Source organism: Chrysemys picta, chromosome 3 (assembly GCF_011386835.1).
Source record: "Chrysemys picta bellii isolate R12L10 chromosome 3, ASM1138683v2, whole genome shotgun sequence".
NCBI lineage: Eukaryota > Metazoa > Chordata > Testudines > Emydidae > Chrysemys > Chrysemys picta.
In genome coordinates, this window is record NC_088793.1 from 5,186,364 (window position 1) to 5,446,051 (window position 259,688).

Sequence of the window (259,688 nt, forward strand, 5' to 3'; positions counted from 1 at the left end):
ACTTTTCAAATAGAAAAACACCCTAACGAATATTTTATTTTTTTAAGTTTACAAGACAGTTTCATGTGTTTTATTATAATGTTGTTTGCTTCATAGTACGGTCAAAACACGAGAGGGTAAACAAGCTCAAAAGAAAAAGGAAAGAGACAGCTGAAAAGGAAAATTCACCAGCATCAATGACTGATGGATGGATGAAGCCCAGTAAATATATTTTGCTTATTTGTTTGGTTGTTTCATGAGGTTTTGTATTTTAAGTAAATCCATAGGTGTGGGTGAGAAAGATGGTAAAGTTCAGTTTCGTAAAATGTCTTTTCTCCCCCCTCATAGGCACGGGCAGCTTTCCTGACAATGCTGTAGTCGAAGCTGCAGGGACACCTCCACCAGAACCGCCAAAGAACCAGGAATCTGCTTTGAGACCTTTAACAACGCTAACACAAAACAGCACAAGCAGGAGCGCCGCCAGCTTTTCTGCCGCCCTAGACGGCGGAAGGTCCCGCCCCGAAATGCCGCCCCTCCACAGAGGCGGCGGAAGGTCCCGCCGCTGAAATACCGCCGCGGTCGCCGCCCCCCAAATTGTAGTGTCCTAGGCGACCACCTAGGTCGCCTAATGGATTGCGCCGGCCCTGAGCACAAGGGTGCAGATGAAGCATCAGGGCAGTCCAAACCTCATATACGTCAAACCCAAGGACAAAACAAAAGATTCTGGTAAAGACCAACCACGCAAACACAACTCCAGTTCCTCAGCGGCCACCACCACACCAAGCCCTGAGAAAACTGAGCAAAAACACACACATTCACAAACCCGGAGCACGCGCTCTAGGGGTTGTGAATAAAAAACCAAGGACTGACAGACCATTCTCCCAACACCATAAGCTCGTCACAGCTCCCCCATATTCTAGTATTTGGGAAAAGTATGATGCTTCATTCAGAAAACTGATGAAGATTTGGGGAAAATATGAGGCTTTGTTCAGAATACTGGTGGCTGCTATATCCTCAGGGGTCTAAAAGAAAGGAGAGCTGGAAACCACGTCAAAAATGCAAAAGCTCTGGCGGGTGACTTTTTGAAAAATACTTCCATTTTTCCAAAAGGGGGCTCTGAGCAGGCGTGACTAGCCGTGGAAAGGGGCCTGGGTAAAAAGGGCACCCTCAAGGGTACACATCAGCTCAGGTGTAAACAAAATGGGGGACAGCTCTTGGTGGACAAACAAATGGCGGCCAAAAAGTTCCAGGCCAGGGTCTCAGTAAAAATTTTTAAAAAGGCTAAAGAGGTAATGAGGAAAAAAGCAAAAAGAGATGCCCCCTACTGGAGGCTCTCAAACTGGCTTGTCTGAAAATGGGGAGGTGGAACCCGACTCTCACGCAGAGTCTGGTTTAGAAAATTCCCCAGAGGGCTCTCTAGAAGGTCCCCGTCTCCTCCTGATGAGTCTGACTCTCAAATAGCATCTGCTGTAGAAGATGCCGCTGACGGTCCCATAGAGGAACCCCCAAGTAACCCTGAAAATGCAGAGGTGTATATGGAGAGAGTGAGAAGTTGGCAACGTGAATTACCTAGATTTGGGGGGTCGGTGTATTGTGAGGAATTTTGTTTTGTCAATCCTGAGGGAATAAATTCAGCTCAGCAGGTTGTTGAAGCCATACACAGGGGAATACAGTTAGTTCTAGATGACGTTAATGGTGATTATGATGATTATGTTGAGTTACGTTTAGAGAGCCGAAATTTAACTAACCCTTTGTTTTTAGTCAGAAGAACTAGGGATGAGCTGTCTGCTGAGGATTTCTTAACTCAGGCCTCAAAGCTGCTACAGAGCAATAGAGAGTTGCATCTCGATGGGACGTTTCGCCTTGTTGTGACAGTTGTAAAAAACAGGGGTGGGGGCGCTCGTAGTTTTAAATTCTATCCGCGGTAGTCAAATCCTCCATAAAAAGAGACAATGCTTAGTAGACCTGATTTACACCGGTACCAATCTGTGTTTTGTGGGTGGGCTCTTGGCCGTTATGTCGTTGCTGCCTCTGTTTGAGCGTAACATGCTTGGACAGCATGGGCGTGCAGCTGAGGTGTCCTAGCTGTAGACTGTATTGTCGAGCCAAAGAGTGTTTAGACGGACACGCTGACTGTGCATCGAAAAAACAAGTCGAATGCCTGTCTAAAACTTTGTGTGATAAGTGTCAGTCTTATGTGGACAAGCGGCACAGGTGTAAAGGGAGGCGGTGTAAGCTTGTGAAATCGAGAAAGCTTTTACCAAGTATGTGCATCACAGAAACCTGAGCATTATGTTTATAGTTCAAAACTTATTTTGTCAGGGGGAAAAGAGTCACACGATTAACCTAAACGCAAAAAACCCAGGGATAAATTACAAATCGCTACGCTTGCTCGGCAAATTTACCCCGGCAAAGCTGAATTCTTTCTAGAAGCTTTTGAGGATGCTACCAAAAGATCTTATGGCTACCTGGTGGTGGATTTAAATGCTTCCACACCAGAAGCTTATAGACTAAGAACTGGTGTTTTCCCTCCAGACTGGCTGGTGGTTTATACTTTGAAAAGAACAACAGCGGGTATAAAAAGAGATTAACTATTGGCAGGCCCCTTTGTAACAGCTGGGGTTGCTGACCGAAAACATGTCTAGCTGTGTAAAGAGAAACCTGGTCCTTTTAAAATTGCTTAGCAAATCGTCCCGGCAGCAAAGGAGGGCTAGACTATGTTCGGCCTCTGACGATTTAGTAGCGGCCATCTCAGAAATAGCGCTCAAGCTCCCAGCTTCCCTGGAGGTGTAATAGATTTTCTTTAACAGAGCTGCCTAGACATGACTTTTACTGGTACCGTCTTTTACTAACACAAATATGAAAGGGGACACATTCATATTGACACATTTAAATAAATACGTTTTATTAATCGCCTGGTTTAACACGACCTTTTACAGCCGCCTGTAAAAATGGACTCCATAAGGAAGTCTGAGCTGGTTCATTCTTCCATTTTGTCCTTTTCCAGATTTTCGTCTTGATATCTGTGTCTCATATCGTGCATCAGCTGTTTTTGCTTATGTCTATTTACTCCCACGGGGCTACCGATGTGTAAGTTCTCAAAGGCCTCTAGAAAGGCATCGTCGAGCTGTTGAGAGATTTTCAGAAAAGAAAGTAAGCATCCCACTGCTTGTTTTTAGAATTACACAACCTGCTGGTTCCTAACCCCATTACACCCCATCATCAACTGTCACTTCTTAATCATTCATTTACCTGAGCGACGTCTTGTCCATTCACCTTGTTCTCCGATGACTCCCCTGAGCTGTGTTCACCTTCCTCCTCCAGGGGGATGGACGACAAGAGGCCACCACGCTCATCGGGGTGTCTCACAAGCAGTTGGGTTTCAGGTTCCGGCGTATCCATCAACGGCTGGGCCAAAGGGCTCCCCTCGGTCGCTCCCTCCTCCTCCTCGGAACTGTCGCTGATGTAGAGCTTTCTCCACGGATGGTCAAAGGCCCTCGGGGCTAAAACAAAGTCCGAAGTTTTCACGGGGGTGGTGAAGGAGTCCATGTTTCCACGATTTCTAAAGCATGCGTTCTTGGTAAAAGATGGCCTCTTCTGCCCCGGTGCTGGGACTTATGGGGTGATGGTGCTGCACTCTGATTGGCGGAGGGCGCCGGGAGGAGTTTTTAAAGGGGTCACACGACCCTCTTCTGGGCGGGTCACCCCACCCTGGAACACCCCCGATTGGTCAAATCTGCTCTCGGGGCGGTCCTATGCGACCGAAACCCATCAAGATTGGTAGAGGGCGGTGGGAGGAGTTCTTAGAGAGGTCACATTATCCACTTCTGGATGGGTCACCCCGCCCCGGGACACCCCCGATTGGTCAAATCTGCTCTCGGGGCATTCCTATGTTGCTGAAACCCCTCCTGATTGGTAGAGGGAAGTGGGAGGAATTCTTAGAGGGGTCACATGACACACTTTGCTTCCAGTCATGTGTCCGCCATGAACCCAGAAGTAATACCCCCCCATCGGTGGGACTTCAGGTGACAGGTGGTCGTGGCTTAAGGGGTCAAGGGGTGGGGTTTAAGGGACCAAGGGGAGGTGTTACAGTTTGATTGACGGTAGGGTCCTTATACTATTTCCGTTTTCCATACTACTGAATCCCACCCTGCCAGCATGCCCACTAACAGAAGGGGCCCACAAATTCCACCATCTCCCTAGCATCCAGCGGGCACCATCAACACAGCTCTGTGTCAAGGCATCAGCCATCCTCCGTGGCCTGCCATGCCCCTGCTAGTCCAGTCCAAACAATGCACCTGGAGGGTGATGGGCTTGAACACACAATTCTCAATTCTGACGTGCAACTGCCCTCTGCTCTGCCCCTCTCCGCTGAGCTCTGCTGCTGCATCCCGCTCTGCTCGGCTCTGCAGCACCCTTGGCGACTCTAGACCTGCGCAGGGGACAGATCATCTTGCCGAACTGCCTGGTATTTTTTATGATGAGAACGAACCTCAGGACCGTTGCCCTCAAACCCAAGTCACACATACGCCTGATCAGGCTATAATCAATCCAGTCTCAGTTCCACCCGCGTAATTCGCCTTTCTCTCTTGAGTGGAAGAGTTTGTTCCTGTAATTGAAGATTTGTGGTCCATGGATTAACTATGGAGTTAAATTAACTGCAGATAATTTAAATCACCCACTTACATTTTCTGGTCCTCTGAATATCCCGACAGAAACCCGGAGCGGATAGGAATGGCTTTTGCTCCATTTCATCCCAGGGTTTATCAGTTTTATTGGTTTTAGACTGTTTGGCATTTTCCTGCCATTAATCAAGTTCCTCTCCAACCCACTGCTCTGCAGATCCATTCATAATGCTCCATGGATGGATACACAGGCGGCATCACACTCGTTAGCCACCCACTTACCTGTGGCAGTTGGAAATAGGGCCCATGACCCTGAGCTCCAGAAATGCAGCCCTTGAGGAGGGAAAGGAGCAGCTCCTCCACTATTCAGAGGAAAACAATAAAATCTAATAGATACTTAATCTGGTCTGATGTGCTTTGTTCAACAGAGGACAGCAGTGCATGTCCATACACAGTCCCCTGGAGATGTAGGGCTGGGGATCATTGCTTGACATGGCTGACTATGAATGGATTGCAATTAGGACTGGGTGGATTGGGTCTTGTTACCAGATGTGCCCATTACTTTGGGGTATGCTCATTTATTCGGGTTACTCTTCTGGGGAAGGGGATTCTGTAATTCTATCAGTGTACTGTTTGTGTCATTTGTGTTTTTATATGGAGCTCTACTTCTCCCTTCTGCAAGTCCCCTCCCAAAGGAGCTATCCTGCAGGACCTAGGTTCCCCAGGGCTGGGTTTCTCCAGCCCCAGAACCGGATGAACACACCCACACCCCACATACATTAACAAAGCAAGTCTGAGCGGACCAGGTCAATCAGCACTGTCAAGCTGACCCCTTATATGTCTCTGGACTCACTGGGCTGGATGAAGCAGCACTTTCAAGCTGTCCCCCCTTATATGCCCCTGGGCTCCATGGACTGGGTCAAGCAGCACTTTCAAGCTGTTACCCTTATGTGTCCCAGATTCAGCACGTCCCTATCCCCAATCTCACAACACAATTGCACTGGCAGTAACCTACTTGATGAGCAAACCCCACAGTATTTTGGGCGTTGCAGGGTGTGACGGATTGGATCACAGAAACCCCCTTGGGAGCTGCCACCTAATATACCAAGACTACCCCTGCTCCTCTTTTCCCTGCCAGCTCAGGACTCCAGCTCCCTGTCTTGCTGAGCCAGACACTCCCGTCTGCTCCAACACAGACCCAGGGTCTGAATCACTTGTCCCAGAGCTGCAAGTTTACCTGAAAACAGCTCACAGAAGTGTTCTTGTCTTTAGCACTCAGATGCCCAACTCCCAATGGGGTCTAAACCCAGATAAATCCGTTTTACCCTGCATAAGGCTTATGCAGGGCAAACTCATAAATTGTTCGCCCTCTATAACACTGATAGAGAGATATGCACAGTTGTTTGCTCCCCCAGGTATTAATACATACTCTGAGTAAATTACTAAATAAAAAGTAATTTTATTAAATATAGAAAATAGGATTTAAGTGGTTCCAAGTAATAATAGACAGAACGAAGTAAGTCACCAAGCAAAATAAAATAAAATGCGCAAATCTATGTCTAATCAAACTGAATACAGATAATCTCACCCTCAGAGATGCTTCAGTAAGCTTTTTCTCAGACTGGACTTCTTCCAGGCCTGGGCACAATTCTTTCTCCTGGTACAGCTCTTGTTGCAGCTCAGGTGATAGCTAGGGGATTCTTCATGATGGCTCCTCTCCCCTCTGTTCTCTTCCACCCCTTTATATATCTTTTGCATAAGGCGGGAACCCTTTGTCCCTCTGGGTTTCCACCCCCGCTCACTGGAAAAGCATCAGGTTACAGATGGATTCCACTTCAGGTGACTTGATCACATGTCACTGCAAGACTTCATTGCCCACTTGCCAGCACACACATATACAGGAAGACTAAAAGGTAAACACAGCCATCTGCAGACAATGGTCCTTGTTAATGGGAGTCATCAAGATTCCAAACCATCATTAATGGCCCATACTTTATATAATTACAATAGGCCCTCAGAGTTATGTTTTATATTTCTAGTTTTAGATACAAGAGTGGTACATTTCTACAAATAGGATGATCACACTCAGTAGATTATGAGCTTTGTAATAATACCTTACAAGAGACCTTTTGCAGGAAGTATATCCCAGTTGCATTATATTCACTTATTATCAAATCATTATAAAACTATCCCAGTTACATTCTATTCACTTATTAATATATTTTTATAAAACCATATAGACTGCACAACGTCACACAGGGATCTTTAGCTTAGGTAAAAGAAGCGTTGCTGTAGAGTGAATGGGGGAAGCTAAAAACACAAAAGAGTAAAGTTCAGCAAGAGAGAGAGAAGCAACCAACTTAACCATAAAAGTTATTTATTGAATAATAGTGATAACTACACAAGGAGAGCTAAACCAACATAACATACATGATTAAAGGTTAATACCTAAGGTAGAAAGGAAAACCGAGAGAGAGAAAGAGGGGGGATCTCACCCACTCTATGAGGCTTGAACTGGTCGGGGTTCCCAGATGATGGTGGTAGCTGAGGGTCCCGAATGCTGCAGACAGGCAGAGCCCCCAGCACGATCAGTCAGGAGAAGATGGAGTTCCAGTGGAACTGATGCATAGTTTGGATCTAAGCATCAGAACCCTGACTAGAGGGTGAGTAGGGATTTTTGTAGAGAAATTACAATGGTTGAAGGGAGAACACTAGATTTGTTTATAGGTAAGCTGATGACTCAAGGGTTTTGTTTAGGCTAGACAATAGGAGCTGATCACTCTTGGCTATGGGTGGTGTTTTCTTCCAGGGAGCTCACAATGCAACTGGGCTGCTTCAGTATTTGGATATCAATTAAGGATTCATTACTAGAATTGGTCTGATAATTGCTGAGCTGGGTGTGTGCAGACATAGGTTCATTAGCATCTGGAGCAGAGATTCCCAGGATGCAGTGCTTCCCTGCTTTTTCTGGTCCCAGAATTCAGTGTGGTTCTCTGTTCTCCATTCTGTATGTGAACTGAGATGTCTTCCTGTCCCATCGTCCATGCAGATGAGGCGAGGGGAATTGTCTCTGCTCTCCATTCTGTATGCAATGGGGATGTCTTCATCTTGTCACCCTTGTCAGGAGGGGTCTAGGTGTGTCTCCCAGCGCCCTTCACTACTTTCTGCAAGTTTTGTCCTCTGATGGGTTTTGGTTTATGCAGAGAATGGGGATGGGGGGCGGGGGAGGCGGGGGGTGTCTTTCATGAGTCAGGCTGGATACTGCACCCTGGTTCCCCAAGAACACAGAGGTGTCTGGTATCAGTCTAGGACAGTGGTGGGCAACCTGCAGCCCGCGGGCCGCACACAGCTCGTCAGGGTAATCCAGTGGTGGGTCGCGAGACAATTTTACATTGACCGTCCACAGGCACGGCCGCCCGCAGCACCCAGTGGCCGTGGTTCACCATTCCTGGCCAATGGGAGCTGCGGGAAGTGGCGGCCAGCACATCCCTGCGGCCTGCGCTGCTTCCCGCGGCTCCCATTGGCCGGGAATGCAGAACTGCAGCCACTGGAAGCTGCGGGTGGCTTTGCCTGCGGATGGTCAATGCCAACACTGTCTCGCGGCCTGCCAGCGGGTTACCCTGATGGGCCACAGGTTGCCCACCATTGGTCTAGGAGAAGGACATGCCTGTGGTTAGTGCCCTGGGTAGGGACTCAGGAGATCTAGGGTCAGTTCCCAAATCTGCTCCAAACCCGCTGCGTGACCTTGAGCAGCTCATATTGTCTTTCTGTGCTTCCATTCCCCAGCTGTAAAATGGGGATAATGATCCTTCCTTTATGTCCCATTTAGACTGTAAACTCTTCAGACCTGGGATTATCTCTTGCTATGTGTTTGTACAGCTCCTTGCATGGTGGGGCCCAATCTCTGTCACGGCCTCTAGGTGCTACTGTAAGATTAATAATAGGCAGCCACCCCAAACTTTACCTAGAACTGTAAGAAAACCAGCAGCATCTGACTCTGGAGTGCTTAACAGCATGACTGGAAGGGTCCCTTCATGTGGTTATTAGTGACATTTCTGAAGCTTATTTAAAATAAATGCCAGGATTTGGAGCTATTTGGCTGGGCCATGGGGAATAGGTGTTAGCTCAGCAAGGCCAGGGCAGTTTGGGAGCTCTGGCCTCATTTAGTCTGCACTGGCTTGGCCTAGTAAAAACTTTATGCGCTGTCTAGCCTTGCTCGTTTCAGTGCTGGGATTGGTCAAAAAGGATCATGAAGTTTCCTGTCCAGCTTTGTGAATTGGGAGGAGGAATGTCTCACAGACGCAGAGACTGAGAGCGAACCAGGCAGGCCTTAGCTAAGCCAATGACCCAGGGCCAGGGTTTCACAGGCCGTCGGCATGTTGGGTGCTGAGCACCTTTGAATATCTGGCCCTGGTGGTGGAGGCTGAACCCTTTAAAATCTGCACCGTGTCTCTCTGCGTTGGCGGGACGGTGAAGGAACCTAAGGGGTTCTAAATACGTGAGGCCCCTCCCTCTTGGGAGGAGCTCCCCATAAACGCCTGCAAAACGAACTCATTATCCACCCTCAGAACTCTCCCGTGCCACGATGCCTGCAGAAAACAAGTGAGAACCGCCAAGCTGCTGGTGCACTGAAACCACGGCCTGCCACGCCGACCAGTATTGTCTGATCATTTCCCTGTACCCCCCAGCTGCCCGTCTCCATCTGTCTGTGGTCTCTGGCCTTATACTGAGATGATAAACGCTGTGGGGAATAACCTTCTTTTTGTTCTGTTTGTACAGCACCTAGCGCAGTGGGGCAGGCTCCTAGTGCTGCAGGAATACAAACAACAATAATGATTTAGGATGGAGCACGGAGGGTATAACTAGGAGGACTGGGGTGAAATTCAGAAAAGGACGATTTACCCTGAGCAGCAGGAAAAATGCCTGGGGAGATGCGGTGGGGGCTATAGGATAGCGGGGAAGTCTCATTATTTCAGACTTTTAAAACTAGCCTGGACATAAGAACGGCCAGTCTGGATCAGATCAAAGGTCCAACTAGCCCAGTATCCTGTCTTGCGACAGTGGCCAATGCCAAGTGTCCCAGAGGAAATGAACAGAACAAGTAATCATCAAGTGATCCTCTCCCTGTCGCTCATTCCCTGCTTCTGGCAAACAGAGGCTAGGGACACCCTCCCTGTCCATCCTGGTTAATAGCCATTGATGGACCTATCCTCCATGAATATATCTAGTTCTTGTTTGAACCCTGTTCTAGTCTTGGACTTCACAACATCCTCTGGCAAAGAGTTTCACAGGTTGACTGTGCATTGTGTGCAAAAATACTTCCTTTTGTTTGTTTTCAACCCGCTGCCTATTCATTTCATTTCATAACCACTAGTTCTTGTGTTATGAGAAGGAGTAAATAACACTTCCTTATTTACTTTTTCCACATCAATCGTGATTTTATAGATCTCTATCATATCCCCTGTAGTTGTCTCTTTTCCAAGCTGAAAAGTCCCAGTCCTATTAATGTCTCCTCATATGGAAGCTGTTCCATACCCTGAATCATTTTTTTCCCCTTTTCTGAACCTTTTCCAATTCCAATAGATCTTTTTTGAGGTGGGGCGACCACATCTGCAAGCAGTATTCAAGGTGTGGTTGTATCATGGATTTATATAGAGGAATATGATATTTTCTGTCGTTATCTATCCTTTTCCTAATGATTCCCAACATTGTTAGCTTTTTTGACTGCCGCTGCACATTGAGTGGATGTTTTCAGAGAACTATCCACTATGACTCCAAGATCTCTTTTTTGAGTGGTAACAGCTAATTCAAACCCCATCATTTATATGGATAGTTTGGATTAGTCTTTTCCATCTTGTATGGGTCGGGTTCCCTGGAGGCCTCACTCCCCTGAAGGCAAGGGAATTAAACCACTGGGAATCTGACCCCGCTGTTGGGTGTGTCACGGATTGAGTGAGACGTGGCTGATTTTTCACCCTCTGTCTCTTTGTTTAATGGTGGCTCAGGTCCCCTTTGCAGAGGGAGCAGGAGCTGGACATTGGAGTCTCTCCAGGGCAGGGACCGTGTCCCCCTGTAGATGCGAGTTCAGCACGTGGCACAATGTTCGTTCCAGACTGGCAAAATTATAAGGCTTCCCAACATTTCAACACTTCCCATTCTAAATTTTCGGTTGCTTAACTATAGGCTAGCTCTGCCTACAACAAAGCCTATTCAGAACCTCTGATTAAAGGGATTATAAGTGTAGCAACCTCCATCATAGCTAGTCACCAAAGATTGAACCCGAGCCATCCAGACTTAAAAGCATGAGCTTCTACTACTTGAGTTCAAGATATAACTCCCTTAGCTGGTAGCTATACAGTTATCCTCTAAAAATCCACCAGAGGAGGGCACAAAACACAGGTTGGACAGTGAATTACAAAAGTGCCAAATATTATTATTAGACCTGCAATACTTTTCACAATGAACATCAGCCGGGGGTAAACTGGGAGTTTAAGAAAATTTGGAACAAAATTTTAGAATAACATTCAGTGCTGTGGTTTAAAAGAAAAAAAAACTGTTAAAACTCATAACTTAGCAGTATTCAGTGTTTGGAAAAAAAACAAAAAACCCCCAACTTTTAGGAGCTCTGGGATACAAGTTAAGAACGTTGAAACAGGAAGATGTTCTGCTTAGTTACCATGTGGGCGAGTCGGCGTGCTATGGAATACACGTGGGCAAGGCGGCGTGCTATGGAATACACGTGGGCAAGGCGGCGTGCTATGGAATACACGTGGGCAAGGCGGCGTGCTATGGAATGCACGTGGGCAAGGCGGCGTGCTATGGAATGCACGTGGGCAAGGCGGCGTGCTATGGAATGCACGTGGGCAAGGCGGCGTGCTATGGAATGCACGTGGGCGAGGCGGCGTGCTATGGAATGCACGTGGGCGAGGCGGCGTGCTATGGAATACACGTGGGCGAGGCGGCGTGCTATGGAATGCACGTGGGCGAGGCGGCGTGCTATGGAATACACGTGGGCCAGGCGGCGTGCTATGGAATACACGTGGGCAAGGCGGCGTGCTATGGAATACACGTGGGCAAGGCGGCGTGCTATGGAATACACGTGGGCAAGGCGACGTGCTATGGAATACACGTGGGCAAGGCGGCGTGCTATGGAATACACGTGGGCAAGGCGGCGTGCTATGGAATACACGTGGGCAAGGCGGCGTGCTATGGAATACACGTGGGCAAGGCGGCGTGCTATGGAATACACGTGGGCAAGGCGGCGTGCTATGGAATACACGTGGGCAAGGCGACGTGCTATGGAATACACGTGGGCAAGGCGACGTGCTATGGAATACACGTGGGCAAGGCGACGTGCTATGGAATACACGTGGGCAAGGCGGCGTGCTATGGAATACACGTGGGCAAGGCGGCGTGCTATGGAATACACGTGGGCAAGGCGGCGTGCTATGGAATACACGTGGGCAAGGCGGCGTGCTATGGAATACTTGCAAGATTTCACTGTAATGTGTTACAATATAGAGCAGCGCAATGCTGATTCCATTGATATTGTTGAGCAATTCAGGCTGATTTTATTTCAGCCACATCTTAATAGTTTTGAATACTATAGATCACAATTTTCAGCTCAGTTGGTCTGAACAGGCAGAGCTTTAAAATGGCTATGCTCTAAAGTGTATATTAACTCCAATGTTATAAACCTGCATGTCAGAGAACTGTGTGCCACTACTACTAGACAGTGGCACAAGGCAATTCAGTGTGAATCACAGAAATGTAGGACTGGAAGGGACATCAACAGGTCATCTAGTCAAACCCCTGCACTGAGGCAGGACTGAGTAATAACAACACTAGACCATCCTTGACAGGTGTTTGTCTAACCTCTCAAAAAACTCCAATGACTGCTATTCCATAACCTCTCTAGGTAATTTGTCCAGTGCTTAACCACCTCTACAGTTAGGAAGTTTTCCTAATATCGAACCTAAATCTCCCTTGCTACAATTTAAGCCCATTGCTTCTTTTTCCTGCATGTCCTGAGTGGCACGGGGGTGAATCCAGGCAGTGGGATTGGGGGGAGGGAGGTCGAGGAAGACGGTGGGTGTGTGGGGATGGACCAAGGGAAGCAGGGTGGAGGAACTGAGGGGGACAGGACTGGGAGAGTCAGGGGGGGCTGAGGGGGATGGGACAGGACTGGGATGGGGGGAGCAGGGTAGGGGCTGAGGGGAGCATGAATGGGACGGGGTAGAGAGCTGTGTAGAGTGGGACGGGGTGGGGAGAGGGACAGGGTCTGGAGGGGATGAGACGGAGGGGAGCAGGACTGGAATGGGGGGGAAGTTGAGGGGGTGGGACAGCAGGGGGAGCGATGGGGGTGGGATGACGGGAGAGGCTGAAGAAGAGATTTGGGGTAGGGCAGGGACTGAGGGCAGTGGGTTTGGAGTGGGAGATACAGGGGGGACTGCAGGGGAGGCTGAGGGAACAGGGTCAGTGCGGGGGCTGAGGGCAGTGGGTTGGGTCTACACTGGCACCTCTCAGCATTGCTGTGCCGGGCGGCAGACCTGCGCCAACGCTCCCCTGGCGATGGAAGAGTCCTCAGTGGAAATGCAGACTTCATGACACAGACCCTCCTCGACACGTCAAACCTGATGCTGCTCTGGTCAGTCGCTAGGCTCTTGTCACTTTCAAACCCATGCAGGGGATCTGGCTCTTTTTCAGTTCTCAGGTTAAAAAAAGCCTCTGCATTTTGTGAGGGCTTCAGCATTCACATTCCTACTTCACAGATTGTCTGCTTGACACATTGCTCCCAGGGCATTCATTTCCATTCATTATCGGCAGGTCCATCAGATTAACGAGGAACACAGGGGGAAGGAACACAATGGTGTCAGGGATTTTTAATTTTTCAAACCACTTTGGCCTCAACAGGGATAACAGCAAATCTGGAAAGAGCAGATGGGTGCCAGGATGGGTTTGGGTATTTATTTATTTATTTAAGTAAAAATGTTTGGGTCTGAGCAAAGGCTGCAAACTTCCGCTACACTTACCTACATTCCTCCAGTTTCCATCCAGGACACACCACACGATCCATTGTCTACAGCCAAGCTCTAAGATATAACCGCATTTGCTCCAATCCCTCGGATAGAGACAAGCACCTACAAGATCTTTATCAAGCATTCTTAAAACTACAATACCCACCTGCTGAAGTGAAAAAACAGATTGACAGAGCCAGACGAGTACCCAGAAGTCACCTCCTACAAGACAGGCCCAACAAAGAAAATAACAGAACACCACTAGCTGTCACCTTCAGCCCCCAACTAAAACCTCTCCAGCGCATCATCAGAGATCTACAACCTATCTTGAAAGATGATCCTTTACTCTCACAGATCTTGGGAGACAGACCTGTCCTCGCTTACAGACAACCCCCCAACCTAAAGCAAATACTCACCAGCAACCACACATCACTGAACAAAACCACTAACCCAGGAACCTATCCTTGTAACAAACCCCAATGCCAACTCTGTCCACATATCTATTCAAGTGACATCATCATAGGACCTAATCACATCAGCCATACCATCAGGGGCACTACCAATGTGATATATGCCATTATGTGCCAGCAATGCCCCTCTGCCATGTACATTGGCCAAACAGGACAGTCTCTACGCAAAAGAATTAATGGACACAAATTTGACATCAGGAATCAAAATACTCAAAAACCAGTGGGAGAACACTTTAACCTGTCTGGCCATTCAATGACAGACATGCGGGTGGCTATATTACAACAGAAAAACTTCAAAAACAGACTCCAAGGAGAGACTGCTGAGCTAGAATTGATATGCAAACTAGACACAATCAACTCCGGTTTGAATAAGGACTGGGAATGGCTGAGCCATTACAAACATTGAATCTATCTCCCCTTGTAAGTATTCTCACACTTCTTATCAACCTGTCTGTACTGGGCTAGCTTGATTATCACTTCAAAAGATTTTTTTCTCTTACTTAATTGGCCTCTCAGAGTTGGTAAGACAACTCCCACCTGTTCATGCTCTCTGTATGTGTGTTTATATATCTCCTCAATATATGTTCCATTCTATATGCATCCGAAGAAGTGGGCTGTAGTCCACGAAAGCCTATGCTCTAATAAATTTGTTAGTCTCTAAGGTGCCACAAGTACTCCTGTTCTTCTTTTTGCGGATACAGACTAACACGGCTGCTACTCTGAAACCTGTCAGATAGGAGAGAGTGGAGCAAGAGGAGGGGCTGGGTGATGTGGGGAGGAGGGACCAGGGACTGGGTGGGGAGAGGGCGAGAGTTAACTGGGACTCGGTTGGGCCACTGGCTGACGTGCGGTTCTGGGGAGGCCAGACGGAGGGGGCTGGAGCCTGCTGGAGAGAACAGACGTGAACCTCGCCTGGGGACTCTGAATACAGCCTGAACCTCATGACAAACCAGGTAGGGGCCAGTGTAAGGACACCCCACAGGGCTTCTGGGTAGACGTAAAATAGCAGGTGGTCCCGGTAGACACCAGAAAAACGATGAGGCTGGAAGCAGGATGGAGAGGGGTTGATTGTGAGCCGTGATGCTGGGCGGGCACTGGGCAGGGCAGCGACGTGGAACCTGGATCCTTAGGGCAGGTGCAGGGAGGCTGGTGCCCAGAGCAGGGGTAGAGGGAAGGGCAGGGAGCTGCAGCGGGGGAGGGTAGGGCAGGGAGCCTATGGGCAGGGGTGGGGGGCAGGGCAGGACCCTGGACCCCTAGGGCAGGTGCAGGGCGGCTGGTGCCCAGAGCAGGGGTAGAGGGAAGGGCAGGGAGCTGCAGCGGGGGAGGGTAGGGCAGGGAGCCTATGGGCAGGGGTGGGGGGCAGGGCAGGACCCTGGACCCCTAGGGCAGGTGCAGGGAGGCTGGTGCCCAGAGCAGGGGTAGAGGGAAGGGCAGGGAGCTGCAGCGGGGGAGGGTAGGGCAGGGAGCCTATGGGCGGGTGGGGGGCAGGGCAGGGCAGGACCCTGGACCCCTAGGGCAGGTGCAGGGCGGCTGGTGCCCAGAGCAGGGGTAGAGGGAAGGGCAGGGAGCTGCAGCAGGGGAAGGTAGGGCAGGGAGCCTATGGGCAGGGGTGGGGGGCAGGGCAGGGAGCTGCAGCGGGGGAGGGTGGGACAGGGACCCCGGGGCTGTGCAGGGAGCCTATGGGCAGGGGTGGGGGGCAGGGCAGGACCCTGGACCCCTAGGGCAGGTGCAGGGCGGCTGGTGCCCAGAGCAGGGGTAGAGGGAAGGGCAGGGAGCTGCAGCGGGGGAGGGTAGGACAGGGAGCCTGGGGCTGTGCAGGGAGCCTATGGGCGGGTGGGGGGCAGGGCAGGGCCCTGGACCCCCAGGGCAGGTGCAGGGAGACGCAGGAGGCTGGTGCCCGGGGAGGGGGAGGGGCGGGGGTGCAAGGAGCGCGGGGGGGGGCAGGGCCCCGGAGCTGCAGCGAGGCCGGGAGCGGTTTGCAGGGCGGACGGGGCCGGGACACGGAGCCGAGACCCAGGCGGCTGGGGGCGGGTTTGCAGGGGGCGGGGCCCAAACACAGGTTTGCAGGGGGCGGGGCCGTAACGCGAGGGTTAGAAGGGGGCGGGGCCGGAGGGCGAGGGTTTGCGGCAGGGCGGGGCCGGAACGCGAGGGTTTGAAGGGGCGGGGCCGGAGCGCGGGGGTTTGCAGGGGCCGGGGCCGGGGCCGAGCGGGTTCGCAGGGGGCGGGGCCGGAGCGCGCCGGTTCGCAGGGGGCGGGGCCGGAGCGCGAGGGTTTGCGGGGGGCGGAGCCTGAGGGACGGTTTGCAGGAGCCGGGGCCGGAACGCGAGGGTTTGTGGGGGCGGGGCCCAAACGCGGGTTTGCAGGGGGCGGGGCCGTAACGCGAGGGTTAGAAGGGGGCGGGGCCGGAGGGCGAGGGTTTGCGGCAGGGCGGGGCCGGAACGCGAGGGTTTGAAGGGGCGGGGCCGGAGCGCGGGGGTTTGCAGCAGGGCGGGGCCGAGCGGGTTCGCAGGGGGCGGGGCCGGAGCGCGGGGGTTTGCAGGAGGCGGGGCCGGAGCGTGAGGGTTTGCGGAGGGCGGAGCCTGAGGGACGGTTTGCAGGGGCCGGGGCCGGAACGCGAGGGTTTGTGGGGGCGGGGCCCAAACGCGGGTTTGCAGGGGGCGGGGCCGGGGCGCGAGGGTTTGCGGGGGGCGGGGTTCAAGCGCGGGTTTGCAGGGGGCGGAGCCCAAACGCAGGGGGCGGGGCCGAGGCAGAGCAGATTCGCAGGGGGCGGGGCCGGAGCCGAAGCCGAAGGGTTTGCGGGGGGCGGGGCCCGAGCGCAAGCCCCGCCGGAGCTCGCGCTCCGCCCCCGACGCCGCGCGCCGCGTTGCTTAGCGACGCTGGGGCCGGGGCCGGGGCCGGCCGGGCTGGGGGCGGCATGAGCCGGGCGGCGCTGGGCGAGGGGGAGCCCGAGGGGCCGGGGCAGCTGTGGCGCCCGTCGCTGAACTCGGAGGAGCAGGAGGAGCGGATCGCGGCTCGGCGCCTCCGCATCGCGGCCCGGCTGGAGGCCAAGCGCCGGTGAGAGCGGGGGGCCGGGACCCCCTCCCCGATCGTCCCCCTCCCGACCCGGCCCCCCCCCGACCCTGAACCGGGCCGAACCGGCCCCTCTCGACCGCCCCCCGGACCCTGAACTGGGCTGATCCGGGCCCCTCCGACCGCCCCCCGACAATGTGAAAGTCAGTGGGTTGGACGGGGGCAGCCTGGGGGCCCAACTGTGGGTCTTGGATGCCCGACCGGCCTGTCCCAGGGACTGATGCTTCCCCCTCCCTGGGCTGGTGTCTCCTGTAGCCAAGTCACTGCTCGGTCCGTGGGACACGGGCTGTGGGAGCAGCAGCCTTAGAATTAGGGGTCGGGGCCAATAGAAGACCAGCCGCCTTCTCTGCATTGGGCCCAACGGGCCGGTGCGCCTCTGCAATCCCTGCCAACTGCCTTGCCAACGAGACGTGGAACCAAACACAGAGCAATCCGCTGGAACTGACTAGGCAGGAGCCTCCCCACCGGACACTGACGTGCTCCACCATGGCAGTAACCCTGTAGTCAGTGCTAAGCTCTCACGCCATGATGGGGGGACCCCGTGATCTCCCGTCAGCGTCTGAGAGCATCTGGGTCCCTCTTCCATCGAGCGCTGCGCTGATTCGCCCTTGTGGGATCTGACAGGATCACAGAACCAGGTGCTATGGCTCCAGGGAGCTCTTTAAGCTATGGAAGATGACGTGTTACTAAAGTGTTTCTCTTCCCCGTGTCCCCACACAGGGAGGCCCTCGGAGAAGATCCAGATGCGAAGAAGGCTGAGGCAGAAGAGCTGAGCCGGAGCCACCAGCAGATAGAAGAAAGCAGACAGGTCAGAACTCAGCTATGGCAATAGAGATCAACACGGGCAAGTTGCTTAGGGCCCCTGAATCCCACGTCTGGCTCCGGACTCCTAGTCAGGCAGCCAGTGATGTCACAGCCCAGAGTAAACCAATGGACCTGTGTGTTTTGACATAGCGAGAACTAATGTTTGAAAAACATGTCCATGTGCCAGGCAGATCTACAACCATAAGCTCCTGAAAAATGTTGCTTCTGAAGCACCAGCTTCTTCTACCTATTCACCTTTAGGAGTTCCTGAAAACAGCCTCCTACTTCCAACTCTGCAGCTAAAGCCAGGCAAGCACCCGCTATACTGAGCTTCAAAGTACAAACCATGGTGCGTGGTACTCGCTCATCGCACTAAGGGTGTAGCGAAGCTAGAACCCACTGGGAAGAACTGGGCCTCATGGTGGTAACAATGATTCTTCGAGATGATTGCCTGCGTAGAGCTGCCCTGCAGGTGACACACATGCCTCGGGCGCATTCGGTTCCTTCCTGTAGATCGAGAATCTGTTGTGAGGCTCTGACCTAGTGAGGAAGGAGGGTGGGGCATGTGGGTCCATGCTGGGAGTCATCTCGAAGACCCACAGTCACCAGGGGAAATGAAACTTTTTTTCTTCTTCAGTGGAAGCAGCAGGTGCACAGACTACTTGTATTTAGGTACTAAATATGGATGTAGGAGCCAGACTTTAGACACCTTGGCTTGAAAAATGCTAGCCAAGTAGTCCTCCACTGCAAGGGGATTGGGCCCCTTTGCCTACGTGGGTTGCTCTGTCGTTTTGCTGTGTTCACAGAGGCTAGCTAAGCTGCTCAATGACGGCACGCAGCTAGTGACCAATATCCAGGTGGCTGCAGACGCAAGGGAGACCCAGAGGAGGGCTGAGGAGGACGAACTCCAGCGACAGAGGTAAGAGATCCCGCAGCTCTGCTGTGTCACTGGCAGGAAGATCTTTGCTCCCCTGCTAGGCCCTGCGCATCCCCTGACAGCGTCAGCTCGGAGCAGGGCCACCCACATGCCAATCAACTGGGGCCGCTTTGGCAACTCACTGGCAGGCGAGAACTGGGTTTAATTTACATCAAGGGGCAAATGGCAGCCACCCTCATCTGTCATATGCAGAGGTGGCAGGGAGAAGCTGCAGGTCCCAGCATGCAATGCGGCCTGCCTGATTGGATCTGGATGGAGCATTGCATGCTGGTGTTAATAGCTTCCCCAGCCCGCACTCGGGCACGGAAGGTGATGGTGATTACTTGTGAGAACGGTGTGGCCTGCAGGGTCTCATTTAGCCACCAGCCCTGGTTTAGAGGAGCCAGCACTGGCCTCTCCTCTTTGGGATTGCAGTAGAGAAGCCTGGTTGTTCAGCCCCATCTCCCTGCTGTGGGATTTACCCGTTATCATGGGCAAACAAGTCCAACGTTGCTGAATGGACCTGTGCCTCCTAAGAGCCCCCAGTCATTTTCATGGCACTCCCCAGGAACCTGCTGGGACCGGAGAGCCAGGGGACTGATAGGAAATCGTGAGCCTTTCACTTGTGGGTCACTTTGGGAGGGGACGGTGTGCAATGGTTTTGTTCTGGGCTAGTTCTTAGGTGATCTGTGTCCATCTCTCGGCTGGCAGCCTTGCTGGAAGTTTCCCTAGGAAAGACAAAACCCCTCAGTCCCTGGCGATGGCCCACTGGCAGGGCGTGTGTGTGAGGGAAGCGTGTGCTGCTGCTACGGGCACTGGACCTGCTCCATGGATGAATGGAGGCCTTGGGTCCCTTGTGCTGCAGATCCAGCACCTTCTGCTAATGCGAACCTCACTGGGTCGGTGCCTGCTGCTGGAGCTGGGCTTCCTTGGCCAAGCCCACTGGCAGCAGTGGGAATGGTGCAGGGGGGCTGCGACGCTGGCCTCCCGACAGACCCAGCTAGCCAGACGAGCATTTCCACAGCCGGTTTGTTCTGACCAATTTCTGCTTGTGTAATGTGCTCCCTTTGAATCCAGTGCATTCCCAGGGCTCTGGGCCAGAGACCAGTCCTGCAGCCATGTTTGTCGTGTCCTCTACATACTGGCTGCAGAGTCGTCTCTCTCAGTGCATGAAGCCTTTTCAGATCGGGAGATGGAGCCTATCGTTAGGGCTACAGAAAAGCTTGTTGCCCCACTAAGATCTCGTCTACCCTTTGGTTTGAAACTGATTTAGTCCCTAAAGCTGGTTGTCCAGGAAGACACTAACACGGCTGGAAATCTCAATGTGGACGGGGCCAAGGGCAGCCGCCGAACCCTCCACCAGCCCCAGTTGCGTTATCTGCCTTGTGCTGGCTGCTCTCTGCAGGCTCGAGAAACTGGAGAATGAATCCAAGACTAATCAGGACAAGTTTGAAGAGATCACCTCGAAATGGGGCTCGGCCAAAGAGAAAACCATCCCGCAGGACCTGTGGGACGTGCTCAACCTGCAGCAGCAGCAGTGTGCTCTGCTCATCGAAGAGAAGAACAAGCTCATCAGCGAACTGCAGCAGGTAGATTGCCGGAGCCAGGAGTGCGGGTGTGTGTGTGGAGACGGCTGTGGGGCACGGAGGGTCTTGCTGGAGCATGTTAATGTTAGAGGGACACTGTCCAAGAGTAAGTGACCCAGAACTGCCTGTCTCTTCTCTTAGGCCAGGGGACTGTGCTCCCCTACAATAACAAATCCATATACACAGACTCAGCATACACTCATGTCCTGGCAGTAACAGACCAGGACCCAAGAAACCTGTTCCATACTTTTCCCACCCATACCCAACAACCCTCCAAGTTCACACCCAGGGTTCTTCCCAGCAAGTTACTTGCCTCTCCCTCAGCTCTTCCGTTACCCCTGATTTCTCCAAGCTTTTGTGCTGCTGCTGAGGGGTGTGGGAAATACGGTTCTGTATTGTAGTTTAAATGAATTACTACTCAGAGCTCTGTATTGATATGCCTAGTAAGGAATCCATTTCTCAAAAAACATTTCCTGAATCTTTGTTGTTGTCTGTATTGTTACAGACATAATTGCTGACAGGTATTTTGAAATAACTGACCAAAAATAATTGAAACTGGTGTGATTTTTGACAAATAAAATGTGCAGAACTTTAAAATGTGTGCAGAATTTTAATTTTTTTTGTTGCAGAATTGTGATTTTTTTTTTTTTTTTTACAGAATTCCCCCAGGAGTAATCTCCCTGCCAATGCTTGATTGTTCCTGTAATTTACTCTTGGGGCTTTCTAGTCCTGCCCCCCTTAGTCCAGACAAGGGTTAAATAGCCCAGGAATTGGGGCTTCCTCCTCCTTGCTAGCAAGTGTAGTAGATCTTCCCATCATCTCTTCTCTCTCCTAACCACTGTTCTGTTCCTCAGTTCTCTTCCCTCGTCACTTTCCATAATGGCTGAAGGGGCAGATGCAGGATATTGATTGTTAGGTTCTCTGGCTTGTGCTGAAGCTCTGCAGAGCAGCGTTTCTCAGTTCCCTGTCTGCTCTTCTCCTGCAGGAGCTGAAAAGCAAAGATGACTGGTATGTGAAGGATCTCAAGAAGCAGTCAGACGACATTAACCTGCTGGTGGAGAGAATGGAGGAGCAGATCAGAAACCTAATGAAAACTTACCGTCGGGAACTCACGCAGATTGAGGTAGCAACTGGCCCCATAGCAGGATGGGAGCAAGCAGTGAATTATTCTCACGATAAATCCACCAGGGAGTTCTCCTTAATGGAATTATCTCCGGCAAAGGGGTCTCTTGCTCATTACACTGGCATTTCAGCAACACTGGGTTCTGGCTTCAGATGTTTCTGTGGACCAGAGCTCTCACTTTGCCAGGTAGAAGTAAAACTGGAGATGAACGGAGTGCTGCGGTTCTGGTTATGTGATTCTGGGGTGTTTCCCTCTCTAAGTTACTAGGGATCCAGTGGAGCCCAGGCCAGTAGAGACTGAAAGTTGCTTCTATGTGATGACTGTTCATTCCCAGATGTGTAAGGCCAGAAGGGACCATTCTGATTATCTAGTCCGACCTCCTGTAGAATGCAGGCCAGAGAATTTCACCCAATGGCCCATACGTTTTGGTTGAGCTAGACCGTATCTTTCCGTTTAATGTAAAAAGCAACAGAGGGTCCTGTGGCACCTTTAAGACTAACAGAAGTATTGGGAGCATAAGCTTTCGTGGGTAAGAACCTCACTTCTTCAGATGACTTGCATTGTTTTTTACAGATTCAGACTAACACGGCTACCCCTCTGATACTTGACAGTTTAATGTAGTGGCTTGTTGTGTGAACTGGATTTCATCCTCGCACCCACGCTACGCTGTTCACAGACATCTTCCTACAAACCGAGAGAGCCAACAGCCCGCTTAACCCCAGACCCAGTCACACCAGCTTTTGTACCTGGCAGCTGCTGGTCTGGGGTGCTGTCGGGGCAATAGGGAGAGCGTGTTGTCTCACGGTTAGAGCAGCGCACTTGGAATCCCGAGGACTGGTTCTCTTTCCAGCCCTGCCGCTGAACCCTGCTGTGACCTCGGGCACAGGGAGAGGATGCTGTGCTTGTGCCTGGGTGGCACCTGGCAGCGATCTGGAGCTGGCTTCTGTCACGGAAGCCTCTTGCCACTGCTCCTGGAGCTTGGCCCGGTACACAAGGCTTGTCCAGCGCTGGCAGCAAGCCGGGAGCGGGCCTTGCGGTGTGCCCGGCGACCCGCTCACAGCACTGTCTCCTCCTCAGAAAGCTTTCGAGCTGGAACGGCGAGAGCTGCTGAGCAGCAACAAGAAGAAATGGGAGCAAGTCATGCAGGCCCACAACGCGCAGGAGGTAAGGGCCCTAAGGGGAATTGTGATCAGCGAAGGAAGGCTCCTAGGCACTGAGCAGCACCATGTCTCAGTCCCTGGGCCCGCTCTTGACATTGAAGAGCCTGGGGTCAGAAGGGGCCAGGTGTGGGCAGAGAGCAGGTGGGCTAAAGCCCAGCCCTTGGCAGGGTAATGAATGCTTCACTCTGCCCTCCTCTTGTAGGGCTGATGCCTGCTACAAGGCAGGCGTAACTCGGCAGCCTAGCAATGCAGGATCAGGCTGCCCTGCGCTCCCTGTCCTTAGCGCTCCGTACCTTGAAGAAGACACGGGAGGCTGGGGAGACGTCAGCTGGAGCACTGTGTCCACTGGGCGCCACACGTTTGGAAAGCTGTGGGCAAACTGGAGAGAGTCCAGGGGAGAGAGACAGAACTGATAAAAGGGTTAGAAACCCTGACCTATAGGGAAAGGTTAATAAAACCAGGCCTGTTTAGTCTTAAGAAAAGAAGACTGAGGGGGGGACCTGATAACAGTCCTCAAATCTGTGAAGGGCTGTTCTAAAGCAGATGGGGATCGATTGTTCTCCATGTCTGCTGAAGGAAGGACAGAAGTGATGGGCTTTATCTGCAGGAGATTTATGTTAGTTATTGGGAAAAACTCTCCAACTCTCAGGGGAGTGAAGCTCTGGAATAGGCTTCCCAGGGAGGTTGTGCAGTCCCCATTACCTGAGGTTTGTAGGAACAGGCTGGACAAACCCCTGTCAGGGGTTGTCTCAGTGGCGGATTAATGATTTTGCCGCCCCCAGGCCCTGAAATAATTGCTGTTCCTGGTCCCATATGAACTTGTTTTAGTTTTTTTACAAATTCGTTTGAACTAAAATGAATCTAAATTTCATTAAAATAATTGAACATTTACAAGTTTTATTATAAATAAAATTACAAGTACAGCGGACCCTCGCTTGAACACACGTCTGTATAGCGCGATTTTGCTTATAGCGCGGGACCACGCATGGATCCAAAACTGAGAACCGCTTAATTTCTTCCTTCCAGTCATATTATTAACATTTAGGAGTCTTGCGAGTATGTTTACTAAACGGCGTCGCGCCGTCATTGGTGGGTTCAATACGCGCTATGATTGGTAGAATCGCAGCGTCACTGATGTCCCGATTACAAAAATGCTGCTATTATAAATTTGCCGCCCTAGGCCTAGGCCTTGTCGGCCTAGGCGATAATACGCCGCTGGGTGCTCTAGGTTCACTTGGTCCTGCCTCAGCGCAGGGGGCTGGACTAGACGACCTCTCGAGGTCCTTTCCAGGCCTACGTTGCTATGACTTTGTGATTCTATAACCTCAGAAAGGTAGGGCTGGAAGGGAGATCAAGAGGGCTTCTAGTCCAGCCCCCCACGCTGAGGTAGGATGAAATATACCTCAGTGTGGGGGGAGTACTGGACTCCGTTGTGCTAGGACACACAGGATTCCCACTTCCTTCTGCCCTGCCCCCGTCACTACTGCCCCTTCAGCCAGGGCTGGTTGCTTTGCTCTTATGACGGAGGCCAGCCACCTTGGAGCGTGGAGTCCGTGCAGAGGGCCCCGAGATACCTCAGTGACGGGCAGACTGGAATTGAATGAATAGACAGGGGATCCCGTAGGTGGTTGGTCTTTTTTTTTTTTTTACTCATTTTTTGTTTGATTGACTGTTGGGCCACATCCTCAGCTGGCGTAGATCTGCCGAGCTCCCCCGGACTTCAGCGGAGCAATGCAAATTATACCAGCTGAGCTCTGGCCCCGGCTTTGTACCCGGACTCCTTGCTGCACTGTGGCTCCTTGGTGGCTGTGATGTGCCTGGAGCAGGAACAGCCGGCATCACTTCAGGGGTCTGAAAGGAAAGGGACGGAATGGGCACCCGATTAGCCTGGCTAGCAGCACATACCGGGTGGGCAGGCGTTCAGGGACTAGAGCAGATGGCTGGCTCTGTACCGCCTGTTCCAGTCACACTCACACTACACCCCGTGTGCACTGTGTGTAAGGGAAAGACATAGTGTTAGTATCTGAAGTAAAGACTGTCCGGTGTTGGGCACAGGGAGTGACACTCCTGCCTGGTTCGGTGATAGCCCAGGGTCCCTTGTCCCCACTGGGCTGCTGCCTGGGAATGATCCATATCCCTCCTTGCTTTGGACTTGCCGGGGCAGCTGGGATTGGGAAGGCTGAGCAGCCGATCAGAACCGTGGCGATTCTCTGCAGTCATTTGACTCTCCTCTGGTCTCCTGCCCTCAGCTGGCGAACCTGATCACCCGCATGCAGAAAGTGGAGGAGTACGAGAAGCAGCTGAACCAGCTGCGGGTGCAGGATGCCGAGGAGTACACTACCATCAAAATCCAGCTGGAGAACGACGTACAGGTGCGGGGAGCAGAGACACAGGACCCCACTGAGTGCATGGGGCCCACAAGGAGAACACAGCAACCGCTCGGTGGCTGTCATGGGGAAGGGACTCTTTCTTTTTAGCAGGGCTAAGCTAAATGGCTACATTTCCGCAAACTGCACCACTTGTACTGAGACGGGAGAGAAGGGCAGCAGAATCAAACTCTCAGCCTTTCTGGGCTTGGCTTCCGTGTACAAAAAGTTAACAGTAGCAACCCGCCCCCCCCCCCCCCAGCTGGGGTACCCCTAGGGTTCCTCCCTTGTGATTGCTCAACATGCCCCCTAGATCCTCTCAGACAGTCACTTCCAGCTCTCTTCTATCCAGAGGGAGTAGTGAGCCTCATGTATTCGTGAGTTGGCCGTGCTTACTTGCGATCAGCACCTGCTCTTGGGGGGCGGGGGGGAGGTGTTTCAGGCAAACACTGCCCCCCTGTTACAAGGATAGAAACCTTCATGCATGTTAGTTTTATCGGACTAGGCTCAGAAGGCACTTCCCTCTGGATAGACTATTCCAGAATTATCCGTGATTGTGGCTTCCTGTGAAGCCACTTGTACTGACCACTCAGCCGAGAGACTGAACTACCCGGATCCCTGGTCTGCCCGGCACGGCAATTTCTGTCTTCCTAAGTAACCACCATTCATATTGCAGACCTTGTGACTGAGAAGTAAAATAACCCTCTTCCTACCGATGCGTCTTCAAGTGCTTGAATGACAACCTGTCCAACAGGAGGGAGGCAGAGAGATTCTCACACCTGCACCTGGATTGTGCGGCTTTAGCTCGGACAGTAGATGCTGCCTCTCGCCCGTGTGCTGCCATGACAGCTGAGGGCCCCTTAACACTCGCGCTGACGTCGCTTGGCTGGGGGCTGCTGGCAGGGAGTTCTGAGCCGGTGACTCCCCTTGCCAGCCGATGGAACAGGACCTGGTGCACGGCTGCCCATGCTGCTGCCTGAGGGGTTGGCATGGGGGCGAGGAAGCTGATGCACTCTCTGTCCATGGCACTGAGTTGGTGGGTGACAGGCTAAATGAGGGGTTCGATAGCATGGCAGTACAGGGAATGTCTGTAGCACCTTGGTATCAAGGAGGGCTTCATACAGGGCTCGTCCTTTAGAGAAGGAGCTTCATTGTAAGACTTCTGCACTGTCCGGTAGAACCTGGGGAGTCCGTTCTAGGCACCCTCTTTCTAGAGCCCCAGGGCCAGCCATGTGATGGCAGGGAGGGGCTCTGGAGTTGCAAACCTTCCCCTGTCAACAACAGAGGATGGCTTTTTATTTTGTTTGGAATCTCAGATCCTGGAGCAGCAGCTGCAGCAAATGAAAGCCATTTACCAGCTGAACCAGGAGAAGCTGGAATACAACTTCCAGGTGCTAAAGAAACGGGATGAGGAAAACACCATCATAAAATCCCAGCAGAAAAGGAAACTCAACCGGTAAAAGATCAGCCCAGTTTGTGTGGGGCTGGGGCAACGCCTGCAGCCATATTCAGCACTCTCTGGGTCACGGTCCATGTTCTCACTGCAGCCCACAGCCCTCTCCCTCCCCCCACAAAGATTGAATATAATCGGGCTTTGCACAGGGGCTCTGTGAGCAGAGTCCTTCCCCCTCTGGGGGTGCTGCAGCCACTGGGCTGGGACAGGGGTGAGGAGTGACCCATGTTCAGGCGCTAGGACATGCTTGCGTCCTTGTATGTCCGGCTCTGGCTGTATGTATGGATTTATTTACTCCTGGGGAAATTCTGCACGGGTACAGAATGTACGTCCCCCACGGATATCTTTGCTTCCCCACAGAAAAATGACTTTCTGATGGGGAAGCAAAAGGAAGCCACAAGAGCGGTCATGCGCCCCTCCCCAGCAGTATGTTTCAGGTGCCCAGGGCAGCCGGCAGAGAGGTAAATCACTGTGGGGCGGGGGCAGGAATGGGGAACACCCGGCTGGTGGCTCCTACCCTGCGCTGGGTTTAGCTGCTAGTCCCGGCTGGGCTGGGGAGGACGGGGTTTCCTCTTCCCCTGCATGGCATCCAGGGCTGGGTCAGACCCACCCCCAGATTTCTCCCCCGGCTGCAGGTAGCTCTGCAAACTCCCCTCCCACCCCACTTCCTGCACCCATCACTCCTCAGCTGCAGGGGGAGGGACCCCTGTACAGGGAGCTGCTCCCCCATCTGCCCAACTCTCGTGCATCCAGACCCCCTCATCCCCAGACCCTCCTGCCAAGCCTCACCTCCCCCCTGCACTCAGAACCCCTCCGATGAGCCCCACACCCCCTGCACCTGGACCACCCCAAGTCATTTGCACCCGGATCCCCACCCCACCAAGCCCCAACCAGCTGCTCCTGGATCCCCACTCCACTGAGTCCCACTCCCCCAGTATCTGGACCCCCCACAGAGCCCCCCACATCCAGGACCCCCCCCCCGCTGAGCCCCACCCACCTTTACCTGGACCACCCTGCAGAGTCCCATTACCGTTGCACCCAGAACCCCCTGCAAGCCCCTGTACATCCAGATCCCCCCCGACCTCCCACTGAGCTGCTCACACCCGGATTGCCCCACACAGAACCCTCTCAACCCACATCTGGGTCCCCCCACACTAAGCCCCTCCAGACTGGGATCTTGCCTTGCGGAGCCTGCCTGCCCACACCTGGTGCACCTGGCACAGCGGGGCAGGGCTCTGGGCTGTTTCTGGGGCAGGCCCAGTCCTTGTGCTGTGTCAGGGTTGCGTGCAGCCTCACCGCTGAATCTGTGCCCCGGGATGCGGGGTGGAGCTGCAGGGTGATCTCCCACCTCTGTGCAGCCAGTGGCCTGTGCTCCCCACTGCCAGGCTGGAGCCCCCACATTTATTTGACAAAGGGAGGGATCAGTAAGGAAACTTACCTTAGTGAAGTCAGAGAATGTAGAGATAGAGTGAGAAAGGCCAAAGGCCGTGTAGAGTTGGACCTAGCGAGGGGAATTAAAAGCAATAGTAAGAGGTTTTACAGCCATATCAATAGGAAAAAAGCAAAGAAAGAAGAAGTGGGGCCGCTGAAGACTATAGCCGGAGAGGAGATTAAAGATACTCTAGGAATGGCGCAATATCTCAATGAATATTTTGCATCGGTGTTTAATGAGGCCAGTGGAGGTATTCGGGATACTAGCACCGTGACAGAGGGTGAAACAAACCTTGAACACCTTAATGGGGCTAAGTCGGGAGGACCGGACGATCTTCATCCGAGGATATTGAAGGAATTGGCACGGGAAATAGCAGGCCCATTAGCGATAATATTTAATGAATCTGTAAACTCGGGGGTGGTCCCGTTAGACTGGAGAATAGCTAATGTGGTTCCTATTTTCAAGAAAGGGAAAAAAAGTGATCCGGGTAACTACAGGCCTGTTAGTTTAACATCTGTAGTGTGCAAGGTGCTGGAGAAAATTCTGAAAGAGAAACTAGTTGAGGACCTGGAGATTAGTGGCAATTGCGATAAATTACAACATGGTTTTACGAAGGGCAGATCGTGCCAAACAAATCTGATCTCCTTCTTTGAGAAAGTAACGGACTTATTAGATAAGGGAAATGCGGTGGACCTAATATGCCTGGATTTCAGTAAAGCGTTTGATACTGTACCCCATGAGGAATTATTGGTTAAATTGCAAAACATGGGGATCGATATGAAAATCCAGAGGTGGATAAGGAATTGGTTAATGGGGAGAATGCAGCGGGTCGTATTAAAGGGTGAACTGTCAGGTTGGAGGGAGGTTACTAGTGGAGTGCCTCAAGGTTCGGTTTTGGGACCCATTTTATTTAATCTATTTATAACTGACCTCGGAACCGAGTGCAGGAGTGGGCTGATAAAGTTTGCGGATGATACGAAGGTGGGAGGCGTTGCAAATTCGGAGGAGGATAGGTATATTCTGCAGGGAGACTTGAATGAGCTTGTGAATTGGAGTGTCAGAAATAGGATGAAGTTTAATAGTGAAAAGTGTAAGGTGATGCACTTGGGGATGACTAATAACAATTTTAGTTACAAGTTAGGGACGCATTGGTTAGAAGTAACGGAAGAGGAGAAGGACCTAGGGGTCCTAGTAGACCGCAGGATGACTATGAGTCGACAATGTGACGTGGCGGTGAAAAAAGCCAATGCGGTCTTGGGATGCATTAGGCGAGGTATATCTAGTAGGGATAAGGAGGTCCTGCTTCCGTTGTATAAGGCGCTGGTGAGACCTCATTTGGAGTACTGTGCGCAGTTCTGGTCTCCCATGTTTAAAAAAGATGAACTCAAACTGGAACGGGTGCAGAGAAGGGCGACTAGGATGATTAGAGGAATGGAAAACCTGTCGTATGGAAGGAGACTAGAGGAGCTTGGGTTGTTTAGTCTGACAAAACGAAGGCTGAGGGGGGATATGATTGCTATCTTTAAATATATCAGAGGGGTAAATACAAGGGAGGGAGAGGAATTATTCCAGCTTAGTACTAATGTGGACACGAGAACGAATGGATATAAACTGGCCGTGAGGAAGTTCAGGCTTGAAATTAGACAAAGGTTTCTGACCGTCAGAGGGGTGAAATATTGGAACGGCCTTCCTAGGGAAACAGTGGGGGCGACGGACCTGTCTGGTTTTAAGATTAAGTTAGATAAGTTTATGGAGGGAATGGTTTAATGGTAAAACATAGTAGCCAAGGAATACCGAACAATGGTAGGTAAATAATATAATGGCTAACAGGGGTCAGGCTAGAGACTCTTGCCTAAATGCTCGGGGTCTTACTGATCGCCATATTTGGGGTCGGGAAGGAATTTTCCTCCAGGGTAGATTGGCTGAGCCTCTGGAGGTTTTTCGTCTTCCTCCGCAGCATGGGGCAGGGATCACTAGCAGGAGGGTTCTCTGCCAATTGAAGTCACTAAAACACAGGATTGGGGACTTCAACAGCAGAGTCCAGGGAAGGGGTAGGGACGGTTTTGTGGCCTGCAGCATGCAGGGGGTCAGACCAGATGATCATAATGGTCCCTTCTGACCTTAAAGTCTATGAGTCTATGAGAATTTGAAAATATTGGGTGCAGAATTTTAATCTTTTTGGCGCAGAATTTGTAATGTTTTGGCACCGAATGCGCTGGGGAGTAATTTGTTGTTGTTAACAGCCTGCCCTCCTCCTCAGGCTGCATGACGTGCTCAATGCCTTGAGAATGAAACTGGCCAAACAGATAAAGCAATTCCAGGAGGAGAACCAGACCCTGACGGCCGACTACAAGCGCATCGTGGAGCAGTACAAGGATCTGCAGAGAACGATGAGGTACGGTGTGCCCCAGAGACGCGTCCTCTCTTTGCGCGGGGAGAATTCGCATGAGCATTTGAGGGCAACTTGCCAGGACCCCCAGGGCCTCAGCAGAGAGCAGCCACCCTCCCCTGCCTGCTTGGCTCAAAGTCGAGCATTGCTGGGTGGCCTGTAGTCTCTGTGATCTGCTCCACTGTCTTCAAGTTAAAGGCAGCTGCAGCCCTGTTGTGGCACTCGACGGGCAGCTGTGGGGAGAGGTTAATCTCCGAAGCCTGGGACTGAGCATGTCAGGGGCGTCTGACCCACGGGGGGACCCCAGTGTCCAGGGCATGGAACGCTGCACGGGACAAGCCAGTCACCGGCAGGGCCTTTCCCTCCCTGCAGACACTTTGCCGTCATCGATGCCCAGAAGTTCCTGGAGCTCTGGCTGATGAACGAGGAGGAAGCCAAAGGGCTGGCGTGGAAAGCTCTCGAGGCCGATCGCGTCATTCACACCCAGCAGCTGGGGCTCCCCTGGGTGGAGCCTGACTCCTGGTTCCTGGACAACGTGGGCCCCATCGTGCACCGCAAGGCAATCAGATCTGCCAGCAAGCTGGCCCAGGAAGTGATGGCATTAACAGGTGGGACACGTGGCGTCTGTAATTCCCCCAGGATCTGAAAGCCCTTCCCATGTGCTGATTGCTGACACCTCCCTGCACCCCATCCCGGAGGAGGAGGCTGAGGCCCAGAGGGGTTCAGCGACTTTCCAGGAGGGCTCAGTGAGTCCTTACGAGGCGGGGATAAACCCCCTGACCCCAAATCTCAGTGCCCTGCTCTGCTTTGCCTCTCCGGGGTGTGGAAGGAAAGCGAAGGGACCTGTCGTCATTGTAAATCCCCTGGGACAGCCAGACCAGATCTCTTTCTAATGACATGCACCTCTGCCCGCTGGCCGAGGCTGGGGTGGCATCACAGCCAGCCCTGCACCTTTTCTGCAAATCCCGTTTTAAAATGGAAACTCCTCCGCTCCCAACCACCCCGCACCCCCCTGCTCCTCATTGTCTCCAGCTCCTAGAGGCCAGTGCAATGACAGCCGCCCCTGCAGCTGTGAACTGCTTGCTGAGGTTTGCATCAGCTGCTGAAGTGGTAACCACACGAGATGGCTGGCACTGCTTCCAGACAGGCCTCCCAGCATCTCCCCTTTCATGGCTCTCCATCCGACAGCCCTCTGAATAGACTCCTGTGCTGATTCCCCAGGGGTGGTTACCTGTGCCAGGTGAGTGCAGCAGGTGACAGGTCTTCTGAGCTTCCCTCTCCCCTTGTGCTTCAGAAAGCAGCCAGGAGGAAGAGGAGGAGGAGGGTGTGGAGGGAGGAAGAAAAGAGGCAACAGCAGAGGCTGGAGAGGAAGTTAAACCTCCTCGGCACATCTCGGTGAAGTCTGTCAAACACATCCTGGAGCTCCTGTGCGACGAGTCGGTGAGTCCGTCCTTGCCAGCTCCGACCGCAGAAGGCTCTGTGTCGGCCCTTCGTCGGGCCGGTCCTTCTCAGAACAGCTTCTTGGATCTGAGGATTGTCTTCTTTTCCTGATCCCCCACTCTGCTTCCAATGGGTTCAAATGTCATCGGTCCAGGGTCAGGTCCCCGTGCTTTCTACAGCAGCACCCGGCACAGTGCGGCCGTGAGCTTCCACCTGCCCGGGCAGCATCTCTTGCTGCAGAATGTGTGTGTGAGGGGAGATGCTGACGTGTTTGGTGCCACCTGCCTGCCACACCTTGGGGGAGGGGGTAGAACGGGGCTGGTGCAATAGAGGATACATCAAAATGGCAATTAGCTAAGCTGCGTTTGCAACAGCTTGTAGGGATCTAAAAACGTCCTTCCGGGGAGTGTCCTATGGATCGGCAGGGTCAGACAGCTGTCGCGCCATGGCACAGGCCCCGGGAGATCCCCCTGCCAGGGTAAACACAGCCCTGCAGGAACTCGCAGCCCAGCGCCCTCAGCTCTGCCAGTTGTCCAACAGCGACTCAGTGAGCGCGAGCCCTGCTGGAGACGGCTCGGGCCTCTGACTCAGTGACACCTTCCACATCAAACAGCTGCTGGACGGGGTGTCACAGCTGTCACGTACCAGATGTGGCCTGCGTAGAGGGTCCACCCCAGAGGGATACACGGGTTTTTAATACACTGCCCGCTGTGGCTGTCACCAGCTCCGGAGAAGAGGGTTCTACCTGGTGCCACCTACTGGCTGAACAGTATAATTCAGTTTGGCATTCCCATACATCCTGTCCCAGCTGATGCCCATCAGACGCACTAGAAAGTGATCTCCAAGTGCACAGGGGGGTGTGATTTCCGAGGTAACCAGGCCCTGCCCCACCCTTATCCTGCTGTTGTGTGAATGCTAACCCCCCAGGAGATTGGGCTTTTCCACACCCCAGTCTGCGGCAGGTTAGGGTATGTGCAGTGGGATTCAAATCCCCATTGCAAATGTTATTTAAAAACCTCTCTTAGTACGCCCAGGGCAGGAGGTTCAGAGCTGTGAGCTGTGCTACATTATAGACCTGGAGGAGAAATGTTCCCATCCCTCTGGATCACTTGAGTCCTCGTTATTTGAGCATGGAGGTTAGCACAGAGTAACTGGGCTGTGGCTGGCTCTGGGTGAGTTAGCGGCTTTGGGATCCTAGTGTGAATTGAAACACTCGCTCCTGTGAACTCGACGTCTTCCTGTGATTTCCTTCCAAGGGCTTCCTGATAGAGACCAAACTGCTGGGACTCCTGCAGCCTCTGGAGAGGCACGAGCGCTCCCTGATGAGGCTGGATGCAATCTTTGCGGTTGGTTGGGCGTCTCGCACAAAGCACATGGGTAGGGGCACTGCAGGAACACACCCCAGAACCAGCAGGGTGTGCTGGGGAAGGAGTACGGCGCCTGCGGGCTGAGAGCTGCTGGTGGATGATGCAGCTCCACAGGGGCGGCCCTGCTGAGATGCTGCCGTTAGAAGCTCGTCACCTGCAAGGAGGGGAAGGGAGGAGGGGCAAGTCCCGTGCACATGTAACTTCCCGTAGGACTCAGCGGGGCGATCTCGTGTGCTCTGGTCCGGGAGTTTAGCTGGGGAAGGGGCGGGGGGGAGGCTCCCTTCCCAAGGGGGATTGAAAGGCAGAAGGAATAAGAGAAAGGGGATGTACCTGAAGCCAGTTCCTCTCTTTGCCAACCCTAGTGCCATCAGCTCCCACTCCCCTGGCACTCCTGCCTCGCTCCCACTGATACCCCATCCCCAATACACTCCTGGGCCTTCCGGCTCCCACCCTGTCCTGCGTCGTTCCTAGTACAGCCCTCCATTCCCCCCATGCAGATATCCCTGCCACTCCCCCTAAGACTCCACTTTTCACGTCCCCTTCCCGCCGGGCCTACCCTCTTGAGGTCCTTTGTGGCCACCACCCTTTTGCCCGAAGAGAGCTGGGCTCCTCTTCCCTAATTTGGGAAGAGGGATGGGTTTGGAGCTGTGTGACGTACTCTCTTTCCCTGGGGAAGCATGTGCTGCTGCAGGGCTCCCGGTGTCTGACATCTCACTGAGAGAGACCAAGAGCTTGACCTGAACCTGGTCTTTGACTTGCCCCTGCTGAGCACTCCTGCTGGTCCCGCGCCAGCCCCCTTTGCATTGGGAAGGGAAGGGCTGTGAATTTAGCTTAGGCCCCTGGGAAGGGACCAGAGCAACATCTCGGAGTCCCAGCTGCCACCTGACCTGCCGTTTCTCTGCCTTTCTCCAGGCCCTCGAAATTGACAATGAAGACGACGTGTATACGCTGGTGGATTTCTTCTTGACGTTCAAAGCCCAGCAGGTCGTCTCCAGCCAGGTACGATGAACGTGGGCATCGTGGGATGAGACCCAGCAGCCCCGGGAGGAGATGGGGCTTGTAAAGTCCCGCACTGGGGGAGGGAGTTGGTGTCGCTCTTATCAAGAGAACCGGCGTGGTCCAGCGGCTGCAGCCATGACGCCATTGAAATGGGCGAAGTCTAAGCTGTTTCCACCAGTGCTGAATTTGGCTCCCAGGCCCCTGTGTTTTGTGCCCAGTAAATACAGATGTCACTAAAGCAGGGCTCCGGATGGCTGGAAGCCTCCCGGGTTTGCAGTTTAGGGTAGAGGTGCTGTGGGCTGGGGGGAGCATTAACGGGTTAGCTGTAGTTGGAGCCTTGTGTGGCTGGAATTCACTCCCGGTGCGTGTGGCTGCCGGGCAGAGTAAGGAGTGGGCAGAGGAGCAGGGCCCTGAAGAACTCGCTGTGGATTCAGCAGACAACGAGGGATCGGCCGCCCTGAAGGAGGAAGGCACGGCCCATCAGAGCTCGGCGGCGTCACCGTCCTCTTTGCTCTTCCATCCCGATGACGTCCTCAAGGCCCTCAAAGCATTTGTCCGGGACTTCCAGAAGCCGAGGTCAGGTTGGGCCGTGCGCGGAGCTCGTTAGCTGGGAATGGGGCGGGGAGCTGGTTGGGAATATGAGGAGTAGGAGAGAACGGGCTGCAGGAGTAGCCCCTTGATCTGAGCGTGTGAGCTGGAGGAGGGGAAGGGCCCGGGAACCGCGGGAGTGAGGCTGGGGAGAGTGGAAGAGGGGCATCTAGGCTGGGGATTGGCTGCCAATGCAGTGGGCGGGTGTGCTGGGGTATAGAGGTTGGGCTGGTCTGCTCAGCAGTGGAAAGGTCCCCGCCGTCTCCCCCAGGCACAACTGGTTTCTGTAGGCGACATTGACAAGAGGTGGGGCAGGGTGGGTTCCCCACAGCGAGTGGGGTTCACTCGGCACGGGAGAGCTGTGCAGTGGGGAGCAGGTTGGATCGGGTGGGGTGAACGTGGTGGGGCAGGCAGACGTGAATGAACAGTTGTGGAGGAGAGGAGCCAGTCACTGCCCGCAGGGAGCTGTGAGGCTTATGCCGGCGCTGCCCCAAGCAATGGCCCCTCCTTTCAGACCTGGCGGGGTGACTGAAAGGATGGGCAGAGCTGTGCCCTGAGCCCAGGGCTCCTCTCTCTGCCCCCGTAGGGACAAGCGGCCGCAGGTGAAGAAGGTGATGGAGGAACGGGACAACTCCAAGGACTCTGAGTATTGGGAGGCCCTGGCTCACGTCATCCCAGAGCCAAAGCTGAAGGTTTGGGATGCGCTGGAGGCAGCGTTGGAGAAATACTAGTAAGTGCCCCAGCCGGGGGCCCCCAACCACCCCACCCTCGGGTGTGAGGGCACCAGGCCTGGCAGTGCTGACGGGGCTTGTCCTTAGAGACGTGCTGCAGACACCAGCCCTCTGGGCTGCTTGCCCCCCAAGCTGCCAGTGCACACCTGGGGGGCTTGTCTTCACGTGGGCTCAGCTTGGGGAAACCTGCAGACACTGTCTGTACAAAGGGTTAACTGGCCATTCATTAACTCCGGTGGAGTCCAGCTCCCAGTGGGGAAGCGCTGGTTCCTGGCCCAAGACCCCTTGCTGGGCGGTGGCTGGAGGTAGGGTGACCCCTGGTGGTGGGATAGTAGAAGATCAGTTTCTTGTATGTGGATGATTCATGTTTGGCTCTTTCCCATCTTGGAGTGCTCTGTAAATGACCGGAGCGTGACTCTGCAGCGCCGTCTCCTCTGATGGAGGTTTTCCACCAGTGACATTCACAGCATCAGTCGCTCGAGCAGACAGAACCCTCCCCCCAGCTGAGCTTCCCAGTCCCTGGGCCCCCTGCAGTCAGCGGGGACCGGGCTATGTCAGTGGCGTTCTCTGGGCTACACTCAGCCATGGAGGGCGAGCTGGGAAGAACACAGGATCCATCTGAAACGCCAGGGGCAATTTGTGGGCGACACAATCAGTTTAGCCAGGCGGGGGCACCGCTCACCCCCTGCTCTTGAGAAAAGCGGGGCCACAGCTGTACGTGTGAAATGCAAAGGGGGCATTAAAAGCCAGGCCCCTGAGGAAGAGGCTTTGCCGTCGGGAGGTTTCACCCATGTCCCTTCTTTGTGAAGCTCCGTGCTGAGCCAGCGGGCGAAGCTGCTCACCGATCTTGACGGGCTCCAGCAGCAGAACACGGAGCTGCACATGCTGCTGCATCAGTACGTCACCTCCAAGGTGAGTGGGAGAGCTGGTACCTCGCTGGGACAAGGGCCCGGGCTCTGGGAGCTCCCCTCACTGGCCGTTGGAGCGCTACGGGAGGGCTCATTGCTAAGGGTGCCAGAGGCCCTGCATGGCAGCTGCCCCCATGGCCCTGTGGCAGTGAGCAAGGGTGAGGGGAGGTGATGCAGCGTATAGCCGGCCCGGCTGACACCTCGCGGGCTGCAGGCAAGCAGAAGAGGTGGTTTCTGAGCGGTGGGAGGTGGAACAGGCTGGTCCTTGGGGCTGCAGCCAGGGCCTACCCGTGCATCCTCTGCCAGCCAAGGTGGGCAAGTGGAGTGGTGGAGAGATGCCAGGGGGATGGGCAGAGGGCCAGGAGGGGCTCTGAAGGCCAGCAGAGGGTTGCGTAGTGGGGTGGGCCCAGCAGACACCTCTCCAGGGGGTGAAGTGATCGTGTGTGTGCAGAGAGAGGATGCCGTTGGGACAGATGAGCAGAGCAGGAGAGAGAAACCAACCCCGCAGTGTTTGGACTGAGATGGGCAAAGGGTCCTAGGTCCCCGGCGTGCAGGGTTAGCGAAGGTGCCAGGTTGGGGGACGGGGGGCACATGCAGTACGTGCCTTATTGTTCTACGACGTGAGTATTCAGGGCTGGGAATCCGGCGCCTTCCCAGACGCAGCACTCGCTGTACACGGAGAGGACAGGTGGGGATGAGCAGGGGGCGCTCACTGTCCCTGAGCCCTGCTGAGCGGCAGTCACCTCCCATGGGAACGGGGAGCCCCAGTACTAGAGTCCGCCTGGACCCGGCAGGGGAATAGAGCAGCTCTTCTCCCCCCCGCGGCTGGGATCCGGAGTATAACGCCAGCAGGCAGAGAGTAGTGGCACCTCGTCCCCGCCCAGAGTGAGGGCCCCGGGGACTCTTCCAAGCCAGTGGGTGTGGTGTGCCCCCCGAGAGCCCCCTCACCCTCACTGTGGCCTCGGCTTGTCCTGCGCAGGTGAACGAGGAGCTGCTGATTCCACCCACCCACGTGATCGAGTTGACGCCGCCGTGACCGGCAGGGGGCCGGGAGCCCCGGCAGGCAGCGGGAGGCCGTTGCTGTATGTCCCTACCCACGAGCCCTCGGTGCTGGATCCAGGGCATTCCCTGGAGGGCAGCGACTGCAATAAACCCCCCTTTAAAACAGCCCGGCTGCGGGGGTGTGACTGCTGAGGAGACACACTGCTCCGCCTCTTGATCAGCCCTGCCCCCCACGCACCCTGAGCCTCCCCCCTCCCGCCCAGCCCTGGGGTCAGCCCTGGTCTCCCTCAGTGGGGCTGGGAGGTGGCCATGTTCTGGGGGGCGGGTTAATTAGAGACCGTTAGCCTGAGTAATGGCAGTGCAGTGGAGTCCAAAGGGCACGTAGGAACAGTGTGCAGACAGCACCCCTCACCCCCCCGCATGAAGTAACAGCCGCAACCTGGAGACACACATGGTGCCCGGCATGGCCTAGGCATGTGCTGTGCAAAGCGAGGCCCAGCTCTGCAGGCAGGACACGACGCACGTGCATTGCACGGTGGGGGGAGCACGTCCCTGCTTCACTAACTGACACGGCTCAGTCCCGCGGGGGCCCCTTCCCCCACACGAGCTGAAAGGGCTACCTACAGCAATGGCCGGGGGGCAGGGCAGTGTGTGTGGGTGGGCCTATGCTGGGGAAACTGAGGCACTGAGTGTTTGTGACCGGTCCAAGCTCACGCGCCAGGGCAGCAGCAGAGCCCTGGCTGGGTGTAAGTGCTGAACTTGCCCCGCCCTTTAACCAAAGACCTGCTGGCGGTTCCTCTTCCCAAAGCCTGGGCCTGCCTGCTTTGCTAAGCCACCCGGCGCTGCGCTGGTTAACGGGGGCTGCGCCAGTGAGACTGGTACACCCCTCCACCCCCGCTGCCTACCCGGGGGGTGCAGGTCGTTCGAACCGACTGGTATCGCTGGGCCTAACCTCTACCGCTGCGAGGCACCTTCATGTATAAAGCTGTGTCCCCGCCGGGGGCGTCCCCCCCGTATATGGTACAGTTACACTGGTACAAAATGGGGTGGGGGGACGTGCAGGCCTCAGACCCACCAGCATAGGGTTACCATACGTCCTCTTTTTCCCGGACATGTCCGGCTTTTTGGCACTCAAACCCCCGTCCGGGGGGAATTGCCAAAAAGCCGAACATGTCCGGGAAAATGGCGGCTCTGTTTAAGAGCCGGGCTGCCTGAACGCTACCGGCTTCGGGCAGCCCCCTGCCTCCAGACCCTGCGCCGCCGGAGCCCGGGACGGGAAGTGCCCGGCTGGGGGCGCAGGGTCTGGAGGCTGCCCGGCAAACCGTGAAGCCGGTAGCGCTTGGGCTTCGGGCAGCCCCCTTGCCTCCGGACCCTGCGCCCCCAGCCGGGCACTTCCCCTCCCGGGCTCCGGCGGCGTAGGGTCCAGAGGTATGGGGGCTGCCCAAAGCCCATAGCGCTCGGCTCTTAAACAGAGCCGAAGAGTCGGGGAGGAGCAGAGCCCCGGGGGCTGGAGCCTCCAGCCGCAGGGGCTCTGTGTAACTGACACAGTGTCAGTTACACAGAGCCCCAGCAGTTGGAGGCTCTGTTTAAGAGCGGGGCTGCCCGAGAGCTACTGGCTTCGGGCAGCCCCCTTGCCTCCGGACCCTGCGCCCCCAGCCGGGCACTTCCCCTCCCGGGCTCCGGCGGCGCAGGGTCCGGAGGCACGGGGGCTGCCCGAAGCCGGTAGCGCTGGGGCAGCCCGGCTCTTAAACAGAGCCTAAGAGGAGCAGAGCCTCCAGCTGCGGGGGCTCTGCTCCTCTTCGGCTCTGTGTAACTTATACAGTGTAAGTTACGCAGAGCCGCCGGAGCCCCGGAGGGGAAGTGCCCGGCTGGGGGCGCAGGGTCCGGAGGCATAGGGGCTGCCCGAAGCCCAAGCGCTACCGGCTTCACGGTTTACCGGGCAGCCTCCAGACCCTGCGCCCCCGGCTGCGCGCTTCCCCTCCCGGGCTCCAGCTGCGCTGGGGAAGCGCCGGCCGGGGGCGCAGGGTCTGGGGGCTGCCCAGGAAACCGTGATGCTGGTAGCACTGGGGCAGCCCTTTCCCCCTGGCTGGGAGTGGGAGGGAAGAGGGGGCGGAGTTAGGGTGGGGAAGGGGCGGAGTTGGGGCAGGGCTAGGGGTGGGGAAATGGGCGGGGCCATGGCCCGTGGAGGGTCCTCTTTTTTTATTTATGAGATATGGTAACCCTACACCAGCACCATTGTGCAGGGCTCCTCTTCCCCCTCCCCCACCCCCCCGCGTAACCAACCTAGGCCCGGGAGGGAGAGTGACGTAGGCTCCGGCCTCCCAGGCCTTGCCTGACCCGGCCATACTGCTCCTCTCCCCCCCGCGGCACCTCACTCTCTCGTGCACGGTGCAGTTGTGCTGCTGAAATTTGGGGGCCCCCTTCTGCCCCCAGCCTATGCACAGGGCCGGCTCCAGGCACCAGCTTAACAAGCAGGTGCTTGGGGCGGCCAAGGGAGAGGGGCGGCACCTGCGGCAATTCGGGGGCGGCAGGTCCCTCACTGCCTCTAGGAGTGAAGGACCTGCCGCCGCCGATCGCGGCTTTTTTTTTTTTTCCCCTAATTGCTGCCGCCGCCGATCACGTTTTTTTTTTCCCCCCTAATTGCTGCCGCTGATCATGATCGCGGCTTTTTTTTTTTTTTCGCTTGGGGCAGCAGAAATGCTGGAGCCGGCCCTGCCTATGCAGTGAGTGGCTAAGCCACGCTCCAAAGGGCAGCCGGCCCCTTAGCCAGGGGCCCTGGGATGTTCCCAGCTCCACAGCAGGCCCATAACCGGGGCGCTTCCATTTTCTTTCCTCTTTTTTTATTGACAGATAAAACACAAACATCATAAAAACAAACGAAAGAGGCTCCCCTCCCCCCGCCCCCCACCGAAGTGGCCCCTGGGCCGGCGGCTCTCGTCCCCGGCAGCGAGTGGCTCAGACCCAGGGCCAGAAATGAGTGAACACCAGACATGCGCTCTCGGCCCAGGGGGAAGGGAATGGCTGGAACGCATCAGGCCAAGCGTTAGCAGGGCTTGGGGCCAGCAGGGACCCTCCCAGCATCCCCTGCGGCGACAGGCCCCGCTGCGTTTACTGGGCAGCGGGCTAGAAAAGGGACCTGCTGGGTGGCCCTCCAGCCAGCACAGAAGGGATTCCCGCGCAAGCCATGCACCGGCCTAAATAGAGCAGCTGAGGTGCCGGGGGGGCTGGAAAACGGGCCCAGGCTGGGTCTCGGCCCACCCCACACAATGATGGCAGGCAGCCTGGAGAACTGCCTCTCCTCACAGCCTGGGCATGTTTCCCCGGCTCTGCTGCTGGGCTGCTGCTTTCTCCACAGACTGTCGCCCCCCGCCTGGGGGCAGGAGAGCCAGTGCCTTGGTCATGGGCAGCCTCCGAGCCAGCGTGGGCCCGTGGGGCGGGGGACTCAAGCAGAGGGGGCTGCTTTTCTGGAGAGCCCCATGGCTCCTCTCCTCAGACTCCTCTGAGGTGACCTCTCGGTGTGCAACGCCCCCGTTCTCCCTGGCACCTGCTCCCCAGGGCGGCGCTGGCCGTGGAGGAAGGAGGGCGTGGAACAAACCAGAGCCGCACGTTCCCCTCCCTGCCAGGCCAGCCGTGAGTGTGGGCGACTGGCCTCCTGGGGCTCTGGAAGCCAGAACCGGGGCACGGCTAAGAGGCTCTTAGCTGTGGGGGGTGTAATCTTAGAGCCAGCTCAGACGCCCTGTATTCACCGACCTGCTCAGCTGCATTCACCCACGGAAAGCGCTACGGGAGCCCGGCGCCCCAGGCCCAACTCTTCCTTCCCTCCGGCCTCAGGAGAGAAACACACCACAGGGAGCCGCGAAGAAGAAAACGCAAACAAGGAGAAGCCGCAGGCCGTTCCCCCAAACCCAGTCCCGGCGCCGCTCCAGCCTGGCGAGCGGGTGCGTGGCCCCGGGCCCGGGCGGCCTCACGCTCCCAGCAGCTTCTTGACCATGTAGCCGGGCATGCTGTAGAGGAAAAGTCCCACCATGATGAGGAGCAGCAGCGCCAGCACGATCTTAATGATGAGCCACTTGTAGCGGGTGCAGATCAGGTACTTGATGGACTTGAGCGGGTTGAGGAACCAGATGAAGGAGGTGTCGGGGCGACTATCCAACGGGCAGCGGCAGCAGGAGGCGGGGGGGGGGAAGAGACGCACGGCCCGGGTGAGCAGCGTTAGACACAGCCAGGCCCCTGTGTAGGGGCAGAGCCTTCTCCCCACCCCACCACCAGGTCTTCGTGCCTCCACCCGCCGCCCCCCGGCCTTGGGCCGAGCCAGTTCCCCTGCCAGTTCCCTTCTCCCTCAGCTACGCCCCAAATTCCCGACTGCTCCCTCCGTGCCTTAGCCCAGCCGCTCATCAGCCCCGGGAGACCCAGCCGGCCTCCCGCTGGCCAGTCTCCAATGAGTCACGGCTGTTCCCTGCCACCCATGGGACTGGCCAGGGCCCCTGGCAGCCTGACTATACCCCACCTTAGTCCCCTTCCACGCACCCAACGCCTTCACGGGCCCCTCCAGTAATCTCAGCCAGCAAATGTGCCCCGGGTGTTCGGGGCGGGAAGTACCATGAACAAAGGGGGTGGTGCCCTCAGGCCCCCAGCAGCTTCTTGACCAGGTAGCCCGGCATGGAGTAGAGGAAGAGGCCGACCAGGAGGAGCACAAGGAGGAGGAGGAGGAGTTTCAGGAGGAACCAGCGGTACGTGTGCCAGATGAAGTAACGGATGGACTTCAGGGGGTTCAGGAACCAGATGAAGCTAGTGTCGGGGCGGCTGGGGGGGTGCAGGGGGGCGGCCGGAGTGACGGGGAGGAGGTGAAGAAAGGCAGGAAAGAAAGGTTGACACAGACACCGAGAACTGGACGTGTATGGGGGGAAAACAGCCCGTATCATGGGGTGCCCCACCAGCTGCCCAGCCCCCTCCTTGCCCTGTAGCAACAGGTCCACGCACCTAACCCCCCACTCTACCCAGCCTTCATCCCCACTGCCTACCCCACATCCTCAGCCTCCCCCCAGGACCCCACAGGCTCAGACGTGACGTTTGTCGGTCCCCTCGCCGCCCCGTCACTCACTTAGGTTTCTCCAGCGGGTCGGGCTCGTTGCGGGCCAGCCCCGCGGGGGATTTCTCCGCCTCCTCCGCTGTCAGCAGGTGCAGCTCTGCCTCCACCTTGCCCTGTGGGGAGCAGAGAGAGTCGCTCTGGGGCCCGGGATTGCCCTGGCTGAGAACTCCCCAGGGCGGGGGATCATCCCCCAGCCTGGGATGGCGTCCTGGGGCCTACGGCTGGAAAGCTGCCGAATCCTTCCAGCGCACATCACCTGAGCTGGCGGGGGTGACCGTAACCCCCACACCCTGAGGAACGGTCTCACCGCTCCCAGGAGCTACCAGCGTCAGAGAACGGAGCCAGGGGTGTGCCCAGGGCCAGGCAGTGCGGGTCGGGCTCCCTCTGGTTCTCTCCGATCTCACTCAGCTCCACCTGGCTCTGCGCTTCCTGGCTACAGCTGGGACCGGCCGCGTCTGAGCGGCTGCTCCGCCTGCACCTGCCACCCGGCTGGGCAGAGCACCCAGCCCCGAGAGCCGCATGGTCAGAGAAGGAGCCCAAAGTCTCCAGCCCTGTGGAGCCCAACCTCTGATGGGAATGAGTCACCCATCACTTCTGTCCTGCAGCCCCCCTGCTGGCCTGGTCCTGGGCCCTCCATGCCCAGCTCTGCCAGTGCCCTTCCTGGTGGTGACTGAGACCGGGCCCACACTGCGGTGCTGCATTCAGCAGTGCCCCTCTCCCCGGCATCCTCACCGTGAGCTCCAGCTCGTCATTCTCATTCCGGGCCACGAAGGGCCACCAGCCCTTCACCCTCTTCTGCTTGAAGATGGAGACCAGGGGCAGGTCGCCCTCGTTGGTCACCATGTCCATGCTGCACTGCTTCGCCGTCTTGGCACCGCGCGGGAAGCGGTTCAGGTCCAGCTCGATCGCCCCTGCCAGGGAGAAACAACAGCAGCCGTCCCAGCGCGCTGGCACGGCCGCCGGGTGCACGGAGCTGCCGCTCCAGGGCCAACACCCTGAGCCTCATGGAAAGTGCCAGAGGACCTTGAGCCAGCCGGTCCCTTGGACCTCTCCTCCCCTGCTCTCCCTCCCCTCTGAGCTCCTGGGGGTCTCCCCTGCCTTGATAGATCAGCATCTCCTCTGGTGGCTTCTTCTCCCTCCCTGACCACCAGGTTCTCACCTGGGGCCGCCCCCCTTCTCTCTATTCTCTCGCCCTCTCCCGCCAGCCTTGCCTCCCCGGCCGTGGACAGCACCCAGAGTGGATCTGGTGCTGCACGGCTGGGTGGCTCTCCCTGCCCCACCGCAGCCTCGTGCCCAGGCCTGGCAGTGCGTCACCCCCTTGCCCCCTTCACCTACGCACCAAGGAAGTCGTCAGCAGAGAAGTGGTCGGCGTCCCAGACTTGCAGGGTGAGGCGAGCCGGGATCTTGTACTCGGTCTCGTCCCAGGAGAACATGGACTCCTTCTTGGAGATGACGATCTTCTCCTCCGCCATCAGGTAGTCGAAGGGGAAGACGTAGCGCCAGTTGAAGTTGCCCTCGCCTGTGAGCGAGTGGTAGTGTACGTCCGTGTCCTGCTTGTCCTCTTGCTGGCCCTTCAGCCACCTGCAGGGACCAGACAGTCGGGCAGGGGGACGGGGCTGGTCACAGGGAGCAACGGGACAACCAGACGCCCCCCCTCCCCCGTGCCAAGGAGCTGCCGAGACAGACCCTCAGCTGCAGCATGCGGCCCAGAGAGACACACACAAAACAGGGGAGCAACGACCGCAGCAGTGGGCTGGGGGACTCGACTAATGGGCAGATTGCGCGGAGCTCACCAGGCGACCAATAAGGGCAGGGCCCCAATGCCTCTCTGGAAGGGCCAGCAGGGTCCACACACCCAGGAGGGATGGGAGAACCTGGGTGATCCAATGGGACATGACGAGGAGGAGGGGGATGGGATTGAGGAAGGGAATGTGTGTATGTGTGTGTGTGGACTGCCTGCTTGGTCCAGAGGGGCACCAGGGGGCTGTGGGCAGGGCAGGTTTGCAGAGTCATAGGGCCCAGGGTGATTATCTCATTTGACCTCCTGGCAAACACAGGCCAGGGCACTGCCCGAGAAGCCTCTCTCCAGCAGCTCCTTTAGAAACATCCAACTGTGACTTAAAACTCGCCAGCGCTGGAGAATCCACCACGCGCCTCGGGCAATTGTTCCCATGGTTAATTACCCTCATTACTAAAAACCGACGCCTTAGTTCCTGTCTGACTTTGCCTAGCTGTAGCTTGCAGCCATTGGCTCCTGTTAGCCCTTTCTCGGCTGGACTGAAGCGCCCATGATTAAATCTGGGCTCCCGGGTAGCGGCTGGGCGCACGTCACCCCGTAACCTTCGCTTGGTTAAGCTAAAGAGATGGAGCTCCTTGAGTCTGTTACGATCAGGCAGGTTCTCGAATCCTTTAATCATTCCCGTGGCTCTTCTCTGCCCCTCTCCAATGTATCAACATCCCCCTTGACCAGCGAATCCACCAGCACTGGACCCAGGATTCCAGCAGTGGTTCCACCGGTGCCAAACACAGACACAAAATAACCTCTCGGCTCCTACTCCAGATTCCCCAGTTATGCAGCCTGGGAGTGCGTTAGGGCTTTGGCCTCAGCAACTCAGCTGATTAGCCACCACGACCCCCCAAAACTTTCTCAGCGACCCAAGCGGCCCCTTCTGCCCTGCACCCATCAGCAGCCCTTGCAAAATCTGTACCTAGCCCCCATGCCCCTGCCCAATGCCACGTGTCCCCATTATCCCGGGGACCCCTCCCTGCAGACTAGTGGCATGAAAGCCCAGCCCTGTGCAGAGGGCTCAGCGGGGAGGGGTCCATGCAGAGCGGTGGCCGGGGTGGGGGGCATTCCCCGTTCAGAGATGGGAAAAGAAATCTACACACTAACTATTTGCCTGGCTTGAAGCTAACAGCAGCAACCCCTCGCCCCCGGGCCTGTGTGAGTGCGATGGAGAATGATGGAGAACGCCCTGGGAAGCCCCATCCCAAGGCAATTCTAAGCTTGCATTGCCCTGATCTGTGGTGACACATGCTGCCCACTCGTGGGGTCCCAGAGCCTGGTGGATCAGCTACACCCCAATTAAACAGCCCCATAGCCTGAGCTCCACGTGCACGCCACGGGCCAGGCTGATCCCCCCACATCCCCACGCTCTGGGTTTGGGTGGGGTGCTCCTAGGGGCAGCGAGGAACGCCAGCGACACTCGGGACAGGTTGAGCGGGCGCGTGTCCCGCTGCACGGCCTGCAGGGGCGGGGGGGCCTCGTCCGTTACCCCCTGACATAGATGTCAGATATCTTCTCTCCTGTCATGAACGCATCATCCTCCAGCAGCACCTCGTCGGTGTCCCAGATCACCACCCGCAGCTCATAGCTCGGCGGCCGGTAGGGCGGGAACATAGGGGCAGCCACACCAGGCGCGGAGCAGACATGGCAAAGGGGGTCGGGGGGAGACGCACACAGAGGCAAAACAAAGAAGCAGAATGTCTGGTATTCAGCACCACGGCCCCCACACCAAGCGCCAGCGGGATCCCGGAGCGAGGCGCCGGCGCCGCGCTGTACCTACCCCCTGACAAAAATGTCACTGGATTTCTCCCCAGTGAAGAAATCATCGTCCTCCAGGATTACCTCATCCGTGTTCCACACTATCACTCGAAGCTCATATCTAGAAGGGAGACAAGGAGGTGAGGCGAGGCCGGCGGGGAAAGCCGGGGCAGAACGGCACAGAGCCGGTGGGGCGCTGGGATCGGCTCCCCGGGACAGAACCCCTCTCCAGGGGGGAGCCACGGTGCTGGCCCAAGAGGCGGGCTCAGCCGTGAGCTTCGTGGCAGCCCAGTTCTGGGCCCCTCAGCTGTTTCAGACCAGAAGGAGCCGTTAGGATCAGCTAATCTGACGTCCCGCCGGCCGGGGGACCTGGGCAGGCAGCCCGCTCCTGGCCTTGGTCAGCTTGCTCCCAGCTCGGGGGCTGGAGCAGGGCAGCCGGTTGCTGCAATAGCTGCTGGCACCTGGGCCCACAAAATTCACCGGCGCAGAATTCAGGTGAAGTCCCTGGGGCTGCCCCGGGGCCAATGGGAGCAGAATTTCCCCTCCCTGCTCAAACCAGCGTCCCGGCAGCCCAGATGTTCCAGCACAGCCCTGCCCCGGGCCCAGCTGGGGTCCGGGGAGCTGGGAGCAGCCAGCGCCCATGTCCCCTAGGTCGGGCTGTGGGTTTCCTACCTAGGGAGCCCCCTCTCCTGTAAGCGCATTCGGGCAGGGCCCAGCCGAGGCCCCAGCACGCTGCTGAGTAACAGATTCATAACGAATAGTTTAGGGCTCCAGCAGGTGTGACCTGGGGTGGCTCCTTGCCATGGTTCCCTGCCAGGGATGCTGACCCACCCCAGCTGATGATAATACGCATCACGCCCTGGGCTGCGACGCCCCCGGGGCTGCAGCCTCGTCGCTGATGGACGGGGGCTCGCGGGGTTGTTAAAACGCTGGCCTGGCTCGAGCCGCAATCTCTGGCTCACGTGCAGGCCGGGCACATTCACCCCCACATGCGTGCACAGGGAGGGCGGGGGCTTTGCCGGGTGTTTCCCATCACTCTGGTCTGGCCCTGGCCACTAGTCGCGATCGGGAACAGACGGCAGGGCCCCGGCATCGGGCGGGCAGAAGGCGCTTTGGTGCTGGAAGCTGTTGAACACCTTCCCTGCCCCGGCCACGGCGAGAAGGGCCCAGCACCGGTTTCCGGCGTGCTGCTGAGCGCCGGTTCCTCCATCGCCCTCCCTGCCCAGCCTCTCTGTCCCCTCCCGCGGCCGGATCACGCCCTGGTCCTGAGCTCTCCTGCGCCCCGGTAGACCCGGCCCAGTGCCAGTGGAAGGCGCCTCATTGATTTCACTGGGCTTCAGATCAGGCCCTTATCTCTGCGGCCACGGAAGCTCAAGGCCCTGCAGGCGCTAACTCCACCTCGGTGCCTGGTTGGGGCCCTGTGCGCTGCCTCCCTGTGGGCAGCCGGCGGGAGCAGGAGACGGAGGACGTCACACCCCGACTCCCAGCCACCGCCCAAATCAAGGGGCCAGGAGCATGGGCTGGAGGGATCGCTCCTCGCGGGGCCGGGGAGGGCTCCATCCAGCCGAGGGTTTCCTACAGATCTCAGCCCAAACCAGAAGGCTGCTTAGGAGCGCTAAGGCAGGCCTGGAAACCTCCCGTTAGGGGCAGCATGAGGGGCGACCAATGTGGGGTGTGGGCTGGTCCCAGGCGACCACTCGGTTCGTTACCTCTTCGGCTTCCTGGGAGAGATGTCGATGGCGGGGCCAGGTGCCGGCATATCCATGGGGAACATGTCCACCCACATCTCCAGCCGGCCCTGCAACGTTGGGGAGACCGAGTTAGCTCCCCCTGCTGTGTCCTCCCCTCCCTTTCCTGGGGTCCTTCCCCTCCCGCCTGGCAGCACCAGCCTGAAGGTGACAGTCGCACGGCGACAAGGCCGTGGCAGGCCGTGTTGGCAGAGAACGTTGCCAGCTCGGGGGCTCAGCTGCACCCCCAAACCCCCCACAGAGTGTCGCCTGCCCGGGGAGTAGATGAGAGGCAATAGACGGGGTACCGAGGGGACATGGGGTACGGTGGGAAGGGCGGGGAGAGGCGTGGCCATGGAGCGGGGATGCAGGGTGGAGCTGGAGGGGAAACAAGTGCATGAGGGTAGAGAACAGGGTCCAGGCATGACAAAGGCAGCCACAGACCTACAGCTGTGGGCTTGGGGAGCACAAGGGAACGGGGGCTTGGGGAGGTATGGAAAGGGGGAGGGACCTAATCAGACAGGGCTGGGGCCTGGGAGGCAGAGATCATTGCTATTATTGCTCCCCAGGGGTGATTTTTTGTGGGAAGGGGCTTCCCCTGCAGGATTCTCCACCTGGGGGGATGGGATGGGGCCAGTCCATATGGCCTTGGATCTGCCTTGCACGTGGGAACCCATGAGGCTCAGCAGAGCTGGCATTCCCGAGGGCCAGACGGGGGTGCTGCGTTCACCTCGCCGTCCCCCCCAGCACCGAGCCGGTGACCCCGATGCCAGGCGGGCAGGCGGTACCTGTTCGATGCCAGGCTTGTCGGGATTCAGCAGCGGCCGCGTCTCCACGTGCTCCGGGACGAGTTTGCAGCCCACGCGGGGGATCTCCTCCCAGTGGCGCAGCACTGCCAGGGCCAGGTGCTCGTCCGTCTGCTTCTTCTGACCTGCGTGCGCAGAGCGAGCACTGAGCCGGGCCGCGCTCCCCACTGCCAGCCTGAGGCAGGAGAACACCCATCCCCCACTGGGCAGGGCCAAGGAGCATGGGCTGTCTCACCTCCATTGACTTCAGGGGGCTTTGGGTCAGGCCCCTCCCAGTGCCCCCTGCCCGGCCAGAGCAGGCCGACCCACGCCCTCCGTCTCCCCATTGCAAAGCAGGCGCTCGATTTGCTGGCACGCTCCTTGCCTGGCCTGGTGTGTGTGGGGGGTGCCCATAGCGGGGGAGGTGTGCGCAGGTGTCTGCAAGGACCGGCCAGGGGGTAGCTGCAGAGAAACCCCCCGGCACAGGACCAGCCGCGCTGCTGCCCCAGATTAGACACTGCGGCTACTTTCCACATAGCCAGTTCCAGCCGGCTGACAAGCAGCAGGGGGAGTGCCGCGCCCTCGGCCCCATTACCGTTTTCATCCTCCATCTCCCTGGGGCCGGTGAAGACCCGGTTGGCGACTTTCACCCGCCCTCCGGGGCCGTAGTGGGGCCCGTCCACCTTGCCCTCTCTGCACAGCTTGGCGAGGATCTGCGTGGGCTTCCCGGGGTCCCGCCACAGGTTGTAGCCGTGGCTGTGAAGAAAGGGCTGGGGTCAGGGAGAGCCGCTGCGGATCCCACTGATTCCAACTCGCCCAGGGAGAAGGGCCGGCCCCGCTCCCCCAGGGCTGGGAGGAAGGCTGGAGCCGGGAATCATACGGGAAGGGACTGTGCAGACCAATGTCCCCCACTCTCCCAGCCCTGAGCTCCCCACACATGGATCTGCCGGTGCCCCTCAATCCCGAACTGCGCCCCTTGCGGTCCCTGCCCTGGGTTCCCCACACGTAGCTCTGCTGGTGCCCCTCAGTCCTGACCCACGGCCCCCTGCGCCCCAGTCCTGGGCTTCCCCACCAAGTTCTGGCCAATGCCCCTCAGGCCTGGCCTTACGTGTCCCCTCTTGGAGTGCCTATGCACCCTCTGCTGATGCCCCTGATCCTGCCCTGCATTCCTGCTATTCCACGTGGGGTGCCCCACACAGGCGCAGACAGGCCCGGGGGTAAGTAGCACACAGCGTTTCCACGTGCCCTGCTGGGCTGGGGGGCGGGTATAGGCCCGGGGGCAGGTTCATTCCCACGCAGTCGGGGCACTGGGGCGGGAGGTGTTTCCGTACGTGGAGTAGGTCTGTGAGATGCCGCAGGTGGCCCGGTGCTTGCTGTAGTATCGGTTCTCCAGGTCGATCTTGGTCTCCCCGATCAGGTCGTCAGAGCCCACCAGGTCCCAGTCGTACACGGCCACCGTCAGCATGGACTCCATGGGGAAGGTGGCCTCAATGTCGAACGACCTGGGGAACGGGGAGGAGAGAGAACGGAAGAGCATTTACCCCTGGGCCTTGGTGCAGGCCCCACCCTTGTCAAGGGCCCTGGCTCGCCTCGCAGCCAGCTCTGCCCCAAGGCTCCGCCCTGCGCTCCACCCCGAGGCCCCGCCCCTGCTCCGCCCACATTCTGCCCTGAGGCCCCGCCCCCACTCTGACTGCGCTCCACCCCGAGGCCCCGCCCCTGCTTCGCCTCTTCCCCCTGAGGCCCCGCCCACCACTCGCATGGGGAGGGGGCAGAGAGGAGTGAGCAGGGGGTCGGGGGGAAGGGGTGGAGAGGAGTGAGCAGGGGGCAAGGCACGGAGGGGGCGGAGAGGAGCAATCAGGGAGCAGAGAGGAGCGAGCGGGGGAGCAAGGCGGGGAAGAGAGGAGCGAGCGGGGGAGCAAGGCGGGGAGGAGAGGAGCGAGCGGGGGGGCAAGGCGGGGAGGAGAGGAGCGAGCGGGGGAGCAAGGCGGGGAGGAGAGGAGCGAGCGGGGTAGCAAGGCGGGGAGGGGGCGGAGAGGCTGAATGGGGGCAGGGCTACAGTCTGGGCACTGGTGCCCCTTCTGAGTGTGGGCCCAGCGTCAGTGGCACCATTGTAAACCCAGCGCTGGACGAAATGGGAACGCCAAGCCTGCCTTTGTCCCTCTGCTTGTTTCGATCACAAGCTCCTTTGCAAAGGGATTGTCTCTCACTTTGGCTTTGGCTAGCACCGAGCACAACAGGGCCTTGATCTCCATTGGGTCCATGCCGCAGGACTGGAAATCTACCATCCCTCAGCGTCCCCCAGCAGCTGACCGCAGCGACCTTCTCAGCGCTTCTGCGCTCCTGCCCCTCTTCTACCTAGGCTTTATACTCCAGCCTCCCTGGCTGCCAAGACCCGGTTCTCTGCCTCCCTCTGAAGGCACTGGCCAGGACTGGAGACAATCCGGCAGGATGGGCCAGTGCTAGAGCACTGGGCTAGCGCTCAGGTGTCCTGGGCTCTCTTCCTGCCCCTGCTTGCTCTCTTCAGGGCAGGGACTGTCTCCCACTATGTGTCCGAACTACCCCTTGCCCAGCGATCTCAGCTGTGGCCGCTAAGTGCCACAATAACGCTGCAGTGCCTTACTTCCCGAAGATGGGGTTGAGCTGCTTGGAGATGTAGTTCTCCTTGTCTTTGATGTCCGTCTTGCCCAGCTTGATGGCAATATAAGGATCGGCTTTCCCGTTGATGTCGGCTGGGTGCAGGTCGGTGGCCTGTGAGGAAGACATGAGACCCCCTGTGTCCCCGCGTGGCTGCCCTGGGCACACGTGGCCCACACCAGCCACGCATTCGCTTTCTGCAGCCTGGCTGCAAGTCTCTTGCAAGACAAAACTGACAAACTGTAACTTGACTTCCCTCCGTCCGTCGGAAGAACGTAACTGGGTCAACCCAATGGTCCATCTAGACCAGTATTCTCCCTCTGGCTGTCAGAGGCAAGGGACACCCAGAGCATGCGGTTGCATCCCTGACCATCTTGGCTAATAGCCATTGGACCCATCCTCCAGGAACGTATCTAATTCTTAGAATCATAGGACCAGAGGGTAAGAAGGGACCGCAAGGGTCATCTAGTCTAACGCCCCCACCAAGAGGCAGGATTTGTTGTGCCTAAAGCATCTTTTTTGAACCCAGTGATACTTTTGGCCTTCACAACGTCCCTTGGCAATGAGTTCCACAGGCCGACTGTGCGTTGTGTGAGAAATACTTCCCTCTGTTTGGTTTAAATCTGCTGCCTATTCATTTAATCGGTTGACCCCTTGGTTCTCCTACAACTCTCGCTTCCTTCTCCTGGCACAGATGCAGAAGTTTTTCATCCACTCTCCTCCTATAACACCTCCACTTGCCCCAGTGAGCCCATCCCATCTCATCTCCTGAGCTCCCTCACGCCCACCCTCATCCCCACCCTTCTCTTCTGCGTAACCTCTGGCTCTCCTCTGGCTCTTCCCCTCACAATACGACCACGCTCTCGGCGATTCGCAGATCCCAAGGGCAAAGGGACCACAAGTACTCCTGTTCTTTTTTTAAAGGGACCAAAGTGATCATCTCGTCTGACCTCCTGGATGGCACAGACCTTCCCCCAAAGAATTCCTGTTTGAACTAGAGCAACAGCCAGTCTTGATTTTAAAATGGTCAGTGATAGCAAATCCACCACGGTCCTTGGGAAATTGTTCCAATGGGTAATTATCCACCGTGTAAAAAATGTACGTCTTATTTCCAGTCTGAATCGGTCTAGCCTCAACTTCCAGCCATCGGATCCTGTTAGACCTTTGTCTGCTACACTGAAGAGCCATTGTCAGATATTTGTTCCCCGGGGATTAAGCTCTTTGAGTCTATCATGTAGGGCAGGTTTCTAACCCTTTAATGAGTCTCGTGGCTCTTCTCTGAACCCTCTTTAATGTATCAACCTCCTTCTTGAACGGTGGGCACAGCACTGGGCGCAGGATTCCAGCAGCGGTCGCACCAGGGCCAAATACAGAGAGAAAATAACCTCTCTGCTCCTGCTCGAGATTCTCCTGTTTTATGCGTCCCAGGATCACATGAGCTCTTTTGGCCCCTGGGTCCCACTGGGGGCTCAGCTTCAGCTGGTTCCATCCCCCTCCCCCAAATCTTTTTCCGAGTCATTGATTTCACCCTGGAAGTACGGCCTCCGTCTTTGTTTCTAGATGGTTACATTTACATTTAGCCGTATTAAAACGCCCATCTTACCAAGCAATCCAGAGCAGAACAGACCTGTCCTCATCATCAGTTAGAGATGTATATAGATATACTATGCGAGGAATTTGAATATATCCAGGACATATGTTCTAAAGTCTGCATCAAGGTATTAGTCACCAGCAAAGACGAAGAACAGGTTTTCCATACAACAGGAAGTAAGAAATGTGTATTTCTCTGTTGGGATGTAGATTAAGCTGTGTGATCTAACACCACAGATGCCCATTTTACATACACAGTCAAACGTTAACGAAGAGATGTGACGTCAACAGGGAAAGCGGCACACAGGAAAAACAAGTCACAGATTATCCTGTCTGTGAGGAAAGACAATGAAATGTTGGGGGTACACTGAGAGGCAAAGAAGACCCCCGCCCTCATCCTGCACGTAGTAAGGAAATGGACAGTGTGTTTACATTAATGAAAAACGGATCTCAGCCAACCTTGGCTGCAGGAGACTTTGGGTGAGAGAAACTTCTTTAGACAGGAGGGTAACCTGATAGTTTAGTCTCTAGAAAGCGTGTTGTGTTTTATTTGCTCTGTAACCCTTTGTTTCCAATCTCCTCACTCACTATCTCCTGAATCTCTAGTCTTTGGTAACAAACGTATTCTTGCGTCACTCTCAATATATCTCAGAGCTGTGGTGTTCAGCAGAGTGCTGGCTGAGATGAATCGTTCAAGCTGGCCTGGCCTGTTCCTTTGGGGAGGGCAGCCCTGCTAGTTCTGTGTGTGATCAGTGGAGAGGGTGCTGGACATGACTGGGAACGCTCAGAGCGGGCCGGGGCTTGGCGTGTGCACACAGACAGCGAGACCTGCAGCGGGCTAGAGAGCAGGGCTTGTGTTGCCAGAGGCTGGGGGATTCAGGGAGCTGATTCACAGGCAAGGCTGCCTCATGTTTAAGGGCAGGTGGTGGTGAGGTGCCCCACGACCGTGGGCACTGTCATGGGGGGACCCCCTAGAAACACACCCGCTCCGTGATGATTCCCCATTTACAGTTACATTTTGAGTCTTATCAGGTCACAGGTTTTGATCCATTTAATGTGTCCCATTCGTTGTATATCGGCCTAGTTTTCTAATCAAAATGTTCTGTGCTACCAAGTCCAACGTCTGTAACATCAACACTATTACCTCTCTCAACCAAACTAGTCATCGCATCAAAAACATATATCAGCCCATGCTCTGGGTGTCCCAAACCCTCTGACTGCCGATGCTGGGGCTGGACGACAGGGGATGGATCACTCAATAATTGCTTTGTTCTATTCATTCTCTCTGAAACACCTGGCACTGGCCATTGTCGGAAGACAGGATACTGGGCTAGATGGACCATTGGTCTGACCCAGTCTGGCCGTTCTTATGTTCTTGTCAAGTTATTTGACAGAAAAGGACCTGGGGATTACAGTGGACAAGACGCTGGATATGTGTGCTCTTTTTGCCAAGAAGGCTAACGGCATATTGGGCTGCATTAGTAGGAGCATTGCCAGCATATTGAGGGAAGTGATTATTCCCCTCGATTCAGCACTGGTGAGGCCACATCTGGAGTACTGCGTCCAGTTTGGGGCCCCACACTACAGAAAGGATGTGGACAAATTGGAGAGAGTCCAGCGGAAGGCAACGAAAATGATTAGGGGGCTGGGGCACATGATTTATGAGGACAGACTGAGGGAACTGGACTTATTTAGTCTGCAGAAGAGAAGTGTGAGGGGGGATTTGATAGCAGCCTTCAACTACCTGAAGGGGGTTCCAAAGAGGATGGAACTCGGCTGTTCTCAGTGGTGGCAGATGACAGAACAAGGAGCAATGGCTCAAGTTGCAGTGAGGGAGGTCTAGGTTGGATATTAGGAAACACTATTTCACTAAGAGGGTGGTGAAGCACTGGAATGGGTTCCCTAGGGAGGTGGTGGAATCTCCTTCCTTAGAGGTTTTTAAGGCCCGGCTTGACATAGCCCTGGCTGGGATGATTTAGTTGGGGTGGGACTAGATGACCTCCTGAGGTCTCTTCCAACCCTAATCTTCTATGATTCTAGGATTCTATGATCTATTTTCCATAAAACCATGGTGATTGGCATTAATTACATTACCCTCCTTTAGTTCTTTATTAATCAAGTCCCGTATGCAGCTGTTCCATTATCTTGCCAGGGATCAGTGTCAGGCTGACTGGCCTATAACTACCTAGGTCATCTCACTTACCCTTTTTAAAAACTGGTACAACACTAGCTTTCTTCCAGGCTTCTGGAACTTCCCCAGTGCTCCAAGACTTATTGAAAATCAATATTAATAGCCCAGCGCATTCCTCAGCCAACTCTTTTAAAACTCTTGGAGTCAAGTTATTTGGACCTGCTGTTTAAAAATATCTAACTTTAGTAGCTGCTCTTTAACATCCTCCAGAGATACTAGTAGAATGGAAAGAGTGTTATATGATATGACTACATCATCTGTTTTTTCCCAAATACAAAATATTTATGGAAAATGTCTGCCTTTTCTGCATTAGTGATAGTTCTACCTTTTAAATCTAGCAATGGACCTGTACCATTGTTGGGATTCTTTTTGTTCCTAATATACTTTACAAATTCTTTCTTATTGTTCTTAACTCTGCTGGCCATAGATTTCACCGTGTGTCCCTTTGCTTCCCTTATCAATTGTTTACAATTACAATTTATATTCATTACTATCAACTTCCCATTTTTTCCATTTGTTATAGCTGTCTTCACTTCCCCTGTAACCAGGTTGTTTTTTAAACCAGTACAGCCTTCTTCCTTGACTGTGGAATTGTAGCTTTTTGGGTATCTAGTAAAGTGTTCTTAAACAATTCCCAATTATCATTCACATTTTTCTGATTAAATTCTTCCTCCTGGCTGATTTGGCTCATACTTTTTTTCAATGTTGTGAAACTGGTCCTTTCAAAGCATCAAGCATATATATCACTGGTTTGGACTTTATTCTATTTGCACATTAAAACTATGATCAAGTCATGATCACTTGTACCTACTGTGACGTTGTGCAGTTTATATGGTTTTATAAAAATATAAGTGAATATAATGTAACTGGGATATGCTTCATGCAAAAGGTCTCTTGTAAGGTATCATTACAAAGCTCATAATCTACTGAGTGTGATCATCCTATTTGTAGAAATGTACCACTCTTGTATCTAAAACTAGAAATATAAAACATAACTCTGAGGGACTATTGTAATTATGTAAAGTATGGGCCATTAATGGTGGTTTGGAATCTTGACGACTCCCATTAACAAGGACCGTTGTCTGCAGATGGCTGTGTTTACCTGTTAGTCTTCCTGTATATGTGTGTGCTGGCAAGTGGGCAATGAAGTCTTGCAGTGACATGTGATCATGTCACCTGAACTGGAATCCATCTTTAACCTGGTGCTTTTCCAGTGAGGGGGGGGTGGAAACCCAGAGGGACAAAGGGCTCCCGCCTTATGCAAAAGATATATAAAGGGGTGGAAGAGAACAGAGGGGAGAGGAGCCGTCATGAAGAATCCCCTAGCTATCACCTGAGCTGCAACAAGAGCTGTACCAGGGGAAAGAATTGTGCCCAGGCCTGGAAGAAGTCCAGTCTGAGAAAAAGCTTACTGAAGTATCTCTGAGGGTGAGATTATCTGTATTCAGTTTGATTAGACATAGATTTGCGCATTTTATTTTATTTTGCTTGGTGACTTACTTTGTTCTGTCTGTTACTACTTGGAACCACTTAAATCCTATTTTCTGTATTTAATAAAATCACTTTTTATTTAGTAATTTACTCAGAGTATGTATTAATACCTGGGGGAGCAAACAACTGTGCATATCTCTCTATCAGTGTTATAGAGGGCGAACAATTTATGAGTTTGCCCTGCATAAGCCTTATGCAGGGTAAAACGGATTTATCTGGGTTTAGACCCCATTGGGAGTTGGGCATCTGAGTGCTAAAGACAAGCACACTTCTGTGAGCTGTTTTCAGGTAAACTTGCAGCTCTGGGACAAGTGATTCAGACCCTGGGTCTGTGTTAGAGCCAGACAGGAGTGGCTGGCTCAGCAAGACAGGGTGCTGGAGTCCTGAGCTGGCAGGGAAAACAGGAGCAGGGGTAGTCTTTGCACATCGGGTGGCAGCTCCCAAGGGGGTTTCTGTGATCCAACCCGTCACACCTACCCTACCATTAATTTTCAGTTCTATTGTCAGTTCCTCTTTATCTGTTTAGGATAAGGTTTAATATAGAATTCCCCCATATTTTTGAGTTAGGAAATTATCATCTATAGCAGTGGTTCCCAAACTTGTTCCGCCGCTTGTGCAGGGAAAGCCCCTGGTGGGCCGGGCTGGTTTGTTTACCTGCCATGTCTGCAGGTTCGGCCGATCGCGGCTCCCAGTGGCCGCGGTTCGCTGCTCCAGGCCAATGGGGGCTGCTGGAAGCGGCGCGGGCCGAGGGATGTGCTGGCCGCCGCTTCCCACAGCCCCCGTTGGCCTGGAGCAGCAAACCACAGCCACTGGGAGCTGCAATCGGCCGAACCTGCAGACATGGCAGGTAAACAAACCGGCCCGGCCCGCCAGAGGCTTTCCCTACACAAGCGGCGGAACAGGTTGGGAACCACTGATCTATACTATTAAGAAATTCTGAGGATGTTTTAGCACTGGCAGCTGAAACACTGAGTCACTGAAATCGAAGTTCCCTGTGACCACACAGCTTTTTTACCTACACTTTAGAGCAGCAGTTCTCAACCCGCGGCCTGTGGCCCACATGCAGCCCAATTACCACACAGCTGCGGCCCAGCTCATCTGTGTGCTAAAGGCCACGGGCTTCATCCTCCTGGCTGGCCTGCCGCACAGTCCCTGCCCCACACCCCACACCCAGCTCTCTACTCCTGGCCTCACTCTGTGGAGGGGTCTCTGGGCAGAGGGTGCTGAGCGTTGGGGTTCGTGGGGGGGTCTAGGTGGGGGGCACTGTGGGTCTCAACCTGCGGCCCAGCTAAATCTTTGTGGGCTGCATATGCAACCACAATGATAAATAGGTTGAGAAGCACTGCTTTAGAGATCGGTGCTTAAGGAGCTGTCGTCCTGTTCCCGAGTGTGCTGTGGTGGTTTGTAGCAGACACAACTCCGGCCTTACCTGTGCTCTATCTGTTAGGACATTGACCATCTTCATAAGTGTTGGCACTGATTTGGAAACAGGGAATGCCGTTCTTGACATAGAGCGCCCCTCCTCCTCCCCTCTTGCCCACTCACTCCTCCTTGAAGAGGTTCAGACCATTGACTTTAACACATCCATCCTCCATGGTATGGACCACGGAGCCTACACTGGTTATACTCACCCTCACGATGTACACTCGGACCAGCACGTTGATGGGGTCATTGTTTGGAATCCCCTGGAACATGCCGAAGTTGGGGTCGTATCCTGCCTCCTTGGTGATGTCGTCAGGAAGCGGCACTTTGTAAACACACATGGAACCCTGGGGCAAGAAAAAACACGTCCTGAGTGGGATTCCACCCTAGGGCTCAGCCTGGGGCCCAAACACCCCTACGGGCCACATCCTGATTGCCGTTAACCCGGGGTGAGCCCAGAGCCACGGTGCCCCCCTCCCCGAAAAAATCTTAACACTTTTGGCCGGACGGAAAACCCGTTTCCCAGCCAGCCCAGCTTGTGACGGGCTGTGATTCCACACCCGTGTGAAATACCTTTTGGGGGGGCCAATTTTGTAAACCCTTCCTCGCTCGAGTGAGTCCTACACAAGCCAATAGCCCCATTGGCGTCAACAGGGCTACCAGTCTGAGTCGAGAACAGGCCAATGGAGGAGTCACAGGACTGGCCTGCAATCTGGGAAGCCTGGGGAAGGGAAGGATTTGCTGAGGGATACACTCTGGGTCTGGGCACTGGCTTTATGTGGCGGCCAGACCACGTGGATACTGCAGGAATTAAAGAGACACATCACTGACTGACTGGGGCAGGTTGTGACCAAGGGGGGGGGTTACCCCACGGTGGACAGGGCAGGCCACATGGTTCCACCCCTGTGCTCTCCAGAAGCAGCTCTGAGCCCAGAATAGTCCTGCTGATAGATCTGCTGGAGGTCTCCCGTCCGTGTACTGATCTGTCTCAGCCCAGGAGAGCTTACTCGGTCTAACGGGCTAACACTCCAAGGGAGCAGGGTGGAAGCCGCCGTAGCAGAGTTCGGTTGGGTTCCCTGTGAATTGATTTCTATTGTATCTGATCCATGTCCCTGCCCGCAGGGGGGTGTCCCGGCTGGGCCAGACTCACCTTGAACCGGCCCACTATCCGCTCTTCCTCCGTCGTGGTGTCGTCGTTGTCCCCGATCTTCCCCCGGAAGAGGCTGAACGTGTGCAGCCAGTCTTCAAAGCAGTCGAACTCCATTTCCAGTTCTTTGTTGTAGACCTAGGAAGGCGAAGCGGAAAGTCGTGGGGCGCACATGTTCCCCATGCCAACAGCAGCAGCCCAGGCTGGGAGCCCACAGCGCCCGAGGGCAGTGGGCTCCCAACTCCCATGAAACGCCGTTGGGGATGGGGCGCCTAATGCTGGTAATTCCCAGCCAACAGCAACAACGTGTGGGATGACTCACTGAGCCGCTCCCGAGCTGCCCAGGGAACTGCAGGGCCAGACGTGGCCTCAGAAAGCAGAGAAGGAAAAGCCAGACTACAGCCCAGCTCCTCCCGTAGCCAGTGCAGGTCTGCTTCCTGCAGGACCTTCTCCAGGGCTTTATCACGTCCCCTTGTAACTGGAGCAAGTGGGCAGTTTGCCTCCATGCCCTTGGGAGACTGTGCCGCAGTGTAGCACATCTCACTGCTCGGCATGGCAGAGCTTCGAGAAACGTCCTGTGTTGACACTAACCTTGGCTTCCCCGTGACCCGCACAAACAAAGAGAGAAACGCCAATGGCAATGACCACTGGGCTCTATTCTATTTGGGTTCTTATCTCCTCCTCTCTGTATTATCTGAGCCCCTTCCAGCCCTAAGAACATAAGAATGGCCATACTGGGTCAGACCATGGTCCATCTAGCCCAGTGTCCTGTCTCCAACAGTGGCCCGTACCAGAGCTCCATGGGGAGTGTGCAGAACAGTGATCCACCCCTGTCTTGTACTACGAGCTTCAGTCAGAGGTTTAGGGTTGCCCCAAGCTTGGAGTTGTGTCCCTGACCATCCTGGCTAATAGCCATTGATGGACCTGCCCTCCATGAACTTATCTAGTTCTTTCTTGCGCCCAGTTATACTTTTAGCCTTCATAACATCCCCTGACAATGAGTTCCACAGGTCAGTTGTGTGTTGTGTGGAAAAAGTACTTCCTCTGGTTTGTATTAAACAAGTGCCTATTAATTTCGTCGGGTGATCCTTAGTTTTTATATTTTGGGAAAGTGTAAACAATACTTCTCTAGTCACCTTTGCCATATCACTGATAATTTTATACCCTCGATCACATGCTCCCTTCGTCGTCACTTTTCTAAGCTGAACTGCCCTCATCTTTTTAGTCTCTCCTCGTCGGAAAGCCGTTCCGTATCCTTGATCATCTCCATTGCCCTTCTCTGAACCTTTCCAGTTCTGCTTTATCCTTTTTGAGATGGGGCGACCAGAACAGCACGCAGTATTCAAGGTCTGGGAGCACTACAGGTTTATAGAGTGTCTGTCTTATCTTCTATCCCTTTCCTAACAGTTCCTAACCCTCTGTTAACCTTTGTGACCGCTGCTGAGTATTGAGCAGAAGTTTTCATGGAACTATCGATGGTGACTCCAAGATCCCTTTCTCAGGTGGTAACAGCTAATTTAGAACACATCATTGTGTCTGTGGAGTTGGGATTATTTTTCCCAGTGTGCATTACTTTGTACCTTACGAAGTGCAACGCTTTCAGGACAAATGGCTGCTCCCAGGGGCCACCAGACCCTCCCCAGGCTGGGATCTGGCACCCACCCTAGCCCCTGAGCGGCTGGCACTCACCTTCAGCTCGTCAATCTTCTGTTTGCTCTTCTTCTCAGGGGCCTCCAGTGGCTGTTGCTGCTTCTTCTTCTTGTCCTCTTTGGGCGCCTTGACCTTCTCCTTGGTCTTTGCCTGGCCCTTGGAGCCTTTCATAGGAGAGTCATCAAGTTTGATTTCTGAGTCCAAGGGGAGAGACGAGTGGGAAGGAGGTGGAGATGGGGGGTGGGGGTGGGATGAACACAGGACACTCAACCATGGTGTGCATGAAAGCTGACAGCCAACGGCTAAACCTACAGCTTACATGGGCAACCCCCATCCCAGCAGGTCAGTCGGCACAACCTCGCCCGGGGGCGTAACGTCCCATTTGCTGATGGACCAGTGGTTAAATGTCCTTTTGGTCTCAGGAGCTCTCACGAAGGGCTGGATTCCCTTCTCACACAGGTGAGATCCAGGGGCAACTCCCCGGAAGTCACCATTGCTACACTGGAACAAGTGAGAGGAGAACTGAGTTTTAAGTCTCAGTTGAAAGAAAAATATCGAGGGCACCTTATTTACCCCAATAGGTCTTGCCATCCTACTGCCCTTGAGCAAAGTAAGTCTCCATTCCCAGCACCCATGATGCTTTGCAGCATAGGGAACAAACCCTAGCATGGGTTGTCAGCAGGTCAGAAGCCTAGATCTTCAGTCCACAGCACAGAGCTTGACCACTGGAGCCAAAGGAACAATCCCATTAGGTAGCAGCAGTAGTAGGCTGTTACCCTCTATGCAGAGCAGCCACGATACACACTGAACAAGTGTGCTACCCAGGCAGCCAACACAGGTTTGTTCGAAAGGGAACTGTGGACACTCTTTCCCAAGATCTAAGGTTCCCCCAGCCCCATCCTAAAGTCTTTGGGGATTTCCTCTTCCTTTGCTGTCTCCGTCTTGCCAACTTTCATGGCTTCTTTGCCGTGCAGATGAGAACAGACAGACTGGGACAGACAAATGTGCAGTGTGAAAGGGGGAGGGCAGAGCATGCGGGGCGGAAGCTGCCCGTGGCCAGGCTCCGTTCGGGAATGGCTGGCAAAGACAGGTGAGGGAGGCCAGAGACACCGTTCCAAGAGCAGCCGGAGTGACCTCGCGACTGGGGGGAAGAGACTTGGAGCCCGGGCTGAGCCCCGGGGGTTCTGCAGGGAGCAACCGGGTGCTTCTCGTAGTGCAGAGCCCGGGGACTGAGCTGAGACCAGGCCCCTCCTCCCGGCTGGCTGCTGATTCCATGCACCCAGGTACACCCAGGCACCCGCTCACCCGGATGTCGGCCACGGGCAGAGACCACGTGGCGGCTGAATCGCACTGGATGCAACGGGCCAGATCCGCAGCTGGTGCAAACCAGCCCACCGGGGTCAGCAGAGCTGTACTGACTCCCACCAGCTGAGGGTCTGGCCCCACACGGTGAGAGGTGCTGGGCCGACGGCCCCAAGGCTGCAGGCTTCCTCCCCAAAGAACAGGTAGAGATGGGAGCAGCACGGCGAGCTTCCTCCTCACCAACCACCCTGCCCCCAATGTGATGAGCCAGCCAGAGGGGAGCTACGCGGTACCATCTATGGGCCCGCCCTATAGCCCTTACCCACATGAGCGGCCCCGCTGCAGCCAGTGGGGATGACTTCTGTGAGTAAGGGAGAGTGGATCAGACCCTATAAGGGGACTGCCCAGAAACACCCAGACACCCCAAACATCTGTCCTCCGAGGGGAACTGACCGGGGCCCAGAACTCAGAGGTGAGTCCCTACACCCCATTCCTGGAGCCCCCTCCCAGCCTGATGGATTCCCGATGTACCGACCGTTTGCTGCACAGCCCGGACCATCCTTGGCCAGTTAGACATGGCCATTGACATTCGTAGCCAGCGTGGGCTGCACTAGTTCTTCCTGCTAGCCTGAATCAATCCCCCGGCGACACATGGACGGGGCCTGCCTTTCGCAGCAGGTTACTTAACCTCAGAACCTTCATATTATTCAATAACCTAGAAACAGTTGTGACCAGTCGGCTGGAGCAGCGATTGCAGGGATCACAACCACCCTGGGCTCCTCACCCGAGTTGTGAGTGAGATCCCAGAAGGGCTCGACTCCCGGAGGGGCCAGATCAGGGCCGGCTCCAGGCACCAGCGTAGCAAGCAGGTGCCTGGGGCAGCCAGTGAAGAGGGGCGGCACGTTCGGCCGTTCGGCGGCAATTCGTCGGCGGGGCCGTCACTCCCTCTCGGAGCGGCGAAGGACCTGCCGCCGAATTGCCGCCGTCGAATGAAGTGGCGGTAGAGCTGCCGCCGATCGCGATCGCGGCTTTTTTTTTTTTTTTTGCCGCTTGGGGCAGCAAAATTGCTAGAGTCGGCCCTAGGCCAGATCAACCCAGATGCTTCTCAATGGTACGGGGGGAGGGGAATGGCTGGGGTGCAACTGACGTGATCAGCAATGCCTCGTGGGAAAAGCACAGGGTTGGGCGTCAGGGCTCCTGGCATCATCCACAGACTCACTGTGTGATCTTGGGAAAGTCACTTAATCACCCTTTGCCTCAGTTTCCCCAGTTGTGAAACAGGGCTAATGACGCCTGCTCGCCTCCCCAGGGCAGTGTTAGGGTGGACACCTTCGGGGGTGTGAAGCGCTTGGAGATGCACGGGCGGCATGCACTAGAGACGCGCACGGCCATGTCTCAGGGCAGCCTGGCGGGGCAGACACTGCTGTACGCTAGTCCTTGAGCTACACTACCCTGTGAGACCTTGGCTACACTTGGGACTTCCCAGCGCTGCCGAGAGCTCTCTCACAGCGCTGTATGTACTCCACCTCTCCGAGGGGAATAGCGTGCAGCGCTGCAGGCTCTGATTACACTGGCCCTTTACAGCGCTGTACTCGCTGCGCTCGGGGGGGGGGGGCGTTTTCACACCCCTGAGCGCAGCAAGTTGCAGCGCTGTACAGCGCCAGTGTAGCCAAGGCCTGAGTTACCCACAGCCTCCCTGAAGGCAATGGCATGACAGTGGAACAGGGAGTAGGGTGCGGCCCAAGGGGATATAATACATCCGAGAAACAGGCCATCCTGCTTCCGCTATGGCTGTCCTGGGGGTGGGGGCTGGACAGGCTGGGGAAGCCTGGCACGCTGGGTTATTAAACTGGGAGGAGTGGTAGATACGCTGGAGGGTAGGGATCGGATACAGAGGGACCTAGACAAATTAGAGGATTGGGCCAAAAGAAACCTGATGAGGTTCAACAAGGACAAGTGCAGAGTCCTGCACTTAGGATGGAAGAATCCCACGCACCGCTACAGACTAGGGACTGAATGGCTAGGCAGCAGTTCTGCAGAAAAGGACCTAGGGGTTACAGTGGACGAGAAGCTGGATATGAGTCAACAGTGTGCCCTCGTTGCCAAGAAGGCTAACGGCATTTTGGGCTGTATAAGTAGGAGCATTGCCAGCAGATCGAGGGACGTGATCATTCCCCTCTATTCAGCACTGATGAGGCCTCATCTGGAATACTGTGTCCAGTTTTGGGCCCCACACTACAAGGATGTGGAAAAATTGGAAAGAGTCCAGCGGAGGGCAACAAAAATGATGAGGGGGCTGGAGCACATGACTTATGAGGAGAGGCTGAGGGAACTGGGATTGTTTAGTCTGCAGAAGAGAAGAATGAGGGGGGTTTTGATAGCTGTTTTCAACTACCAGAAAGGGGGTTCCAAAGAGGATGGATCTAGACTGTTCTCAGTGGTGGCAGATGACAGAACAAGGAGCAATGGTCTCAAGTTGCAGTGGGGGAGGTCCAGGTTGGATATTAGGAAACACTATTTCACTAGGAGGGTGGTGAAGCACTGGAATGGGTTACCTAGGGAGGTGGTGGAATCTCCATCCTTAAGAGGTTTTTAAGGTCAGGCTTGACAAAGCCCTGGCTGGATGATTTAGTTGGGAATTGGTCCTGCTTTGAGCAGGGGGTTGGACTAGATACCTCCTGAGGTCCCTTCCAACCCTGATATTCTTACTTTCCACTTCTATAGAGCCAAAGATCTCTGAGCGCTTCCCGCACAACAGCCAGAGGACCCCCGGGAGGAGGGATGGGCAGAGAGACTAAGTGACTCTCCCAAGGCCACACAGCCAGGCAATGACTCAGACTAGACGCTAACCACTAGACCGCATTGTCTCCCTGCCATGGCACATCTAAGCCAGGCAGGCTGGGTCTGACAGACATCCGCGCCGTGATTCATCATCGCAAGACGACGTGTCAGGTTTGGCCTCACTGAAATACGTGGTGAGACCCCAAACTGCAAGCTTGGAGCCAGAGGTACAGAATTTAGCCGAGGCTCTGATTTCGGTCTGAACTTCCCGAATGCTGAGAGAGATCTTAGCACTGACACTGGTGTAATCAATCTCTGCGTCGCTTTCAAAAATTTACCCTCTGCAATCTCCAGTTCCTCCTTCTCCTCGGCTTCTGCTGCAGCCGCTTCCTGCTGCCGGAGTTGCTGGAGAGAGATGAGACGGGCAATGAGATGCAGAGAAGGGCAGGCACAGGAATGACACATTCTATTTCTACAAATATCTTTCAGCCTGCAGCCTATAGAAACGTAGCACCACTGAAATATGCAGCCAGCGCTAGGGTGAAGCACAGCGACCGTATAACAGCACACAGTCACCATGAAGGACAGGAAGTGAAGATCGGCTAACATCGTATGGGGAGTTTTACGCAGGCAAAATGTAAGCTGGAATTTGTCCAAGACGTTGGGGCTGATGCTAGATCTGGGTGGATAAAACAGATTTTTCAATTCGCTGGCCATTCCGAAAAATTGTAATTTTTTTTTTCAGTGAACCAATTTTTTTTTTTATTATTATTTTGGATCAAACAAAACAGTTCGTTTTATTTTCAAGCTTTTAGCTTTTCTAACTTTTAAAAATAAAACAAGTACATTTCCCAATGAAAAGTCATTTCGAATCAAAAACTCTCAGAATGTGTCAGAACAAAATACTTTAATTTAAAAAAAAAAAAATTGGGGGGGGAAGTGTTGTTTTTTCCCCTGACTAAAGCAATTTGGCAAATTTGACATGAACTTGCAAATATTCAGATTTTCAAAAATCTCGGGGGGGTTTTGACAAAAAAAGTTTCAGATGAAAAATTTCTCCCAGCTCTAGTTCTTTGGGGCAGGGACTCTCTGGGTTTGTACAGCTCCGTGCGCAATGGAGGCCTAGTCTGTAACTGAGACTCCTTGGTACTACAATAATCAAAATACTAAATAATAACAGTTAACATCCAGTACTGCAGCAAACAAAACAGAACAAAATGTCCCATGGACCTTTCCTAACCACCAGCCGTCAGAAGCTCAGTTTTATTTCTGTTCCTAAACGAGACACCAGCTGCAAACTCCTCTCTCATGTCCACAAGGCAGGAAGAGAATGGAGAGGGGGCTGTGAGAAGTGAGTTGGCTCATGTGAGGAGGAGTAAAGGAGGCTTTAAGCCACCTTAGCATCCCATAGGTCTTTGGGCCCAGCCAGACAGTTGGCCAGACCCCTGTGTAAGTTAGAGCTGCCTTGAGGCTGCTCTAAGTTATGTTCTGGATGCTGGGGTAGCTCATGATGCTGGAGGCATTGACTGGCTGGGAAAGCGTCTACTTTGAAGGCCCCTGTATGCCACAGCGAGGAGTGAGCTCAGAGTGGATAAGAATCAGCGACCTAGAGACAAAAGGCTTAGTATCTCATTGTCAACTCCGATGCTTCCTCAGGGATAATGTGTGTGTCCATATCCTCTGCTGGGAGCTGCTCCAGAAATGCCCAACCTTTGCGCTTAGGGGCCAGATTTGCCAGGACCGTGGCACCGCTCTGGTGTCACAAAGCAGCCAAGCTACTGGGGAATCTGGGCCCTAGAATGTTAACCGAGGAGATGAAATAGCCGCTCAGCCGCGCCTGGCAGTGTGAATTCTCCCATGCCCCCTCCCTCCCTGCCCCGCTCCTACCTCCTTCATAGTCTCAATGGAAGCAAAGTACTTGGACCACCAATCCAGCATGCTTTCGTCTGGCTCCTCCTCCTCTATCTCCTCTCCCCCTCCTTTCTTCTTCTTCTTCTTCTTCTCCTTCTCCTCTTCCGACTGCCAGGGCGAGAGGAGCACAACAGAGGGAGAGAAAGAGAGAGAAGGGGGAGAGGCTGAAGGAGCCCTGAAGCCAAGATGGGGAAATAGATCCCCCCCAACCCATCCTGTGTACCGTTAGCTCAGGTAGGGGAAACTGAGGCACGGAACAGTGAAGTGACTCGTCCAGTCACACAGGGAGTCAGTGGCAGATTTGGCACTGTACCTGGAGACCACAGGACTGGCCCAGCCTTGGGATATTTTAGCTACCGCTCAGAGCCCAGCGGCCCAAAGCTGCAGAGGTCAAACCCTGAGCTCGAATCCACTGGCAAAGTCTGAGGTGTTGGGAGCGGAGGTTTGGGTTGAGGCTCCTCGCTGCTCTGAACACATCCATTGCCAGCCCCCCGTTCCCAGGCAGCCCGCCCAGGGCCAAGCGCCACCCGCAGCACTCCTGGGGCCAGAGTCTCGGCCGGCGTCACTCCAGATTGCTCCATTGATGTCCACGGAGCCCGCTGAGGTTCTGCTCTTCGCTGGGAGCCGGGTGGGTGGGTTTGGTGGCCGAACTTGGCCGTAATAAGCCCATCTGGGGCTCCCATCCGTCGGGGTCATGCTGGCTCTGGGCTCGCCGCACCGTCTACCCCAGGGGTTCTTAAGCTTTTCCTCTCTGAGGCCCCCGCCAACGTGCTATAAAAACTCCACGGCCCAGCTGTGTCACAACAACTGGGTTTCTGCATTTAAAAGCCCGGGCCACTGGGGGGGTCGCAAGCCGGGCAATTGCCTGGGGCCACCACAAAGCTACCTCAGGCTTCAGCCCCATGCCGTGGGGCTTCGGCTTGCTGCCCTGAGCCTCAAGCAAGTCTAACGCTGGTCCTGCTTGGCAGACCCCCTGAAACCTGCTTGGGGCCCCCTAGGGGGCCCTGGGCCCCTGGTTGAGAACTACCCCACGGCTCTAGCTTTCACTGCCGCTGCTCATCCCAGATGTGCGGTCCAGTGCCCAGTGAATAGACAGGAAGGCTTCCCTTGACGTCAATGGGCTGGGGGGTCAGACCCATGCTGCGTGTGTGCCAGCTGACTCAGCTTCCCCGCGTGCCCCATAGCAGCACCCCCAAAGCCAAGCAGAGGGGCAGGGGCAGGGGCAAGGCAAAGCCCGGCAAGCCCAGCACTTACCATGTCAACCTTCACCACCGCGTCCGAGTTCTGCCACATGGAACGAGAGGGAACGGGGGAGAACATAGAGTTAGTGCAAATGCACAGCAGCGAGCGAGGCTGCAGCTCTGTGCTTTGCACACACATGCACGACACCCACCCACCCAGCCACCCACAATGAGCTGGGAACAGAGACGCACAACACACACACCAAAGAAATGAACAAGGCGTCTGGTGTCCGGAAATGAACAACTGCAGTTACTAAAACTGAACAGGCACGGACACCTCGAGGGAGGTTTGGAAGACGATCCGTGGGGAGATGCTTCTTCTCCTGCTCTGCCAGTTAAATCTCACGGGGCTAGATAGCAGGGTGATGGGCTCAGGAGAAATGCCTGGATCCACAGAGGAGATGCAGGCATTTTCCTCTTCTTCAGCTATGCATGCCGGTTTGTTATTGTAGGGTTGTTCATACATGCTGGGGCAGGGTTCTCTGGTTTGTATATGTGCTGGGCTGTGCATGCCGGTTTGTTATTGTAGGGTTGTTCATACATGCTGGGGCAGGGTTCTCTGGTTTGTATATGTGCTGGGCTGTGCATGCCGGTTTGTTATTGTAGGGTTGCTCATACATGCTGGGGTGGGGTACCCTTGTTTGTTTATGTGCTGGGCTGTGCATGCTGTTTTATTATTGTAGGGTTGCTGAGGCGGGGTACCCCGGTTTGTATGAGTGCTGCACGGTGCATGCCGGTCTGTTATTGTAGGGTTGCTGAGGCAGGATACCCCGGTTTGTATGAGTGCTGCACGGTGCATGCTGGTCTGTTATTGTAGGGTTGCTGAGGCGGGGTACCCCGGTTTGTATGAGTGCTGCACGGTGCATGCTGGTCTGTTATTGTAGGGTTGCTGAGGCAGGATACCCCGGTTTGTATGAGTGCTGGACTCTGCATGCTGGTCTGTTATTTTTTGAAGCAGAATTCCGATCTCTATGTGCTCTCAGTCCTGAACGGGGGCTCTCTGCGCCGGTAGCACCGTGGGCACCCACCCAGGCCAGCGTGGGGGCCAGCCTACGCCTTTCATTCAGGGCATCAGTTTGGTTGCACGTCCCACCAGATGGGTGGTCCCTGCTTTGGGTGGAGCACCCCCGGGGGTCTATAGCTTTGCGAAGAAACCCGCCGCTCATGGAATGAGCTTGGCTTCTGGGATACTCACAGCCTCCAGCTTCACCATGGTCTCCATCTTCTTGATGGGCACCTCCGGTTCCATGTTGATGACAATTTCACCTGGGGGACGATAGTACGGGCCTCCGTTTGCCAGGGCCAAGTAGCCGTTGAGCAGTTTAGCTGGACAGAGGACAGAGAGAGAGAGGCAGAGAAGAGCCAGTGTAGAGGAGACCCGAAGAGATCGGAGAGCAGGAATGCAAGGGAGGCGGGTGACAGGGAAGAGAGACAAGAAACGGGAGCTGTCCCGGAAACAAGAATCAGGGGAAAAGAAACACCTGCCCTCAAAGGAAAACCCAACTCAGCCGGAGTCGCCGTCGGGGGAAGGGCCACTCGGCCGGCGCTCACACCTGCAATACCAGGGGGACGGGTGGCTTCTACCTGTCCACAGCACAGGCGCCGTGTGGACGGAGGCGTCGTCCTCGGCTGATGCTGCCGCTATCCCTTGGCCTCTCTGCTGAGGCCCCCATGCCCTCTCTAGCGTGGCTGCACAAGAGGTGGTCTTTGCCCCTCTAATCCCTGGGGTTATTTCTTCCTCATGTGGTGCCATCGGCGCGCCCGGAGCTCTCCAGGCACGGTCCCTGCCCCAGGGGATGCTGCGGCTGTCGGGCATGAGGCCTGCACCGGTCCGGAGCTGGGCTTTGTTATCTGGGCCTGAGTGGGTTCCACAGGGATACTGATGCATTTGGTAAATATCGACCCACTGAGCAAGCGCGTGAATCTCCCACCCATCTGACCCCCCGTCCCTTGCTCTGACCTGACGCTCCCTCCCTGGAGCCCTGCCTGGCTCTCGCCTGCCCTCTGCTCAGTTAGACGCTTTAAAGAGCAGGAAACCCCACATCCTGTCTATCGCTCTCTGCCCATCCCTGCCCCGCTCTGAAGCCGGCCGGGGGCCACACGCAGCCCAGGCAATCCGCACCCCCCCGCTGCTACCTGCAGTGTTCCAGTGCTGGGATTTCTTGTCCGGGGGCCGGTGGATGAACCTCCGCAGGGAGCTGACAGCGTGGGAGCCCACCAGCGTGTACCGGCCAAAGGCCCGGCAGTCCACCACCCGGATGTTCAGGGGTGGGTGGAGCAGCTCATTCTCTGGGAGGTCCTGGAAGGGAACGGGTCCCCGTCGTAGGGGGTTATTTTGGGGGAGGCTCAGACCAGGATCCCATCAGAGGGTGAACGCTAAGTCAGTTTCCTTCCCCAGCCAAGCAGGCCTCACTCCTGTCGGGGGAAGGGCAGCCCTCAAGCGACCCCCTCGGCAGGGGAGAAGGGGATTGCTTTCCAGTGGGGGAGAGCGCAGGGCCCCGAACCACGCGGGCGGGGGATGGGGCCCTACTAACCGGCCTACGTTAATAGTGGCAAAGTGCCAGTCAGTCCCTTCGTGTCACGGCGCTGCACCAGCACTGCCAAGCAGAGCCCTGCAGCCCTATCGGCCCAGTGGGGAAACCGAGACAGAGAGGGTCAGTGACTTGCCCATGGCCACCCAGGGAGTCGCTGCCCGAGTCAGGGTAAGAACTCAGGTGGCAGCTGGATCCCAGGCCACTAGTCCCCCCCCAGACCAGCTGCTCCTGCTGCCCTCACCACAGGGCTCCCACCCCTGGCCCTGCCCAGGAGGGATAGGAATGGCCTCTCCCGGCCAAGCAGGGCTCAGCTATCCCACCCCCCCCATGCCCCAGAGCAGGCCGGACTCACCACTTCAAACCACTTCACCAGGGTGCTGAAGTTGGGGTTTTTCTTGTAGTTCTGGATCAGGGCCGACTGGACGCCCTTGCCGGCGCACTCGATGTCCACCCGGGGCCGGTCCACCTGGGCCAGGTTCACCCGCTTCAGGTCCCGCAAGCCCCAGAACAGGATCTGGGCCGAAGGGAAGGTGCTGAGGTGAGGAGCTGAGAGCCGCCCGCGGCCTACGTCTGACAGCCGGAGGTAGCACTGGGGGCCCAGGGTAAAGGGTCGTGGTGTGATATCGGCTGGGGACACACAGCCCCCGGGCTGCCTGTCCCTGGCTGAGAGCCTCCCTCTCTGACCTCCAACAGAGGAGCAAGCTTCCCTGCCCTCCAGCCATGCCAGGGTACCCCAGCGCTGAGTCTGGACCATGCCCCAGATATTATAATGGGCTCTCCCCGGCGCCAGCCGAAACAGCCCCACGCGGCCTCTGCCATGCAATTCGGACGTGGCCATTTGTGCTGTTTATTGACACCATTGTGAGCCCAGACACCGAAAGCAGTGACCCAGGAAGCAGCATCCCCGGGGTTGTTACCTCCACTCTGTATTTACTCAGCACGGGTCGGATCCCCAGGGGCACTGGCAGGATGGGACCCTGCTCCGTGTCCGTCGGCCCATCGATCGGAGGCAGGTCCGACTTGCCAGCCGGGCCGATCTGGAAGAGACACGACGCCGATCAGGAGCCGCTCCATCGAAACGCCTCGCGAGCGTCCGGTCAGCGCCTCCTTCGCCGGCTCCCCCGTGCCCAGTCGGGACAGGAGAGTTCCACGTTCCTGCATTCGCTCCTCGGGGTTTATTGCTGCACGCCCAGATGACTGACGCCATCCAAGTGAGGAGATGACGTTCAGCTCCAAGACACCCCGTCCTGGCAGACCCGCAGCTAAAACCCTGCCAGGCAGCTCCCTGGCACGGTGCTAAGAGACACGCTCCTGCACTCACAGGGCTGCACCCCCAAACGGAGGCGATTGACCCCCTGCAGCTCTCAAACCTGGGACCCTCACAGGTGAAAGAGGCAACTCTGCTGTTTGAGCTCCAGGAGACTGGCCCGTTGGCACCTGCAGTGATAGCGCCAGTGTACTAGAGTTGGCAAGAGGCAGGCCGGCGGGCAGCATTAGCACCGGGCGTCTTTACCAGCACGGGGGATTAAGCACTGGAAGAAACACCCAAGAGAAGGGGTGGATTCGCCTTCCCTTGGCGTCTCCCAGTCCAGGCTGCCTGTCCGGGAGGCACGTTAGCCAAGCACAAGTTGTTAGGGTCCGACCAGGGGTGACTGGTGAAATGCCAGGAGCAGATCCCACCCCAACATGCTGCCCCCTGCTGGCCCACTCCTCAGCATAGGCCTCACCCCAGCCAGCGGGAAGCGGGGACTCGCTGAGCGAGGACTTAGCCTAGGCCCTCTGCTGCCCCTCGGCCAGGAGAGCCGGCAGGCTGCGCTGGTAGGGGCTGTGCTCGCCCGTCTCTCCTGGGAGCGTCTCCAGCTCACACCCGCTGCGATACATGAGCCACACCCAGCACCCCACGTTGCCGGTGCAGCTCCCAGCGCAGGGGGTCGCCCAGGGTGGAATTATCTGCTACCTCGCTCCGCGGGCTGGGCTGTTACCTGAAGCAGCTCGAAGGCCGCCAGCAGGTCCCCGGCCGTGGAGTTGCCCCGGTAGATCTGGTAGTACTCCAGCTGGGGCGGGAAGCGCGGGGGGCCATAGTCTTCGTCCGACATCTTCACCACCGGCTTGGCAAAGGTGCGGCCCATGAAGTCCGCCTTGCCCTGGAAAGGCAGGGAGAGAGCTTGGGCGTGTCCAGGTGGCCGCTTCCCACCCCCCCCCAGCCCAGCCCCACGGCTCGCCCCAGGCTGCGGGGCAGGTTTGTGCGGAAAGCGGATCAGGAAGTGGATCGAGAGGAAGAGCTGGCACGGCTCGCTGAATCAAGAGATTCTGCCCTGTTCTCCAGGGGTCTGTGGATGTCAGGGTCACTTCATGGCTGGGACCTCCTTAATATACCACGATCCCTGCCCCGTGTGTGTGGGGAGCCCTGTGCTGGAATAGCAGGGGGGCTGCAGGTCGGGCGTCGGCAAAGCTGGGGGCAGGTGTTGATAGCAGGGGGGCTGCAGGTCAGGATTAAGGGGCCTCGGCAAAGCTGGGGGCAGGAGTGGATAGCAGGGGCTGTGGGTTGGGAGGGAGGGGCACTGGCAGAGCTGGGGACAGGAGCGGATATCAGGGGGGCTGTGGGTCGGGACATGAATGGATACCAGGGGACTGCGGGTCGGGAGGGAGGGGCACTGGCAGAGCTGGGACAGGAGCGGATAACAGGGGCTGTGGTCGGGACAGGAGCGGATAACAGGGGGCTGTGGGTTGGGACAGGAGCGGATAGCAGGGGGCTGTGGGTTGGGACATGAGTGGATACCAGGGGACTGTGGGTCGGGAGGGAGGGGCACTGGCAGAGCTGGGAACAGGACTGAATAGCAGGGTGGCTGTGGGTCGGGACAGGAGTGGATACCAGGGGGCTGCGGGTCGGGAGGAAGGGCATTGGCAGAGCTGGAGACAGGAACGGATAGCAGGGGCTGTGGGTTGGGACAGGAGCAGATACCATGGGGCTGCGGGTCGGGAAGGAGGGCACTGGCAGAGCTGGGGGACAGGAATGGATAGCAGGGGGCTGTGGTCGGGACAGGAGCGGATACCAGGGGGCTGCGGGTCGGGGGGGGGGGGGGCACTGGCAGAGCTGGGAGACAGGAATGGATAGCAGGGGGGCTGTGGGTTGGAATTGAGGGGCATTGGCGAAGCTGAGGGAGCAGGTGTTGATAGCAGGGGACTGTGGGTCGGGAGGGAGGGAGGGAGGGGCATTGCAGAGCTGGGGACAGGAGTGGATAGTAGGGGGCTGCGGGTCGGGAGGGAGGGGCACTGGCAGAGCTGGGGACAGGAGTGGATAGCAGGGGGCTGTGGGTCGGGACAGGAGTGGATACCAGGGGGCTGTGGGTCGGGAGGGAGGGGCACTGGCAAAGCTGGGGACAGGAGTGGACAGCAGGGGGGCTGTGGGTCAGGACAGGAGTGGATACCAGGGGGCTGCGGGTCGGGAGGGAGGGGCACTGGCAAAGCTGGGGACAGGAGTGGATACCAGGGGGCTGCGGATCGGGAGGGAGGGGCACTGGCAGAGCTGGGGACAGGAGTGGATACCAGGGGCTGCGGATCGGGAGGGAGGGGCACTGGCAGAGCTGGGGACAGGAGTGGATAGCAGGGGGCTGTGGGTCGGGACAGGAGTGGATACCAGGGGGCTGCGGGTCGGGAGGGAGGGGCACTGGCAGAGCTGGGGACAGGAGTGGACAGCAGGGGGGCTGTGGGTCAGGACAGGAGTGGATACCAGGGGGCTGCGGGTCGGGAGGGAGGGGCACTGGCAAAGCTGGGGACAGGAGTGGATACCAGGGGGCTGCGGATCGGGAGGGAGGGGCACTGGCAGAGCTGGGGACAGGAGTGGATACCAGGGGGCTGCGGGTCGGGAGGGAGGGGCACTGGTAAAGCTGGGGACAGGAGTGGATACCAGGGGGCTGCGGATCGGGAGGGAGGGGCACTGGCAGAGCTGGGGACAGGAGTGGATAGCAGGGGGCTGTGGGTCGGGACATGAGTGGATACCAGGGGGCTGCGGGTCAGGGTTGAGGTGCTGTTGCAGAGGTAAAGGCCTGACTAACGTCTCCCTGCCTTCAGCCTCACAGTCGCTGACTCTCTCACATTAGCAGGAAAGTTCAGCCACTCTGTGCCACTGAAGCAGCCTGTTACACGCAGCACCGGCTGCGTAATTGCCCCAGCCCTTGTGTTCTGCAGCCTCTTCCTTCTGCTTTGGGGGTGGTGCCCGGGGGTAGTTAGGGACGGTGCCGGGGGACAAGCGGCTTTCCACAGCCAACACCAACACCGTGTCTTCTGTGTGCCCGTGACTAATCCGCCACCCCAGTCCCTGGCACTGTGCTCCAGCGGGCCGCGCCGGGGCGCTCCCTCACCACCGTGTCCTGGTCGTAGATCTCAATGACGATAATGGGGGGGTCGTCCCGCATCTCGTGGGCTTCCCCGTAGAGCTCCACGTTGTCGAAGACCAGCAGCTGGTCCCAGGTCGGGCAGAGCGTCTCGTTGAGCACCTGGAGGAGCAGGAAGGGGAAAGAGCACCAGGGCTGTGGTTACAGGGAGGAGAGGGGCAGACGTACTCTCCGGGTACTTCCCGCACCAATGCATTGGAGATACAAGATGGCTGCTTTAAAACTATGGCGGCGAGAAGGCGGGTCCCAGAGCCGGGAAGCCCGGAGGCAATCTCCTCCCAGCTGGCAGAGCTTCGCCTTTGTTGGTGGAGCCTTGACCACATCTTGAAGGCGCCGAGTGAAAGAGAAGTGAGGTCTAGTGGCTGAAGCACAGCACTGGGAGCGCCCCAGAGCTCCGACACCGACTCTCCGTCGGACCTCAGGCAGGTCATTTATTCTGCTCGTGTATCAGCTTCTCTCCGTGTAAAATGGGGATCCCGACAGGATCACTCAATGGATGCACATCCAACAGCAGGGCTCAAACCCCAGATCTTTACAGCCCCAATGCAGCCCTCCCTGGCTTGAGCTAAAGGGGAATCTCCATCAGCTAGCAGCACTAAGTAGACTGTTATCCTGCTGGGGGCCAGGCCCAGAGGGGCACCTGTCGCACACCTTGCCAGCGTGTTATACGTCCGGGCAGCACTTGATGTGCGGTGTTTTCATTACCCCTCACGCTTCACCAGGTTTGCTGCAGTCTAGCAGCCCAGAAATTCAGCCCAGCGAGTTCAGATGCAAACCTGCCCATCTCCCCGTCCCCGGTTTAGGGGCCTGGCTCTTACCTCCGTGCACTGGCCCTGGGTGATGAAGAAAACTCGGGCAAAGGGGTCGGAGAGGCCGCTGCTGTCTGCGGCGAACAAGCTCCTGGCCTGGTACATGTGGGCTCGGAGCTGGAACACCTGCTTCTCTGGAGGAAAGGAGGGGGTGAGACTCATAGAATCCTAGACTATCAGGGTTGGAAGGGACCTCAGGAGGTTCTAGTCCAACCCCTGCTCAAAGCAGGACCAACCCCAACTCAATCATCCCAGTCAGGGCTTTGTCAAGCCGGGCCTTAAAAACCTCTAAGGATGGAGATTCCATCACCTCCCTAGGTAACCCATTCCAGTGCTTCACCACCCTCCTAGTGAAATAGTGTTTCCTAATATCCAACCTAGACCTCCCCACTGCACTTGAGACCATTGCTCCTTGTTCTGTCATCTGCCACCACTGAGAACAGCCGAGCTCCCTCCTCTTTGGAACCCCCCTTCAGGTAGTTGAAAGCAGCTATCAAATCCCCCCTCACTCTTCTCTTCTGCAGACTAAACAATCCCAGTTCCCTCAGCCTCTCCTCATAAGTCATGTGCTCCAGACCCCCTAATCATTTTCGTTGCCCTCCGCTGGACTCTTTCCAATTTTTCCACATCCTTCTTGTAGTGTGGGGCCCCAAACTGGACACAGTACTCCAGATGAGGCCTCACCAGTGCTGAATAGAGGGGAATGATCACATCCCTTGATCTGCTGGCAATGCCCCTACTTATACAGCCCAAAATGCCGTTAGCCTTCTTGGCAACAAGGCACACTGTTGACTCATATCAGCTGCAGGCAGGCAGCACCAGAGATGTCTGAGCCGCGGCGCTCAGAGCAGGACACCCCGGGGCATTCGGGGCAGTGATTAGCTCTGGCCCAGCATGGACGGGGGCTGCTCCGGACGGAGAGGTGCCTGCGGGATGCGCAGAGGGCTGGGGCTGCCTTGCAGATTTCTGCTGCACAGAACCGGCGGCGGCAGGCAGGCGTTCGGCGCAGAGCCCGCGCTGGGGCCACTCCTGACCCGTGGCGGATGGGCTCAGTAGGGAAGGGCCATGTGGGGAAGGAAGGGCTCCACAAACACAGTCCCCTCGCAGGCAGCACGGCTCCCCACACCAGGCTGCCATCAATCCCAGCGTCGCCCTGGGAGTGACTCAGCCGGCAGCAGCCCCCAGCACGGCCCCCAAGATCAGCACCCAAGGGAGCAGAGGGAGAACGGGCGGCTCTTACTAGTGTAGAGGAGGCTGATGGGTGGGAAGGCCTGGAGGCCGAGGCCCTTGCTGGCTTTCTTCTCCTCGAAGCCGCAGGGCAGGCCGCTTAGGAAGTCCTTGCGCTGCTTGTTGAGGCCCAGCCACAGGTAGATCTCCATCTTGGCCTGCACCGTCCAGCCGGCCGGCCCGAAGCCCCTCTTCCCGGGCAGCTGGGCACAGGGGGGAGAGCTTCAGCTGGGGCACAGAGCACGCCAGACCAGACCCACCTCCTGTCCTCTGGGGTCAGACCCACCGCGCCATTCAGTCCCCCCCGCCCGCCCTCTGGGGTCAGACCCACCGCGCCATTCAGTCCCCCCCCCCCCCCGCGCCCTACGGGGTCAGACCCACCACGCCATTCAGCCCACCCCCCACCTCCTGCCCTATAGGCTCAGACCCATTGCGTCATTCATCTCACCCCGCACATTATGCCCTATGGGATTAGACCAACCATGCTGTCCAACCCAGCACCCGCTTCCTGCCCTATGGGGTCAGACCTACTGCACCGTCCAACCCACCCTCCACCTCCTGCTCTACGGGGTCAGATCCACCATGCCATTCAGCCCACCTCCCACTTCCTGCCCTATGGGGTCAGACCAACCATGCTGTCCAACCCACCATCCACCTCCTGCCCTATGGGGTCACCCACTATGCTGTTCAGCCCATTCCCCACTTCCTGCCCTACGGGGTCAGACCCACCGTGGCATTTGACCCACCCTCCACCTCTTGCCCTACGGGGTCAGACCCACCGCGCTGTCCAACCAGCACCCACCTCCTGCCCTGTGGGCTCAGAGCCACCTGGCACCTACCCCTGTTGCATGTAACCCAGCAGAAGGCCTCCCACTCTTCCAGCTCAGATACTGGTACCTCACCTGCAGCAGCGCCCAGTACCTGACACTCAGCTCCTTCCTCCCTTTCCCCAGCCTCTATGCACCTCCCCTGCCTCTCTTCACCCTCCCCTCTTCCTCCTGTCTCTCTCTCCAACCGCCTCCCCCCCCCGGCGTGGGCCGCGGCGGCCCCATCCGAGCACAGGCCGGTTACCCTCAGGAAGACGGTCTTCACTTTGGCGCAGTCCTTGCCGGTCTCCTCATCCACGATGGAGTACAGGATGTCCTTGGAGGGGATGCGGGCATAGGCGATGCGCTTGCCGTTGCTCATCATCCAGATGAAGATGTCGGGGATGCTGTGCTGTGGCTGCGAACCCCAACAAGGCCCCGCTCAACATGGCGGGCCTGGCCAGGCACCCTTCCCCGGGACCGGTGGGGGGCGTCCCACCAGCTCTCCCCTCCTTCGTGACACTGACTGAGGCACCCGGGGATGGACTTGTCCAGTGTCTCCCCGGGCTCAGTCACTGTAGGGTCCCCCACTCCCTTCCTTAGAGACGGTTTTAAGCCTCCCTGTGTGGATTCATAGATTCCCAGGCCAGAAGGGACCATGGTGATCACCCAGTCTGGCCTCGTGCAGAGCATCCAGGCCGGGCGACTGCCCTGAATTAATTTCCTGAGGCCTGACTGCTCCTCAGGGTCGTTAGCAGAGGGGGGCAGCGCACAGATCTCACGCCGCGCTGAGGTCTCAAGGAGTGTTAACTCTCCGGCTGGGCCCCCAGCAGCACGCTGTGTATATAGTAAAGCCGTGAGGAAATCGGAGTTTCTATCTTGTGGGACGTTCCAATATTCCATCCTTTGGTTTTGCCCCAAATTGAAATTTTAATTTGGAAATGTCCGACCGCAGCGTTTTTATGTGCTTGGTTTGACAATGAGCTGCCTGCTACCTGCCCAGGGCCTCATGGGAGTTCATAGATTCAGAAAGATCCAGGCCAGAAGAGACCATTGCGATCAGCGAGTCTGACCTGTCTGACACAGGCCAGAGAACTGCCCCCTAGTAATCCCCAGAACAGACCTTTGAGGAAAACATCCAATCTCCATTTAAACATTGTCCAATTTATCAACATCCTTCCTGAATTGTGGGCACCAGTTGTAGTTCAGTCACATATCGGCTGAGCTCCCTGGCCAGACTACATTTCCCATGATACATTGCAGCCACGGAACTCTGGCAACCCAACCAGAGGGGGCTCTGTGGTGCATCATGGGAATGCCAGGGTCCATAGAGGAGAATGGGAACACGAGGCACCAAAATTAGAACTCCCACGAAGCACCAACAAACCGCACCTGAAACAATTCTGCATAACGGGAATTTTCCCAGGGCAAAGGTTGGTTTGGTGGAAGCTGTGTTTTCCATTGAAATATATTTGAATGGAAAATTCCCGGTGAGCTCTCCTACCTAGGGCTGCTACAGCCCCTCTCCTGGGTGGAGTCAACCAAAAGTTAGGACGTGGCCAGTCGCGTGCTGTCAGGAGCAGGGACCAGGCTGCCTTCGCTGGCCGGTTTACGGACAGACCTTCAGCCCTGTTCCAGGCTGGTGATTTATGAGAGTTATTAACGTCATCCCCGTTTTCACAGCACCATTCACTGCACAACCTGAGTCCCCTCCTGAGTTCCCCTCTGTTCAACAGCTCCCAGCCCCCATTCAGCCGCCAGCCTCCCCCTTCGGGCCAAGCCTACGCACAGGGCAGAACTGGCTGTGTGTAACCCACGTTAACACTGTGTGGCTCTTCGTCCCCCTCTAGCAGCTGGTCCATATGAAGAGCTTCCTGGAGGCTCATAGCTGAATTTACCTGCAGAGATTCCAGGTTCAATCCCTGCAGAAGACCCAGCCATTGCTACCTGCCCATTCAAATCAACCAATGCACTTTTGTACAGTAGGCAAGTCAATGAGGCCTAGGCGTGGGTATCATAAGAACGGCTATACCGGGTCAGACGAAAGGTCCGTCTAGCCCAGTATCCTGTCTTCTGACAGTGGCCAATGCCAGGTGCCCCAGAGGGAATGAACAGAGCAGGGAATCATCAAGTGATCCATCCCCTGTCCGCCCATTCCCAGCTTCTGGCAAACGGAGGCTCCCTGTCCATTCTGGCTAATAGCCATTGATGGACCTATCCTCCAGGAACTTATCTAGTTCTTTTTTGAACCCTGTTATAGTCTTGGCCTTCACAACATCCTCTGGCAAGGAGTTCCACAGGTTGACTGTGTGTTGTGTGAACAAATACTTCCTTTTGTTTGTTTTAAACCTGCTGCCTATTCATTTCATTTGGTGACCCCTAGTTCTTGTGTTATGTGAGGGAGTAAAAAGCAACAGAGGGTCCTGTGGCACCTTTGAGACTAACAGAAGTATTGGGAGCATAAGCTTTCGTGGGTAAGAACCTCACTTCTTCAGATGCATCTTCGATGCACAAAGCAACAGCCACCCACAGAGGCTGCTTGTTTTCCTCTCCCGGGGGCCAGCAGCTCCCCGTTAGCGGCCAGCCAGGCTCACGCCCAGGGTCAGTGGGGAAAGGCGGCTCCTGCTCACCTCGTCCGCCAGGAAGCGGAGCTTCTGCAGGAAGTTCTGCACCAGCTTCAGCTTGTCCCTCATCGTGTTCTTCTTCACCTGCGACCGCAGGGTCTTGGCTTGCTGGCCCATGTTCTCCTGCGGGAACAATGGCGGTGAGCGAGCGGTAGAAGGACCAGAGAGAAGGGAAAAAGACAGGGCAGGTCTGCATGCAGTGAGGAGGGGTGGAAGGACGGTGCCTCAGTTTCCCCACCTATAATAAGGGGATGGTGATGCCGACTTCCCAGGCAGCGGATTGGTTAATGCCTGTAAGTGCAGGAAGTAGCTACACCAAGGGACAGAGAAAGTCACCCTAGTGAAAGGGGCTGGCTTGGCAGCCCTGGAGACCTCTATGCAGTGATTAGAGACAGCCTGGGAAGGGACAGGGCATGTCTCTCCCTGTTCCCCGGGGGAGCACAGCTCCCATACTCCATACAGTCCTGGAGGCTGCCAAGCAACAGCCAGGAGCAGCGGTGGGTAGCGGGGCTGCCAATCCCATTTCACTGAACACCACCAGCAGGTACAGCTTTCCCCTGGCGCGCTGGGCTCCATATCCGACTGACAGCACCCAGAGGCCCCCCCTGCCACTCGCTGACCTTTCACCCCGCCCCACCCGCCAGACGTTCTCACCAGCTCCCGCATGCAGGATTTGAGCCGCTCTCGGTCCAGTCGGGTGCGGGCAGAGAGGCTCTGGTCTTTGTTGGCGAGGGTCACAAAGCGGCTGGCGGGGGAGAGAGACACGACATCGGCAGTCACGTGGGGCTCAGGAGAGGAGAGACAGCAGCCGAGGGCACGGGAAGGGCGTGAGAGGGATGGACGTGGCGCGCCGGCCAGGCACGGGGTGAATTTCACCCAGTGGGGACAGACCAGGATCCCCGCTCCCTGCCAAGGATCTGTGCAGCAGGTAGATCGCCTAGCCGCCCACCAGGCTCCGTCAGCCGCCCTGCAATACAGCTAACGGGCAACTGGCTTACTGGCACATGCTGCTGGGGGCTGCCCGGCGGGGGCTGCCCCCCGTGTACGAGGCTGTAACGCTCACAGGGCCCTGGTGGCTGAGTCCTTGAGACTTTCCACTGTCTCTCTGCCTCTTTCCCTTTCCCCTTCCCACTCACAAGCATCCGCTGCTCAGCTCTTCCAGGACCCCTCGGAGCCGGCGCTCAGGGTGCGGCTTCTCGGTCTTTATCATCTCCTGCACGTCGTTGAGCCCCTCCTCCTGGAACGGCGAGGAGAGAAGGAGGCGACGCGTCACCGGGGGCAGGATGGAACCGCAGCTCCCCCGGGGAGAGCCACGTTGGGAGCGAGAAGCCCCTTCCCCTCCCTCTTCCAGGCCGGGCAGGGGCAGGGGACCCTGTTCAGTAGGCCAGCCAGCCAGGTTCAGCGGGGCGAGGGCTGGGGCCAGCTCTGTGCCGCTAACTCACACAGTCAGAGGAGACCAGTTCTGGGCCTTCTCTGGGGCTTTTCCCCAGCGACTTCACGCCTCCTTGGGTGGGGCTTCTGTGACGTCGCCGTGGGGATCCCTCACCGTTAGGCTAATGAGGCCAGTCTTTGGAGATTTCTGCTCTCCCTCAGCTTCGAGCTGTAACTAGGGCTGCCCCCCGCATCCCTCTGGAGACCAGGGTCCCGGCTTTGGCTCCCTGCGCGGCTGGGTTCACCAGCGCGGTCCCTGCGATGGGACTGTTCATGCACAGTGAGCAGCTGCAGGGTGGACACAGATGTCAATGCAGGGGAACGAGGTGTGGTGTCTGCAGCCTCCCTTGTCTCCTAGTCCCCTGGGAGCCCTGCCCCATCCTCAGACTGACCAGCTTGTCCGCGATCTTGTCCATGATGTTGGCATTGTAGAGCCTCCGCCTTTGGTCCTGCCACCAGCTCTTGATGTAGATGCAGGGCTTCTTCTCGAAGTAAGGCAAGTGAAAGTAATTCCTGCATGGAAGGGAGGAAGGATACCCCAGAGCGTGAGCGCACCTGGGAGGGAACTGCCGGCCAGCGTCCTGACAGGCCCGCAGAGGACAGCGTGAGGGCGCTGATCCCGCACAGGCTTGCACGGCGCCCAGCAGGGAGCGCACGGTGGATGGGAGTGGAGGTCGCACTAAGCGCTGGAGGCCTCTTCCAAACCCACTGAAGTCAACGGAAAGACTCCCATAAACTTCAGGGGGCTTTGGGCCGGGCCCCAGGATCAGACCATTGCCCTGAGCAAAGGGAAATTGCTGGTTGCTCGCTTGCAAATAGCCTCATTCATAGGTTTGCAGATCCCAAGGCCAGAAGGGACCGTTGTGATCATCTGGTCTGATCTCCTGTATGACAGGCCAGAGACCGGCCCCAGAATAATTCCTAGAGCAGAGCTCTTAGAGAAACATCCGATCTTAATTAAAAACTTGTCAGTGACGGAGAATCCAACACGCCCCTTGGTAAATAGGCAATTACCGTCACCGTCACGCATCTATGCCTTCCCGCCTGAATGTGTCTGGCTTCAACTTCCAGCCACTGGATTGTGTTAGACTTTTCTCCGCTACACTGATTAAATATTTGTTCCCCATGAAGATACTTACAGTCTGGGATCAAGTCACCCCTTAACTTTCTCACTGCTAAGCTAACTAGACTCAAGGAGCTCAACCTACCACTGTAAGGCAGTGGTATTTTTATTCCTTGAAATATTCACTTGGCTCTTCTCTGATCCCTCTCCAGTTTATCAACATTTTTCCTGAATTGTGAGCACCAAAACTGGACCATTATACCTGTACAGCATCGGCCAGAGAGCTGCCCCACAGGAATTCCTGTGTAAACTACAGCAGAGCTTTTAGAAAATCATCCCAAGAGTCATTGAAAATTTGCCAGTGACAGAGAATCCACACAATCTTTGGCAAATTGTTCCAATGGTTAATTACTGTCGGAGTCAAAAACTTGCACCTCGAGAGCATGAGAAGAGGTGGAGTGTGGACAGAGAATAGACAAGGCAGAGGAGATCTAGACTAAGGGAGGAAGGACTGCCCAGTGGTTAGAGTGCTAGCTTGGGTCTCAGGAGATTTGGGCTTTGTTCTCTGCTCCAGCAGAGATTCCCTGGACCAGTCAATTAGTCTCTCTGGGCTTGTCTATACTGCAGTCAAACACCCACAGCTGGCCTGTCTCATCTGCGTGCTGGAGCACAGATCAGAAGGGACCCTTCAAAGCTGCCCGGAGCTCCAGCAGCTTCTCTGCCTGGAGGGCCTAACCTGTTGTCCTGTAACCCTGCTGATGGCTTGGAAGGCAGTATCCCCTAATGAAGCCAGCAGGGTGGGAAGAGCCCAGTCGCTCTGCTTCCCAACCGCCTGGGAGGCAGGAGACCCCAAATTCTGTTCGATCTAATTACAGACCACAACGGTCTCCCCTCTTTTACCCCCCCCCCAATTTTCAGCAACACCCCATTCCATTGGCCAGCCAGGCACACTTGCCTGTCAGTGATCAGGGGCTTCATTGGCTGAGTCGAGGAGACGGAGACCAGCTCCCCGTCGTCATCGGCTTCGTCCTCGCTCGAGTGCTGGAGCAGCTCGGAGTCCTCCTGCTCGCCGTCCCCGCCCTCCTTCTTCTTCTTCAGGCTGGGCTTGGCCGTGCCGTCGATCTGGTTTCCGTAGTTGCCTTGGGAAGAGGGCAGCAAAAGGAAACCCTTACCCTCTCAGCCCACCATGGGTGGGACTTGCCCCAGGTCCGTCAGGTGCCGTGGATTTAGGATGGGGAGGAATTTCCCCCAGGGATCCTGGGGAGGTCAGGGAGGTTTAACGACCGTGAACACTGACCGGGGCTCATATCCCGGACTCCTGAACATCTTCTCTCCCTCCTTGGTATTTATTTAACACCAGGATGGATTGCACCAAGTTCTCCAGAGCTTCATGACTTCAGGTCCGTCTACACCACCACGGCATGTGTAGACCTGCCTGAGCTAGCTCTGAGGGAGCTACTTCCAACAGCAATCCCAGCGAACTGGGGCAGCATGGACACTTATGTACCTAGCCTGGGTCTCAGGTGGACTGGCACAGCCCGTGCTGCCGTGGCTTCACCGCTACAGTTATTGGAGCTAGCGAGATCAAAACTAGTTCAGGTATGTCTACACGTGCTTCAGTTTCACCTCTGATTGCAGTGTAGACAGACCCTACGTCTGCCAGCAGGGAGGCCTGTTGTCATGGGCGGATCAGCCCTGGTGGGTTACGTTTACCCCCCACAGAACATGGTGATCGTATTCTTTCTAGTGAGGTGAAGGTGTGTGTCAGCCTGCCTGGCTTTGTCACGTGTTAGTGTCAATACGGAGCCAACCAACTCGCTTGATGACGGGGGATTCCTTTGGCCCTCGATACTGCATCCTGGGCCCCGGGCCTTCTCCTGGGATTTCATCAACTCCACTGATTGAAACCCATTTCACAAAAATACCAACCTATTGTGACCTCAAAGTTGATGGGTTTGTCCCCGATCTTCCTGTCAATCATGGTCGCTTCCAGGAAGGCTCCAAAGAGAAAGAACTCTTCCATTTTGCCCGTGCAGTTCTGCAGGAGAAAGTTCTGGCTGTTAACATGGCGGGAGGGGGGCGTTAGAGACTGGCTGTTGCAACTACAAGGTCCCTCTGCATAGCAGATGGGAAGCCTGCAAATTGGCAATGTGTTTTGACTGAAGGCCTGTGTTTCTTCACAGCATGAGCAGTAGCAACCCAAGTGGCACTGCTAATAATCTTGCTTTATGGAGCATCCCTCTGGTTGATAAAGGGTAGCTTAGTCTCTCTTAGGCCTTCTGGGCCATGCTGGGATGGGTTATGAGGTAAGAACAGAGCTGGATGAATAACAGGCTTCTCAGTTTGTTTGCAATTTAAAAAAAAATCATTTTGGGGGTCGGACCAAAAATGAACACCGTGTGAAACTTTTCGTGACCTGAAAGGTAAAAATCTCAAACACTTCAGGTCCCACAAAACGTTCTGGTTTTGATTTGGAACATTTTTGATTTAAAGAAAAGAAATAAAGGAAACGTTGAAACCAAAAGGCGTTTTGAGCTGAAAATGGAAATGTTTCATTTCAAAAAGGCTGAAAGAAAAGGACGCCATTTTTCAGAATTGGTTCTTAGTTTTTTTCTCCCTCAATGAACCGTTCAGTGAAATCAACACAAAATGACAAAACGTTTTAGGTTCGCCAAATCTACTTTTTTTTTTTTGCCCAAAAAAATATTGTTGTTGAAAAATGTCGTCCACCTCTAGATAGGGAGCCTTTCACTGCTTGGTCACTGGTTCAATCCCCGCCAAGAGGTGGTGGTGGAGGCGGGGGACACACACAGCTGTCACTGCATGAAGGCTGTTTGGTAGCCGTGTGAAACAAGGGTCTCTGGTGACCTGTTTCTAACAGGACCGATGTCTCCAGATCCCAGAAACTGCCCCCTGGCTGGCACTAACTTTCAGTGTTGGTGGGCGTCCCAACAGGGGCCAGGGTTGGAATGGCATGGAGACTGCACATGCCTACAGGGATGGCAGGACTGCACCTGCCCCAGGCTTGCTAGACTGAGAGACAAGGGGTGAACAGGCCTTGGAGGGGTGAAGCAACCTGACCATCAATTTGCAAGATGTGGCACGGGAGCCGGCTAGGGAAAGTCGGGGTTGACTCACGTCTGCGACCGGCGTGGCCTGCTCCATTTGCACCTCGGTGGAGCTGGTGATCTCCGGGTTGCTGGTGTCCAGGATCTCCACGGCGAGGCTGAGGAGCAGCCGGGCGCGGAAGGAGACGCCCTCGCCCAGGCCCTCATTCAGGTCCTGGTGCTCGTCCATCAGGGTGTAGTTCCGGGTGGAGCCATACATGTTCACCCAGGCTGGGCCGAAGGTGGGCAGGAAACCTGCAGCAGAGAGAACACGCCTGGTGAACAGGGTGAGGGCAGTCAGGGCCGGCTCCAGCGTTTTCACTGCCCCAAGTGGAGGGGGAAAAAAAAAAAAAAAGCCGAGATCGGCGGCAGCTCTACCAGCGCTTCATTCTTCGGCTGCAATTCAGCGGCAGGTCCTTCCCTCTGACAGGGACTGAGGGGCCTGCCGCCGAATTGCCGCCGAAGAGACGGACGTGTCGCCCTTTTAAGTTGGCCGCCCCAAGCACCTGCTTGCTGCACTGGTGCCTGGAGCTGGCCCTGAGGGCAATGCAAACACCAGGAAATGGCCTCACCTGAGTGGCGTGGGCATGGAGGTCTGTGTGAATGTGCACAGTTGCACCGGTGCGTGCCTTGACGTGTGCCCAGACGTGCGCCTGTAAGCACAGGCTGCTGGTGTGCAAATACCACTGCCTATCATCACGCTGACCAATATCATCTCACCGTTTCCTTGTGCTCCCCCACCTGTCTGTCTTCATCTGCTGTCTCTCGTCTTACACTTAGCTGCTTAGTTCTTTGGGGCAGGGTGGACTTTTATTCTGTGTTTGTACAGCGCCTAGCACCGATTAGGGTTCATAGGTGCTACGGTAATACAAATAACAACAACAAGGTGGGAGTGTATCAGATTCGCACCTGCTTGTGGCAGAGCTCGTGGAAGTGACTAGTGGGTTTCGGGGCCCTGCTGGAGATGTCTTAAAAGGGCCTGATTTGCAGAAGATGGGTGCGCAGCACTTTCTGAAGCAAGGCCTCTCAAGCCGGGCACCCAGGCTCACTAATCTCTAGGCTGAAGGGGGAGGTAAGTGGCCCTTACGCCGTCATGTCGGCCCTTTCCAGCAGGGTGGAGGATCAGCCCCGGGGCTTTACCTTTGTCCCCTTCGTTGGAGATCTTGCGCAGGTCGATGAAGTGGGTGCCGATGGCCATGTCGTTGACCTTGTCTGAGTCCCGGATCTGGACTTTGAGCCGCTTGCACAGAGGGGGGAACATCTCCGTGAAGATGACCTGCTCGTTCCACAGGGGCTCATAGCTGCTCTTCTGCACTGATGTTTTCCCCTGCCGGACGGGAAGAGCGGGAGCAGGATGGCGGAGTGGCCTAGGCTAATGACCACCAGGCTGCCTTCGCCTGTTGCCCCTGCCGGTGGTAACCAACGGACCATGCACTGAGCCAGCGATTCTCCCCTCCCAGCATAAGCAATGGGACCTTCCTGTGACTGGTGACTATCGCACAGCACTCAACAACATTGTTCACGTTGTTTGGACACAACAGAGGAACATGGGAAATCGGGAAGCTTTGCCCGGTGACTGCCTTTCCCAGGGGATCTCCCAGTGCCACGGCTCAGCAAGTAGCCCGCTTACCTTCTGCCCTGCAAACAGCACCTGGACGTAGGGGTCCACCAGATCCTTGTTCTCCCCAATGAGTGCCTTCTTCACGTTGGCCATGAGGCTGGTGTTCATGCGGGGCAGCCCCTCCGCGCGGTAGATCTTGATGTAGAAACGGGCCCATTGCCGCTCTGGAGGGACACCATCTGGAAGAAGCAGGTTCCTGCAACATGGACACAGACAGACAGGGCTGGAGGTGGTCACTGGGTGTGAGGGGAGGAGTTGGCTAGTCACGCCGTGGCTGAGGGACCGATTCTGGGGGTGAGACTTTCAGAAGTGGGCACAGCTTCCCCTGCACGCTCTGCCGTCTGAAGAGCGTAGATGGGTGACCACGTCTGGAGCTACTTGGCTTCATTGCTACGTCTCTGCCAACCCCCCTGATTCAGCATGGAGACCGGCCGTTTTATGGAGGGCTCCCCATGGATCTGGCCTTGCAATGCATGTGACCAATGGGCTGGATCTCATGAACGGGTTCTCATCCATCTGGCCTCTGGTCTTGCTATTTATTTCTACCCTGAGATCTGTCCAGGGATAAGTCGCTTAAAGGGGTGTTGTCCTGAATGGGCAACGACCGGAATGCCACCGCCAGTGTGGGAACACCCCCACCAGCGCGACCTCCCATGCACCGAGCAGAGGACGCCATTTCCTCAACCAAATGGCGTCGTCCATGTAGCATGACCGTCACACTGAGCAGAGGACGCCATTTTGAGAACACAACGGCATCCTCCGTGTGGCAAAAGTGCCAGAATGCCGCTCCGGCCCCTCTACAGCACTATGTTGTCTAGAGCGAGGTGGGGATAACTTCCCGGCTACAGCAGTGGACAGTGCTACCTGCTGGGCAAAAATGGGCCAGGTTGTGCCCTCAGTCACTCCTCTGCAACCTCAGTGATGTCAGATGGGGCCAGAATAAAGCCCGGGGCGGCTGCAGCAAATGGCGTAGGACGTCCCTTCTAGCCTGGTTTCCAGGGATGCTGTATAACCAGGGGGATGCTAGGTAACCAGACAGGGACCCGGGGTTTGGCTTTAAAGGCCACAGGCACCACTACAGCCATTTCATTGGTCTATCGCTGTGAGGGTGAACTAAGTTTTGAACCTCATGGACTTGTCTCCAAGTATTTTGTAGGGATTTTCAGTGCTCTGCATCGACCTCTCTGCAGGCTTCCCACCCCTGTGTCCCCCATAGACCCAGGCCAGCGTCGGGAGTGGCAGGACAGCTTCCCTGCAGGGCCCTGCCAATGAGTTTAAGCAGGGTCTGAATGAACTCTCCCCTGACAGCTACTTCAGGAGGGGAGAGACTTTAGGAGCAAACTGTACTGACATGAACACACCTACTCTGCGTGGGTATCCAGCAGACAGGAGCTGTGGAGCTCCAAGCGATCAGCTTTGGCTGGTGTTGGGTTACAAATCCCTTTAGGACTGAGGGCAGGGTAGTGACCTGCCGTTACCAATGTTGTTATCTTCCTTGTATGACTAAAGGGGAGCAGAACTGTGCTGAGCTTGTCCCAATTGAGGGGTCAGCCTAACCCAGGGGCTTGAATGCCAGAGGCCTGTGAAAGTAAGAGGGGCGGGGACAGGTGTTTCAGACAGGATGTGGGGGTTCCCCTAAAGGCTTTTGGTCTGGTTTAAGCTGTTTCTACCCACTGTTAAAAAATAAAGCTAAATAGGTTTCCTTAGGAGCCTTTTGTTATGTTAAAGTGCTCAAATGGGAGCTAACGGTGACGTTGCAGTCTATATAATTGTATAAAAATATGCTAATGAGTGAATATAATGTAACTGGAATATGCTTCGTGCAAAAGGTCTCTTGTAAGATATCATTACAAATCTTATAATCTCCTGAGTGTGATCATCCTATTTGTATAAATGTACCACTCTTGAATCTGAAACTAGAAATATGAAATATAACTCTGAGGGCCTATTGTAATTATGCAAAGTGTGGGCCATTAATGGTGGTTTGGAATCTTGATGACTCCCATTAACTAGGATCATTGTCTGCTAATGGCTGTGTTTTACCTGTAAGTCTTCCTGTATACCTGTGTGCTGGCAAGTGGGCAATGAAGTCTTGTAGTGACATGTGATCATGTCACCTGAACTGGAATCCATCTTTAACCTGGTGTCTTTCCATTGAAAAGGAGGGGGTGGGAACCCAGAAAGGGACAAAGGGTTCCCGCCTTAAGCAAAAGATATATAAAGAGGTGGAAGAGAACAAAGGGGAGAGGAGCCATCATGAAGAATCCCCTAGCTATCACCTGAGCTGGAACAAGAGCTGTACCAGGAGAAAGAATTGTGCCCAGGCCTGGAAGAAGTCCAGTCTGAGGAAAAAACTTACTGAAGCATCTCTGAGGGTGAGATTATCTGTATTCAGTTTGATTAGACATAGATTTGCACATTTTATTTTATTTTGCTTGGTGACTTACTTTGTTCTGTCTGTTACTACTTGGAACAACTTAAATCCTACTGTCTGTATTTAATAAAATCACTTTTTACTTAGTAATTAACTCAGAGTATGTATTAATACCTGGGGGAGCAAACAACTGTGCATCTCTCTCTATCAGTGTTATAGAGGGGGAACAATTTATGAGTTTGCCCTGCATAAGCCTTATGCAGGGTAAAACGGATTTATCTGGGTTTAGACCCCATTGGGAGTTGGGCATCTGAGTGCTAAAGACAAGCACACTTCTGTGAGCTGTTTTCAGGTAAACCTGCAGCTTTGGGGCAAGTGATTCAGACCCTGGGTCTGTGTTGGAGCAGACGGGAGTGTCTGGCTCAGCAAGACGGTGTTGGAGTCCTGAGCTGGCAGGGAAAACAGGGGTAGAAGGAGTCTTGGCACATCAGGTGGCAGCTCCCAAGGGGGGTTCTGTGATCCAACCCGTCACACTGACATCACTTGAGATGGGGCAGTATTTCTGCCCAGCCTGCACAGAGCTGATAATCACTGATAATCACGGGGGGAGGGATAGCTCAGTGGTTTGAGCATTGGCCTGCTAAACCCAGGGTTGTGAGTTCAATCCTTGAGGGGGCCACTTAGGGATCTGGGGCAAAAATCAGTACTTTGTCCTGCTAGTGAAGGCAGGGGGCTGGACTCGATGACCTTTCAAGGTCCCATCCAGTTCTAGGAGATAGGATATCTCCATTAATTTATTAAGAGATGGATGTGCAAAGGTCACAGCAGAGAGGCAGGTGGCAGCAGAAGGTGACTGACAGTCGGACAGTGAATGAGCAGCTGGTGAGGCTGCCAGGAACTCACCCATATGCACGCTGAGCCCTGGGTCCTCACTGGCCAAGGACAACCACTGTGAGTGGGGTGTGGTGAAGGAGCAGAAGGGGGCACAGTAAAGGAACTGTTGGTTGTAGCACTCAAGAACATGGGGCGGAAGACGCTGCCCCACGCACTCTGGGGTAGGCGTCCTGCTCACAGTTTTATGATTATGAATCCCGCTTGTGGCATTTTCGCTAATTAATGTTGGGTGACTTCCCTCCTTTCATTAAAAGTTTCTTTGCTACACTCAGACTCTGCTTGCGAGAGGGAAGTGTTGCCTCTCCGAGGTGCTCAGGGTGGTGTGTAATTTTCCCAGGTTACTGGGTGGAGGCTCGAGCCGGTTCTGTGTTGTAGTGTTGAAAAGGAACCCCTCGATATTGAACCCGGCCCTGAGTGCTGCCGGCTCCACCTGGCAGAAGCTACAGCAACCCCCTTTTCTAGAGGGGAAGGCAGCCTCCCTGGCCCATACGGTCCTTGGCATCTTTGCTGAGGCTGCCAACAAGGTGGCCTGCTGGAGCAGTGGTTTAATAATGCAGGCACTAGGCCAAGACCTCTCGAAAGTGTTTTGCCAACAGACGCCAACTTGGCTGTCAGTCATATCTGCTCTGGGCTGGATTGGAACTGGTGACCTAGCAGTCAAAGCCCTGTTACAAATCCCTGAAACCCATCAATCTACCCCACGTGGATCTGCGGCACAAGGATGGCCCACGAGCTGTGAGAGATGGCAAATGTTTGGCGGTGGCTGTGGCAAGCTGGGAAGACAGACAAAACCCAACAGGTAGCGAAAACATGCGGCTAATTCCAGCACGGTGAACCTGGCTCCACACCGCCTCACCCCTCGATGTCGTCCTCGTCTGTCTCGTTGGCTTTGTGCGGCGTCTTTATGTTGTCCCCTTTCCCCACCACAGCGATGTCACACTTCAGGTAGCCTTTCAAGCCGGCCGTGATGTCCTCGGGGTCGGACAGGATGGCCCATTTGTGGTAGAACTGGTGCTCTGGAAGCCAGGAGGCAGGGAAAGAAAGTTCAGGGGTTATTTATGGGGTAGGAAATTGTCCGACCCTTTTCTGCATCCTCCATGTGGGCGTGAGGAATACAGATGGCACTCCATGCTTTTTATGCTCAAAATCTTTCTCAAAGGGGAAAATCCCAATGATCTAGCCTGTAAAATACTAGCTGCCTGTCATCTGAAACTCTCCTGAGCCCACTCCAATGCCTATACATTTTGAGAACTATATCAGGGTTTTGTGTAGTGCCCATAGCTTCTCAGTGGAGGCGATACCCATGTGATAGAGAAACTGCGGAGTGACCTTATCAACTGCATTTTTCACACCCTTTCGCTTGTTTCACCTGCACTCTGCCCACCGATCCAGCTCAGCCGGGACATCCACTAACACGCTAAAGCTGCTGTCAGTGTAAAAAAAAAAAATCAATCTGCCATAAACAGGTTTCCCTCTTACCCCACCCCAAATGTGACATTTCTCCCCAGTTCCGCACCGGCCACGGTGCCGGATGGGTGAGGTTCAGCCCTGGACAAGAGGCAGGGTGGTGGTCCACTGTCTTGTGCAGTGTGGCGATTAGCGATGGGAACTTCCTGGGGCCTGCTTCTCAAGTACACCAGATGGTCCAGGCCCTTTCACAGGGCCAGAGCAGAGTGAAAGGGCCCTGGCCGAAAGGAAAACCAAGTGCGGAGCCTTTTCCAATGGGATACGACCCTTGGCATATTGTGACTACTGCGCCTTAAAAATGGCACCATTATTCTGTCTAGAAAAAAAGTAATTTCAGGCCCTTTTTAGAGGTTTCTTAAATGTGTTAGCTGTGACTTATCTCCTTCCAAGGCAAGCCCACTGTGACCCATGGGCCTAGATAATCCTTGGGATTCAGGGACCACTTGATGCCAACTGGCGGAAGGCATAAGTGGTGTGTACGGGTTTATAGAGATCCCCTGGATCTGATGTCTACATAATAATGGGCCAAAGGGTGAACTGTGAGGTCTCTACCAACAGCCAGAACCACGCTAGTCATCATGGAACGTATGTAAAGATCCTATTTGACAGGTTAAGTATCTGTACTGAAAACTATGTTCTTAAGGTATGTACGTTAAGACAGGTGAGCTGAAGTGACAAACAGGTTCTGTTCAGGCAGGGCTCGGAGACACTTATCTCTCCTTGGCAGACCATTGTGTATGTTGTATCTTAGGACGGAAGGCTCTTTGCATACAGAGCCATCAGCTTATCAAGACTGCGGAGACAAGAGATCTCAAAGTTTACAGGAAGGAAGACACAACAGGAGAATTGCAGAATTAGTCAGATAGATCAGGAGAATGCAGGGGGACACGTGGTTTCCTTCCCCTAGGAGACAAGCTGAGAACGTAAAAAGGGATCACAGCCAACCTGGCAGAAAAACAGTGGGAGAAAGATTTTGAGTGAGCTAAACAACCTTAGAGAAGACGTATCAGGGGGTAGCTGTGTTAGTCTATATCCACAAAAACAACAAGGAGTCCGGTGGCACCTTAAAGACTAACAGATTTATTTGGGCATAAGCTTTCGTGGGTAAAAAACCTCACTGAAGAAGTGGGGTTTTTTACCCACGAAAGCTTATGCCCAAATAAATCTGTTAGTCTTTAAGCTGCCACCGGATTCCTGTTGTTTTAGAGAAGATGGTGTCTTGTTAATTAAGTCTAGACTCTAGAAGGCGTATTATGATTTTGGTTTAGATGTAACCAGTTGTTTCCAATACTTCTACCTACTTGCGATTATTTCTCTCTGTTCTTTGTTAAATAAGCGTATGCTTGTTTTCACAATAAACATCGCTAAGTCCTGTATGCAGTGCATTTGTAGCCATGGCGGTCCCAGGATATTAGAGACAAGGTGGGTGAGGGAATATCTTTTATTGGACTGACTTCTCTCCCCAACAGAAGTCGGTCCCATTAAAGATATTCCCTCACCCACCTTGTCTCTCTAATATCTCAGTGCTGCGAGGGATCCGGAGATGTGACTGCTAAGCTGAGGTGCCGTCGGCCTAGTTTGCCTCATTTCTTAGTTGGCATAACTGGGAAGGTGAAGGGAAGGTTAAGCTGTAAATAGGGAGTCAGGAGGACTGCGCTCGCTAAGAAAAGCAGCAACACCCGGATGCTAGGGACTATGGACAAGAGAACCTGGAATGTAAAGCTCAGGTTTCACATGAACAGCACCTGGACAGAGCATGCTGTACAGGGACTGGTTCCTGCCGAGTAACCAAGCCAAGCCCAAAATGTGTGGTGCAATGCAGAGCAGCGTTTCTCACACTGGGGTCCGCGGGCCCCGCTGATCAACTCCTCCTCCTCCCCTCTCTCTCCCAGTGCCTCTTGCACGCTGGAGAACAGCTCTTCCACGGTGTGCAGGAGGTGCTGGGAGGAGCGAGGACGGGACTCACTCAGGGGAGGAGGCGGAAAGAGGAGGGGTGGGGGGAGTGGGGGCGGGAAGAAGTGAGGCAGGGGTGGGGCCTTGGGGGAAGGGGTGGGGTGGGAGCCGAGCAAGGGGCTTGGGGGTCCACGAAAATTTTTAAATAAAAATGGGGATCCTCAGGATGCTAAACTTTGAGACCCGCTGATGTGGAGCAAATGTAACACAGTGTGTAACTATATCTAAAGGCAGAGGTTGTCTGGAACTCTGGATGTATGGTACGGCCTATACCCACCCCCGATGCTTCAGTCTGATCAACCCAGCGAAGCTTTGCTGTGTGCCAAATAAAGGAACCGGACTGAGGAACTCCAGAGTCAAACTGAGTGTTTTGGGTCCCAGAGAGCTGGATGAAGTGTCCTCCCAGAACTGGACAAGGTGTTCTGGGTAAGCCGAGCGGGAAAGGTCTCAGCGGGGATCCCAACAGGTGTACTATTCCTTTGGGAACAGCGTATCTGTAAATACGGGGAGTGTCCAGTGGACCAGGGGCTGGGAGCTCCAAGGGATGCTTGGAGGGCTTGGGGTGTGGCTACTGCTAACCTGTGGAGGGACAGCAGAGCCCATGTCAGGTGGGTGGGGTGCGCTTGAATTGCCGGGGGCTGGTGGATTCAGGGAGCTGAGCCTGGGTGGCGCACAAAGGGCAGGTGGTAGTGAGGTGCCTCGCAGCCCTGGATAGCCCCGAGAAGCGTCACCACTCTGCCTTGCCAGCTGAAGGGACGGGCCAAGTAAGTCCCAATAGTAACATTTCTTGCTGAGGGGAGCATGCAGACGGGCCAACATTTCCTTGACAGGCCTATCAAACAGCTTCTCCTGTCACTGACGTGGCAGAAACTAAACACGCCGTGGGATGGGAACAGCCCGAAGGTTTTGTCGGCACATCGCTCGTGAGCCAGGCAGCCATCCCGAACGAGTGCTGATAAAGCCTTAAGCCCCCATCCCCTTCTCTCCTTTTCAACTGACCCACGGAGAGGCAAACCCCTCTGCTAACGACATGGGGTTTGCGCACAGACGTTTCCTCAGGCATGAGCGCTCCCCAAGCCACTGTTACGTACCAGGCTGCGTGTAAACGGTCCCAACATCCATTTTGAAGGAGCCCACCAAGGTCCCACTGCGCAAGAGATTCTTAGAGTGGATGACCTTTCAATCGACAAAGGCACAAGCAAGTCAGTACGCGCCGAGCTACTGCACCGCCCCCAAGCCCGGCCGTGCGGGGAGTGGGGCAGCAGGTCCCAGAGTGAGGGTTCAGCCTCCCAGATCTGGGAACGTCATAAACGAGATGGGTGCCTGGGGGAGGGTTCTCTGAGTCTTTCTTGAGCATGTGCCCACACACGGTGAAACCCGGCGTCTCTGCCGAGGACCGGAATGGCAGGGGGATGCTGAGCGGTGTGTGACCGGACTGGAAGGACTGGAAGAGCAGGATGGGCTAAGGTGAACCGGCTGGGCGTGAGGTGCTGAGACTGGAACTGCAGCATGTGCTCTAGTCGACAAGCGAGCCCTGAGTGGGCGTACCCGGGCCTGGAATAATGGAGGGCCCTGGACTAGCAGAGGGGGGTGTGGGCCAGGACAGAGGGGCACCGGCAAAGCTCTTGGTCGGGGAAGCTTGCACAGTGGCTGACAGCGGCATCCCCAGTTCCTTCCTGAGCTCTCCTTCCCTGCAAACGCCACAGGCAGGTGAAACGGGCTCTTCCCACCAATACTCGGAAAGGGCCGTGAAAGGGCACATGCGCTCGCTCATGCACACACGCTCACACGTGCACACGCTCGCTCACGCAGGCTCACATGCTCACGCACGCACGCTCACATGCTCGCTCACGCAGGCTCACATGCGCACACACTCACGCATGCTCACGCAGGCTCACACGCGCATACACTCACACACACACGCTCGCACACACTTGATCACGCAGGCTCACACACACATATGCTCGCTCACACACGCACACTCACACACGCACACACACGCAGACGCTCGCTCACGCAGGCTCACAAGCTCACATGCGCACACGCTCACGCGCTTGCTCATGCATGCTTACCGACAGTTTGATGATTTTGTCGAACATGACATCCGGGGGCACGTGGAAATCAAAGACGAAGTACTGCAAAGGAAAGGGAAGCCATAAGGGAGGGGGAACAAAGGGAGGTGCCTTTCGGAGGGAACATCAAAATGGCTGCCAATGACTAGCCCTCGTTACCAGAGACAACCATCACATGGGACTGGCTCTGGGCGACAGAAGTTGCTGGGGAGGTGGTACTGGGAGGTGGAGGGGAGAGGGAGGAAGATCCAAATTACCGTAGAAAATGACAGCGTTTGTGGTCAAATGGAATGGAAAATATGATCCTCTATGAAAACTGGGTAAATGGGACAAGGGTCAGTAAATTCAACCTAGATCAAGCGAACAGACGCTTTCTCTCTTTGTAAAAGCGCTCCGAGGCACTGGCTGCTTTCCCTGGGTTTTCGCTCATCCGAGTCGCACAGGTGGGATCTGGTTCTGAATTCCATCCCCCTGACCCTGTCAGGAAGCTGGGCCTGCAGCAGGACCAGTCTCAGGGTGAACAAACGAGCACGGGTGGCCTGCACCAGGCTGCCTGATGGGGTGGAAGAGTCAGCAGACAGGCTTCTCAAAGCATTTGCCCCTGGCTTCGATAGCGCTTCGGCTGCTTGTTTCCAGCCTTTCCTCGCTCTGTTCTGACATCTGGCCTGGGCTGTAAGGCCCCCGTGGGTCTAGAACCTGGGGCTGCAGAACCACTAGGCCAGCAACAGCACCAGGCCGTCACCCAGCGGCAGCTGTAACTAGCTCGCGCTCTACTGCCCATTACTCACAGTGGACACAGACCACAGGAAGTCCTGCCTCAAGGGTTGTGATAGGCAGCAGCTTCCTGTCTCCTTATTTGCTCCCAAGGGGCGGTCCAAGATGTGTCGGCGCAACACGGTGGATCTCCTGTATATGCCAGGACCAGTCCTACTCCTGAACTGGCTTCAGGCTTGATTTGAACTTTGCCTCCTGACCCGGACCTTGAAACCTGACGAACTCAGACCCTTGGTGTCGACCCTGGCCTGGGAACCTGACGGCAAACTCCTCCGCTACTCCCAGCCTCAGGTTTGACCCTGCTCTGACCTTTCGTCCTGACTGCCCTTGTTAGGGTCCTAAGCCTGGGCTCTGACTCCTGCTCCAACCACTGGCGTGACTGCCCATGTCCCAGGCCCTCACAGACCCATCCCAAACACAAGGGCACATATGTTCACCCTGGGTCAGGCACTGCCCCATTCTCATGGAAAGCCCACAGCCAAGCAAGCCGCTTTCTGTAGTGCTGGCGTGCTTTGAAGAGCCAGCATTCTGCTGGAACCTGGGGCAGGTCCCACAGTCTCTCCTGCCCCGAGCAGCTAGTCCCACCAGGTCCGTGGAGCAGTACAGGAGGGGCATTTAATCTCAAGTATTTGGCTCGTTAGGCAGCAAGGCAGCAGTTCTCCAAGCCTAGGGTATTGCCAGTGTGATACCCTGTGGTGTCCTGTGACTATCAATGGCTTGATCCCACCTTTATCTTCCGCTAACCCTGACCCGAGAAGGCAAACGCCCAGCTCAGTGGTCTCTTTATCCGCCTACAGCCAAGGTGTGTGTCTCGGCACACCGAGCTGGGAGCCAGGTCTGGGGAGAGGCCAGCTCACCTCGTTGTAGTAGGGGCAGTTGGTTGACTCCTTCATGGATGTGTATTTCTTCTCTTCTCCCACCTCCACGCACACCACGGGGTCCATGTTCAGCCCCACCAGCTGCCGGGCCTCGATGACTGTGATGCTCACCTGGGGAGGGGAGATACAGACACCCACCCTTGTGAGAGCCGGGTTCGTCGCTTCTCCGCGTTACCCACTGGCCTGCATTCGCCTGCTGATGTGAAATCAGTGCTAGCGGGGAGATACCAGAGCGACAGCCCCGGAGATCCCAGGCAGGGTCAGCTCCCCTGCCCCCATGCTGCTGATGTCCTCACACCCTGGTCTGGAGTGGATGTCCTCTGAGGCCTGGGTCATGAAGTTGCTCTCATTTCACTAATGGAGTGAAGTTAAACCGATTTAGCTCGGCCGGTGCGGCTTTGCATATGGACACTGTCCACTGGTTCACACCCGGGTCACACTGGTTTAGGGCGCCCCACATAGTTGCACCAGGCGACCTACGTCAGTTTAACTTCATACCGTTAGTGACACTGATACAACATCTGTGCATAGACAAGCCCTGAGACTCCCAGCAGACAACGACGGCGGCTGGGTCTATATGAAATGGCCACCCGCCCAGCGAGAACTGGATTGAGACCACCTCTGTGCCCCACCTAATTAGCAGCCTCCCTGATTAACAATTTCTCCGCTCCCCGCAACATCCTATCTGTCATATTCTGACTGTTACCTGCATCTTTCAGAAGCACCGTTTCAGACTGTGGTCCTCAAATGTAATTGATTTCCTACCATTTTTACGCGTTCAGCAAAAGCCAGTTTGTTATGGAAAATAGATCTACTGAGGGTTAGCAAACAAGCCCCATGCGCCCCCTGACTGCGATTTGTCGTTGCCAGCTCTTCTACATCTTAAAGATGAGCCCTTCTAGACTAAGTCATGTCTCCACACTCTCGTGATCTTCTCCATTCCAGACTATGCTCTGACGTTGCACCCCATAATGCTTTACGGAAATATGTGTATGCCATGTAACATATCTCTGCGAAGGTTATGATCTACTGAATCTATTCATCCTATTTGTGTGCATGCATCATTTTTGTGTTCGAAGTTATGAATATTGGCCGTGTATTTGATTTTAAGTAGCCTTAGTAAGGCATTTGGCCAGCTTCTTGAGAAAGGAATTTGCAAGTTAAGTGCCCAATCAAGAAACACTTAATGGACAATGGACCTTGGAAGACACCAATCCATATAAGAAGTCTACCTGGGGACATTCAAGGGAGCATGTGAGCAATGGCTGCTTCCTGTAATGTTCTGAGTCATGCATGGACATGTGACTTGCCCATATGACTCCAAAACTCCATCTTGTAGCTGGGATTCTACACCGGGGGAGGGGGCGGGGTTTCCACCCACAAGAGAGAAACTATATAAAGTCCTGGGAGACCCCTCCATTTGGTCTTCAGCTGGCTCAAGAGATAGCCTCTCCACCCCTAAAGGATACCTAAAAGAAACTAGAACAAAGGACAGTAACCACAGGGGTGTGAGTGATTGCTGGACCCAGACTAGAAGGAGGCTAGTCTGTAAAAGAAGCTTATTGGAACATCTCTGAGGGTGAGATTTCATCTATCACTTTCTTATTGTATTAGGCTTAGACTTGCGTGTTTTACTTTATTTTGCTTGGTAATTCATTTTGTTCTGCCTGTTATTCCTTGGAACCACTTAAATCCTACTTTCTGTAGTTAATAAAATCACTTTTTACTTATTAATTAACTCAGAGTATGTATTAATACCTGGGGGGGGGGGCAAACAGCTGTGCATCTCTCTCTATCAGTGTTACAGAGGGTGAATAATTTATGAGTTTATCCTGCATGAACTTTATACAGGGTAAAATGGATTTATTTGGGGTTTGGATCCCATTGGGAGCTGGGTACCTGAGTGTTGGAGACAGAAGCATTTCTTAAGCTGTTTTCAGTTAAGTCTGCAGCTTTTGGGGGATGTGGTTCAGACCTGGGTCTGTGTTTGTAGCAGGCGAGCGTGTCTGGCACAACCAGGCAGGGCACTGAAGTCCCAAGCTGCCAGGAAAAACGGGCTTAGAGGCAGGATCAGCACATTGGGTGGCAGTTCCCAAAGGGGTTTCTGTGACCCAACCTGTCATATACGCCACGTCTCCCTTGCCCTTGCAGGATCGCAATGATCTCCCAGCTGGCCGGCCTGCTCTTTCCATCTCTTGCTCGCGACTGGTTCAGAATTTACCAGCAAGCGGCATCTCCTCTGTACCCCTTGACACTTCCATTACCCCAGCTACACGTATTGGCTCCCATCCTTCCCTCACCTCTTATTCGACACGTTGGTGGTAACGGCTGTGACTGAAGCCAGGCTCCCCATTAGCCTCACAATCCGGTTTAGTTTATAGTCAAAGCTCTTCGGTTTATGTCTCCGTTGTATTTGCCTAATTTTATTTGGGCTGTTGCTCCCGCGTGGGACTGGCAACCCACTGGCGATGCCCTCCTGGGGCATTCTCCCATGTGGTGGAATGCTCAACAAGTCCACCTGTGGCCGAGCGAGTCACTCGTGTCCCTTTCTCCTGACCAGCTGTGATCTAGATGTTTGAGGGCTCTCTAGGCCGCTGCCTGGTATTTGCAAAGGGCCACGAACACAATCCGGCCAATCGATAATCTGCTCCAAACAGGGATGGTCGCGGGCATATGGAGTGAGAGCAGTCAGCAGCCAGACTTCCCCAGGACTCCCCGGCATGAGCTGCCCTCCCCAGGCTGTTTCAGGAGGGTCATTCAGAATGACCAGACCCCTAGGTGGGTAGGTGAAGTGCTGTACCCCGCACATGGATAGCCGGGCACTGTCGCCCTCTGCCAGAAACATGGGGAAGATGGAAACATGGACTCATGCAGATCTCAGCCCTTTTCTGGCACAGGTCTGCTCCTTTAATTCAGAGGATGCTAGAGACCTGGGATTATGGAGGCTGACGGCCCCCCCCCTCTCCCCAGCCTCGAGCCCCAGGAGCATGTGGAGGGTAGGAAAGGGGTCACAGTGGCCCCACTTACTTGGTAATCCATTGGCCGGCCAGCACTAGGCTCCATTTTAATGTCAGGCTTTGACCTTTGAAGGGGGGGAAAAATCAATGGTCATAAAACAAAGAGAGGAACAGCGTATTCTGGCTGCTGCAAATGTGGAGCCCTTGACAAAATAGATGCAAAATTATAGAGCCTCTTCCCACCTCTCTCTCTCTGGATGTAAGCGATATGAACCCCCTCTCCCCCGCCCCGAGTTTTGTCTTCTGCAGGTGGCAAACTGTCAGGCAGGTCTTTAAAGAGCCATTGCGGTAACAACCCTGGCTCATCCCCCCTCTCCCCCCCCGAATGCAGTCGGAGTGTGCATCTGGACTGTGGGGCATGTGATGTCACTTCCTGTCTCGTATTGGCTCCCATCCTTCCCTCACCTCTTATTCGACACGTTGGTGGTAACGGCTGTGACTGAAGCCAGAGAAATGGTGTCTGGGTCGAGGCCTCCTCCGAGCCGCATGGCTTTCCGGTCCAGGTCTTCTGTCTCCAGAATGGCAGGTTCATCTGATGGACGCACACGAACACAGACAAAAGCATGACTTTCCCTGGTGCCTGTGTCTCCCCTATATAATAGCGCGTTAAATACTCAATGGCTCAGCGAAGGCCAGTCAGTAACTCCTATTCCTCCAACCCCAGAATGCAAAGGCAAGACTCCCTGCATCCAATTACAGGGAACAGTTTTCAAACCGAGAGAGAGGAAGTATGCTTTCGTGCTGCATATAATTAACCTGTGACATTTGCTGCTGTAGGATGTTATGGAGGCAAATATCTTAGGAGGATTAAAAACCACAACGGATCAGAGACATTGAAATTAGCATAATATCTGCAGTTACACCGGCAAGGTTGCCTGCCCCATTCAGTAAGGGTCCCACACTTTCCCTGCTAACATACCTGTAGAAACCCTTCTTGTTACCCTTCACATCCCTTGCTAGCTGCAACTCCAATTGTGCTTTGGCCTTCCTGATTACAACCCTGCATGCTCGAGCAATGTTTTTATACTCCTCCCTAGTCATCTGTCCAAGTTTCCACTTCTTATAAGCTTCCTTTTTGTGTTTAAGCTCACCGAAGATTTCTCTGTTAAGCCAAGCCGATCGCCTGCCATATTTTCTATTCTTTCTGCACATCGGGATGGTTTGTTCCTGCGCCCTCAATAAGACTTCTTTAAAATACAGCCAGCTCTCCTGGACTCCTTTCCCCCTCATATTAGCCTCCCAGGGGATCCTGCCCATCCATTCCCTGAGGGAGTCAAAGTCTGCTTTTCTGAAGTCCAGGGTCTGTATTTTGCTACTCTCCTTTCTTCCTTTTGAACATCTAGTCCATTTTCCCCAGGCTTGTTCCCTACAGCACGTCTTATCTGGTCTAGTTTGAAATGTTTCCTGCAAAGGGGCTTCCTTCTACCATTTCTCCTGGGAGCCTATTCCACAGCCTAACCCATCAGTCTCTCTGCGATGAAGATTGCTGTGATATTTAGCTTGAGTTTCCTTTTCCCAATTCCACATCATGGTCTCTAGTTACATCTTCCAGCACCATGTTAAACTACCCCGCTCCCTCCCAGGGATTAGAGCTTTCAGAAACCCATCGTCATGTGTCCGCTGAACCGTCACTTAGCCAAGCTAGACGGGTGCTCGGTCTGCTCCAGTCTGGGATACTGGCTAAGATGGACCAGCTCTGGTACAGCATGGGGCAGGACACCAACCAGAGGGCCCAGTGATGGTGAGAAGAAGGTTTGACACTGTGGCGGATGGACCATTGTGCTGTTTATCCCCACTGGCCAGTCTGATGCTTCTCTTCCCATCCTCGTTTTGTTGCAAAGGAGGCTGCGTTCCAGAGCACTAACCTATCGTGTGACAGCGCCCGCTTGGATCACACATGACTGCTCTACCCACTAGTGACACGGTAAGTACCGCACAGTGTATTTCGATATTAGCGCAATGCAAGGCAAGCGGCCTTGTAATCACAGGGTGCAACATACACGTCTCCTGGCCTCTCCGCTGCCAGCACCGAGGTGACATGGTAATTACACCTACGCCAGGTGAGCCCACTAGAGCCCTCTTGAGCTGCCAAGGTTACGTAAGCAGAGCGGCATCCGCAGCTGGTAACACAGAGCCACAGCAGTGGGGGAGAAATGGATGGATGGGGACAGGATATTCCTCCATTATACCCGGCACTGACGCTGCACACGGTGCCCAGCCCCCGCAGCCCAGAGGCAACATCAGCCAGGAAGAGAAGGCACTCCAGGCCCACCCTGCCCTCACCCGTGCATCCTGCCCAGAGATCAACACTCCCTTGTCTTAGCTCCCATGTGTTTTGAACAGCGACGCAGGGCAGGTGCCGAGGTGTGTATCGGTATCGTATTTCTATAGCTCGTTCCTTCTCTATACTAATCACAGAAGTATAGGACTGGAAAGGACCTCGAGAGGTCTTCCAGTCCAATCCCCTGCACTCAAGGCAGGACTAAGTAATAACTAGACCATCCCTGACAGGTGTTTGTCCAACCTGCTCTTAAAAATCCCCAATGATGGAGATTCCACAGCCTCTCTAGGTAATTGGCTCCAGTGCTTAACCACCCTGACAGTTGGGAATTTTTTCCTAATGTTCAACATGAACCTCCCTTGCCGTAACTTAAGCCCATTGCTTCTTGTCCTATCCTCAGAGGTTAAGGAGAACAATTTTCATCCCCCTCCTTGTAACACCTTTTATGGCTCATTTTTCCTTCCAATCCTTTTCCTGTGGCTCTATTTCCATTGACGTCTGCACGCATGGGGAAAAATCCTAAGCATGCCTACAGATCTGTCTGCCTATCAATCGTTCAGGCTGGCTGGCAAATGGTGAGGATTTTCCATGGAAAATATGTGAAAAGAAACAAGATTTTTCCCTCCCCCCAAATTTGAATTTTTTTTCATCTAAATGAAAAAAATTGTTTTGATTTGAATGGAAAGAAAATGAAAAAAAACCCAAACCCTGTTTTCCTCCCCCCATCTTTTCCAGGGGGAAGAAGAAAAAACCGTGAGAACGAGGGTTTAGTTTGGTTTTGATGAAAAACTGAACATTTAAAAAAAAAAAAGAACACTTTTTAAACATTCACCCTCTCTCTCCCCCCCCCCCCAAGTCGGTCTGCAATATACAGCATAAAGAAGCAATTTCATTATGTATTTGCACGTCACTGCTAACTCAGCCAGCAGCTGCCTGGCCACCCAGGCTTTGACGTATTCCCACCCAACCGGGACCCAGCTCTGCACAGCTGCACGTACCTTGCTTTCGGTGAGGGTCCTCCTTTGGGGGCCGTATCTTGCCCAGCTTCATGGCTGAAAAGACTCCTTTCCCAGCTCTGCAAGAAGTGGGGGCAGGGGAAGAAGGCAGAACTCATTGAATCTGGTAGTTGCAGATATTTTTGTCTGGGCATTTCTGGACAGAAGAGCACGCTGCAGATTAACCTACCCCAAACTAGGACATTCTACTCTGGGACTCAGATGCCATCTAGATTTTCATTTGTAGAACTCAGAGTGTTTTATAGAGGAGGTCAGTAGCATCAGCCCCATTTCACAGATGGGGAAACAGAGGCACAGAGCAGTGATGTAATTTACCCAGGGTCACCCAGCAGAAGAGGAGGGAATAGAACCCAGCTTTCCTGAGTCCCGGTCCAGTGCTCTATCTACTAGGCCACTCTGTCTCTCTTGTTAAGTACCCATGCCCCAAACTAGGGTGAAAATATCAGCTAAAATAGTCCACTCGGAGGGTTAAATACTAATTAGCCTATCCCAGAATAGAACCAGAATATCCCCAAACTGGGGCTAAAACACCAGGCTGAAATGGTGCCAAGACACCCCAGATTGACAACGGTGACGCACCACGTGCGCTTTCAGCGATGTGACTTTTTGTCCATAAGCTGCCTACCAGCCACGGGTCAGCGGGGGGTGCATTTCCCAACGCAGAGGGGCCAGCACAAGCCCCAAGCACCACTGACATCCCACATCGGTTGGTCTCTGCACCGGGGGGAATTTTCACCCTGAATCATTTTGAACCATAAGACTTGGCCTGCAGCGTGTATGCCAGCCGCTCCCTGCAAATATTCAGCACCTGGGGCTGGATCCTTAACTGGCGCAAGTTGTCCCGGAGCGCCATTCACTGCAATGGAGTGGCAACAATTTATTGTCACTGACGAGCTGGCCCCTGAAAGCCAAAGTGTGTTGATTACTTTGGATTGGCTACACAGATCACATGGTATTTTTTATGTTGCCCGATTGGATGAAAGTGTTTCAGGTTTCTGGCATACATATTCTCACTTATGGGTTCAAAATTCCCTTGCTGTTAATATTCACTGAAAACTCATCCACCCCACCGACATTCCTGCCAGGAAAAACGCTTGCTCGACTATTTAGTCAACACTTGCTGATTTATAATGGCACTAAAAATGGGGATCGGGGGGTATTCTGGCTACCTTAGACTCATAGACTTTAAAGCCAGAAGGGACCATCACGATCAACTAGTCTGACCTCCTGCACCTCACAGGCCACAGAACCTCACCCACCCACTCCTGTAATAGACCCAGAACCTCTGGCTGAGTCACTGAAGTCCTCAAATCATGGTTTAAAGACTTAAAGTTACAGAGAATCCACCATATACACTAGTTTAAACCTGCAAGTGTCCCGTGCCCCATGCTGCAGAGGAAAGCGAACTCTCTCCCCCTCCTCCAGGGTCTCTGCCAATCTGACCTGGAGAAAAATTCCTTCCCAACCCCTAATATGGCGATCAGTTAGACCCTGAGCATGTGGGCAAGACCCACCAGCCAGACACCTGGGAAAGAATTCTCTGTAGTAACTCAGAACCCTCCCCATTTAGTTTCCCATCACCGGCCGTTGGAGATATTTGCTGCCTGCAGTCGCAGATCTGATTTAAAACTACAACATGCAACCAAGGCAAAGCTAGGCACAAGGTGGGTTTGAAACACAGCCAACGTGAATTTAAATGGATATTCATGGCAAACATTTAGTGGTGTTTGTGGCTGGTTCAGTATGATATGCTAGTCTGATATAACAATAATTTAATATACTGGCTCCCAGGCTGAACAGAACTTGGTATGCGGGGTTAATAAAATATAGTTCTTTAATACACTGACAACTTTAGCACCGCAGACTGGATTGATTTCATACGATGGCATAATAAATATGCAGAACTTGTCAAGTAATATCACAAACGATTGCAAGTATTTTTGCTCTTTGGTTTCACTGTTATTTGAGTTGGTGGTGGAGCTAGGTGAAATTTTTCAACCAAAATTTTTTAGCTGAAAAATTCTGATTTGACTACAAGGTCTCACAAATTACTGTTGATTTCACCAAACTGTTCATTTCAAAGCACCGACCCCCTCCCCCGTTTAAAAAAATTTCACCATTTTCAAAATGAAACGTTTGGATTTTTCACTTGGAAACAACTTTTGGTTTAGAAATGCAATGTAATTTAAAACAATTAGAAAACTTGAAAAATGCTCGAAATTGAAACGAAAGATTTCATTTTGGGCAGAACAAAACATTTAGCTTGACCCAAAACCATTTTTTTTTACTTTGATTTGCCAAAAATGGTGAAAATGTTTCACATCTCTTCTACCCGAAACCATTTTTTGTTTCAATTTTTCAGAATTGCCGGCGATCCAAAAAAATCCCTCATTCGGCCAGCTATAGCTGGGGGATCACTGTTACTTGTGAAATCATTTTATCTGCTGTTGGTCTTGGACAGGCACCAGTTAACGTGGTGAAAATAGTCCTGAATCTGGAAAGTTTCGTGAATTTTTCGTTTCAAGAATGATTCAGTTGGAAATCAGGATCAGAAAGAGTATTCTTTGCTATTCTCCAGGCATCAAGAAGCAGAAACAGATGGCCAATCCTATGCCACAAATACTGAAGGGCAAACAGCTGCAGCTCTAGAGTGAACTACTTGTGAACAACCCAACCGCTGAAGTTTGTTTGCTAATCTCTGAGTAGGAATATGCTTGCAGGTCACAGCAATGAGGATGGGGGAAAAAAGGATTCATTGGATAATTTGTACATTCATGATGAGTGAAACTCACCCCGTGCAGTGGGACAAGGGCCCACCTCCACGCAGCGTTTAAGTGGGACTAAAGTGATGTAAGAAGGGTTACACTCAAAGGGCAGATTTCTCCTTGCTGTGACGCCACCACATGTGAGTTTGTCTGGAGGTGACTGAGGAAAGAGCAGAACTGAAAAGCAGTTTATAAATCTGTACCGATCTCTGCTTAACAGCAACCTTCTCTTATTCACCTCGCAAAGAGCTTTTGCTTTAAGAACATCATTCTCTCCAACATCCTGCTTCCACTTGGCAGCTGGAGAACTGCACTAGATGCTGAGCCTTTGGGCAGGACTGCAATTATTCCTCCAGAGGTAATTAAACGTCGTTCTTTTTAATTAGTCGCTCCAAACCCCAAATCCACCTCCGGCCCAGGGGTGGTACAAGAGAGCAGCTTACTGGCAGCTGATTAGCACATAATGAACAGCCACTGAAGCCATGTTATTAAATATTAAGGTTTGTTTTAATTTGGGAACAAAAAAGAAGGCAGATGGCGTGTGTGTGTGTGGGGGGGGGGGAGGTTGCGAGGGGGTTGCAGGACTGCCGGGTGGGCTGCTCAGAGAAGAAAATAATGCTCCTAAAACTCCCCTATCACAGCTCCCATTCAGCACAGCCGTTCAACACACGTCTAATCCGTCTCCGCAAACCGGTTCAGCACTGGCATACAGTTCAGCGTGTTCTTATGCCCTTTGCTGAATGGGGATGGGTTTGAGTGTCTGGTTGAAGGTTTGCACGTGGGAATCATTAAGACAGGGTTAGCTAATAAGACAGACAATATCATATTGCCTCCATATACACCCATGGTTCACCCGCATCTTGAATGCTGCGTGCAGATGTGGTCGCCCCATCTCAAAAAAGATATATTGGAATTGGAAAAGGTTCAGAAAAGGGCAACTAAAATGATTAGAGGTATGGAATGGCTTCCGTATGAGGAGAGATTAATAAAACTGGGACTTTTCAGTTTGGAAAAGAGACAACAAAGGGGGGGATTTGATAGAGGTCTGTAAAATCATGACTGGTGTGAAGAAAGTAAATAAGGAAGTGATTTACTCCTTCTCATGACACAAGAACTAGGGGTCACCAAATGAAATGAATAGGCAGCAGGTTTAGAACAAACAAAAGGAAGTATTTCTTCACACAACGCACAGTCCACCTGTGGAACTCTTTGCCAGAGGATGTTGTGAAGGCCAAGACTATAACAGGGTTCGTGGAGGATAGGCCCATCAATGGCTATTAGCCAGAATGGACAGGGATGGTGTCCCGAGCCTCTGTTTGCCAGAAGCTGGGAATGGGCGACCATGGATGGATCACTTGATGATTCCCTGTTCTGTTCATTTCTTCTGGGGCACCTGGCATTGGCCACTGACAGAAAACAGGATACTGGGCTAGATGGACCTTTGGTCTGACCCAGTCTGGCCGTTCTTATGTGCCCCAGCGCTTTGCTAAATATTTCAAGGGAGGACTATGAATAGCCCCCTGTATTGGCTGATATTTTCACTAGGAGGCTGTCATGACTGCCCCACCGCTGCCCTCAGTGTTTCCCGGGGACCTTTGCAACTCTCTCCAGGGACCTCGTCCCCACGGCTAGCTATCTGCCTCATTCACCCACCCTCTGAATCAAGTCAGCAGAGGACACCCCCGTGCTGGCACAGGGGAGCCGGATCTGCTTCATTTAAAGGGGCCAGCTCCCCCGCGACAGAGGGCAAACGGGGGCTCCAGAATATGTGTCTTGCCTTAAGGTCACTACCGGATCTTCCAGCCCATGCCGGAGGAGGGTTCCCAGCCCTGGCTGACCGACGCGGAGTAGGGTTTATAGGAACAGGAGGCTCCCCCCATGAAGATAAGAGCTCAGGGTTAGGACCTGCCACACATGTGCATCCCTTCCCCGCTCCTTCCAGTCCCAGTAACGAATGAGGCAATTTCCCCTTCTTTCGGTCTTTTTTCTTTAAGACCACATGCTCCTGGGAGCGAGGACCCAGCAAACTGCCGGCCATTCGGCAACTGGGAAGAGCTAGAAAAATTCCTACTTTCCAGAGAAAAAAGAAAGAGTGAATGAGAGAGAGAGAGAGAGAGAGAGAAGCATCCAGGACTGGCACATCCTCATGGCTGCCAACAACAGAAATTCGGTCTAGCTCGCTCCCCCTGCCTGCCCCCAACCCTCCCATCGCTCCAAGTCCCACCTGTCACCCTTTCAGGTCAAGGGAAAGTGAGAGATGGCAAATACCTCCCCCCTCCCCGGACCCCCCATTTCCATGCTACCTTCACCAGCTGACAGTCCACAGTCCGGCTTTCCCCGAGAGATCGGCACAGACAGGAGAGCGCCTACCTGGCTGCTAGGGCACGTGACGGCGGCTTTACCGGTGCCACGCAGCAGCCATCCCTGCCAGAGCCCGCCGGGTGTGGGGGGCGCGGGAGGGGGGCGCTACGAAGCCTCTGGCCGTGCTGAGTTTCCCGGGGTGGCCTGGGGTTGATTTGGGGGTGGATGAGGAGGGGATCTCCCGCTGATTCTCCGCTCCCACCTGCCTCTGGCTCTTTGCCGTACTACACAAAGGTTAAGCCCCCCGCCCCGCAGACAAAGAGGGGAGGGGAAGGGAGCTGGCTGGGCGGGCGGCAGTGGAGAGCTGATACCGTCCCTGCATGAATATTGGATGAGGGCCTGAGAACCTGAGATGCCAGGGCCTGCTCCGCAGTCGTTGCAGGTGGCACCGGCCCTTTGCAAAGGACTCCGGCCTGCGGTTTTTCCGGGTCACTTTGAAACCCAGCCTCCGGGTTCCCCTCCCTGTCTCTCCCACTGGGGGTGCAGATAGAGAGGCGCCCTGTGGGCATGGTGCAGGGGGTCCTGGGCACCTCTCCCCACAGCCTGTGTCCCAGCTGGGGCCTAGGCCTGGATCTGGTTACAGATCTGCTGAATTATTCACAGCTGTCTCTGACTTTTTAACCATCACTGTTTTGGGGCGGGGAGGGGGCACTGGCGTCTTTCATCTCGTGCTTTCAAACCCAACATCCATGATAGTGCCTTCAAGAGACAGGATGTCAGCTGAAAACCAGTGGTTGGCCCCCGTACCCCCATCTAACACTCCCACCTAGCAAAGCCAGTGGGTCAGGCCCCCCCCTGAGGACTTCCCCTACGTACGCAAATCTTGGCATGGTCACAGAAATGCCATAACTGCTTCTATGCCACCTCCGCCTGGCACAGGGCGCTTGGCTGAGGGCAGGGGTGGTGGGCCGAATGTCTACGCACCCTGGCAATCGTCCACAGATAACGGCATGGCCCCGTGGGGCAAGGGGCAGCCAGGTGTAAATTAGAGTGTAAAATTTGATGTATTTATTTATTTAAATTTTTATTGAGAGCAGCCCCGAGGCTGCCAAATCAGGACCCTCCGCTCATTCGTACCAGTGTCAGTGTCCGATACCAACCTGGCGCTGGGGAAGAGGACAGCACAAGGTGCAGGGCCATGGGAACCAGACCCCACATCTCCAGTATTGCTCCTATTCCTTTTTTCAGAGCAGATTGAAATTCTCTCCAGGGCAGAGAGTCAGCACCAAGTGAATCCAGTGGGACTGTGAGCTGGCCTTTTATTGGAGTCATTTTCACCCAGTCAGAAGGTGAGAGGCCAGCACCTATGAATGCTACCGTAACGTATCACCTCATTCACCTTGGGCATGCCAAAGGCATTGCAGCCACGGTAAGCCATGGTCACCACAGCTGAACTGGAGAGCTCAGAAACCAGCCAACGGCAGCCTCCGATTGGCCCCTAGAAAGCCAGGGATCCAGGCGGAGCAGCGCCACCGAGTTTGCTCTCTAGCCCCCAGGGAGCACTAGGAAGTCCTCGCAGCAAAAGCCAACTCTGAACAGGATGGAATGGGAAAGCTGCGAAATGTGGATGTTACAAACAAGGGAGAACAAGTTTGCTTAGATTGACTCTGTCTTGGGAGAGTGCTGGGGGAGATGTTGGATCAGATACAACAGGGAAACAGAATATGGCTTTGAAACATCGTAGTGCCATTTCTTAACACACATCAGAGAAAGTGGGTTCTTTGTCCCTTTCTATCGGCTGGTCCTTGTAAGAGGATAAAAGTCTCCTACTGCTGCCAGCTAATGGAGCTACTCCTTTAGCTCAATAAGTAGAGGCTCATGCTTTTAGCACTGAAGATCCCAGACTCAAATCCCACTTTTGGCCCTAGCGGGCTCTCGCTGGCAAAAAAGCCCCCCAGTCCTGGGCTCTTTCTTTGATCAGTGCTCAGCTGACAGCCCTGCAGACCGAAGGACCCCAGCCCAGCACCCACACTGAGCTCTGCCAACATGCTTCCACCCTGCCAGGGCCGGGCTGCCGATGGGAGAGGAGGAGGGGAGATCGCTCGCTCACTCGCCAGGCCCACTCTGATCTTGGGCCCTCTGCTCACACTGCCAAGAGAGGGGCCATAGGTTCATAAGAGATAAGGCCACGATGCTCATCTCGTCTGTCCTGGATGACGCAGGCCCTAGGACTGCACCGATTTAATTCCTGTCAGAACTAGAGTGCGTCTTTTAGAAGACCGTCCAGCCTCCCAGCCGCAGCCCTGAGAGAGAGAGAGAGCTGGTTTGCCCTGGGCCTGGCGGCTGGCGGCTGAGACAGTTTCAGAGGAGGGGGGGGGCGCCCCAGGGTCGGCTCTGCCCCGCCAGCCATGCCCAGGAGATAGCGCGAGCGCGCGGAGAGAGGACACCTACTTGTGCTCGCCGTCTTTGCCCCTTTTCGTCTTCTCTTTGCCTTTGCTGAAGCGAGCGGCCGGGCAGCGAAAGAACAAAAGGGAAACAAACCAGTGGGTGCCATTTACAGATTGATCACCGGCATCCGCCAGTCAATAAAACGTACACGTGGCCCCTTCCCTGGCTGCTTTCTCGGCCCCTTCTAACTCGGCAGGTCACTAAGTGGAGCTGGCCATCACGCAGGGACCCATCCCCAAGTGCCCCTGAACGCTGATGCCACTGGGGTCAGGTTTGGGTTCAGAGGTCACCTTTAGGACCTGGACCTGTCTCTCTAGGTCTAACCCCCCTTAGACCATCTGAATGAGCATCCACTGAGCGTCCGCCATAGGAGGTGATGGGGGGACCACGTAACGGAGCAGTGGAGCTTAGTGGAGATGGAGGTGATTTGCAGATGAATGTTAATTGGAGTTTGCTGCTCTGCTCCCAGAAGCTGGAAGGGGGGCAGTTGGTGAGAAGGAATGGGGCAGATGAATTCACTGAGCTCCTAGATAATGACCTTCCCCGGGGACCCTGAGAACAGCACGTGGGCCTAATACACACCGTCCCATTCCCACGCATGGCTCGAAGCAGCCTAGCCTAGTTGGGGTCCCCTTGGGGCGAGATTCCATCTGTGCAGAGGGGCCAGTACAAAGTCTAGCCTCCGCTTAAGCTCCTTGCACTGGCCCTCGGCACAGGGGGAATTTCACGCTTTGTGTCTCACCAGGATATTCTGACAGGAGCTGGTCTCCATCCAGCTGAGCTGGTCGTAGGAGACTCATAAAATCAGCCCTGTAGAAGTCGACTGAGCTATTAGTAAGTGACCCAGCTGGGAGGGCACAGTGGCATTTCTTGTTAGGGTGAAGGCGTCTCACGCCACGTCTTGAGTCCAGGCAGAGTGAAGGAAGGGAATTAAAGGCACCTTCACGTTCTCACTCATGCCCCCCACTATACATGGCAGAAGCTTCCTGTAAACATCTGCAAAGCCACCTGACTGTCCTCCTTAAAACTCCCCTACCAAAAGCTCAACACCAGCAGGGTTGCCAACTCTCACAATTTTATCACCAACCTCCTGCTACTTGGGGTTTTGTCTTGAAGCTCCAGCTCCTGGAGTCACGTGAATCTCTGAGAACCGACTTTCATTTTTAAAAACAAGTTTCTAGCCTGCCTGATTGTGAAGAAATGCAGGAAAAGGTGACCCCCCCCCCAAAAACACAGACACCAAAAGCCAAATATTGTTGGATTTTTAAGTAAATCTTGTGATTTGGGGGGCCTGTCTCATGATTTTGGAATGTGTGGGGTTGGCAGTACTGATGTGCTGAGACTGCTGCCTGTCACGCGGACCAGTTCTCCTTGCTTCCTTGCACACCCCGTCTGTCTGTATCTCTCCCTCTGGCCCTACACTTAGGTTGTACGCTCCTTCAGACAGGGACTGGTTTTTCTGTGTTTTTACACTTAGCACAATCGGGACCTGATCTGTGACTGCAACCCCGAGACGCCATGGTAATGCAATAACCAAAACAATACATGTCAAAAATTTTTCCAAAACACATAAAAACCCCCAGAAGAAACAACAAACAAAACAAAACCCTTCCCCCCCCCATCCCGTGCGATCAGATCTTTAAAAATATCTCCCAGAATCCTTTGGGCTAGCTGCAGCGGTGTGGATCATGGCACGTCCCAATGCTAGGAACACTGGAATATCTTGTGCTCTTAGCGGGACCAGCCCACAGTCTCACTCCATTACCGCGACGCGGAACGCAGGACTCTGACAGCTTGGCTTCCCCTGGACACCTGGGAATTCGGGCACCAGGAAGACCAAGGTCTACAGGGCGAGGGTGGAAGAGCGAAAATCCTCGCTCACCCCCCACTCCCTGCAATCTGTCCCGTGTCCGCTGCATTTGGGCATGCACGCTGCTGCCCTCTGCTGGCTGCAATCAGACATGCTCAAGCGCTTTTGGTGGCTATGCCTCCCTCTAGTGGATGGAGGTCCACATGGATGATCTAAGACTCAGTACTATGAATAGCTGATGGAGATTGCCCCTCAGAGGCCTGCATTCTGGAGCAGGTGCTAAATTCTGCTCTCCTTGCAGCCCACATTTGGCTAGAACCCACAGGGCGTGGAGTTACTGAGTACAGACTGTTGGGAGGGTCTCATGCCACCTGATGGCACAGTGAATTTTCTCAGACAGGGACTCTCTCTCTAGGGAAATCACTTTCTTACCCCCTTTCCACTTTGCGCAATGTCCAGATTTGACTCACCTACTCCACAAGGGGGTGTTTCGCACACCTCTGGGCTACCCGGCCTCCTCCCTGCTCCCTCCCTGCCTAGCAGAACGACTGTTCCTCCCGCTGCCTCCAACCAACATTGGGCTCTTTGTACTTGAACCCCGGTGGAAGGACAGACAACGGGAGAGACGCACCCCTGGCCCATGGATATCAGCAGAGACGGCCCCACTCACGCCCGCAGGGAATTGGACCCAAGGTATTTTCATTAAGTTAAATTAAGACAACACCAGGGGAATTGAGACGGGAGCCAAAGCACATGAGTGTCTGTCCCGTGAATTCAGTGGGTTATGGATCGGGCCCTTAAACTACAAAAACCACATTGAAAGGAGCAGCAGCTCGTACTGGAAATCAAAGTAGACTCAGGCATGAAATAAGCATCTATAATAAATGGCTCGCTAGCGGCTTTGCATCTATGTGTGTATATATATATGTATACATGTATTCATCAGCCAATAACCAGACACAAGTAAACAGCAGAGAAAAGAGAACACAAAAACTAACATATATACATACACATGCCAAAAGATGGCAACTCAGACATATGCATATATGCCATATATATACACCCCCCCGCTAAAGGGCTTGCATCCTGGGCCTTAAAAGGTGAAACGTAATCGGTAGCATTAATGCTCAAAGGGTTAAATGTTCATCGTTTTGTTGTGGTCACAGTTCAGCAGTCCTTCTCCCATAGACAGGAAGGAGCCAGTTAACTCCCCACATATGGCACTGAATAAGCCTGATTCATTTCTCTCCATCCAGGTGTGTGTGTACCTGCCCGCACACATGTGCGGGAGTGAACCTGAGCGAATTTAAGTGTGCTGTGTCCCCCTCTAGTGGCCAGTTCCTCTAGTGGATAACAATCGACTGCTGCTGCCAGCGAATGGAGTTTCTCCTTTAGCTCAAGCGGTAGCGTTACACACTTTTACTTCTGAAGAGCTAGGGAACAAATGGGGAGCCAGGACAGGGGCTGTCATGTGGAGGAGTGATGCAGCAGGCTACAGCAGTTGGATTCAGGCCGTTGCTCCCCTTTACTAGACTCAGGACCCCCCCCCCCCCCCCCCGTGCCCGGCAGCGCCCTCTCCCCTGCTGCTGTATGGGCTCTAATGTGCTAGATACTGTGGGTTATAAAGCACGCTCAGTGCTCCACGCGCTGCCCTGCTCAGAGACCCAGAAGGGCAGCGTGGAGCTCCGTGATTGCATGGGTGATATCTGAACCCTGGGCAGGGTCTGACCGTCCCTCTCAATTCTTTCCTGCCGTCGGCCAACATTTTCTGTGTGGGGCCAGAACACGTGGTCCTTGGCGGTGTCAATTCCATGCCTGGGGCTGTCCCACACCCTCGAACCAGGAGCAAGGCACAGGAGAACACAGGGGGCTTGGGTCTGATCTGTTATCCTCCACGTGCCAGCTGTGAGCCTGGATCCAGCCCCAGAAGATGGGCTCACTCTGGGGCCCGCTCAGGACCACAGATCCTGGCCTCACAAAGACCCTGTACTCTGGCCCTTCTTGTCTGGAAGGAAAAAGGTTTCACACCAATCAGAAACGTGGGGAAGAGAGACCAGCGGCAGCCCTGCTACTGAGGGCTAAGAGCTGAGGCTGGAGAGGGAGCGCTGATCCCTGCTAGCAGGGAGATGGGGGTAGGGTCAGGGTACCTGAATGGCAAAATGAGGTGCTTTTTCTCTCTCCCCTTAGCTCTGAAATCACAAAGATCAGTCGATTCAGACACAATCCGCTCGGCTGCAAGAACACAGACCTCACCCCCCACGTGCCCCCAGAGCTCATGCATCAAGCAATCAAGCAAACCACGGCAAAACCTCACTGCAATGTCCACAAGGCAGGCCAGGGCAGCGGGACTGAGAGAGCAAGGCAGGCCCCAGACACAGTGGGGAGAGGTGTGGCAGACAGGCAGATAGATAGATATGCATGGCAGCCCCACACCCCCAGGGCAAGTGGGGAAAAGGGAATGAGCGGAAGGAAGCCCTCCCCCCATTGAAGAAATGGGGGGAGGGGAGCAAGTGGAAGCCCCACCCCCACTGAGGTGGGGGGAAGGGAGGGAGTGGAAGGAAGCCCCTCCCCCTTTGGTCGTGTGGGTGGAGGGGAAGCAGCGCTCTGGGCCGGCTTTTCCAAAGTCACGCCATGCCACGCGCCACGCCGGGGTCGACACGCCAGCACACACACCACCAGCCTCGCACCCGATACCTGGGGTCTCCGTGTGCGTCGCTGTTCAGGAGAAACACCATCGACGGGGTGAGTGCCAGGGCAGAGCGAGGCCAACCCCAGCCCCCCGCATCCTTCCCCTGCGCTACCCGCCCTCGAGCACCCACAAGGAGAGGGGAAGAGGCCCGGGGCTGCAATGAACCCCAACAGGACGGCTCCCTGCTCGGGGTGGAGATGTACTGAGAGCAGCTCAGAGCCTCTCCTTGGGGAGCCAGACCCCCGCCCAGAGCACCCATTAGTCTGAGACTCCATCGCTGCTTGGGGGAACCTCCTCCCAGCTCACTGGTACCACATTGGCCCCATATCTCAGCCCGCCACCCCCAATGGCTTGCCAAGTGCAGGCCTCTCCCCTCCCTCTCCTGTGTAACCCCCAGCCTCTGCACTGCAGGGCCTGCAGGTGCAAGTCTGCAAAGCCCTCAGGAGGCCGTCAGCACCGCTTGGCCCGCCCAACCCAGGGAGTGCTGAGTGAGGGGTGCGGTACGTCTGCCGGGACCCAGGTGTCTTGGTTCCGAGGAGCTCGGGGCCACAGACAGGCAGGGAGAAAATCTCCGCTCTGCCCTCCCGTGTGCAGGGCAGCGTTCCCTCCCTGCTGCCTGCGCAAAGGAAAGAGATGCCCACTGGCGGGAAACGTTTTCTGTTGTGAAATTCAGTTTCCCTGAATTCCAAACCTTTCCCAGCAACGTGTCAATGTCAATGGAATTTTGGACAGCCAAGAGTTGAAACGAACCGTTTCGCCCTTCTCCTTCCCTTTCATTGATGTCAAAACATTTCGTACGAATGTTTACAGTCGGCTTCATTGTTTCAATTCATTTTGGTTAGACTTTTCTATTATATTAAAATATTTATGTATCGGTAGGGGTTAGAAGGGACCGCAAAGGTCATCTGGTCTAACCCCCCGCCGAGATACAGGATTGGTTGTGTTCATTATGTTTATTTCATTGTGTTTATTAGGCTGTATTTATTAGATCTATAATCTATTTAACGCTATAGAATATAAGAGATGAAACAAAATAAATCGAAACAACAAAGACAGACCAAAGCATTTCAATGGTTCCAAATCAAAATGGTTCCAAATTTTCGTTTCGTGGGAAATTTCGTAGTATCTGCTTGTGCGATTCAAGATGAAAAAAGTTTTGAGATGTGGGAATTTCCCACGGAAGGGAAATTCTCTCAAAAGAGGGTTTGTGCCTCTGTCCTGTCCCCCAGCCACCCCTGGGAGCTCAGCGTGTGTGTGTGTGATTTTCCTGCTGCTGATTCACAGGCCTTCGGCCCCAGGACATGGAGAGCACTGGCGCAGCGCCAGCTTTCCCCATGCTGCCCTGGGATAGTCCAATCTCTAGGTCCATTCAGACCTGGGGCCTCTGCAGAGAATGCCAACAAGGGGGGTCTAAGGTGGTGGCTCTGAGGCCAAAGACACAGGGGAAGTGGATACCAGCTCATTGCCCGGGGCTGCCGAGCAGATAAGCTTGGTGGTAATCAGAGTTACTGAGACCCTGAGTGTATTTCTACGCAGAGTCATACGGGTTGGCAGGATCATGGGGTGTGGAACCGGTGGTGTGTGGGAGCAGCCCAGAACAGCACAGGCAAAAGAAGATGGGTGGGGTCAGAGAGAAAACCCTCCTCCAAAACTGCACACAGCCCCCTCCAGACACAGGGTAGTCGTACCTTGCTACTGACTTGTATCCATCACTGAGTGTATTCCTCATTTCAGACATTTTGCTGAGTTAGGTGCAGAAAGGGGGGGAGGGGGGAGGAACAACATCACATTATCAGATTTAAAAGCATCCCACCAACAGCAAGAAAACCATTATCCCTAGGACACATCACTGGGACTGATCCAATCGGATCTGCCCTTGCCAGATCAGATCTGCTCTTAGCAAGACAATCTATAATGTTGTGCCTTGTAATGATACGTTTACTTGTAATCATATTACCCAGCCACTAGATAGCTCTGTGTGCTCTACAGAGTTATAGGCCGAGTGTGGTTTGTGGTTAACAACACAGACAAAGCTGGGACTTAAGCGGTGTAGAAGCTGGCCTGTTTGTGTCAATAGTTTGTATCTGTTTAATCAATGCCTCCTGTGAAAGACGGACTGTGATCCCATATGCTGTGACACCTCCCAGACCATGGTTGAACAAGATACTTGCTCAATCATTTGAGACCAATCCCTGGAGAAGAGATTGCGGGGAACAGTTATGCCCTGGCCTGGATGGGAGTGGACTATATGCCCCAGTTCGCTCCTTCCCTTTTGCAACTCCTCTCCTCCCAAGACCAGACTACAACACTCAGAACATTGGATTGAATCGTGGTTCATTCATATCAAACATCCTCTCTGTTCCTGTTCTTCTACAGTCTCTGCATGCATCTGGTGGCCTGGTGGACGCTTAAACTGTGAGCAATTCATTTGTCTGACAATGTTTGCACGGAGGTGCTAGTCCAGCGAGCTGGTGTGTGAGCACAGCCAGGGAGCGAAATGGAGATGCTACCCAGTTGTGCCTGAAATTGTGAATGCAAACCTGCGCCCACAGAAAAAGAGGCTGCATTGAGAAACCAGGTCCTATTTATCTCAGAAGGTGTCGCTCGAGCCTATAAATGAATGACTGAATACAGGGGCTCTAAATCCAGATATAAATATTGACAGACACACCCAGGGGGACTCATTAAATGGTACCAAATCACTGCAAGAATCTGCAGCCGGGGCTCAGCAACCCGTATCGTTCAGCCTCCTTCCTGTGCATTCGCATAATGGGTTCACACTCGGATCCCTGGCTCGGAAGCAACCGGCCCACTGAGTTAATTAGCAACGGGCCGAGCTCACGGAGCAGCCGGGCACAACTTGGCTGCATCAGCGAAGCAAAAGAAAGGGAAGCATCAATAATTCACTCCGACCAGATTGCAGTTGGCTACAGAGCTCCGTGCCCCCCATGCATTTTTAAAGGCAAACAGCTATCAGGTTATGGGTTTTAGTCTCGTTTTGTGCTAGCCGGCAGTCCACTTGCTGCTCTGACATTCTGGCTCTGTCTTAAATAAGGAGCCCGAGAGAGAGAGAGAGAGAGAGAGAGAGAGAGGCTTTGACGCCGTCACTCTCAGCATGGCTGGGACGCTGCTCAAGGGAGCTGGGCCTACAAGTGTGACAGTCTTCATTCCCCCTCCCGCGCATCCACACAGGTATTTACCCAGAATTCTCCACTTCGGCATCTTCTCCCAGGCTGGGGCGTTACAAAAATACAATGAAAAAGAGTCAGTCACAGAGGGTCTCTCTCTTTTATAATCATTACTTGCTAAAGGGGGACACGTATTTGACCGTGAAAGAACCATGAACATAGCACACAGAGATAGGGAAAGAACTCCATGCATACACGCCCAAAAAACTTTCTGCTTCTTCCCAGAGCTTTGTACCCAGCCTTGCTGTGCATTCTGGGTAAAACATATGCCAAATGGCAACGACATCTGGTCACGGTCTGAGAGCCCAAGAAAGAGGGAATCCCTGGTAAGTCCGGCTCGGGCCCACCCAGCTGAGACCGCCGTTGTAGGGACCTGATCTGCAGGATGACTCGTCATTATTTTTCAAGCGTCTGAAAGTGCGCTCAGCCCCTCCCAGAGCAAAGGAAAACACTGCAAAGCAAATAAAGACACTACCAGAGTTTGCAAACCAAAAACCTTCATGCACCTGCTTAACTTGTAGCACGGGAGCCTGTCCCATTGACTCCAGCAAGTCTCCCCATGAGCTTAAAGTGAAGTACGGAAATGTTTCTGGGATGGGGGCCTGGCATTTGCTGGGATACAACAAAGGTGGTTCAAAAAAACATATTCAGAGCGGTCAGCTTAGCACTCCGCTGCTCAAATTAGCGAGGCTACTTTAATCTGGCTTGTGGGGGATTTGGTTTTGTGTTATAATGGCTTTCTTCCCCCTTACGCAGATCATCCATTTCCTCCTTTTCCTCGATCCATCTGGCTCGCAGCCTCCCAAGCCAGCAAAACCATTGGTGCTGCAGCCAGCGACGTCCCCAGATGAAAAACGTCGGAAGTTAGAACAATGGATGGATGAGGCCAACCGATCCAGCGCTGGTGCCTAAATCTTTACCATAGAATCGTAGAATCATAGGACTGGAAGGGACCTTGAGAGGTCATCTAGTCCGGTCCCCTGCTCTCAAAGCAGGACTAAGTATTATCTAGACCATCCCTGACAGGTGTTTGTCCAACCTGCTCTTAAAAATCTCCAATGACAGAGATTCCACAACCTCCCTAGGCAATAAATTCCAGTGCTTAACGCCTCTGACAGTTAGGAAGTTTTGCCTAATGTCCAACCTAAACCTCCCTTGCTGCATTTTAAGCCCATTGCTTCTTGTCCTATCCTCAGAGTTTAATGAGAACAATTTTTCTCCCTCCTCCTTGTAACAAACTTTTATGTAATTAAAAACCGTTAGCATGTCCCCTCTCAGTCTTCTCATTTCCAGACTAAACAAACCCAATTTTTTCAATCTTCCCTCATAGGTCATGTTTTCTAGACTTCAATCATTTTTGTTGCTCTTCTCTGGACTTTCTCCAATTTGTCCACATTCGTTCTGAAATGTGGCACCCAGAACTGGACACAATACTCCAGTTGACGCGTAATCAGCCCAGAGTAGAGCAGAAGAATTACTTCTCGTGTCTTGCTTACAACACTCCTGCTAATACAGCCCAGAATGATGTTTTCTTTTTTTGCAACAGCGTTACACTGTTGACTCATATTTAGCTTGTGATCCTCTATGACCCCCAAATCCCTTTCTGCAGTACTCCTTCCTAGGCAGTCATTTCCCATTCTGTATGTGTGCAACTGATTGTTCCTTCCTAAGTGGAGTACTTTGCATTGGTCCTTACTGAATTTCATCCTATTTACTTCAGATCATTTCGCCAGTTTGTCCAGATCATTTTGAATTTTCATCCTATCCTCCAAAGCACTTGCAACCCCTCCCAGCTTGGTACGTCCGCAAACTTTATAAGTGCCCTCTCTATGCCATCATCTAAATCATTGGTGAAGATATTGAACAGAACCAGACCCAGAACTGATCCCTGCGGGACCCCACTCGTTATGCCCTTCCAGCATGACTGTGAAAGACTGATAACTACTCTCTGGGAACGGTTTTCCAACCAGTTTTGCACCCACCTTATAGTAGCTTCATCTAGGTTGCATTTCCCTAGTTTGTTTATAAGAAGATCATGCGAGACGGTATCAAAAGCTTTACTAAAGTCAAGATATACCACATCTACCGCTCCCACCCTATCTACAAGGCTTGTTACCTGTCATAGAAAACTATCAGGTTGGTTTGACACGATTTGTTCTTGACAAATCCATGCTGAGTGTTATTTATCACCTTATCATCTTCTAGATGTTTGCAAATTGATTGTTTATTTGCCTCACTATCTTTCTGGGTACAGAAGTTAAGCTGACTGGTCTGTAATTCCCCGGGTTGTCCTTATTCCCCTTTTTATAGATGGGCACTAGATTTGCCCTTTTCCAGTCTTCTGGAATCTCTCCCGTCTTCCATGACTTTTCAAAGATAATCGCTAATGGATCAGATATCTCCCCAGTCAACTCCTTGTGTATTCTAGGATGCATTTCATCAGGCTCTGTGATTTGAAGACATCTAACTTGTCTAAGGAATTTTTAACTTGTTCTTTTCCTTTTTTAGCCTCCGATCCTACCTCATTTTCACTGGTATTCACTATGTTAGACGTTCAATCACCACCAACTTTCTTAGTGATAACTGAAACAAAGAAGTCGTTAAGCACCTCTGCCATTTCCACGTTTTCTGTTATTGTTTCCCCCCTCATTGAGTAACGGGCCTACCCTGTCCTTGGTCTTCCTCTTGCTTCTAATGTATTTGTAGAATGTTTTCTTGTTACCCTTTATGTCTCTGGCTAGTTTGATCTCGTTTTGTGCCTTTGCCTTTCTAATTTTGTCCCTACATACTTGTGTTATTTGTTTATATTCATCCTTCGTAATTTGACCTCATTTCCACTTTTTGTAGGATGCTTTTTTGAGTCCCAGATCATTGAAGATCTCCTGGGTAAGCCAGGGTGGTCTCTTGCCAGACTTCCTATCTTTCCTACGCAGTGGGATAGTTTGCTCTTGTGCCCTTCATAATGTCTCTTTGAAAAACTGCCAACTATCTTCAATTGCTTTTCCCCTTAGACTTGCTTCCCATGGGATCTTACCTACCAACTCGCTGAGTTTGCTAAAATCTGCCTTCTTGAAATCCATTCTTTATTTTGCTGTTCTCCCTCCTACCATTCCTTAGAATCATGAACTCCACCATTTCATGATCACTTTCACCCAAGCTGCCTTCCGCTTTCAAATTCTCACCCAGTTCCTCCCTATTTGTCAAAATCAGTAACGATTTAAATACCAATGCTTGGCACTTTTCACCACTAGAGCTCACAGTGCTCTGCACACTGAGCATAATGCGACAGATGGGGAAACTGAGGCATGGCAGTGATTTGCCCAAGGGGACACAACAGGTCAGCGGCAGAGCTGGGAATAGAATCCAGGTCCCCAGGACCTCCCATGGTCTCTTTGCTCCGGTGGCATAAAGGGGGAACAACAGCCAGTGCAGGGCAGCACAGGGATGGCATGCCCGTCCCCCCCGCAATCCCCGCTTTAAGCATGGGCTGGAGGTGGGGAAGCTGTAGACCTCTAGCTATTCTGGCCTGCTACGAGTTAGAGCAACCTCAGGAGGCCCCCCAAGTCCATGGAGCAGCTCAGAATCTGGGGGGTGGGGTAGGGGGGACACGGCGCAAAGGTGGCTTAAAGCAGCTTCAGCCTGCCCCTCCCTCTGTGGCCTGCCTCCTGAGAGAGAGAGCCCCGGATCTCGTTCCCTGTTCTAGTGGGGCGGTTGCCCGGGCTGGAGAGCTAAGCGGTAATACTCAGGGATGGACTGCGCTGGGCAGCTTGAAGGCAGGAAGAAAGAGACGCCTTATGCCCCTGCACCCCCTGCTAGCCACAGAATCCAGTGCTGCTGGCACTAGTGCGGCAGAAGGAATTTCAGGTAAAATGCACCAGTGCTTTGGAGACAAGTGATCGAAGCGCCACCTAGTGGAGACAGACCATGACATTGAAAAGTGCTACAGTGAGTCACCTAGGTCAGTCAGTGGTCTCCAAACTTTTGTGATCGCGCGCCCTGCCGCGCCGCAGGGCCGGCTCTACCATTTTTGCCGCCCCAAGCGAAAAAAAAAAGGCGCTCCGACTGCCGAAGCGGTGCTGCTTTGGTGGCGCGCCTCCTGCCGCGCACCCTGAAGGATCCTCTTGCGCACCCCCTGGGGTGCGCGCACCCCACTTCGGAGACCACTGACTAGGTCACCACTCTGTCTCTGGGGCCCCTGCAGCATGGGAACAATCCCTAGCAAATGTGCTGTCCTTGGAGTCACACGTGTTGTGGCTGTGTTCGTTCTCTCTCTCTCTCTCCCCATTTTTGTTGTCGTTACCTGACAAGAGGGTGAGAGACCACACAAGGCAGTTGTAGTGATGTTGCTCAATGCACTACTGGAAGGCACTCGACAGGAGCGTGGGAATAGGGGGGCAGGGGGCCATGGCCCTCCCACTTTCTGAAGGTGTACAGGTCTGGCCCATCCACTTTTCGCCATGGCCCCCCTGCCCCCTTCGACCAGACCGGCAGCTGAAGCCTGGCTGGGGAGCCTGAATACTGGGAGGGCACCACAGACCCTCCATCTGCCTGGGTGGGAGGGGGCCGAGAGCAGCCCCTGACCCATGTCCCCGCCCCCTGGGCCCAGGGCAGGTGGAGGGTCCGCGGCTCCCGGCCCACTCTGGCTTCGGCTTGGCTGGAGGTGGTGGCCTTGAGAGGAAGGGGTGGGGCCACAGAGGGGGTGGGGGGACCCTGGCCCCTTGCCTCCCCCCTTTTGGTAAGGCTCCACCGCCCTTGCACTCGGATACTACTGCGTGCGGTGTAAAAGCCTACATAGAAGAGAAGAGAAGAGAAGAGAAGAGAAGAGAAGAGAAGAGAATGCAGCAGCCCTTTGGCCAGGCAGGTCTCTGCCCTGACATCCAAAGCCCTTCACAGGCTCGGCTTGTGCTACCCAGGAGATGCCTTTCCCTCTGCCACCCGGACCTCCTACAACAGCTCCCTTCCCCTGGGACACCAAACCTGTCGACCACTGGGGGAGGCTCCCGAGGGCAGGAGACAGGAACTTCCACGGGGGCTGGCCCGAGCCTGTGGAACTCACAGCCACAAGTGATAATGAAGACCCCGGGCGTCTGTGTATTGAGAGCGAAATGCAGCGCGGTTTTGCACTGAGGCAGCAGCGTCTCTGAAACGAACTGGCTTGTTCTGGCTTATTGCCGGGAGCCTTGTTTTTCAATACGCCATTTGTCTCTGAGTCATTAGTGATGGTGAACCGACTTCTGAGTGTTGGAGATGCCTCCGGCCCCTTCTGTCCATTTCCTTGATGGATTATTTCCTTCTGACTCCCTGGACCAGGCGTAGGAGATAGTGATGGGGCTGGGAGGGGTGGGAGACAATCCTAGAGGTGAGGGGGCCCTTTCCCGGCAGGGAGGGACTTGGTGAACACTTACACAGCACCTTCTGGCATATAGACAGGCTGCCACACATGCACGAATCTCTCCTTCGTGGGGCTGTATTCGTCCTGCCCACGTGTGCACTTGGCTTGTGTTTAGCTGGCGTGATGCTTCAGCCAAAGACTGGTCCCCAGGCAACACACTGGCAAAGGGTGTGTATGTACCATGCCCCCCTGTACGGGCTGGCCCACTACAGGATAACGGCTTACTACTGCTACCTTCTGAACAGAGAGAGCCGCCCGCAGGAGCCAGCAGGGATCTCTGTAACCTCGTCTGAGAGGGATGTCTGCCAGCCTACTGAACTACACACATTTACACAGGACAAAGCCAGTCAAAGCGCTGAGCCCATATGCCCCCAGCCCGGCCACGAGAGAGGGAAGGAATGAGCCACTCAGAAACAAACATCACTTAATTTCTGCTTCAAGATCTGCTGATGGAGCTAGATCTGGGCCCTTAGCATAAGCCATTGTCCTGGGCTTCCTGTCTAAGGTACTTAACACAGTACCTGAGCATCTCACAGTCTTTAATGTATTCATACCTACAGCCCCTCCCGTGACACAGGGCAGTGCTATGATCCCCACGGTACAGATGGGAAACTGAGGCACAGAGACTTACAAAGGGAGTCCGTGGCAGGACAGGGTCTTGAACCCCAGGGGCGTAAGCTGTAGGTTACCACCCTAACTTGCCGGACCATCCTTCCTCTCCCCAGAACGTGCGCCTCAGCTTGCCTTCTCGGCTGACATCCAGTTAACCGGGCTGTCACCACACTTCCCTGCTGGACCCGTCTCTCTGGAATATCCGACTGGGGCCAAGCCTCCCTGATGGTTCGCCCAGGGTGCAAACTGATTCCGACACAGCCCCGAGTGAGCGGCAGAGCCCTGCTTATAAACAACTTGTCTTCCCCTTCCCTGATGGACGGTTCACATATGGGGCTGACTCCAGCCAATTCACAGCAGCATGTGAGCCCAGAGCACGCATGAAGCAGACGCTAATCAGTTCTGACTTAATCCATGCAGCTAAGGGGGCAGAACACGCATGTTGGGAAAGCCAGTGACCTTAGGAGGCAGGACGGCTCGTGACTGGACAAGAACTTGCGGGATGTGCGGAGCGATTTATAAATACTTTTCCTTTCAGGGTCTGTTTATTTTTCCCCAACGGGATAGGAAATCAGCTGATTAATGACATGTCTTCCCAATGATCTGAGACAAGAGGTAAGTGGCTTTTTAATGATGTTTGCAGACAACAATAAGGGCTTGATCCAAAACCACGGAGTGAAGAGGAACTTCCGCACTCACTTAGTGGGCTTCGGATCAGGCCCGTGACTGGGAGCTGCAGCGAATAAACCCGCTAGGACAGAGACAGGACGTGGAAGGATCTGGAGGGATTGGAAACATGGACAGAAAGTGACGAAATGGGATTCAAGCCAAGGGCCTGGGGGAAGAACAGTCTGAGCCCCAGAGATCCCGTGGGGATGGGGAAGCAGCTGCTGTCTTCCTGCCTCTGCTGGACTCCCCCCAGCGGGCTGCCTCTGCTCCGCTGCATCCAGGTGAAGGTGGGTCTCCCAACCCTGGCTGCCCAGCCAGATGCCCCTGGGGCCTGATTTCCAGAGGGGCGGAGCTCCGGCAGCCCCAACAGACCCCACTGGAAGTGCAACGCCTCTGGCCATCACGCCCAAGGTGTGTCCAGGGGGGTGCCCAGGCACCAAGCCTCCCAGAATTACTAGCCGCCTTTGAAAAGTCCGGCCTAAACATCTCCCACTGGCCTTGGAGGTTCTGCACAGCTGCCCAAGCCGAACGTCCCTTCCTCTGCCATGTCACCCTCCGGCCCCACTGCTGACACCAGCTGCAATAACCTGGTTGGCCGCCTAGCTCATAACGTAGCCCACGCCACTCCCTGCGCATGGAATAACCCGCCTGAGCTGGCGCTTCAGAACCCTTCCTTAAGAGCAGCCCCCACAAGAAGCAAGTTGACCTTCACTTGGGTCATTTCAAATGAGACAGTCAGGACCCGTGCGGCCCTGGGCTGGGGAGGTGGGGAGGTGGGGATGGGTTAGATGGCTTCAAAGTCCTTTTGTCTCATGGTTATAAAAATGCTAAAAGGGAGACAGTCAGCAATTTGTCAGTAGCAGTGGCTGGGACACTTTTGTGTGTTTATGTCGGATTTTGGGAGCAAGTTGTTTTTAAGCGAGATGAAACTAGGGGGTCCGCAAGACAAATCCACCTCCTGAAAGGGGGACAGTCGTTTGGAAAGGTTCCGAACCGCTGCCTTAGCTAGACAGCAAATGGAGACATGGAAGCACGGAGTAAACATGGAGCTTAAAACATCCGCTGGCTGGGAAAGAGGAGGCGATCTTGTGACAGATGGGTTCCTATAGACGAACCAGATTGCACCTGGGAGTGCTGCTAGAATCTGAACTAGAGCATTGCAGGCCGTGTGCACGACCGGGAAACCTCTCCCCCGTACGTCCCCCAGAGGGAATATACCGCAGAGAGCGCAGCCCTTTACCCACAGGCCAGGTGCTGCGTGGGGGGCAGGCTTCCGCCATGCGGTCTTGCCACGTGCTCCACCAGAGAGCCAGTGGGACCGCCCACGTCCGACGGGGAGCTCAGGCGCGTGACTCATTCAGCCCCGGGCCTCTTTGCGGAAGGGGGCACTGATGGTGGTGACTGGAGAGCGGGCGTCCCCCTCAATAGCCGGGCTGAGCCCTCCAGCTCTTTCACACGGGCCACCCCACAGAAGAGCGTTTGGTCACCCCTGGTCTGGCTACACTGGGACCAGTGTCAGAAGGGTGGATGGATCTACAGCCCCGGAGACACCCCCCGCCACAGAACTCCTGTTAGAATAGAGCGACTCCATCAGGGCCGCGTCCCCAACTGGTGCTGGACGTGGGGGGCAGGTGAGCGGAGAAAGCCCCAGCCTTTGTGACAGGACACACCATGCACAGCACAGCACCGCACAGCACACTGCAACCTGACGGCCCAGGCCCGGCCTGGCCCGATACCTCGTGTTGAGGGAGCCCTGGCTCAGGGTGTCGGCCTCGCCCAGGAGTTCGTCCTCGCTGTGATAATACATGTCGTCCTCTTCAGACCTGGGAGCAGCAACGCGGCGCACGTCGGCCTGCTGCTTGCAATCCTCGGCTCAGCCAGCGAGGGCAGCAGGCCCACGGGGCGCCGGGGACATTGGTAATAACGCAGCCGCTGGGTTGCCGGGGTGCAGGTGGACCAGGGCAGGGCAGAGTCAGCCTGCAAACCCTCAGCATGGACGGCTGCTGGATACTGCTTGCTTTGGCGCAATTCCCGAATCTCAGCCGCGAGGGGCTGCGGTGGGTGAGACCCTGGCCCCACTGAAGTCAGCGGGAGTTTGGCTGCTGATTTCAATGGCGCTTTACCATTCACTCAGGCTGCTGCCGTGCCATCCTCTGACCCCAAAGACTTTTCAGACTCTGTGTACAGGGACCAGCATTGAAATGCAGCCACTTCTGGGGTGGCACGTGGCCGCTGGTTAGCAGTGAGCATGGAGCAATGCTGCAAAGCCAGAGCGAGTTAAGGGAGACGGGACAGAATTATCCACGTCTGATTTGCTCAGGACAGCCGGCCTAACACCTCCCATCTTAGGGAAAGTGCCACAGCTGGTAGTTTGCCACCTTGTCATTATTTCTTCGTTCCTTAACAAACCCAGGGAAAGCCCAGCACCTCTCCTGCATTAGCTGTGATCATGAACAAACAGGAGGGTGCTACAATACTCCTGTTTCATGCACAGGGCCGGGGCCCGATCCTGAGGGGCCCCGGGCATCAGCAGCTCCCCAGGACTCAGCCCCTCTGAGCAACAAGGCCCACGCAGCAGGTTGGTCACTGCAGGGCATTTTAGTGATCTCTGAATGGGGGTAACTGAAGACAAACTTTATGGGGCCGTTGTACGAGACTTAGGAACTGTCTGAACAGAGACTGACTCCCCCATCCACTAGGGGGCCCTGACGTTTTGAGGCAGACTGCATAGCAGTACACGCTACAGGTCAGCAGCCCTGCATCCTAATGGTGCTAACACGGGTACTAGAGTGCAGTTTAGCCTCCGAATCCCACAGCTCCGACTCAGGCAGTAGCTCGGCTGTTAACTTTGTGTCTGACTCCGATCGACTGCACACAGCGTCTGTCACCCTGAACAATCGCATTCAGCCCCACCAAAATGCAGCCAGCTCTGGGGTGGAGCCAAATGACACACAGCAACAATACACAACACTGAGGAAAGAAGAGAAATTTGGACCCAGGGCATGGCTCCTTCTCTGGCATCTTTACAGTCCATATGGAGCAGATCGGACGTTGATTTAGAAGCTCTCATCTGAACAGCTGATCTATTGTAAGCTACATGGCTCTGCGCGTACCTACGCCAGAAGGATGGAAATGTGTGTTGATTGTTCCAGGATTTGAACCTGCTTTTGTAGAGATTATAAATCCCCCCGGCTACTAAACCCCCAGCTACTGTTACACAATGTGCATACTTGACAAACAGCGGTGCTAGCTCTCTTTTAAATCCATTAGCATCTTCCCCGGCCAAAAAATGTGCAGCGTATTGAGCTGGGAAACTGATCGATTGTTTCAATTAGACTGGAAATCCACAGGACACAGCCCAATTCATAGAGCAAATGAGCTGCTTGCCAGAGCATTTCTGAGCCTCTGGGAGCATCCTTCCTCAGCATTCTGCTCGGAGGAAAGGACAATCTCCTCCTTAAGTGGCCACGTAGGAGACAAATCTCTAGAGAAAAACAAGACAGCTAAGTACAGAGAGTGTGGCTGGGTCTGTGAGCGACGTGGCAGACACCCGGCCGGCCCTTTGCTGCAAAACTGGAACGATTTTAAAATGCCTTTGCGGAAAAGAAGACGGCTCTGAATCCTACACACCTGATCTATTTCTAAGGCACGTGATTGGCCACTGCAAAGCTAGCGTCTCGCCCGTCTCGCTTGGGACAGGCACTGCGTCGCTCTGGATCTACCCTGCACGGTGCCACATTCAGTGAGGGCCCTTAGGAACGATCGTATGATAGAGCAGGGAATAGCCCCCGCCCGCCCGCCTGCATGGGAGCAGGGGCGAGAGAGCAGATCCTAGCTTGGAGGTCTGAGAGCTGTTTCCCTCAGGTCCCAAACAGGGCTGGGTCCACACTGGGTGACCCCATTCGTTTCCCTGGAGCTGCCACGGGATGAGGTAGAAATACCACAGTGGTGACCCAAGCCCCCATCCTCCAAGCTATTTTCAATCCATTCCGGTTTGGTCAGCGCTCCGGGCCACCTTAACATGGGAGTCACTGATCAGCACCTCCAGAAATAGACAGCTCATACAAACGCCCTGGGCCTGCTCCTGCTCTCAGATGCGCCAGTGTAAACCAGAATCAGGCCCGACGGCGCTAGCCCCTTTGGTTGCGAAGAGCCCTCTGGCTGTGTGTAACTTGCCTTCGGCCGGTGTGTAAAATGGGTGCAATCCGCACCCAGGCGTTATTCCACAGAGGCAGAACCCGGCGCTGCTGCGGCAGCTGCCAATGACTTGGCAGCATCTGGCTCCAGGAGGGGACTGGGACCCTGGGTCTGGCTGACTGGCGCTGATCCTGGTCTCAGCCACTGGACGTTCAGCACCACTCAGTGGAAGTCGGTGGAGCCGCTCCAGGATTCCGGTGGTGTGAACGAGAACAGGAGCATCAGCTTCCCCCATCCTCTGCCTCGAGAATTCACCCTCCACGGCCCATTCAGCCCCAGCCTCTCTGCTGAGCCTGACAGCCTGAGGGTCCCCGTTAGTGCCAGCTGCTTGGGCGGGTGGGTTCGGGTCATGAGAATGAGGAGCTCCCTGTTCTCTTTTACCCCCATAAAGTGGCCAAAAAGGGCACAGGCCCCTAGTTTCTCTTTCCAGATCGTCTTGAATTTTTATTCTCCCTCAGCGATTTCCACAGCTGGTTTCCAAAGCCAGGCAGGCCGTTTCTCTCTCTTTGCCAGCCTTGTGCACTCCACTAAGTCACTGGGAAATTAGCTCCCATCCTTCCTGTTTCTGGCCTCACCACCAGCCCAGCTGGGTTCATTGCCGATACGCACGGCAGAGCTGGGCGTGGTTCTGCAAGGCTCCCTTTGGGGATGGCTTGGCTTGGACCCCCCCTAGAGCCAGGTGAAACTTTTGGATCAAAACTTGGGGACCTTGAGACATTTCGTCAATTTGTGGTTATGTTGCTGAACTGTTTCAGCTGAAAAAACCCTAAAAAAGTCCCGAAAAAAAATGGAAACTTGTCAATTTTTCAATTCAAAATGACTTTTGGCTTTGGCATTTCCTTTCATTTTTAATTTAAAAAAATGTCAAATGTGAAGAAATGCTCCTAGTCCCAATGCAGCCTTTTGTTCGACCCAAAGTGATTTTGTTTTTACTTTTCAATTTGTTGAAAATTTCTAAAAATTTCCCTTTCTGTTCCACCTGCAACAATTCTCCGTCCACCACCCAATTGTTCGGAAATGCCAACAAACTGAAAAATCTGTTCTTCACCCCGCGCTAAGTCTTGCTGCCAGCTTCCCACACAGGGTGACTTAGACAGGATTAATTCTGCCTCTGCTCTTTAACCTTCCCTTGTGAGCACCCTCTACCCATCGTGCATGCGTGAACCCAGGCAGTGATCCCCACCTCCTGTCCCTCCGCACACTTGCAAACTCAGGTGTTCATGCCTTTGCCCCCCAACCCTGTGAGCCTCAAATTCACGTATCATTTCATCTTCATGCCCATGTGCATAGGCCTGACTCCCATGCAAACTGGCTGGGACAGCTAGTCACTGGGGTGAACAGTGCAGGGTGCTTTGTAACGGTCTCTGTGAGCGGCCGCCCCAGGGATGCGGAGTCGGCAGGAGTCAGATTAGAGCAAAACAAAACAGCAAACAAACTCTGGGCAAGAGCTTAATGGGGATTTGACTGGGTACAGAGCAAACTCCGTTCCAAAGCAGACTGCACTTCTGCCAGGTTTCAGAGTAGCAGCCGTGTTAGTCTGTATCTGCAAAAAGAACAGGAGTACTTGTGGCACCTTAGAGACTAACAAATTTATTAGAGCATAAGCTTTCGTGGGCTACAGCCCACTTCTTTGGATGCATATAGAGTGGAATAAATATTGAGGAGATATATATACACACATTTGTTAGTCTCTAAGGTGCCACAAGTTCTCCTGTTCTTTTTGCACTTCTGCCTGCGCATCTCCTCCTTCCTGGCTGGCCAGCTAAGCAATACGCTATTCCGAGCTCATGCAGTGGATCAGGAGGAAGAATTTCTGGCACTGACGCAGAACGGTTCAGGGAGACTAAGGAGCAATTGTACAGGAATAAATCTACGGCTCTGTAAGTGGAACATGCTCATAAAGCGTGTTGGGTCCCGCTCTAGTGACACGGCCTCGGAGCGGCTAGCGGCCAACTGCTGATGCCCATTGCAGGAGTTACTCCTTCAGCTCTGGGGTAGAGGCCAGTGCTGTGGTATGGAAAGTTCTGAGTTCAAATCCTGTTGAGGATCCATGAGAGGGGACAGGCCAGGAAAACTGCATGGTTACCACTAGGTCACATTTAACTGCTACTTGGAACATCACAGTATCTAGCGGGGATAGAACTCGGCTCCTTCTGTTCCAAAAGCCCAGGCCATCGGGGGGGGGGGGGCATTACAGTCTCGTCAGAAAAACAAAGCCCCACCTGCTCAGGGTGCACATTCAAAAGTGCAAGAGCTTGTCCTACATCCTGGACCAAAATATCCCCTTTGATCGGTCTAGCTAGGTGCTTACATCACATCCATCACCTCACTGTGATAGACGAGCATCTGTTTTGCTGTGCACTTGTCAGCTGAGCTGCCACCCCCAACCCAGACACAGCTGCATGTCAGTGGTGCTGTAGCCGAGCTGCCAGATCCCACCCCAGAGGTGGCTGCATGTCAGTGGTGCTGTAACCGAGCTGCCAGATCCCACCCCAGAGGTGGCTGCATGTCAGTGGTGCTATAACCCAGCTGCCAGATCCCACCCCAGAGGTGGCTGCATGTCAGTGGTGCTATAACCCAGCTGCCAGATCCCACCCCAGAGGTGGCTGCATGTCAGTGGTGCTATAACCCAGCTGCCAGATCCCACCCCAGAGGTGGCTGCATGACAGCGGCGCTATAACCGAGCTGCCAGATCCCACCCCAGAGGTGGCTGCATGTCAGTGGTGCTATAACCCAGCTGCCAGATCCCACCCCAGAGGTGGCTGCATGACAGCGGTGCTATAACCCAGCTGCCAGATCCCACCCCAGAGGTGGCTGCATGACAGCGGCGCTATAACCGAGCTGCCAGATCCCACCCCAGAGGTGGCTGCATGTCAGTGGTGCTATAACCCAGCTGCCAGATCCCACCCCAGAGGTGGCTGCATGACAGCGGCGCTATAACCCAGCTGCCAGATCCCACCCCAGAGGTGGCTGCATGACAGCGGCGCTATAACCGAGCTGCCAGATCCCACCCCAGAGGTGGCTGCATGTCAGTGGTGCTATAACCCAGCTGCCAGATCCCACCCCAGAGGTGGCTGCATGTCAGTGGTGCTATAACCCAGCTGCCAGATCCCACCCCAGAGGTGGCTCCACACCAGGGCCCAGGAACTGGGATGACTGGTCTCTAGGAAATCACCAGCTACTTCGGCCCAGCGACGACCGACATTTCCAATTCATTCCGAACCGATTCTCAGTGAACTGTCGGAGCTGCTCTCCTGATGGCTGCTGAACGCCTCCTGTGTGCCCGTGTCTGCAGGGGACAGACCTCACCCCCCAGCTACACGGAAACCAGCGTTGCAGGCCTCACCTGGAAACCCAGGGAGCAGGCAGTGTAAACATCTTACCCTAGAGCAAGCTGCTGATCGCTGCTTCTCCTCCCGTCCTTAAACCGCACCCAGCACCCTGGTTATGTTCCTGGGGTGCTATAACACAGCTGCATTTGCCAACAGTTCCCACCCGGTGGCAGCGAATATCACCACAACTTTCCCTTCTACTTAGCCCTGCAGTTACAATGTGTTAGAAGCGCAGTATCTGTTGACAATGTTGTGTCCCCCCCGTAATTAGCCTGTAACCAATGTCTCTGTCAGGGGCCATCTCTCAATGCGCATGGGCAGAGTCTGGCACAGAAGCAGACTGGACAATGTGTCTTATTCCAAGGGGCGGGGCCTTAGTCTCAGGGGCGGTGCTTAGCTTCTGAACGGGAGGCACGGCCCCCATGGAGGCAGGAATCCCAGAGTGGGCCTGTCAAGCTAATTTTCTCCCGTGTCTTACAGCCTTTTTTTTTTGGCCTGAGTTTGGAGGCAGAGGAGAAGCAGCTGCAGCCGTGTCCCGCCACGCGCCCACCTGCGCATCGACCTGTTTAAAATGAACAGGGCGGATACGCCGCTGGAAATGCGAATCCAGCCACAATGTGGAGGTGAGACGCATCTGCGCTACCTCGTACATCGATTGCCCTTTGCTGCAGCGTCACATGAAGATAGTGGCGCTATGAACAAGGACAAACAGGGCCTTGTATCCCCCCTCCAGAGCCATATTGAGGAGGGCACATTGCCGCTGCACGCTCATGCCAAGAATTCTGCCCACACCGGGCAGTGCCTGGGAATCGAGTTGGTGCCATGGGTGGAACGTTACCTCCTGAAGTTCCTCTCTGCTGGTTTCAGGCTGGGGTTGGATTTGCCAGGAGACACCGCAGAGCCCTGCCGGTGCCCGGGGAGCAGGCTTTCTGTCTCCAAGGGGCCTTCGCCCTCCGACCGGGAGTTAGGACTCTCCAGAAATTCCCCATCATTCCAGGCGCCCACGGTGCCGTCCATGGCCTGGTACCTGATCTCTATGGAGACGCTGGTCTGGAACACAAACCAAACACACACTCAGTGAGTGAGGCCAGTGCGCAAGTGGGCAGGTAAGAAGATTTATTCCTAAATACTAAGGCCAGAAGAGACCAATAGATCATCTGACTTGACCTCCCGTGTAACGCAGGCCAGAGAAATGTCACCCACTGATGCCTGCCTTGAGTCCTCCACCGGGCGTTTGGCTAAATCAGTGATACGCAGACCGAGGCGCACTAGCCGCAAGTGGCTCTTTAATGTGTCTCCGGCCGCTCTTTGCAGCACATGATATTAACACACGGTGTGATTTCATTATTAACCGATCTAAGCTTCAGAGTAGCAGCCGTGTTAGTCTGTATCCGCAAAAAGAAGAACAGGAGTACTTGTGGCACCTTAGAGACTAACAAATTTATTAGAGCATAAGCTTTCGTGGACTACAGCCCACTTCTTCGGATGCATATAGAATGGAACATATATTGAGGAGATATATATACACACATACAGAGAGCATAAACAGGTGGGAGTTGTCTAAGCTATTAACCAATCAGGATGCTTTCACTAGGTTATTAACCAATTAAATTGTTAACTTGCACTAGGTTATTAATTTATTTGCTATGAGAATAATATATATATATATATATGGACGGTGGGTGAACCCCACCTTTGGGGAGGCTAGCCTGTGGCCCTGCCCCTTCTGCCTGAGGCCCTGCCCCCCATCTCCCAGCACCCCATTCAAAGCTGAGCCCCTGCCAGCTTCAGGGGAGAGGAGGAGCGAGGGTGGGGCCTCGGGGCAGAGCATGGGCGGGGCCACAGCCTGGGTTAGGGGAGGCATAGCCGCCCCTGGCCGTGGATATCCACTGCCCATGTTATAAACTAAATATCTCCCCTGTCATACTAGTCACATATGACAATGTGGTACTGTGCTATAGTAAATGAAGCAATGAATTCACACTCCTGGGGCTCTTCTGGGTAACGCTGGTCTCTAATTTGGCTCCTGAAACACGGAGGTCTGAGTATCACTGGGCTAAAGCTTCTTCCAGACTGACAGCCGGTCTGGCTTCAAAAAATGGGAGAATCCACCATTTCCCTCGGTCGTTTGCTCTGATGGTTAATCACCCACCTTCGTAAAACTTGGTGCCTTATTTTTCATTTGAATTTGCCTGGCTTCAGCATCCAGCCATTGGTTCTTGTTCTGCCTTTATTCTGCTAGATTAAAGAGTCCTTTAGTACCTGGTATTCTCCCCTCGAAGGTGCTTTTACCTGTAATCAAGTCACCTCTCAATCTTTTTTTGAAAAGCTGAACAGATTGAGCTCCTTAAGTCTCTCACCGTATGGCATTTTCTCCTGCCATTCAGTCATTTCTGTGGCTCCTTTCTGCACCCTCTCCAGTTTTTCAATGGCCAGTTTAAAATGGCCACCAAAACATGATGTATTATTCCAGTATTGGTCTCACCAATGCTGTTGACAGAGGTCAAAATCCCCTCCCTGCTGCTCCTGAGTACTCCCAGGTTTAGAAGCATAGAATCAGAGAAGATTAAGGTTGGAAGAGACCTCAGGAGGTATCTAGTCCAACCCCCTGCTCAAAGCAGGACCAGAAGTGATGTGAAGGAAGATGTGCCTTTTGAAATTCTTGGAAGATGCCACAAGCAGGAGAGGCTCGAAGGATCACATTGGCCCTTCTTTGTCACTGCATCACGCCCCTGATTTCTGTTTGAGCTGCAGCATTGTCAGTCATGATTTAAGTATCAGGGGGTAGCCGTGTTAGTCTGTATCTACAAAAACAACAAGGAGTCTGGTGGCACCTTAAAGACTAACAGATTTATTTGGGCATAAGCTTTCCTGGGTAAAAACCTCACTTCTTCAGATGCATAGAGTGAAAGTTACAGATGCAGGCATTATATACTGACACATGGAGAGCAGGGAGTTACTTCGCAAGTGGAGAACCAGTGTTGACAGGGCCAATTCAATCAGGGTGGATGTAGTCCACTCCCAATAATGGATGAGGAGGTGTCAATTCCAGGAGAGGAAAAGCTGCTTCTGTAATGAGCCAGCCACTCCCAGTCCCTATTCAAGCCCAGATTAATGGTATAGAATTTGCAAATGAATTTTAGTTCTGCTGTTTCTCTTTGAAGTCTGTTTCTGAAGTTTTTTTTGTTCAATGATAGTGACTTTTAAATCTGTAATAGAATGATCAGGGAGATTGAAGTGTTCACTTACTGGCTTATGTATGTTACCATTCCTGATGTCCGATTTGTGTCCATTTATTCTTTTGCGGAGGGACTGTCCGGTTTGGCCAATGTACATGGCAGAGGGGCATTGCTGGCACATGATGGCATATATAACATTAGTGGATGTGCAGGTGAATGAGCCCTTGATGGTGTGGCTGATGTGGTTGGGCCCTCTGATGGTGTCGCCAGAGTAGATATGGGGACAGAGTAGGCAACGAGGTTTACTACAGGGATTGGTTCCTGGGTTGGTGTTTCTGTGGTGCGGTGTGTAGTTGCTGGTGAGTATTTGCTTCAGGTTGGGGGGTTGTCTGTAAGCGAGGACTGGCCTGCCTCCCAAGGTCTGTGAGAGTGAGGGATCATTTTCCAGGATAGGTTGTAGATCGTGGATAATGCGCTGGGGAGGTTTTAGCTGGGGGCTGTATGTGATGGCCAGTGGTGTTCTGTTATTGTCCTTGTTGGGCCTGTCCTGTAGTAGGTGATTTCTGGGCATCCGTCTTGCTCTGTCAATCTGTTTCCTCACTTCCCCAGGTGGGTATTGTAGTTTTACGAATGCTTGATAAAGATCTTGTAGGTGATTGTCTCTGTCTGAGACAAACACCTACAGCTTTTCCTCTCCTGGAATTGACACTCCTCATCTATTATTGGGAGTGGACTACATCCACCCTGATTGAATTGGCCCTGTCAACACTAGTTCTCCACTTGCAAAGTAACTCCCTGCTCTCCATGTGTCAGTATATAATGCCTGCATCTGTAACTTTCACTCTATGAATCTGAAGAAGTGAGGTTTTTACCCAGGAAAGCTTATGCCCAAATAAATCTGTTAGTCTTTAAGGTGCCACCAGACTCCTTGTTAGTCATTATTGCAATTTAGAGATTGCAAGTGATCAAGTGATGCAGAAGTCACCAGGATGCAAAGATGCGGACTTTGCTTCCCACCAGCAGACCTCAGAGCATTTGACAAACCCTCACTTAATTCCTATCATTATGGTCAAAAGGTTTTGGCCAAAAATGATATTTTTGTAGGAAAATCGATGTTGTTATCTAACTAGAGCTTTCTGTGGGAAATACCCATTTATGATCAAATCGTAGGGGTTTTGTTATAAAAGCGAAAAGTTGAAAAATGTAGCCAAAAAGCAGGAAAAAATGTTTTGTCTATATTTTTCAGGGATCTACTCTCAGCTCCTCAGGGAGATGGCTGAGTGTCATTGTTAGAGCTAGTCCAAAAATGCTAATTATGTTCTGAAGGAAATTTAGGAAATTTTCAAATTAAAAAAAATCCCTGCCCCTTTCTTTGGTTTGTTTTTCTATGAAAAAAATTTAAACTAAAACCTGGGGAAAAATTAGTTTTCAAAATGTGCTTTCAGTTAACAACATAAAAATTGGTTCTCAGTAAAATGTTTCCATTTTTGTAAACAAAAACAAAACAAAAAACCTCACAATTTTTTACCGATTTGTTTTTTCAGTGAACAGCTGGAAAAATTTGACCACCGTGAACATTTCATGTTGTTAAAAAGTCATTTTAAAAAAAATCAGTCACCTCCGATCATTATCCCATTTTATAGATGGGGACAGTGAGGCACAACGCTGGGACATGACTTGTCCAAGGTCACCCAGAGAGTCAGTGGCAGAGAACAGGTCTCCTGGCTCCCAGCCCGCTGCTCTATGCTACTGTAACAGCTCTGCGTCCGAGTCCCTCTGGTCCCCATATGGGACTGTCCAAAATTGCCGGTGACACGTTTCTATGACTGACACAGGAAACAGCATCTTTCAAAGCCTGGAGAAAATGGGTCTAGCTCCAGCTCTGGTGATTACGGGATCAGCTCTGAGAGGAGCTACTCAGTCCGGAGTTGTTCACAGGGCTTGCATCCCCGCTGCCTTATCCCTTGCAGAGCGCCATGGGATGTGTGCTTAAAGCAGCAGTTCTCAATCAGGGGCATGTGTACCCTGGTGGTAGGCAGAGGTCTTCCAGGGGGTAGATCAGTGTTTCTCACCCCAGCGGGGTCGTGGGACGGGTTTAGGGAGCTCGCAAGTGCAGGGCTGGCATTAGTGGGTGGCAAGCAGGGCAGTTGCCTGCGGCCCCATGCCACAGGGAACCCCGCAATGCTAAGTTACACACTTCAGCCCCGGGCACCAGGACTCGGGCGTCACACGCCTGAAAGGGGTACAGTAGTCTGGAAAGGTTGAGAACCACTGGTTTAGAGAACCCAGCCTCTCCCCCTATTTAATACCGTCTCTTTTGCTGCAGCAAAGGGGGGGTTAGAAGGGGTATTGAAAGAATTTACACGGCTAAATTGTCCTCTGTCATAAGAAGTTGCCATGGATACTGCATGGGAAAAGGCGAATCTAAAATCCTGCTTAAACTATATCCACCCACCAACGCAAGCAAGTCCTGTGCAGCCCAGATGAACAGGACCTGAACACAGAGTTCAGACAGAGGCCGTCAGCACTTTAGGGACAATATATTCCAGGGATGTTCTAGTTATCCCAAGGCAAGCGGTATGAACCCAGGAATATGTATATTAGCTATATATCAAATGTGTTTCTCTCACTCACGCACGAACACACAGGATGCGACTCCAAGGACTTACTGAGGGACCTACGGGGGATCGAGATGCTTTTCACGCTATCGTTCTGTCTGCCAAACATTTATGCCAAATTCCCAGGAATGACAGTTTGGTATTGGCGATGGGGCTTTATATGTCTTTTCTAAGAATGGCACAAACGTTGGCTCATTAATCCCCACAACATCCCTGGGAGGCAGGGAAGTATTATTTTGTAGATGGGGAAACTGAGGCCTCGAGACCAGATGTGACTTGCCCTGGTCAGTCAGTCTGTCTGTAGCAGAGCCGGAGTTAGGTCACTTCTCCTCTTGGTCTGCAGTCCTGCACTGAGTCCTCTAGTTACAGATTCAGAGAGTTTACAGCCAGAAGGGACCAGTAGGTCCTCACAAGCCAGAGAGTTTCACCCAGGTACCCCATACTGAGCCCAATGACTTGTGTGTGGCTAACACATCTTCCATAAAAACAACGAGTCCGGTGGCACCTTAAAGATGAACAGATTTATTTGGGCATAAGCTTTCATGGGTAAAAAACCCACTTCTTCAGATGCATGGAGTCAGTGAGGTTTTTTACCCATGAAAGCTTATGCCCAAATAAATCTGTTAGTCTTTAAGGTGCCACCGGACTCCTTATTGTTTTTGTGGATACAGACTAACACGGCTACGCCCTGATACTTGACATCTTCCATAGAGGCCTCCAATCTGGATCTGAAGACATCAAGCACTAGAGACACTCTGACTTCCCTTGGTAGTTTGTTCCAATAGCTAATAACCCTCCCTGTTAAAAATGTGTGCGGCAGTGCTCATTGGAATTTGTCTGGCTTTAACTTCCGGCCGCTGGTTTTTTGTTCGTCTTTCTGCACCAGACTGAAGGATCCTTTAGTACCTGGTATTTCTTCTCCAGGGAGGTCCTTTTATATAGGCTTAGCAGAATTCAATTTTTTGTAAACAATTTCCATGGATAATATTGATATTTATTTTTAAGCATTAAAATTGGTTTTAGTGATTTAAATTTTCACAGTTGTGCAAAATGGTGGGTTTTAAAGCATTTTTTCCACTATTTTTATCAATTTAAGTTTTCACCGTTGCAGGAAATTAGAAGGGGGGGCAGACAATGTGGGAGATCAGACATGAATCATTTAATGACAGGAGACACTGAGCTTCAAAAAGTGAAAACTTTACAACCGTTAAAAGATAAACAGTTAAACATCACAGGTCAAAACGTACCAAGTAAATATCCTCCGATCAAACTAAGAAGTCCTCAAGCAGCATTTTTTTTACGTTGCCTACCTGCCAGTGTCGAGTACCCTGGATGGAAATATTTCCCCCTGGGTGGGTGCGGGGATGGTGAAATCAACATTATCGACATTTCCTAAGAAAAATTGAATGCTTCCCAACCTACTTACACACCGTGCTCAAGTTGCCTCTCCATCTTCCTTTTGGTAAATTAAATAGATCGAGCTCTTTACGTCTCTCACCGCAAGGTGTCTTCTCCAGCCCTCGACGCATTCTTTTTGCTCCTTCCTGTCCCCTCTCTAATTTTTCAACAGCCATTTTAAGGACTGGACACCCAAGCGGGATGCAGTATTCACCGGCGGCTCCAGGCACCAGCGCTCCAAGCGCGTGCCTGGGGCGACAAGCCGCAGGGGGCACCCTGCCAGTCCCTGTGAGGGTGGCATTCAGGCAGCCTTCAGTGGCATGCCTGCAGGAGGTCCGCCGGTCCTGCAGATTCGGCGGCAATTTGGCGGCGGGTATGCCGAAGCTGCGGGACTGGTGGACCTCCTGCAGGCATGCTGCTCAATCCGCAGGACCGGGGACCTCCCACAGGCATGCCCCCGAAGGCAGCCTGCCTGCCTGCCGTGCTTGGGGCGGCAAAACAGCTAGAGCCGCCCCTGGCAGTATTCCAGCATCGCTCTCACCCTTGCCGCACACAGAGGTGAAATCACCTTCCTAGTCTCCTAGTCCTCATGTTTGCTAGCAGCTGGCACACCGGAAGCACTTTCCCCCTATGTTTTTAAATTTATCTGGAAATTATGTACACCTGTTTTTCAAAATGCCAGCCTTTCTGCATAGAACTAATTCCGAATATGATGGGCGGTGTGTATAAGAGGCCTGGGGAGGCTAAGCCTCCCCCCAAAAGACTGGCCATGCAGGAGGGCAAATGCCGCGGATGTGGCACAGGTCACCTCCCTTTGGAGGCACGTCGGCTTGCCGCCTTTGGAGTGCCGGAAGCGAAGCTCCCTAGAAGTGGGGGGCCACTGGTGCCCAGACTGTGACCCAGTCCACGCTCTGCCCTGAGGCCCTGCCCCCTCTCTGCCTCCTCCCCCAAGGCCCTGCCCTTGCTCCGCCTCTTCCCCCTAAACCCCTATGACCACCACACAGAGGAGTGGGTGGGTGGGTGGTCGGGCCTTGGGGGAAGAGGTGGAGAGGAGCGAGTGGCAGGGGGGTGAGGTGGAGAACAGTGGGAGGGGTCTCGGGGGAAGAGGCAGAGTTGGGGCGGGGCCATAGTCCAAGTGCCAGTGGGGCCCCCCCGCACTTCTAGGGAGCTGCCAGCGCTCGTGTGTAAGCCTCCCCAAATGGAAGACTCCCGTGCCACCGATGCAGAAGTCGCTTAACTTCAAAGCGTGTCATGTAGCCTCATCCCAGCAGGGAACAGCTGTTGATTCCGTTTGACAAATGTATTTTAATAGTGCCAGGTTAAAAACACGGGCTGACCCAAAGGCAGTAGGAGTTTTTCCCACTGACTTCAGTGGGCTTTGGATCAGGCCCTAAGTCATTAAAACATGGTTTTCATACCTACATGGTATGGACCAGTGGGAAGTTTCATCATTGCTGAGGGCACACGGTCGACTGTAGAGCTGGGACAGAGTAGGGTCTACACGTCCTTATTCCCAGGCTTCTAGTCTGCCAGCAATGGTGTGCTCTGCTCTGCTCTGCCTCTTTCTGGTACCATGGTGCGCCAATGTGCATTTGACAGGCCACATTAGCTCCCTGCAGACCTATTCTGCCATTCCCTGTGGCAGCGTCGAGCTCGGGGCTCTGACAAAGCCACGGGACCAGGTTTTACGCATTGTCTGAAAGTACCTCAGAAATGGGGTATGTCTGCACTTCGAGCTGGGGTGTAATTCCTCTCGGTTTTCAGCTTGCTACCATGATCAGCGCTAGCACAGGTGTGTCTCCTCAAGCTGGGAATCCCACTGCCAGCTCAAGGTGCAGACACACATCCAGTGTTTCATACCTCTTGATCCTGGATGAGCCTTCACGAGAAATCAACAAGGATTGACGGGGAAAGGCTGCCACGGTTTGGAGATTCCGGTGCGTGGGTGGACACTAGAGGGCGACAGTCTCACGTGCACTCACGGAGCTCCGCCATTCCCCCCAGCAGGGGGCAGTGGTGCCCCACGCGCACATTGCTGGAGGACAGAAAGGCAGAAAGCGGCCGCTGTTGTGTGTCACCTACCCGAATGGCGGAGTTATTGTCGTCTATTAAAGTGTCCGTCACCTCCAGCTGGCCTTCCTCCACCACCTTCTGCAGCACCATCCGGAACGTGCCGATGAGTCTAGGAAACAAACAGGAGAGGGCGTGAGGAGCCACAGGCTGGCTCTAGAGAGAGAGGCGGTGAATCCCCGCCAGCCCAACGCGGCCATGGAAGAGAACTCCCCTGCCCATGGGAGCTGGGGGGAGGGGCGGTGTCTTTATCATCAGAGGCTTCACTTCCATTGCCACCTTGGTATATATTTGCTGAGCTCCGGGGGAGACTTTCAAAAGGTGGAGAGCCCAGCATGCTCCCTGCCGCCGGTGCTGTCCCCAGCCTGGCGCCCATGGCTGGGACACCCCATTACAGACACAAGCAGAAGGCACAGGGTGCTGGAAACCTCCCTGAAATTACCCAGGAAGGCAGGAGCTGGGAGGAAGCACGGCCTAGCGGCTAGCGCAGGGTCTGAGGAGTTAGGGAACTGCCAGGAACAATCAGCCCTGTGAAGGGTTAAAATCCATGTGCATTTTATATAACAACCTGTATATGGATTGTGCCAGCTCTTTTCCAGACCCCAAGTCCAGAGTATGGTCAAGAGACCAGAGGTCTATCCAATAGTGATCAGCTAAAAGCAAGCTGGGGTAAACAATTAATCCTGTTTTGCTAAAATAAAACTAGTCAGCAAATTGCCAGGGGTTGGAGCTAAGAACTAAATAATTGTGTCTTAGGCAAAGTTGCAGATTGAACAAAGAATCCCTGTTCCTGTTGTGTTAGTTTCTTCTGTAGGGAGACATTCTTCCCACAGATCCAACCTTGAGTTTATGAAAAGTTGGCACATGTCAATATAAAATATGGCATCCTCCCCCCTCCCCTGCCCAGGGACCAATGCCTGCCTGAAGACACAGAGGAGACAATCTTTATTGCCATATACTTTCACTGTTTCTTTGTGTAGTAAGAGGAGGCCCTGAGATATAAACCTTGGTATCAGAGGCCCAGTGTGAGGCCTAAGGCCTGAACTAAAGTAATGGTCATGACTTCGCTAACATAAAGCAAAGTGAAGGTGAGAGCCAGAGGCAGGCCCTGCTCACAGAAGCTGGCAAGGAAAGGGCTGATGCTGCAAGAAGAGACAGACTTAAAAGGTATTAAACACCAGATATCAGAACATACACTATACCGGAACATTCCACAGATAACATGAAACAGGCCGACCCATCCCAATGACAGGGGCAAAAGGGTAAAATGATGGATAGAGTTGTTTTGATCGAACCAACATGTACAAGGTGAGAGGCGGCACCTTACTGCGTAGAGGGGTTGCACCTCAATACGCCAGGAGTGATGTATAACTTGTTTGTACCTGTGTATAAAAATGTATCCCTGGGGCGGTGTCTTTGTCCGGCCGAGGGGGCAGTGGAAAGTCCGGCCACTGACTGAGCTGAGTCCATTGCCAAGAGGCACTTTCTAGCAGTATGCCCGGTAGACTAAGTAATCTACGGGGAACTGCAATTGTGTCAGGGTCGCAATAAACCTGGCCGAGGTGCCTTCGTACCTTACTAGACTCTGTGGTTCTTGGGGGTTCTCTTCGGGTCTGCTGGGTCAGCTATCTGCAGAGCTGGGACAGCACACAGAGGGAACACACGCACGCAGCCGAGTGATATCAACATAGGAGAAAGCAGAGCACCACACCGGTAGCATCTGACAACACTTTGTTTTAACCCCCAGGAATGTATCTGCTGGACAACCAGAGGAGCTACCCATTCCTATGAACCCCAAATCAGAATTCGACATATATATATTATATTAATAACATTTTATCAAAGTATTAATTAAATGTTAATTTGCTAACTTGAGACCATGGGCGGAGACATTATGTAACCGGTTAACCATTGGCTAACGTGCTATCTTGTCTTGCTGCAAAACCTATCCCGGCGTGTGGAACTGCCTACCCCGTCACTTTCCCCCGCCCAGGGAAAATCTATATATTCCATTGTAATCAACTGATTGACATGCGGGCAGGGAATTGGACTCGATGACCTCTTGAGGTCCCTTCCAGTCCTAGAATCTATGAATCTATGACAGTGTCTCTGAGCCTAATAAGCCAGGTGACACTCCGCCAGCGTTGTGTGTAATAAACTCCTATGCTTGACCTCTACACGGTGTGGATTTATGTCCTTCACCCTGGATTGGTCACCAGGGCTGGGGAGAGATGGGACCCGCTGGTACCGTTTTCCATCTCTCATTCCTATAGGCCCGTAGGAAACGTACTGGCGTATCTGAGCGCCATCTAGCGGCTGAGCTCACAGAACGGCTCCGACTCCCGCTAGCGAAGGGAGCTCAAGCCGGAGCGGAGGCCTGAGGACCACGGCTCTCAGCCCAGCTCCCAGGTGCGTCATCTCGCTCCTCCTTTCCTCCGCGGTCGGCGGCACGGGGGTTCGCTGCAGCGTGCGGACGGGCTTGGACAGTCAACGCGCCCCCTGGAGTCAGTGGCCGCGGTGCAGAATTACACCCTGGCGGTCAGATGCTGTGGCAAACCGGCCCCTCGTCCTGCAGCGAGGCCCCTCGGCTCTGCAGTTTGGCAGCGCAGCAGCCTGGGACTCCGGCATCATTGGCAAGTAAATTAACCCGCGGCCATGTCTGTCAGATGACATGGGGAAACGAATACAATGTTCAGCATCAAATCCCCCTGCGCTGTCTCAGCAGGAGTGGCAGAAGGTCCCTAAAAGTATGTGTGGGACCACTGGTGCCCAAATTGTCCTTCCGTCCCCTCTTCTCCCTAAGCCCCCACCCCCACTCTGCCCCTGGCCCCTACGCCCTGCTCCCATGCCACCTCTTCCCCTCAAGACCCTGCCCCCTGCTTGCTCCTCTCTGCCCCTCCCCCCGTCGCTTGCCCTCACGTAAAAAGGGGGAAGGCCCAGCGCTCCCGCTTTTAAAAGTGGGCCAGCCACGGTGCCCTCACACTCCCCGCTCCGGTGCCCCTGTATCGGCCTCGGTTCCGTTTATTTGATGCTGCTCCGTTTGACGCTGCTGCTTCCAGCTTTGGCATGGCCCCGGAGCGAGCTGTGCACCTCACCAGGCCGTACGAAACGAGCAATGCTGCAAACGAGGCCACCTCCTGAACACCGCCCAAGCTGCTGATAACCCCGCAGAAGCCCTGGCACAAAGCATGTGCTACACTCTCCCTTGCTCTCAGCTCGGCTCTGCAGAGCGGATGAAGACCCTCCTGCTATCCCAGAGCTACAGACAATGTATTTGGAGGGCTTGTCAGAAATAATTGCACAGAGCTCGGCTAGCTGGGGCCGGTGAGAACACTGCCATTAATTACAATCTCTTCCTTGTGAGCCTCGGGGCATCGTTCAGTGGCAGGGCAGTGATCTGTCACCATTGTTTCACAGAGGAAGGAGAACAGCTCATTGGGCTTCAGACTGGTCCCCACACTGGCTAGCTAATGTATTTACCTGGTCCCTTGCACCATAGTATCTGAGCACCTGACAGTCTCCACTGTATTTATCCTCACGGCACCCTTGTGAGGCACAGGGGGGCTGTTACCCCGCTGTCCAGATGGGAAACTGAGGCAGAGAGAGACTAAGGTTATGTCGACACTGCAAAAAAAGAAAAATCCCCGGCAGCAGCGAGTCAGGGTCTACAGACTCAGGCTAGTGCTACGGCGCTAAAAACAGCAGTGTGGGCGTTCCCACGCGGGCTGGAGCTCGGGCCCTGAGCTCCACCCTCCTCACTGGGCACATCGCACAGCTGTTTTAGCACCGTAGTGCAGGACTGTAGACCTGGGCTCTCCGACTCGCTGTCGCGGGGGTTTTTCGCAGCGGAGACAGACCCTGCATGTCTTGGCTGTGGTCGCTCAGGGAACGTCCAGCAGAGCATGGAACGGAGCCTGAGTCAACCCAACTCCCAAGCCAGCGGGACCTTCGTCCTTCCCGTCACTAGCCCCACTCAGCTCTGCAATGAGACACTGCTTCTGCCCAACTCTCAGATCATCCATCACTTGCCCCTCAGGCCATGTCTACACGACACCCCTCCATGCAGCCACCCCAGTCATTATATCGCTCCTGCGCGTCTACGCTTCGCTCCTTGTATCGGCGTGCACGTCCTCACCAGGAGCGCTTGCTGTGCTGTCAGCATGGGGCATTGTGGGATGGCTCCCAGAGGCCAGTGTCTGCACTGACACTGCGTTGACCTAACTACATCACCGGTGACGCTACACTGCTTGGGAGGCGGAGTTATTAAGTCACCGCAGTGGGGCAGTTACATCAGCGGGAGCCAAATTTAAGTGTAGACATGTCCATAGTCAGGTGGACGTAAGCTGCCCTGTAGTGTAGAGTAAACCAGACCTCAGTGACTTCGGATCCAGGCTCATCTGGGACCTTCTGCCGACCTCTTCCAACCCCTTTGCTATTATCTCTGCACGCACGTCCGTGGAAACACCAAACAAGCCTAAGGGTTTGGAGACGGGCTGCTCTTCGCACCAGTCGCTGTGGTCCTGTGTGAACACACTCACGTAGCCAGGTCGGAGCAGGAGAAGCCTTTATTGGCTAGTCTCACATTTTTAAAAGTGTCAGTTATTCAATCAGAGAACAGAAATAATACCACGTGACCAATCGCAGGTCACTAATTGAACTGTTCATGAGCAATGAAGATGGTGGAGATGGTTTGACCAAACCACCTGACAAAATGTGCTTGTTTGGCCAGCACCATCCAGCCATAGCAACGGGGAGATCCTGCAAGAGCCCTTGTCTCATAACCCAGGAGATGCCCCAGACTATCCATCCCTCCAGCCTGGTGACATGCCTAGTAGCTGATGCTTTAGAAGAAGGCAAGCCCACCTGTCCAATTGACCAATGCTGTCCATTTGGTGGGAGACTCTTTCTCTATCGGAGAGGTCTACTAGTGTCATGTCCAAAGGACCCTTTGCTGCTTCGCCCCCGAGATTCCATGTCGAGTGAGCTCAGAGATACCAGCGTTCAGCTGTTGTGTATTCATCTAAGATGCCATGTAACCAATTAAATATGAATTGTGTGTGTACTTCATTCCACTGTGTATGCACTGAATAATGAATAGCTCACCTCAAACAGGGACCTGGATCTTCTTTCAAGTGTACTTGTCATGAAAAAGTCGCTGTGTCGGTCTATATTTCCCCCAATGGTCAAAGAATTGGTAATACTGTTTGTAATGCTGGAGCCTTGCTAAAAGCTTGAAAAGATTGCTTCAATAAAATGCATTTATTTGTTTAAAATATGTGGTTTGTTATTGTAGGGTTGCTCATGCGGGTAGAGCTCTGCAAACAGGTTGTTTTCCTAGGGTTACTCAACCTGACCCGGGCGTTGCAGATAGGTGTGTTTATGTAGCGCTGCTCACCTGAGCCGGGCGTTGCAGACAGGTGTGTTTCTGTAGGGCTGCTCACCTGAGCCGGGCGTTGCAGACAGGTGTGTTTCTGTAGGGCTGCTCACCTGAGCCGGGCGTTGCAGACAGGTGTGTTTCTGTAGGGCTGCTCACCTGAGCCGGGCGTTGCAGACAGGTGTGTTTCTGTAGGGCTGCTCACCTGAGCCGGGCGTTGCAGACAGGTGTGTTTATGTAGGGCTGCTCACCTGAGCCGGGCGTTGCAGACAGGTTTTATTGCTCACTCAGATCTGCAGACAGGCAGGTGAATTTATGTAGGGTTGCTCAGGGAGCCATGCTGCTGGACCATGACATTCTTTTTTTAATTTTTAGGGGATGTGGGGAGGGGAAAAAGCCGAGAGGTTTGTTTTCAAAAAGCAGCTTTAAAAGATCGCACAGACATCGTCAGGTTTGGGTCAGTCTATAAGGCAACCTACATCTCCCCCTCTTACTTCTGTTGTGTCTTTTTAAACCGTCTGCTGCTAGCACGCCTGTGTCGCTAGCTTCCTGGGAATGCTCGGCACCTCAAGAGACCCATGGTAAGACTGGTGACCACTTAGAGTGACCAGACAGGAAGTGTGAAAAATTGGGACGTGGGTGGGGGGTAATAGGATCCTATATAAGAAAAAGACCCAAAAATCGGGACTCTCCCTATAAAATCGGGACATCTGGTCACCCTATGACCACTTAAACAATGCCGTTATGGAAAATCAGACCCCAGGGAGCTTTGGCTCGAGGGTTAAACTTTGCCAGAGTGGGAACCCTCACTTAACGGGGAGGCAGTCATGCGGATACCTCCCTCCCCATTCGTGATCATGTGACGCCTCTGCACCAGCTGCAGAAGGATATGAGGGGAGGGTTCAACGGGATGAGGAGCTGGACACCAGAAGAATGATCCAGCACCATGTGATCAGCCAACCCTTTGCAGAGTACCGACAAGCGTCCCACCGGCTGCAGCCTGGAATCCATTGCTTTACGGCTTGTCTATAAGGACAGGTAGCTTAAGGTGTGCATTTAAACCGATACAACTAAACTGGTACACACTCCCATGTGGACAGTCTTATTTCAGTTTAAGATCGGTGTAATATTAACACTCCTGGGTGCAGCATCCAACAGTGGGGATCCAACTCCTGGGATCTCGATGTATGAGACTCGACTGCTTGAGCCACCACCAGAGGGGGCAGAGTGCCACACCACGTGGGCATGGCGTACAGTGGCTTTTTCGGTTTAACTGAAGTTGATTGAGAATAGATTTACACTTGACTGAAATAAGACTCTTAAACTGAACTAAGAGTGGCCACGCCGGGGTTGGAACCAGTTTAACTATATTGGTTTAGAAATCATGGTGGAATTTCCTGTGTAGACGAGGCCGAACGTGTTAGAAATTGCTAAAGAAAAATCCAGCTTCTACAAATGGACTTGATACTGGTCCTCAATCCACCCTACAATTCTGTACCCACCATAAAGTGGGGCATGTAAATGAGAGGTTATCTACATGCAAACTACCCGATTGTGCCCACCAATCCGGGAGCCAGCAGTCTAAATGCTTTGTGGGCAGAGTCCAGACGTTAGACATCGAAATGCTGTCATCATTTCCATTGGAAATTAATTGCACCTGCAGCTTAGTTGCAGGTGCAAAACGAAAGGCTGCCGTTTAGCCCAATGCATTTATATTTTTTGCAGAGTTGATGTTCTTTCTTTAGGAATGCCTTAGCTGGTAATAGAGCTTTTCGTTCAAGTGTCAATGAACAAGTCATTTAAGGGGCCCGTTCCTCTCACAGTACGAAGCTACTGACATGGGCAATCCCGGCTGGTGTTAATGGTGACTACCGGAGATGATCCCCATGCAAGGAGTTGAAGTGACAGCCCTAAGGGAGTAAAAACACAATCTTGGAATAAATTCACACCCACCTAGGACTTCACGGTTGTCACTGGGCTGCACTCCACAGACACTGGGAACTTCATGGCAGCAGTGGGGACAGAACTCAGATGCTCCTACCCCAGAAACCCAATCCCCTGCCACTCGAAGAGACTCTCCATTAGCTGTTAGCACTATAGTGCCTATGACACACATAGTTCCGATGCCTTCCTGTAGATGGCAGTGGTAGCACATGAACATTATGCCTACGCATTACAGTAATGAAGCACTTTTCATCTGAGGAATGTAAAGCTCTTTAACAAGCATCTCGGGTAAGTAATATTAACCCCACTGACAAATGGGGAAACCGAGGCACAGAGTAAGGTCACGTCACTTGGCCAGTGTGACACATGGAGATAGTAACAAAGCTGGGAAGAGAAGCCAGGAATCCTGACCCTTGTCCCTCTGGTCTCTGGGAACGGGGGGGCCATCTGATGGAATCCACCACTGCTCAGCACAGCCAACAAGCGTAACTGACAGGGGTCAGGTCAACAGTGCAGAGAATCGGACACCTCTGCTGATGACCGGGAGCGACGTTAACCATCCCGCCAGGCACAGGTACATGCCCTGCGCTCCAGCAGCCCACAGAACACACCAGACCAAAACCCTGGAACGCAGCAAGGCAAACTCCGCACAAAGCCAACACCCCCCCAGAGTGATCTCCATGGAAACAGGTCAGTGGTGAAGGCCTGGATCTGAACTCAGAAACACGGGCCCATGGGATCCTCCCCCCACCACAATACACTGATGGGGCGGGAGGAGAGGCAGAGAGCATCTCAACTTATCTGGCCTGCTGCGTGAGTCTAAAATACTTTAAGACCTGGAGGTAGGGGTCCAGATTTTTAAAGGTATTCAGGTGCCTAATTCCCATTGAAATCAACGGTTTTAGGTACCTAAACACCTTTAAAAAGCTGGCCCTGACTTACTACGCCAGAGGCCAGCTTCACTCCTGCTGTAATGCCATTGAGTTCTAGCTGTGGTATTTGCAGTGCTCACAACTGAACATAACATGAGAACGGCCATACGGGGTCAGACCAAAGGTCCACCTAGCCCAGTATCCTGTGGCCAGTGCCAGGTGCCCCAGAGGGAATGAACGGAACAGGTAACCCTCAAGTGATCTGATAGCAAGTGATCAAGTGAACTGAGGACAACCTGTTAGCGGCAACGCATGACTCCACACAGAGTACCGCTGGCTGTGTCGGGCCTGGGAGCAACATGTGTCAGGCCCGTGTCACTGGGTACTTTGGCAGGGCATGAGCCAGGGTCACGGCGCGGCAGCCCAGCTCAGCTTCTGCTAAGAGCTCGAGAGAATGGTGCCCATCTGCCGGCTTAGCCTGGGCCTGCAGCTGCTGCCGGGCAGAGTACGGACGCTCACCTGCCGCGGCGGGCAGGATGCCCAGCGCAGAAGCCGAAAGTCGTAGGGGCGCATGGCTAATTCAATGAGACCGTGCTGCGGGCTGGCTGCTCCATCGGCTCCGCTAGCACGGATCCCTGTGTGCGAACGAACCCCAAAGGGACCCCGGCCCGGGCTGGAGAGTCTGTACTTCAGATCCAGCTGCAGGAGCCTCTGTGTCTTGGTTACTCCATATATAAAATGGGAATAGTGATACTCGCCTCCTGGAGGGGCAGTACTTGTGAGGACACCTCTCTCGAGCCAGAATCATCCCCACTAGAATCCAATGCCCCCTCCAGGGAGTTACACCAGGAATAAATTTGGCCCACTAGTTTCTATCGAGCCAGATTTTCATGCCCCCCACCGCATGCTCACCAGTCCTGCTGCCAGCCCTCTCTGGGGAGACTCCAAATTCCTCATACGTCCCTTTCCCCCCTGCAGAACGACTTCCGTCGGCACTTTTGGTATAATAATTAACTACTGCAGTAGAGCTGTTATGCCCTGCTACCCCACTCGTTCCTCACATTCACGACGGACGTCATCTACAGCCACCTGGGAAAGCTCCTGGAGCAGAGAAGGCCCAAGGGATCCTGTTGGGGAATGTATGGCAGCGGAGGAAGGCTCAATCCATTGAGTGCAGACACCACTGGTTGTTACAAGGGCGTATTTTGCCCGGGGTGCAGTTGTGCTCAACTGTAAACCCCGTCTGCAGAATCCCAAGTGCCTCGCCACTTGTCAGCGTAAGCAGGGTCTGCATGAGCTCTCCCCTGACAGCTAGTGAGGAGCCGGGGAGAAGACCTCATCAGCTGACCTTGTTTGCATAGACCCGTCCACTCTGCCTAGGCACGCAGCATGGTGGGGCCGCTTTGCCCAAATGATCACGTTTGGCTGGCTTGCGCCCATCGCTGGATCCACTGGAGGGGTCTGGTGTTGATCAGGGAAGGCTTCAGTGCACTAAAGCCACTCTGTCTCGCAGGCTAGGCCACGGCAGCTCCCACTGGCCAGCACCCACTTGACACAGGCCGGGGGATTCAGAGCTGGAGCGCCGCTGCAGGCCCATCCCCACGAGCATCTTCAGTGGAGTTACTCCAGGGCTGAATCTAGTCCATCGTCTTAGCTGTCTTAGCTGCACAGGTGCTCCCTGGTCCCCAAGGGTCTGCGTTAGCTCTGCTGCCTCCCCCTGGCACAGGTGCTTGGGGGAAGGACCATCCGTGCAGACTGCTTTGGTGGGGCAGCTGCGTGACGACGAGTCAAAGGGCCGACTGGTTCTGGGTGAGCTCAGGGATAAGTGTGCACTGTTTTGGGGTGTGCAGGCTACTGGGCCAGGGAGATCTTTAATCTGAATGCCCCATCGGTGCCCAAGCAACGGGTTCCTGGTTCTTCCTGTGTTGGGGAATCGAGTCTAGGCAGATGTCTATCAGGTAACATCCAGCCTGACTCCCAGTGAAGCAGGGAACCAGGGTTGGCCCCGGCCAGGATCCCAGACTATTACAGTCTTAAGCCTCTTTGAGAGCAAAAGGTGAATTCACCAGTGTTCCTGCTAGGATCATAGTAGGGGATGGGTGGGACGAGACACACGGTGAGTGTACCACCGCCCCCTTCTGGAGGGAATCAGAACTGCTCAGCTCTATACCGCTAACAGCTAACAGAGATTTTCCTGCAGCTCAAGGGACAGGGGCCTGTGATTTAAGAGCAGAAGGATCTGAGTTGTAGCCCTGCTTTCACCGGCAGTGTCAAGTCTCTGCTGGCCCTGCAAGTGTTACACGATACGTTCCCCTCCTGGCCGTTCCAGCAGCGTTTGTGCTTCTGGTAGAACAGGCACAACGCTGCTCGCAGCAATGGTAATACAAAACTGTCGCAAGCCGGTGTCCATTTCTAGCTTGTCCCCGTTCCCTTCGGAGAGAAGGCAGAGCCACATCACCACCACCTCGGAGCGCCCGTCTGCTTTGGATCCGACACCCTTTCAGGTGTCTAAAAGGGTGTCATAAGGAGGAGGGAGAAAACTTGTTCACCTTAGCCTCTAAGGATAGAACAAGAAGCAATGGGCTTAAAGGGAGATCTAGGTTGGACATTAGGAAAAAGTTCCTAACTGTCAGGGTGGTTAAACACTGGAATACATTGCCTAGGGAGGCTGTGGAATCTCCATCTCTGGAGATATTTAAGAGTAGGTTAGATAAATGTCTATCAGGGATGGTCTAGACACTATTTGGTCCTGCCATGTGGGCAGGGGACTGGACTCGATGACCTCTCGAGGTCCCTTCCAGTCCTAGAATCTATGAATCTATGAATCTGGGGTCACAAAGTCGAGGGAATAAAAACGTCCATCAGCCAGTTCTTGCCGCGGTGGGAAGACAAGCTGGTCTATCAGAGATGGTGCTGTCCTGCCAAGTTTGGACTGTAGCCAATTACATCCCATTAACCCTCTGTAAACAATTCCTCTCCCTTCATGGCACGGGGGCCATTCAAACCCTCTGCTGCCCCCCCACCCCCAGATGTTAAGCCAAGCTAGACAAACTCAGGTCTGACACCTTTTCCCTTCTAAGCCAGTTCCTGTAACCCCCTCCTCATTTGCATTGCTCGCCTCTGAATCCTCCTCTATATCCCCAAGGCCCAGGCCTGGGTTTGTACGTTAGCGTGTGAATTATTGAGAAAGTGCTGCCTCAGTGTTTGGCTTGTGATCAGCCTTCTCCCACCCCTCCCTCCCCCAGGCCAGGCAGGAGAGGATGAAATATTCAGCAGCCATCTACACAAGACGTTACTTCCAAGTGTTTCATAATTCATCGAACGCCCCGCTCCTTGCCCATCTCCTCTGCTGACAGAAAGGCAAAGAGTGTTTCTGGATCACTCCGGACGTGTGCAGTGACCTCGCCTGTGTCAAACACACTGGCAACTTCCTTCCAGGGTTGTGGATTCTTCTCCCCTTATTAGCGACCTCCTCCCGGAGCCTCTGCCCCCTTCAGGGGAGCAACGTGTGCATCTTGCCAGACACCTGGGGCCTGCATCTCTCCGGACTGGGACTTTATCTTCCAATGTGTTTGTGAATCAGCGTGCAAGATAATCACCTCTCACACGCCCGGTGTTCCAGCCACGCTCTTGTCCTGGTCACTGTCACCCACGTGGGACTTACCTTCTTTCAATCCATCCCTATACTAGTCTAACATGACTCCCCTGGCTGGGTCAGCAGGGGCACGTATTGAACTCAGAACCTCTGGATCCAAAAAGCGCACGTCTCTAAAGAACCTCTCTCCTTTAGCTAAGGACTTGAGATATGGACTAGCCCCCAAGGGGGCCGAGAGCTGCGCTGAGCTAGCATGGGTGAGACCAGGAACAACCTCCCCATTAACCTGCATCCACTTCCTCCCCCGCAAAAGCCCAGCTGTCCCACGGTGGATACCTGCTACAATCACCACATTCTGCACATGTCCTGGCAGCCTGGGAGCTTCTAGGCCCGGGATCCATTCTCTTTAAGGCACGACTTATTGTAAAGCCCTGGTAAATGACTGCTAGCACAGCACACCTCATCCTCCCCATCACTCCACTCCCAAACACCCAACACAAGGTGGGTGAAGAGTTCAGGTTTTAAGCCCAGAAGACCCAGGATGGTAAAGGCCGGATGCTCCATCCTGTCCCCAAGGCCAGGTTTGGTTTGCACGCTCTGAATGACTGTGTTAGCTTTGGCGAAGGTCTGAAGCCAGAACCCGGCTCTGACCCCCTTGGAGTTTCTGCAGGTTTGGCTCTGGGTCAGAACCGAACCCAGAAAGGGCAATTTGCCAGTTCTGATTCAGCGGAAGTCTTGCAAGTACGGCTTTCGAGTTCATGTCAGCGTCAGCTCAGAACTCAACCCTAGTCCTGCTCCAGCCCTGAACCCCAGACTTCTTTCCTCAAAAGTGAACCTCGACTGATTCGTGAACCCCAAACCTCAGTCCCGATTCAGCTGGGAATCCCCCCAAGCAAACAGCCTCAGCCTCCTCCAAGCTCACGAGCTGAACACAGCCCTGTTAGCCTGCCTCTCGTTGGCCTTCTGGCTCCCAGGAACACCCCAGCGCTGGTCGTGGGTGAGAGCATAACCATTCATTGTTGTAAGTGGATGTATTCAGCCCTAAACTCCAGCACTACCACGGTCTGATACTCAGGGCCAGGGGTGGCTCTATGTATTTTGCCGCCCCAAGCACGGCAGTCAGGCGGCTTTCGGCGGCGCACCTGCGGGAGGTCCGGCTGGTATCGCGGATTCGGTGGCATGCCTGCGGGAGGTCCCCTGGTCCCGCGGCTTCGGCGTACCCGCCGCCGAATTGCCACCGAAGCTGTGGGACCAGCGGACCTCCCGCAGGCACGCCGCCGAAGGCTCCCTGACTGCCGCCCCCACAGCGACCGGCAGGCCGCCCCCCGTGGCTTGCCGCCCCAGGCACGCGCTTGCTGCGCTGGTGCCTGGAGCTGCCCCTGGTTAGGGCTTCTGGGATGTGGGGGACGGCTGGGAGTTACAGACTACAACTGCAAGGCATGCCAGGTGGGGAGATGAATAGATTATGAAACCAAACTGCATCTGGTCTGACCTCCTGCATAACGCCAGCCAGAGAACTGCCCCCAGTAATTCCTGTTTGAACTACAGCCGATCGTTTAGAAAATCATCCAATCTCAATTTAAAAATCGCCAGCAACAGAGAATCCACCACAACCCTTGGCAAATTGTTCCAATGGTTAATTACCGTCACCGTTAAAAATCTGCAGTGGCCATTCTAAGCCTGAGCGGCTTCCATGGCCAACCATTGGACCTTGTTATTCCTTTGTCTGCTAGATTGAAGAGCTCTCTCTTATGAAATTTCTGTTCGCCCTGCAGGCACTTATAAACTGTGATCAAGTCACCCCTGAAACCTTCTCTTTGATAACAGAAATCAATTGAGCTCCTTGAGTCTATCGCTATAAGGCAAGTTTCTAATCCTTTAATCATTCTTATGGCTCTTCTCTGAAACCTCTGCAATTTATCAACATCCTTCTTGAATTGTGGGCACCAGAACTGGACACAGGATTCCAGCAGTGGTCACACCCATGCTAGATACAGAGGTAATCCTACTTCAGATTCCTGTGTGTACATCCAAGGATCCAAGCCTTGCTGGCCACCACATCACACTGGGAGCTCACGTTCAACTGTTTATCCACCAAGACCCCCAAATCTCTTTCAAAGTCACCGCTTCTCTGGATAGAGTCCTCCATCACGTAAGTATGGCTTACCTTCTTGGGTCCTAGATGGATACATTTACAATTAGCCATACTAAAATGCATATTGTTTGCGTCCCCCCAGCTTACCAAATGATCCAGATCACTCTGTATCAGTGACCTGCCCTCTTCATTATTTATCGCTCGCTCATTCTTTGGGGGATATTCAGACATTATCAGCGATGATTTTGTTTTCATCCACATCATTGATAAAATTGTTAGGTGGCGTAGGGCCAAGAATCGATCCCTGAAGGACGCACTAGAAACACGCCCTCTCGATCAGGGCCAGCTCCAGACACTGTTTCAGCAGTTTGGGTGGCGGCAGTCCGAGCCGCTTTTTTATTTTTTTCCTTGGGGCGGCAAAAATGGTAGAGCCGGCCCTGCTCTTGATGAAGATTCCTTGTTTACAACGATAATCGAGGCCTATCAGTTAGCCAGCTTTTAATCCATTCAATGTGTCCTATGTTCATGCTCTTCTGGTTTCTTAATCAAAACGTCGTCCGGTACCCAGACAAACGCCCTACAAAAGTCTAAGTCTATTACACCGACTGGTATCAACCTAACTTGTAATTGGGCCCCGGGTTGGGGCTTCCAGTAGAACATGGAGCAGGTGGGAATTTATTGTAAACCTGGTGGAAAAGCCTGGGACCAAAGCCCGGAGCAGGTCCTATTGATTTGGACTTTCTTTACCAGGCACTGGGAAAAGTTTGGGCTCTCAGGAGAAGTAGGGGGAGGAAGAGCCCTGTGAAGCGGTACTGGCCTTTCATTTACCCCCAAAGGGGAAGGATCTGCTGGAAAGCTAAGCCAACCAACAATCTGGGGAAACTGAGGCAATGGTGGAGTGGCAAGCCACAGCCACCATCAGCAAGAGCTGCTGGTCAGGGAGCTCAGTGGTCACAAGGCGTTTCTCGGCCCAGCCCATCACACACCTGGGCAGCTCGTCTCCAAAAGCGTCCCTTCCCCACTGACCCGTTTCCATGGAGATCACGCCGGCAGGGCAGGAGCGGGACGTGTGACTTGCCTGCAGAGCCAAGGCTGGAGCCACGCTGGGGTGAGATGGTGGAATACGATTCCTGCAGCCACGCTGAGCAGGGACGCCAACGAGACAGGGAAAGCTAGGAGAGACAAATCACCCTCATCCGCCACACAACAAGGGGGCTGGGGGGAGCCTTAATACCATAGAAACATAGGAGCTGCCAGGCGGCAACAGACCACAGGCCCATGTACCCCGGCATCCTGTCTCCAAGAGCAGCCAGCAGAAGGTGCTCCAGAGAAACTGCACGAAACTGCAGCGGGCATGAACGGGCTAATCTGTCCCCAGGGGAAACTTCTTTCCTGGCCTCAATAATGAGAAAAACGTGAGGTTTTTGAATAAGACGTTCAAAGCTTTGTAAGAAGCTCTGTGATGAATGAAAAAAGAATCCTCTCTCGCAGTGCCATTGCCTCCCGATATAGCCAAGGCATTGCTCGACTTCCGATCAGCTACACACACTTGGGCCGCATCCGGAGCCGACGTAAAGCAGCCGAGATCCCCTGAAGTCAACAATACTCCCGTGTTCCCCCTGCCAGGAGTCGCTAATTCCAGCAGGATTTAATTGGGGGAAGTCCTACATTATACAGGAAGTCAGACTAGTAGACGATCACCGCGCTTCCTCCCGACCTCAGGATCTACCACCGTCAGCACAGGAGCTGTCCTGTTTATTCTGAATGTGAATTCCTGCAAGGGTTTGCTAAGACAAACAAGTCACTGCAGCAACTCCTTATCTCCTGAGGCTGCTTGGCAGAGTGGCCGTCGGTGACGAAGTGGGGGTTTTTCTTGTTTTCTGTGGAGTTTCAATGGTTTGCATGCAGAGGGAGTGAGACTCAGTTTCCCTGGGTATTACTGGTTTAACAAGGTGAGGGGAGAGGGAGTGTGTTTTGCAGAGGACCGGGGAGAGGACTTGGGGACCCAACCGATGGCCGGGAGGATGGATACCCCAGCGACCGGTGACCTGGTGACCCAGAGGCCCAGCTGAGGAGACGCAGCCGGTTCTGGCCAGTGGGAGGACAATGAGCTGCAGAGTGAGGATCCAGTGACCGAACCAGCCGGTTCCAGCCAGAGGACAGAAGCGAGGAGAGGAGGCCCCGGTTTACGACCTTGTTTACCTGGAGAGAAGACAATGGACAGAGGCAGGGCCTGGGGCCGGTGATCTCAGATGACCAGCTGGGAAGCAGGGGGGCTCTGGGCTGGAGAGGGGGAGCAGGCAGAGCCCACCTGGATGCAGAGAGACTGGGGTGTGCTGGGCTGAGGGAGGCCAGGCCTGAGGCCCTGAAAGTGTCCTGTGCTGTGTTCAACTCTCAATAAACCCTCCTGTTTTATGCTGGCTGAGAGTCACTCTGGTCTAGAGAACAGGGTGGCATCAACCCCTTTGGAGGTGGAGGCCCCGGGGGTCCAGAGCGAGTGGACTCCCTGAGGGGGCCCACGGCAGAGACAGACGTGCTAAGGCTCAGAGAGGTGCGGCTCCAGGAGGTGGAGGGGCCTGACCCCGAGAGAGAGTGGACCCCCGAGAAAGGCTGTCGCACTGTAAGGGGCACCCCCCCACGGACCGCTCGGGGCCAAGAGTGGGCACGATGTGTGCATCCGTGACACCGTCGTCCACATTTTACCACACACTTTATTCCAAGCGTTTAAAAATAAGACTGTCATGCATTTTGCAAACGTAGCGCAGATGTGGGAACTAAGGAGGCTGTGCTGCAAAGGGATAATGACGGAGGGAAACAGCTCGGTAAGCTTTAATTAAAAAGGCTCTGACAGTTATGCTCGCTCTAGGGGGGGAAATTAACTGTTTCATTCTGATTCAAGCTCCAGGTCATAGATAGACTGACTGAGGGTCAGGAGGAAATGGAGCACTTGAGATAGTGCTTCATGGAGATCTAAAGTACTGAAACGCCCAGCATCCAAAAATCAGGCAAGCCCCTCCCCCGCAATCATGACACTAAACCCCCCCCACCACTTTGGGGTCTTTTTATTTGCCTTCTGGTTTTTGAGTCTAGGCTGTTTTTGCACAACCACAAGAGCAGGAGATTGTCCTTTTCTATTTAATGAAAGCAGAGATTCTCATGCACTCCCATGACTCCAGAACCTGGGGATCCAGAAAGACACCATCTTCTGCGAGGACTTATTTCAAAACCTGAATGAAACAGGGAAACCTTGATTTTTTAAATCTGTTGAGTTTTTTCACAGAGAACCTGCAAGCTGAAGGGGACAGGACGCCCCAGGTGGGGGGAAAATGGGACTTTCCCAAGAAAATCTCAAGATGGTGAGCAAACTTGTTGTAACCATCTCGGCAGGAGCCTGGGCAACACCCATTTTAAAAGTCCGCTGGAAATACATAAATGTGTATGTCCATAAGCACTCTGATCCGTTTGGCTCTCTGCGTTTCAAAGCACTTCAATCACTCAAAGCATTTTCAGGTTGAGGTTTCATAATTTTTCATTTTGCAAGTATATCTAGAGGCGGTAAGTGGGCTTGTGCTTTTCGTTTAAAGAGGAATGAAAGTCTCTTCTCTCTCTTTTTTTTTTACTTTAGAAATCTGAGCATAGAATGTAAAATCTGGGTTTTCAGGATGACCCCACTGTGTATTCGGAGCTCTCAAATCTTAAACAAAGGGCCGCTGACCCTTCAAAGAGATCCTCTCTCTAACATGGTCGCGGGTCAACAAAATTAAAGAAGTATTTTTAAAACAACAACAACGACTGGGGCGTGTAATGAGGCCAACTAAAAATCTTCTTCATTGCTTGGCTTTCACCATTTTGGCTCTTGTGATGTCACCGACTGAGAGGTCCTCAAGTCGCCACAGAGTTTCGTAGCTTAGACAGACCTGGAATTTCTAAGGTAGAAAAAAACCCCAGGCAGAGAGAACACTTCTCTGTCAGCAAAAGTCCATGCTGCCTTTGTACACCATAAAGAAGCAAAAGGAAAGGCCCAAATACCCGCTTTCTCCCTTTGCCGGCCATTTTTAAGCAAGGGGTAATCTCATCAGTACTCATTCACTGTACACCCACTACACCGATTCAAGCAAATCAGGGCTGTTTCCTTCTCTCGTTGACTTAAACCCGGCTCTTTGTAAGCAAAGATTATTGTAATTACATCCTCCTCCACGAGAGACCCTGACTCCACGATTCATTGTTCTCTGCCGCCTTCTCTTTGCTTAACACAGCAGCCTCCCTTGCCCGATGCCCACGCTCGGCATTTCACAGCCACACGTTGGCCAGCTCTGCGTTTACCGCTCCACCACGGTTCAGGAAATGAACGGTAATAAAACCTGCCCCTTGAAAACGCTCTGAGCGCCGAACTGGTTTAAAACGAGTTAGTGAGGTCGTAGTGGTCAGGTAAAGGTCCTCTGGTCGTCCCCCCCAGCATGGTGACCACCTTTCCAAAAGGCAAAAGCAGGACGCGTGCAGTAGCCCCGCCCCCACCGTGGCCCTGCCCCTTCTCCTCCTCTTAGGGTTACCATATCTCATAAATAAAAAAAGAGGACCCTCCACGGGCCATGGCCCCGCCCATTTCCCCACCCCTAGCCCCGCCCCAACTCCGCCCCTTCCCCCACCCTAACTCCGCCCCCTCCTCCCTCCCACTCCCAGCCAGGGGGAAAGGGCTGCCCCAGTGCTACCAGCTTCACGGTTTGCCGGGCAGCCCCCAGACCCTGCGCCCCTGGCCGGCGCTTCCCCAGCGCAGCTGGAGCCCGGGAGGGGAAGCGCCCAGCCGGGGGCGCAGGGTCTGGAGGCTGCCCAGCAAACTGTGAAGCCGGTAGCGCTCGGGCTTTGGGGAGCCCCTATGCCTCCGGACCCTGCGCCCCCAGCCGGGCACTTCCCCTCCGGGGCTCCGGCGGCTCTGCGTAACTTACACTGTATAAGTTACACAGAGCCGAAGAGGAGCAGAGCCCCCGCAGCTGGAGGCTCTGCTCCTCTTAGGCTCTAAGAGCCGGGCTGCCCCAGCGCTACCGGCTTTGGGCAGCCCCGTGCCTCCGGACCCTGCGCCGCCAGAGCCCGGGTGGGGAAGTGCCCGGCTGGGGGCGCAGGGTCCGGAGGCAAGGGGGCTGCCTGAAGCCGGTAGCTCTCGGGCAGCCCGGTTCTTAAACAGAGCCTCCAGCGGCTGCGGCTCTGTGTAACTGACACTGTGTCAGTTACACAGAGCCCCAGCAGCTGGAGGCTTTGCTCCTCTTTGGCTCTGTGTAACTGACACTGGGTCAGTTACACACAGCCCCGGCGGCTGGAGGCTCCAGCCCCCGCGGCTCTATTTAAGAGCCGGGCTGCCCGAGCGCTACCGGCTTCGGGCAGCCCCGTGCCTCGGGACCCTGCGCCGCCGGAGCCCGGGAGGGGAAGTGCCCGTCTGGGGGCGCAGGGTCCGGAGGCACGGGGGCTGCCCGAAGCCGGTAGCGCTTGGGCAGCCCGGCTCTTAAACAGAGCGGGGGCGGCTGGAGCCTCCAGCCCCCGGGGCTCTGTGTAACCGGGCTGCCCGAGAGCTACCGGCTTCGGGCAGCCCCCCTGCCTCCGGACCCTGCGCCCCAAGCCGGTAGCGTTCAGGCAGCCCGGCTCTTAAACAGAGCCGCCATTTTCCCGGACATGTTCGGCTTTTTGGCAATTCCCCCCGGACGGGGGTTTGACTGCCGAAAAGCCGGACATGTCCGGGAAAAAGAGGACGTATGGTAACCCTACCTCCTCTCCCCCCACTCCCCACGGCCAGGCTGTGATAAGAATTGCCCAGGGAGCCTGGGCCTCTGTGGGGAGCCCTGGACCCACCATCTGCCCAAGAGCAGCCCCTGGCTTGTGCCCCCAGCCCCCCTGGGACATGCTACCCAGTAGGTGGAGAGTCTGGGGCTCCCCACAGTGGCCCAAGCTCTCTGGGCAGCCCTTACAATGGCCCGGAGGTGGGGCCTCAGGGGGAAGAGGAGGAGTTTGGGGGCAGGGCCTTGTGGTGAGGGGCGAAGGCCAACCTCAGCCCCCTACCAGGAAGAGGCTGGTGGCACCCTTGAGCCTCGGGCAGGCATGGAGCAGTGCCGCAGGGAATCCAGGACAAATGCTCCTAGAGTCATTCAGCCCAGGACCTGAACTCCACATTTCGGGACTGTCCCATCCAATTCGGGATGGGTGGTCACTCCACCGCCCCATGAGGCAGGGTTAAGGGTATCTATGGGGAGTTAGGCTGGGACACTCACATGTCCCACGTCCTTGGCGGAGAATTCCTCCACCAACAAGCAGCGTCGCTAGCACAGAAAATGATCCCCATTCACTGAGAAAAACAAAAACAACCCAGCACACCTAGCAGACAGCCGGGCGCTCGGCCTTCTGGGAGCTTGCAGGAGGGCAGCCAGGACGGTGTGAGGAATCTGGTCGGGGGGGGAACACGCCCTTATGGGGCAGAAGAGCCAGATCTCCGTACTCGGTTTTGTGCAAGAAGAGGGAGATCATTTCTGGCTGGGAGAGACGTCAGTCAGGACTGGAACACGTTCTCAGTGCCGCTGTCGACCGGGCAGTGCCCTCGCCTCTGTCCGAGCCGCAGACTGTGCATTAGACCCATCCCGGCCGGATGCTGCGGGAGTGGGAGCCCGGCTATTCTATATGGGGTTGTATACCGCGTGCATCACTGTAGTATTTAACGCCTTCCAGGCGTGTGTGAGACAACGCCATTTCCCGGCCTGTTAGGGGTTAATTTAGCATTTCATCGTCACCACGGCACATAGAAAACACACCGTTGCTCTGTAGGGTCAGTGGGGGTCTCCCCGGCCCCTGTATAAGCCCAGCAGGGCCGAGTCTGAGCAGAGCAGGGGGGGACGGCGGATCCCAAGGGTCATCACCATTTTACTCCTTGCCCCCTGGCTCTTTGTCGAGGCGCAGATCCCTGCAAATGAGTCACATGTATCCTCGAGCGAGGACAGAGCAGGGCTGCCGTGAGAGTCCTTTCTCCCAGAACTGACTTAATATTAACTCAGAATTAAAAGTGCAAGAAGGGGAACGGGCAGCAGACACTTTAATTCAATTCCTGGGCTAGTGGTGAAAGCTCAGGCCTGGGGGCCAGGCAGAAGCCTGGAATTCAGACATCTGCTACTGACTCATTGTGTGTCCTTGGGAAGGTCACTTTGCCGCTCCATGCCTCAGTTTCCCTCAAGTCTAAAATGAGGAAGATAACACACGTCACAGAGCTGTAAGTGAGGTGTAGTTACAGTGACGCATTCTGAGATCCTCAAATGGGAAGGGTTGGGGAAGTGTTCAGGACAACACAATGGGGAACTCAAAGCCACACAGAGCTCACCACATTGGAGTCCGACTCTCTGCATGTCGTACGAGTCATCGACAGGGTCTGAACCCAGGGCTTTGGGAACCACGGCACAGCTCTCTACCACTTGAGGTTAAGGGGTGCGACCCTGAGATCCCCTCCATGCCCACTGGCAAAGGGTTTGCTGCCAGGTAACTGCAACTCCTATTCAGGGCTGACAAACTCCACGCACCTAACACATCGCTGTCACGATATCTATAAAGAATGCCGTATAACATATCAAATGAAAACTTACATCATACAGGTCTTCCCAATCCTTGTGTGATGACTGTACGGGCGGGACTCGGGGGCAGGTTGTCAGATATTTGTCCTGCATTTTGGAGACCCCCTGTCATTGGGGGCCCCGTGCCACCGCACGGTTTGTTTCATGGTGTACCTATTGGGTTCCGGGAAGTGGGCGGGCGTAAGCCCGCCCACTGCTAAAGGATCCGCCCCCAGCCTAAGGGGAGGATCCACAGGGCCTGGAACTCAAATAATTACGGGGGACAACTAATGTAAAAACAGGGACAGGAGTGTGGTCAAAGGGTCAAAAGAAGAGAACCAGACGGGGACACCGAGCAGAGAACCCCGGACAGCGCCCACTGCTCCTCAAAGGCTTCAAGGGAGCCAGTGGATGCCGCCCAGAGGAACTCTGCCCGGATACGTGAACGGACAGAGGATCGGAAACAGGCCCTGCAGTCACAGGCACCTCCATCGGCCAACCTCCTCTCCCTGGTTTTATAGATGGCCTGTTTAGCCAGTGCCAAGAGGAAGTTGACCAGGAGGTCCCGCGACTTTGTGGGGCCACGGATAGGGAGTGCATAAATGAGAAGGTGAGGGGAAAAGTGTAACCAAAAACGTAACATAATATCGGTGAGGAGCCGGTGTAGGGGCTGCAACCTGGCACACTCTAAGTAAACGTGAGCCAGGGTCTCCCTCACGCCGCAGAAAGGACAGGTGTCCGGGACTAGGGTAAACCGCGCCAAGTACACGCCCGTGCTCACGGCCCCATGAAGGAGCCGCCAGCTGATATCCCCGGCGGGCCTCGGGACCAGAGTGGAATAGAGGCTGGCCCACCGGGGCTTCTCACCCTCGACAGGTGGCAGGAGGTCCCGCCACTTTGTATCGGGGCGGGACACGAGGGTGAGAAAGTGAAGAGTGTGCAGCACGAGCGTGTATAGATGTTTCCTTGGCGCGGTCAGGAAACGAACCGGCTGCAAGTCGTGCAGCCGGCTCACAGAGAAGGGGCGGAGGGGCCGGTTGGGTCCACGGGGCAGGGGCCCGATGAAAAGGTCCGGAGGGCCAGGGGTGGAGGGTGGGCGGGGCGTGCCCTCATGCAGGATCCGGTCGAGGCAAACCCGAGCAGCGGGCGGCAAAGCGGCCCTCACCTCCTGAAGTACGCGCTGGGGAGTACAAGGCCTGGAGAGCCCCATGCGCCGAGCGAGCGTCAGGGGATCCAGCCAGTCTCCCCGGTCGTAGTCCAGGAGGTCTCCGACTCTAGTGACTTCTGCCAGGACCAACCTCTGGCGCACCGCGGGGGACTCCGCCACCTGCACACGGAGCTGGGGATTGTGTAGCAGGGGCTCCGCGAGGAGATCTGCCCCCTCGGTGGCCGCCACGGACCTGGTCGCTGAGAACAGTTTCCAGGTCCGGAGGAGGTCCTGGTAGAAGACCGGCAGCCCGGAGAGGTCTCGCGGAAGCCCTCTCGGATCGAGATAAAAGAGCTGCCGGTCGTATCGGAGCCCTCGGAAGCGGCGCAGGAAGGCGTGCGCCAATACGCTCCACGCCGGATTACCTGCACCATAAAGGAGCCTCTGCAGGGCCTGGAGGCGGAAGACATGGACCTGAGTGTGGAGGCACTTCAGGCCCTGCCCTCCCTCCTCCAGGGGCAGATGGAGGACCCCTGCAGAGACCCAGTGCAGTCCTGGCCAAAAGAACTCCAGAATCACCCTCCGGAGGTCGGCCAGGAAGCCCGGGGCCGGGACCAGGGTGTTGAGACGGTGCCAGAGCATGGACAGGACTAGTTGATTGAGTACCAGTGCCCTCCCACGAAGGGAGAGGCACCGGAGTAGTCCTGTCCATTTCCGGAGCCGCTCCGTCACCCTGCCCTGTAAACCTTGCCAGTTCTCCGGCGGAGACGGATGCGTGGCAGAAAGGTAAACGCCGAGATAGAGCAGCGGACCTGCGCTCCACCGGATGGCCTGAAGCGCGGGTGGGAGGGAGCTCGCCTGCCACCCGGCCCCTACCACCAGGCCAGAGCTCTTGACCCAGTTGACCCGGGCGGAGGAGGCCGCTGAGTACACGGTCTGGCAAGCCTCCACCCGCACCAAGTCGCCCGGGTCCTGGACCACGAGGAGCACATCGTCGGCATACGCCGACAGGACCAGCCGCAGCTCCGGTTCCCGAAGCACCAACCCCGTCAACCTCTTACGGAGGAGACAGAGGAAGGGCTCGATCGCCAGAGCGTACAGCTGGCCCGAGAGGGGGCACCCCTGCCGCACTCCCCGCCCGAAGCTGATCGGCTCGGTCAGGGTCCAGTTGAGCTTGACCAGACACTCTGCGGAGGCGTACAGCACCTGGAGAAAACCCACAAACTGGGGTCCGAAGCCTAACACCTGCAGAGTGCCCAGGAGATACCCGTGGTCCACCCTGTCGAACGCCTTCTCCTGATCCAGGGACAGGAGGGCGAACGACAGACCATCCCTACACCCAAGTTCCAGAAGATCCCGGACCAGATAGAGGTTATCAAAAATGCTACGGCCCGGGACGGTGTAGGTCTGGTCTGGGTGGATCACGTCCTCCAGCACGGACCCCAGCCGCAGCGAGATGGCCTTGGCTACGATTTTGTAGTCCGTGCTGAGGAGCGAGACGGGACGCCAATTCCGTAAGTCGCGGAGGTCCCCCTTCTTCGGCAATAAGGTGAGCACGGCTCGCCTGCACGAAAGAGGGAGGACCCCGCTTCGCAAGGCCTCGGCCCAGACGGTGACTAGGTCCGGGCCGAGGACGTCCCAGAACACGCGGTAGAACTCCACGGTCAGCCCGTCCATGCCCGGAGATTTATTGGTGGGCATGCGGCGGAGGGCTTCCGAGAACTCGGCCAGAGAGAGAGGCGACTCCAGCCGGTCCCGGTCGCCCGCGCTGACCGTTGGGAGTCCGTCCCAGAGCACTCTGCAAGCGGTAGGGTCAGTCGGATCCGGGGAGAAAAGGTGTGCGTAGAAGGCCTTGGCCCTCTGGCACATCTCCACCGGATCCGTAAGGGGGGTGCCGTCCTCTGCTAGAAGGCAGGTGACGTGCTTCTTGGCCCCCCTCCTTTTCTCCAGGGCGTAGAAGAAGCGGGAGCCGCGATCCATCTCCCGAAGGAGGCAGATGCGGGATCGAACAAAAGCACCCCGGGCCCGATGATCGTCGAGGGCCCGGAGCTCCTCCCGCTTCTCCCGGCACGCTCCGCAAAGGGATGGATCTTCAGGGCTGGCGGCTAGACGCCTCTCTAGCTCCAAGACCTCCCGTTCCAACTGCTCTATCGCCGCATCCCTCCGTCGGCTGGCGCCCCGGGTGTAATCACGGCAGAAGAGCCGGGCGCGCACCTTTCCTAGGTCCCACCATCGCCGCGCCGAGGGAAAGGCACGCCGCTGCCCTCGCCAGACCAGCCAGAACTCCCGGAAGGACGCCACGAAGCCCACATCCTCCAACAAGCTATTGTTAAAGTGCCAATAGGCCGGCCCCGGCCTCTCCCCACATAGAGAGGCCGTTACGGTGACTAAATGGTGATCAGAAAAGGGGGCCGGCCGCACATCGGAGGAGTGGGCCCGTGAAAGATGGAGACGTGACAAGTAAATGCGGTCCAACCGGGAGTGGCACGACCGATGGACTTCCACCCGGACGTAGGTGAACGTGGAGACGTCGTCCGGGTGGTGGTCGCGCCAGACGTCCACCAGGGAATGACGTTCTACAATCTCCCGGAGGACGTCCGCTGCGGCCGGGCACTGCTCGGTCCCCGAGCGGTCCCGCTCCTCGAGGGTAGCGTTGAAGTCCCCGCCCAGAACCAGGCACTCACGAGGATCCAAGGAGCCGAGGAAGGCGGATGCCTGCTGATAGAAAGGCAGCCGCTCCGGGCCCGATGTCGGGGCATAGACGTTGACAAGATTAACCACAAGCCCCTCCATACGGACCCGGAGGTGCAGCAGGCGGCCCGGCACAACCTCGGCAACCCCCAGCACCTCGGGCCGTAGGTCGGGAGAGAACAGGGTAGCCACTCCAGCCGTACGAGCTGTGAGATGGCTAAAATAAACCTTGTCCCCCCACTCCAGCCGCCAGCTGTCTTCGGCGGCCGGATCCGTGTGGGTCTCCTGCAGGAAAACCACAGAGTACCCCCCTTCCCGAAGGAAGGAGAGCACCTGGCACCTGCGGAGACCCACCCTACAGCCCCGGGTGTTCAATGTTGCAAAAGAGATAGGTGGCATGAGGAGGGCTGGGGGGGATCCTCGCTGGCAGGGACGCTCGCTGCCCCCAGTGGGCCGCGCAGCAAACCGTGACCCACCCCGAAGGTGAGCAAGGAGTCACGGAAGCTGCGGACCCGCTGGTAAGCCGCAGCACCCTGCTTCCCGGTCCTTTTACCCTCCCCCATGAGGGCCCTTGCGGCCTGGAGGATCTGGTGGAAATCCCCCCATCGCTGGAGAGCGAGCGGCACCTTATTGCGGGAGCCACGCACATCTTCTAAAAACTCCCGCAGCTCTTCTCGCAGCATATGGGGGGGTGGGGTCACTGGCTGCAGATCATCCCCCGTTGGGGCCCCTGGCTCGGCCCCGTAGCCCACTGAGACGGGCAGGCAAGGGGCGGACCCTCGACGTGGCGCCCGATGGACCGGCGCCACACGGTCCGCCTCAGACCCCGGCTTAATGGGGGGCGGCGGCGGAGGGAGAAGAGCAGCCCCTAGTGGGTCGGGACTGGGGAACACAAAAGCCGCTCCCTGGGGGTCACCCTCTGGGAAAGAGAAAGAGACATCCCCAGAGGCGGCAATGGCATCGTGGGAGGTGGAGGGGACAGGGCTGGGGTCAGGAGTAGGGGTAGGGCCGGGGGCAGGAATAGGGTCGGGAAGAGGGACAGAGGCGGGATCCTGGGCCCCAGGAGCTAGACAGCTGGAAGGTAGCTCCTCTCGGTCGGGCCCAGGGGTCTGAGGGTTAGGGAGGGGGTCCCCAGGGATGCCGGGCTCAGGCTCTACGGCAGATGGAACAGCCACGGCAGCAGGTGGTGAACAATCTGCAATGGGGCCCCCACTCGAGAAGGAACTCGGTTGCCCCACACCGACAAGGGATACCCCTGGTAACTCGAGTCCCGGCCGCGAGGCACCGGCCGTCGCCTGAAGAGGCTCGGCGGCCGTCAACGATGCGTCACCCGCAGCCGGGCAGGGCAAGGAGTCCAGGGGTTCCTCGAAGGCAGGAGCAGCGGTCAGGGGAACAGGAGACGCAGAAGGGAGGGTTGAGGTGAGAGCGGCTAGATCAAGGCCCGCTGGCAAAGGGTCGTCCTCCTCCTGGGTGACCGGGGTCAGACCCAGGGCCTCGATCTCCTCATAGATAGAGGGCAGCTCACCTCCCACCACCCCGGGATCATCCCCGCTAACACCCGAGGCGACGCTTGCCTCGAGCATCGCAGAGGGTATAGGTGGTAAGGGGGTAGGAGGGGCCGCAACGTGGGCCTCCGCGAGGAAGGACCGCGGAGAATGGATGGCGGCATCCTCCGGTGCTGCCACAGCTTCCCCAACCGGCAACGGTAGATGTAAAGCACCCGCGGGCAAAGCGGAAGGCTCAGCAGCGGAGCCCCCCTTCCTGGTTTTCCGGGGGGCCTCCGCACCGGATGGCAGGAGTGGAGCTCGAGCCTTCCGCTTGCCCCGCTTTCCCTGTACTAGGGTCCAGCCCTCCATGGCATCGTCTGCGGGCTGGGTGACAGGGATTGGGTCGGGGGGCAGAGATGACGGCTTGAGGACCTGAGGAGGTAACAATGGGGCAGTAGGAGGGGGGGCAGAATCCCCCTGGGGAGGGCCCTCTCTTGCGCCCGGCAATACCCCCACCGCACCCTCCTCTACAGGCCCCGCCACAGTGCACATAGCAGAGACAGGGCTCTCTCGCTCATCTGGGCATGGTGGGGGAGATACCCCTTGAGCCCGAGCGGGAGCAGTGGTGGTCCGAGAAAGAGGAGGGGCGGCTCCGGGTACCAGGCAACTAGGAGCGCCAGCAATGGTGGGGCTGGCACTCTGCCGGGGCTCGGGGGTCCCGGACGCTCCTCCGTGCCGGGCCAAGGGGCAGTCCCTCCGGACGTGCCCTATCGCCCGGCAGAGGTAGCACCGGGCCTCCCCCGTAGAATAGTACACCCGGCAATGGGTCCCCCGATAGGGGACCAAGAAAGACCCCTCAAGCGCCTCTCCAGCACGTGCCGCCGGCGGCAGTTGGAGCTGCACGTGCCGGCGGAACGAGAGGACGTGACGGAGGGCGGGGTCCTTGCATCCTAGCGAGAGAGGGCGAACGATGGAAATAGGTTTCCCCAGGGTGGAAAGGGCGGGCAGCAGGGCGACATTGGGAAGGTAAGGAGGAACAGAGGTAAGGACCACACGGACACCCAGGTCCTCTAGCGGCTCCAGGGGGACGAATACGCCCCCCACCGCCAGGCCTTTCTCCACCGCCTCTTGGGCGGCGGCCTCCGAGGCAAGGAAAAAGACAACCTTGCCATACATTTTGGAGGCCGCCACGATGGCCGCGGGCCCCACCACCCTTGCCAACGCCCGCACGTAGGTCTCCACATGCGGCGAGGCGGGTACCTGGAGGCAACGGATGCCATGCCTCCTAGTCAAGGTGGGGAAGGGGCCCAGGCCACTATAGTTGGAAGCGGAGGCGGTGGATGGGCGAGATGGCATACCGGTGGCCGCTGCCACCTGGGCATACGCCCTAGGGCCTGGGGGAGGGGCACCCGCAGAGCTGGTGGAGGGAGCAGCGGGAAGGGATGCCGCGGCCGGTGGTGGGGCCGCGGCAGTGGAGGCAGCCCCTGCCATGGAGGGCCCAGTCTTTTTAGCGGGGCTCTTTCCTTTTTTCTTGCCCTGGCCTTTCCTGCCGGCTGGGGCAGCTCCCCCATAATTGGAGGGAGCTAGGGACGTGGCAGCAGCGGAGGTCACCCCGTCGCCTGCCGCTGCTAATGCCGCAGTGGTGGCAGGTGGCTCGGCAGCGGAGGCTGAGGTAGAGGCTAAGGGGACAGGCGGGGGAGGGGTGGCGGGGCCTACTTGGGGGGGCTCGCCCACCGTGTTCCCCTCCATATTGAGCAGGGAGGGAGGGGAAAACACACTGGAGAAAAAAAGGGGAGGGGGCGGCTAAAGGAAAGGCAGGTCAACCACTCCTCCTCGCTAGGCTGCAGGCAGGGGAGGAGGGCACCGAAACGCAGGGAGATACGGGAGTATCAAGGGCTGTGGGGGGACAGTCACCGACACCGGCTCCTCTAGTTACACTAAGGGAGGGAAGGTCACAATAACAGAAGGGGGTGCAGTGATTAACCAAAATGTGATGGGGGGCACAAGCGCACGGGAGGGGGCATGGGCACACAAGGGGAGAGGTCAATCAGGGCAAGGGGGGCGCAAGGGAGCAACCAGGCTGGGAATGGGGCAGAGGAACCAAAGGGCTAACCGCAGGGTTGGGGTGGGACAACGGAACCAAACTGCAAAGGGAAAAGGGCGGGGCAGGCAAACAAACCGAAGCTGGGGAGGGGCAAAAGGCTACAGAGGGCAAAGGGGGTAGGCAGCAAGGGGCAAAGCTGGGGGGCCTGTTGCAAAAGGGGAAGGGGTCAGTCCGGGGGGGGGGTAGGTGCGCCCACGAGCGCTTGCGAAAAAGTCAATGTGCGGGCCGCCTGCCCGCCGCTGCAGGCCCAAACGCTGTCAGTAGGGCGTGGCAGGCCAGGAAAGCAGCAGGGTCCCAGAGGCAGGAGCGGAGACAGATGGAAAATAGGCTGTGGGGTTGGTGGTGGAGGGGGCAACAGTGGTGGTGGGGGTTTGGGGGGGGGGGACACACAGATGGACCAGGGGGCAGGCTCCACGCCACACCCCCAGTGTCCCCACAAACGCAGTCTAGACCCCCACCACTAGAGCACAGTTCGAAAATTACTCAGTCCAAAACAGCCCCCTCCACAGTGGTCTCCAGAGTCTCAAGCGCTCCCCCAGCAGCCGATGGACCGCGCAGTCCTCTTCCTCCACCTCCAGGCTCTAGCAGCTCTCCAGGACACGCACAGCACCGGCGGCAGCAGCAGCAGCAGTAGCAGCTCCGGCAACCCTGGCAGCTAGGCAGGAAGGACCCCCACAGGTGATAGTGCTGATGGTGAAGGTGGGGGTCTTAGCTTCTCCCTCCAAAGATGGTGGGGAGGGGGGGCAGGCCGGCAAGGCCCCCCCACCCTTGACTCAGCAGCAGTGGTAGCAGCAACAGCAGCAGTAGTGGTCTAGGGAGGGAGTTCTAGCCAGCAGCAGCAGCAGCAGCCCAGGGAGTAAGGGAGAGCTCCAACTAGCAAGGCAGGTGGAGAGGAGAAGGAGAAGGAGAGCTCCAGCCAGGAGGGCAGCCACAGAGGACCCTGAGCACGCCCTGTAGCAGGGTGGACACCCGCTCCTGCCTGAGGGGTTTAAAACAGCCCTGGCTGAGGGGTGGGGCAAAGGGAAAAGCTACTGGGCTGATTGGGGAAGTAGCCACAGCTGGGCCATGCCCCAATCAGGCCCCTGCTGGCCTATATAAGAGGCTGGGAGCCAGACACTCAAGAGTCTCTCTCTGCCTTCAGAGGGAGAAGGGCCTGGCTGCAGGGAGCTAGACACAGGGTACCTGAGTGGAGCAGCGCTGGGGAAAGGCTGGGGAGCTCCAGCCTGGAAAGCCCCAGGCTGCGGCCTAGGAGAAGGCCAAGGGGTACTGGGGGTTGCAGAGGGCAACCCAGGGCTAGGCCAAGGCAACAGGTCCAAACCCAACCTTGCCGATGATGAGTGGCCTATACTGCAGTCTACCCCAGAGAGCGGGGGCTAGTTGGTGACTGGCAGTGGCCTAGTGCTGAGGCAAGGTGGGGCTAGTGGGTGGGGGTTCCGCTGGGAGGGGAGACCTAGTGTGTGGGTACTGCCAGCGGGCAGCACCCAGAGCAAGGGGCACCGGGGTCCTGGGAGGGACACGGGAGCCTGAGGAAGAGGACAGGCGGATCACCAGCCTGCAGAGGGCGCTCCAGAGGCTGGAGAGCTAATTCCCTGGACAACCAGCAGGAGGCGCCGCAGGGGTGAGTCCGGACCTCTTACACACGGTAAATCCGCTCCTGCCTCTTTCCGTTCACCCCGTCCAAATACAGCGCTGGGAGGTCTCAACTTCTCATGCAGAACAAGACCCAGGTCAGTTCAGCAGTTAAAACGATTTGCACCGAAATGGACGTGTTCTCTCCCTCTGTCTCCGACAAGCTGTCACGTATCAGTCTAGATCCAGGCCCCCCAGCCAGGGTTTTCCCAGAGTGGATCTGTGTATGAATACACTGCTAATTTCTGACCGGATTGATTTGCACTGGGGCTGGAAGCGAGGAGATTTCTGCGCCTCGTTTATGGGGATCCGAGCATGGGAGAGAATTACAATCAGTGGTGCTAGTTTGTCGCCGAACATTGCGGACGCCTTTCTCTTGCTGCCGTTGATGCAAACGCCATGTCCAACGTAAGCTTGTAGAGTTCTTCTGGGCAAAGAGAGGGATCAATGTGAAATCGATCCCACAGGGCGGGCGACGGTACAGTATCAGTTCAGATCAGTTGCCAGCTTTGTCCCTCACCCCTCTTGCATCTGGAGTGGGGGAATCTAGCCCTCCATGGCCTGCAATCATAACACAAGGAGCAGCGTGGTTGCTGATGCAGGAGGCAGATTAGAATCCAGCTCTGTCTCCCTCAGCCTCGCAGATTCTGTGGAGCTGCAGATGGAAAAGCTCTGCACGAGGAGATCCAACCACCACATGAAAAGCAGCAGCTTTCCTGGCAAACTCCACATGCCGACCAGGTTTCAGGGAGGTTTGAATGATCCCAGAGCCGCTCTAGGGTTGGGAATTAAATTGCCCGGATTTCACTGCTCCGCTTGGTCTCAGTGAGTCACCTGCAATTGTGACTGTATCCTAGAATCAGAGTTTAAGGCCAGAAGGGACCACCGGATCACCCAGTCTGACCTCCTGTATATCACCGGCCCCCAGCACCATCCGGCACACCAAACCCAACGTCCAAAACCAGCCCAGACTGTTAAACCCTCAGAAGACTAAGCTAGTGTTTTGCTCTGCAGCTTAACATGTGTCCAAACCCCAGACTCAAGAGGAGATAACCCGCAGGGAAGGAGGTGGAAGAAAGGCACAGGCCTCTACAGAACCAAATTACTAAGCATCACCCACATCTTTCAGCGACACCGAGGAGACTCCAGAGACATTGGGGGGAGTGGAACTAGCATGGGCCACCTCCAGAGTCACTCGGCAGGGCAAACGGGACCAAAGGGAGCAGAGCAGCAGTGAGCAAACCCCACACGACAGAGGCGCCGACTTTCTAATGTGCCGGCCCCCCTTGAACCCCAACCACTACCTCCTGGGTTTTCCTTCGAGGTCTCCCATCCAAGCATGGGCCAGGCCTGAGGCTGGGGAAGCCGGGAGAGCTGCCAGGATCACAGCTGGCCGAGAGACGACTTTTCACTTCATTTCCCAAGTTGGGCTGTTTTCCCACATTCTGCGATTGCTACAGTGATGCTGCATTTGATCCCTGCATTCATTCTCGGCGCCCGAAATGGCACCAATTGGGAGCCTGGGCCTGAAAGCCTGGGGGGAGGCAGTTTGAGACAAAGGAGCTGAATACTGCAGCGATCTTCAGAGTCAGAGATGCCTTATTACAAAGGCCCAAACAAAGCCCTTTTCACGCTAGCGCAACATTCAAAGCTCCTGGGATTAGTCTCTTTGTTGCTCCAGGTAATGAAATCAACCCCCAGCTATTGTCTCCCGCTCTGGCTCAGTGGCATGTAGGTGGAATGCTCTTTGCGCCCGCCCCTGCACCGGGTTCCCAGCGCCGACACGTTCACAATGCAGCTTGGAGCCGGGGGGCAGGCAGGACTGCAGCTTCCAACAGCGGAGAGGGGGAAACAGCTCTGATAGAGCCCCCCGCCGCCCCTAGATCTCAATGCACTGCACAAAGGTGGCCGAGTATCATTAGCCCCATTCTATAGGTGGGGAAACTGAGGCACAGAGCAGTGCAGTGCCTCGCCTGAGCTGGCCCAGGAAGTCAGAGCTGGGAGTAGAAGCCAGGTCTCCAGACCCCCCCGGACTAGTGCACTCTCCATTGGACCATGCTGCACCCCTGACAGTAATAAGGCTAAAGAGGTGTGACCCCATGGCTAACCTTCAAGGGCCTGATTTACTGTCCTTACTCAGGTCTGATTGCCCTAGGCCCTCCCTGCAACCCCCCATGCATGTGTCTCCCCTTTCCTTCACACGCCTCTTCCCCCATCCCAATCTGGCGCCCCTTAGGGCACGTCCACATGGTGAGCAGAAACCCGGGGCAGCGAGTCGCAGAGAGCCCTGGTCTATAGACTGGGGCTCACGCTAAGGCATTCAAATGAGCTGTGTCGACACTGGGGCTCTGGGTAGTGCTCGGAGTCTGAAGCCCACCCCTCTGCCAAGGCTTCAGCGCCCGAGCACCAGCCCAGGCCCGAGCATCTGCACAGCTCAGATCAGTGCCATCGGGCGAGCCCTGCAAACCAGAGCTGGGCTCTGCCGGTTTCCACATCTGGTGCATACACCCCTCCCCCGGGGCCCTTCACTATGGCCCCTCCCCCACCACGTCTCTTGTTCACACCTACTCAGGGCCCCTGCACGATGCCCACTGCCTGTGCCCACCTGATTGCCCTTCTCCGCGTCTCCTTCTCACTCCCCTGCCCCTTCTCCCTCTGGGGGCAGGATGGAAGCACCCGTTCACAAAGGATTTCGAGGTTTGGCTTTGCTCTGAAATGGAGCAACTCCCCCCTCCCCAATTTTGAAACTCTCCACAAAGGAAAAGCCCCCCCAAATGTTTATTTCGGGTCGTTGAAACACTTTTTTCGAGTTCGACTCTTTGGACCCGGTATTATGTTATCAACGCACCACAACGTGAAATTAAAACTGCAACAAAAAAGTTGTTTCACAAAGAAAAACAGAAACGTTTCACGTCGAAAGTGTCAAGCAGGTGTTTGGATGGGGTGGGCACCGGTTCCCATTTCTTTTTCTACACAAAATTCTGGCCACAAACATCGGCCCGATTTCACAAAGCATTTTGATGTAGATGGAACCGCAGATTCGGATGGAAAATGGTTCCATCAGCGTTTCTCCAGCCAGCACGACTTGTAGCCCCTTTAATAGATCCCAAGGCTGGAAGGACCATTGTGATCATGTAGTCTGACCTCCTGATAACGCAGGTCAGAGAACTTCCCTCAAGCAGCTCCTGTTTGAACTAGACCCGGGGGCTCTGGAACGGGCGGAGGGAACAGACAGGAGTGGAGAGGAGTGAACAGGGGGCGGGGGAAGAGGGAAGGGGCAGCGTGAGGGTAGGGGTGGCATGCGGGCAGGGGCTCAGGGAGAAGGGGCGGTGGGAGGGGAAGGGCCTGTGCCCCCTCCACCTTTAGGATGCTTCCGCGGCATCTGACGAGAGCCGATCTTTTAGAAAAACATCCAATCTTGGTTTTAAAATTGCCAGTGATGGAGAATCCTGCCCATCCTGAGGCCAGTTGTTCCAATGGTTAACCACCCTCACTACTAAACATTCACTCCTTGTTTCCAGTCTGAATCCGCCTAGCTTCAAACTTCCAGCCATTGGATCGTGTTAGACCTTTGTCCGCTACACCGAAGAGCCCTCTATTGTCATATTTCTGTTCCCAATGTGGCTCCTTCTAGGCTATGATCAAGTCACCCCTTCGCCTGCTCTCCGTTCAGCTGTATGGACAGACGTTCAACGTGCTGCCACCCATCCTCCCCCTGGCTGGCTTGGCATAACATCTGGGGGGCCTTAAAAATGGTTCTCCAGGAAAACCCTGCGTGTCCTGCCATCGGCTCTCAAAAAGCCAGGCCACCTGGCACAGTTCCCTCTGCCCTCCAGCGAGCCGGCAGCCAAGTGCCCGTCGTAATGCGCTTGGGCCCCACGCCAAGCACGGGGAAACGATCGTTTTCCAAACTAATTAGCTGTGTGGCAACTGCTACCGTGGGATGGAACAAAAGCCCCACAATGAGCCATGCACCAGCATCTCAGCCGCGGCCCTTTCAATAATTCACTCCGAGCCAGCGTCGGGTGTCATGCCTTTATCTGCGACTCCAATACATATCCCTTACCAACACCTGTGCATTATTCAGGAGAAACAACAATCGCCTTCCCCACCTCGGAGAGAAGGCTCCGTGCCTTGTCGCCTCCTTCCCCTGCCACTGTAGGATTTAACCCCTTCGGCCTTCACGCTAAAGCTCGCTCGTGGGACAGAAGCTTGCTCTGCTGTTAAGACATTGGGCTCAGACTCAGGGGACCTGGGGTCAGTTCCTGGCTCTGCCACACACTCCCGGTGTGAGTCCAGGGCAAGTCCCTTTATCTCTGCATGTCTCAGTTCCCCAGCTGTGACATGGGGGTAATAACCAAATAGTAACACACCTGTGCGGGGGCCGGCAGTGTTACAGGGTCCGTGTGCTCGCCCCACCCAGCACAGCAGCCTTGGGCCAGGAAGTCCTGACTGTTCAAGGACCCCCCACAATATGCCAGCAAGGCAGCCGGACTATGCAACAATCAGTACCAAAACACAGAGCTCTACCCTTTTTGTGAGTGGCACCTAATTACCCCTGTGACTCTTGCTCCCCAAAATCGAAACGTTTCACTTCGGAACGGTCAGAACAGGGCATTTCGGCGCTTCAATTGTTTATATTTCGTCGTTTCAACCGAAACAGTCGCCAAAATCTAAATGAACGAGTGAAATGTTTCAGTCAAACTGAATCTGCATTTTTCATTTAAAAAAAAAAAAAAGAGTTTCAGCCAAAACAATTCACCCAGCTCTGCTGGTTCCAACCTGTGTAGGAAGGACAGAGAGGGCCAGAGACGGGCGTGAGGGTGGCACCTGTTTCAGAGCGACTGATCATTCAGAACCGCAGGATCGTGCGTACACATGGATCAAGGCACTAACTAACACAGCCCGGGACGGGGCACTGATGGGGATCTGTGACAGACCGTTGAATCAAGCTAGCGAACAGGTAGAGTTACTCCTTAAGCACCTACCTGGGATGTGCGGAAAGAAAAACCGTGTTGTTATGGGAGACTTCAGTTTGAGGGAGACATGACGGAGGTCTCATGTGGCCCGTAATAAAACATAATTAGAGTTTCCAAAAATTATAAAATTATAATTTTCTAACCCAAAAAGGCATTACACTCAACATGGGGAAACTCTGTTTTGGACCTCATGATGACAGATACAGATGAATTAATCACTGAACTGGAAGCTGGTGGTTGCCCAGGGACCCTTGATCATGTAGGCAAACAAGGACAGTCCCAACTGATAATATATATACTTGGTGCTTCAAAAGGCTGAGGAAAAATATGAGTGAAATTGACTGGGAGGAAAATTTACACAGAAAAATGTGAATACAATTTGGAAGTTCTTTAAGGGGAGTTTATTAGATGTTCAAAAAGCCACAATTCCATAATCAAGAAAGGTTTCAGAGTAGCAGCTGTGTTAGTCTGTATCCGCAAAAAGAAGTCTCTAAGGTGCCACAAGTACTCCTGTTCATAATCAAGAAAGAGGACAAACTTGGCTAAAAACCCATCCTGCTTAAGTGGCAGTGAAGGCAGCATGGAGAAATAAAAAAGCAATACATAATAAATGGGAAAAGAGGGAAATAGGTGGCAATATAAATTAGAAGTTACAAAGTACACAAAATTGATAAGGGAAGCTAAAGACATCAGGGAAAAATCCATTTCTTGCAGGGCTAATAAGTTTTTTATGTCTATCGGGAACAAAAGATATCCTAGCAATGGAATAGGCCCATATTAGGCAAAGATGGTAAAATTGTTAATAATGATGAAAAAAGGCAGAAATGTTCAATACATATTTCTGTTCTATACTTAGAAAGGAGCAGGATGATGTATTCATATCACATGAGGGTGGTGTAGTACTTTCCAGCCCATTAGTAACAAAGGAGGATGGTAAACAATATCTAAATTATGGAGCTATACCTATCTCATAGAACTGGAAGGGACCCTGAGTCCAGCCCCCCTGCCTTCACTAGCAGGATCAAGTACTGATTTTTGCCCCAAATCCCTAAGTGGCCCCCTCAAGGATTAGAACTCATAACTCTGGGTTTAGCAGGCCAATACTCAAACCACTGAGCTATCCCTTCCCCCAGATCTGCTGGGGATAAACATTTTTAAATCAGCAGGCCCAGATAACTTGCACTCAAGAGTCCTAAAACAGTTGGCTGAGGAGAGCTCTGGCCTATGTTAAATTTTAATAAATGTTGGAAAATTCCAGAGAACTGGGAGAGTGCCAAACTGTCAATATGGATGTTTTCCTACAAGATAAAAAAAGAACAAGTTAAAAATCACTTAGAAAAGTTAGATGCCTGCAAGTCACCAGGGCCTGATGAAATGCATCCTAGAATACTCAAGGAGCTAATACAGGAGGTATCTGAGCCTCTAACTATTATCTTTGGAAAATCATGGGAGACAGGAGAGATTCCAGAAGACTGGAAAAGGGCAAATATAGTGTCCATCTATAAAAAGGGAAATAAAAACAACCCAGAAAACTACAGACCAGTTAGTTTAACTTCTGTGCCAGGGAAGATAATGGAGCAAGTAATTAAGGAAATCATCTGCAAATACTTGGAAGGTGGTAAGGTGATAGGGAACAGCCAGCATGGATTTGAAAAGAACAAATCGTGTCAAACCAATCTGATAGCTTTCTTTGATAGGATAACGAGTCTTGTGGATAAGGGAGAAGCAGTGGATGTGGTATATCTAGACTTTAGTAAGGCATTTGATATGGTCTCGCATGATATTCTTATCGATAAACTAGGCAAATACAACTTAGATGGGGCTACTATAAGGTGGGTGCATAACTGGCTGGATAACCGTACTCAGAGAGTAGTTATTAATGGTTCCCAATCCTGCTGGAAAGGCATAACAAGTGGGGTTCTGCAGGGGTCTGTTTTGGGACCGGCTCTGTTCAATATCTTCATTAACGACTTAGATATTGGCATAGAAAGTACGCTTATTAAGTTTGCAGATGATACCAAACTGGGAGGGATTGCAACTGCTTTGGAGGACAGGGTCATAATTCAAAATGATCTGGACAAATTGGAGAAATGGTCTGAGTTAAACAGGATGAAGTTTAACAAAGACAAATGCAAAGTGCTCCGCTTAGGAAGGAAAAATCAGTTTCACACATACAGAATGAGAAGAGACTGTCTAGAAAGGAGTACGGCAGAAACAGATCTAGGGGTTATAGTGGACCACAAGCTAAATATGAGTCAACAGTGTGATGCTGTTGCAAAAAAAGCAAATGTGATTCTGGGATGCATTAACAGGTGTGTTGTGATTAAGACACAAGAAGTCATTCTTCCACTCTACTCTGCGCTGGTTAGGCCTCAGCTGGAGTATTGTGTCCAGTTCTGGGCGCCGCATTTCAAGAAAGATGTGGAGAAATTGGAGAGGGTCCAGAGAAGAGCAACAAGAATAATTAGAGATCTAGAGAACATGACCTATGAAGGAAGGCTGATAGAATTGGGTTTGTTTAGTTTGGAAAAGAGAAGACTGAGAAGGGACATGACAGCAGTTTTCAGGTATCTAAAAGAGTGTCATAAGGAGGGGGGAGAAAACTTGTTCACCTTAGCCTCTAAGGATAGAACAAGAAGCAATGGGCTTAAACTGCAGCAAGGGAAGTTTAGGTTGGACATTAGGAAAAAGTTCCTAACTGTCAGGGTGGTTAAACACTGGAATAAATTGCCTAGGGAGGTTGTGGAATCTCCATCTCTGGAGATATTTAAGAGTAGGTTAGATAAATGTCTATCAGGGATGATTTAGTCAATATTTGGTCCTGCCATTAGGCCAGGAGACTGGACTCGATGACCTCTCGAGGTCCCTTCCAGTCCTAGAATCTATGAATCTATGAATCTGCTCTAGTTCAAACAGGAACTAATTCAGGGAAGTCCTATGACTGTGTTATCCAGGAGGTCAGACTAGATGACCACAGTGGTCCCTTGGAATCTCTGAATCCATGAATATTTAAAAACAGCAAGCAGAATGACCCAGGTAATTATAGACTGGTCACCCTAATATCCATCTCAGGGAAAATAATGATAAAGTTAATAGGGGATTTGATTAATAAAGTATTAAAGGAAAGGAATATAATTCATGCCAGTCAATGTGGTTTTTTTTGCGGGGGGGAGAGAGAAGTCCTGTCAAACAAGCCTGATTTCATTCGTCGATGAGATTGCAAGTTTGGTTGATAGAGGTAACAACACAGAATAAGAACCAACAGCTGGAAGCTGAAGCCAGACAAATTCAGATTAGAAATAAGGGCTTGTCTACACTCTGGAGCACACCTACGGCCCCAAATCTATGTGTACAGCCCCATAGCTGTGCTGTGGTCGTCTCCAGATGTAGACACTTACTACGGCAATGGGAGAGGTCTTTCCTTCACTGTAGGAATCCACCTCCCGGAGCCAAGGTAGACATGGCCATGGAAGCATTCGGCTGTCAACCCTAGCTGCATCTACACGAGCGGTTAGGTCCACAGAGCTACAGTGCTCACTGGTGGGAATTTTTTCACACCCCTGCACACGGTAGCTATGTCAAGCTATGTTTTAAGGGCAGAGCAGGCCTGAGGCGCATGTTTAACTGTGAGGGTGATGGGAGTGGTGGATTCTCCATCCCTTGATGTCGTCTTCCGGTCCAGACTGGCTGCCCTTCTGGAAGATGCCTTAGCCAAACACAAAAATGCCGGGGGAACTGGGTGAAGTTTAAAGGCCTGTGATGCACACAGGAATTCAGACCAGATGATCCAAAGGTCCCTGCTGGCCTCCCACGCTCTGAGCATAGTTCCGGGGTTTCGTCAGACCGACAGAAATTCCCGTTGGTGCCCATTGCAAACGGCTTCTGCGCAGCCCTTTGCTGAACCCACGGTGACCTCGGGAGGAGTGTGAGGCAGAGGATCGGAATATCCTGAACCCTGCCTGAAAGCTGATGTAAATGGGAGACGTTTCGCTGGAGTCCAAACAGCTACACCAATTTGGACCTACTGAGGATCTGGCCCTGTTTATGCCGAGCGCAGTCGATCCAGGACCATGCTTTAGCCAACTGGCGAGGCTAGCGATCTGCTTTATTCTGGAGAAAGGGGACGAGCTTGGTTTACAGGTCTTTGACGCCGCAATGAGCGTGAAGCAATGAGACGATCGGGCTGAAAAGTGGTAGCCAGCACTGGAGCTCTAACTCCTGGCTCCACGCTCTGGGAGTGGATCCTTCTTCCTTCCCTGTGGAGCAGCAAACCCTGGTAGAGGCTTCTAAGCTGGCTCCTTGTCCCCATTTCCAGCGGCTCATACAGACATTCACATAGACTTACCAGTTCGTTCCTTAGCGGGTGAGCAAATGGTGAGTCTTTGAAGAAATGCTGCATTGTTGGCTGGGCAATTTGCGGTGCAATGATTCTTTGAGGGACGCAGTGATAGATATTTGCTCTTTATTCTCCATACTTGGAGGCAATTTTTGACACGGACCAACTGCCTGAGAACTGGTGTGTGGGCTGAGATGTCTAGGAAAGGGGATTGCCTCTGTTCTAGGATTGGTTCACGTGTGTACATAAAGCAAATCACACTTGGATTATACCCAGGCTCCATGTCAAATGACTTCTCCTCCAATGGGAAAGCTGACCGGCAAAGCCCTGGAAACAGGCTAGTGCTTGGTACAGGGGCAATTCTGGTGCCAGAAGTGGGATATTGGTGCCGGAAGTGGTCACACCAATATCTGTGTTCATTGCAAACAGTCAGTCCATTGCAATACTTTGTCCATTTATGGCCCCTTTCATCGCTGAATCTCACAGCATTTTACTGACATTAATTCTCACAGCATCCTCATGAGTTGTAGATACCGTATTATCTCCCCTGTTTTACAGATGGGGAAGTCAAGGCATAGAGAGGCAAGCTGACTTGCCCCCGGGTCCCACAGCAGGTCAACAGAACTATGATCTCCTGACTCCTAATCCCCAGACCTGAGGGCAAGAAATGCAGTAGCAGAGAGCACTGTTCATTGGCACCAGAGACAGGCTGAAGGGGAAATAAAAGGAGGCACTAGGTCAGCTATTTCGGGGCAATGGAGCTATGCAGATTTACGCTCGAGAGGGAGTGTGGTGCAGACGCAGCGCTGGTCACTAAGGTGACGTCTGCTCCGGTCGGTGAACACAGACTAGCTTTGAACGCGGAAGTTTGCACTGAAGTTAGCAGCGCAGCGGTGGCGATATCTGGGGGCCATTCCAGGATGTACCTACGGTCTCAGAGGGGACTGTACTCGAGGCGGCTCGAAAATGAGACTTGTCGTCAAGGCAGCATGTCTCTGGCTGAGATACTTACCCGGCCTTTATTACCAAAGTACCATCCTTCCTCTCTGCATCAGCCTTGCAAGTAACCCCCTCCCCCCACCACACAACACACCTTCCATCTCCAACAGGCTGGGATAGCTTCAGGCGCTCCCAGAGCTGTGGGGGGGCTCTGCCCTCAGGACAGCGACTGAATAAATATGCTCAACTGAACAGAGCCGGCACTCAGCATAATAGCTTAGAGCCCCGAGCAGCTCCAGCCCGCCCCCCCCTATTAATTATTAGTATGTGCTATGTAGGGGGGCCCAAAATATTCCTGCTTAGGGCTAGCACTGCCTCTGCTCAAGTCAAACTCTCGTGGGATTGCACAAAACTCTCAATGAACCTGAGTCACAGTCAGGTCCAGTTTGATATTTGAAAGCAATTCATATTTAGCAGCCCGGCCCCAGGAACCATCTGTCTGTATCGTCACTTGAAACAAGTGTAAACGCTCCCAGCTGGGGGCTCTGAAGACCCAGACTGGGGGAGACCCTGCGTCACACACTGGCTTTTAGACCTTTAGTCTCTGTAACTCTTGCCTGCGTTAGGGTAGCTACTAGGAGCCCCCGCTGAGATCTGGGCCCCACTGCGCTAGGGGCTGCACAAACACAAAGTGAGAGCCACTCCCTGCCCCAAAGAGCTTCCAGCCCAAATAAACAAATCAAAGGGCACACGAGGAAACAAAGGCATGGACAGATGCAACCAACCCACAGTCACCCAGCAGGTCAATGGCTCTTCACTCCCAGTCCAGGGCTCTGCCCATGAGTTCAGATGTCTCCAGTCAGTGGCTGCCCCAGGGACTGTAACAACCTGTTGCTTTCCCACATTTCCCAGAGCTCTCTATTAGCTCACGCAGTAAGGGCAGCATTTGTTGTGCTAAAAATCTTGGGTTCAGTACCCGCTTGTGGTGCCTATATGTGTAGGTGACCTTGTTCTCTAGGCTTTGCTTCCCCTGCTGCAGACTCTCGTATAACTCCGGGAATGGCGGTGTGCTTAAATAACGCTGACGTTCTAGTTGTGGTGCAGAGCTGTACGTAGCAGGTTGGGGTGTTCTTTGGCCAGGACGCTGCCTAACAGGCATGGCATCTCGTCTGGGTTTGTTCATCCTTGGGGTCGGGTGCTGATCTTTGGTGTGTCGTTTGGGCTGGGAGGTGAGCTGCTGCCCAGCTCTTTCCTCCGACACATTTAGTGCATGCGAAATCCACGTACCCCCAGTTATCATCCAAAGAGCAGCTCCCCCCCTGCTCCTAACACAAATATCACACCTGTGTAACATGCTGGCTGGGTGCCTGTTCCCGGGCCACTGCAAATAACAGCCTACAGCTACCGGCTAATGGAATTACTCTTTTAGCTCCAGTATGGATAACCCGTCGGGGCAGGTTGTTGACTTATATATATATATATATATATATATATATATAAAGCATTAAAGATACATTTAAGTATTAATATAGCAGTTATATAGCCCAGATTAGCCTGTACCTTTGTTATAATCCTGTTCATTTATGCTAAGCATCCCATAATACCTTGCAATAGTTTCGGTAAGATTTGATTTAAGAGACTGGAAAGTTTTCAGTAGCAGGATATATGATTGTTTCCTTGTAGCAACAGAAAGCGAATTACCCTCGCAAGCCTGACATAGGCCTAGGAGGTGTCTTCATGCCCCTTGGCATGTGGAATGCATGTACCCGGAACAAAGCTAAGGGTGCATCATGGTGCCAGATAAAACAAGATACAAAGCTAATTGGTTATGCCTAGCTTCCAGTGACGTCTGCGGTACCTTTTACTGGTAAACATGGATGGTATATAAGGATGGCTTTCGAGGTGTAACTTTGGGAGCACACCTTCTGCATAAGGTGAATGTGACATCACTGCACAGGAGACCGGTATGATATAGAATCTTTTTCGTGCCCGCCATGGGTTATTTGGTCTCTCGAGTATATTTCATAACAAACCAAAGTGCGGCCGAGCAATTGACTATCCAATTTGTCAGCCAGGTCGACTCATTACACCTAGTTTGTGCTTGGACAGTTACAGATGAAAAGCCATCACTGGAAGCCTACTAGATAGTAAGCCTTTGTTCTTACACTGAACTAGCTGGCTAACGCTAGGTGGGAGTATGACCAGCGTTGTTAAATGCCACGTAGTATGTGCTGCTAATTACGGCTAGTGGCCAGATTCAGTTTGGCCTCTGCTGGTGCATGAGCCAAAAGGCAATATCCTCTCTCCCCATGTGCTAAAGGTACATCCACATTCGGGAGGACAGCCCTGCACTTCATCGCTGGGAGGGCACTGGGACACCAGTAACTGGCAAAGGCTGAGAACTGGGAGGCCAGTTAAAGGATTAGCAGAGATGAGTGAGGAGGAAAGATTAAAGGAATTTAATACGTACAAGCTGGAGAAAAGGGACACAGGGGAGCGATAGGATACGAGGGAGCAAAGGGCTGGAAGCAGTAACAGAGCCGACCAGAAGGGGAAGGGCATTGATCACGCCTGAGGCTGGGACCCACGAGCGATGGATTCAGACCAGCTGGATCCAGGTTAGAAAACAGTTTCCGAAGTTGGGCTGGCCGAGCCCAGTCAACTGCCTCCCAGCTTAGCAATAGCAAAACGGGGGCTCAGTCTAATGCCGCTGTTTTATTCCGTTTCTCATGTCAGTGCCCATCCCTGTGGTGTCGGATCCCCATTAGCTGGGCAGAGCTAAGCGAGAGTGAATTCCTTCCACGCGCATGGGAATGGCAACACGTAAGTCCCACTTCAGGGGAGTGGGTGGGTCAAAAGGTGATTTTACAGCCATTCTGTGGGGTTCAGCCCAACGCACGTAGAGAACCACCTTTGTAAAACACCCCTATTTTGTCCGGTTATTAACTGCCTGTCAGTATAAGCAGTATGAGGATTGTAGGACTGCAGATCTGTCTCTCCCCTCCCTCAGTAGTGGGTATAATGTTTGCAAAATTTAGCTCTGATTTCCAGGCCATGGACTCAGCTTGGTTCAAATTCAGGTAGTAAAGATTCTGGTGGGCTTGGCTTGCTTGTCGCCTTGGAGGATCTATTAACCCCTCTCTCTCTTTCTCCAGCCTCCAGACAAAACCAGGACACCAGCTAGCGGGGGGCTGGCCTATTCCACACCGCATGGGACTGGCCCCACCACCGGTGGTGGGGAAGAGGAGGACTCGTTCTCACCTGTTGGTGAAGACTTTGCTGTAGTTGAACACCTGGATCTCCAGCATCTCGTTGCCGTCGATATTGCTGGCAATCGGCCACCGGAAGGTCTGCGGGAAAACAACGGAAGGAGAAAGTTAGGGTTGTCCTGGGGTTTGTTCCAGGGGAGAGGTTACATCGGTGGGTTTTTTGCACCCATAGGAATCAGAGCCTCAGCTGGTGGAAATCAGCAAAACTTCCTTTATTGTATTACCCGTGTTACAGTCACTCCCAAAGGCTGCTGCTGAGATCAGTGCCTGGCATCGTACATAGAAAGTCCCTGCCCTGAATAGCGAAGGGCAGACAAAGGGTGAGTGGAGACAGAGGCGGAAATGACTTGGAGATGTTGGGAACCGTTAGGAAAGGGATAGACAATAAGACAGAAAATATCACATTGCCACTATATAAATTGATAGTACGCCCACAGCTTGAATACTGCATGCATATGTGGTCACCCCATCTCAAAAAGGATATAGGGGAACTGGAATAGCTTCAGAGAAGGGCAACATTGATGACCTAGGGTATGGAACGGCTTCCATACGAGGAGAGACTAAAAAGATCAGGGCTGTTCAGCTTAGAAAAGAGACGACTAAGGGGTGATATTGTAACTGTCTATAAAATCATGAGTGGTGTGGAGAAAGTTAGTATAGAAGTGTTATGTGCCGTTTCCTACAGGACAAAAAACAGGGGTCACCCAATGACATTAATAGGCGGGAGATTTACAACAAACAAAAGGAAGTATTTCTTCACACAATGCACAGTCAACCCGTGGAACTCATTGCCAGGGGATGTTGTGAAGGCCAAAAGTATAACTAGGTTCAAAAAAAAATTAGATACATTCATGGAGTACAGGTTCATCAACGTCTACTAGCCAGGATGGGCAGGGATGCAACCCCCTGCTTGAGATCACCCTACAACTCTGACTACTAGATGCTGGGAGGGGAAGGCAGAGGTGGATCCTTCCAAAACTGCCCTGTTCTTTATACTCCCCCTGAAGCTGTGCTACTGGCCATTGTCAGAAGACAAGACACTAGGCCAGATGGACCTTGGGTCTGACCCACTATGGCAGCTCCTCTGTTCTTACAGCCAAAGTCACGTGGCAAGTAAGTAGCAAAGCAAGGCACTGAACCTAGATCTCTAGAACACCAGGCCAGCATCCTGCCCACTGGGCCACAAGCCCTCTGCGTCAGCCCCTAGGTCGTCTTTACCTGTTCCTGGCAAAGAAGATGGCTTTATTTTCTCCTATATGATGTCACTACATTTCCAAGCAAGTTTAATGGGGGAGAGTGACCCAAGACAGACAGGCCAAAAGGGGTATCCACTTGCAGTCCCCGTGAGGAAGTGAACGAGGGGCTCTTTCAACAGGAGCTGCAGTGAAAACACAGGCCTAGCGCTGATAAGGTTTCATTGTCAGTCCTCGGACTAGCATAAGAACATAAGAGCGGCCAGACTGGGTCAGACCAAAGGGCCATCTAGCCCAGTATCCTGTCTACCGACAGTGACCAGTGCCAGGTGCCCCAGAGGCAATGAACGGAACAGGGAATCATCAAGTGATCCATCCCCTGTCGCCCATTCCCAGCTTCTAGCAAACAAATTCTACTTTTATTGTTTTTCGCAAGCCAAGCAATCAGCCTGCTGGGACAGCTCACACAAGGAAGTTAAGAACGTTATCCAATTGTCCAAAACATAATCCTCTCGTGCCCGTTGGGAGCAGAGGAAACCTTATTACCGAACTGCAAACAATTCATTACAGGAAGGCAGCCGCAGCGAGCGAGTCAGAACAATGCTGAGTGCGAAGGCAATATCCCCAGCTGCTGAAATATCCCCGCCGATCTCTGGCTTTATTGGAGGAACACAACAATAATTATGTTCAAAGGGGTGAAAGGCGGGGGTGGGGGGGTCATCAAGACATCATCCAATGTTTGGAAGCTCCTGGAGACGGGCCTGATGGGTCTATTTCCCCTAACTAACACGAACACTAATACACACAGCAATTTCTGTAAACTTTCCTGCAGAGCTGTTATTGCAGCATGGAGGAAAGGAACAAATTGGGTTCTGATTCCCACTAAGTGAGAGGAACTGGGGAAGTGAAAGAGCATTTCATTTGTACAGGATTTATATTTCTAGGTAATGCTTTTTCATTGCCTGGGAATGTATCCCCGTCATAAAGTGTTTGACTGAATTTGGAAATGATACCACCTATGGGCTTGAATATTTTATAGACACACGCACACGAGAGTCACTAGATCGTTGGCTCTGCTCCAGTTGCTTTGTATTACAGTAGAACCTCAGCGTTACGAACACCTCGGGAATGGGGATTGTTCGTAACTCCAAAATGTTCGTAACTGTGAACCAAACGTTACGGTTGTTCTTTCCAAAGTTTATAACCGAACATTGACTGAATACAGCTTTGAAGCTTCATCATATGGACCCACGGAAAGGAGGCCCTTGAAGAATTCCACCTGGATTTCAACAATTTCCACCCCACCATCAACCTCAGCCTGGACCAGTCCACACAAGAGATCCACTTCCTGGTCACTACAGTGCAAATAAGTGATGGTCACATAAACACCACCCTGTACCGGAAACCTACTGACCGCTATACGTACCTACATGCCTCCAGCTTCCATCCAGGACACATCACACGATCTATTGTCTACAGCCAAGCCCTAAGATACAACCGAATTTGCTCCAACCCCTCAGACAGAGAGAAACACCTACAAGATCTTTATCGAGCATTCTTAAAACTACAATACCCACCTGGGGAAGTGAGGAAACAGATTGACAGAGCGAGACGGGTACCCAGAAGTCATCTACTACAGGATAGGCCCAACAAGGAAAATAACAGAACACCACTGGCCATCACGTACAGCCCCCAGCTAAAACCTTTCCAGCACATCATCAATGATCCACAACCCATCCTGGAAAACGATCCCTCACTCTCACAGACCTTGGGGGGCAGGCCAGTCCTCGCTTACAGACAGCCTCCCAACCTGAAGCAGATACTCACCAGCAACTACACACGCCACACCACACCACAGAAACACTAACCCAGGAACCAATCCCTGTAACAAACCCCATTGCCTTCTCTGTCCCCATATCTACTCTAGCGACACCATCAGAGGCTCATTCACCTGCACATCTACCAATGTGATATATGCCATCAGGTGCCAGCAATGCCCCTCTGCCATGTACATTGGCCAAACCGGACAGTCCCTACATAAAAGAATACATGGACACAAATCGGAAATCAGGAATGGTAACATACAAAAGCCAGTAGGAGAACATTTCAATCTCCCTGGACACTCAATAACAGATTTAAAAGTAGCCATCCTTCAACAAAAAAACTTCAAAAACAGACTTCAAAGAGAAACTGCAGAGCTACAATTCATTTGCAAACTTAACACCATTAATTTGGGCTTGAATAGGGACTGGGAGTGGCTGGCTCACTACAAAAGCAATTTTCCCTCTCTTGGTATTGACACCTCCTCATCGATTGTTGGGAGTGGACCACATCCACCCTGACTGAATTGGCCTTGTTAACACTGGTTCTCCACTTGTGAGGTAACTCCCTTCTCTTCGTGTGTCAGTATATTTATGCCTGTATCTGTAATTTTCACTCCATGCATCTGAAGAAGTGGGTTTTTTACCCACGAAAGCTTATGCCCAAATAAATCTGTTAGTCTTTAAGGTGCCACCGGACTCCTCATTGTTTCAGCTGAACATGAACTTCCAATGGCGTGCTGTAGGTAAGGGCGCACACGTGAGCCTTGGGTGTATAAACAGGGAAATATCAAGTAGGAGTAAAGAGACGTTATCATCCCTGTATACAGTGTTAGCGAGACTGATACTGGAGACTGCGTCCTGTTCTGGTGATGCTGAAAAACCGGAAAGGGTTCAGAAAGAGCTACAAGAATGGTGTGAGGTCTGGAAATTATAAGTTATAGCGAGAGGCTCAGAGAAGCTCAATCTATTTATGGCACCTTAGAGACTAACAAATTTATTAGAGCATAAGCTTTCGTGGACTACAGCCCACTTCTTCGGATGCTACTCTGAAACCTGTCATTATGCAAGGCACTGCATTTAGCCGTATGGAGTGGAAATCAATCTATTTAGTTTATCCAAGAGAAGGTTAGGATGAGACTTGACCAGTCTGTAATTAGCTGGAACCAGGTAGGTGACTAGCAATCCCAAACTCCCATTACTCACCATATGTTCCATTACGCTGAAATCATGCAACCTTGGCCTGAGAACCTGTCATCTCTTCGCAGCTTGGGCCTGTGCCATGACTGGGAAGCAGACCTCCAAGGCAAACCAAACAGGGCGGTAAAAAATGGTAATTCAGTAGGTGACCAGAACTGAACCAATTCCCTCTCACAGCCCTAGGAGGCGCGATGCTGCTCCCTTTCCGATGGGATTTAAAATGCAGATTCACAGTCACTGGTGTCCCCATAATGCTTTCTACAGGAACCTGGTAGTGTCCTATTGCCAAAACCCAGTTTGAGTTCTGCTGTCCCACTCCCTGCCTGCAGTGTCAGCTGGATATGGGACTTCCCTTCCTGTTCTGCACTGCAGCAGGACATTGCTGCTGCATTCCACCCCAGAGCCAGCTGCATTTCAAAGGTGGATGAAACGATTCCTCCGTGTAGGAATCATTTGCCGGCTTCTTCCCTAGGAAAGGCTCTATGCGAGTGCCAGGGTTCACTGTTATTTTTACAGAGCCTGACCATTTGCTGCTTTCCCAGGCCCAGAACCTCCAAGGGTTTCGCATGCTGAGAGCAAGAACCTTCCTTCCATAACCAGCCTGCACTCTGGGGACGAGCCGGCTGGGTTCTGCTTGACTCCTCTCCGCCTTCCCTGCTGCTTTGGGCCTCCTTGTCACTCTAATGAAGCCGTAACTTGGCCATCTGCACCACTCTCCGTCCCCTTGGCGATTGCTAGACCATGCCATTGACCCGCCCCTGCCTGAGGAAGAGAACAAACCACAACACGGTCATTAACGGCTCCTTATTTGCACTAAATCTCTACCAGAAACAAGAGGTTCTGAGACACGGCAAAAAGCTGAAAGCACAGACTAGCCAGAATGCCAAAGCGGAGCTCTGCCAGCTGAGCCACACAGGCGAGGGACCAAGTTTAGCTACTTACAGCTTGCAGGCTTCCCCTGGGTCTCACGAGGGAAACTACAGCTGGACCCAAGCTCTGGATTCTGGTGTCCCCCAGGTTCACGGATGCTTGGGCTGAGCCCACAGCTGCCGGGAAGGATCGCCGAGGGAGGGCGTCTGATTTCCGAGAGCGCGGTGAAAATGTTACAAATAGAGGTGACTGGAATTCCCCCCCCCCCGAGAACTGCAGTGTTAACCAACAAGAAGTCAGTTTGTCCACGTTTGTAGTTGAAATCTGAACACTGAAACTTTTTGGCTGATGACCAATTGGGAAGAAGGGGGCATTGGCTGAAATTGACCAATTTGGGGGTGTTGGATTATTTGAGGAAAACAATGACAATTTCCCTTGGAAAGCAGGCACTTTCCCTGGATTTCTGCGTTCAGCGGAACCCCCAACTTTCCACTGAAAAACAGTTTTGATGAGACATTTGGACCAGCTTCCCTTACAAGCCTTTCCTTTCAAACAGTGTGGCAGCCGGTGGGCAGGGGCAGGCTTGGCTTCCTCGGGAGGAGAAGCAACAGGAACATCCCCGTGGGCTGGGAAGGTGCATGCCCATCTTCCTCTAGGGCACCGCTGTGACCGTCAGACCCACACAGTCCATAGAGGATACATAGCCCCTTTTCACAACTGCATCACATCGAGGACTCCTATTCAATTTGTGATCCGCTGGAACCCCCAGATCCTTTCCAGCAGTCTAACCACCTTCCAGGGGTCGGCAACCTTTCAGAAGTGGTGTGCCGAGTCTTCATTTATTCACTCTAATTTAAGGTTTCACGTGCCAGTAATACATTTTAACGTTTTCAGAAGGTCTCTTTCTAGAAGTCTATAATATAGAACTAAACTATTGTTGTATGTAAAGTAAATAAGGTTTTAAAAATGTTTAAGAAGCTTCATTTAAAATTAAATTAAAATGCAGAGCCCCCCGGACCGGTGGCCAGAACCCGGGCAGTGTGAGTGCCACTGAAAATCAGCTCGTGTGCCACCTTCAGCACGCGTGCCATAGGTTGCCTACCCCTAAAATAAATAAATAAAGTAATGGAGATATCCTGTCTCCTAGGACTGGAAGGGACCTTGAAAGGTCATCGAGTCCAGCCCCCTGCCTTCACTAGCAGGACCAAGTACTGATTTTGCCCCAGATCCCTAAGTGGCCCTCTCAGGATTGAATGAATTGAACTCACAACCCTGGGTTTAGCAGGCCAATGCTCAAACCACTGAGTTATCCCTCCCCCCTCCCCTGACCTAGCCACTTATTCCCCATTTGGTAGCTGTCCAACTGATTTTTTTTCCCCTTCTTAAGTGAAGAAGTTTGCACTTGGCTTTATTGGATTTCATCCTGTCAAGTTCAGACCAATTCTCCAATTTGTCAAGGTCGTTTTGAATTCTAATCCTGCCTTCTGAAGTGTTTGCAACCCCTCCCCGCTTGGTGTCATCCGCAAATTGTATAAGCAGACGCTCCACTTCATTATCCGAGTCATTAATGAAAATATTGACTAGTCACAGACCCAGGACTGACCCCATGGGAGCCCATCTAGGCCACATTTCCCTAGTCTGCTTATGCTTGCAAAGAGTCTTTGTGCTTCAGAAAGAGACAACTGATGTAAAACACACACAGACAGAGAACTCTGGTCCTAGAGCTCCAAAACCACAGACCTACAGGCAGCTGAGCTAACGGAGATGGCCTACAGCTGGTCCCTTTAGCCTCTCAATGGGTTGGCAATTAGAAGGTATACACTCAACACCTCCTCAACCATCTGTGACAAGCAGCAAACTCCGGGAGCTGGCTACAGCTGTGCTTATCTTGGCATTGCGGCACTAGAATGATGACAGGTATTATACCACCATCCTGCTTTTGCTAAGCAGACACAGTCCCTGCCATGACGTGTTACAATAAGTGTGTCCGCACTGGAGGCAGCTGTACATTTCACCAGAGAAGGGCAATGTAAATAGGGTTATTATAGTATATGGTTCTACGGGAGAAAGATACATTTCAGTGGTAAGAATGTAAAGTGACACTGGCTATGTATTACAGCGAATCAGAATCTTGTGCATGTAGAAACTGATGACACGTTTTGCTGAAGTTTCAAATGTCCCTGGAAGAATGGGCACTTTGTAACAAAAAATGCCACTGAAAGTTTTCCCATGTTTTGACCAGCTCCACTAGGTACGTAACCGCCTTCCTGATCAGCTGTGCAAAGCACTTGCCAAACTATGTGCATAGGGATCACTGCACCAGCCAGTGCTAGGCTGCCACCTCTGGGGATCAATGTGGTAGCTGCTTAACAGCTACGCTTTGAGGCTACACAAGACAGGTGTGGTCAGATGTTCCGCTGCATGTGTGTGTTCTCCTAGTGCGCTGTCCCAGCTCTGCGCAGACAGCCGGCACAGCAGACCGCAAGCGAACCGCCCAATGACCACAAGATCTGTTAAGGTGCGAAGGCGCCCGGCCAGGTTTATTGTCAACGAAGCAGGGTAATAGCCCCGGCAGACTCTATGAGGAGACTACAGAGGTTTCCTTCTCTATTTCTGCACCAAGAAAGAGATGGAAAAGTTCAGATGCTGTCTCAGCCATCTGGGAGAGCAAGTCAAAGCATTTACTTTAATTGGCTGAAGAGAGACTAAATGAAAATGCAGATTAGATCTTATTTTAACTGGTGACTTTTCTCATTTTCCACTGCCGTTTTCTTGAGTCATTCATCTCCTCCAGGAATTGTTCTCATGTAAAAAAACCATCTGTAAACTACACTACAGACTTCAGCAAAATGGGAAGAGAAGATGCAGGAAGCTCATGTGTGTGTTCAAGATACTGCTGAGAGCCATACAAGCACCAAGGTAGATAGCTGGGATTCTACAGCCCGTGTTGGATTTTATGGCCGTCCCTACATGGACTTGGGTCTCTGCTGCAGGGCCGGCTCCAGCTTTTTTGCCACCCCAAGCAGCGAAGAAAAAAAAAAAAAAGATAAAGCCACGATCGGCGACAGCAGGATCACCACAGCCAGCCGCTATTGAATGACTAGAGGAATTTACACGAAACGGGGTAGGCAGTGTGATCTGGTGGTTAGAACAGGAATCTGGGGACCTGCCAGGGAGTTACCAGCCGCAAATCATTTACCCTCTTTGTGCCTCAATTTCTCTACCTCGTAAAGAGAAACTGACAAGCCCATCTCTCACTGTCTCCCCTCATCAAAGGGAACGAGATAGAACCGATGGTGAGAAGAACGTTTACACTTTTAAGATCGAATGTTGAATCATCTGAAGTGTTGTGTGATGCACAGGCAAAGAGCTACATCTGTAAAACACCCACGACATTGAAACCGACACGCTGTCCCTTTGTTTGGTTTCGGCTCTGGATTTAGCTGCCTTGCGTTGGCACTGAACTCGGCCTTACAGAGACTGTGGCAGCTTGAAATCGAAAGAATTGAAAGAAAGAGTTAAAAACGGTCTCAGGTCCTTCCTCTGCCCCTGCCAGCTTTTGTGGGGCTGTACTTGCATGTTCCTAGTTTGAGAAGTGCTTTGCTCTCCTCACTCAGGTGCTGTGCGAAAGACCCACACAGGAAACACAGTGACCAAAGCTCACAGAAATCAACGGGAGATGCCCATGGGCTCCGTGTCAGACTGTAACTGACTTACACAGGGGACGCTTTCCGCCCTGCCCTCTCTCGCCTCCCAGAGACACATGGCCTCCACTCCAGTCCACATCAAGTGTAGCTGTTTCAGCGACCTTCCTCACCCATCAATGTCACGGCATTACTCCTCTAGTGGAGTCCCTCCGTTGGGTCCCCAAGTGTTACGGAATCGCTCATCACCAAGCATACGTTTGATCTAACTGGTACATCCTGGTGGGATGAGTCGCAAGATTGGAATGTCAGAATCAATGGTTATAACCTATTCAGGAAGGACCGGGTGGGCAAAAAGGGAGGAGGAGGGGCGCTCGATGTCAAAAATAGCGTTACCTGTTCCCGAGTCACTGATAACTCGCACGGAAATGATCTTGACTGCTTAAGGATCAATGTCCTAACAGATAAAGCACAAGATGGGATATTCATTGATGTCGTTACAGACCCCCAAAGCAAATGAGGGAACAAGATGACCAGCCCCTTAGACACCTATTTAAAATGGTAGGCAAAAAAACTGCGTGATCATGCGGGACTTCAGTTTGGAAAACACACGCTGGAGGTCTCTTGCTGCCAGGAATTGCTGAACACTTCAGATGACAATTTCCTTACTCAAAAAATGTTGCAGCCAACACGGGAAATTGTTTATTAGGCTTTCTTTTACCAGATAGAGAGGACCTGATTACAGAACTAAAAGTTACTGGTAGCTTAGGAACAAGTGGTCCTGACTTGATCGCACTTATAATGTGTAAGCAGAATAAAGTCCAGGCCAGTAATCTATACATTTGCTGCTTTAATTTCACAAAGCTGAAAACAATTATGAGCCAAATCAACTGAGAGGCAGAATTTAATCGGAAAAGTATTAATAATTGGGACTCATCTAAGAGCACCTTCTTAGATGTCCAAAAAGCCACAATCCCACAATTGAGGAAGAAGGATGTGCTGGTTAAAGAACTGGCTTGGTTGAGAGGGGAAGTAAAGGCAGATATAAAAATATTTAAAAGTAATATATAACAAAGGGAAGAAAGGGGAAGTTGATAGTAATGAATATAAATCAGAAGTCAGAAATGGTAGAAAATTGATAAGGGACACAAGGCGAAATCTATGGCCAACAGAGTTAAGGACAATAAGAAGTCGTTTTTTAAATATACTAGGAACAAAAAGAATCCTCACAATGGTACTGATCCTAGATGGTACTAGATGGAAATGGTAGAATTATCAATAATAATGCAGAAAAGGCAGAAGTGTTCAATAAATACTTCTGTTCTGTATTTGGGGAAAAAACAGATGATACAGTCTCATCATATGGTGATAACACTCTTTACATTCCACTAGTGTTTCTGGAGGATGCTAAACAGGAGCTATTGAAGTTAGAGGTTTTTAAATGAGCAGGTCCAGATAACTTGATTCCAAGAGTTTTAAGAGAGCTAGCTGACAAGCTTGCTGGATTGTTAATGTTGATTTCAATAAGTCTTGGAGCACTGGGGAAGTTCCAGGAGACTAGAAAAAAGCTAATGTTGTGCCACTTTTTAAAAAGGGTAAATGGGATGAACCAGGTGTGTGAGCCTGACATCAATCCCAGGCAAGATAATGGAGCAGCTAATATGGGACTTGATTAATAAGAACTAAAGAAAGCTAATGTAATGAATGCAAATGGACATGGGTTTATGAAAAACAGATCCTGTCAAACTAACTTGATTTTTTATGAGATTACAACTTTGGTTGATAAAGGTCATAGGGCTGACCTAATATATTAAGACTGCTGACAGGCGCTTGACTTGATCCCACATGACATTTTGATTAACAAAGTAGACTGCGTCATGTTCATTCTGTATCACATGAAATGGATTAAAAACTGGCTAACTGATAGATCTCAAAATGTAACTGTAAATGGGAAATCGTCATGAAGCTGGTGTGTTTCCCGTTGGGACCCACAGGGAGTGGTTCTTGGCTCTATGCTATTTAACCTTTTTATCAATGACCTTGAAGAAAACAAAATCTTCACTGATAAAGTTTTCAGACGACACAAAAATTAGGGAGTGGCAAATAATGAAGAGAACAGGTCACCGATCTAGAGCAATCTGGATCGCTTGGTAAACTGGGCAAGCAAGCGACGCATTTTAATATGGCTAAAGGTAAATGTATTCATCTTGTAACAAAGAATGTAGACCATACTTACAGGTTGGGGGACTCTACCCGGGGAAGCAGTGACTCTGAAAAAGATTTGGGGGTCATGGTGGATAATCAGCTGAACACAAGCTCCCAGTGCGATGCTGTGGCCAAAAAAGTTAATGTGATCCTAGGACGTATAAATAGGGGAAGCTCAAGTAGGAGCAGAGAGGTTATTTTATCTCTGTTTTTGGCACTGGTGCGACCGCGGCTGGAATCCTGTGTCCAGTTCTGGTGCCCACCATTCAAGCAGGATGTTGATAAATTGGAGAGGGACCAGAGAAGAGCCACAAGAACGATGACAAGATTAGAAAACCTGCCTTGTGGTGATAGACTCAAAGAACTTAATCTATTTAGCTTAGCAGAGAGAAAGTTAAGGGGGGACTTGATCACAGTCTATAAGGGGAACACATATTTAATAATGGGCTCTTCAATCCAGTAGAGGAAAGTGTGACATGACCCAATGGCTGGAAGTTGAAGCTAAACAAATTCAGTCAGGCAGAAAGTCATCAATTTTTAAGAGTGAGGGTAATTAACTATTGGAACAGTTAACCCAGGGTCATGGTGGATTTTCCATCACAGATACTTTTTGGGAATTATCTGGGGGAAGTTCTCTGGCCTGGGTTAGACAGGAGCTCAGGCTAGATGATCACACTGGTTCCTTCTGGACTATGAATCTAGGAATCCCATCAAATTTAAACTCCTTGTCGTCACCTTCAATGCTGTGTCCCTCCTTGCTTGATCTTGTCACCTGTGCTCTGCCAACTTTACAACCGTCGCCTGCCCATTCACCAGCATCTCCCACTGCTGCCATCATGCTTTCTTCTGCATGGCCGCTCTATGCATGGTTAGTCCACTCTGAACTCATCTGTAGGGCCCCCAGCCTGTCCACATTTAAGTTCTACTTAAAGGATCACATCTCCCATGCTGTCTACAGTGCATTGGGTCAACCTGTAAACAATTCCCTATTGGTTTGTTCCCCTTCCCCGAGCGCTGTTTACTTGTCTGTCTGTCTTTTGACGAGGTGCTCTTTGGAGCAGGAAATGCCCCATCTGGAATGTGTCTAGCACACGGTGAGCACTACCGTGATCATAATAAATGCAGCTGATGATTTATACTGTGTCTTCAAATTCACAAAGTAAAGAAGCCGAACAAACCAGAGGAACATTCATTCTCCTCTCTTTCAGTTACAGTCATCACAACAACAGCAGGGGAAACATTTCAGAGAATTATGGTTTAAAGTCAGTGATTTTTGTAGAGCCAGACTGGACCATTATGATCAGGCAGTCTGACCATGCAGAACCCATGTCTGAGGATTTCACCCAGTGGTTTCTGAATCAAGCCCATATCTTATGGTTGAGCTAGCGTATATCCTTTAGAAAGAGACATCCAAACCTGATTGAAAGGCTTCAAGAGATGGAGAATCTAGCAAATCCCTAGGTGAATTGTTCCAATAGTTAATTACTCTCAATGTTAAAAAATGTGCGGCTTATTTCTTCTTTGAATTTGTCTGGTTTCAGCTTCCAGCCATTGGATCCAAGTCTGCTTTTGTCTGCCAGATCGAAGAGCGCTCTACTGTCAGAAGTTTAGCTGTGTAATACACAGCTCATGCGGCGCCTCATGGTCTCACACACCATCCAATGGTCCAGGGACATCTACATCGAGCACATCACCGGCCACCGACAGTACCAGGAGGCGTGAGCCAGAGTGACATCGTTCTCCCACTACGAGAAAGGGACCAAGTGACCTTCTCCGTTGGATCATATGAACTGGAACCATAAATTCCCTGAATATTAAATCTCACCAAATGAGGGTCAATCCATCCTCATCATCATATCCACTCATTATACTCCATACTCGAACATAGCCAGTCTATGAACTTCCTACCCTCATATCTCAATGCCTGTACTTTGACCCATCAACCTTTTACCCCCAATCGGGGATATTGCAGATTATGTATTGCTTATGCCACCTGATCTTAAACCAGACTTTGCACCCTCGATAATCTGTACGTTATTCCCTGATAACCAGAAACTTCTATGCTCAAACTCTGTTCACTTTTTTTTTTTTAACCTCAATAAAATTTTTAAATCAGAATGTGATGGTGTCCTTGTCACATCTGTGGAGACACTCTGAAATAGCTATCCTTGGTCCTGAAACTACAAGCAGCCAGGGTAGATTCACTTGTAAATGGCAAATGTCTGTTTCGATTCCTGCCCTTGAAACAAGCCAAAGCAGGCCTCAGTATGGAAACTGCAGCTACGTTTTCAGCTTCTCCAAAGGAAGCTCCTCTTCCTACAGGCAAGAGCAAAACTGTGAGGGTGTTTCTAAAGTGGCCAGTACATTTTATTAGTATGTGCATTGCATTCACACCAAGGGGCTGCAGTCAGGAGCAGGGCCCCACTGTGGCAAACAGAGGAAAATACAGACCCTGCTCTAAGGAGCGTACAGGGAAAAAATGCTCTGAGTGAACATAACAAACATTCCGAAGGAAGAAGGGAAACAGCCACAAGAACGTGTCTGTGTACATCAGATATATTCGCATTTCCCTACTAAAAGCCAATAGCTTTGAATGTGCTGAAAGCAAGTGCCTTGGGCTCTGAAATGTCTTGCATAATCTCATTGCAAATTCATGTTCCTCTCCTCATTGCTAGTTCAGTTGCACGGCACCAAGGGACTTGGGCTGCACTCAAAGCCGCTTCTCTTTGCAAAAAGGGTTTGATTTTCTTAACACAGCTGCTGAGTCTGCAGGAAGTGAGGCACCAGGGCAAGCGTGTGGGGCTCACATTGGCTGAGCGGTGGGTTACCGTTAGATCATTCTTAGCCCTGAGAGAACTGCATCCTTGGTCAATTCATCCTCACAAAATGCCTGGAGGGTAGGAAAATAGCATCTAGCCTTTAAATCCGTTGGGTAAACTGAGGCACGCAGCTTTGCATACATTGACATTGCAACTCAGTGGCACAGCTGGAATTAGAATTCAATAGTTCTTAAACTTGCGTTCTATCCACCACCTGATATGCCTCTTAAAGGGCTAAGAGCCAACAGCCATGTGCACTGTAGGACAGTGATTCTGAAGCTAAGGAGCCTAGGACAATACTGGCTGGCATTTATGTCGTGCTTTTCATCCAAAGATTCTAAAGGGCTCAGAAAACATTTACTGAGATCACTAACCCCGCCTTTCAAATGCGACCACTTCTGGGGAAGAACACAGCAGTTGTTTAACAACTCACAGCAACACGATAGGACAGTTTAGAGGAAGAAGCAAAGAATGGTATGGCAGAAGGGGATTTAGGGAGGCAGAGAATTGGGATTTCAGCAGAATGTAAGAAATAATGCCCCAACCTTGCAAAAAGTAGCAGGGAACTTTTAATTATCAGCATTGGCCAGGACCTTGGTTTTAAGTCTCATGTGAAAAAAGGCAGAAGCACAGCGCCCCTAGCTCTGGGGCTTTGGTTTGGTATTGACTCAGCAGGAAGAGCGCCACCTATTGAATCCGAAGCAAGGATGTGTGTTCCTAAAGGCCTCCCTCCCATCCAAATTTTGAACAGGCCCTATCCGGAGAAGATCACAACCCGGCGTGAAAATGGCTGCAGGCGAAGGACCTAGCGAGCACAGCGGTATCGTTAGATATGAAATATTCCTGAAGGCAGGAGAAGAGCACTTGTCTGACCTTAGCAAAGCCGAATGAGTGGCTGCTCGCATTAAGACATCAATGCCGGGGAAATCACACTACGGAGAAGCAGATCATTTGGAAACAGGCTGAGAGGCTGCTGCTGCAACTCATGCCTGTTCTGTACAAGCAGGAGAATCTGCTCCAGCAAGGATGTAAGAGTTAGTCAGAGGGCTAGAAGCCACAGACTTTGTAATGCACACTGATGCAAATGGATACTGCCGAGGTCTGAAGGCCCAGAGTTGGATCCGCGTAAGCCCCTTAGACCAATTTTCAAGGGATGTGTCATTCGCTTCAGTTCTTCTTTTCAAAACAAAAGTTGCAACGTGGAAGGTTTTTTCCTTCCAAAATCATTCAGCCCTGAGCAACCCAACACTGATATACCAGCATACAAAGCCCAGCCCTCATGACCAACCCTACAATAACAAACCAGTTTGCTTGTCCACCTGATAAAGAAACATTCCAGTTTCCAAGCTTCCAAGAGGTGGTTATAATCAGGAAGTGACAATTATTTTTAAAAATTCTGAAAAGATACCTCACCAGCAATGCCCCATCTATTTCTATGGGGAGATGAGAATCAACTCTTTTGAGGAAACATTCCTGTTGTGCCACCACGGACGCAAGTCAGGAAAAAGAGACTGCACAGAGAAATAAACTTCAACAGTTGATATTTAGACGGTGGAACTCACTGCCACCAAAAGTTGTTGAGGCCAAGAACTTAGCAAGATTCAAAGAGTGATTGGAGGTTGATGTGGCTAACAAGAATATCCAGAGTTGTTACCATTAATGATAACAAAACATTTGGAAGGGAGATTAAACTTTGTGCTGACCAGGAGACAGGGTACTGGACTAGATGGACTGCAGCTCAGATCTAGTCTGGCAGTTCCTATGTGCCCATGGCTTTACCTGTTGCATTGGCCAGGTCTCCACTACCGCTTATGTTGCTCTGGGGTGTGTGTGAAAAAACCACTCCCCTGGGTGACGTAACTTACGCTGACTTAACCCGGTGTCTACGCCACGCTACGTGAGTGGGAGACGCTCTCCTGCCGACATAGCTCCCACTTCTCGTTGAGGTGGATTAATGACGTTGACGAGAGAGCGTGCGCCTGTCGACATAGCACGTCTTCACCAGATGCACTAAATCGATGCCGCCACATCGATTGCAGCGGTGCCGATTTAGCGGGCGAGTGAAGACGAGTCCATTCTCTGTCTGTACTAGCTCTCTTTGGAGCAGGCGCATTGCCCTCTGAAGTCTGAACCATCCCCACCTCTGGCACTATACAAATAAGACATATTTAATAAAATAATGAAATCCAGCCATCAAAACAGTTCCATGCTTTTATGATCTAGTAGGAAATTATATTTTAATTGCACTAGATTCACATCAGTCACAATCTGTCCCCCAGGGCAGAACTTTTCCATTAGCACCGTTTAATAAAACATCCCCTTTGCTAGATCACGCTTCACTGTCACCTGGGGAGCCGATGTGTCTTTACTGCCAGGCTCAACACACTGTACTTCTGACTGTATCCAGACTGCTCCGTGGTGCCTGCCAGCCAGGGAGGATTTGTACCGAGCAGCTGACAAATTGCTTCCATGTAGCTTTGCCAAGGAAAGAGCAGAGGGGACTGGTTGGGTTAAAGGATCACGACTGGGGATACAAAACTCTTTGGCCTGCAGGGTCAGGTGGTTCAGATCTGGCCCACATCACAGCGATCCTAGTCACGCCAGCGCTTATGCCGCGTTTTCCGGCCAGGGCGGAAGATACGTTTGGCATCAACCTTCAACAAGCCAATCAGTGGTGGAAATAGAAGAAAGGCTGGCCAATTAGAGTGGAGCAAAACCACAGCCGATCAATTGAAGTGGAGCAAAGAAAAAGGACCAGCCAATCAGCAGAGCAAAAATGGACGGCGATTCAGAGTAGAATAAAAGAAAATCCAAGCAGCACAATGGTATGGCGCCCCTCACAAGAAGAAACTTAGGGCAACCAGCCCACTAACCAGCCCTGTATATAGCTTTATCTTTATATAGCTGGTACAAAGGGAAGAGTTTTACACCTGACAGTAAATGTCATGACCCCATTTTACCAATAGGCAACTGAGACATGCTTGGACAAGGTCTCACAGCAGGTCAGTGACATAGCTGGGAATAGAACCCAGGTGTCTGGGCTCCTGCCTGTGGATGTGTGTGTGTGTGCAGTACCTGGAGAGGTTTGCAGCTTGTACAGTGTGAGAGAGAGCCCAGGTTTCTAAGCCAGAGGGCCCAGCGGTATCCCAGTTCCATGTGCACCCCGGGAAAACCCATCACATGGGTTTCCTAGGAGTGGGAGTGAGGGATGCTGGCAGAGAACAGGGTGTTCATGTGTGCATGCAATAGAGGATGCGTGCTGCATCCCCCTTTAATGTCTGAGCCTCTAGAGCAGTGGTCTCCAAAGTGGGGTGCGCGGCAGGAGGAGCGCATTTTTTTTTTGCTTCGTCAGAGTGGCTTTTTTTTTTTTGCTTTGCTTTGGCAAAAATGGTAGAGCCGGCACAGCAGGGGGTGCGTGCTCAAAATTTTTTTACTGATAGGGGTGCATGATCAAAAAAGTTTGGAGACCACTGTTCTAGAGGATAACAGCCTACTATTGCTACCAGCCACTATTATTCTCTAGTTCAACACTGAACTCAAACCCCACTGTCAATCCACGCCCATCTCCTGTGAACCAGCAGAGAGCTGCGTCTCCCAGGGCTGTGGATCTGGCACCTCTGCCCAGCACAAAACTCCCCAAAAGCAATGAAGAGAGAGGGAGCAAAAGCCTTTTGTTTGGGAAGAGCTTACAAAGCAAACAGGTTGGAGAGCTCCTGGGGGAGGTGGGTAATTGGGCTCCCAGGCCTGGCAGAGCTATTAAAACAGGCTCCATTTTTCTCCCAAACTGTCTCATTCCGATTGGTGAGGCTCTGGCAGAAGTGATTTCTTCCATGTTTTATTGATTTTCTCCCCTTCTTTTAAAGATAATGATTTAAAATGCCAGTCGGGCAGAACAAGGCCCCCTCTGACCGACGCACACACATATGGAGTCCGGGGGGACTGTTAGTTAATGCCTGGCACTTGGCATCACCAGAGAGCCTTGGAAATACCAATCAATCAGCACAGCCCAACCTTTGACTATTACTCCCATTTTACAGAAGGAGAAGCAACTTGTGCCCAAGATGAAATTCACCCCAGCACAGGGCTCCGTGGGCTGAAGTGGGACTTATTCCAACAGCCACGACCAGGCCACGTGCTGGCGCTACACCCAGGGGTGAATTTCATCCACAGTGGATCTGTGCCCTCATATCCAGCTGGGTCTTCCCCCCAACCCCAGGCCCACACTGCCTTCCCTACAGCTGAACTCACAAGCTGCTCTGCACTCACATCCCAGGGGATCAATTCCACTTTCACCCCTTTTCAAATTTTTATTAATGGAGATATCCTATTTCCGAGAACTGGAAGGGACCTTGAAAGGTCATCAAGTCCAGCCCCCTGCCTTCACTAGCAGGACCAAGTACTAATTTTGCCCCAGATCCCTAAGTGGCCCCCTCAAGGATTGAATTCACAACCCTGGGTTTAGCAGGCCAATGCTCAAACCACTGAGCTATGCCTCCCCCCAAAAGGAACAGAGACCCTCCGCCCCGCCCCGGCAAAACGTGCAAACTACTGATCTGCACAACGGATGCACCAGCAAACCTGGCGCTTGTGCAAATGTTCCTGGCACCCTTCCAAATGTTGGCCCTTTAACACCTTTCATGGAGAGCCTTTAACCTCTCAGCAGCAGCAGGTAACAATGGGATTGTTAGGAGGTGTAATTGGCTGTTTTCCTTAGCAGCCTGCCTCGGCATCACGGCATTCATCTCCCTTTGCGCCTCGTGAAATAGTTCAAACTGCGGGCGATTTCAGACGCAAGAGCTGGGGTGATGCGGAAGGTCACTGCAGCAGCTTACTCTTTGATGGCAGAAAGAACCCGACAGCGATTAGAAGAAGCTGCAGGTGGGAGCAGTTTTGCTCTGTCATTTAATTGCCTTGGCGCTTGTTACTGTGCCTAAGCCACACGGAAAGTCTCTGTAACCTTCCGTAGCGTTAACAATTCCAAAAGGCTAGGCAGGGACCCCCATTCCTGTGTGTGTGTGGACACTCCAGTCGGGAATCAAATCACTTTTATTCTGGAGTCACTCTAGCGAAAATGCTTATTCCGGTATAGCTCTGCCAGTCAATTTCCCCATGTAGACAAGCTCTTGGCATTGAGTCGGGCACTACCAAATTCACGGCTGTGAAAAACGCATCACGGACTGTGAAATCCGGTCTCCCCTGTGAAATTTGGTGCTTTTACCCTGTACTATACAGATTTCACGGGGGAGGCCAGCGTTTCTCAAACTGGGGCTCCTGACCCAAAAAGGGGTGGCGGGGGGGGGGGTCACAGGGTTATTGTAGGTGGGTCATGTTATTGCCACCCTTACTTCTGTGTTCCCTTCAGAGCTGGGCAGCTGGAGAGCAGCGGCTGTTGGCCGGGCACCCAGCTTTGAAGGTGGTGTCCCGCGAGCTGCAGCCCAGAAGTAAGGGTGGCAATACCATAACCCCCCTACGATAAACTTGCAAAACTCCCCCTCCTCCCGCACAACCTCCTTTTGAGTCAGGACCCCTACAGTTACAACACCAAGTAAGTTCAGATTTAGATATCAGAAATCATGAAATTAACCATTTTAAAAATCCTATGACCGTGACATTTACCAAAATGGACCGCGAATTTGGTCGGGCCTTAGCATTGAGCCATGCAGCCTTCCTGCAACTGGACATTCTCCCCAATCCCGGGCATACACTCCCCTCTCTCCACACACCTGGCCGCAGAAAAAGCCTTGGGCACTGCAAGCATACAGACATAGTCGGCAGCTGCAACACATGCAGCGAACCCAGGGCCTTCCTGCTCCAAACACACAAGGCCTGTCTTCACTGCAAAGCTGCATTAGGGGCAATGCTGGTGTTGAACCCCCATCCACACCCAAACCCCTTAGCCCAAGCATGGTGGGAGCTTTTCCCTGGAGTTGGCACAACTCATCAGCTGCTAACACCACTGCCGTGTGCCGCTCACACCATCACTCTGCGCAGGTCACACTCGAGCTTGGCTCGCCTGAGAGGAGTTAACCCTGCCGTGAAGACACAGCCGAGGTTAGATGTCTCTGCTAGTGCCAGCAAAGGGTCCGCTCCCTAGCTTTGGCTAGAATCACCATGAGCTCAAGCATTTCCCTCTCTCCTTGCACTGGGGCAGTTTATGGGCACAGGGGGCGGCACTGGGTTTTGGTCCCCTTGGTACTAGCCGCATGTGCAGTTTCCCAGCTGATGTGTAACAACCAGCACAGCAGCTCCCCGGCTCCCCACATGCCTCCATAAAGGACTGTCAGGGTTGCTTGGCAACCAGGAGGCCGGGAGAGCAGAGGGCCCAAAGGAAGCAGCGGATGCGCGAACAGAACCAGGCCGCTTGGATCTGCTCAGGCGGCTAATTGCCACCAGTCCTGGCCGCTCGGCAGGGCCAGCACAGTATGCCACAGCGTTCGGGGCGGGGAGCCCAGGAGGGAGAGTCGACGCCCACAGGAAACGCTGCTTCCTCGTACAAGGGGGGGTGAGGAGCAACGGGCTCCTGCAGGGAGCTGAGTCTCTGCACCACCAGGCAAAGCCAGGGCGAGCTGAGGGTGCTCAGACCCTGGCTGGATTGGGCCCGCAGTAACTCTGACCACGGCCCATACCAGAGCTTCAGGAGGCGTGTACAAAACACCAGTTAGGGGTGATCCATGCACCTTCCACTCCCGGCTTCTGGCAGTGAGAGATTTCGGGTTGCCTCAAGCATGGGGTTACCTCCCTGATCACCTTGGCTAATAGCCATCGATGGACCTACCCTCCAGGAACGTATCCAGTTTTTTTTTTAACCCAGTTATATCTTTGGCCTTCACAACATCCCCCGGCAATGAGTTCCGGAGGTTGCCTGGGCGTTGAGTGAAAAAGGACGACTGTGTGTTTGCACTAAACCTGCTGCCTGTTAATTTAATCGGGTGACCCCTGGTTTCTGTAGTGTGGGAAAGGGTAAATAACACTTCTCTGGTCATGTTTCCAAGACCATTCATGATAGTATAGACGTCTATCATAGCCCCCCTTAGTTGTCTCTTTTCTAAGCTGAACAGCCCTCTGGTGCTGGCCAGCCAGAGCCAGGAAATTTGGCCAGATGGGCCCCAGGTTTGATCTAATCTAGCAACTCCTTTGTTTCTAGGAGGTAAAAACTTGTACACACCGGTGTCCTGCTATTGTCTCTTGTCTTATACTTAGCAACAAAGAATCCTGTGGCACCTTATAGACTAACAGACATATTGGAGCATAAGCTTTCGTGGGTGAATACCCACATGCGTCTGACGAAGTGGGTATTCACCCACGAAAGCTTATGCTCCAATACGTCTGTAGTCTCTAAGGTGCCACTGGACTCTTTGTCGCTTTTTACAGATCCAGACTAACACGGCTACCCCTCTGAGACTTGTCTTATACTTAGATTGTTAGCTCTCTGGGGCAGATCCCGGCGCTTTGTTTGGTATTTGTACAGCGCCTGGCACAGTGGGGTCCTGGCCCTTGCCTGAGGTTCCTAGATGTTACCTCAATCCAAATAATACATAGTAAGTATGTGTTGCTCTCCCTGCTCTGAAGACGATTCACAGGAAGTTCAAGTGTTTCTGGGGCCGTGTTTTAACCGTCCAGATGTAGGATTCGGCCCGGCAGGGTGAGCAACCAGAGCTGGGTCAGATAGGCCGGTGGCAAAGCCGCCCCATTATCTGCCACACCTGTCTCACTCCAGCCCAAACGCAGATTGCGCACCAAGAAAACAGAAGCGGTTCAGCCCCTGGTGTCTGAAAGGCCCCGGCGGCCAGGCCTGCTCTCGGTATAGTTAGAGCGAAGGAAGAAGAAATACTCATCCCAGCAGAGGAGGGGAAAGCAAATGATTCCACCCCCACCCCTTCAATCTCATCACATTGAATATGATCCGCAGCAAGGAAGCTGCTAATTAGCATCTCCCAGCGATAGCCCTGCCCCGGATCTGCACAGACCTTGGAGCTGCAGGAGCCCGTCCCTTTATCCGTCTGAAATGCCAGACGAGGATGCTCTAGAGGGCACCCCATTAAAGGGGACTGTCTGGTTTATTAGCTCTCCATCGGCAGAAAGTGTTTGTCTTCGCATTAGTTAGTCAATTGCACGAAATGACTCAAAGCACAAACGCCCGGAGGGGAGGTTCCCAGCTGGCAGCTTCATTCCGTTCTTTCCCTTCCTAGACATTCTAGGGGGCTGATGGAAATGAAGGGGGTGATGAGACTGGGAATAGCCAGGCCTGGGGGCTAGCGGGTGGTGGGTAACCTCCCCTCCCCTCCTCCTGCCCCACTGGCCCCCTCGTTCCGGACTCCCCGCACACCGCTCTGCCGATGCCCCTCAATCCTGACCCGCAGCCCCCCAGCCTTTTAGTCCAGTGCTGGGCTCCCCCTGCAGCTCTGTTCTGATGCCCTCAATCCTGACCCGCAGTGTTCCCGCCCCAGCTCTGCTTGACCCTATTGTTAACCCCGGTGTGCCCTGCCTGTCCTCATGCCACACAACCTCACCCCAGTGATTCCTAGCGCCTGGCTGAGATCGGTGTTCTATCCCCATCAGTCTCTGATTTTGAAAGTCAAACCCCAGGATAGGACGGGGGAATCGGATCCTCCCCAGCCAGGCCAGGCTTTGGGGTGAGTTGAGGGCTCCGTCTGGCCACACTTTACACATGGAAACATTCGGAGTAAAAGGGATTTATTTCACCCGCTGGGAAAACTATGGGTCAGAAGGGAAATTCCAACTCAGCTTTAACTATCCAGGATCCATCCGTGAGCACAGGAATCCCTGGGCTACCCCAGTGAGTACCACAGTTCCAGCAGTGCTGATCCCACCACAGACCTCCGAGGAACTGGTCTATGAACCTCACGCTGCTGTGAGCGGCAGCTGTTCATGGCCACTCTCTTTCCAATCACCCATTCGGTTTTTAACACACGTCTTCATCCCTCGCCCGGGGGGTTATTTATCTTCCTTAATTGTTTTTTATGTGTTACCCTTTTAAAAGCTGTGCCAAAAGCCAAGCCTCCGGGTGGCCTTTATCTATTTGATTAACTGAAAGTGCCCTTACAGATTAGAATGGATGATTCGCCTCTTACAGAATCTGCACTGGCTTTGGCTTGGGTTACGTTCACACACACTGAGAAGCTGGATAGACACAAACAATACTCTTGCTGGAAGGTTGCAATGTCACCTTGCTTTATTCCTTAGAATTCAGAACGACACCACCCAAAACAGAGAGAGACAAAGCAGGCTGCTCCCTGTGGCCAAGAAGCACAGCCCACCCTGCCTTATTCTAGGCTGACACGGCGCAGACTGACTGCTGAACACATCGATTGCACCTTTCCCTACAGAGCCCCCTAGCCTGCAAGTAGGACCAGAAACGCTTAGGATTTAAAGTGACGGTGTGTATTTTTTACAGATTTCAATGCACCACAGCTCTTCACTTGAGAGGTAGCCACGTGTTGCACCATTCCGCCCTGCACTAGACAACCTCAGTTTCCCCAGCAACCAGGAGGAGGGTCCCCAGCCAGTGACGGCCTGCATCCCATTTGACCCCCCTTTTTTCCATCAGTTGATTGAGCAACAAAGAACACGAGGTCGGGGCCTCCTGCTCTGAGCGGATTTCCTGTTCGTTGGAATTAGGGTTCACAAATGCTATACAATCCTAGACATTTAGCGTTAGGCTGCAGTTCTAGGACACGGCCCATAGTATGGGACAGTCCGTGGCTTCTCCACCCCAGGAGCAGAAGGAACTGTGGCTTAGGGAGAAGTAGTCCCCCCTCTGCTGCCCCCTTCGTGCCATTCGGGGTAGTGCTGCTGGCCTTCACTCTAGATCCCTGCAGTGACTAGCAAACGAGGGGGTGGAGCCAAGGCTCCTTCTGTCCCCGCCCACTTGCCCCAGCTGGCACACAGCTCCCACACGTGCCTGGACCCAAGATCTGATTAGCCCACGCAGAGATAGGTGTGTGTGGGGCAGGAAGGCTCCTATTCCCTCGGGTGAACATGTAGTCCTAACTAGCCTTTAGTGTTGGGCGGCCATATTTGCCAAAGCCTCTTTATCCACTGCTCACTACAGCCTCTGAAGAGACCCCCTGAATGGGTGCAAACTCCTTCATCTCCTGGCTTGGCAGTCAAGATCTGCCTGGCTCTCTGGGCAGTCTGGTCTCTTTGCAGATTAAGTTCCTCGGGGAAAGGCTCTCACCTCTCCATACATTTGAAAAGCATTATGTCACGTCCCAGGCCTGTGCAAACCACAGAGCAGAGGCTGCAAGAGACCAGTCAGGACTCTTGGGTTCCCCTTTCCCATTTCTTTCCCCGACTTGCTGTGCCCCCGTGGGCATGTTACTTCACTTCCCTGCACCTCAGTTTACCCATCTGCACCAGGCAGATTGCGGGGCTCACTTAAAGTTTGTGAAATGCTTTCAGATGAGAGACAGATGGACTGCAAAGAATCGGTGCTACAGGAACGCAAAGCCGTCTAATCGCACTGCATTCCTACGGTGCCTTTAATCCAAGGATCCATCTGCGTGAAGGCAAACCTCCCAAGCATCCCTTCCTACAGAGAATTTTAGATCCAAGGGAGTCTAAACACACCCTAACTCTGAAGAACGTTCTCTTCTGATCATGAGGTGTGGCAGATAATGCTACTGCAGTGACTCCTCCTGACCAGGCCATGGGGTGGGTTGAATGACCCACGAGGTCTTCTCAAATTGTAAACTGCTGTTATATCAGTGGGTGCTCTTCTGTTATTATTTACATGAGGGGCCCTGATATCTAGGCACTGTACATACAAGAGACAGTGCCACAGAGAGGTAATCGGACTAGACAAGCCAGTCAAAGGGTGGGAGGAAAGGCTTATTATCCTAATTTTACCAAAGGGAAACTGAGGCACAGAGCGAGGCCCAAGGTGACCCAGGACAGGATCAGGAACTGAACCCAGAGTCTAAATCTAGGGCTTTAACCACAGCAGCCTTCCCCTCTACCAGTCACATTGGATCGAGCAAAGCAGCCCGGTTTACACACAGGAATACCCAGGGGCTCATCTTTCCTGTGCTTCAAAGAGACACAGGTTTTGCATAATTTATTAAGAAATGAATAGCAAAAACAACAAACTATAAAACTTCGGAGCAGCCAAAGTACAGCCTGGGAGTGGATTTGGGGGGGATTTTAAGAAGTAGCAGGAGGAATTCATTCCTGATTAGCTCTCCTCGTTCAAGGGGGGCATCCGAACCCTTTAGTGTCTTGCAGACGGAATGCAATGATCCTTACTTGTTCATCATCCCGGGCTCTGAGCTGAAACGCTGAGCAGCATTCTCTCATCGTAATGCACCGGACTTTACGTGAGATGCAGGATGCGAATGCTGACCCTCTAGGGGGAAGAGACTAGGCGACCATCGCTGACAAAGCAGCCTAGGCGCTGGATGGCAAAGAACTTCCCAGCTTTGTTCTTTGCAGGGTCTTTGCTATTTCACCTGGGCAGCATCATTTTGGGGGTTTCTGGTTCATAAATAATCAGGGCTGCATATGCCGGTTTGAAAAGAAGGCAGACAGTGCCAGAGATGCTGAAACGAGAGGTTGGTTCTCCCCCCACCAAGTCATGCCTTGAATACTCAGAGAATCCTAGAAGTCAGAGAGGAACTCGAAGGCTTGGCTCGTTCAGTGAGTCACTCTGCCAACGCAGCCACGATCTTGGGGGTTTTGCTGCACTTGGCCCTTGCAGTTCGTTTCCCAGAGGTTTCAAGTCAGGACTGAGGCCATCGGCAGAGCCATGCGTGGACGCGTCAGCCGTGACTGCCTGGCCTGGCCTTGGTTCTAGCCAGCATCTAACTTTCCCTCTTATAATGAGGGTTAAACCTAAATGCTACTCACGAGATCAAGCAAGTGTAACACTGACAGACCCCAGTCGGCGGCAGGCAGGATCGAACCTGGCACCTGTGGAGCTAAATGCATGAGCTAAAAGCCACATGGCCCTTAGCTAAGGGTGTGGCAGACTTAATCTCTCTCTCTAAGTGGTCTTGGTGCCACTAGATGGGACAAAGCGCCACACCCAGGAGGTGTGTGAGTTACACAAGCAAGCAAGCAGCGTGTTTCCCAGGTACCCGATCCAACACCCCAGCCTCCTCTATAAACGCTCCGTCTCTCTCATTCCTAAACCCAACGCCTTCCCACCCACCCAGCTGCCCTTCCTCGCTGCTGTGCCCCGGCTCGCCCCCATCCAGCGCTGAGCATGACGGGAGAGCTGCCCGGCGGTGCTCGGCTAAGCACGCAGCCTGGTTGCCGAACTGGGCGCTGGGCCCTTCTTCAGCAGCGACCTAAGGCAGAAGGGACGCCAGCCATTAACACCCCTCCCCTTCCACGCAGGCGGCTGACGGTAAAGCCGGTTTGTCGTCCCAGGTGACAGAGTGTTCTCTCCTTACTGACCGGCTTCGGGGACAGGCCAGTGCCGAGGAATGGCCTTGTCATTAAATACCTCTCACCCCTCCAGCACCAGGCTGGAGAATCAGTCCCTGGCTTATACAGAGGGGAGAGGGCCAGCATGCCCATAGATCAGTGTTTCTCAAACTGGGGTCGCCGCTTGTGTAGGGAAAGTCCCTGGCGGGCCGGGCTGGTTTGTTTACCTGCCCCGTCCGCAGGTCCGGCCGATCGCGGCTCCCACTGGCCGCGGTTTGCTGCTCCGGGCCAACGGGAGCTGCTGGAAGCGGCGCGGGACGAGGGACGTACTGGCCACCGCTTCCAGCACCTCCGATTGGCCTGCAGCGGCGAACCGCGGCCAGTGGGAGCCGCGATCGGCCGGACCTGCGGACAGGTCAGGTAAACAGCCCGGCCCGCCAGGGGCTTTCCTTACACAAGCGGTGACCCCAGTTTGAGAAACACTGCCAGATTTTCCTGTCCAAGTACTGAGCTGCCCGACATTGCAAAGCTTCCCCCTGTAACAGTCCTCCTTGTGGTGGGAGGGGGTATTGCAGCAATGCTTACAGAGGCGGAGCTACGTAGGTTGCGGAAGCCAGATGGGATGAAATCAGAGGGCCAGCAGGACAGGGCATGTGACCAGCGAGCCCCGGGCATGGCAGAACACAAGAGCTTGAGGACAGATTGTTTTGGTACTGGGGGAGAGTTACAGTGCTGAGTATCACGAAGGGAAGGCACTGGCTGGAACAGGAACCGTGCGTCCTGTTTGCTCCTTGTCAGCGGTCCCTGGCAGTGTATCTGAGATGTTACATAAATCTTCTGTGCTACAAACCTTACATAACGTTCTCCTCCCCTGCACTGCAGGCTGCAGAGTGGGAGCTGGCTCTGGTTGCTAGAGCCAACTGCTCCGCATTCACTATTGCAACTAGCACGTTTCCTTCGGCTTCCCTAGCAGTACGAATTCATTTTCAATGTGCCAGGAATAGCTCCCCCCTCCAAATCCCTGCTGAGCCTCGCAGCGCTAATGAGACGTGTAAACAGATCAGGAGAGCGTCTTCTCCTCTGCCCATTGTTTGATGTGACACACAAAGCAGGATAATGACTGGCAATGAAATTAGCCCGCTAGGAATGACATTCAGTCGCCAGTATATACACAGCCCAGTGTAATACCTGCTTCTCATGGCCACTCGCGTTAGCTAATTAGCTTTGAAGAGTCCAGGACAGAGGCTGACTGACTCACACCAAGATTACGCCCCCCGCCCCAGTCCCATTGCATTAAGGTCAGCAGTCAAACGGGTCTGCATGGCATTGTGTTTCTTTTGCTAGCATGGTAGAGGCAGGATGGGCCAGTGCTTAGGGAGAGATCCGGATTCAATTCCTTGCTCCACCACCGGTTTCCTGTGTGAATGTGGACAAGTCACACAGGGCGTGTCCCCATTTGGAGCTGGGGGTGAGATTCCCAGCTCGAGGATACGTACTCTACTCATAGGGTCTGAGTGGGTTTGTACTCGGGGCAGCCAGCCTCTCTCTCTGCCTCCTGTGTTATCGCGGTGTCACTACTGGTTTTAGCACATCAGTGCAATGACAACTAGCAAAAGTATGTCTCCTCAAGCGTGGAGTCACGCCCTTAGCTCCAAGTGTCGATACACCCTCAGTGGCTCTGTGCCTCAGTTTCCCTTCTGTACAATGGGAACCAGAGCACTGCCCTACCTCACAGGGGTATTGTGAGCATAAATACATGAACATAAGATCATAAGAATGGCCCTACTGGGTCAGACCAAAGGTCCATTTAGCCCAGTATTCTGTCTTCCGACAGTGGCCAATGCCAGGTGCCCCAGAGGGAATGAACAGAACAGGGAATCATCAAGTGATCCATCCCCTGTCACCCATTCCCAGCTTCTGGCAAACAGAGGCTAGGGACACCATTCCTGTCCATCCTGGTTAATAGCCACTGATGGACCTATCCTCCATGAATTTATCTAGTTCCCTTTTGAACTCTGTTATGGTCTTGGCCTTCACAACATCCTCTGGCAAGGAGTTCCACAGGTTGACTGTGCGTTGTGTGAAGAAATACTTCCTTTTGTTTGTTTTAAACCTGCTACCTATTAATTTCATTGGGTGATCCCTAGTTCTTGTGTTATGAGAAGTAGTAAACAACACTTCCTTATCTACTTTCTGTACACCAGTCATGATTTTATAGACCTCTATCGTATCCCCCCTTAGCCATCTCTTTTCCAAGCTGAAAAGTCCCAGTCTTATTAATCTCTACTCATACTAAACTGCTCAAGATAGTTAAGAGCAAAGCAGACTGTGATGAACTTCAAAAAGATCTCACAAAACTAAGTGATTGGGCAACAAAATGGCAAATGAAATTTAATGTGGATAATTGTAAAGTAATGCACATTGGAAAAAATAACCCCAACTATACATACAATATGATGGGGGCTAATTTAGCTACAAAAAGTCAGGAAAAAGATCTTGGAGTCATCGTGGATAGTTCTCTGAAGATGTCCGCGCAGTGTGCAGAGGCGGTCAAAAAAGCAAACAGGATGTTAGGGATCATTAAAAAGGGGATAGAGAATAAGACTGAGAATATATTATTGCCCTTCTATAAATCCATGGTACGCCCACATCTTGAATACTGCGTACAGATGTGGTCTCCTTATCTAAAAAAATATATACTGGCACTAGAAAAGGTTCAGAAAAGGGCAACTAAAATGATTAGGGGTTTGGAACGGGTCCCATGTGAGGAGAGATTAAAGAGGTTAGGACTCTTCAGCTTGGAAAAGAGGAGACTAAGGGGGATATGATAGAGGTATATAAAATCATGAGTGATGTGGAGAAAGTGGATAAGGAAAAGTTATTTACTTATTCCCATAATACAAGAACTAGGGGTCATCAAATGAAATTAATAGGCAGCAGGTTTAAAACAAATACAAGGAAGTTCTTCTTCATGCAGCGCAAAGTCAACTTGTGGAACTCCTTACCTGAGGAGGTTGTAAAGGCTAGGACTATAACAGCGTTTAAAAGAGAACGGAATAAATTCATGGTGGTTAAGTCCATTAATGGCTATTATCCAGGATGGGTAAGGAATGGTGTCCCTAGCCTCTGTTTGTCAGAGGATGGAGATGGATGGCAGGAGAGAGATCACTTGATCATTGCCTGTTGGTCCACTCCCTCTGGGGCACCTGGCATTGGCCACTGTCGGTAGACAGGATACTGCGCTAGATGGACCTTTGGTCTGACCCAGTACGGCCTTTCTTATGTTCTTATACAGAAGCCGTTCCATACCCCTAATCATTTTTGTTGCCCTTTTCTGAACCTTTTCCAATTCCAATATATCTTTTTTGAGATGGGGCGACTACATCTGCACACAGTATTCAAGATGTGGGCGTACCATGGATTTATACAGAGGCAACATGATATTTTCTATCCTATTATCTATCCCTTTCTTAATTATTCCCAACATTCTGTTCGCTTTTTTGACTGCCGCTGCACATTGAGTGGATGTTTCCAGAGACCTATCCACAATGACTCCAAGATCTTTCTTTAGTGGTAACAGCTAATTCAGACCCCATCATTTTATATGTCTAGTTGGAATTATGTTTTCCAATGTGCATTACTTTGCATTTATCAACATTGAATTTCATCTGCCATTTTCTTGCCCAGTCACACAGTTTTGTGAGATCCTTTTGCAGCTCTTCTCAGTCTGCCTGGGTCTTAACTATCTTTAGTAATTTTGTATCATCTGCAAATTTTGCCACCTCACTGTTTACCCCCTTTTCCAGATCATTGATGAATATGTTGAACAGGACTGCTCCCAGTACAGACCCCTGGGGGACACCACTATTTACCTCTCTCCATTCTGAAAACTGACCATTTATTCCTACCCTTTGTTTCCTATCTTTTAACCAGTTACCGATCCATGAGAGAACCTTCCCTCTTATCCCATGACAGCTTACTTTGCGTAAGAGCCTTTGGTGAGGGACCTTGTCAAAGGTTTTCTGAAAATCTAAGTACACTATATTCACTGGATACCCTTGGTCCACATGCTTGTTGACCCCCTTAAAGAATTCTAGTAGATTGGTGAGGCATGATTTCCCTTTACTAAAACCATGTTGACTCTTCCTCAACAAATTATGTTCATCTGTGTGTCTAACAATTTTGTTCTTTATTATAGTTTCAATCAGTTTTCCCGATACTGAAGTCAGGGTTACAGGCCTGTAATTGCCAGCATCACCTTTGGAGCCCTTTTTAAAAATTGGTGTCACATTAGCTATCCTCCAGTCATCTGGTACAGAAGCTGATTTAAATGATAGGTTACATACCACAGTTAGTAGTTCTGCAATTTCACATTTGAGTTTCTTCAGAACTCTTGGGTGATACCATCTGGTCCTGGTGACTTATTGCTGTTTAATTTATCAATTTGTTCCAAAACCTCCTCTAATGACACCTCAATCTGGGACAGTTCCTCAGATCTCTCACCTAAAAAGACTGGCTCAGGTTTGGGAATCTCCCTCACATCCTCAGCCGTGAAGACTGATGCAAAGAATTTATTTAGTTTCTCCCCAATGGCCTTATCGTCCTTGAGTGCTCCTTTAGCACCTTGATCGTCCAGTGGCCCCATGGGTTGTTTAGCAGCTTCTTGCTTCTGATGTACTTCAAAAAAATGTGCTATTACTTTTTGAGTCTTTGGCTAACTGTTCCTCCAATTCTTTTTTGGCCTTTGTAACCAGTGTTCATGCTCCTTTCCATTTTCCTCACTAGGATTTAACTTCCACTTTTTAAAGGATGTCTTTTTGCCTCTCACTGCTTCTTTTACTTTGTTGCGTAGCCACGGTGGCTCTTTTTTGGCTCTCTTACTATGCTTTTTAATTTGGGGTGTACAATTAAGTTGAGCCTCTATTATGGTGTCTTTAAAAAGTTTCCACACAGCTTGCAGAGTTTTCACTTTTGTCACTGTACCCTTTAATTTCTGTTTAACGAACCTCACTTTTGTGTAGTTCCCCTTTCTGAAATTAAATGCTACCGTGTTGGGCCGCTGTGGTGTTTTTCCTGCCACAGGGATATTAAATTTAATTATATTATGGTCAGTATTACCAAGCGGTCCAGCTATATTCGCCTCTTGGACCAGATCCTGTGCTGCACTTAGGACTAAATCAAGAATTAAATGAAAGAGTGTGAAGCGCTCAGAGACTAAGGTAATGGTGGCCATGTAATTTTACCTATGATAAACACATGGAATGTAAGCAGCACTTCAGTGCTTTGCCGTCTTTCAGTCTCCGGCTTTGCAGTGCTGGGCATAAAAATAATCCTCCCAGCATGTGGCAGGATTAATAATAAACACTTTGTACAGCACTTCTCATCCGCAGATCACAAAACGATTTGCAAAGATGGGGCGAGACCATCAACCCCATTTCTGCAGCGGCGGAAGTCGAGGCACAGAGAGGGTTATATTCTTTGCCCGCTGTCTTCAGAATCCCCGCTCAGTCCAGTAGACCACAATAAAGTAAAGCTGAGAATTCTCTGTCAAAATGGTTTGGGACTCTCCCAAAACTGAAATTTTCCACAGAAAAATGACAATTTTGCTGAAATTTTTCTGTTGGGGAAAACTGAAATCAAATATTTTGTTTTGTGTTGGGTCAGTTCAACCTTAATCTGTGGCTGAGCTGCCACGGTGCCTTATGGGAATTTTAGTTCAGGCATCTCCTGCCCCTATTTTGATTCAATGTTTTGGCTCAGTTCAGCATTAAACTGTGTCTGCCTGAACCATCACAAAGCCTCCTGGGAGCTGTAGTTCAGGTATCCCCTGCCATCATTCTTCCCATGAGCTGGACTATATCTCCCATGATGCACTATAGCCTCCCCGATGCATCATGGGAGATGTAGTCCAGTCAGGAAGCCCAGGCCCTCAGTGGGATTCCTCCTCCAAACACCCTTCTTTCCGCTAGCTTCCCGTCGGTACCTTGCCCCCCAGCCTTCCCTCCAGATGCCATCTGCCCACACTATTACAATCAAAGGAAATAACTAGATGTGTATGTAACATCCCCCCACTCCCAGCCTGGCACAGATCATCAGAGGATTTGAATTCCAGCACCATCAGGACTGGAGCCAAAGGGTTAAGTCCATTAGCTGGTAACAGTAGTAGGCCATTATCCTCTGTATGGACTAACTGCTCGATGGGGCCATGACACACACTGTGGAGGGGTATTACACCATACACGACAATAAGCTTTTCTCACCATCTTTCTCTTTTAGGGTCCTTGGCCTTCCATATCCCATTCCTGACACTTGTCTATTTCTATCCTTTGTGGTCTTATATCTATTTTAGATCAGAAGAGTCTCAGAGCTGCAGTGTGGCGCTTGTAGTGGGTCTGTACAGCGCCATGCACACCTCTGGCACTATATGAAACTAATAAGTGCTGCTGTGCACTGTTGGACAGCTGCCCTGTCCCACCTCAGAGGGGGCAGCATCTCTGTGGTGGGGGAAAGGATCCTTGTATTTCATTTGCACAACATTTTGGGATGGAGGCTGCTCCATTAATGCACATTATCAGCATTGTAATAAATGGCCTCATTTCAGATCCATGGACATTTGCATCCCGTTAATCCGAATGGCTTCCCCACAATGATTCTGCTTTAAGAGTGGTATTTTTGGACTTCATTTTGTTAAACCAGCCAGCCCCTGACTGTGACGGTGCTGCCCTCTGCGCATCTCCCCTAGTCTTGGAAAGGGAGAGGATGGCTACCACAGATCCACCTAATCAAAGAGGGAGTGCCTGACGATTACAAGCAGGGGTTGTGACCTAGTAACTACTCAATTCTTGTCCCAGTCCTGCCACTGACTCCCTGCGTGACCTTGGGCAAGTCACTTAACCATGTTCTGCATCTCAGTTTCCGCATCTGCAATATGGGGATTAGCCCACCACGCGGGGATGTGGTAGGCTCAGTCTTCTGTGCTCGGAGATCCCTGGATTATCTTGTTCCCTTCTGCAGCCCACTTCGTGCGAGAGATTCTCTCTAGTCGGGTCTGAAATATTTCCTTCTGCTGTTTACCTAGGCATCGCATGCCCGTTGCCATGGCAACCCACTAGGCTTGACATGTACCATTTTGGGATCTCAAGAAGGGTGGGTTGGATGGGTGGGTTCTGGGGTGAGCCTCTCGCTCCAATGGAAGAGGACACCACCAGGATTTGGTCCCCCCAACCCTGAGACCACAGTTTGAGAACCGTTATGCGCAAGGAGTAACTAAGTGCTAAGTGACATGGGTCGATGGCTGCAATTCCTTCACTGTGGCTCCTGCAAGGGGGCTGTGATGGGGTCCCCACTCAACCCAACATGGCCCATGCACAATGCATGTTGTCAAAACTCACTCCTCCGCTTCCTCCCTCCCTGGGATTTCCCTCCATCCATCAAGTACCAAAGCCCTAAGACAGGACTGTGCCATACTTACAGACATAACCCTTCGCCTCCTAATTTCCTACTGAGTGGGATGATTACAGTACCTGTCCAAGGCACCTCCTAGCTCCCTCTTGCCTCTTCCTGCCTGGTGCTAATGAGACCAGCTGGTCTGGCTGTCAGGGTGGGTCAGTAGCACTGACTCTCCGTTCACTCTGACACTAAGTTACAGGGTGCCTAGCAAACACTCACGGGTTCTCCTTTGAATCCAGCTAGTGCGGGTAACAGCAGCGGTGAAGACAGCCCCACGCAGCCTTCAGAGCGGGCAGTGCCAACCTGCCACAGCCCAGAGGGCCACTCGCTGGTGGGATGGCCTTGAACAAGTGACTGTCCTCATTGTTCAGATACCGATTTCAAGGCCAGAGGGGACTCTGAGGAGCATCTACGCTGACCTCCGGTATGAGACCAGCCCAAGAACCTCCCCCAGGGAACCCCGCGTGAAGCCCAGAACTTGGTTGGGCTAGAGCAGATACTTTGGAAAGCCCGAGCCAGACTGACCCATCTTTGTGAAGCACACGGTAAGTGCTAAGTATTATCCAAGGGAAATCAATAATACAGCCTGAACCGTGGGGTCACGGCCAGCTCTGCACCCCGGAGATCACGGCGAGGCTTTTTGGTGCTGCTCCCCACTATAGCACCTGAGCGGCTGAAACCTCAATGGAGGGATTTAGCCTTATCCCAGCCCCGAGCGGGTGGGAAGTCCTGTTTCCCCCATTTTACATGGGGAAACTGAGGCTCGGCGAGACCGAGGTCCGGCTACACTGCAATGAAATACCCGTGGCTGGCCCGGGTCCGCTGGGCTAAAAATTGCAGTGTGGATGTTCAGGCTCAGTATGGAGCCTGGCCTCTGAGATCCTCCCCCCACACAGAGTCTGGGACTTGGCGCCATGGGGTTTTTTCCTGCAGTGTAGACGTACCTGAGGGACTTGCCCTAAGGCGTGTGTAGCAGAGCCAGGGTTAGCTCTCAAGTCCTAGTCCAGAGCGTTAACCCTCAGAGCGTCCTCCTTCTCCGGCAGGGACATTTCAAGGGACGAGCCTATGCTACAGTCCAGCCTTTGCATCCCTCCAATGGCTCCCCCTTCCCTAGCGCATCAAGCTGCTGGTTTTCCCTTTGAAAGCCCTTCTCTGTCTAACCCACCCTTCCCGTCCTCTCTCCTTCGCTATCGACGCCCATCACCCACCCGTTACATTTCCAAGTGCTGTCTCTCCCCCGCTCCCCGTAACCATCCACCAAACGACATCCTCCTCCTGCCGACTCTCCTTTGCCCTGCTGCCTGGACAAAACTAGACAACAGTGAAGTATCTGGGGTGCCGAGACCACTGCCAACCAATGCACCCACTTTGTTTCCTGGTCATCCCCCCGTCTGTCTGTCTGTCTTCATCTGTTGTCTCTTGTCTTAGGGCTGGTCTACACTGGGGTGGGGGATCGATCTAAGATACGCAACTTCAGCTATGTGAATAACGTAGCTGAAGTCGAAGTATCTTAGATCGACTTACCTGGGGTCCACACGGCGCAGGATCGACGGCCGCGGCTCTGCCGTCGACTCCGCTACCGCCGCTCGCTCCGGTGGAGTTCCGGAGTCAACGGGGAGCGCGTTCGGGGATCGATATATCGCGTCTTAATGAGATGCGATATATCGATCCCCGATAAATCCATCGCTACCCGCCGATACAGCGGGTAGTGAAGACGTACCCTTAGACTTAGATTGTAAGCTTCTTAGAGCAGGGACCGTCTCTTTGTTCTGGGTTTGTACAACACCCACCACAGTGGGGCCCTGGTCCATGACTAAGGTTCCCAGGTACTATGGAAACACAAATCCTTAACAAACAATAATAAACATTTCGTTTCTCCAGCACAGCAGCAGAAGCACAGACAGGTACAGACTCAATGAAGCAACACTCAAAGTATCCCAGTAGCAGTTATTGTAACTTGGATTGTGACGGTCTCTGAAATAAAACCAGATTGCCACAGATGAACTGAACAGCTCTAAAAGGTTAAAGAGTTTCAAGGTGTCTCTCTCAACCCCCTCGTGCAGTTTATCTTCTGTAAACGATACAGTAGAAATCAAAGGAAACACCCGCTCTCTTTTTAATTCACGTTTTCTTTTTCAGTGCAACATGCTGGTGCTATCTTTAGTCCATGCTTATCTGTGATGTTATGTCACTGTTCGCCAAATATTTCTGCTACCAGCGTTTAAGAGAAAGCTACATTTTAAAACCACAAACCCTCTGACATCCAATTGCTCTTTCACATCCTTGCCAAGTGCCGCGTTGAGAGTCTGAGGTCAATAAAACTGGACGTTCAGGCCAAAAGAAATAAACACTTCTGATGCTGCGTGGGGTTGCACAAGCATGTGAAAACAGGCCCTTTTGTGATGGAGAGCCTAAGGCATTTGCTCTGAGACTCTTAAACTTCGAATTTTCTCCCTTTTATGCAATTAAAGTCTAAGAAAGGCAAAGTGCATGTCCAGCAAGGTTTGCAAAATCCAGTCCCGACAGTAATATTTTTCATGCCCTTTCAGTGCAAACAGTGGGGATCTTTTCTTTAGAGAGTCATTCCCCAAATGCACCAGCACTGATCAGATTGGCACAGGAAAACCTCTTTGGGATCCATTTCCACTGGAATGCTGGGAGTGTCTTATTGGACCAACTTCTGTTGGTGAAAGAGACAAGCTTTTGAGCTACCCAGAGCTCTTCTTGTCTAGGCTCGAAAGCATGTCTCTATCACCAACAGAAGTGGGCCTGATAACAGATATTACCTCACCCACCTTCTCTCTCGAGTATCCTTGGACCAACATGGCTATAACACAGTGTAAATATCAGAAAGGTCTGGGAGTGATCAGCACACTGAATGCTTTGCAGCCACTATCTCAGAAACCGCCAAGCATGTTGAACAATAGACCACCTATGCCACCGTCTAGGGGAAAACCCTTGGGGCAGAGAAACAACTGGCCACAACCAAAAGACATACATCAATTTAAGCTCACCAGCTGTAACTAGTTTTGTTTTGTCTGCAGGGCCCCTCCCTAATCATCTTTGCCTCAGACAGACAAATCAAGCCCACTTACACTCTTGGGATGGAGCTGATAGGATCCACCTGGTCTGCTGTCAGAGTAGGTCAGCAAAGGGAGCTCTGCATCTCTACCCAGGGACTTGACATGAGGGGGAATCAGCGAAAGAGCTCTGTATTTGTACACAACTACGAACTTGATACCATGGTTACAGCTTTATGGCTTAATATGTGTTCTTAATGCATTATAATAAGGGGGGAAATACATTTCAGAGGGTCTTAAAGTTTGAACAGGAAGAGAATTATTTAAAAAAAAAAACCAACTTGTCTCTTACCTCATCAAACCTGGCCTCATCCTCGCAATTTTCAAGTACTCGGGTGTAGAAGGAGAGACCTGCAGAAAGCAGAGAGGAAAAGAGCTTCGTTACTTCAAAGCACGCGGGGCTGTGAGAGGGAGACTGTTAGTGGGAGGAGAGGGTGTCTGGGGGGAATGGGAGGAGCTGGCCTGGACTGCAGAAGACCTGCTAACAGCACTGCACTGCGGGAGTGCGTCTGAGAGCAGGAGAGAGCGTATGGATGTGACAGGTTCGAGTCTGAGCGAGCACGCAGAGTGTGTGTGTGTGTGTGTGTGTACACCATCTGTACGGGAGGGTATGTGTACACTGAGCGAGCACACAGAGTGTGTGTGTGTGTGTACACCATCTGTACGGGAGGGTATGTGTACACTGAGCGAGCACACAGAGTGTGTGTGTGTGTGTGTACACCATCTGTATGGGGTGGTATGTGTACACTGAGCGAGCACACAGAGTGTGTGTGTGTGTACACCATCTGTACGGGAGGGTATGTGTACACTGAGCGAGTACGCAGAGTGTGTGTGTGTGTGTGTACACCATCTGTATGGGGTGGTATGTGTACACTGAGCGAGTACACAGAGTGTGTGTGTGTGTACACCATCTGTACGGGAGGGTATGTGTACACTGAGCGAGCATGCAGAGTGTGTGTGTGTGTGGTGTGTGTACACCATCTGTATGGGGGGGGTATGTGTACACTGAGCGAGCACACAGAGTGTGTGTGTGTGTGTGTACACCATCTGTACGGGGGGGTATGTGTACACTGAGTGAGCACGCAGAGTGTGTGTGTGTGTGTGTACACCATCTGTACGGGGGGGTATGTGTACACTGAGTGAGCACGCAGAGTGTGTGTGTGTGTGTGTACACCATCTGTATGGGGGGGTATGTGTACACTGAGCGAGCACACGGGTTGTGTATGTACCATCTGCGTAAGTCCCATTTCTTCTTTATCATGAGGATGACAGACACGGGGAGCTGGGGAGTTGTCGCACCCCCTGGCTTGAAGTGGTGTCCATCATAACCAGGGATTGCAGTGTAGTTCAATGGCTCTCAGCCCCCCACTGTTCCAGCCCCCCTGCGACAGACCCAGCCTCGGGATCTGGATTCAAACCAGAGTTTGCAGCTGAATTTTTATCACTCCTATTTACTGCACTGGGGGGGGGGCTAACCTGGACATCTCAAACTTCGGGAGTTCAGGGCAGTTCAGCCCCAGAGGCTGGGCTGGGGGCCAAGCTCTCCCCACGGTGCTCAGGAACTCGAGGGAATCATTTGACCAACCCACTCTGAGTTTATAACAAACCCTGAACCCGGGTGAGTTTTCACAGGCCTAGGCCATCCCGGGGAATAATGGCTCGTGCAGCTCTAACAATTAAACGCTGAAACACAGCTCTAGCCCCTAGCCCCCCGGCTCACTCTTCCTGTTCAGCAAACCAACGAGCCAAACAGGTCCAGGGAACGAGGATTTAAAATTCCACGTCGTTCCATCCGCAGAGAGCATGCCTTTAAACAACCAAGCAGGCACTCCCGCCCCCTGGATTGCGCTTGCTGCTCGTGTTCCCGTTGTTTGATCAGGTCTCGTGAATTTCATTCACTCATTCAAAATAAACACGGAGAATTGGAGAGGTTTCGCTTCTCCGGGTCAGCGGGGATTACCACAGGGTTTGAAAGCAAATCGCCGGCTGGGAGGATGCAGACAGATGTGCTGGATAACCCCTCGGGATGGGCGATGGGGATTTTTTAACGTTTTTTTTTCCCCTTACTGATGGCATGAAATAAATAAATAAATAAATAAATCCACCATCCGATCAAAGGGTGCACATTGTGCTTTCGGCTGTGCTGGTTTCCATAACCTTTCTGACGTTGCAGAGCCAATATTGTTATTTAATATCCACTGGGCAATGGTGCAGAAAGAGAAGTGATTAAAACGCTCGTTTTAAGGCACTGAATGTAAACGAACCCTCTCTGACTCAAAGGCAATCATGCTTTTTGGGTTATTAAATCCTTACATGTTCCCCGCAGGGCAGGACCATGTATGTATTTGACCAGGGTCCAAAATTCCCAGGACAGCTGAACATCTGCAGTACCATACTCAGAGCTTTGTGGGGGTATGTAAGCGTGCGGGCTCACCCCTGCGGCGCCTCCTGCTGGTTATCTGTGGGAATTAGCTGGTCCCAGCTCCCGAGCGCCCTCTGCAGGCCGGTGCTCCACCTTACCTCCCTCTGGCCCCCGTGTCCCTCCCAGGACCCGGTGCCCCTTCACTGGGTTTCTGCCCCCCTTGCAGAACCCTCAGTCTTGGGTCTCCCCCTCCCAGGGGACCCCCCACCCACTAGCCCCACTTTGCCTCAGTCTTGGCTACTGCCCAGTCTCCATCTAGCCCCGGTTCCCTGGGGCAGACTGCAGTATCAGCCACTCCCCACAGGCAAAGGGGTTTGGGCCTGCTGCCTCTGCCTACCCGTGGGCTGCCCCTTTGCAACCCCAGTACCCAGTTGGCCTTACCCTAGGCCTGCAGCCTGGGGGGTTTCCAGGCCAGAGATCCCGGCTCCAGCTCCACCTTAGGTACCCAGGGCCACTCCCTAGCAGCCAGGCCCTTCTCCCTCTAAAGCAGGGGTGTCAAACTCAATTGCACAGGGGGCCAAAACTCAAAACTCGCGGGCCGAACAGTATAACCATTTATTTAACAGACTAAATATTTATGTTTTTTAACCATTAATATGAACCAAAATACAGGATATCATTCCAAAATAAATACATTTCAACTTAAAATATCCTGTCAATACAATACATTCAAAATCTGTACATGCTGGAATATTAAAAAATCTGAAAATATAAATAAAAAATTGAATTTAAAGCAAAAGTATAATCATAACAAATCATAACATTCCATTTTCTTGTCCTATTTAGTCAGAGCCTGATACTTGGAGTCTTTTCTTTGCAACAAGTTCGTTTATGTTTGGGGTTAGGTTCTGTGTTGTGAAGATTCTCAGGATCGATTGCAGGTGTTCATCAGTGAGGCGACTCCTGTGTGACGTTTTGTTAATTTTCATCACAGAGAACAGCTGCTCGCACAGATATGTGCTGCCAAACATGGACAGGATTCGAGCCACATGTTGGCGGAGCTGCGGCATCGCTTCAGGAATGAAGCGAGTGAACTGTGCTGGCCCCGCAGTGTCGTACTTTGCCTTCAGTGTCCCGTTACATTGCAGTTTTATCAGCTCCATCTGCATTTCTACAGGTGCGGTTTCCACATCGACTGCAAATGGGTTGCGAAGCAGCTCGAAGTTACTTTTCTGTGCCTCAAAGTCACTGAAGCGCCGTGCGAACTCAGTGCGCAGTGCGCTGAGTTTTTCAGCAAAGGTGGCATTTGGGAAAACTGTGGCACTTTCTTGGTTCCGTATTACTTGGCAACAGGGAAAGTGAGACAAGTTGCATTGGTGCATTTGTGTCTCCCATAAGCGCAGCTTCACTTGAAATGCCTTCACTGCATCATGCATATCGGTTATTATGTGCTCCCGTCCCTGGAGTTGAAGGTTTAAAGCGCTAAGATGCGACGTTATGTCAGCCAGGAACGCCAACTCACATTTCCACTTTTCATCCCGCAGAACTGTGCAGTCTTTCCCCTTACTGTCCATGAACTGGCAGATTTCCTCTCGCAGCTCAAAGTGTCTTTTGAGAACTTTTCCCCGACTTAGCCACCGGACCTCCGTATGATATGGCATATCGCCAAACTCGCTATCTATTTCCCGCAGAAAAGACTGGAATTGGCGGTGATTTAAACCGTGGGCTCTGATAAAGTTGACGGTTTGTGTTACAGTGTTCATCACATGATCCATTTTTAGGACTTTAGCACTCAGCGATTCCTGGTGTATGATGCAGTGATACACTGTCAACTCACCGGCACAGTTCTCCTCCCGCATCTTTGAGCGCATCCTTCCCACCAGTCCATTTTTTTCACCACACATAGCAGGTGCGCCATCTGTTGTAAGTCCAACGAGTTTTTCCCACGGCAGTTTCATGTCGGTTACACTTTGAAATACATTTCCAAAGATGTCTTCTCCTTTCGTTGTCCCGTGCATCGATTTAATGTCCAGTATTTCCTCTGTTACGCACAAATTGGAATCCACACCACGGATAAATATCGCCAGCTGTGCAGTGTCAGTCGCGTCAGTAGTTTCATCCACGGCAAGGGAGTATGCAACAAAATCTTTTGCTCTTTCAGTCAACTGTGTTTTCAAATCAGTCGCCATCTCACAAACCCGATTAGCAACAGTGTTTCTGCTGAGGCTTACATTTGCAAACGCTCGCGTTTTATCTGGACAAAGGACGTCGCACACTTTCATCATACAATTCTTTACGAATTCCCCCTCGGTAAACGGCCGTCCTGATTTGGCGATCTCTTCGGCCACAATGAAACTTGCTTTCACAGCAGCTTCACTTTGTGATTTTGCTTTGGTGAAAAACGTCTGCTGGGATGTCAAATTCTTCTTCAACTCCTCTACCTTTTGTAGCTTCTGTCCTGCGCTCAGGTTTTTGAATTTGTTCTCATGTTTCGTCTCGTAGTGCCGTCTTAGGTTATACTCCTTCATTACAGCGATATTACTCCCGCAAAGGAGACACACTGGTTTACCTGCAATTTCAGTAAACATATACTCATTCTCCCACCGGCTTTGAAAGCCTCGGTTTTCAGAATCAATTTTTCTCTTGGCCATTGTTGGGGTCTAGCTTTGATTTGATATTAGCGTTGTATACATCAACAGACCGCGAACTTGAACCGCGGCTTGCCGTTGGCGGCAATTGCACTGCATCATGGGATTTGTAGTGTGTGTTATTGGGGCGTCATATCACAGGGCCATTAAAAACAGATATATAAAACGATTTCGCGGGCCGGATATAATTGTATGGCGGGCCGGATGTGGCCCGCGGGCCTTGAGTTTGACACATGTGCTCTAAAGGCAGAGGAAGAGTGTTTGCTCCTGGCTTCCCTGGCCTTTATAGGGCCAGCTGGGGCTGTTTGGGGCGTGGCCACAGCTGGGTCTGTTTGCCCCCAATCAGCCCAGCTTTTCCCCTGCCACAGCCCTCTCAAAGGGCTTTTTTAAGCCCTTCCGGGCCGGAGCGGGTGACCACCCCGCTACAGGGTCACTTTGGGGAGAGTTGTACCAAATATTGAGCTGTTATACCAAGGAGCCAGGTTCCAGCATGTGATCCTCTGCCCTCATTACTGTCCCCTTTCTGACTGAACTCTGCGACGAGTTTACAAAATGAGGCAATTCTTGGAGGGAGCTGAGACTCTGGCTTTCCGGGTTCTCTTGCGAAGGGAAAATCGGGCCGTGCTTTCGGCCTGCCCAAAACTTGAGAGTTTTGTTTAAGTCTTTGGTTCATGAATCGTTTCCCCCAGGAAATCATTTTAAACTCCAGGGAAACTTAATAAATAGCATCTTTGCTAACTAAACAGAAGCCTGTTCTCCAGAAGTGTCAAGCACCTGTGCGTACAGACACCACTGATCGCCAGTGGAGGGACGTATTAATGCTCTTCAGGGCAGTCACCACATCTACCGCTGTGCCTGTACAGCACCCGGCACACAGGACCCGCCTGGCAGACGTCACAGTGAGGGGATGTTTCAGATGTGGCAGGGTAAGATCCCAGCTCATGGATAGAACTCGAGACAAACCTGACCACTGTCACTAGTGTCTGCCGCTGATTTGCTGGGTGACCGGAGGCACGGCACGCCGCTCTGTGACTCAGTTTCCCCATGTGTAAAATAGACGCTGTGATCTGTACAGAGGGTACAGATCTGCCTCGCAGGGAGGCTGTGAGGACAAACGACTGCTTGGGAGGGTGCAGAGATCCCTGGATGGAAGAATATCCACTCTACACTTGCCTTTTGGTAATTGTATCCCTTTATGCCGAAACAATTCCCTCTGTTCTGGCTCCTTTGTGGAGGATTCTACAGATTTGTGACTTTTTATCCCCTACTTGAGCTAAAGTCAAGCAGCAATTCAGAGCAATCCTGCTGCTCAAATGCACATGGAAACCTGTCACCTCCTGGCCTGACTTCTGACTTAACTTCTTTCCTGCAGTCATACAATCCTACCACTGAAGGAGCGCACACCTACACAACGCTCTGCTCCACACCCACCGGCTGCACTCCTGGGGAGATTGGGGGGGGGGAGAGATGCCAGCTGACAGCAAGAGAAGCTAAACAAAACAACCCACACCCGCAACACTCAGCTGGCTGTAACAATGAGAGAGAAGTAATAATAATGACTGGCATTTGCATAGCACTTTTCATGCTGAACCTAAAGTTCACAGCAAAATTACAACCGACTGTGAGCGGTGTTCAGGGATCACCGGTTCACCACCACTGAAATGCAGCCACTTCTGGAGTAGAACGGGGTAGCCTGCAAACGACTCACAGTACGCACACCGTTCAGGCCCGAGTGTGGTGGGTACTGAAACTACATGGGGCATGAATGGAATTATTTCGAGACACTGTGAATAACACGCCTGGTCCCGGGAAAGTGCCCTGGGATCTCTAATGGTCACCAGGGGTGGGATCTTGATGGCTCGTTATTAGTTGCATTGCAGTAAAATCTAGGAGCCTGAGCAATGGATCAGAGCCCCGTTGTGCAAGGTGTGGTGCAAAGGCACAACCACAAAAATGATCCCAGCCCCGAAGAGCTTACAGTCAAAGACTGAGACTGACAACCGGCGGATACAATCAGATGGGAGGAGCATAAGGAATACGTGGGACGACTGTGTTCACCGCATGTCGCAACTGAAAGATGGTGGCTCCCGTGAGAACAGCACCCCCTAGCGCCACCCTGAGGTATTGGCTCAGTACCAACTCAGAAAAGCATCTCTTGCTGAATTTTCAGCGCTAGTGTTTTCCATCTGAGTGTTTCCTACCAGTTTTCATCTCTCTAGCACTGGAAGTGCTTTACACAACAGGACAACAGACTGAGTCCCCACCGCACGGGGCCTGCAGTTTGAAAGACAGATACATTGCAAGGCTGCGAGCAGTTAACCGAGTTTTTGAGGAATTAGCCAAGACAGCAAGAAAGTGACTCATTCCTGCTTATTGTCCCCACCAATAAATGTGACAACAGTGGCACAAACTTCTTAACAGCCTGGAGGGATACAGAATCATAGCAACGTCAGACTCAACGGGTCATCGAATCCAGCCCCCTGCACTGTGGCAGCACCAAGTAATCCTAGAACATCCCTGACAGGGGTTTGTCCCGCCTGTTCTTAAAAACCTCCCATGACGGGGATTCCACAACCTCCATTGCTTTTCCAGAGCTTCACTCCCCTGAGAGTTAGCAAGTTTCTTCCTGATGTCTAAGCTAAACCTCCCTTGGTGCAGATTAAGCCCATTCCTTCTTCTCCTACCTTCAGTGGATGTGGAGAACAATTGATCACAAACCGCTTCATAACAACCCTTCCCAGATTCGAAGGCTGTTATCAGGTCCCCCCTCAGTTTACCATGCCCAGTTTTCTTTACCCTTTCCTCACAGATCAGGTTTTCAAAATCCTTGATCAGTTTTTGTGGCTCTCTCTCCAATTTGTCCGCATCTGTACTCAAGTGTGGTGCCCAGAATTGGACGCAAGACTAAAGCTGAGAGAAGAGCAGGACAATTATCTCCCGTGTCTTAAATACGACACTCCTGTCAATAGATCCAGAAGGATATTAGCCTTTTTCGAACTGCACCACATCGTTGGCTCGTATTCAATTTTGATCCACTATCACCCCCAGATCCTTTTCAGCAATGCTACCACCTAGCCAGTGATTCCCCACTTTGTAGTTGTGCATTTGATTTTTCCTTCCTAAGTGAAATACTTTGTAATTGTTTTTAATTAATTTCATCTTGTTGATTTCAGTCCCGTTCTCCTGGAGGGTAACTCAGGAGGGGAAGGTGGAGGAATGCAAGAGCCCAGGCAGCCGGTACATATTTTCAAGGAAAGTATGATTTAGTTGGGGTTGGTCCTGCTTTGAGCAGGGGGTTGGACTAGATACCTCCTGAGGTCCCTTCCAACCCTGATATTCTATGATTCTATGAAGCTGTAAAGGAAGGGAATTACCCAGAGACTTGGAGCAACAAAGGCAGGAAGCTAGAACTGCTCAAAAAACGGGTCCCCCTCCACCTACAGAAAATTTTGCTTTTTTGACAAAAATTCAAATACTGAAAAACGTCAGGCAAAACCCACAATATTTCTACTTGGAAATGCTGCGGTGCCTCAAGGGAGTTGTAGTTCAGATTCCTCACACTCCCATTCTCCTCTAGAGGCAGGGCTCTCTAGTCGGACTACATCTCCCATGAGGTACCATGGTCTCTTCTCAGAGTGGGGAGAGACGGTGCATCATGGGAGTTCCTGGCTCCCGGGGCCAGCCACCCCATGAGAGGGATGCAGAGGGATGTCCACTGAAAAGCAGCTTGGAGGATCATAAAAATTAAAGATGGGAGAGACCTTTTGGGCGATGATCTGTTCTGAGTGAAATTCGCCCCTTGGCTGCGTGCCTGGACATCCCCAGACGGGGGATCATTTAGCGTCCGGTGCCAGGCTGAATCCACACTCAAAAGAGGAACTTTTGCACACTAAGCAGTGAAAGCACGGCCCAGTGGGTAGGGAGGGGGATCTGATTTTAATCCCCTCACTGCTACTGACCCACTTTATGCCCCTTGGCAAGTCACTTCCCCCCTCAGCGCCTGTTTCCCCTCCTACCCTGTGGCTGTCTTGTCTATTTAAAATGGGAAAGCTCTTTGGGCCAGGGCCTGTCTCTCACTCGGTGTCTGTACAGCACCTAGCACAGTGAGGTACTGAGCACAGCTGTGACTGCTAGGTGCTGGGGTGATACAAACAGGGATTTCACTCTGTGTTCCTAGGTTTGAGGGTCTGCCGATGTGGTATTCCTGAGCTCGCCAGCAGCGAGAAATGCTCCCTTTCTTCACCCCTGCTGGGATCTCATTTAAAGCGGCCAGGTTACAGCTGAGGAGGGGGAAGCAGAGAGGCACCGGTGAGGCCATCCGAGCCACAGCTAGCTCCTAACTCTCCTGTGCCCAGCACTGGATGCCTCAGAGAGAGCGAGAGAGAGAGAGAGAGAGAGAGAGAGAGAGAGGATGCCACAGGAGGAGAAAGGCAGGCCTGTGTGAGGCTCGTTCAAGTTCTCTCTTAGTGAAGGAGAAATGAAAGGCCAGGAATAAATAAGTTCTATGAACAGCTTCCCCCTCCGTGCAGTGTCACGTAACTTCAAGAGGAAGGCTGGGCCGGGGTCAGGGCACCAGCCGGAGACTTGGGACTCCCAGGTTCAGTTCCCTGTCTTACCACAGATTCCCTTGGGCGAGTCACTTAGTTTTTGTGCCGTGGTTTCTCATCAGTCACATGGGGAGCCCTGCAGGGGTGGTGTGAGGATTGATGCGTTAAAGATCGTGGGGGGCTCAGGTACTATAGTAATGGGGGCCAGATAAGCACCTTGACAGATAGATATCCTCCTGCACCCCCATTGGAGCCAGACGCTGAAATGAACAACCGAGGGCAGAATTCAGCCCTGACGCGCCGGTGTATCGATTTGGGCAGCGCTTGCATCTCATAATAGAAGAACAAGGGACATCTGCTGAAATACCAGGGTGGCAGATTCAAAGCTGGTGGGAGAAAATATTGTTTTCACACAATGCACAATGAGCCGGTGGAACTCATTGCCACTAGACAACACTGAGGCCAACCGCTAAGCAGGACTCAATAAAAGATGGATAACGAGCATGTCCGGTGATATTCTAGGAAATACTGAAACATAATCAAGAGTTAGGAAGGACCATAAACTTCCTGCTTAGGGAATAAACTGACCTCTATCCAAGAAATTCCCCCCCCCCCCCGCCCCCTGGACAGGTTCTTTCATAACTTCTGACTGTGGGATTCTTACCTATTCCTCTGAGGCATCTGGCGCTGGCCACTGTCAGAGACAGGACATGGAGGCAGATGGACCCTGGGGCTGACCCAGTCTGGCAACTCCTTGTTCCTATGGTGTGGTCCAGACCATGCCAATAAAGCTATTGACACTGAATAACACCCTTCTCTCTCTCATCCTGAAAAACCCAGCCAGACTGGGATGGAGAACAATACAATTGCTAGAGAGGTCCTACTAGCTCCTTTCCTTTCCTTCCCGAGCCGCTTCGACTCTCACATCAATCCTGCCAGGGAGTGGGGATGGGGGGAAGGGCTATTAATCACCTACTGCAAACAGCCTAGACCAATTTTTGTTTCCTCCTTTTCTCCTCCCTGCTCTTTCCCTGGAGGGCGTGGGGGGGGGAGAGGCATGGGGGGAAAATGAAACATTTCAATTCAAACCTAATTGCAAATTTTCCACCTGGTTAAAAAATTGAAAGATGTAGAACATTTTGAACAAAAGAGCACGTTTTCTTTTTAACTTGGGGGGGTGGGGGGGAAATACGAGACCTGGTACAAAGCTGTCTGTCTAAACTTTTCTTCGACGGAAAATTGGGTTGTCAACCAAACGAAAGTGTCTATGGAAAGTGTCTGCTTTCCTCTGCAATTTCCAAGTTTTCATTATGAAAGACAGTATTTTTCTTTTTTTTTTTTGGTTTTCCACAAAAAGGTCAAAATTATCTCTGGTAAAACACTCACCGGCTGCGATGGTTTTTGACCAGCACTAACCACCTGTCACATAATCACGTTGCCCTCTACTGACGCAAGGGGACACAGGACTCCGTATTAGCACAACTGGCAGAGATGAGTGCAAGGGACAGAGGCTTTGCCCAAGATTTTCCAAGCTGGGTATGTAAAGAAATGAACTTTCAGAGACACGGAGGTTCCGCAATCATCACTTATAGCTACAGATGCTCACTCAGCATCTCAGAAAACCAGCCCACTTATTTAGGTTAAAAACCTTGGCTTTGTCTTCTTGAGGAGAAGTTCCAGAGATCTGTCCCCAGGGCTGCCTCTTTGCAAAACATGAGCCATTCTGGCCGTGTGTGTGGCCATGGGTTTGATCTAATAGGAGTACGTCTGTGCTCCTGAAGATTACTAAGGACTGCTAACACCTACCATAGGTGTCTGGACACCGCTGTGATGAACAAATGCCAGCTAGGTCAGAAGACAGATTAGTCCCTGTTCCGTGCAGCAGGAATTCAGGAAGGAAATTCCATTTATGGCATTTCTGGTGACATCTACTGGGGGATGGGGACTCCCGCAATCTGGGGGGCGCTGTATTCCTCTGCGCAAGGGGTACAAAGGGGACCCTGGTGGCCTGTGTAATTACTTTGTGTTGATCTATCTAGGCACTTGTTCAGCCTCCGTCCCTTTAGCTTGTGAGAGGGCTTGCCAAGTGGGCCGTGCATAAGGTGTCCCATGGCGATGTCCCACGGGACCCTTCTTAATATGAGGTTGCGATCTGGCCATTAGAGCTTGTAAAGAGCTTTGAGCCCTTCCCTGGAGAGCTGGAGAGACGAGCAAAGGGGCTGCTGTTCCCACCGCTCAGGGGCCCCTTGGGATTTACGATGGAACTAAGCAGTGAATGAAAGTTACCGCGTCCGTCCGGTGTGGAGCACTGGCGGGGTGTCTGAGCAGCGTTGCCAACCCTCGCCATTTTATTTCAAGTCTCGCAATCCTTGGTGTTTTTCTTAAAGCCCCAGGCTCCTGGAGGCACCTGATGAGGCGAGAATCTCAGCTTTCAGTTTAAAAAAAAAAGGTAAATTTCTAGACTTCCGGGCTGCAGAGCGAAGCTCAAAAATGCGACCTGCGTGCGGCCTAGAGGCTCAGAAGGCCACGCAGAAGAACTCCCCTATTGATTACCACTCTCAGGGGGCCTGACTCATGATTCAGTCCTGCCTGGATCCGGTCACTTAAACCCTCCTGGCTCTGGCTGAGCTGATGCTGATCCTCCCGTATGTCTACACTACAAGTGTGGTGGGGATTCCCCTCCCCGTACGCACAGGCTGGCACACTCTCTCTCATTGAGCTAGTGCGAGCGAGTGTAAACAGCGGGGTAGCCATGGGAGCACGGGCAGAGGCGGCACGGCTTAGCCATGTTGATTACGTACCCACTGGTGTCAGGCGGCTTTGTGCTCAGGATGGCTAAGCCGTGCCTCCACTGCCAATGGCCGGGCGACCGCAGCTACGCTGCCTTTATACTCACCTAGCTCCACGACAGTGAGTATGTGCATGCGAGCAGGGGAATCGCGCCCTCGCGTGGAGTGTAGACGCAGTCAAAGTGCACGCCGCACGGAGACTTACCGCCATGAGGATTTAGTATTATTGCCCGGGCGGAGGAGCGGAAGGAGGAGCCCTGCTACACGCTTGTGACCCCTGTTGTGTTCGCACCAGTCACTGGCCCCCAATAAACAATGGGCCTCTGATTGCTGACAACACTGCACGCCAAAATCACACCCAGTGCTGCACGGGAACTGGCGGCCTGGACACGTCTGGGGTCCTGGCACTTCAGAGCCAGGTCTGAATGGAAGTACAGCCGCAAAGCTCGCTCCGTAATATCCGGCTGGCACGCAGCGGAGGGGGCGACACAAGAGGGACTGCGCTGCTGGGATGAATCCAGCAGACCCAGGGACTCCCCTCCGTGGACACGGCCTGTGGAACTGGAGAGGAATGAAGCCAATGGGGTTCTACAGAAAGGACTCGGAAAGCCGAGAGAACGTAACAGAACTAGCCGAGGGTGCTGCCGGTCAGGAATAGGACGCATCGGCAGAGCTGGGAGTAAGGGAGCGAGCAGGATAGGATGAGCAGGGGGACTGCAGGTCACAATCGAGCACCATTGGCAGAGCCAAGGAGGGCAGGCCTGGGATAGCAGGGGGCTGCGGGTCAGGATTCAGGGGCACTGGCAGAGTTGGGGGGTTGAGCCCAGGGCTGGGATCATAGGCACCGACTCCGTGGGTGCTCTGGGGCTGCAGCACCCACGGGGAAAAATTGGTGAGTGCTCTGCTACCCACCAGCAGCCAAGCTCCCCGCCTCACCTCACCTTCTCCTCCACCTCCACCTCCTCCCCTGAGCACACTGCATCCCCACTTCTCCCCCTAGCTCCCAGTGGGGCAACAAGCTCCGGGGGGGAGGGGGAGGAGCAGGAACGTGGCGCACTCAGGGGAGGAGGCGGAGGAGAGGCGGGGCCGGGGCGAGGATTTGGGGAAGGAGTCCAATGGGGCAGGGAGGGGGCGGAGTTGGGGCAGGGACTTTGGGGAAGGGGTTGGAATGGGGGCGGGGCAGGGGTGGAGTTGGGGCGGGTCCAGGGGCAGAGACGGGTCGGGAAGTTGGCGCCTATGGCTGGGATAATGGGGGGATGCGGGTCGGGACTGAGGGGCACTACAGAGCTGGAGGGGTGACCTTTCAGGAGCCGCCCAAGGTAAGCACTGAACCATGACCCCCTCCTGCACCCCAACCCCCTGCCCCAGCCTAGAGCCTGCACCGCCTTCCACACCCAAACTCCCTCCCAGAGCCCGCTCCCCCTCCCACACCCAAACTTCCCTCCCAAAGCCTGCACCCCCTCCCGCACCCAAACTCCCTCCCAGAGCCCTCATCCCTCACCCCCTCCCGCACCCAAACTCCCTCCCAGAGCCCTCATCCCTCACCCCCTCCCGCACCCAAACTCCCTCCCAGAGCCCTCATCCCTCACCCCCTCCCACACCCAAACTCCCTCCCAGAGCCCTCATCCCTCACCCCCTCCCACACCCAAACTCCCTCCCAGAGCCCTCATCCCTCACCCCCTCCTACACCCAAACTCCCTCCCAGAGCCCTCATCCCTCACCCCCTCCCGCATCCAAACTGCCTCCCAGAGCCCGCACTCTGTACCCCCTCCCCACACACCCCTTCCTGCACCCAAACTCTCTCCCAGAGCCTGTACTGCACCCCTCCTTCCACTCCCAAACTCTCTCCCAGAGCCCGCACCACCTCCCACACCCAAACTCCCTCCCAGAGCCTGTACCGCACCCCCTCCCGCACCCAAACTCCCTCCCAGAGCCCGCACCCTGCACCCCCTCCCAGAGTCTGTACCACACACCCCCTCCCGCACCCAAACGCCCTTCCAGAGCCCGCACACTGCACCCCCTCCCGCACCCAAACTCCCTCCCAGACCTGCATCCCGCTCCCCCTCCAGCCCCCAAACTCCCTGCCCCAGCCTGAGGAAAGTGAGTGAGGGTTGGGTAGAGTGGGTGACGGAGAGAGGGGGGATGGAGTGAACAGGGGGTGGGGCCTCAGTGAAGGGGCAGGACAGGGTGTGGTCTCAAGGAAGGGGTGGGGCGGGGCGTGGTCACAGGGAAGGGGCGGGGCAGGGGCATGGTCTCAGGGAAGGGGCGGAGCAGTAGGCGGGACAAGGGTCTTTGGGGTTGCGGGATCAGACAGTTGGGAACCCTACCGGGCGGGCATGTGGAAGCCCTGGCCGTGCCGGAAGAGCGCACACAGCAGCACAGCTGGCACTCGCTGGGCGTCAGCCACCACAGGAACAGCACCTCCCAAATGTCAAGCGGACGGCGTCCGCGCGAGCGCAGCTTGTGTGTGTGGGGACCCACTGACTGCTCTGCCCTGGGGCCTGGAACTGCTGTTGGTGGGCCTGGTTAAATGACATGGTGCTGAAAACACCTGTGCCCTGTCTACACCATAGCTTCCTTCCATCGCTGCTAGAGCTGCGCTGGGACAGAAAAGCCCTTATCAATTAGCCCAGGATTCCCGACCCCAGTCCTGTAATCTAGCCTCACCACAACCTCTGCGCAGAAGCACCACTAGCTATTCCCTGCTGGAGTTACAACGGCTGTGGTTAACACATAGTGCTCCTCGGCTACACAGTTATCCATCGTTACAGTTAGAATCCCCATCCCCTGCCTCCACAAGGCTGCTGGCCACTACATGAACCGTCCTCTGGGCTCAGAGCGGGGTGCCAGTCCAGTGAGCTGGTGATACGCTCCCCTAGACGTATTCAGTACTCTCCAGAAAGGGTTTTGTGCATCTCCTTCCGGAGGAGAGAATTCCTAGCGGTGACTATGAATGAGGCCAGGAGAAAGCACTGTTGTGGGAATAAAAGCAACAGCCCTGGATAAAGTCAGGTTCCCGGCAGGATCTAGGACCCACAACGCATTCAGTCCATTTCATTTTATAACCCTTAGCCGTTCACTTTCTGGGGGGTGGGGAGGGGCTGATCAAACTCCCTGGTTTAAAACCTGAAGACTCCATGACACGACTGGGTCAAATCCTGGCAGAACTGACTCAGCGCTGGCCCTTTCCAAAGTCCGGCACTTCCACCCAGTTCCACGTCGCTTGCTGCCTTTTCGCCACCCAGGCTCCACGGCCTGTTTTGCCAAAACAGGAGTTTGTCCTGGTTTTCTCTGGCAAACCTGCTCTCTGTGTGGTGGCTGCTCTCCTACGCTTCAGGGGCTGGGTGCCCCACGGGGGTACGGTGCCGTGGGCTCCCTGGGTTGGAAGGTGCTATCCAAACATCTCACACTGTTAAACAGTGCGCAACCACCTTGGAGAAACTAGCGCGAGACTGGGGGTTAGAGACTGGAAAGCGACCTGATGTGACAATAAGGACAGAAGACAAGCGGTCTCAGAGGCACAGTCGCAGGTAGGGATCCGGCCCTTTGCCCGTCTTCGAGGTTGTGTTAGCCCCACCAGGGCAAGGGAGATGCTGTGGCTTGAGCATTGGATCTGACCCCTGCCCTAGGACGATATCAGTGGTCAATAGGGCCACACCGGCAGTTTCCAAACTTTACTGGCTCATGTGCCCCCTTTGCTACGGCATGACTGGAGGGCAAATCGAGCTCCCATGCCAGGACCCCTGGGCGACTCCATACCCTGCTTAGAGCACAAACCCCAAAGGGAGGTCTCTTCACTGCCCATCTCGGAGCTGGCGGGGATCCCCTTTTCACAGATGGGGGACACAGACGGTGGAAGAGCTGGGACGAGAACGGGGGGGCCCCGCTCCCAGCTGGGCCTGCTAGCTACCGGGCCACCGCCAAGCACAACCAAGCTGTGCCCGGACCCCTTGGGGCAGGTGACTCTGTCTGTCCCTGTCTATCCCTGTGGATAGAAAGCTGGCTAGATCGTCGGGCTCAACGGGTAGTGATCAATGGCTCCATGTCTAGTTGGCAGCCGGTTTCAAGCGGAGTGCCCCAAGGGTCGGTCCTGGGGCCGTTTTTTTTAATATCTTTATTAATGATCTGGAGGATGGTGTGGACTGCACTCTCAGCAAGTTTGCAGATGACACTAAACTGGGAGGAGTGGTAGATACGCTGGAGGGTAGGGATCGGATACGGACCTAGACAAATTAGAGGATTGGGCCAAAAAAAACCTGATGAAGTTCAACAAGGACAAGTGCAGAGTCCTGCACTTAGGACGGAAGAATCCCATGCACTGCTACAGACTAGGGACCGAATGGCTAGGTAGCAGTTCTGCAGAAAAGGACCTAGGGGTCACAGTGGACGAGAAGCTGGATATGAGTCAACAGTGTGCTCTTGTTGCCAAGAAGGCTAACGGCATTTTGGGCTGTATAAGTAGGGGCATTGCCAGCAGATCAAGGAATGTGATCGTTCCCCTTTATTCGACATTGGTGAGGCCTCATCTGGAATACTGTGTCCAGTTTTGGGCCCCACACTACAAGAAGGATGTGGAAAAATTGGAAAGAGTCCAGCGGAGGGCAACAAAAATGATTAGGGGGCTGGAGCACATGACTTATGAGGAGAGGCTGAGAGAACTGGGATTGTTTAGTCTCCAGAAGAGAAGAATGAGGGGGGATTTGATAGCAGCCTTCAACTACCTGAAGGGGGGTTCCAAAGAGGATGGAGCTCGGCTGTTCTCAGTGGTGGCAGATGACAGAACAAGGAGCAATGGTCTCAAGTTGCAGTGGGGGAGGTCTAGGTTGGATATTAGGAAAAAACTATTTCACTAGGAGGGTGGTGAAGCGCTGGAATGGGTTCCCTAGGAAGGTGGTGGAATCTCCATCCTTAGAGCTTTTTAAGGCCCGGCTTGACAAAGCCCTGGCTGGGATGATTTAGTTGGGGTTGGTCCTGCTTTGAGCAGGGGGTTGGACCAGATACCTCCTGAGGTCCCTTTCAACCCTGATAGTCTAGGATTCTATGAAAGACCCTGGGGCTGTTTGACGGGGGGAGGGCGAGAAGGCAGCGAAAGAGGGATGAATCTGCAGCGTCCTCCGGGTGGGGTCACTAGCCCCCAGCCCACCCCCGGGCCACACGGGACCCCGAGCCCAGCCTCTCCCCTGCCCCGCGGGACCCAGCAGCCCCCAGCCCCGCGGAGAACTTTTCCTTCTCCCCCTCCCCCCCCCCCAGCCCCGCGCCGGCGGCTCCCCCTACCTCTGAACGCCACCTTGGCGAGCCGGTCCCCCTTGCCCCGCAGCTCGGTCACCGCCTTGAGGCGCACGAGCAGCGCCATGGTGCGCCCTGGCGAGCCCCTGCGCCGCCGGAGCGCAGCCTCCACGCCCGCCTCTCCTCCCCTGGCCGGCGCCGAGGAGCGCGGCTTAGGGGCTGGGAGCAGCCGCTCAATTATTCAGGAGCTCCCAGCGCCGCGCTCCGGGGCCGGCCGTGCGCTCCTCTCCTGCGCCCCAGCGCTCCAGCCAGCCCCCGGCGGGAGGGGGCCGCGCCGCCTTCCACGCTCTGCCAGGCAGCCGCTCCGCCGCTGCAGGGAGGGGCGCCTTTCCCGGACTCCTGGGTCCCTCCCTGGCCTTGGACTTCAGCTCCCTGCGCCTCCCGCTAGCCTGGGATTGGGTCCCATTCCCTGCCCTGCCCCAGGTTCCCCGCCAGCTTCTGACGCCTGCAGGAGCCAGGCTAGGGGGGGTTGCACCCGCCCCCTAAAAATAGCTTTGACGTTGCACCTCTGAAGCCTGCTGGGCAATTCCCCATCCCCAGGAGGGGGCTCCTGGCACTGCCCTGCCTCCGGGCTGGGGGAGGATAAACACCTGAGCGCTTGTGAGGTGCTTTGAGATCTCCGGATGAAAAGTTCTCTGCAAGCGCCAGGTGTGGTTCGTACCCATTTCACAGAAGCCAGGGGAGGGAAGACTGTGTGAGGTCTCACCTACTCCGGCTCCCTGCCTGGACTGTCCGGTGTTGTGTGTTTCATAGGGGAAGACGCTCTTTCAATGGGAAGTCAACACATACAACTTTGCAGTTCATACCTCTCTGCTTTCCAATGCACAGACACGAAGGGACCCTCAACATCCCGGTGACGGGACAAGAAATCATCATTCATTGACAGAGGGGGAAACTGAGGCACGGAGCTGTTAAACGACTTTCCCAAAGACACCCGGGGAATTGCTATCCAAGCCAGGAGTACTCTCCATTTCCCTGCCCATGCAATGGACCCAACCCATGGGTGTCAGTCGGGTTAGCACCTGGAGCTTTCAACACTGCAGCCCAGATTTCTATCACTTGAGTTAAACAAGTAACCCCATTAGCAGGCTGCAGCAGTAGGCTGTTATCCTGTAGGCAACCAGCCAGTAAAAAGGGACAACACACACACTGGCACCAGCCTGGATTACACCAGCCACAAGAGGGGCACATTCATCTCGTTTATAAACGCGTTATCTGAGCCATAGATCAAAATGGGATTTCGCCACCCTCTCCCATTGCCTTTTCCCCACAGCAGCTGGACCTGCATGAACACCCCAGCTCCAAACCATCGCAAACGCTGGGGCAGTTTAATGTCAGAGCCAAACTCTCGGGTCCAGGCTATTCTTTATGAGATGGGATCCCGTCCCCTCAAACCCACAGCCACGCCACATGGCCTAGCACTGCCCAGGGGCCTCTGCTATTCCTTTGGGGTCCCCCCTCTGTCCTCTTTTCTGACTAAAGAGCGGGCAGGCTGCACCGAGGGGGCACATGCCTGTCCCAGCTCTGCCCACCTCCCTGGCCCAGTCTGTTCCTTGGTCTCCTCTTCCCTTTCATGTGTTGTGATTCCTATTAGCCAAGCGCCTACAAGCCCCAGTCACGGACCAGGACCCCACCGTGCTGGGCACTGCACCCAGAGCAAACCCGGCCCCTAGACTGACCCGCCTCCCTGCACCCAGAACGAAGTGCCTTTGCTTCTGAAGGAAATTTCAAATCCAAAATGGAAGACAATCAATTTATAGGACAAGCCCCATCCACGGGCAAGGGACGGGAGGCGGGCCCCTGCTGACAGCGGGGGCTGCACTGCCGGACCAGCCAGGGGAGTGGTCCGCCCCCCATGCTGCATCTTCATCCTGCCACCAGCCTTGCACACCCACCCCATCGTCGGCCATTGGAAACCCCCCCTCCCCGCCCCCCGCCGCCGCTGGTGAGTGGACAGCTGGTGAATAGGGATCTGGCCAGCAGCAGAACCTGCCAGCACTGATGGGGAGGGGACAGAAAATACAGGAAGTCAGGACAGCTGCAGGACATCTGGTCACCCTATGCATATATCTAGATGGTGATATGCATCCAGGAGGCACCTTTCCTGTGGGCTGTGAAGCAGTGAAAAGTCCTTGGGCTGAATTTCAGAAAGAACAGGTTCCCCTCGCGGTATTCACAGTTCACTCCAAATTTTCTCCCTTGGGCTGTTTTCCCTCATTCTCTAGTGGCACAAAGCATGTCACCAAGGCCTTGTCTAAATGGTAGGGAACACAACTGTGGCCTGACCATGTTTTATAACATAGTTTGGTTTTGCTTCTAGAGACCTGACCGAACTGTTAGACCCATGGCAAAGGAACTATGCTAATCGCTGCTCTGAGGGCTAGTCTGCCTGGGGAAACTGACCAGCAGAACTACAGCACTGTAATTAGATGGCTCTGGCTTTGCCAGTAGGTCTTCCCATGGGGATACTATTCCAGAATAAAAACGATTTTTATTCCAGTTTAATTACTCCGCTTATACCAGCATAGCTACAGCCGTACAATTATACCACTGTAGTTCTGCCAGTCAATTCCCCTGTGGAGATGAGCCCTAACTAAAAGAGAAGATGGATCTTGCTGCAGAATTGCTATACGCAAGAAGACACATGGAGAAAGAGACCGTAGCTAGAGCACTCCTGATATAGTAGATCTCTTTTTTTTATATCTTCTCATCTATTTGAAATAATAAACATTCTTGCTTTGGAAGTATCTTTGCTCACATGACAGTACTTAATAACATGGTGTATTTTAGCAATGTACCTGCTCTATGTACCTTTTGCTTTCTGTATACTGCATCTTTAAATCCAAGGTCTATCAAAGACAGGCAAGTATCAGAGGGGTAGCCGTGTTAGTCTGAATCTGTAAAAAGCAACAGAGGGTCCTGTGGCACCTTTGAGACTAACAGAAGTATTGGGAGCATAAGCTTTCGTGGGTAAGAACCTCACTTCTTCAGATGCAAGAAATGAGGTTCTTACCCATGAAAGCTTATGCTTCCAAAGACAGGCAGGCATTGTGGGAGTTTGGGGCCTAAATATCTTTGAGGGTGCCGTTGTGTTCAGTTTGGTGCAGACTGCCCCAGGCCTCAGGAGACACATATACTGTCCTCTCGCCTGGAGACTTTACTTTTGTTCTTTCTTGTTTTCCTTTATCTCAGATAAATCAATTTCCACTGAGAATATAAGGCTGCTACTGATATGTGGGAAAATGTGACCAGAGTATATGTGTAAGGGCTTGCTGTCAGCCTGCTTGTGTCTCTGAAATTATGAATTCCCCTCACTTGCTGTTCGGACAATTCCAAGAAGTGTGAAGTACCAAGTTAGCCCAGGAGACCCTTTGTATTTTCAGATCGAGACAGGCAGGGGCATAAATATACACCAGAACACAGGAAATAAGGCATCATTCTCAATCTGTTCCCATCCACTCCTATTAGAGGGCTTTGATTCTTGTCATTCTGCCAGAGAAAAAAATCATTAAACTCATTCAGAAAGTACATGTAAGTGAACTAACTTTGGATTAATACATTGTCATTTTCTATTAGGTTCATGATTATATCCTGGCAACGCTGCCGAAGTAAGAGAATATTCCAACGTAGGCGAGAAGGGTGATAGGACGTATGCCGGACTTCTGCTTGCTGTATATTTGGTCAGTGAGCATTACACAGGATGGACCTGTATATCTGGATGGCACAGCAGGCCCCGTTCTGCTGAAGATAATTCTGGCCTTATGCAGGGTATATCTTCACTGCGGTAAAATACCCACGGCACCGAATCTCAGAGCCGGGTCAGCTGACCGGGGCTTGCAGAGCTCAGGCTGGGGGCTAAGGGTAGCAGTGTAGATGTTTGGGTTGGCTGGTGCCTGGGCTTTGAGACCTTCCCCCCTCTGGACTTGAATGTCTACACTGCAGTTTTATAGCCCAGCAGCGCCGCGAGCCCGAGTCAGCTGCCCCCGTCTTTTTAATCTCTCCTCATCCAGAAGCGGTTCTGTGCCCCTCGTCGATTGTGTTGCCCTTCACTGTACTTTTCCCAGTTCTACTATATCTCTTTTGAGATGGGGCGACCAGATTTGCACGCAGTATTCAGGATGAGGGCGTGCCATGGATTTATATAGTGACGTTATGCTATTTTCTGGTTTATTATCCATCCCTTTCCTAATGGGTCTGAACAGTCGGTTCGCTTTTTTGACTGCCGCTGCGCATTGAATGGACGTTTGCAGAGAACTATCCACAATGACTCCAAGATCTCTTTCCTGAGTGGGAACAACTCATTTAGACCCCATCAGTTTGTATGTATGGTTGGGATTATAGTTTCCAGTTTGCATTGCCTGGCATTTATCAACATTGAATTTCATCTGCCAGTTTTGTTGCTCCATCACCAGGTTTTGTGGGGTCCCTTTGTAGCTCTTCACAGTCTGATTTGGACTTAACTATCTTGAGCAATTTTGTATCATCTGCAAACTTTGCCACCTCACTGTTTACGCCTTTCCCCAGATCATTGATGAATATGTTGAACAACACTGGTCCCAGTACAGATCCTTGGGGGACCACACTGTGGAAACTGACCATTTAGCCCTACCTTTTGTTTCCTATCTTTTCTGCCTACTTCGCTTAAGAGTCTTTTACAAGGGCCCTTGTCAAAGGCTTTCTGAAGGTCCAAGTACGCTGCATCCACTGGATCAGCTGTCTGCCTTCACGTGACGTAATGGACTGGGACTCTTTTTTCATTTGGCTGTTTCTCTTCAATTCCTTCTAGTACTTTATCGGCTTCTAGCCTCTCCTCTTTACTAGGCTATAGAGTATCCCCTTTAATAAAGCCTCTCTGAAGGGGGTGTCCCTGAGTACTTATTGGATGCGCGAACAATCCACTTTCATCCACTTCCTCATCGAGAGGCACTGGGCTGCTACTTGAATCCTCCGAGCGCACTGCTAGAATTCAATAAACACAACAACAACCAGCAAGGCCATCTCTGCTGGGCCCTGACATCGATCCAGCCCTGTCTACGGGTGCTCCTGCCTAACCTGACAAAGATATCATCCCACCGGCATCTCTGCGGCGCAATCAAATGCCCCAGATTCTCTTCACTCGATCCGTCTGCTGCTTCCACTTCTGGGCAGACATCACCCCTCACCCCAGGGAGCCAGTGTCCACTCATGGGGAAATGAACCACGCAGGAGATGTTTCCTTCAGCATCCTGCCAGCTGCGGACGAGATGCCGTGGGCACGGCGCGTTGGCAGTGGCAGGGCATCAACAGGCCTGTTTAATTGCAGAAGAGAAGTCCAGAACCGTTACGCGGCCGAGGCTGCAGCCCAGTCGAGATTCTTTCGAGTGTGGCCGAAGAAGACGTACTTACCAGAGACAGCCCGAGCCGGGACGCGCGACAGCTTTGGACGAGGCTGGAGAGCATTTCATTTTCCAGGGGGTGATTTTGCTAATAGAAATATCCCCAGTCCTTTCTTCTGGGCTGGCTGTTCTTTAAAATGCTCTCGGCGCTTGGCTGTGCTGCTTTTCAACGGGAGCTTGGTCACTGACTTCCGCACCAGCAGGCCAATCCCGCTCTTCACATTGATTAATAATTGAAGTCTCCTTTAAGACCGGTTAACAACCCAGGACCCCTAGAATAAATATGCCCCAGCCAACAGCCGGGCACGTTCTCACCTTATACTATCCTGTCCTTCCTGTCCAGAGGGGAGAGGGGAGGTCAGTTTCCTTTCCAAAGAAAGAAAGCAGCTGAGATGCTGGTTTCTAGGATGCGGACACGTTACCGGGACGTGTTTTGGGTCTGTCTAGTCACATCAGATTTGAGAGACTTGATGGCCCAAGGGTCTGTCGTGGGCCTGCAGGCAGCCAGCAGATCCCACCCGGGGAGTTTGTGATGGAGAGATGTTACCAGCTGAGGGCAGCCTGAAAAGAGTGGGTAGGGTGCTCGGTGGGGACTTGGAAGAGGAGGGTGCGATCCTTTGTCCACCACAGATTTCCTGTGTGACTTTTCCTGTGTGCCACTTAGCCTCTCTGTGGCTACGAACACCTCACAGGGGTGTTCGGTGGATAAATAGCGTAAGGATTGTGAGGGGTGCAACTACTGTGGTAATGGGAGCCAGAGAGGAACCTTAGCCAGACTGTCTGCTTTCTCGGCTGGGATCCGTTCTGTGGATCATGCATGCCAAGTTCTACTCCAGTTATATACCTGACCTTGCATGCTCCCTTCCTGCGTCTGTCCATCACCTTGCACGCTGATGGATACATAGTTAAAGTATCACAACAATCTGTAGCTCTCTAAGTGCTCTACAAAGGAGATCACTCTCTTTATTCCCATTTTACAGAGGGGGAAACTGAGGCACAGAGAGGCACTTGGCCAAGGCCACCCAGCAGCAGAGCTAGGAATATAATCGAGGTCTCCTGAGCCCCAGTCCTGTGCTTTGTCCACAACCGATTATTCCCTGGTGAGCCACCTGCAGAGGGTCTCCTTCCCATTCAGATACCCCCTGGCCCATACACAACGGGGGGAAGACAGCCACCTCTGTGTCACTCAAACCCCGAGAGGGCTCTGGAACCCGTGCCGGGGGAAGAAGTGGTGCAGAGGGAGGCACCTTGTCTTCCCCCGGACACATCAAACTCTGCAGGGAGTCTGCCCGAAAGGTCGTGGATTCTACGGCAGCGTGACTCCAATGGAACTGTGCTGCCCAAAGCGAAAGGCTGGATGGGCATAGATCTCAGGGGAGAGCTATGGAGATCTGGAGAGGGAGAGACAACCCTCGCTCCCAGGAGAGTCCACCAGGGGACTCCAATGGAATTGTGGTGGGGCAAACGCCTATCGGGACGGCAGGACAGCAATGAAGAGACTTTTGCCGCCTCCATACCGATGGGCTTCGGCCATCCTTGTTGTCTGTCTCCCCACTGTGGTGTCCCCTGACTGCGATTGTTTCCTCGCCTGCCATGGCTGCAGCATGGCACCTGGAAATCGAACGCGGCTTCTTCCTTGCACTCCGTAAAGTCAATGGAGAACCCCCATTAACTTAACTGAAAGCAGGACTGGGCTGGAATACTTTTATTCAGAGAATAACAATTCTTCAGGCATCTCTCATACATTTATTGGAAGAGCTTAAAGCACTTTACAAATGTTGCATAAGCCTCACGACTCTTCTGAGGGGACCAGCCACATTAATACAGCGTTACAAGTTGGTAAACTGAGGCACGTGTTGGTGACTGTGCTCTACTGAAATGCTGGAGGCATGAGTCTAAACAGCAGCTAAGCGGATGCACAAACCAATGACCAGGAACAAGCAGAAGGAACTCCAGGGGCACCATTTATTCCCCATATCATTCAGTTTCACAGGGCATCTCTCTGCCTCATTGACTCTCCAGCTCTTTTCCGATCTCAGCTGCAAGATTCTCTTCCCTCACTTGCCTCATGTAACTCTACAGAGTTTGGAGGCTGCATCTGCCATGAATAAGGCTCTAGCTGCATTACGCTGCAATCTACAATTACATGCACCAAAGTGGGTGGCTCTCTCCAGTCCCGAAAATGCCCCGGGGGCGGTTTCCATGGCGTGCATGCAAGTTGGAGCGAATGATGGGTTGGCTAATTACGGTTCAGACGCAGTGCCAATCAATCAAAAACAGCTGAGGCTCTTCTTCTGTCTGCCTCCCAGCTGGGAATCCCCTTTACAACACGGAGTCCTGTTCGGCTGCAAACCTGCAGGCCCTGCGGAGACCTCATGAGAATGAGCTCTGCTCCTTTAAATACTAATCAGCCAAACATGAGCTCCCAGGGTGACTCTGTTTCCAAACGAGCTAATGCAATCCTGGGATGCATAAACACGGGAATCACAAGCAGGAGCAGAGAAGTTATTTGACCTCTGTATTTACCCCTGGTGTGATCGTTGTGGGAATCCTGGGTCCATGTCTGGTGCCCACCATTCAAGAAGGATGTTGATACATTGGAGAGGGGTCAGAGAAGAGCCATGAGAATGATTAAAGGATTAGAAACCTGCCTTATGGTGGTAGACTCAAGGAGCTCGATCTATTTAGCTTAACCAAATGAAGGTTAAAGGGTGAGTTGATCACAGTCTATAAGTGTCTTCAGGGAAACAAATATTTAATAATTGGCTCTTCCACCTAGCAGAGAAAGGTCTACCAGGATTCAATGGCTGGAAGTTGCAGCGAGACAAATTCAGACTGGAAATAAAGGGTACATTTCTAACAGGGAGGGTAATTAACCACTGGAACAATTTATCAAGGGCTGTGGTGGATTATCCATCACTAACGATGTTTAAATCAAGACGGGCTGTTTTTCTAAAAGCTGTGCTCTAGGAATTGCTGTGGGGCAGGTCTCTGGCCTGTGCTATACAGGAGGTCAGACTAGATGATCACAACGGTGCCTTCTGGCGTTGGGATCCATGAATCTATGATATAATAGCTGCAGTATTTGGGCCTGCTCCTGCAGGCCAGCACCAGCCCTCCCGTTGACTTGAACAGGAGCACAATGGGGGCCCATGACACCAAATTAAGGAAGGACCCTGTGACACCCTAGCACCCCACTATTCACCACTGTCATGGAATTAGGATACGTTTTGTACAAAGTCTGCCTTGTGAGGTGTCATTCTAAAAATCTTGATCTGCTAGACATTAATATCTCGTGTGCTCTCGTCGTATGGGAAGTTATGAAGTTGGGCTATGTAGGTGTTACTGAAACATGCCGTGAGATTGAAAACACCCACAAGCAGCCTTTCAGGTACAAGAGTAAAAAGGCCAAACAATGTTAATGTCTCATTGAGGAAATGCACTCGAGCACAAGGGTTACCCAGGAACTGTGTACAATAGAAACCTCTCAGAGATAGCCCTATCCAATGGGAACTGTTTGAGCCAGGTCACAGCAAAAGAGCTTTCCAGCAAGTGGGAAGAAGATATAAAAGGGGGGAAATGACATCATGGGGCTACCTCACTTTCCCTACAACAACACACCTGGAAACACCTGAGGAATAAAGATTGAACGGGGGGAAAAGATGATCATAGATCATAGAATAGATGGTCCCAGGCTAAGGGATTTCTAGCCTCCGTATGAAACCCTGGGAAACCCACGCTGAAAAGCCAAGGGAGCTTGTGCCTTAAGAATCTGCCAGCCTGTTTATCACTCAGGATGTTAAGCTCAGTTTGTGGTTTTGTTTATTTACTAGGTGATCTGCTTTGATCTGTTTGCTAGCACTTAGAATCTATTCTTTTGTAGTTAATAAACTTATTTTATGTTTTAATCTAAACCAGGGAGCTTTGACTGGAGTGCTTGGGGGAAGTCTCTGCTTGGTTACCACAAGTGTGCATTGTCCTCGTCACATTGAGGGAGAGGCGGACCAGGTATTAAACCCATAGACTGGCCAGATTTGACCAGGGCAGGTACTGCTCTGGGGTCCTAGGCTGGGAAGCTGGTGGTTAGAGAGCCTGTGTGTAACAGCAGCTGGGTGTGTCTCTACCTGTGTGAATGCTGGTGAAAGTGCAGGCTAGAGGGCTTTGCAGCTTGTCACAGCAGCACAGTGCGAGAGGGAGCCCAGGCTGGTAGATCAGGGGCAGGGCCGGCTCCAGGGTTTTGCCACCCCAAGCGGCGGGAAAAAAAAAAAAAAGTCGCGATCGGCGGTAGCTCCACCGCGCTGCTTTCTTCTTCGGCGGCACTTTGGCGGCAGGTCCTTCCCTCCGAGAGGGACCGAGGGATCCGCCGCCGAATTGCCGCCGAAGAGCCAGACGTGCCGCCCCTTCCCCTTGGCCGCCCCAAGCACCTGCTTGCTGAGCTGGTGTCTGGAGCCGGCCCTGGTCAGGGGGCTCAGTGGTACCCCAGTTCCAGGTGGCATCCTGTGGGGAAGCCGTCACAGATCCCAACCATCCATTTTAGGGCTTTCAAAAATGCTTGAGAGGGCAACCTCCGAAGGCTCAGGATTTGGGTTTTGTTTTGGATCAGTGCCCCAGTGTTGGGATGTTTCTCTGAACTATCCCAGCTGCTCAAATCTGCGACAATGGGCTGCAGATCTCCCCAAAGCAGGCTCCTTTCCAAGATCCCCAACTCCCCTCTTTCTGGCGCCAGCCGGGAATACCAAGGCAGGTGCCTCTTTTTGTGGGATTCCATCACCTCCCATCCCAGCTAGAAGCCCGAGCTCACGGAGACGGGAGACAATTCAATAGCAACCCGAAAGGTTCGTTTAGAGTGCCGTTCAAAAGATGGCTGTGATTGTAACCAACCCGATTCACCCACAGAAGGGACAGGCCAGCTGGGTGGCCAGGCTGCCCGTGTGCTCTGGCAACTCCTGGTTCTGGGAATGGCTCCTTGGGGGGGTCACTGCGAAGCAACACAAAACAGCCCTGGGGCTACTCAAGTGGTGCCAGGTCCGAAACTGCCTCAGGCCAACCCCAGGACTGGGGTGGAATAAAAGCTCCACCGAGCTCTCCACCTCCGGCTCTGCCGTTTAGCAGCATCAGGGTGGCGTGGGAACTGTGCGGCTTTCTCCTGGTGTATAAAATATTTTCTTCAAGCTGTTTCAGGGGTGGGGTGCTAACTGCTTTTCACTTGCAAAACAATATCCGCCTGGTAAAGCACGTGTGTGAAATGCCTGAATTTCAGGCTGCATTAAGTGAAAAAGCTTTTAACAGCAACCTGAGCTGGACAAAGCATTCCTTTGTCTCCATCTTCCATTTGTCTGTGGGCTGATACGAATTCCTATATAGTTGTATCCTGCCAGGGAGCCGCAGGCATCTCTGTGCAGCAGATTGGAACTCGCGGGTTCTATTTTCTCGCCGGCCCCTTTGTTAAATTTGCATGTGACTGAGAATTAAAATGCGCAGTGATCAGAGCACAGCTTGATCAATTGGTGGCCACTGAGCCTTGAAGAGTCATTCTGCTCCACGACGTGGCTCCGCCAGATATCATTGCTGGGGGGTGGGGGGTGGCGTTTCGACACCCCGGGCAATCTGCTCTGTTTACACCCCGAGTAACGCAGTCCAATCCTTAGGCTATGTCCACGCCGCACACCAGTGGCAGCGGCCCGTAGGGAACGTGTACACGGCCCAGGGAGAAGCAAGCTGCGTCCACTCTGCGGCATGTAGCTACACGTGGCCGTGAAAGGCTCCGGCAAGGGGGAAGCAGCGAGGAAAGGGCTCCAGCAGCGGCCTGCTGCTGGAGCCTTTCACTGGTGAGAAAAGGCTCCGGCAGGGAGAAGGCAGCGGGGAAAACCACTGCAGTAGGGAAGGACATAAATAGCAGCATCGATGGGGGAGGCACTGCTGGGGCATGTAGAGAGAGGTGGAGGGTATAGACCGGGGTGGGCAAACTTTTTGGCCTGAGGGCCACATCTGAGTATGGAAATTGCATGGTGGGCCATGAATGCTCATGAAATTGGGGGTTGGGGTGCAGGGGGGTGAGGACTCCGGCTCTGGCTGCGGGCTCTGGGGTGGGGCTGAGGATGAGGGGTTGGGGGTGCAGGAGGGTGCTCTGGGCTGGGACCGAGGGGTTCGGAGGGCAGGAAGGGGATCAAGGCTGGGGCAGGGGTTTGGGGCACTGGAGGGGGTCAGGGGTGCAGGCTCTGGGTGGTGCTTACCTCAAGCAGCTCCCAGAAGCAGCGGCATGTTCCCTCTCCGGCTCCTATGCAGAGGTGTGGCCGGGGGCTCTGCGTGTTGCCCCGTCCGCAGGCGCCACCCCTGCAGCTCCCATTGGTTCCTGGCCAATGGGAGCTGCGGGGACAGTGTGCGGAGCTCCCTGGCTGCCACTATGCATAGGAGCCGAAGGGGGGACATGCCGGCTGCTTCCAGGAGCCGCATGGAGTGGGGCAAGCCCCTGACCCCGCTCCCCGACAGGAGCTCAAGGGCCAGGTTAAAATGCCTGGAGGGCCAGATGCGGCTCCCAGGCCGTAGTTTGCCCACCCCTGGTATATACCCTAGGGTTCAGGCATGTCTTTATTCTACTCGCCTAAGCAGTGCCTCTCTGTCTACACTGCTACTTATACCGTGCTAGGGGCCCGTGCAGCACACGTACTCTGCGCGCCTCTGTACAGAGCATGCAGCGTAGCCGCGCCCTTGGAAGTGCTGAACTCCAAGGCCCCGATTCAGGAAAGCACTTACACGTGTGCGTCCATCAATGGGATTTACGCATCTGCTTCAAGATAACCATATGTGTAGTGCCTGCCTCAGTCAGGGCCCATGTGTTGCAGATGAAGCTGATGGGAACTGTAGGTGCTCGGCAGATCTGAAAAATCAGGGCCATGCTTCGAAAGCGAGATACCTGCCAGCCATGCAAACGCCACCGGCCTCTGCAGCGTGTCCAGGTTAGGATTTATAGATGTCAGCACACTCTGGTGTTATGTTCACCGCACACACAGAGCAGATAGATAAAAACATCAAATACTCTTGCTAGAAAGTTGTGCCGAGTCCCTGCTATTGACCCCAGGTCTGCCTGGTCCCTAAACAGCTTTGCTAGCCTCCACGCCCCAACGGTGCGTAGAACCATGGCCCCTGACCAACAGCTGCTCAAGGCCTGCCGCGCCCAACAGTTACATCCGAGGCCCCTGATTGGCTGGACACACAGGATTTTCATTGGATACCTGGACTATGTAAAGATCCCAGAAGGAAGAGGAAGCTGTTTGAGCAGCAGGCCACTGCCCACTGCTTGCTGCTCGACCGCCTTTGCGTGACCTCACCTCGGCACCCTACTGCCTCACCTGACCCTATCGCACTCGACACTGCCCTGCTGCCAAAACCAGAGAGAGACAAAACAGGCTGCTCCCTAAGGCAGCAAGGCACAACTTGTTCTAGACCGGGTCTTTTCAGACTAACTCTGGTTGCACGCTTTCCTACTGAGCCCCCCTGTCCTGCAAGAGGGCCCAGGAAACCCTGCACAATTAAAGTGACAGCCTACAATTCCAACAGGTTTCCGATGCACCACATTTAGCACATGCTAAATGGGGTCAAGTTAAAGCCTTGGCTCTCTGCAGTCTTTAATTTGACTGACGGATCTAGATCAGCAGTTCTCAAACTGTGGGTCAGGACCCCAAAGTAGGTCATGACCCCGTTTTAATGGGGTCACCCGAACCGGCTCAGACTTGCTGGGGCCCGGGGTCAAAGCCCAAGCCTCACCTCCTGGGGCCAAAGCCAAAGCCCAAGGACTTCAGCCCTCGGTGGACGGGCTCAGGTTCCAGGCCCCCTGCCTGGGGCTGAAGCCCTTGGGCTTCTGCTTTGGTCCCGCTCGCCCGGGGTGGTGGGACTCAGACTTTGGCCCTCCTAACCCAGGTGCCAGGGCTCAGACAGGCTCAGGTTTTGGTCCCCCCTCCTGGGGTTGTGTAGTAATTTTTGTTGTCAGAAGGGGGTCGCGGTGCAATGAAGTTTGAGAACCCCTGGTCTAGATAGGTTTCAGAGTAGTATCTGGTCTAGATAATACTTAGTCCTGCCATGGGTGCAGGGGACTGGATTAGCTGCCCTCTCGAGCTCCCTTCCAGTTCAATGACTTAACCTGACATGCAGGGCCGGCTCCAGGCACCAGCTTAACAAGCAGGTGCTTGGGACGGCCAAAGTAGAGGGGCGGCACCTGCGGCAATTCGGGGGCAGCAGATCCCTCACTCTCTCTAGGAGCGAAGGACCTGCCGCTGAACTGCCGCCGCCGATTCGCGATCGCGACTTTTTTTTTTTGCTTGGGGCGGCAGAAATGCTGGAGCCGGCCCTGCTGACACGGTGCCTCTTCCCCTTTAGACTTTTCAGATGTGTTGGCTACCACGTTGTAACAATGCACCTTTTATCCTAGCCTAAGACAGGCCTGAGAGCCAGGCTACGTTTGTTTTCCTTCTAGCAATAATAAAGGTGAAGTAGATCTTCATATACATCAATCTATCCCATTGTCTACAAACTCTGCCCCCACGCACACCTGCGCAGCTCCACTGATTCAAATGGGCCTGCGTGGATGTGAGCGAGCGGAGAGTCTGGCCCCACGACTGGAATTTTAACATCAGTTCTGTTCATGGGTGGCGGGTGACACAAGTCGTTGGGGGAGGCTAGCCCTCGGCCCCTCCCTCCTCTTCCACTGCCCCCCTCCCATGCTGGAGCCCAGAGCATCCCCCGCGGCTGCCGACCGTGCCATGCACCCCCAGCCCTGCGCAAGTGACTTGGCCCCAGCTCCAGAGGGGTAGGCAGGTGGCGCGGTCCCAGCGCTTCCAACCATAGGCGCCAACTCCATAGGTGCTCCGGGGCTGGAGCACCCACGGGGAAAAATTAGCTCGCCTCCTCCCCCCCAAGCGTGCCACGTCCCCACTCCTCCCCCTCGCTCCCAGCGCTTCCGCCCCTTCCCCCCTCGCCGCCTAACAGCTGTTTGGCAGCACTTAGGACTTTCCCAGAGGGAGGGGGAAGAGCGGGGATGCAGCACGCTCAGGGGAGGAGGCGGAGAAGAGGCGGGGCAGGGGCGGGAACTTGGGGGAAGGGGGTGGAATGGGGGCGGGGACGTTTGGGGAAGGGAATGGAATGGGGGCCAGGGCGAGGGCTGGTGCAGCTGGCAGGAAGAGGTGGGACAGGGGCGGGCGGGGTCAAGCACCGCCAGGCAGAGGGCAAGTCAGTGCCTATGCTCCCAACCACAGCCATGGGCCTTGCGAGCACCGGCCCCAGTCTGCCTACCCCAGTCCCAGCCTCTGGGCCACGGAAGAGCAGGAAGAAAACTGGAAGCAGGCAGGAGGGGCCTAAGGGTGGAGCGTGGGCAGGGCCACGCCAGGCGGTTTGGGGAGCCCAGCCTCCCCCGACCTATAATGACTGCTGCCCATGGTTCTGTTGATGATGTTTGAATGACAGTAGAATCCAGCTCCCTGGATTCATCGGGAACGACAGTGGATCCACCTCGTGAAACAGCTGGGCTGGCTCTGCGGGAGGAAACAGAGTCAAAAAGCAACAGCAGCTTATTCTAAAGTCAACATTTAGGACTCTGAATACACACGGGGCGCAGCTCTGTTAAGATCTTTTCAGAGGAGCAATGCACTCTCTCAGCCTAATAATTACCTGTCCTCTACGACTCGAAAGCTAAGCAGTATTGTGGTATTATTATTTATTAAGACCATAAGACCAGCCAGACTGGGTCAGCCCATGGTCCATCTAGTCCAGCATCCTGTCTTCTGACAACGGCTAATGCCAGATGCTTCACAGGGAGTGAACAGAACAGGGCAATGATTGAGAGATCCATCCCCTGTCTTCAAGTCCCATCATCTGGCAGTCAGAGGCTTAGGACTCCCAGAGCATGAAGTTGCGACCCTGACCATCTTGGCTAATAACCACTGATGGACCTGTCCTCCATGAACTTAGCTCGTTCTTTTCTGAACCCAGTTTATACTTTTGGCCTTCACAACACCCGCGGCACTGAGTTCCACAGGTTGACTATCACTGGTTGGTGAACTTGAAGTACAGAACTTCGTAGCCAATTTGGGGCTTGTGCCCTGGTTCCTAACAGTCTGCCCTGAGGTTGATACCCATGCTCTGCAGGCAACTTTATAGGGGAAATGGGCAGACGAATCTGTGCCCACTAGGGCATATTCCCCTCCAGAGCCTGGAATGGAATCCAACATCCTGAGTCTCACCATTCCTCTGCGGGCAGCAAATATCAGTGAAACCCAACAGAAAGCATGTGGCTCGCCCCTCTCTTGTGCTGGTCCCCATAGCAGGAGACAGCCTACGACTGCCGTAAGATTACTCAGTTAGCTAACGTGGCAGAGGTCTGTGTGGTGGATCTGCTGATGAACCACTTGGGAGTCAATATGATGCCACTTGATGGAATTTCTGTTTCTTCAAGTTTGCTTTTTTAAAGAACCTACAAAATTACATACAGAAAAACCTCTGTTAGAAGAACATTTGAAGGTTGCCAAGTCAAGACTCCCGTGGAAAAAACTGCAGGGGATTACATCATTATAGACTGTACCATGATGTGTACACACGAGGGGGCAAATTAAATTGCACGGGAAATTTTAATTATGGTACTTCCTAAGTTTTAAGTGCTTGACTTGGCAACCTTAAGAATGTTCTTTTAACCTCACTTTTTGTGTGTAATTATGTATTTATGGTAGCAACCACTGTGTACTGCAGGGGTTGGCAAACCTTCGCACGCAGCCCATCAGGGTAATCTGCTGGCGGGCCGCGAGACCATTTTGTTTACGTTGACCATCCGCAGGCACAGCCCCCCGCAGCTCCCAGTGACTGTGATTCGCTGTTCCCGGCCAATGGGAACTGCGGGAAGCGGCAGCCAGCATGTCCCTGCGGTCCACGGCTTCCCGCGGTTCCCATTGGCCGGGAATGATGAGCTACGGCCACTGGGAGCTGCGGGGGGCCGTGCCTGCGGATGGTCAACGTAAACAAAATGTCTCACGGCCCGCCAGCAGCTGATGGGCCGCATGCTGAAGGTTGCCGACACCTGGTCTAAGGAATTTCATCTTACTGTAGCTGGGAAGAACTGTCAAACATTTGGGTTAAAGAGCTGACTCTGGATAATAATACCAGTGAGACTTGTAAACGTTAAGACACTTTTAACCTATAGGCCTGCCGTACAAGAGGGGAAGGGAAAGAGGACAACAGAGAAAGGGGATGGCTGAAATGATCTCTGACATCACAATGGCACTGAAGAGGAAGATAATGGCTGGCTAATTTACGTCGTTTCAGTGTCCCATCACCTAACCTATGCCGTTCTCTGACCAGGCGCTGAGAGGAGGGCAGGAACAAACAAAGCAACATCCGATTAGGCTCATCCAGGGAGTGGCTATCCATTGGATAGCTAACAACACTTTGCACTCCTTTATCAGCTTCTGAGGGCCCTTATAAAAAATAGAGATGTGGTCTTATCAACTTCCCCATTTTACTGATGGGGAAACAGGCACAGAGACTAATATCTTCTCACTGTTTCCTTGTACTCCCCTGGTAGGTGTGTATGTCTCCATCTGTGTCTCTGGTCCTATATTGGGATTGTAACCTCTTTGGAATACAGAATTTTTCTTCTGTGTTTTGTACAGCGCCTAGCACAACAGGGTCTTGTAGGGACTGGGTCTCCTAGGCACGACGATAATACAAATACAAGGTAAGTGGCCAAGATCACACAGCCAGACGGTGGGAGAGCCGGGAACAGAACATAGCTCTCTTGTGTCCCGCTCCAGATGATTATCCTTCCTGTCTAATATGGAATAATGGAACTGCTAAGGAATACTGGTCTGTAAATGGCAATCTTAAAAGATAGTTTTGAAGTGCAGTGTAGAAGCCCTCCCATCTTGTATTTCTTATCCTCAATTTGGGGCCAAAATCTCGCATGCGCTGAAGGCAAGGAGAGTTTTGTCACTGACTAAATGGGTGCAGGATGTGACGCTTCATTTGGCTACCAACTAATTTCATAACATGAAATTAGCCAGGTTTGCAGTTTCTCTGCCAAGGTGGTGTGAATGTTAAACTCCAGCCTGGAACAAACGTATACAGCTGGACTTGCAAGCCTCTCGAAATCGGGGCTGGGAATGGCAAAGGAGACCGCCTTGACCCTGCAGTTGCAGACACGGTGTGTGTGTGCGTGCTGTTGACAGTGCTGAAAACCAGCCAGTGAGAGAGCCGTGGCCTTTCTCATGCACACACCAGAAGTGGCGACGAGTAACCTTGGTTTAGTGCAAACAAAACATACCTCTCATGGGAGCTCTGCTCTGCATAAACAGAAAACAGCCCACACCTTGAATACTGTGTCCAGTTCTGGTTGCCCCATCTCAAAAAGGATATAGTGGAACTGGAAAGGTTCAGAGACGGGGCAACAAAAATGATCAAGGGTACGGAACGGCTTTCATACAAGGAAAGACTAAAAAGATGAGGGCTGTTAAGCTTACAAAAGAGACAACTTAGGGGAGATATGATAGAGATCTATAAAATCATGCCTGGTGTGGAGAAAGTGAGTAGAGAAGCGTTATTTACCCTTTCCCATAAAAGAAAAACCAAGGGTCACCCAATGAAATTAATAGGCAGCCTGTTTAATACAAACAAGAGGAAGTAGTTTTTCACATAACACACAATTAATCTGGGGAACTCATTGCCATGGGATGTTGTGATGGCCAAAGTATAACTGGGTTTAGAGAAGTTCATGGAGGATGGGTCCATCAACCGTTATTAGCCAAGCTGGTCAGGGATATAACTCCATGCTCAGGGTGATCCTACACCTCTGACTGCCAGAAGTCAGGAGGGGAACACAGGGATAGATCTCTCCAAAATTATCCTCTTCCGTATACTGCCCCTGAAGCTCTGGTACTGGCCGCTGTTGGAGATAGGATACTGGGCTAGACAGACTGTATAGCAGTTCTTATGTTATTAACCTTTCACAAAAAACGCTCTGTGGATGGGTATTGATCAATCACTTCCTCCTTGACTCCCACATG

General features: G+C 53.2%; 2 protein-coding genes across 9 annotated transcripts; one reads left to right on the forward strand and one right to left on the reverse strand.

Annotated features, from left to right (window-relative positions):
- Nucleotides 1–16,852: 16,852 nt before the first annotated feature.
- Nucleotides 16,853–37,589, forward strand: LOC135982134 (dynein regulatory complex protein 1-like). Its single transcript, XM_065587413.1, has 17 exons — nt 16,853–17,145; nt 17,881–17,968; nt 18,771–18,883; nt 20,286–20,469; nt 21,452–21,589; nt 22,667–22,753; nt 24,999–25,121; nt 26,432–26,571; nt 30,261–30,395; nt 30,762–30,997; nt 31,684–31,829; nt 33,086–33,175; nt 34,109–34,195; nt 34,578–34,771; nt 35,370–35,513; nt 36,324–36,426; nt 37,402–37,589. Exons 1-17 carry the CDS (start codon nt 17,006–17,008, stop codon nt 37,456–37,458), a joined length of 2,205 nt encoding a protein of 734 aa, XP_065443485.1. The 5' UTR covers nt 16,853–17,005; the 3' UTR covers nt 37,459–37,589.
- Nucleotides 37,590–40,327: 2,738 nt separating this feature from the next.
- LOC101940868 (otoferlin) lies at nt 40,328–241,658 on the reverse strand. 8 transcript variants are annotated; one of them, XM_065587421.1, is made up of 47 exons: nt 241,262–241,658; nt 223,934–223,992; nt 186,967–187,055; nt 142,952–143,051; nt 134,513–134,724; nt 111,789–111,833; nt 104,254–104,330; nt 101,380–101,506; nt 100,985–101,039; nt 97,937–98,068; nt 96,306–96,368; nt 95,325–95,409; nt 91,670–91,829; nt 87,555–87,741; nt 87,065–87,251; nt 85,956–86,179; nt 84,747–84,855; nt 83,773–83,956; nt 82,147–82,267; nt 81,460–81,560; nt 80,978–81,068; nt 80,330–80,446; nt 77,965–78,117; nt 76,907–77,096; nt 75,676–75,800; nt 74,825–74,959; nt 72,446–72,607; nt 71,381–71,500; nt 70,816–70,977; nt 70,066–70,228; nt 69,125–69,195; nt 67,943–67,972; nt 66,665–66,796; nt 65,116–65,182; nt 60,734–60,858; nt 59,048–59,182; nt 58,107–58,244; nt 51,190–51,317; nt 49,901–50,071; nt 49,165–49,325; nt 48,573–48,715; nt 47,767–47,855; nt 46,080–46,178; nt 43,853–44,094; nt 43,246–43,424; nt 42,526–42,626; nt 40,328–41,569 (listed from the first exon to the last, which is right to left on the reverse strand). In XM_065587421.1, exons 1-47 carry the CDS (start codon nt 241,338–241,340, stop codon nt 41,389–41,391), a joined length of 6,006 nt encoding a protein of 2,001 aa, XP_065443493.1. In that variant the 5' UTR covers nt 241,341–241,658; the 3' UTR covers nt 40,328–41,388. The 8 variants fall into 8 exon arrangements, with proteins under 8 accessions (XP_065443493.1, XP_065443492.1, XP_065443489.1 ...); XM_065587419.1 differs by lacking the exon at nt 111,789–111,833 and adding an exon at nt 42,024–42,227 and having other exon boundaries at nt 41,442–41,569; nt 241,262–241,657; XM_065587418.1 differs by lacking the exon at nt 111,789–111,833 and adding an exon at nt 42,024–42,227 and having other exon boundaries at nt 41,442–41,569; nt 60,734–60,888; nt 241,262–241,657.
- Nucleotides 241,659–259,688: the final 18,030 nt, after the last annotated feature.

Excerpts from the sequence above, each read along its gene's own strand:
- LOC101940868 (XM_065587415.1), bottom strand. The coding sequence starts at position 241,340 with ATGGCGCTGCTCGTGCGCCTCAAGGCGGTGACCGAGCTGCGGGGCAAG. Across the intron at positions 74,960-75,675 it reads CCCAGGGCCAGTGCACGGAG|GTGCTCAACGAGACGCTCTG; the intron begins GTAAGAGCCAGG and ends CTGCTCCTCCAG. Across the intron at positions 46,179-47,766 it reads TCTCCCAGGAAGCCGAAGAG|ATATGAGCTTCGAGTGATAG; the intron begins GTAACGAACCGA and ends TCTCCCTTCTAG.
- LOC135982134 (XM_065587413.1), top strand. The coding sequence starts at position 17,006 with ATGAGCCGGGCGGCGCTGGGCGAGGGGGAGCCCGAGGGGCCGGGGCAG. Across the intron at positions 17,969-18,770 it reads AGATAGAAGAAAGCAGACAG|AGGCTAGCTAAGCTGCTCAA; the intron begins GTCAGAACTCAG and ends CTGTGTTCACAG. Across the intron at positions 18,884-20,285 it reads GACGAACTCCAGCGACAGAG|GCTCGAGAAACTGGAGAATG; the intron begins GTAAGAGATCCC and ends TGCTCTCTGCAG.